Below are 288,358 nucleotides of genomic sequence, written 5' to 3'. Positions count from 1 at the left end.
TCCCCTGCAGTATAATTCTTAATTCAAAAGGTCAAACATGTCAGTTTTCAATAGTTTAAGGAAAGAAACAGAGTAAGCTGACTGAGATTTGTAAACAATAACTTTTGCTAGCCTGAGGATTATATGTCAGAAATAATTTTTGAGGATGTGTTTTCTCAAGTCATGATTGCCAATAAGACCCCCCTTCTCTCATACTGACTATTTGTAGTTAACTGCCATGTAGTAATTTTACTCCTGAGCTGGCCCCCCAAATATCTGCTGTAGAAGTCTGATATTAGAATGTAATGCACAACTTCCACGGGCATAACTGAATTTTGTTGGGACGATTTTAAATATAAGTGAACGTGTGCTGAAGACACATGTAACTGTTGAAACAAAGTATAAATTATACTCTAAGTAGAGATTCATATGGGTCATTACATATCATTTCATCAAGTGGTCCCCACCTGACCCCCTCAGATTTTTCAAAATTTTTACATACTTATAGAACATTATATATGATGAAAAATCCAAAATTGCAAGGCTTAATTGTAAAGAGTTCCAAAGTTATGACCATTTGAAGTAGGTAGGGGGTACCCTAAAATTGCGACCAAAATTAAGACTTGAAATTTTCGGCTATTTTCAGCCTTCTATAACTTCTGAACAAAAAGAGCTAGAGGTCTGAAATTTTCAGGATCATTTCATAGGAATCCATAGTCCTAAGAAATGTGAAAATATTTACTTAAAATTTATAATTGCATGTTACAGAGAATGACAAAGTTGAGATTTTATCCATCGCAAACTTCTAAAATGCTACTTTTGGCCGCCTGTTACACAAAACCTAATCATCCTATTCATTAGAAATTTTATGTGCTGTATCTTGGCTATCTAGGGAATGGATCTCTGTAAAATAAAGGTCTTATGTTATGTTATGTATGATATATGAACAGCTAAAAATCAAAAATATCTGTCCGACCTTCGGATTCAAAGGTCAATAACAGCATGTGGGATAGGTAGTGTCACAAAATAAAAGACACCATGTGAAAGTACAGGAATTGCCCTAAATTTTGACACCAAGCACAACTTGCTTCTATAAATCCTTCTATGTTAAATGTTCAAATTAAATATGCACGTTTTCACCCCATATTTTAGCCATATATAACAGAAAATTTTGTGATTTTCAAGTATTCAAATGTATGTATTGCAGAGTAAAGAAGATATTAAGTACTTACAAATTTATACATCAACTGTTGTTAGAGTGAATGACCTTGTGTCTGAAGAAACTGGCAGATTTGTTGCAGCATGATCTGCATCCTGGCCAGTATGTTGCAGCTGTTTATGATAATTACTGGTACTTGGGAAATGTTGTGGAAGTGTCAACTGAGCAGGCAGATGTGTTCCTAGACTTCATGAAACCAAAAGGCCCTGCCAGATCATTTTCTTGGCCCAAAAGGAAACAGACCATATCCTTACTCAAGTTGCGGACTTGACGACAGCAACGGGTCGTCAGTATAAACTTAGCCAGGATGCAGAAAGGAAGGTTTCTGAACTGTTTAAAAAATTTATGGAAAGACTTAACTGAACCAACTTTGCAAACTATTCTTCAAAATTTGTAAGTACTTAATAATATCTTCTTTACTCTGCAATACATACATTTGAACACTTGAAAATCACTAAATTTTCTGTTATATATGGCTAAAATATGGGGTGAAAATGTGCATATTTAATTTGAACATTTACATAGAAGGATTTATAGAAGCAAGTTGTGCTTGTTGTCAAAATTTATGGCAATTCCTGTACTTTCACATGGTGTCTTTTATTTTGTGATACTACCTACCCCACATGCTGATATTGACCTTTGAATCCGAAGGTCGGACAGATATTTTTGATTTTTAGTTGTTCATATATCATACATAACATAACATAAGACCTTTATTTTACAGAGATCCATTCCCTAGATAGCCAAGATACAGCACATAAAATTTCTAATGAATAGGATGATTAGTTTTTGTGTAACAGATGGCCAAAAGTAGCATTTTAAAAGTTTGCGATGGATAAAATCTCAACTTTGTCATTCTCTGTAACATGCAATTATAAATTTTAAGTAAATATTTTCACATTTCTTAGGACTATGGATTCCTATGAAATGATCCTGAAAATTTCAGACCTCTAGCTCTTTTTGTTCAGAAGTTATAGAAGGCTGAAAATAGCCGAAAATTTCAAGTCTTAATTTTGGTCGCAATTTTAGGGTACCCCCTACCTACTTCAAATGGTCATAACTTTGGAACTCTTTACAATTAAGCCTTGCAATTTTGGATTTTTCCATCATATATAATGTTCTATAAGTTTGTAAAAAATTCGAAAAATCTGAGAGGGTCAGTTGGGAAATTTTCTTAAAATGTGTTGATTTCATATGGAATGACCCATATATGTAGTGTTAATCTTTACAGTACTAGAAACTACAAAGTCAGAGAAAAATTACTATGCCACATTAGTGCATTCATTGTTGGATACAGAGGTAATTTTTTGCTTTGTTTGTGGTTTATTTATATATTTAGAAAAAAATAAACAAACAATCCCTATTCTTTCTGGCTGCTCCACTGATCTGTTTTATCTGTTACAAATTGATCAAGCAATATGCTGGTCAAAAAGAAGCGGGGCACTTTTTTGCATTTGCCTGGCAAGCTAATTGTCAGTGTTAAATTAAACTTGCCAAAGAGGAGTTTTTTAACATTGCTGGTATGACAGAAATGACTGTTTTATTGCGGGAGCGTTATGACTTTGAGTATGCTGTAGTCATGCCTATGCATACCATAGTTCTCTTTTGGATTATGATTGTTTCTTGCCAAGTTCAGCTGGGAAACAAATTTCTAAGGTTTATGTTTGAAAACTGTAAAGGTGAGCTTAATATTTGTCACAGCAGAAGGTTTATTATTGTTGGATGGCACGTCATGTGCTGGTAATTGGCAACAGTTGATCTACTGCTCTTTTTTCAGATGAATAGCTGATTAGCTATAAGAAGACCCATTGTTTAGTGCTTAGCACCATTGCCTCCCTGTCACCTTGAAGGTTCTGGGTTCACATCTCGGCCTGGCATCTTTCTGTGTGGAGTTTGCATCTTCTCCCTGTGCCTGCATGGATTCTCACTTGATGCTCTAGCTTCCTCCACATTCCAAAAACATGCAGAGGTTAATTGGTGGTTCTAAATTGTCCGTAGGTGTGAATGTGAGTGTGCTTGGTTGTCTATATGTAGCTCTGGGACAGACTGGCAACCTGTCCAGGGTGAACTCTACCTTTGCTCTAAGTCAGCTGAGATAGGCTCTAGCCCCCCGCGACCCTAATGAGGATAAAGTGGTGTACAGATAATGGATGTTTACTGCTGCTGGGCCATTGTGCCTTATTCTGTGTAAGCCATATGTGTAGTGGCTGTCCCCAGACTACTCATTTTGTATTTGGGATGAATCCTTCCTTCCTTCCTGAAATCAACAGTACAAGTGAGTGGGTAAGGTTAAGTTAGGTGTTGAACATGCATGCACAGAACAGGTTTTGGTCTCGTCCTTATTTCACAGACTCTACGCAGCAGTTTGTGATTGTACTTGGTCAAGTTCAGAATTCCTATATTTGTCATGTTATATTTGTTATAGATATCTGGCAGCATACTGTTCACCAGGTACAAGGTCTGGTTGTTAAATATAGGGACTGGTCCTTTTAGGTCTAATTTTTATTACATATTATTGAATTTGAGCAAATTAAAACTTTCAGGGGTTGTGTATTCTTGTCCATTAGTCAATATGTGGGTTTGCATGTGTGCTGTGGTTTGACTTTTTTTTTTTTTTAAGTTATTTAATAGCAACATCTGATCAGAATTTGTTGCAGTTTAGGACTTAATGAACAAAAAAATCTTAACAACAATGATGAATTGGCGAGTAATTTACAATAAATGTAACTGTTCAGCCATTATTTGCATAGTCAACCTATTAAGCTACACTAAATGGGGTTAGATCACAGACGTGTTAGGCCCAAGTAAAAAAGGTGGGTATTTTGTTTAAAAATGTAAAAATGAGCAACCGTGAGGAGAGAAACATCACTTGAAGATGAGGAAATTGTGGTGAAGCAAGGTCATACAGCATCCGTGGAAGTGAGCCAGATTTCTGTAGCTGGGTAAACGTCAGTGTACCTGTTACAAAGGTATGCAGGTGATCTGTGCCTACAAAGATGGGAAACACTACAAACCTTTCTAACCATTCTCAAAAGGTAGCATTGTGATCGCTGCAAGTACAAGAGAGCCAAAGTCCATGATTCATGGCTGCTAGCAATCGTACCCAGCTTCTTATGGTAACTTTTCTACAAACCCCAGCAGCAGTCACTTGCATTTTTGTTTTTGTTGGTGATATCTGCTGCCAAAGTCTTCTATGTGATCGAGATCAGACTGGTGGTTTGTCACTTTATAGATCGCGTTTAAAAAAAAAATGTCATGAATTGGAATCCATTGATATTATCTGGTTCTTCAAGGTAGGCAGTGTGCAGTAGCCAATATATGTAGCATTGATCTTTTCTGTAATGTTAATTTAAAACCATTGTTGAGGTTGCCTTGTTAAGGTGGGGACACTTTAACATGTTGAATATTGAGAGTGCCATGTTAATTTAGAAATAAATGATTAGAGCTATAACAATATTTAAAAAAAATTTCATTTATTTAGGATTCAATTCTACACTGAATATAAAGTTTAGATATTCTGTTTACTCAACAGATCACGTTGTGTTTGATTAGTGAGGTCTAATAAACACTTTTTCTGCCTCATTAATTGTATAAATTGTTATTGTGCTAATTTTTGATCAGTATGAAAAAATATTAGATCATATGCATGTCAGTGGAGGGCACTTGCAAAACTAATCAGTTAATTGCCAGTTGATAATACCCAGGCAGACAATAGTAAAATCACTTTAAATAAAGTCAGATTTGCATGAAAGTTTGTATGAAATTATGACTGCAGTGTGACCTGAACATTAAAGCATTAATGCATCTGTGTTTTTGTGAATTCTATAAAGGTATTTATCCAGTGTCGCATATCACCAGCTCAATAGTGAGATGTTGTGGAGGATGTTGTTCCTCGTTAACATATATGTATAGGCAGTGATGAACACAGCTTAAATATATTGATTGGTTGTGAAATTAATACTGTACAAGTATGGCATGTAGGTCGTACTGATGGCAGTTTCATTAATTTAGTAAAATTTTCCTTTTAAAACAGGCCTTGATTGCTTGTATAGTTGTTTTCTTCATTGCATAAGTATGTGTAGCCACTTTATGTCCCAAGAATTGCTATTTATTAAAAACTGTGGAAATTAATGCTGAATGATTTTCAGGAAAAATATCTAGTTGCTTTTTTCCTGACAGATATTGTGTTTGCAATTTGATGGAATAAAAATAATTCAACCTTCAGGTCAGTATTCACTATGCAATAAATATAAAAATAAGACTTGTTACAAAAAGTCAGAATCTGTGAATATGCAATTATTTGTCACTGGAACACCATCCAGTAAATGTGCAATTCGGGCTTAAGACACACTTGGTATAAATTGCCTGATGAACCAGGTTAACAATCTCTAGACTCTTAAATGCTGAGCACAAATAGGATACGTTTTTAACAAGCGCTTTTGGCTTTCTGCTTTAACACTGATTAGGGCCAGGTCATGCCAGGCTAATAAAGCCACTGAGATCGAGAGGTAGCGGTAGAAATAGATCAAAGACCCTAGAGCCTGCCATGTTACTGCACAAGAGTCGGATTGCAACACAGCTCTTGAGGCTCTACGAGGGTTGCTGTGGTAACTGGCCCTGTGGTTAGGAAAGTGCAAAGTCAGAAAGAACTTAACCATTTTAAGTTGCTGCACAATTCTTGCATATTTTTTTTAAATCTCTGCTTTCTTTTGTGCTTGATCTTATCAGAGGAGAAGCCTGTGGGATTCCGCTTAAAGCCCCCAACTCTCATACATGGACAGGCACCAAGTTCAGGTAAGTGTTCAATATACTGTAGTTTGCATTATTCATAATGTATTGTCCCACACTGAGTTTACCAAAATAGAAATAAGATTTTCAAAGTGAACCCAGACTTGCACACTTAGATGAAATTGTTGGAAATGCCAATGTTGTGTTTACACTAGAGCATATAGACCTAGAATATCATTGTGTTTTAAAAGTATGAAACAAATTGGCTCTGTTGCAGGCATCCCAAGTCAGAAACCTAAGGAACAGCAACGCAGTGTCCTCCGCCCTGCAGTTCTCCAGGCACCAGCCTCTAAGTCACATATAGACGCCAGTGAGTACAGCTTCATCCCCTGTAGTCATTAGTAAAATATTTTCATTAAACATGAATAAAATCTTCTGTGTTTCTAAGTGCATAGTGTATTTTTCTTAGGTCAGGCAGGTTACATTTCCATCAGGACAGGAAAAAAAACTGTGATTTTTTTTCTGTTTGTATATCTAGATTCCAGTTGTGGAACCAATGGTGTGAAAAAGTCATCAGATGGGGCATCGGTGACCCAGTCCCTCTTCCTGAACAACACGGAGCACTCGGCCACAGGGGCTAAGTCACTGGTGAGGAATGTTTAAATCTCACCCTGGTAAAACCAAGAGCTTGGAATTCAAAAAGAAATGTCTTTTTTCATCAGCAGTGCTGCTGCTCACATGTTAAGATGTGTGCAAGGTTATCAATGTTCGCCTTGTTGTCATGTTATCTCACTGGGAGCTTTGGAGGCCTAAATGGTTGCAGTAGTAAATTAAAAGGTACCGAAGAATGAAATACCTCGACCCACTCGGAAATTACTTGCAATATTTTTATTGAACTTAAATTGGGTAATATGAGCATGTTTAACAAAACATACACATGCTACATCTATTAAGATAACTGAATTGCTACACTATACCATGTACTTTGCTTTATTGGCCTCAACTCCTACATGGTCACAATCCTTTCTCTTTTGAATGAGCCAGTCTTTCAGACTCATCTTCAGTGGAAAATGTGACTAACAAGAGAAGTGCCGGGAGCAAAGTTGCCCCCCCCCCCTTTTTTATTTTTATTTTTTTTATTTATTTTTTTTTAACTTTTTTGAAGTTTGCACTTTGAGTGATCAGGAGGGTAGTTTAACCATTTGGAACGTTGTGTGACATTGTGCTGTCACTGTTTTTGAGAACTGAATTATGAACAAATAGCATTGTTAAACATTCTTCAGAACCCCATTGACATCCAGATGACTCGTAAAGGCTGACTCATTTGTTTGCACATAGCTTGCGAAAACAAAACAAACATTTTCACTTCATTAATTCTCAAGTTACGAACATTGCACATCAGAAAAGTTATGATAACCTATAAATACGTACAGATAGTATTTTTGCTTGGACAAATTTGCAGTACAATATACAAATGATTGAGAGTGCTGTGGAGTCGTTTTGGTGTCAGTGGTCTCTGATGTAAGAGGTAGATGATTATAATTGTTCTCAAGTAGTTCAAGCCCAGATATTGTGTCCAAATGTGCACAAACAAACAGTTGTATTTACTAGTGCTTCTCAAAAAACAATAGAGCATCTTGAAAAGTTTTATTTTCCATCAGTTATTCATGAAAGTGGAGATTTTAAATAAAAATATTCTATACTAATTCCATATATAAATGTAGTATTTCAATGCTTACTTTTGGTTTAATTTTTAGGATTATGATGTATAGCTCATAAAATAAGAAATTCTGTATCTCAACATCTATAGAACATTTCCTAAGACCAATAGAAGAAAATATTTACAATACATACATGTAGGGCTCAATCGAATATTCAGGTGATTTATCGAGTAATCGGATTCTGCACTTGAGTGAGAGAGCTGTGCAACAGAAACAGCTGTCCTGGCAGAACACAGGTGGACATCTGTGATGTATTGTACATATAGTATAGTACATGGGTATTCATTCTAAAACTAAAAGCTATGTGAACCTTATGTATTTAGTTGGTGATGCAGAAATTGCATGAATACATTTTTATGTTTGGTCTGTTAAAACTGCTGGTACTGCAGCTGATAGAACACAAAAAAGAAAACTGACTAATTTATTAGTATTTATTACAGAGAATATTCAATCAGTAACATTAGTTTCACTTTGATTTGGCCACAAATTAAAGTGATTTCCTTCATTATGAGAGTGTGTCAGACCTACATGCACTTCAATACAATATCATGTTTGAATATATGACGTTTGATAGCTTTATTGTACAGCTGTCAGTTCCAAGTATTCGGATCTCAAAATTAATATTTGGACACCACCACAGTGACCGAATATTGGGATATTCGGGTCTAGCCCTAGTATATTCCTCATTGTTTTTCATTAAATCAACCTGTTCACTGAAGCAGCTGAGCACGTTCAGGGAGGAAGATAGGTAGGTCTACCTTGTCGCTGTATGCTGCCTCTTGAGTGAATTGACTGGCTGTTACACACACATACTTGAGAAAAGCCTGTGTTGAACTGCTGAGCGGTGATATCACTCTGTGTGTGTGTGTGTGTGTGTGTGTGTACATATTTGTAATTGTTGGTCAGTTTGCGATAGGGTCCTCTTCATTCGATTATAGCTCCAGTCAACTGCACACAGTGTAGGAAGTGTGACCTGCAGGGGTTACAGTTTGCTGTCAATATTATTACACTAGACTGCATGTAGTAAACACTGAGGCAAATCAATATATTACCAGTGAAATTTGTTCGTACAGCCTCTTTTTAATTGTAATAAAAGCACAGTGAACAGTATTATTTTAGAACGGGCAACAGATAGTAAAAGCCATGAAACTGAGTAAAAGTTGACCCTGGTGCTTTTTGTCTCCTATTTCAGAAACATGAAAATGAGGACGATGGTGCAAGTGGTAACAAAGATGGAGGCAGAAGAGAGAAAAAGGAGACAGATGTAGCAATATCTTTTGTGTTTGGTCAGAATATCAAAGACAGAGCAAAGGTGGGTTGTCTTCCTTTGACTTTAAACCTGACTATGACATGTAGTGAGGTACAAATTTGAATCAAGAACTTCTGACAAACCAGACCAGTTCTAAACAATTAAAAATTGCAGTCAGTGGAGGGGCTTCAACTCTTTGCCTTAAGAATTCACTGTGAATAGGGCGTTGCCTTATAACAGCCTACATTTCATTACACTTTGATACATTTCCCTGCCTGCATTAAAGCTCTCAGGTTGATTTATTGTTGAGAATTGTCTCTAGAGGTTAGTCACTTCCATTCCTGTTACGAGGTGACGTCTCCATGTTTTTTCCCATCTAGTTGGAGGAGAACAGTACAGAAGACAATTCAAAGGACAATGTGCCACTGGACTCTCAATCAGAGGGCACTAATTATTTCTTACAGTACATCTCTACCCCAAGGTAAGAAATTTGTGCCATGCTGTACACATTTTTAGCAGTTCAATTTAATCTGTTATGAACTTCCATCAGCTCGCTAATGTATGTTTTCCTTCTTCTCTCGTTAGTTCAAAAAATGCCACAAACAGTGCAGACAGCGGAGCAAAATTTGTTTTTGGACAGAATATGTCTGAACGAGTTCTGGTGAGTAAATACATCTTTGTACTACCCTATTTAACAATTCCTAATGTTTGAGCATTGAACAAGTTCCAACATTAGGCTTTGTTATGTTTTCAGAGTCCCCCAAAGGGTGAGTCCACAAGTGAGGAAAATAAAGAGGTTTCAGCTGCCCCTGCTTCAGAGCCCTCATCACAGGAAACCACCCCAGAGAAGGGTAAAAATGCAGTCTCACTGATAATTACTAAAAAATGGTTTCTGTTAGGCTTGACTAGTTCTAGATTTCAGCAAGATCTTGACTAGACGCCAGCTATAACCACAAACAATAACAAGACCTGTAACGGTTAAAGAAGCAACTCTGCAGCGGTGCTCCACTGAAATTCAAATCCTGACAGAAATAGTCACTAAAATGTTTGTCTATTGGACTAAAATTTGACAAATGTTTTAAATTGCTCGCAAGTTGGGCTCTGACTATATACAGGTTTTATATTGTTTTTGTATTTAACTAATCATGAATGCTTTATACTGAAGGTTAAAGTCTTCACACAATTGATAGGAGTCAGATGTTTTATAGGCTCACTAAGACCTTAGTGAGAGGGTACTGTACGAATGAATGTGGGGACTGACTGTTGGACATGTGTCAGTGACTACTTTGTCTAGTGACACTGAAGACAAATTCAGCATTTCACAGCTGCTGTATGTACAGGCATTTATTAACGTAGGCAGAGACCTCAAGTGACTGCTCTGCAAATTACTACATGGTCCTATTAAACTTCTGTGTTAAGTGATGGAGTGCAGCCCTCACTACTCCGAATTTTTGTAAAGAATGTTGATTTTGTGTCATTACAAGATCAGGTAACAGAGTGAGTAAACACTGAACTCTTTCTAACCACTATGTTTTATCTTAGCAGTGAACAGCGTGTCAGAGTCCTTGGAGGAGTCTGCAGCAGCGTACACCAAAGCCACAGCCAAGAAGTGCATCTTAGAGAAAGTCGATGTTAAGACTGGGGAGGAATCAGAAAGCAACGTTTTACAGGTAGGTAGCCAGGAACACACTCTGGATTCAACATGAACAGTGAATAAATTTGGCACAACATAGTAGAATTCACATTTGTTTTCCCTCCTTAATTTCAGATGCAGTGCAAGTTATATGTTTTTGAGAAGACTGCTCAGTCATGGATAGAGAGAGGTCGAGGTTTGCTGAGGCTCAATGACATGGCATCAACAGAGGATGGCACGCTACAGTCCCGGCTAGGTAATTACACCTGCACAACCTTGGGAGTTGAAAAGAAAAATATATTTGCTGTTAAGGGTGTGGATGACTTCGGCTTTTATAGTTCAGTGATCAACGCATGGTTTGTTCAGAAAAATGGAATGTTTGTGTTTGCAAGTTTAATCTTTGTGCCAGATAGATATACGATAAGAAATAATACATACCTCAGTAAAATGAAAAAAAAAAAAACATGCATACCTTTTGATTTGTTTCCATCACCATTATTGTTACAATGCCTGACGCTGAACACAAGGGGGAGCCGATTCCTATCATCTGGACATCACAGTACTGTACTTGTATGATAGTGGAGCAAGATGTAAGAACTGGTTTTCCTTAAACAAGGAAAATTGTGGTAGCATACCATGGACCAAAGAAACAGTGTAACAAGTGACTTCTTGGACCTGTAGTTCAATGATTTTGTCTGTTTGTTGTCTAACAACCTTCCAGTGATGAGGACCCAGGGCAGCCTCCGTTTGATCCTCAACACTAAGCTTTGGCCCCAGATGCAAGTGGACAAGGCCAGCGAGAAGAGTGTACGAATAACTGCCATGGACACGGAGGACCAGGGGGTCAAGGTCTTCCTAATATCGGTAGGTCCAGAGGCTGTGCAGATTGGAAGTACAGAGGAGATTTTAGTTTCTTTTTGAGCAAAAGGAATAAAGCAAATCCTTATATACAAATATGAATTACCCCATAGACCACGTTGCATGCAGCTTGAATGCTGCAACACTACACTTCCAGTATAATCTATATAGTTAAACTTGATTCTAGCCACAGCAGGCATGTAAGCAGCCTAGTAGTGTGTATCTGCTGAGAAGATGTATGTTGCAAATTTAAAAACTGCCCAGTCTTTTATTCATATTTTTACACAAAAGTGGGTCATCAGTAAGTTTTTAAACTACTATATAGGAAACGGGGCTTCCATTTGATCACCTTGTTGCCACCTATTTGCCAGTACCAACTGATGGTCACTTAGTTTTTTGTTTTTTTTTTGTACACAATCTAATGCAGTCGTGTCAACTTATCCATATTACATAAACTAGGCCAATGTCTTGTTTTGCCACAATGGTCACAGCATTAGTTAGTTATAGAATGCTCCTTCCAGATGTTTCAGTTAGACATCTACTTTATTATCACAGTTTCAGAACAAACTGGAGATTTGGAAAGGTTTCACACTAATTCGTTTGCTCAATCTGTTAGTACTCGTTGACAAGACATTGTTATCAGTCTGATAGCTGCACACAGACAGCTAGTTAGCAGTTGCTGTCCAACTACAGGAATAGTGAGTGCTCAAAAAATGGAATTCAGAGAGACAGGCCTTTATTCCTAATTTTGCCTGTTTCATTTAATTCATTGTATTTTAGTGAGAGAGATACCTTTTTTCTTGTCTGTTCCCATTTTACTTTGTTGATTCTGTTTTGGTACAGAATCCACTGGAATCGATGAATTCCAGATGAAGATCTTTCCACAACACCAGTTTCATCAGAACTCCAATGTAGTCTTATAATATTAAACCCTTTGGCACCCATAGTGTGTCTTTGTAAAATATGCGCTGCTTTTCTTCACACATGAATTTCAGGTGGTGCCAAGCTACTGTTAATAAAATTATGAACTTCATGCACAGATGTCTCACATTAAAAAAGGGCAGGATTGCTACCTTTTCAGTCAAGCCTTTAGTGGTAAACATCTGCAGAGAACAGTATAATGTGTGTGTTATGACAGTGTGGCTGAGCTGTATATATTTGATCTTTTGCTTCTTTAGGGTAGCTCTAAAGACATAGGTCAGCTGGCTGCAGCATTACATCACCGTATCTTAGCTTTGAAGAGTCGGGCGGAACAGGAGCCAGAGACCCCAGCAACAACCATCCCTGAAGCCGAGGTACCGCAGTCCAACGAGGATGACAGCGATGAGGAAGACAATGCCTCTGCCTCTGCTTCAGCCTCCACTCCTGCTACAAGTGAGTGATGTTTATTACTTAGCTTGAGTATGAGTTTGCATATTCTGGGGTTGATCTTCTTACAGAGTTAGTGGTTTTATTGCTGCAGTGGCTGCTTTTTGCTTCTTTATGCACCAGCAGATCTGCTGTGTATGGTGAATATATTTAGGGCAGTCACGTACAATGCCTTTGTCAACCTGCTGCCACTCTGTTCCTGCAGGTAATTCAGAGGGAGGAGAGAGTCAAGCAGCAGGGAGCACATAGCGTCACTCTTGGACAGCCTGCTTAGATGCCACTGTTAAGGCATTTTAATGCAGGCATCTCCATGGACACCCCTTGACCAACATGGGTCCTCCAGACCAGTACTTTTGGATATTAGAAGTCTAGCTCCAGGAAATAACCCCCTGTGCCGGAGTGTCTCACCCAACTCGTGCAGTTCATCTTCTCTGCATTCAGCGTAATATCTGGAGTTGTTTCTTCCCTCCCTCTCCTGTTTTGTGTTTTATTTTTGTTTTCGAGTATTTTTTTTTCTCCCCGATAGCAAAAATAAAGACTTCAAAGCTTTGGTTTGGGACTTTTCTGCTCATCATATTGATGAGTGTAAGGGTGTTTTCCTCTACATTTTAAAGTATGGCACATGTTAAGACTGCAGTTTCTACTTTGGGACCTTTATACTCACTCTACAGCCGTACCTCTGGACGCCACACATCCAGAGGAGCTTCATTCACAGTGTATTTGACTAGTCATCCAGTCGGTTGTTCCTACATCATGTCCGACCTTCTTCCTACCCCCATCTCGACCAGTCTGTGCGTTAGGTTTTGGCAAATATAATTTATTTTTGGCCGTCATTTTCATGAGGCATCTCGACACATATGTGCTGTTTGTAATGGCTAGCCAAGACCACTCAAGTTGTCATTAATAGCAGTTTCTTATATTTCCTATTGACCTATATTATAGTGAATAAAAGACAAACAGAGCAGTTTCTGCTAATGTGAGTTAATTATATGAGGACAAAAGGGCAGAAGGATTCACCTCGAAATTTTCTCTAAATAAGATGTGGTCTTTTTCACCTTGTTTTTTTGTTTTTTTTTTCCAAATCAAGAAAATTAACTCATCAGTCTACGTTCTGCATGTAACTGTTACTTTTTTTCTTTTCAGCATCCCAAGGATTTATTGTGTTGATACATATTTTTATGTTGAAAATATACAAACTTTTTATCCATATACATTTGGAAAAAACATTTTGGAATGAAGACTTAACTTCATGTGTGGAAAAATTGAGTGATAACTGTAATACCCTTTGAATGTCATGTACATTTGAATATATCATCATTTAGTAGCGCACACCATGTTTTCTCATCTCCAGCTGCCCCCTTTACAAAATAAACCATTTTGGACTGACTGTGATTTTCCTTCAGAAAATTGATTTTATGTGTAAATTTAGAGTGAAATTCTCAATATGCAATCAGTAATAGTCTTTAGTAGTGGTTTGCAGTAGGTGTACATAACACTGCAGCACTAAGTACAAATGTAGAGAACATTTTAACCTTGGACATAACTGAGTGCAAGGAATGAGAGTTGTTCATCTGTTTTGTATTCATGCGTTGGATCTGGCCTACGGATTGATGTATGCTGTGCCGTAGCTGCACTGAGAAGGAATCGGACTAAATCTTGCTTTTATACAGTATTCATCAGACACAAAGTCATGAATATTTGATGCATATAGCTATCATAACAACCCCGTGCAATCATATATATCCAAACTGGAAACATAACTGCCGCTGCTCACAGCTCTGTGCCTTATCTGCTGTTTTGTGGTGACTCAGCAGGAAAGCATTTTTCTGCCACGTCTGATGTAAAAGATTGTGACTGTAGTGAAAGTCAAAACTAAACACATTCTGACCTTAGATGTTGAGACCTCACAACATGCAAATCTGCATAACTTGCTGTAGTTTTGCCTGAGGCCATTCAAGTCTCCTTCATTCTCCTTCAACTGGGATTTATCTTCTTGTCTTTCTCTGAAATTGGAAGAAATGTCGATAAAAATTAGCCAAGTGCATCTTCATGATAATGGTGTTGTCACCCCGGTCCAATAAAGTGCAACTTTACATTTGCCAACATCATCGTTTGGAAGCAGCTGTCGCTGTTGGCACAAAGTTTGCTTTATCGTACATACAAACACTTCTTGTTCATGTAAAGTTAGATTTTTAATGAAAGAAGTGGGCAAGCAACATGCCTTATAAAAAGGAAAAAGGGAAAGGAAACTGAAGTGTATGACCTGTAGAACACCAGATATAATCAGAGATCTATAGACAACAAAGCAGTTTTGAGATCCTTGTCAACAAAAGTTCCTGCACTTGTCAGAAAGCATGATTACCAGTCGTTTATGTCTTGTGTGTTCCAGAGAAGATGAAATGGTTGCAAAATATGAGTTCCATCTAGTTTTTGTTAACAGTGTCACTGTTCTGGTTTTGAGACAAATGATGAAACCTGTAACACTGTCAGGCTGTTACGCAAAGAAAGCATGGATGACTGTCAAAATTGTAACTGATCCCCTCTGGTGAAAATCAAGTTTTGTACTTTGCTAAGATGTCTATATTGTGTTTTTTATATGCTAGAAGGCACATCATGAGCAAAAAAAAAGCAGACAAACCCCAGGGCTGAGTATTTCCACCTTAAAAGTGCAGGGCAACAATGAAAACACATGAATTCAGATTTCAGAGGTTTCATATGTAACAAACCTAAAACACCAATCCTGGGGCTTTCTGCATCATTATTCTTGGTCAGTTTCCGACTGGAAGTTGTGCGGCTGAATTTCTCCAATATTACAGCTGGCCATTGTGTAGCTTAGAGTTCAATTCATCCATCCATCACTTCATCCTCATTAAGGTCGCAGGGAGCTATCCCAGCTGACTTTGCATAAAGGCAGGGGACACCCTAGACAGCCTTTGGATTTCCTGTACGTGAGCAATCAGTGACAGTGGGACGAAACCAAAAATAAAATAAAAACCTTTACCTGGCAGGAAAAAAAAAAACTCACACTGAACCAGGCTCAGGCAAGGCGGCCTCGACCGATTGGGGTGAGAGTGGGGATGAGGCGGGGTGGCGATTGCAGATGGAGAACAGACAAACAATACAAAACAGACCAATGAACATTTTGGAGGTCGGCGAGGCCAGAGGCTACAGATCAGAGTCATGTAGCTCCAGATCCAGACACCCGTGGAGAGAACAAGCACAGGACCTCAGGGAGACACGAAGTTAGTGACATAGAGTAGTTTTACAGTTGTGACAACTTTGTAAACATAAAGAATCTAGAACCTGCACAGATACAGGGAGTGACATGTCAAGCAACAAAAGGTTGCATTTTTTTTCTCCAGTCAACACTTTGAACGTAAGTACCTGAAAAAAAAATAGGGTCTGATTTCCTGCCGTGAAATATTTCTTGAAAAGCGTTTTGTTTTGTTGCAGAAAACTTGCTGATCTTCCAGTTACCAACCAGATTTATGACCAGACTCCATCAGCTTCGTCTTATTTGCTACTCTGTTAATATTTGCAAGTCAAGTGGATAGTGTAAACTTGTGGCACCTTGATTAGAAGCTCTTAGTTGTCAAAGTCTTATCACAGGGCTCATGTCTATGACTTGTCATCAGTTTAATTAATGTGAAGTTTTTCTCTGAATGATTTTTAGAAGACTGAAAACAACAACCCCCTAGTCCACCTCCCCCAAAAAACTAAACAAAAGTACAAAACACATACACACAAGACAAAAGCAAAGATCATAGAAAGGGCACAACTTTGTGTGGCTGCATTTTTCTTTTATCTATTCTCATGCTAGTTGTTATGTTGAAATAACTTGTGAGACTTTGTAAGGGTATTGTTTTGTCTGACGAACAGACCAAAACCTCAAGGTATTCAATTTACAATACAGAACACATGAAAAAAATACCCACACATATTTAAAAAGCTGGTACCAAAGTTTTGGCATTTGTCATTGAAGCTATAAATTAAATTAAAGGTCAAGCCCACAAATGTTTAACCACAGCCTCCAATAATGGTTCTGTCTCTGGAACTTGTCATCAGCTTAAAATGTTAACTTTCAGTTTTAGAGTCACAAAATATTGCATTGTGTTCTTTTACCAGAAACAAGCTTTAGGTTTGTCATCTCTTTATGCCTCACCCATGTTTTAATTCCATGTTCCTCATTTAGCTCCAGGCCTAACTCTTTGAAATGCTGCAAATTCTTTCTATTGCAATTTGTATTTAAGTATTATTTAAATGGTTCCCATACAAGCACTGTCCTGTTCTACATGTCATCAGTAAAATTTGAAGAGAAATCTAAGCTGTTCTTTTCCCAGATTTAGGTTTACATGTAGTACATATGGCTTTTTGTCTGCTCTACTGGGTACAAATTAAGATATGCCTCTTTTATAGGATCAAAATGAAGCACTCCTCTTCACTTGCAGTTGATTCATGAAGCTTGAGAACATTCTCTCTGCAAAAGTTAGTACAAAATAAACATTCAATGATCAAGTGGAAAATGTACTGAAGTGGTACCTGTTTAGCAAAACATGTTGCAACATGGCTTTTTTTCTGAATCAAGTCTTTTCTTTTTATTGCATGCTTTAGGCATCAGGGTCATAAAGGGATAATAACAACATGATAGTGATTGCATAATTGCAGTGTTGCCTAGAAGTACTAGGGAACATTTTATGGCCTTGATGTGGACGTGTAAGTCATACTAGAAGGGGCCCTCCAGGGATGCTAATATTGATTTGTTGACTGGTCAGTCAGTCAGGTCACCATTTGGGTTCACACTGAATATCTCAATTACTTTTGGTATGACGGAAACTGATTGGTTCCTCTAGATCAGGGGTGTCAAACTCATTTTAGTTCAGGGGCCACATTCAGTCCAATTTGATCTCAAGGGGGCCGGACCAGTAAAATAATAACATAATAACCTATAAATAACCACAACTGTTTTAGTGCAAAAATGTTCACATTTGAGGAATTACCTTTTTACAAAATATTGTGAAAAACCTGAAATTTCTTTAAAAAAAAAAAAAAATAAAAAATTAAATTTCAACAATATCATGCCTCAGTTTATCATTTATACATTAAAACTTCCAGATCACAGAGTACCTACAAAGGAACAAAAGATTTAGTCACAGGTATCTGGAACTGAATGATAAAGTATTTTACTTCAAAATGACAAAAGTGAAACAAAAAAAGACAAAAAACAAAAACAAGACAAAATATTACAAAAATGAGACACAAAATGGAAAAAATGACACGAACGACACAATACAAAAAAAAGACAAAAAACTTGACAAAAAAGTTGCAAAGCAACAAAAAAGGACACAAATGAGACAAAAAAATGACCAAAAAACACAAAAAAACCCCACAAGGGAAACAAAAAGGAAACACAAAACGATAAAAACAATACACAAAACAACGAACAAAGCAATACACAAAATGACAAAAATAAGACAAAAAAACACAAGCGAAACAAAAAAAGAAACACAAAGCGATAAAAACATGAAACAAATCACAAAAGTAGAACAAAAACAACAAAAACAAGACAAAATATTACAGAAATGAGACACAAAATGAAAAAAATGAGACAAATGACACAAAACAAAACAAAAATTTGACAAAAAACTTACAAAGCGACAAAAATGGACACAAATGAGGAAAAAAAATGACCAAATAAAAAACAAAAACCACAAGGGAAACAAAAAGGAAACACAAAGTGACAAAAACAGCACACAAAACAACCAATAAAGCAATATACAAAATGACACAAAAAAGACAAAAAACGCAAGCGAAACAAAAAAGGTAACACAAAGCAATTATAAACATGAAACAAACGGCAAAAGTCAGACAAAAAAGACAAAAAATAACCAAAACAAGACAAAATATTACAAAAATGAGACACAAAACAACAAAAGAACAATGAGCAATCTAGTAATTTGCTTTATGATCAAAACAACTTGTCATGGCCTAGAAATTATTCTAAATTTATAGATTGATAAATTTGTAATCTGCAATTAATGTCTTCTCTGGAATTTTTACACTTTATGAAGTCATGCCGCGGGCCGGATTGGACCCTCTCACGGGCCAAAACCGGCCTGCCGGCCATATGTTTGACACCCCTGCTCTAGATGATAAATCATGAAGTTAGTGATTCTCTAATTTGTTCTCAGAGTGACATTGAGTTTCACTTTAGTGGTTGTGAGTGGAATATTTCAATAACTGTTGGATAGATTGCCATGAATTTGGTTCAGATATTAAAGCTAGATTATGCATGACCATAGGAACAACAAGGCTAAGCTAGATTTTGAAAACATACAAGATCAAGGCATAATCCTCGAGAGAGAGCAGTAGAAAAGAGAGGAATGCGAATCATTTAAACTACCTCATGTCTAAAAACATACAAATAGGTTACATCACCACATTTGCAACATCGCTTGCCCACAAAGCATCAATGCAGACAGCAAACCTATTGTACATACCATTCAAAATTTTGTGGTCAACCAGGCAATTTCATGTTTTCCATGAGAACTCACACTTTTATTCATGTGCTAACATAATTACACAAGGGTTTTATAATCATCAAGTAGCCTTTCAACACCGTTAGCTAACACAATGTAGCATTAGAACACAGGAGTGATGGTTGCTGGAAATGTTCCTCTGTACCCCTATGGAGATATTCCATTAAAAATCAGCCGTTTCCAGGTAGAATAGTCATTTACCACATTAGCAATGTCTAGGCTGGATTTCTGATTCATTTAATGTTATCTTCATTGAAAAATACCTGCTTTTCATTCAAAAATAGGGACCCTAAACTTTTAAACTTTTATACATTCTGAACAGAATGCAGACTGACGAATGCAGATGACGCATTGACTGGACTGGTGTTTTTTTTTTACAGGCCCGTGACTGCTACAAATAATAGAAACTTTCCTTTGCATTTCCTGAGCACATGACATTTGGTTGCTGTCAGGATGTTAAAACACTTTCAATAATTTAAATAAAACAACAACTCTGGGATACATTGCATACTCAAGCTTGAATGTGCTCAAAATTTATTTTGATAGTTTTGGTGATGTGCAGACTTTGTTGCCACTGTGAGTTCTGAGATTTAAGGCCAAATATCTGCAAAACAATCAGCATTCTCATCAGCCTCAGCTGTATTTTGCATAGAGCTGAGCCTCACAAAGATTTTTCATTTGTAAGATTTTTAGATTTTTTTTAAAGAAACATTTTCACTTTAAAAAAAAAATCTAAAATTAAGCATAATTTTATGGAACATAAGTATCTTTTCTTTTTTCACATTTTGCCTCTACTTTTCAAAATAATCTTGGGTTCCCGTTAGTAGTCTTCACTCCTAGAGACAAACAATCACACTCACATTCACACCTATGGACAATTTAGAGTTAACAATTAACCTCAGCATGTTTTTGGACTGTGAGAGGAAGCCGGAGTACCTGGATGAAACCCACACATGCACAGGGTGAACATGCAAACTCCATGCAGAAAGATCCCAGGTCCAGACTGGGACGCAAACGGGGATCTTCGAGCTGCGAGGTCAGGGTGCCAACCACTGAGCCACTGCGCAGCTCAAGAAGAACCTTATTTTGAATTTTATTTTGATATACATATACTTTAGAACAACAGCAAGAATGTAGCACGACAAGGAGGTGAGAGCAGTGTTGTGATTATTCAAATGTAAAAGTGGAATCAAAATATTTAGTGCCTAAAATCAATGAGATTATCAAGTAGCCCGAACCATATATTAGGTTGTTGGTGCTAAAAGTCACCTCTCCTTGATGTAGCTGCTGAAGTAAAATGTTCTACTCTGTTTCTGCACAGAATCAATTTGCATTATTTTTGGATCAAATGAATATGCAGACTATGTTTTTCTGACCACTAAATGCAAATGAAGCACAGCACACGTACATTACTACAGACCAGGTGGAAGCTGTCGTAAAGTGATACCACTCAGTTACAGCAGCTCCTGAATTTCAGCAGACTTGGACAACTTTCAAGCCTATACATGTCATGATGTCAGAATGAAAAGCACCTAATATGCATTGTTAAACGAGCAAACGTCCAGGAATTAACTTCTTATGTCATTACTCAAAGAGCGTCTTTTAAGAATTCCTCACAGACAACAAATTACATCTGCTAACACTGCACTCATGGCTCTTCCTCTGTTCTGCTGTGATAACTTACTGGACGTCAAAGGAACGCCACATTTTTAAGACCTGTTATCACCTGTGAGCTGAAGCATGTTTACAAAAGGAAGATCCGCAAGTGAGTCATGTACTTCTGGTTGATTTGGAAAGTTTTGGCAGTGCGTTAAGGACAATTGTGTCAGAGAGAAAGTTCACTGATGAGAAGCTAATAAAATACTGTGATTAATATACTTAAAAATTAAAAATTCAAGGAATGTTCTGGTGAAGAAGGGGGAGTAGTGTTTTTATATCAGTAAACAAAGGTAAATATCATTCAAAGTCATATTATATTCTTCCTTCTGAGTAGTTTAGGTTAACAGCAGGTGCCACATAAAAACAGTCATCAAAACCAGAGTAGCTTTCATATGAGCTCCCATAAAGAGACCCTGATTGTTCTTTATTTGTGTCATGTATTTCCTTACAAGGAATCAAGGCATTCCTAGAGGGGCTGGGAAGATTAAAATCACTTCAACATGGCTATTTGTACCATGAGGCATTTACAAGAAGAATCCTCCTCTAGGATGGAAGTCTTGCATAAAGTAAGATTACTAACCAGAATGCAAAAATGATGTGGATTTTCTTTGAATGTACAAACTTCACAGAGTGTATAATTCATTCAATTTATTAAATAACTCAATAGTCAGACAGGGAGATAATGTTCAAAGACAGAAACCAGAAGCAAGTTTTTTCTTTGTATCCACTCTGATACCCTGGGATGTTTGACAAAAAGTCAAATGCACCGAGAACTATCTTGACAGATAGCATTATAGTTGTGCATGTTAAAGATGTGAATAATTTTTTTTTAGCGTTTATCTTCTTAAAGTTCTCATATTGTGTCTCATTTCAGCAAATGAATGAAGGTCTCACATGTTCAGTGTGTCTTTCATTTTTTCAGCTCAAATGCTGCAAAAGATTAATTAGAACCATGACTGTATAAAACCTGGTTTTATATGAGTTCTAAACAAGTTGTTTCAGCGACTGTAGACTTACATAAAGCTAAGTTGTTTATGTTCCCGCATCGTTTCAGGAAAAAGACTCCCTCTGAGCTTGTGATTGACAGTGCAATGCAAAAGCACAGCAGCTGACATAGACATAAATGTGTTAAACCAGGATTTTCTGCTGGTTCTATTTTTCTCTCTGAATGATCATTTTACATTGAAATATTGCCAAATTAATTAAAATATACAGCGCAACTACTGTTTTTAGCTGTTCATTGTTCTCAAACCCTCCTCTGCTTGTTTTGTTTGTCTTGTTCCTTTCTTTCTTGCTTAACTTGAATTGTGTGTCTGCTCATTACTCTCCTATCCAGAATCTTCAGGTTGATTTTCAGTTGCTGGAAGCTCAGAGTCTTCATTTTGCTCATTTGTCTCTCCACTTTATTTCTGTTCAGCGGGTTTGTGGTTTTCTTTGATAAGAACTTTATCTATTTTTATCATCTGTGCATCAGGCTAGCTGGCATGATGTGCAGCTTTAGCCAAACTATCGTGCTGCCATGGATGTGTGCTTTGTTGCTAGATTGCTGACAGTTTCCATCCCTTTAGTAATGTACATCCAGTAAAAACCGAGTTACTATGTGAAAAGGCTACATGCTTGTAATGTTGTATACTGTGTATATATTGCATATGTTTCAGTCGCCCAAAGTGATCCAACAACCCACTATTTATTTATCCATCCAACAACAACGTCACCGTAGTGGTGCTACAGAGGACTGCCAAAACTGGTAACGCTGCAGTTTCTGTAGATCTGAGCAGGTTGTGACTTCGACACTTAGTTTTGTTTGTAGCCTATACTTCCATCTGGTATGTTAATAGTGTAACAGTTAGTATTTTTACAAATAATGCCCTGTATTATGTTTCTGCAGCAGAAGAGGTTGCAGCATCAGGATCGCATTTCTAGGATCTTAGTTTTTTAATGACAGCACCCCCCACCAAAGTGGATGATTGTTTAAATTGTGTGATTTATGACTTAAAGACTTCAAAAGTGCATCAGGACCCTACCACCAGTAACCTTATTCAACCTTGCACTCCTAAATATAAGGTCTATTTCTAATAAGACCTTTATTCTCAATGATTTTTATCCCTCCACACACCTGACTTTTGTTTTTTTGACTGAAACCTGGTTGGAATCTGGCTAATATAGCCAGATTTTAGAGCTTTGTCCCCCAAATCATGTTTTTGTTTTTTTCCTCACGTGGGCTTAGTTATCGTACTGGAGGTGCTGCTTTCATTTTAAAAAAATGCCACCACTGCACTGCCATTGTTTCCAATGTTTACACCGCTTTTAAAGTTTTTATGTTTAGGACAGGTGGTGCTGACCCAGACCTACAACTCTACAATGTCATTTAACAGACGCACGTACACCTGAGAGTAGATACAACACAAGCAGGCAGTGCAGACAGAGTAGGATTTTTAATGTCTTTTTGCAGTCTGTCAAGTGCAAAGGTGTTCAATGAAGAGCTGGGTCTAGCTAGGTACTGGTCCTGTTGTGGTGGTTGTATCAGGAGCCTTTTGTTGGCCGAGCGTAGTGAGCAGGAGGGAATGTAGACCTGAATGAAAGAGTTCAGGTAGGAGGGAGCTGTTTTCATTGTAGTTTTGAATGCAAGCATCAGTTTTGAATTTTATGCGGGCAGCAACTGGAAGCCAGTGAAGCGATCTGGACAGCAGGGTGACGTGCTGTATTTGGCTGGTTGAAAACCAGATGTGCTGCTGCATTCTGAATCATTTGCAGAGGTTTGACCGTGCATGTAGGGAGACCTGCCAGTAAGGAGTTGCAGTAGTCGATGCGTGACATTATGAGAGCCTGTACTAGGAGTTGCACTGCATGTTCAGACAGGATGGGTCTATCATTATGATGTTCTGCAGGACAAATCAACACAAACGGGCAGCAGAGACCACATGAGCCTTGAAGGCTAGTTGGTCATCGCTCATCACACTTAGAGCAGACACGCCCTGTGTGTCACTGAGTTCCCACAAAAAATGAATTCCACCATTTGAACAAAGGTTTTTTTTTTTTTTTTTTATCATTGATTCTTTTAAATTTTAACAAGATTTTAGTGTCAAGATATTTTACCTTTCATGTGGACAGTGAATTCAATGCCGTCGCTGCTGAATTTCTCAGCACTGTAGACTCTTAACTTCAAGCAGGACATCACCAGCCCTACTCACAACCACAACCATAGGTTGGATTGGGTTTTAAGTTTAGGGCTGACAGTGGTTGACTTGGAAGTTTACGACCTGGGGCTCTAAGACCACTCCTGTATCAGGATTATCAGCCCATTTCACACCGCCCACTTCACAGTTCTTGGTTCACCTTTCCCTCTATGAACAGGCTTCAACTGCACACATCCTCTCAGACACCTTCAGACATTCATCACTCTACAGTTGCACCAAAGCTCAACAACTGTGACTTTAACTCAACCTGAAGACAAATCCTAGACACTGTTGCAACAGTGAGAGTGAGAAAGCCAAGAGCTAAAACTCAGCCTTGATGGAACAACTACATCTGTGCTCTTAGGTAGTCGTTCAGTAAATCTTAATGCACATGGAAAAAAGACAGGCTGCATGTCTTTTATCACATTCTAAAAATCAATCTAGCATACTACTAGTGTTCAGTCAAAGCACCAAGACCAAATTATTTTTCCACTATCATTTCCTACAACTCTGATCATCTTAAAGTTCTTTTTTCAGACAATTAACTCTGACCTTAATTCAGAGGTTCTTGTTCCAACAAGTTTCAATCATGCAATAGCCTAACGTCTTCTCAAAAAGTCAAACCTATACATGGAGCTCGACAAAGCATGGAATCAGCATTACTTCGAGTTACTAACGACTTTCTGTAGCCTTAGACTCTACTATACTCTTGATCACCACATACTTCTACACCATCTAAGGCACCAGGTTGGCATCCAGGACACAGCACTAAATTGGTTTGCCCTCTACGTGGCGGACGGGTAATTGTCTATTGTTACATTCATTGGTGTGTGTTTGTGTGTAGGTGGTGTAGGTTGTGTTTTTTCTCTGTTTGTTCCCTTTTCTCAGGTTACGCCTGGCGGGAGTGGCCAGGTGCACCTGTGGCTTCTTACAACCAGCAGGGATTGTAAAAAGTTCAGTCAACCTGATCATCGAGCCAGTAGGCCAGATCAGCTGCTAGTGTACTGAGTGTTGTAGCATTCTGCTAGAAGCCAAGTTTGTGGTGCTTTGATTTAGAATCGGCTTTGTGTTTAAGAAGGTCACTTTGTGTTGAAATTTGATTGTTATTTTTTGTAAATAAATATTTTTTTGTTACACGATCAATTTTCCTGCCTCTTTACCTGTTTTTTGTTTATATTTGTTACTCCACTCATCCCCTATTTCTCGGGGCCGTAACATCTGTCAGAATTGGTAGTTTTCCCTCTCTTTACATGTGGAGTACCTCAAGGATCAATCTCAGGGCCCATTTTATTATAAAATGTGTCATTCCTTTGTTATGCAGATTGACAATAACTGCCACTAAATCCTGCTGATTCCTCCCCCATCACCCTGATTTTAGTCTGCCTCACAGAGGTGAAGTGCTAGATGGCTAAGAACTACCTTCAATTCAATGAAAATAAGATGGAGCTGATTGTGTTTGGTCTCCCGTACACAACGACAGCCATCATCAGCTTCCTAGAACCACTGTCAGCTGATCTACTCAAGCTGGGAATCTAGGTGTCATCAGTGCCTCAGGTATGAAGTTTGGCAAACAGATTCATTCTCTTTTGAAGGGGTTAGGGCCATTTTCAACTCAGGATTGTTGCGAAATTGAATTAATTGAATACATGAGTTGTCAGCTTGGCATATTATTGAACTTCTCATTTTGAACTCTACATCAAAGCCTCTAAGATCCCCAAAACAGCTGCTGTGACTTGTTTTACAGTTGAGACTGGTGGATATGGAAGACTGAGCCTTGGCTATGGCATTTTCAAAGCTTTGGAATAACTTTCATCAATCCATAAATAATTCCTCCCCCATTGACATTTTTAGCAAAAAAAAAAGAGGAATGTATATCTTTTTGTTGGCTTTTTGTAATTCTTAATGGTCCTAATTTTTTAGTATTTTATTTATTTTATCTTAAATTGTGATCCTTTACCTTGTTGTGCTGTTTTGCTTTGTTTTAATATCTTATACAATTTTATTCTCTTTCAGAAATGTATTGCTTATTGCTGTGTGACGGTTTACATATACACCACTTTGGTCAATGTGTGCTGTAAAAATCCCTTAATTTGACTTGATCTGATACTCTGATTATCTGCCCTGCCATTTCCAGCTATCACATTCATGTGGGAGGAAGGGCCTTGCAAAGGAATTATGTGTCAATCAGGATGCATAAACCCTATTGCATATTATATGCATTAGGTTTAGTCTTCTCCCTTAGGACCTGTCTGAATTGAGTATAAATGTACAAATTTGCATTTTTTGGGAACGTTTTTAGGATTTCTTGTCCAAATTTCCTTTAAAAATGACACTGAAAATTAATTCTTTACCTTGGGAAAAGTAGTTGACAAAAATATGTCAGGAAGGTCCAGTCAGCAGCTGTTCAATAAAATGTTAAATATTTTGATACACTATGAAATTGACATACATTCTTCTACTCTAACTAATAATATACTTGTTTTGTTGTTGTTTATATGTAAGCTTGTAACATAAAGGTGTGAAGCAGCACCTTCATCCTTCATCAACTCTCTCTCCTTCAGGTAGACAGTCCTTTCTCACGCTTCAGGATCTGAGATGTAACATAGGCATTACATTTTGTTGAATTCTTTATTCAGTTTCTAATTAAATATACTGCAGACTGCTACAAAACATGTCCACATGCATTGTGTTATACTTGACAGTGACCTACAGTAACCCCAGTAAGTTTTGTGCCATTCTTTTGTTATTCCACCAGGCGGAGCTGTGAGGAGAACAGTTTAACTTAAATTCCTGTACACTGAATTTTCTACTACTGAAGGATGCTTTCATTCATTTTTGATAACTTGAAGCTTGTTTGTGCTCTGTCCCCCATCATGTGGAATAAAGATGGTCTGTAAATCCTCAGTAGACTTAATGTTGTTTTGTGAGAAGATGCCTCTACTCATGACACAATGCCAAAAGCTATTAATATAGAAAAAGTAAGATTCTGCTAACTTGTCCAATGTAAGTAATTAATCATAAAGCAAAACTATTGATCATTGATGCTCTCAGTGAAATAGGATGATTTACACTTTAGTTCAGCTGTGCAAACTACCAAAAACATATTCTGATGAAAAGTTTCACCCTGCCAAACTTGCAGATGCCCTCTAAAATGCCTCACTGACACTTCTTCTTCTTCTGATGTTTTATTTTGGATCTTGTCATCAAACCAAAGTGACACATGAGTATTATATGGAAGCAAATCAGACTCATCAGATTCTGAATTTTAAAAGCTGCTGAATTTCTTACTTTAAATTTTTTTTGCATCAAAATTACGTATGTGAATTTTTTTACGCCTGAATTTAGCTCATCAAAATTCTAAAAACCAGTTAAAAATTCAATGTCTTCAAAATTCGCCATCAAAAAAATTCAATGTCTTCAAAATTCGCCATCAAAAAAATTCGATGTGTTCAAAATTCACCATCAAAAAATTCAATGTTCAAAATTCGCCATCAAAAAATTCGCTGTCAAAAATTCGCTGCTCACATCCGGGGGACTCAGGCGTAAACAATCGATCCTAGCCAAAATCGAACCAACGCCCAGCCAATCACGTGGCGCTCCTCCGGTCATGTGACGCAGACGGTTCACCTCACAAGACAGGGATCAACCACGGCTACCAGCATGAACGACGGCGCTTCAGTGAGTGTATTGATCCTTTTTGTCCTGTATGTGGTTTGTTTTTGTGAGAGTCAGTAAGCTGTAATGCATGCCGTTAGCTGCGCTAGCACAGCGTTAGCCGTGCTAATACAGCGCTAGCCACGCTAGCCGCGCTAATACAGCGCTAGCCACGCTAATACAGCGCTAGCCGCGCTAGCACAGTAATGAGGTCATACAGACAGCACGTTCTGCAGCTGGGTAGTTGAGTAACAATTTTACAAACGCACAAATGGGTGGAAGTGTAATTTATGCGCCCGAAAATGCAGTTAAGTCACAGAGCAGTGTAAAGAAACTGGTCACCTAGCAAACTGAATTAGTCTAGGGAACACTTTGTTTATTATGTGTGTTTTCTGCTCAAGTTAATGTCCTGGTTTGATTAATTTTAAATTACTCCTGATCTTGAAAGGTTTTAAACTGTGCAGTCAAAGTAGTTACAACTGTGAGCGAATAGCTTCAAATGAACTGCCCTAGACTGCTCTGTTCATAGCCGACCACAGCATGCTATATCAAGAGTTATTGTGCAATGATAGTGATAAATGCGGCCCATTTTTTCAACAGTTTCCTGTTTAGTATGCGTACCCTAGATTGTTTTTGATAATTTGTTGTAGCCATTTATTTAATCAATTTTAATCCACTCCATAGCAACACCGTCTGAACTGACCAGTCTGGTGAAATTCTGGACTGGATGGGAGACTCTACCAAGAACTCTCTTCGCTGAAGTAGTGAATGGCAGATACCTGACAGCCTCCACCTGCTGTGAGACCACACATCATTTAAGACTGACATCCTGGCCTGTATATATATATATATATATATATATATATGTGTGTGTGTGTGTGTGTGTGTGTGTGTGTGTGTGTGTGTGTGTGTGTGTGTATATATACACACACATATATATATTGTATGCCAAATACTGTCAGAGCAAAAAATATTTTTAAATTGGCTGTCACTGTCAACCTACTTCAACAGGCATTTTTTTGCACATTGAAATTTGAGGTTGTTTGAATGACACTATCTCAGAACAATGATGAAGAATCTATAATACTGAACAAGTAGATCAATAATCTCAGATTATGGGTGAGTTGAAATATGAAAAAAATGAAGTGGTCTATGAAAAGTCCAGTCTTCGAAACCTGACATGTTGTTTTGTGTAATTTCTTTGTAAATTAGCCCTGCTTCCAGTCATTACCATGACATTGGCATAATGGAACCATGACCACATATATCCTTCTGAATATAGTGGCATTTTTGCAATGATAAATTTTCATGCTTTGACAGATACAGTGGTGGAAAAAAGTTTTCAGGCACCTTTAAAATTTTCCACAACCTCAAATATTATCGTGAAATATTTGTTGGAAAGTCTTTTGTGTTTCAAAATGTGTGACTGCATTAGACAGACACAAATGATGCTTTTTGTTTATTGTTTACATGAACAAACAAAACTAAATTCTACCAAATTACCCAATACTCAAAATTTCTTATTTTTAAGGAACCAATCAATTTCAAGTTTTTATTGACTTTTTTAGGATTTGTTTCGTATTATGGCTGTGACTGAACTAATAGAAATTGCATTTGAAGACCTCAGAGGGATTCTTAATTCAATATTTCACAAATGTATGAGGTGTCCGAAAATTTTTTTCCACCGCTGTATTTAATAGCAATCAGATATGCTTATGTTAGCAAGACAAATAAATGAAAATTTCAGGCTTTTATCTTGAATTATTCTTGAGATATTATATATATATATATATTATATATAGCCTCAAATTTCAATGTGAGAAAAAAAAAATACTGAAACTAGGTCTACGGTCCACTTAAAAAAAATCTAAAAGTATTTGACATACTCAGCTAATATTTCACAGATACCATTATCTATACATGAGACAGACATATTAAGTTCCAGTAAGTTGTACAGGTGCTCTGGGAATGTGACCATTCTTTGTCGCCCAGCTGCTCCTCTCTCTGAGTGCACAGTTGCAATGTACTGATTCCTGTTTTCTTTTTCTGAGCTGATAAGATGGTGTAGCTGTGTCAGTGCATTTAAAATAGCTGGGCAAACTTCTACTTGGTTAGATAAATCATTTAAAAACACAAGTTCTTGTGTGCAAGTGAACTCTAAGAAGTCCAGATCCAGAGGCATGCGTCCGAGAATATGCTCCAAACGAGAACAAAGTCTCACACAAAGATGATTTACCAATAGTTCCTAGGACAGAGAAAAACAAAGTTATATAATGCAAACCACCAATGGGAAAAATGACTTAACCTGACTGAAAGACTAGACTGCCTCATTAGACATTTCTTTTAGAACAAATTAAGAGGAGGGTACACATACTAAACAAGAAACAGTTGAAAAATGGGCTGCATTTATCTATCATTGCACAATAACTCTTGATATAGCATGCTGTGAAAGAATGGTCGGCTATGATTAGAGCAGTCTAGGGCAGTTCATTTCAAGCTATTCGCTCACAGTTGTAACTACTTTGACTGCACAGTTTAAAACCTTTCAAGATCAGGAGTAATTTAAAATGAATCAAACCAGGACATTAACTTGAGCAGAAAACACACATAATAAACAAAGTGTTACCTAGACTAATTCAGTTTGCTAGGTGACCAGTTTCTTTACACTGCTCTGTAGGGTTGCCACCCGTCCCTTAAAATACGGAAACGTCCTTTATTTGACAATTAATTGTTGACAAGTTGTTCCGTATTTTCATAAATGCCCCGTACACGTCTGTCACACACTCATCAAAATTGCATAATGAATAAAATAAAACACAAGAAATATTAAGGGCAGCCAATTTCATCTTCGTAGGACCCATGTAGCGAGGACCCGATGCCAGGTCCAGTGGACAGACTTCAGACGTCTCTGTGTGTCCGGTCCTGTCTCTGGTTGTCAGGTTACAGACGCTGCTGCACCCGCACGTTTAAAAATGTCTACACCTGAAACTCCACCACGTCTAAAGAAACAAAAACGTTTGCAAATGTACAGACTGGGTTGGAAGAGTGGAACCCCTGGCAATGGGTACAAGGCAAACTGTGTTTTCTGTTGCTCATGGACTGTCTGAAGTAAGGCAGCATCAGGAGACAAACATGGAGGAAATATGAGAACAGAGAGAACCCAACCAGCAGGTCACAGTTTATCATCATCTAATCATCTCCTGAAGTCGATATGGTAAGTGGACATCATGATGAGATCAGCTATATTTCCTACAGTATATAGCTGTGAATTTACCAGAGGATGCTTATAATAATGCTGATGTTGCCGTACACTCTACACTATTTTAGTGACTCAGTAAATGCCTAAGTTGGTTATTATTTTTTTAATGCTTTTTAGTTTTTAATAAACATTTATTTAATAGCCTATATGTAATCAAACATGGCCTTTGCCTAAAAAGAATAATATTTCATTGCACAAGTAAAAGAATAGTAATTTTTAAAACTGTTCACATTATTATATGTTGCTAAAAAACAAAAAAACACAAACAAAAAACACATCATAGTAATATGTCAAATAAAAAAGCCTATAGTATAGCATGTCGCCCAACAAACGTCATAGTATGGCCTTTGGTCCAGAAAATGTCCATAGTATAGCATGTCATCCAACAAACGTCCATAGTATAGCATGTCATCCAACAAACGTCATAGTATAGCATGTCGCCCAACAAACATCATAGTATAGCATGTCGCTCTAAAATTGTCATAGTTTAGCATGTTGCTCTTAAAATGTCATAGTATAGCATGTCGTCCAACAAATGTCATGGTATAGCATGTTGCTCTTAAAACGTCATACAATAGCATGTTGTCCAAAAAATGTCATAGTATAGCCTTTGGTCCAACAAATGTCATAGTATAACATGTCGCCCAAAAAACGTCATATTATAGCCTTTGGTCTAAAAACATCATAGTATAGCATGTCGCTCAGAAAACGTCATAGAAAAGCCTTTAGTCCACAAAACGTTATGTCCCGGCTGTCTGAAGTAGGTGACGAGCAACACAAAACCAGTACAAACGCTGGTTTCCAGAGGGTTTGACGAGTATTTATTTGAAAGACTAAGTTTACAACAACACAACATGTGAGGGGGTTAAAAGCAAATGGGTGTTAGTAAAATAAAAATAAATAAACAGAACTAAAAGTGAACTTCACGTTGACATTGATGGGCATTCCAACCAGGAACAAAGTAAAAGATAATCAATACGAAAAAAAACTCTTCCTGTTCACCTCTTAAAACCCAAAAACACACCGCAGTAGCACCCTAAACTAAAACTACCAATGGGTTCCCTGTTTTCCTTTCTGAACAATTCAAAGGTCCCTCTCTATCTCCCCACACATCCACCAACCACTGGAACACATCTCCAAAGTTCTGCTGGGCCAGCTCAGCTTCCCCTCAGAAGAAGTGCAACCACCTGCCAGATGAAGGAGCCTTTTGAGAGGCAGCTGGCATCGTGATTGGACTGTACTTTGGTCTGTTCCAATCCAGCTTCAGCTCCAGAGACGGCAGGCAGGGACGAGTCATCGGAGGCCGGGTGGACGAAGGCACGAAGCTGAGTACAATCCAGAAAACAACAGAGGAGTGCAGCGGTCCAGGGCCAGAACAAACAGAGTAGCATTGTATGTCTCTTAGAAAACATCATAGTATAGCCTTTGGTAAGAAAAAACACCATCATATACATCGTATATTGTACAAATAACAAGTCAAAGGAAAGAGACATACATTGTAGAATTGTAGTAATTGTGGGCTGACTGATTTGCTTCAGATGTGTGGCTGTGTTTTATGGTCCTTGTGTCCCACCCCCCCACCTCTCTATCTCTACCCCTCTATCTGTATCCCTCTATCTCTGCCTCTACCCCTCTATCTCTACCTCTCTACCTCTTCTGTCCCTCTCAACCCGCCCGGCCAGCAGGCAGATGGGTCCCCCCACATTAGAGCCGGGTTCTGCTCGAGGTTTTTTTTCCCTGTTAAAAGGGTGTTTTCCTTGCCACTGTCGCCTTTTGGCTTGCTCTGGGGGTCAGGCATATGGGTTCTGTAAAGCGTCTCGAGACAATTTGACTGTAATTGGCGCTATATAAATAAAATTGAATTGAAAAAATTGAATTGAATTATCAGTATTTTTTATTTTTTTTTTAAACTGATTTATGGTAATAAATACATTTAAAAATGGCGCTACTTTTGCTCTGAACCTTTATCTACCTGTGGTCGCTCTGTCTTCTGGAGTGATTTGATTGGTTATACGTCACGAATAAAACTCCTTCAACTTAACATCTGTAAACAAAACAAAAACGTATCAACAAAGTTTTCTGTTAGAGTTTGTGTTCTTCTAAGTTTAACGCCAAGATTTTAAATATTTTCATTTACTGCAAATGAATATCTACTCCAAATGTTTCACTAATAATCATTATCAGCCTTAAAAACCCACAAAACACCCCTCTATACTCAACCACACTTAGTACAGTCCGGTTCCCCCTCCTATAAATCTGCTTGGAATCCTCCACTTCCTGTTTGTCAAAGTGGCCTTCTACCTGGACAGGTTTTGTTGGAGCTCATGCAACAAACATTTTGGGTAACTGCACTTTAATATGGATGGATGACACTGAATTAGAGTCTGTTTTAATGAGACTGAGTTAAGATGTGTAGCTCTGTCATTAAATAGTAAATTATTTCTCAGAATTCACAGAGAAAAGTCTGAAATGTTTGCTAGGTTAGCGTCCCACATGTTCTTTGGCTCAGCTAAAGCTAACTCTCTCCAATTTCTGGATCTCTTGAGTTGCTTGTTGTTAAAATATCTTGCTGTAGGTGCTGAAGCTCAGAAAGTCTGAGATGTTTGTTCAAAATAAGCTCATTGTCAAGTCTTATCTGAACTGTCCTCTTTTGTTTGAACTTTCCCTAAACTTAGGAGTTAATGACAGAGCAGTACATCCAGACTCAGTCTCATTTATGTAGAGATTAAACTTCAGTGTCATTTATTGATGTTAAAGTGCAGTTTTTCAAATGTTTGTTGCACATGCTCCCGACCAAACCAGTCCAGGTGGAACATGATGTGACGAGAAAGCTCCAGAGGATGAATATCACACATTTACGTTGGAAATAAATGTCCTGTCATTAGATATTGTCATGCAAAAGTTGGATTTCCCTTTAATGATGTTCAAATCTTTGTTGAGTGTTTCGTGGATGTTGGTTTCTAAATGTTTTTTGACACTCGGCCCCAAAGATTAAAACCTTTTACGGCTCACAAGCTGCAACAATTCACACATTATCAACTATCTTTCTGACTAAACTAAGATAAAAAGTGAAAAGCTGCCTGATTCCTGCATCATGAATGTAAATCTTTTTGGTTTTTATGACAGTAAACTGAATATATTTGGGTTTGACATTTTGTAAACCAAAACAAGAAATGAATTACTGGAGGAAACAATCAACAGATTAATGGACAAAGAAAATGTGTTTTCCAACATGTATGGCTGAATTACTCCAACATTACAAGATACATACAATTTTAATTCAATTTTATTTATATAATGCCAATTACAGGTCAAATTGTCTCAAGACACTTTATTTTTCCATTTTCTGTCATATTTAAAATATGACAAAGTAAGAAATTTAAACCTCTTGACTAATCCAATTTATTACTTGGTTTTTAAGAGACTAATCGACAACTAAAATAACTTTCTCCACTAAAACTAATAAACATGAGGTCAAATAGAAGGAACAGTTTTAAATACTGCAGTCCCACGATGACAAGAATAAAGTTTCTCAACAAAAACTAAATCTGCTGGTGGATTCCATTAAAGTCCTAATAAATGATAAAGTGTGATACTAAAGGTTTGTGGTGCTAAAAATGTCAACGTAAAGATATGAAGTTGAACATCTGGATGGAGGTTGATAAAAGTTGACCTTCCTTCATTTCTCTGGAGCCGACTCCATGGATTTTATGGATGCTGGTTAAAGACCTGCTCTTCTAGTCGTCTTCCTTCTAGTCGCTGTAAAAAGTCGGTCCTTCCTGGCCGACATCAACACCTCTTCATGACAACTTGTTCTGCCTCCGACCTCGTGGAAACTCCAGAAACTCGGGAAAACCCATGGAGACTCGAACAACTCGTGGAGACTCGAAGAACTCGTCGGGCGGGGGAAGGTGTCGTGGGTGGTGGGGGGGAGGTGGGGAAGTAGAGGGGGGAGGCCGCCACCCACCTCCCCGCCTACTCTCCGCCCAGACTCCACCCAGACTCCGCCTCAGCTCCACCCATGTGGTCACTTCGGAAACTACGATGCCAAAGGGATGACGAAATTACTTCTTTTCATCTGATCTGTAGCTCAGTGAGTTAAAGATTTGCCTGTGGAGCTGCAGGTCGCTGGTTCAAGACCAGACCCTTCTTAAATTTTTTCAAAATCCTGACAAAGACAAACAAAGAAAAATGCCACTGGTGGGTCTTGAACCGGTGACCTTCTGCTTGGTAGTCTGTCTTCTTACTCCCTGAGCTACTCGCTCAGATACTAATTCTTCTTTTTTTTGCGCATTTATCATCTATTTTTTGTCGTGTTCGAGTTTTTTTTTAACTCGTGTCTCGACTCGACCGTTTTTCTCAGGAGGTTGGACTTCAACCTTTGTGCTGGAGGGTGGAACCCTCAGTTCCAAGACTTTCCAAGCCTCCAGACCTCCCGAGTCCTCAGGACCTGAGCTTTCACACAGTCTGAGGGCTGAAATTTTCTAAGTCCCACAGTAGTTCTCTGTTAGATTTGACTTTCAGACAGTCCAAGGACTGATATCTTCTAAGTTCCTGAGTAGTTCTCTGTTAGTTTGAACCTTTAGACAGTCTGAGGACTGAAATTTTAAAAGTTTCTCAGTACTTCTCTGTTAGTTTGAAGTTTATGGTTAACAGAAGCCTTAAAACTTGTGACCATGAGTCTTGATTTCACATTTGGCTCATCCATCTGAGTTCTTCTCAGACCTTCCCCTGTGGGTTTTTTAGAAATACTCAACAAACTTCGATTCTCTTCAGTGAACAGTAAAGTTTGTGGAGATCAGAAGGTAACATTAGTTTGATCAATGCCTTTCAACTACTAGTAGACTTTATCTGGAGGCAGTTTTCTGAAATGAGCTCTTAGTAAATCTTTCCACAATCAAACCAAGAACATAGAAAGAGGAAACAGTTGAAAAAACAACTTTATGTTTTCATTTCAGCCTAGAAAACACTTTAAGACTTTTATCTGTTTTTGCTCTTTTGATCATTTTATTGCTTCTTCTGTTTAATTTGATCTTCTAAAGTTTAACTGGTGTCTTTTCAAATGTTTTGTCTTTAGTTTGATTCTTCTTAAATGTTTAGTTTTGCTCTTTTCTCACCTTTTATTCTTTTCTAATGTCTGATTTGATTTCCTAATGTTTTGTCTTTTTAATGTTTGTTTTTTCAAATGTTTTATCGGCTTGTTTGAAAAATTTCCTTTTCTTTCCCTGTGTTTAATTTTTCGATTAAATCTTTAAGGTTTTTCTTTTTAAATGTTTTACCACCTTTCAATGTTTAATTTTCTTTTTAAATGCTTCATTGTATTTTCTGTTTAATTCCTATTTAAAGTTTTATTGTCTTTAAGATTTAATTTTCCAATTAAACATTTAATTTTTAATTCAATGTTTTGTATTTTTAAAGGTTTAATAATCTAATGTTTTGTATTTTTAAAAAATGTTTAATATTCTTATTTAATTTTATTTTTTAAATGTTTAATTATCTAAAATATTTAATCTTTAATGTTTCATATTTTTGTTTAATAAATTTTGTTTAATTTCATAATTACGTTATGTATCTTCTGTTGAATTATTTAATTAAATATTTTGTCTGTTTAATATAATTTAATTGTATTTAATGTTTAATTTTCTTTTTGAAAGTTTTGTTGTATTAAATGCTTTTTTCCTTTGATTTAATTGCTTTTTTAAAATGTAGTTTATTTCTTTAATCTTTTTTCCTATCAACATTTTAACCTCAACCTTAGAAATGAAACAAACCCTTAAATCACAATGAAAATACTTCTGTTGTCACAATCATGAGTTAGTCAATTATGCAGTTTATCAATTCAGCTTTATTTGTTTAGCACCTTTCACACAGATGACAAAACTAAACAAGCAAAGAGAAAAAACTATGCTAAAACTATGATTAAAACAAAAAACATTTAAAAAAAAAAAGATTTAACATCGTAAAAAAATCTGTTGTGTCCAGGGGATGGAGGGAGTTTATTGAAGTCTTCTTGGGCTCACATGGCAAATCATTTAAAATATAAACTTTATATTCAGTCTAAGGAAACTGGAAACTGTAGAGTGACCGAAGAACCAACAATATCTCCTGTTTTCTCCTTTAATGAGTCGATTCTTGTGCTTTCAGACTAAAGAACTACAGACTCTTCACAACTTGCTCAAAGTCTTGGTACAGGACCTCACCACACGGGTCAAGAAGGTTTCCATCTCATTTCTACTCTGAAGCTCACCTTCTCCTGCTCAAACTGCTGACAAATGTTTCTGCTGCTCTGAAGTCTGGTCTCCAGAACTTCCTAAAAACTCTCAAAGTCTCTTCTGCTGCAGGTTGCTTTGTAGAACTGTTACAGAAAACCTCACTAAACCACATGGAGGGGCCTCAAGACAGTCGTCCAAATGAAACCGTACAAAAACCAAACTAGCACAACCCAAGCGCTAAAGTCTCCTGCAGCCTACCAGAGAACCTCTGAGAACAGAGAATCAGGACAGGAACTCTTACCTTCTGGACAACCACCTTTGGTTCACAAACAAGAATCCAGAATGTGTCTGACCAAAAACCTCTAAAGACTCACTACAGCCAAGATAAAGACACAACTCAGCTGCACCAAATCCACTAATCACTGACACATTAGCACCATGTGCTAACTGTGGCTAAAGAACCACATTTACCAAGATAACTATCCAGTACAAAGCCCTAAAACACACCAAGAAACACATTAAAGACGATTTTACTGCTGGAAGCTGCAAGCCAACACCTAAAGAACAAACTAAAGTAACGGAACCAAACCCGGTTCAGTGGTGAAAGCAGAGGAAATGTTTGTCTGCAGCCACATAAAGCAGGAAGACACTGAGCTGCTCAGGTGTTCCTGATAATACCAAGCAGCCACCTGGACAGCCAATAGGAACACAGCTTACTGGAAGTCCAGAGGGTTGGGTTAGTGAAGGAAATTTAGTTTAAAGTTGAGGCAGAAAGTTAACAAAGAAAGTTGAAAACCACCTTCTGATACCTGAAAGCTCTGAGTTTTCACACAAAGAACGCCTGAACATGTCAAACTGGTTCCATAGTAGAACCGTCATTGTAAAAACGTCATAGTATGGTGTGTTGCTCAAAAGACATTACGACCCGGCTGTCTAGGGTCGCCGAGGAGCAACACAAAAACAGGTGGTATATTCCACCCAACATCCTTTAACATAAACTTAAAAAGTTCTTTCAAAGGAATATTCCACCCAATATCCTTCAATGTAGACCAAAAAATCTTGGTGTAAAGGAGTATTCCACCTTAAATGTAGAGCTAAAGGATGGTTTGGAGTAATATTCTACTCTAAAATCTTACAATGTAGACCTAAAAGGTTTATCTGATGGTATATTCTACCCAACATCTTGGAACATTTACCTAAAAGGTTGGTTTAATGGTATATTCCCAGAAGAACCCTTGAACATTGGGCCTAATGGTATATTCCACCCAAAATACTTGTACATATACCAAGAAGTCAGTGTAAAGGAAATGTAGACCTAAAAGGATTGTTTAAAGGAATATTTAAACGATTACTTTCATTATTTAATAATCTGTTATCAGTCAGAACCCTGGCAAACTTATTTTCATCAGTTTTTTTTAGTGGAAGTCACAAATAAAGGAGCTCTTGGTTTTTCCCGGCGTTAGTGAGTCAAAAGCTGCTGTTTCAACACAGACACGTTCACATTCATCCACAAACCTCTCAGCACTCAAACACCCACAGACAGGCGGCCGGCTGGGCCGAGGCTCGGCGGCGTCCTCAGACCCACGAGTCGGGGAGTCGCTGAACTTGTTGGTCCGGTTTGAAGGCCTCCGTGTGGTCCAGTAGAAGTCCACGTAGTTGGTGTTGGCTTTGAACCGCAGCGACTGGCCGCCATCAGGTGGACTGGCTCGTCCTCGTAGGGCTCCTCCTGTAGCCTTGAGGGAACCACAGGAACATTCAGTAGCTGTTGGAGTTCTTCCTGTCAGGCTTGTGGTAGAACGGCTCTGAAGAATCTTGTACTTGTCTTATCTGGAACAATCTAACAGCCTAAACTGTTAACAGCGGTGTAAAGAAGCAAACACACAGGCATTGATTAGAACACAAACTAGATTTATTTTAGAAAACAAATCAGCTTAGAGGCATTTGTTCACACATGTGGCTGAATAGGAGGCCATCCAATCAGATTTGAGGTCTTCACTCTGTAGGTTGTTTGTTTGGTGAGACTCTTGGGCCTCCATCAGCTGACATGGATGTTTGATGGTCTTGCTCTCTAGTGCCAGACGATTCATCCATGAATTCAGCAGCTACAGACCGAAATGAAGCTCATGCTGCCGTTATTGAATTCCTGTTCCAGATCAAATGTTCAGAGCTCACCTTGAATGCAGCCGTCTGCTGTCTGGATAGTTTTTCTCATTGTAGTCTTCAATAAAGTCTTTTTCCTCATGTCAGGATGTGGTGAGACTCTCTCAGTCGCTGCAGACGTCCCTCATTGTGCATCTCCAGAGAAGAAACAGAAAAACTGGTCACTGCTTCAGCATCACAAACGCTCTCCAGCATTGAGAGTGTTTTAGGAATTCATTCATTGTGTTGTGAACTTTGAAGGAGCAGAAACTTTACAGCTGCCAAAGATATGAGCTCCAATTCTGGATGTTTTAGGAAATGAAGTTCATCAAATGAACACTTGATTATTGCTGATAACTCTCATTAAATTACTGAAGAAATCTCACATAAAAACCTGTAAACTCTCAGGCAGCTTTTGTTGAAGTTTGTCTATAATTCTATCATCATGTTCTGGAACCAGGACTCTGCAGAAGTTCCTTCAATCAGATACTTGTGTGTTTCTATTTAAGGCCTCAGGTTTGAACGTACAGCAGAGGATTAGAAAGGAGTGATTTTAATGTTTAAATCAGTCCAGTAAATGTTTGGAGTAAAAATGATTAAAATTTTGATTTAGATAGATTTGTGTCAAAGAATATTGTAGAATCTCACTTAACTATATCCAAATGAGTTCAGTGTATTTACATTTTATAGAATATTTGATTTCTTAATCTTAATACTGCCCCTCCCTGGGCTGCGACCTTATCGTGGTGGAGGGGTTTGCGTGCCCCAATGATCCCAGGAGCTATGTTGTCCGGGGCTTTATGCCCCTGGTAGGGTCTCCCAAGACAAACAGGTCCTGGGTGAGGGACCAGACAAACAGCAGCCCAGAAGACCCCAATGATGAGCGACAACTTTGGAACCACGAGTCCCTTGCCCGGACGCAGGTCACCAGGGTCCCCCCCTTGAGCCAGGCCCGGGGGTGGGGCTCGGTGGCGAGCGTCTGGTGGCCGGGCTTTTTCCCACGGGGCCCGGCCCGGCCCGGCTAATGCTGTATTAGCGCGGCTAGCGCTGTGTTAGCGCGGCTAACGCTGTATTAGCGCGGCTAGCGCTGTTTTAGCGCGGCTAACGCTGTGCTAGCGCTGCATTAGCGCGGCTAACGCTGTGCTAGCGTTGTATTAGCGCGGCTAGCGCTGTATTAGCGCGGCTAACGCTGTGCTAGCGCTGTATTAGCGCGGCTAACGCTGTGCTAGCGCAGCTAACGGCATGCATTACAGCTTACTGACTCTCACAAAAACAAACCACATACAGGACAAAAAACGATTAATACACTCACTGAAGCGCCGTCGTTCATGCTGTTAGCCGTGGTTGACCCCGGTCTTGTGAGGTGAACCGTCTGCGTCACGTGATTGGCTGGGCGTTGGTTCGATTTTGGCCAGGATCGACTGTTTACGCCTGAGTCCCCCGGATGTGAACAGCGAATTTTTTGACAGCGAATTTTTTAACATTGAATTTTTTGATGGCGAATTTTGAACATTGAATTTTTTGATGGTGAATTTTGAACACCGAATTTTTTTGATGGCGAATTTTGAAGAGATTGAATTTTTTTGATGGCGAATTTTGAAGACATTGAATTTTTAACTGGTTTTTAGAATTTTGATGAGCTAAATTCAGGCATAAAAAATTCACATACGTAATTTTGATACAAAAAAAATTCAAAGTAAGAAATTTAGCAGCTTTTAAAATTCAGAATCTGATGAGTCTGATTTGCTTCCATAGTATTATATCTTTTTTTTTTTTTTAAATTAAAAGATATTTCAGGAATAAAAATCCAAGTAGATGGTGCTGAAAAATAGGGATTATCCAAAGTGAGTAATTTAATTGTGACATGTCAGAAAAGTCTAGAATCCAATTGGAAAATGTATATTGGAGCGACTCAGGTGATCTTCAGGATCATTACTTCCTCCGGCCTTCCATCTCTACACCTTGCCCCACTTCTTCCTTCCCTCCCTTTAATCCCCCTATTCCATCAAATCCTGCCACTCCCAATGATCAGCCAACCCCAAAGCCCGTACAAAACACTCATGCACACTACAAACACTCACACACCCAACAGCACTGAAAAATAAACATCCTAGCACGCACAGCCCTCTTTTTTAAATAACTGACTCAAATCGAAAGCATTTTAACTTAAAACCTCTCCTCCCTGCCTGTTGATTATTTGAACAGTGGGGCTGTGATATAATGAGATCCAATGAGAAGCTCGTAGTTAAAAGGTTTTGAGGTATGGAGAGTTTTCCAATCATACAGCTGGAACCAGTGACCTCACAGCAAAACATAACAAACAACAGCACCACAGAAGGTAGCACAGAATATATGAAATTCATATCCTGAGGAAGAGACCTACAATTTAAACAATTTCGATAAACTTTATTTAACAGATGCTTTTATCCAAAGCGATGTACATCTGAGAATAGGCATAACACAAGCAAGGATCTAGTCAGGAGAAAACAGCCTGGATAAGAGCCATAAAACGAGTTCAAGTGTGATAATAGGACCGTGGTATCTACAGGCAATGCAAACTACATTTTTTTTGCAGTCTGTCAAGTGCAAAGGTGTTCATTGAAGACCTGGGTTTTTAGTCTTTTCTTAAAGAACAGAATTTGGTAACTCGTTCCACCACAGATGAGAACCACAGAAGAGAAGAGTCTAGCTCTGGACTGGTCCTGTTGTGGCGGTTGGATCAGGCACACAGAGATAACTGTGCCAGCTTTGTAATAGCCTGACATACTGTATCTCTGCATACTATCAATAACAATATAACAATAATGTTGATTGTTAAACAGTGTATCCATTGGAAAAGTGTCCAAACAGCTCTCTGTGGAGATATTTCTTAATGGCATCTCTACAACCACATTCACCTCAAGAAGGTCCAAGTGACGACTGTTTGCTGAATCAGAAGACACTGACTCCGACTGGAGGACACCCTAACCAGGAGACAGAAGATCCTCTGTTCAACCAGACACACGCCAGTCTGCTCAGAGAATAGACAATCTTATTTTCAAAAGCAGAGCTGGTACAGATCTATTTAGAGACAGCACAGCTAAATTAAGCCCCTCCAGTGCCACAGCCACAGCTCAGACAAGCCAAACAGAGAGCTGGGCCTCTGCAGACACTGTCAGAGAAGTGTTACCATACTCTCCTGCACAATATGAATTTGCGCTGTATATAAGTCATATATGCAACATAAGTTAAATACACTGAATAGATCTTTTCTGAAAATGCACACTTGCATTGTCATTTTTTTTCAGCTATCAGTCATGTGAATTTAGTAAATTATTGATGAAATTTTAAAGGTTTTAAATATTTATAGATATGGTATGCAAGGACATGAATTAGGAATGAATGTAGGGAGTCAACTACATTGTGACTTTCACACATCTATCTCTATTATAAAATGATTTATCCATAATTTAACATCCTCCTCTTATAAAAACCCTGTATAAATCCTAGAATGTAATTAAAAGTGTAGTCATTTTAAAATAAAAGAAACACAGTCAAAATGGATGGCGTTAATTTATATGTGGACAGTTCAGAGTTGCTCTGGAAGAGGAGAAACACCTGCTCCCTGCAGTTGCTCAGTCCGTTTAGGTTCTCCAGAGTCACCGCTGCATCCTCCTTAGCTCTGTCTTCCTCTAAAGATGTCTGAATTCACCAACATGCTGCAGCTGGACATGGGAGGGGGTTGTAAAACTTTGGCATGTTTATTGTAGATCTTGTCAGGGCTGTTACCAACAACAGATGTCTTGTACACACTAACACTATTATCCTCCAACACGCTGATGTTGACATCAATTTTGAGGGGTTTTCCTTTAAATCTGCAAATACAAATAATCATCAATTTCAGCTTTAGCTGTTATTCTCAAACACTAACATGTAGACAGCTGACAAATGAGTTTGTACGCAGGATAGCAGATTGACCAAGGAACTTGAAGGAAAAACCATATTAATATCGGTTAAATTATTTTATTTAGTCCTACTGAGAATCTCCTAGGTTCAGTTTAAGTTACTTGTTGGCAATTACTTTCACTTCTTTCAATTTGGACTTCATTAACTCTCATTGGCCCAACACTGAACCTGCCATTATCACCTCGTGAAAAGTACGTCAGGAAAAGCAAACAGCTGTAATGATTATTTCCTTGAAAAACAACAGCCCAAAAGTCCTGCAAATTCCCGTAGATGAATCATACTTTGTGTTTAGATGGATGCCATGTGCTATAACACAGTTTGATTTTCTCACCAGTGTTGCTATGATTAAACAGCTATCAACTTTTCTTTCCTGCAGGTCTTCCAGTTCTCTGCGTGCTCAGACGTTTTGGTTGAAGGCCATTTATTGCAGTGGCAAGTAGCGGAAATATATGTTTATGTGAGCGCTAAAGTGGTTTCCTTTTCATTGGAGTCCTTAACATTTAAAGCATATTTTGAGTGCTCAGTGTATGAAAAACCTTTAGGAAATTACATAAAGAAAACAGTGTAAATACAACATGCTGAAGGAATTCCAACCAAGTTATTCTCAGCAGAGGAAACATCGTCTTTTTTGGGGGAAGTTCTCGATATTTACGGTGTAATTGCATCCAAATGTTTGAGGGTGATGCGCCTTTGACTTCACTCCTCTATTGTTCCTGTTATTCTTGTCATTAGCTGGCTTTAAAATATGAAATTGTTCAAAATACAAACTGCTGAAATCATTTCACCCTCACAGCTGTAGTAAATACAGTAAGTCACAGTCAAACTGAAACATGTGCTCCATTTGGCCAAAAAAAAAAAAAGCCCCAAAGGGAGACAGATTTTTTTTAAACTCACAGATTTACACAAGTCTCCCCTGACCATACATCAGCCACATCGCTCTCTGTGACATGTTTCGGATTGACTCTAAACTCGGATAACTCAAGCTGACTTCTGTGCTACCTTCAAATGCCTGCAGTCATGGTTTACATATAAATTCCAAGCGGTGGTGTTGCCTCATTGAAATTGAACAGGAAGTTGTATAAGCTTTGTTGACTGGAACTTTCTGGGATTTGTGTCTCCTGGGGATAACAAGTACTAAGTCTTCATGCATGTACAACTCAGGAAAAGCTTTACCTGCTTCATTTTACAGATTTTCAGGAGGTGAGATATGGTATTAACACATCTAATTTGATCTTAAGTGCAATCAAGAGAACAGATCTTTAGCAAAGCAAACTGAATCTGTCACATATAGTGCCTCAGTTCCTGCCTACTAGACCTTCAGTATACAGTTTGTCCTACTGAGTCAGAGCTGGCATCTGCTGGCGGCGCATATACCTCAAACAAACACAGCTCTTGAGTTTCCTCCACATAAAAAGTCCATTTCCAATACAGTATATACTGTATAGCTGCTGCCATATAAAACAACTTCTGATTTTAATTTAAACCAAATTCCAACACACTGCAGAAGGGAGTCACGAACTGTCGTTATTAGCTTTTCTGATTAAACCACATTCCCTAAAACTACCTCTTCTGCTATCCCTCTACAGTTAATGCTATCTCAGACCTTTTTCCAAACAACATCTGGGCTTTTCATTGCAGGAGAATCTCAGTTGCAGTTAATAAAATTAATGGAGGCCTTGTAAGTCAGTAAGCTGCAAGAAAGGGAAGTAGCTACTGTTAATGACATCAATCACACCTGCGCTTTACCTGTTATGACATGTCAAAATGTCTGCTAATCCTAATCCTGCAAAGAGGTTTTATCAAGTTAGTCAGAGATGTATTGTGGTGTGTTAGCTTCTTGTCTGCTAATTTTACCTTTAATGCTGTATTTTATGTATTAAACAAGACATGCATATCTGTATATATTTTAATGTTAATGCTAAATGGTACATCTAAAGACACTGTTAACTGCCAGGTGCTCAAAATCAGTATATTGCTGTCACTGATCAGATTTAGCCAGGCCTAGCTTTCTGCTAAACTGAGTCTGTCACCTGTAATAGCCTACAAAATGAATGCATTGCTGAAGCAAAGACAGATTCCGTGATGAATGTCACTGTTTAATAAGTGCAGTTTTCTTCCTGATGTATGTGCTGAGGTGCATTTGGGCTGTGATGCGATGGCTCAGCTTAGACCCTGGTTGACCACAAATCTTTAAAATTAAATGAATGAAATGAATCAGAGAAATGACTCATAATATCCACCTCTAATCCCAGTACAGATCCAGGCCTCCAAGTTGAAACCTACGTGATTTTTTTTTGAGTTGTAGGTGGGACTAAGAATGAGGGCATTTCTTTATTGTGGAAAAGGCGACAAAAGGTGACAAAGACTATACGCCAAAAACCTGAAACAAGTGAAGATGAGTTCAACACAGCTGTACTGGCAGCTGCAAGACAGTTTATAGAAACCAACTCCTAAATCTGGATTTGCTACATTAACTGATTGGTTGTAGAAAACTGACAGCACATACCCAGCTGAAAATGGCTAACATGGACAAAGAGGACGTTTTCAGCTGAGGTTCTAATGGATATTCCACTTCTCACTGCTCACTGGAACCTCTATCTAAAAAAAGTCCCCATGAAAACAGTTGAGTGAGTTCTATGGCTTATTCAGAGTATTTGGGCAACTGTTTCTGGAAACATAATTTGATGTGAAATGTTTATAGCGTAATTGTTATACTGCTTTGATGAGCAATAACCAAATGTCTCTCCATCTCCACTGTATTTGGGCGACAGCAGATGGATGAATTTTAACTGGGATTTTCTGCATTGCTTCACCTTTAGAAGGTAGCTGCAAAATATGTTTTATTTTTCATATTGTAGTATAATTCAAGGCCTGAAGGCCATAGATGACAAAACTGGGTGGCAAACAGACAAATGAGTCTGTCAGTAGTATCTAAGGTGTGTATTTCTAGCCTAATTTCTCTATGAACCATGCTTTTAAGGATAGTTCTATGAAAAAACCTTGAAAGAAAGAAGATCCCCTCATCAATTGCAATTTTAAACAGATATCATTACATTCTCTAAAATAAAAATTCAGGACAACAATAATTATTCTGAAGTTATTCAAATATGTTTACTCTTAGAAACATTTACAAACACATTTTAGTTCATTCACAATTCATTAAAATTAAATCTGACATTTTATTAAAACGAAAAAAGAGCTACAATGTTCCGTTACTCATTCTTACACAGTCCACAGCTATATCACCATCGGGTCAATATGAGACAGTTCTGTGTTCTTAAAGTAGTGGGAGAAGAGAGAGGTCATTATTTCTTAACAGAAGGGTACTGAGAAAGAAGAAGATGTTATTTTGCTGGCAGCTGAGAGATTTTAGAGAGGGCAGTGTCCATCATTAGAGACCAAGACAGTGTCACTAAATTCAAGAAAAAAGATCCACATGCAGTATTCTTCAGGTAAAGAGTAATTCCAATTAAACATCACAGAAGCTCCTGGTGTTTGCCAGCAACAGTCATTCTAGAGACGATGCAGCTCAGGGTTTCTTCCACTCAAAGAATCACAATGACTTAATGAAAATAAGAATTGAAACAGATTTTAAACTTGCTTTGTTTGTAGTTTAGATTTGGCTTGAACATTTGTTTCTAAGTCCTGACATGAATGTGTCTGTCCCTCAGTTCATGCTTCACACATTCACAAGTCCACAAGGGTAGATGCAACTGAAATTTTGGATCACTTTATGGATGTCCTGCATGTCGGCCTAAATTTATGAACACACAGACTGTCTACAGTGCAAATGCGCATGAGCCAGGAGAACAAACAGTGCTTAGAACAAATGCTGGTTTTGAGGAAAGTCCAAATATTCGTAATTGAAGAAGTCACTACTGAACTTTGGAGGTTCTTGCATTTGCATTTCCATCTGTACCCAGAAACAGTTGATCTGGGGATCCTGTGCCATGTCTGTCTACTGTGCTCAACACTCCTCAGGAACATTCACTGACACAGTGCCACAGTCCAGTCTAAGTATCTGCTGTATCCTGTAAGAAAATGCAAAGTCGCAATGAGATCATCTGTATAGCAGATCGTTGCGTAACTGTTGCAGTATGATTAGAACAGTGTGCTTCTCTGATGTCCACTGTCCACTTTCAAAGCCCACTTTCCAAGTTTGCATCAGTCATGGATGACCCTTCTGTTTAAGAGTTTTTCCTGTAAGAATGCAATGGTCCTTTATGGGTTGAGAAATTCAACAAATCATTTCACCATGTTGAAGGCCTCATAAAACCTTTCTGCCTATTGTTGTTGTTTATGTTCAACTTTGGAAATTTCAACTTCTTGAGATGCAGTGTTCTTGTGTAAAAGAGATACATTTATGCATCTGGCAACGAGTATTTATTGAAGACTACCTCCCAACATGTCCAAAAGACAGAAGGTTCAAAAAGAATTATGGAGTTTCAGGGAAAAGAGAACATTGGTGTTATTTGATATTTAGTCTGTGATACTCTGCCTCAACCCCACTCCCAGCCACTTCCTACTGAAGTTTCTTAAAACAGCCAGACACTCCAGTTCTTTAGCAAAGGTTTTTCAAAATTAAATAAATTGTACAGTTGCTGTAAACTACTTTATGTCTTGGATGACTGCATGTTTGAGCTCCAGTGACTACTGCTGGTAGCAGGACAATGTATGTGGAATTGGCTCAAAACAAGCACAGCTTGTGGTGTTCAGCATAGTGGCGGCTAAGCTGCCACTTAACAGCTGACATTAGATAGTGAATCTCACACAATAATATATTAGCATGACAATGGTGTATTTATAGTAATCTGAAGATCAGCTTATCCTCCTTTTGACTTTCACCACAGGGATCATCATCTTATTGTAATTTACATCATTATTGACAACATCTTGCAATATTAGAGTTTATTGTTTTATTTATTTTGAATACAATCTGAATACAGAATATCTGAAACCCCCACATGGCTTGGGATAAATGATGAACACCCATACCTCTGAAATTATGTTTATTCAGCAGTCAATATAAGATGTTAGATAAAACATTTTTTGGCACAGTTGCTTAATGATAATAAGCCGTCCTGTTTCTGTGTAGTAATCTAAATAAATATGCAAAAAACATAATTTATTTCCCAAATAAATACAATATAATCTACAATAAAGATGCACCGCATCTGCATCCCACATTCACCACCTCAGGAAAAAAAACAACAACAAAAACGTAATTTGTTGTACTTCAGGCAGCTGCAAATGGATTCAGACCAAATAAAGATCGTTGAAGGTGAAGAAGATGCTTTGTGATTCATTTCTACAGCTTATTTTCTTCTAAAAGTCTACTAGGCAATACAACAAGGAGGCATTTGTAGGGCTAGTAAAAGGCTGTACTGTGGGTGTTAGATTAGAAAATGTTACATGGTTTTATGGATAGGTGCAACACAACTTCAAATCCCAACATCTGCTTCAGTTTTATGTCACTGGGAAAAAAATAGACACAAAAACACTTGCCACTACTTTTCATTTAAATCATTCTTCTCTTTTACAATTGAGTCTCAGATTAGCTAAAAACCTGTGTAAGTGTAAACTTCAACAAATTACATCCAGAGACAAGAATTAAACAGGTTATATCACCTAGAACTCGAGATGTGAGATGTTTATGAATGTGACTTTGTGAATTCATCTTGTGTATTGGTTTGACTTGGTGTGTTTTGGCAATTATTGAGGATAAATAATTCCAGAGGATTATGGGTAATTACACGTTATACACAGGGTTATTTGGGGAAAGTAGAAAAAAAGAGAGCTATTCTATGCAGAGCAGATGGGGGACATTTTGGTAGTTTTCTATTGCTAAAGTGAGAGTGTAGTTTTAGGTTTTGAAGTTGGTCTTCATCATTAATTTACACAACATATACACTGCAAAACACACTTATTAAAGATGGGTATCAAACCTGGAGCTCTAGAAAATTATTTTCTTTCATTGTCAAAACCATATCAATAACACTTGTTCTTTCACCTGTGTAATAACACTGCAATCAGTAACAGTAATGCATACAAGCAGGGAAATAGGTCACAAAGTCATGGTCTGTGATAACAACAGTTCAACACACCTTTAAGTCAATATACTTTCTGCAGACAGCTGATCACGAGACATTATAGTCAGGTCAATAGGTCAAACTGTCCTATGCAGAACTTAAAGTGAACATCGGTACATTGCGTTTATGTTATTTGTGTTATATTACCGTCTTCAAAATGTATTTTTCAGCACATTTCTCCCTGAAAAGTGGCTTTGGTCATTACAACCCTTTAAACTACAAGATTTGAAGTTACTGAAGTTAACACCCATGGGACACGCAGTAACAGCAAAGATCTAGTCCACCATGACTCATCATCATGAGTCTATAGCATGTATTACTACTCATATATAATATGCAAACATAATGTTTCTACGTTGTTGTTACACCACAGTTTACAGTGTTACTACACAGATAGAAAAGATAAAAATTTTTTGGTATCAACAGTCATTTTCTGTCTTTTTACCCAACATCTCAACACAACACTTGCTATCCATGTGATTTGGTCCCAACTTGAGGTGACACATGCCGAAGTATCAATCTGTCAAAAAAGGCTGCTGTGGAGCAGCCATGAAGAGCCTCTCCTCCCTTTGAGATGATATTCCATAGTTTGTCTTTCAACAGCATCCACGTTTGACTCTTCCAACAGGGGCTGAGAGCAGCATAAACAAGTGATAAGTCCATTTCTCTGGGTCATACGCACCCACAATTCTTTGCTGACACATTCTGTATTGTGTGATAGCGGCTGTTGTTGTCCAGAAAGGAAAAGTCCTTTTCGAAAGCAGTCGGTCGGCAGCAGGGCCCATTGATAACTTTGTCCTTGCGGCCCTTCTTCTTGAAGCCCGTCCGCATCATGTGCTCCATTGTGATGTCATAGTTATGCCGGTGGGCTGTGCATTTACCACTGCAGTAACGCAACAGTACTGTCTCATCGCTCTCATAACCGAGACCCAGTTCACTCACTGTCAGCTCCAGCTCCCTCAGAGTGCAGGGTTTTTGTCTGCGGGCTCTTTTAGTCCTTCGGGCCTGGTTCTCAGCCAGGCGTCGGCTCTTCCCTTTCTTCCTGTCTAGCAAGGTTCCGATCACATGCTGAAGCTCGCCTTCTGTGAAGCTCTGGAACATCATAGAAACTGACAGCGAGGAGGTAAAACATTATTGACAGGTGACAGAGGAAGGGATTATCTGCTTTCTGTGTAATTTTGTGGCAAACATTTTCAACAATCAGAAATGTCAACAGAACAGATGGTTCACAGTGATAGCATACTGTAGCTGGCAGGATAATAAAAGTCAGGAGCAAAGACAGAACTGTGTTATCTGATGTCACGACAGCTACAAACTGCTCTTATCATTACAAGCATAAAAAAAGTGTTATAATTCCATGGAACCAATTTTGTTGATGAATGGCCGTCAATGAGGCCGAGTAAAAAGAAAAGAAAATGTGATTTATCATTTTCCCCTGGAACTTCTTGTGGTTCTATGGAGAGCCAATGAACTATGAAGTGCTAATTGACTCCAGGTTATCCTAAGACACTAAAACCTGTTCTATAAACAACAGAGTCAGGTACTAAGTGTTCTGTCTGAACCCTGGCAACCCTTTCACACAACACCTTATCTCAAAGCAGACGTGTAACAAAGAAAATAACATTTTTTCTTACACTCTGAGAGGACGGAGTTCATTTCGTCTGCTGAGCGGATTCTCCGATGAAGACCACCCATCTGCTGGGGTGACACTCTGGGTTCTGCTGAGGATGATGATGATGATGATGATGATGACGATGAGGTTCTGGACGTTGATTCTAATGATGAAGATGGTCTTGATGAGGATGAAGGTGTGTGTGGATATTTTGTCTTAAGTTTGAACTGTCCGACAGTGGCCATGTTTCTAACAAGGATGGTGGACAGGGCTGCACCACAGAGCATGAAGGCAAAAGTAGCACCTTTCCATAACTTCATCTTAGAATGTGGAGGAGCATTGAAACTCTATCGAGAGAGAAGCAGAGTGTACAACATCAGACATGTTTAAACAGTCTCTCCTTCAATTGTGTAAACCATCTTTTCAAGTTGTCACATTAAAGCATAGACAGAACAATGCCATAATTCTTATCTTTTATACCATCACATTTCTGTGACCTTTCCACAAATCCATTTCTCTCAACTGGCGTTTTTCTAACAGGGCTTTTATTTTACCATCCGTTTACTTTTTCTGATTTTGCTGTCAGCTCATTTTCACTCTAAGTGGGTTCATGGTCCAGGAGCACAACTAGCTCTTCACTTGCTGACACCTGAGAATGCAGTGTGTGTATAAAGTATCGCTGCAGCCTGAGGACGAAAACACGACTGCAATTTCTTATTTGAAACAAAGGCAAGCTAGAAGAGCTTTACAACTCCTCACTGCTTGAAACCTGTTAAAAAACTTTGTCTATTTTACAAAAAGCACATGTGAATGAGAATATACGCTCCTTGTCATGATTTCTGATGAGAAACTTATATTCTGGAAATATCCTTTTCAAAAGAGGAAATGCATTCCTTCCTCCACATGAATCTTATAAACCACACCTATTGCAATGCAATGTAGTTGAGATCTCACTGAGCATATGTACTTGTGCGTCCCTTTATCTTAGACAGCTCCTCCTTTTTAACAGCTATGGCACTACAGCAGCCACAAAACTCAGTTTGGAAGACATATCTCTTATGTTTTCTTCCTCCTTATTGTGAAGCTACTGGTATTTAAGACGTTTTACAAGCTCACTTCTTTGCATTTTTCATATCATGTCACCAATGAGCAAAACATCTCCCCAGAGCCGGAAACGGTATACTGGCAGTGACTAACAGCAAATCCAGACCAGCAGTACAAAGTGTTTTGCCAGATTGGATTCTGTAGTATACATATACAGGCTGCTGGATTGTTTACAATGAGACAAAATGACGCATATTTCTGTCTGGTTTATTGAATATTTTCTGTTAGTGTTCACTATGAGTGGGTAGCTCCTGTAGATTGCATTAAACAAGAGAGTTTGTAAAAAAAAAAAAAAAAAATTGTAACAAACTGGTAAAAATAAGTTTTCTTGTGCGGTTCAACTTTTTTGCCGTTGAGTAAGTAGAACAAAAAAAGAAGAACTACAGACAGATTCAGAAAGTACTCCTCTGCATCTGAGTGTTATGGACACCGCAGAGAGAAAATACAAAGAGGTTGCACACATGAGCTGCAGTGGTGTAAACAGCATATAAACAGGTATAACCAGTCCTATCAGTCAAGGCTTGACTCATCACTCATAATTCCATATGGGTTTGACGTGGTAGGCAGCCTCCACACAATGAAGGGGTAGAATGGTATTCATTTGAAAGTCAAACATTTCAGCTAACAACCTCATTCCACAATCAAACGTGGAACTGCTCCTGCAGAACGTTATATGCTGCCTGGCTATATGTCTCAAGTTTATTTCTCACTGTTATATTCAATCACCAGACATGATATATAGTAGCCGCAATGGAAACTTTCATTTTGTTTCTGTTGGTTCGTCACCAACTCCTGACACCAGAAATCTTTTCTGGTCCTGCTCTAAATATGATAAATTCTCCATTTCAAAAGGGCTAGTTTGTTATGATAAACAGTTAAGAATGAGATCATTGTTTTCTTATGCTATTAATAGGTCAGTTTGGGACAATTACTCATCCTTGGAATTAGCTATTCCACAGCAGAGATACATCAGTGTCCTCAACCTGTTTGCTGTATCTCATCTTGATAAAACAATTACCTCGTAAAGTAAAGATGAGTCTGCCAATGTATCACTGTCTGACACTGGACAAAGCTTGGTCATCAAACACTGATCTCATATCCCCGAAGACACCTTAATTGTCAAAATTGCTCCACTCAGAAACACATTAGTCACATCTGCAGTCAATTGGTGCCAATAAAAGTGCCAGTGAGCATTCTGCAGCTTGTTCAGATGGTCACGGCTGATTAATCAGCACAGAAATTTAATATCTACCAATGGCCTCCGCTGCTATAGACATAAATATACAGATATTGATAGGGAGAGGAGGCACTGGTGTTTTCTTAGGAGAGCAGCGGAGAGACATTAATAAAGAGTTCACTTTCTGAAAGGACAAATGCTGCTGTCTTCAAGAAAACAGAGAAAAGCAACAACGCAGAGGATATAGTGGAAACCCAGAGGACTCTGCAGCAGAAGGAAAACCCATCCTCAAACTGAGACATAAAAGCGCAGATGAGTCGCAAAGACAACAAAACCAGCTCTCACAGATCCACAACATGTCAGGCCCTCACAGAGCATCATGGGCGAATGTGTCTATGCATGCTCTTGTGTGTAGAGATGAAGGCCAGTCGAATATGTGAGGCCCAAAACAAATAGAGAAAATCATCTATCCACACAGAGAAAAGAGTTTGCAGGCATGGACGTCTTCATTACAACTTTGTGTTTTTAGAGAGTGGGAGTAAATATGAGGTATGTATGTTTGCTGTCAGCCATATGTCACCTGAAGAGAGAAAACAGTCCCAGAAGCTCATTAACATGTTTGAGGCAAACCATGAAAGTGAACTGTTTAGCCAAGAATTCCTAAGTCTGTCGAAGCCATTTCTGAGGCATTATGTATTCTCCAACGCATGCATCAGTTGTACAGTTGGAGCCTGAGCCTCAACCATCAACCAAGATCTTGTAGTGAGTCAAAGATGGCATTATTTCAAATGAGACAATAAAATAGATGTTTTCAAGGAATAATTGGGTCAGTGGCTGTGGTGCTGCTAAGCTGGCGGTAATGTAATTACAGCAGCATGGCACTCGTGCACTCCCCTCCCTCCCGTGCCAGCAGGGAACACTCAACAGAATGCCACAGCCTATGGAAGATGAACTAGAGATCTGTCAAAATGGGGATAAGGGGCGTCTGTGGTCAACACTTTTGAATGAAGCCAGCAGACAGGGGGGCTTTCTTGTCAGCTTGCCTGGATCTTGACCAATGTGACAAGAGGAGATCACAGAAAGGCGTGAATGAAGAGCTTCTTTGTGCTGGAAAAAAGCAGATACCAACTTTTATGTGTCGCTATTCCATAGAATTTGTTACTATATATTTCCTAAATACAGCCTGTTGTGTTTCACTTAGTCTTCCACTGTGACTCATACATACCACAAACACACACGTACAGCACTTGTACAGTGTCATTTTTCCCAAATCATATGACGCAGGTTTGTCTAGAAATTGAGACAATGTTCGAACTTCTGTCGTTGGTTGGACGCCCACTCCACTTCCATGATGTACACGTTCCCAGCAGCACCATCTCATAACACTAGATAATCCAGTTTACATAATCCCGCTGCTTCTTGATATCTAGAAATGCCCACAGGTCTAAGTATTGTGTATTTGCCACTGAACAACCCGAGGCCTCTGCGTACAGAACATTATTACCACGCTGTGTGTTTCAGCTCTGCTCCACCCATGTGACTGGCTGTCTTTGCGTTACTTTGAACACACCCCATAAATACCTGAACGGAAAAGATAACAGTAGCATAACAAACAGTGGGAAAGGCACCTACTGTGTTGTTGCAAGGAAACAACGTGCTTTATGGAGTCCTAGAGAGGCCTTGTCTTGTCTTTTCCCTCTTAAGTGAGCATCAGGAGGCCTGGGGACAGCTAGAGAGTGCTTGGAGAGGTAATAGGGACATATTCCAAAGATCAGGGCGGGATTAGCACTAATGCCTGCCGGCTTTATCTGCAGTCACGTGGGTTAACACCTGGTTGCAGCGTTGGTGGCGGGGCACAGGCCTTGCCGTGTGTGTCTATGTGTCTGTGCTAATCCATCAGACACCTCTAACTCAGGGGGAAAGGCCAGCATGCAGGGTCCACCGTGAAAGACTGCCAACAGACGTTTCTTCCTCTAAAACCTGGCCTGCCTTCAAAATGAAAGAATACTGGAGAGGACAAGTGACAAGCTTGGTGAGTTAGATATGTTGTGTTGGCACCAGGGTGGGCCAAAAGACTGTAAAATAAAGTGGATGTCCTGAGCCAGGATTGGCTGTTCTAAATCCAGCCTTGGTTCTAATGCAACTGAAAAAGGCTTAGGTTAGACTGCGCTGTAATTTTGCTGGGCAGCCACATTGGCTGGCTCAAGCTCTGTCACTCAGTAACCATAGGATAATTAAAACAAGCCTGTTCCTTGTTAGTGAGAAAGCTGCTGTTCATTATTGAGAAAAAAAGGGGAAAACAACTGCGGCTAATGCCAGCAACATAGCGATCATATTTACACACATTCTACAAATTCTAAACATGATTCTTGTATGCTTTTAATCTACTGGGTGTTGGTAAGTAGCTTAAAAAAGCTTTCATTTTATTTTGGAAGGCCTACTATCATGCCCAATGGATTACATACAGATTAATCCAGTGACCCTACAGCTTAGCACGGAATGCCACAACTCAAACCTTTTGCAGTTTGGGTGGCATTAATGAGGTGTGAGGGGTAAATACATTTAAATATGCACATTTGACACCTGTCCAGATATGCCTGTTCATTTGTATTATTGGAAGAGTTGAGTCAAAGTATAGTTCTGACATTGCTTTTAAATAGCCCTATAACCTGACAGAGAAAGGCTACATGAGGCTTGGCAGAGAAATATCCTTGTCTCCTCATTTTTTTGTGTGAGCAAGACTGATGTTGTCTCAGCTACTTTCTAAAGATGGGTCTATGAGCTGCTATTCTGGCTAATCTCTCTGTGCCAGATCCTCTTTTAGCACAATAGCATCGCCTCTAAACCCATGTTAAACATGTTGATGTTTCTGTTACAAAAGTTTGACGGCCATCTGGCACACGCTGAATACCACTTTCAAATATGACCCACAAGAGCAAGCACAAGCAGGTACAAACATCTGAAATATGATGAGATTTTACACCACAATTATCCTACACTTTCTTCAGACTACTATGACACGCAATGTAGATCTTTTCATGTATATGACAAAAAAAGCTGATGGGACAATGGAGAGAGGTGCATCAGTTCACTCTCCCCTTCAGCTTCCTGCAGTTATGACCAGCTTTGGCAGGTTATGAAAGTTGAATGGCTCAATTGACTTTAGGCTTAACCTTTATGCAGCCTCTCGAGGTGCAGCTATAATCTCTACGTATGATATGGGCTTAGTGGAATGGGGATCATCACTTCAGTAAAATGCTTACAGTGAGTATCATCACGGTTTGCTCCTCTCATATTCCCTCAGTTACATTGTGATCCTGAGCTTATTAATTATTTAAATTGCAGCTCTGTAAAATAAAATAAAAAATGCAATCCTTGAAATGAGGGATGCAGTAGACAATAATTAGCTTTCTATTTCATAAGATGTCTAAGTCTTGGACGAATATTTTGTAGTGGAAAACCAGTGAATATTTGGAGAGCAATTATGCATGAGAATGAGACAAACCACCATGTTGGACATACGACAAGAAAGAAAATGTTTCTCACTGACAAAATAAACTTGTCTATGTGGTGAGAGGTTGTTCAAATTGTGCAAGAAATTATAATTATAATGTCTTTTTCTTGTTATTCTTCCAACATAATGGCATGTTCTTCAGTAATCAGTGGTAACCGCTCTGCAAACATTTCGTGACAGGCAGCAGTGAACTATTGCCATGTGGTTCCAGTAAGGGCCACTTGTTGATACAGATAATCCAACGTGTGTTTTCTGCCACTCAAGCACTTGGTGAGGCATCTCTGTCAGCAGCACCTAACACCTTCTTCATAAGCTGCCGGCTTAAACTAACAAAAGAAGATGCGGTGTTCTTACCGTTCGGCCGGCTAATCCAGACTTAGCTGCGTGGTATCGTCTTCAGCTGACCTCCACAGGCAAGTGCTGGCTGGGTAAGTCCATCATCATCACAGGCGAGGAGTGAGGGCAGGACTCATGCTTGTTCCCCTGAAAATCATCACAGCTCTCTGTGTCTGCAAGTAGGGGAGGTGTCCTGACTTGATTCAGGTCCAGAGGGTTTTATTCTTGTATCATATTTGCACTTCCATAGAACTTCTTTAGGTTGCAAAGATCAAAATCAACATTCTTTTGAATGCCAGCATGTGCTTCATGGCACTCAGCGTAATCCATTCAAAAAGAGGAGAGTGAGATGTTTAGAGAAGTCCTTGACTTGGCATTGGATTCACTTCAGAAAACTTCTTCCAGCATGGTTCTCCATACAGAACTCGAAGTCCACTTGTGCAGAAACCTGAACCTAAAACAAAAGAGCAGAGCAGAACTGAGGTACACAGGCATGTAATAAACAGATCTTACAGATATCCTAACTTTTATCGCATCTGTTATGGAACCATATTCTGTGGAACAGCACTGATGGCAGGATAATGCACATCTCCTTACCCTCTTTCTAGCAGCAGGCCTTCACTTCAGGTCCAGACACAGGAACTCTACGGGTGGAGAAGATGGGTTAGGGTGAGGAGGGAGAGCGTGGTTACTGTAAGTGGAGCACAGAGCTTCTTCTGATTCCTCTGCATGCCTCCCCCCCTCAACTGTTGCTCCTCCTCCTCCATAGTTTTGCTTGTGGGGCGAGTCGGATTACTTCTGACATGATAATCTCCCTGGCTCTAACTCCAGGAGCACTAAAGGATGCTTTGGCCTGAGCAAGGGCTTACATTTACCTTCTGCTGCAAAAAAGTCTGCCATCTTAAGCAGGCAATTGGTAAAAGCCTCAATTGGGCAGATCAGTGCAGTTCGAGGGGTCTGCTAAAGCGAGGGTCTTCCAATCGTTTAGGGGGGAATTAAGAAAGTTCACAATTGGTTTAAGTGGTGCTAAGACAACATTAACCCCAGTTAAATAGAATTATCACAGCAGAGGTATTTCATGATGATTCAACAGTTGGCCGGAGATAAAACCAAGGCTGTTGTTGTTGTGGATCTCACGTTCACGTCTCCTCCAATGCAAACTAGTATTTTAGCCCTTGAGCCTTGAGCGGTAAATGAGAAGCAGATGGTTGTGCTTTTGAAAGGTATCAGGCCCTCCAGACTGCAATCTAAATAAATACCCCATTCACAGAGGAAATGCGTCAGGTGTGTGGGGTCAGTAATGTATAAACAAAGGGCAACCAGTTTAGAGGAGTGAGCTGATGCACAAGGGATGGGGAGATGAGGGGAAACCTTACAGGTGCAGTCTGAGAGCATAAACCAGTCAAATCTACAAGGAACACGGTTAGTCCAAACAGAACTCATGGTTCAGAATTGAGTCTGGAACCAAAGATGGTGAAATGAAGCAGCAGTCTCCATACTGAAGTCAGCATCACAACAGGAAACATTACTTGCTAACAAATATCTCATTCTAGAAACATGACTCATTCTGATATCCTCGGGCCAAATTATACACAAATCATGCTTTGCAAAGTTGCACTAGAGAGGAAGACATGTGGCCAAGAGCGAACTTTCCTGGACTTAAAATTCCTTCAGTGTTGACTGAGAGAAAAAGGGTAAAACCAAAGGAATCTTACCAAAGCTTTGTGTCATACCAGCAATGTTTATTGACGGATATTCTAAGGTTGTTATCACAGTGATGTAAAGGATAGATTTTTCTTATAATCTAAACCGATACCAACACATATAGTATTTCCTTTTTCACAGCCGTTAACAACCAGAAGAATAAAGCTGCCACAAATGAAGAAAAGAATTCCAATCACTTTCTCACTAAGAATATTCTGGTGACTGGCAGCAGGTGCAAAATCATCTAAATCCAACCTGAAAAAATACTCAGAAAACACGAGAATTATTACAGCTAGCGTCACTGACATACACCTCCATTATTAGACACAAGAGCAGATGTGAATAAATAATGATTTCCAGTGACCATGGGATATAGTGCTTTTCTAGACTTAAAGAGAGACCATCAAGGCAGAAACATTTCCTGACAGCAGGCAGAAACATTTCTCCTTGATACATATTGTTCACAGATGTGTGAAGTTTTCTTAGACCAGCTTGCGCTGCAATAAAAGACAGCTGGTAATTGGTAAATCAAGTAAGAAACTGCACAAGTGAGACATTTTATGTGTATACAATGAAAAATCTCACTCAGCAACTAAGATTACTCTAGTCATGGTGAGAGTCTGACATTTGAGTATACGCAAGAGAAAAAAAAACAAGCAAGTATGTTTCAAATTTCAATACAATAGAATCCCATACACACTGGATTAAATCCTTTCCACTGGGCGTGGATAAGTGAAGAAACACATTTTGTTTAGGTTTCGGCAAGAATTTAAGGAAGCCCTCAATCAGTAACACTATAAACAGACCATTCCAGTTGAGGTGTCATTAGAAAGGCTGGAAATAAGGCGCAAATGTTGCTACTATGCTCGTCTTGCACAAGATGTGGTTTGATGATTGGACAAGTAGCCTTAAGCCAAATGTCATCTCAGTGAGTGGAAAACTACTTCTTAGAGAACCAAAATCTAAACAGGCAGTTGTGAAAAAGATGCATTTGGACAATGAGGGCTTTTTTTCTGAATGTTTCATGTTGAAAGATGACCTTTCTTTCTCTGAGAAAGTGGTAACAAGGTAAATCCATCCTGGCCAAAGGAAAAATATACATTGCAATTCGCAATTGTGACCAGACGGGCTGAGGCCCCAGGGCTGCAGAGGCAACTCATGTTTCAGAAGAGGCACATACAGACTCTTTTACGTCAGCTCTTAAACGCCTCAGTTTAGGTTAAAAATGTGTACGTCCAGCTAGTATGCACTGTTATCTGTTTACTTCCTACAAAACTGGACTTGTGCAGAAAAATGTGAATGTTCAGGATAACATGCATGTGAACACAGCTAAATGCTGCCCCCAATTGTCAGTGGTTGATAACTACATGCCATCCTGAATAAACACCCACTCATTGACAGTGATGACAGAACGTCAAAAGCTTTTGTCGTTCAATGCAGAAGCTATTTTATTTTCTTTCACAGTTTTTAATTTTTTGTTGAAAAATACTGCTTCACAAATTTGCTAATCTCCTTCTGCTGCCATAGACTCCTTCTGCCCTGAAAACCCTTAGTGCCATCAGGGCCGAAGGGCTGCCGCAGCACTGTCTGCATCAGCCAGGGTGCGTTCAGGTGTCTCATCACCTTTGGGTTTAAAGCATCTGCTGCTAATTTGCGCCTGAGCACCCATGGGCTCTGGGAACTCTCTTTATCACAGTCTCCAGAGCACCAGCTCATCTTACTGTACCTCTGATTCAAACCAGAGAGACACTTGCCATCACAGCTGGAGAACATCTGGTCAAAGGTTCTCTGAATGGTATGATCTGAGGATGTTTGAGGCGGGTGTGTGCGTCCAGTTTTGTCAGAAACCTTAACTGGTGAAGAAGGTTCCTTGAAGTCCTTGGAGATTTTTGGTGGATGTTCTTGAAAAGGTGAATTCTCCTTAAAGTGGTCTTCACTGTTTTCTTCTGATAATTTGTCTTCATTAAAGCGATGTGTTCCCTTGAATCCCAAAGGCACCACACGTATGCCCTTCCCTTTGGATTTCTCCTCTTCTGCTTTCAGGGCATTGAAGGCCTCACGAACTGCCTCCAAGTTATCAAGCTTGACCACCGCACATAAATGCTGGCCAAGCTCTTTGTGGCATTTGGCATAACATTGCAGCTCCCTGGGAAGCTCTTCACCAGGATGCAGGATCCAAACTGAAGTAACAGAGCCATAAATACTGAACCTTTGCAGGACCCTTTCTGAGAGTGAAGGATGCTCCGGGACGCTGGCTGCTCCGTCTTCTCTGTTTTGGTCCTCAAAAATATTCCAGGTGAGTAAGAACTTGCTGGTGGGGGAGCACAGCAGCCATTGTGGAAGCGGCTTTATGCGCCTCACTTTGGTGCGTTCATCATTCACTTCCAGAAGGTCTGAATACGTTGCTGCTACTAGAGTCATGTCCCAGTTTGTGGTCAGGGCCTTTATCTGTGACAAACATTGGCAACTTCATTTTCAATTGTTTTTATTCAAACAGCTGGAATGTCAGCACAAAAGAAAGCACATAAAACCACAGAACTATTATTTACCTTTTTCAAACAAGTAAGAAGCTTGAGACTGACGTAACCCTGCTTGGTCTTCTGCACATGCTTCAGCAGGAATCCGTCCTTTGCCAGGTGACTTTCAGAGAATAAATCCTCCAGTATGTCTTTAATCTTCAAGCAGAGCAGCCCAACTTCACGGTCTTCTTCATCTTGGGCAGTTTGTGTATCATCTCTGCAAAACATGACTCAGCATCATGATATACTCCACAATCAACCATGTAGTTTAGTCAAACATATCTTTTCAGCTTTTCCTACCTCTTTGGATTACTCATGATGTATAGAGGATACTAAACTTGTTGTTTGATATAGTTTCTTAGTAAAATAAATACAGATCCTAAGAAAAACCAACAGTAAAAAAAAAAAATCACCTGGGCACCTTTCATACAACAGCATTTATGTCAGTTGATCTTATGGAATTCAAAACAACATTTTGTAAAGTGCCACAACCAAAATTCTACATTACACAATGTGCCTCAAAATAACAGAATTTGCATTCAAAACAATTCAGAAAAATTCTAAAGCTACTGGCTGTACAAAACAACCGACTGAAAGTCCACTCTGCACAACAGAAACAATGTATATGCACCAACACAAAGAAGCCTAACTTTATAGGTAGGAATTTCTGCAATGCAATTTCATGCACTATTATACCAAAAGAAAATCATGATACTGTTTCACCCTAAATACTGGATCCATAGCACCACTTAGGTAAAAAAAAAACAAAAACAAAAAAAAAAAACAGCGACAAAATGACCCTTTAAATCCAGCTTTACATCCTGTTTGTGTTCTTTCATCTTGATATAACCCATCCTACTCATGCTGACAGCAACAACACATCCATCACTTACATGAGAATACGCACTGTCTGCCTCCATGTTTTAATCTTTTCCATTTGTTACAGTCATTACATGTATGATGTATATAGAAAACCACTGGAGGCTTTTTCACTGCGACAGTCATCCCCATCTTTAGTTTTCCTGTTCCGTACAGGCAGTAATTTAACAGGCTGCGTGGGTCGATGGTGAGAACCAAACAGTGGAAGCTACTGAGGGGACTGGATGTAGCTAACCTGAAGACTGAAACATTAGCAAATGAAAGGCTTAAATTATCTTTATGTATTTGAGAGCTCAACACTCAAAAACTCAACATTAATGCTAGCGCTGGTGGATTTGATCAGATTTGTGTGACAGTGGTGTCTCCATGGCAACATAATCAAACAACCCAGCATCTCTTATTGGATTTGGTGTAAGAAATCTCCCTCTGAGTGACTCATCCCCTACATTTCTCCAAGGTCAGCTCTCAGACAGTTATGAATCAACATTATTTTACATCCTCACACAGATACTAAGATGAATTACACTGTGGCGAGCGAGGTTATGCCATGCAGCCTACTTTTTTTTCCATTGTGGAAACTTTTGAGAATGCAGATGCTCAAAAAAGGTAGACAAAGTAAATATAGTGCGCTAAATATGGATAGTGGTATCTGAGTGGAAACACAAGCAAACAACTAGCTCTATATTCTTTCACTGTTTGATTCTAAATGGTCCACGGAAGCATGAGACATCATCTTTTTCACCAGCACTCTGCCCCCTCCAAACCAACCACAGGACCGCAGACGAACAACACACAGGCTGTCTGACATTTCACCCGTTCTCTACTCCTTATATAATGGATGCTCAATATTTCACTCATTTGTGATCTATTAGTCTTCTATAGCCAGCCTGAATATTTAGACAACTGAACAGACTCCATCTGCTGCTGAAGACTGACATGTAGCTGAAAGGAAGCAGTCTAAAAGAAGCTACTACTGCGTCCTTGACTTAAAATGATTTAGTCAGAAACAGTTCTATATTTGGCAGATAATAGTGCGCTCATGCAAGACATTCTTTGAAAATATCTGTGGATGTGGTTTCCATAGCAACATAAGCAAGCAACCCCAAAACTATCATCAGGTTGTGATTTTTAATCTGTCAAGCTCTGATTGGTTCATGGCAGTACAATCAGGTCAATAAATATTTGGACATGGACACAATTTTCAGCATTTAAACTCTGTACACCATCACAATGGATTTGAAATGAAACAATCAAGATGTACTTTAAATGCAGATTTTCAGCTTTAATTTGAGGGTATTTACATCCAAATCAGGTTAACAGTGGAGGAATTAAAACACATTTTAGATGTGCCTGCCGCCTTTTTAAGGAACCCCAAGCAATTGGACAAACTAACATAATGATAAATCAAATCATCCCTTTTAATATTTGGTTGCAATTCCTTTGCAGTCAATGACATCCTGAAAGTCTGGAACCCATAGACATCACCAGATGCTGGGTTTGGTCCCTGGTGATGATCTGCCAGGCCTCTACCGCTGCTGTCTTCACTTCCTGCTTGTTCTTGGGGCATTTTCCCTTCAGTTTGTCTTCAGCAAGTGAAATGCAGCTTGATTGGATTCAGGTCAGGTGACTGATCTGGTTTGCAGAACTTTTCACTTCTTTGCCTTAAAAAACTCTTTGGTTGCGTTTGCAGTATGTTTCAGGTCATTGTCCATCTGCACCATGAAGCATCAGCCAATGAGTTCTGAAGCATTTGGCTGAATATGAGCAGATAATACTGCCTGAAACACTTAAGAATTCATGCTGCTGCTTTTGTCAGCAGTCACATCTTTGTAAATAGAAGAGAATCAGGTCCATTGGCAGCCATACACGTGCAAGCCATTATACTACCACCACCACGCTTCACTGATGAGGTGGTCTGCTTTGGATCTTGAACAGTTCCTTTCCTTCTCCACACTCTTGTCTTACCATCATTCTGGTACAAGTTGATCTTTGTCTCATCTGTCTATAGGATATTGTTCCAGAACTGCACAGGCTCTTTTACATGTTTTTTTTTTTTTTTTGGCAAGCTGTAATCTGGCCTTCCTGTTTTTGAGGCTCACCAACAACCTTGTGGTAAATCCTCTGTATTTACTCTGGTGAAGTCTTCTTTTCATTGTTGACTTTTACCTTTTACCAGATAAAGGATTCTTCTGCCATCCACCACACTTGTTTTCTGTGGTCTTCTGGTCTTTTGGTGTTGCTGAGCTCACAAGGGCATTTTTCTTTAAGAATGTACCAAACAGTTGATCTGACCACACCTAATGTTTTTACTATCTTCTGATGGTTTTGTTTTGATTTTTCAGCCTAATGATGACTTGCTTTACTGACAGCTCTTTGAACTTCATATTGAGAGTTGACCTCACCAGATTCCAAATGCAAATACACTTGAACTCTAGACCTTTTATCTGCTCCTTGTAAATGAAATAATCAGGGAATAACACATACCTGACCATGGAACAGCTGAGCAGCCAATTGTCCAATTATTCAAAGGTGGAGGGCACATGTAAAATGTGTTGTAATTTCTACATCATTAACCTTACTTGGATGAAAATACTCTCATTAAAGCTGACAGTATGCACTTGAAGCACATCTTGTTTCTTTTTAAATCCATTGTTGTGGTGTACAGAGCCGAAATGCTGAAAATTGTGTCAATGTCCAAACATTTATGGGCCTGTGTTGAAGACTGTGAGAGTGGTTGCAAGTCCTGGAAAAAAAACGGCAAAAGGACCTAGAATTATGATCATTTTGTCTATATTTGGCAAGAAATAGTGTAATCCCATATGACTGCACATGCTGATTAAAGAAGAAGCTGATTAAAAACTCTGGGGACAACTTTCTAAAAAAATAGGAATGTTTCAGACTTATACTCCTGCAAAAAACACTTACAAAAACACACACTTTCAAGTGCCTCAACAAGAAGCTCTAAGAAAAGCCTCGAAACAAAGGAAACCTGATAATGAACCAAAACTATAGCGATCCTTCATCAGGAATTAGTTTTGGGCAAAACAAGCGGCAGCATTCTCAGCAGGAGATAAAGCAAACAGTCCCAGGTGCTCCTCTGGGTGAAAAGCAAAAGAGCAAACTTGAAGGGTGTAAGAATTTATGAGTCACATTTAGTAAACTGCATGATCAAGAAACAAAAAAATCATAGGCCAGTCTTTGTACAAAAACCCAATTATTTAACTTTATTAACATCAATGTTTTTTTCTTTTTCATCAACAGTTTCTTTTTAAATTCCAGTTCTTTATCAACAAATAGAAAACAGACTGTGTGTACAACAGATCGAACCCCTACAGCACTAAGCATTCACAAGGTAAAAATGAACATTTTTGTTTTTTGCCAGCATTTTCAAGTCCCCCCTCCCTCTCACCGCCACTACAATGCTTAGGCCTCTTGGATCAGACGCTCCCCTCTCCCTCGCTTTGTGTGGGACAAGATGTGTGCTTTAGTGGTGCGATGGCCCGTGCTGAGTGAGGAGTCGTCCATTTGGATGGGTGGGGTGGGGGGGTTGTGCTGTCGCTCCTCAGTCAGTCGGACAACCAGCTGTCAAAGTTACTATGGTAATGCAGTAGATACAATGGTGTTTCCATTAATACACACGCTAGGACAGCAGGCTCTCTGCAGTGTCTCCAGGTAGGTCAGCAGAATAACTCCTTTTTAACAATATACTTCTGAAACTGTGTATATATCTATGTGTAATTGTACATATATATAATCAATCATAATTATATATATATGTATATATATATATTTATAATTCTATTTCTGTATAAAATAATATCAGGTTTCAGTCCAATGGGCTGAGTCTCTTTCCCTCTGCTAGGAATGGTTGATTCTGTACAGGTACCAACAGTGATGGCTCTGCTCCAGCCTATACCAACCACTTCTGCTCCTTTCGGTCTGTGGTTCCACTCCAGTAAACAGACCAGGCTAATGGCAAGCGAGGAGATGGGAGGGACTTCAAGAGCGTCTATATTCCGAGATTGGGAGTTTGTTTTCTGTTATCTACCCTTTGGGTATAAAAGTCTGTTTTCCTCAGGTAAGTTCTCCGCTGTGGAGCAATGAAGGCCTCAATGCCATAGGCTTCTGATGAAAAACAAAACAAAACAAAACAAAACGAGAACAAAGAAACATAGAAATAATGTGCTTTCCATTTCTGTACATTTGTGATTTAGTCTCTTGTTAGGTAATTCACTTGTGTTTTGTTAGCTACCACGTTTACAGAAGGACAACTACAGCCAGTCTGTGCTCTGAAATCAATTTTCTCAATGTTGATTTTTTCTGTTTTTAATCACAAACGGCAAGTGAAAAGGCAATTTGAGTTACTGAACTGAGTAAGACCAAAAACAATGTTTATGACACATAAAATGAATAAAACAATAATGTCAAGTGACAAAAGAAATCTGACAGCAGCTCAGAGAACAGTGGTCCTCTTGTATTAGTATCTAGAAACATGTTAAAAATACATGCCCCTTGTGCTAAAGTACCCTAGAAATGATTATGAAAATAATGCATGCCCGAGACTGGGCAGTTTAAGACAGAAGAAATGTCTGATATTAAAATGATTATTAAAAACAACAAAAAGGTATACTAAACAAAAATATTTGCCATAATAAATCATAATATAGACAATAAAATTAATAAAAAAGAAAACAAAGAGAATGCTCTCTTAGTGCTACCAGTAGCCTTTGACAATCAGGGAGGTTTGGCTTCGACAGAGCAGAGAGGCGAGCTGCCAGTCTGCGCTGTCGGATCTGTACAAGAGTTGTCATGTTTGTCATAGTCACTGTATTGTTTCACTTATCAATTTTAAAGCAAAATCTCACGAGGTTGGTTAACTCTGCGTATATCTCTGTGATTGAACGGGTCTGCAAGCTCGTCCCTTTCGCCACCCCTCCGGTAGCTGCGAGGGGTCGGGTTTTAGGGGGTGAGTGGATGGCAGCGGAGATGGGACTCTTGGCACACTCCTGAGAGGTTTGACCGGGGAAGCTGTTCGGTGGGAGTGGTTACGTTGCATAGTGGTCAAAGCTCCCCAGGTACTCCAATGCTGCCCTGTAGCACAACTGGTACTGGTCCTGAAGACAAGAAAAAGGCAATGAGAAAAACAGCATTCCTTCTCTTTCCGTCTTCTTCTCATGTAACTATTATAAAGTCCAGTTCGTAATATATTTACAAGCAAGGAATTTACCATCATTGTTTTGGTGTAAACAAAAGCATGAGGCTACCAGACTGCATCCATGTGAAATAAGTAAAACAGTGACTTTTTTTGGAAAGTCAAAGTCAAGTCAAAGTTACTCATTATAGTTTATCACATTTAAAACAGCAGATGCTAAGCTAAAGTGATTTCCAGTTGCTAAATGAGACTGGAGTTAAGAATATACCCAACAAGTTTAACTACTGAGGTTAAGGCCCTACAGTCTGACTTCTGACATGGATTTACCTGAGTGATTAAAAAAATGATGGTTAAAAACCAACAAAACTGTGCAAAACACAAATCTGTCAACCAATCAACCAATTATTCATGACTGATAGCTAGCTTTTGTACTTTGGAGCAGTTGCACTCTACTGACAATTAGGACAGTTTCTGTCTCTACGTTGGTGAAAATCAAACACTTTCCTTTGTTCTTAAATCTTAAAATGTTTATGAACTAATCTGTACTGATGCCATGACTTTTATAAATATGCTTTGCCTGTTACATTTTGTACTTATCATTCTTTAAGTGTGATAGCACCGGTGAATCTGCTGTGGGTTTTCTGGTGCACCTCTATTAAACAAGGATTTGTCACTAAGTCTTTGTTTTTGTGGAGCCTTCAAAAATGACACTTCAGATAACATCAACTTTATATCACAAAAATATACAGTATTCACTTTCAAATATCATCCTGTCACTGTGGGATTTAAAGTCTGAACAATATGCTCATCAGCATGTCCCCCTTACCTCGGTCTGCACCATGGCAGGCCGCTGGGTGCGAAGTGTCTTCACTGTCTGGAAGAGGTCGACCACACCTTCGTACCTCATCCTCTCCAGTACGATGCTGAGAGTGATGAAGACTCCGGTCCTGCCTACCCCGGCACTGGAAAGCACACAGACACACACACATATTCATTATTACATCTGCTGTCTGGGTGTTCAGACTGACTCTTTAAAAAAACCTAAGGCCCAAAATTAAATTTCACTGGTGACTAGGAAGCACCTGGAATGTACACTTTATTTATTTAGTTTTTTGTTCTACATATGTACATTATTATTTTTTGGCTTACTGAATTAGTAAAAGCGCAATCTTTAAAGAACACGATCTTCCAATTTATGCCTAACCCTTGCCATGTGTTGCTCCTTACCTGCAGTGTACAGTGATTGGTCCATCCTGTCCAAACTGTTCCTTGGTTTTGTGCACTTGTCCAATGAAATCAATGAAACCTTCTCCGGTTTTTGGCACTCCTTGCTCGGGCCAGTCAGTGAACTGGAACTGGCGGATTGTTCTGGACTGTCCATCCTGAAGGGGTAGCACATTACCAGGTTAAGTACATTTAGGAGGCCCAATGACTTCATAAGACTTTGCAGTTTGCGCTTCACAGATCTCTCTGTGCTTTGAATCTGTATGTGAACTCAACAGGAAACACCCCAGCAGAGGGTCTCAGATTGAGGTTTACAAGTACCAATAATCCTGCTGCTTGTAACTGCAATCATTTAATCATGTAGTTTCTACCTGGGATGGAATATGCATAAAGCTAACGACCTGGCTAGATAAAAACCAGCAGGGATGTGGCTCTCAATAACTAGGATAGATAGATAGACAGCACTGTGGTGTCAGCATGTGTTTGCTTGCATACCTGAAGTATTTCAAAACACATCACTCAGTGCACATTCATTCAATCATTTATTCATATAGGATTATCTAAAGGAAGCAGGTCCAGTCCATTTTGCATAGACACCCTGTGTACACAGGACTATAAAGCAAATTCACAAAGCAAAATATACATTTTGCCAAATACTCAGGCCCACGAGCTCTACTGAAGATGGCACACACGCACACACGCACACACACGCACACACACACACACACACACACACACACACACACACACACACACACACACACACACACACACACACACACACACACACACACACACACACATTAAAGAAAGAGTGAACGTGGGATTAGAGTGCTGCTGTGCTGTGAGCCTTCAGAAGACAGTAAAGTGTATTTATAGCTCATTGAAACTCCTGCATCACAGTGAGTTCCAGCACTGGCCCTCGGGGATTGAGGGCTATGCTTTACGTGTATTTTCCACAGTGATCTTGAAACACACATGCACACGCACACATCCACAAACGCACACAATCCATAGAGGAAGCATACTGTTGCTAAATGCGGGTAAACATGTTTGATGGCGCATTCACTTGATGTCAACCTGTCAGATAAAATAACACGGGATGCGTTCTGATCATCTCTACCTTGAAATCATAGTCGGTATAATTCTTAACACTAGGCACAACTGTCAGCATTTGTATGAAAACCTAAAATTAAAGGTTGCATTTGGGTTGGATGATTGTATTTGTGTAAAATGTCCATCAATCCTCACTCCAAATCCATCCCTCACACCAGCATACACATAGGCACACTCGCAGGGCCAAGCCCACAGATTTTCACACTCAGAGTGAACCCAACATACCCTGGCATCTGTGACTTTGAACTCTCTGAGGATGTACTGAGGCATGTTGTACTCAGCCATTGGATCCACCACAAAGTACTGGTACCTGGCGGAACGCTCTGCTGGCCAGTACTGATGGCACTTCTCCTGCAAGAGAATAAAGAGGCCGAAATTTTCAGCACTTAAAGTTGAAGAATCTTTTTCTAAACACATTCAGGGGAAAAATGACTATACATAACGACTGCCTGGCGTACATCAGAATGATAATTTTAGCATGGGTTACTGTACGTTATTAGTCATTTTGAGTCATATGAATATTTCTGCTTATACAAGAAAATCTCAGTAGACTAATCTGTGGTTTTGAAATATTGTCTGATTCATCATAGGTGACAAAATATTTACATCATTTGTTTTTGGTCTTCACTATAGTGATGAAGTGCATGAGAGCTTTTCTTTTAATCAGCTGTGATTATATCTCAGGGCGATAAAAGCTGTAAAACGCAGCTGAGTGCTGTCAGAATTACCTGCATAATGTAAAAAACTGTTTAGGTGATGATATTATAGGTGTAATCAAATTAACAATAGGAACAGTAAAATGGAGTAGACTGAAGTTTTGGGAAATGCATTTTTTTGCTAGCGTATTAAAAGCTGGGTGCGACCATAAACATCACTCTCACATCTGTCCCCTAAATCTGAAGTTGGAGCCAACAGTTGGTTATTGTAGCTACACAAAACATAAAAAAATATGCCTTCTTCAACCTTTTTGTCGAAGGGGTATGATATGCAAGAAAGGTCCCTAGCTTTAATTAAAGGCAAACTGAGGGAGAATCCAGGAAGTTACATCTGACTTCTGGCTGGCTGTTTCTCTTTGATTGTAGTGTTTCAGCTATAGGCTACATCACCTGTCTCCAGATTGTAATTCAGCATTTTCTAGACTGATAACTCGATCAGCAAGAAAGAAAATATGATTCCCCCTTTAAAATCTACATTTTGTGTCCTTGTCAAGAGGTGTAATACATTTCGACCGTGAGCAAATTCTCAGTATGTTTGGAATGCCACCAATCACTGACAAATATGACACAGTAGCATGCTTGGTTCAGCTGGCATGAATTCCAGTTATGGTGATAAGGAAGTTATTTTTCAACTGTGGCTATTGTTCAGGTTTGGAATGAATTAATATTTGAGCAGTGTGACACAGCAGCTTAGCTGAACTGACTGAGTCTACAAAGGAAGTTTTCATCCCCTGAAATGGTCCAGTGACCTTACAGGCACTGCTTCTACTTATGTTCAGTATGTGTTAATGTATTACCCGGCCCATCTCTCGTAGCTTGGTCAGCATGACAACAATAGTGGAGTTGTGCTCCCACAGCATCCTCCAGAAGTCCTCAGTGGTCTCAGCCAGGGGGCCCTGTGTGGCCAGGTAGGCTTTCTGCTGTCTGAAAAACAAATTCACACAGAGGGGGCAAAGGTTAAATATTACATGTAACAATTATTAACCACATGATGCTTTTACAGCTGGCATTTTAAAGCGTATCACAAAGCAATAACATATAAAAGAGTAAATGATAAAGTAGTTGTGTTGTCGTGGAGTGGTTAGAAAAGGCTGTAATACACACCCTCAATCTGGTGACTAAAGAACTCAAACATATTCAGACCGAAATTTGTTTAAATGAAAATGAACCTGTTGCTGAAGAGTTTCCTATGAATCCACTTTTGTTCTAAAATAGCAACATATTTGGTGGAAATGTACATATAAAGAAATATGTAGTAACATGATGTGAAATGAAAGTGATCAAAAACCAACGCAAACATCCTGTTCAACAGCATTCCATTTTTTGAAGGTTTAATGCCCTATACTGAAACATAGACGTAGAAGTTGGGGGTCACGTAGAAATTTCCTTATTTTTGAAAGAAAAGCAGTTTTTTCAATGAAGATTACATTAAATTAATAAGAAATACAGTCTAGAAATTGTTAATGTGGTACATGATTATTCTAGCTGTAAACAGCTGATTTTTAATGGAATATCTACATAGAGGTACAGAGGAACATTTCCAGCAACCATCACTCCTGTGTTCTAATGCTACATTGTGTTAGCTAATGGTGTTGAAAGGCTAATTAATGATTAAAAAACCCTTGTGTAATTATGTTAGCACATGAATAAAAGTGTGAGTTTTCATGGAAAATGTGAAATTGTCTGGGTGACCCCAAACTTTTGACTGGTAGTGTATATACTGAAAATTGAACAAAGCAAATTCCTGCCCATCTAATGTACATGATGAATAATTCATGGTTGCTATGATCGTCCTAGAGCAATTCCAGCCTATATAGAGGCTTTCTTTGTCCTTCCTGTAACAAAACACAGAATTAGAGAGAGCGCTCGATATGTTCACAAAACTAGAGATGAGCTCATCCACTGAGGTGCCAGAGCTGTACTGGTGTCCAATGTGACTTTGGTCCAGCTCAGTAGCGCTTTTGTCAAACAGCAGGTGGCAGCAGCACGCTGATCATCAGACAGAGAGGGCTGAATAATCCAACAGACACATATGCATAATTGTACACACGCACACACACACACACACACACACACACACACACACACACACACACACACACACACACACACACACACACACACACACACACACACACACACACACACACACACACACACACACACACACACACGGCGGCACATTCAGGTGCAGGCATTTGTGCATGCAATAGCTTTAATATGTATATTCAGACCCGCTGCAGCTCACACACACACATGCAGTCACACACTGTGCCATGGCTGAACAACTAATGAAGGTGCTGCAGGCAAAGCACTAATGTGGAACCAGGAGATTAGAATATGCTCAGGGCCTCACTCACTCAAACACAGAAACAACAGATTGGTAGTGAGGAGAGGAGATGACATACGAGGAGGGGGAGGCAACAGAGTGAGGAATCAAATTAAAAAGACGAAAACGGAATGAGAAAGGCGAACTGTGGAGCAGAGATGTACAAAGTACAGTGAGGATGTGGAGAGGAGATGAAAAGAGCGAGAAAGAGTTCTCTTCAGCTGGTCATCAGAGTGCAATAAATGATTCACTGCTGAGGATGACAGGAGAGTAGAGGGAAAAGACGAGACAAGACAAGAGGAGAGGAAAAGCAAAAGGGACTTTGTGGAGCAGAAAAGAAAGAAAAATGCAAAGCTAGGCAGGGGATGAATGCAAAATTTCAAATTGATAGGGTAGACCCTTCTAACTTCCCTATAAAAGGGCCCCCAGCCAAACAGAGACAATTCTAACCGCATCACACAATACGGACTTCTCTGCACAGTGTCCCGATGAGCGTGTTGCCAAAGAGCACAAAGCACTCTCTGCATCATCCCACACGAATGCAGAGCTTGAGGGCATAGTGTTTCATTTCAACCTCATTACGATGCTAAAACTCCAGCCTGCATCGGAGCATATCCAGGGCTCGTGCCCCTGATAGCATAGCTGGAATCAATGGTTCGCCTCTCATTAGCTTAGCATATTATTGGCTTTTCTTAAAGGCACTGGGGTGAAGGGCACTGGAGGCCCCTGTTTAGTTTTTATTTATGCCCGCGTTTTAAAAGCGGCTTAATTACACAGTGCCGCTGGTGCACACAACAGGTCCCCACCCGGATGTCTGTCTGCCATGATGTTTGGATGGAAAATTAAGATGGTGAGTGAGAGAAGAGGGAAGGAGGAGAGAAAGAGAGAGGGAAAGAATGCAAAGGAGACAGATTAAGGAGTAGCACAGAGAGAGACAGAGATAGAAAGGGGTAAAAATAAAGGAGGAACAAGATGATAAAGAGAGAAAGAGAGTGAATATGACGGAGGGAAGAAAAAAAGCAAGGCGGGTTTTGGAAAACACTTCATTACAATACTCTCATGCTGCAATTATGCTATTTACACTGCAACAATGGAGGGTCGGCCTCTGCGGAGCACCTTCTCATTAACAACAGGACGGGGGGGGGGGGGGGGGGGGGGGGGGGGGGGGGGGGGGGGGAGTCAGGAGGTGTTGTCTCCGTCACGGCCCAGTACGAAGCACAACCCCATATGGGCTAAATGGCATTTCACACTTGCTAAATCCATCCCTTCATATAAACCACAGAAGAGTCAGCTCTGTCTGTCACTGCCCATACTTATATAGATATAAAACAGAGAGCTGCCTTTTCATCTTCCTCCCTCTAGGAAGCAATTTGAACTCACAGAGCACACGAGGACACAGAGTAGCTTTGATATAAAAGTGGTTGTGGCTCAGCAAACAAAAGCCACACTGACAGATCCAGGAGTCATTGTTGCAACTGGATACTGCCCACTGCAGCCTCATCCTCAGTCCACTCCCATACAACCTGCTTCCAACATATTTATTTAGTTCACTGTGAATACCTATTGTATTTTTCACACCAGGAACAATCTTCGATGGCAGAAAATAACTGTAGACTTGTGCAGTCGGGACACTATCAGGATAGCGATACAGTTTCAGTTGTGCTGTGTCTCCAGGTTGCCGGGTTTGAAATAAATCGATGACTGAAGTTAAAGTGTGGAATTTCAGTTCCAATTTAAGAATGTTTACATCAGATAAGCCATAACCAACTATATTCGATAAAGCCTTCCAGTTTGGGAGACAGATCAAAGCTGAAAAGGTTGATGTGTTGATAATTAGGGTCACTGTATTTAATATTTTGTTCCAAATCCTGCTCAATCAGTGTCTGCCTTAAGTTTGTAACTCATTAATATCAGACACTCATTCCTTCCTGGTGATGCTCTGCTAGGCCTGAATGGCATTCATCTTCATTTGTTTTCCTTTAGTCTGGTCCTATGTCTAAAAAGGGCTGAGATGCCTTTACTATTAGTACTTGTAGTGACCTTAAACAATGATAAAGGATTAAGCTGGTGTTATTCTGTATGCCAGCAATGAATTAATCACTGAGAAGTATTGCTTCTGTAGCCATAGCCTGGCACCAGTTATTTTTCTGGGCTGTAGCTCTTTATTGTTGTCCAAAAACTGTTGAAAATACATCAACACACTGTTGCTCTGGATGACATTCCTTCATTACTGTGAACATCAAACTGCAGTATTTTGAGCCAATCCCACATACAGGTTCTATCAGAAACCCAGACTTGTAGTACGAGCAAGCAGGTACATGCCTACCCTGGCTTGAATGCTACCACCAACAACTGGTGTTTTGCAGCAGGCAGTGGTAAATTGTAGAACATGCTCTGATCTGATTAGTTCTTCAAAGTGGGATTCAGAAAAATGCGCAGGATATGTGCTGGTATTTTTCCAACTTGTGTGCTACCAGGCAGAATGTGTGTGCACTTAAACATGGGATATACACACTATCTTACAATAGTCCCCAGCAAAGAAATTATTGCCTTGAAACTCTATATAAGACAGCATTGTTGTGACCTACTTTTTAATACTCATGTTTTTTTACAATTAACATTTACAGTAGGGACAAATAGGCTTTGGGCTGTGCCAAAAGTAGCACAGCATTTGCAGTGAAACTAATGCATTATTGGCTTTTGGTCTTCTCATGGAATTTGTTGATGAGAAAATAACACTTGTCACAAAGTGAGCTCCTTCACTGCAGTCATTAAACTCAGCTCATCCTGAAGATGCATTTGTTTGCTGACCTGTAGCCATCAATGCAGCTGGCGTTGATGTAGTCAGAGCCCTCGACACCACGGATGGGCTGCAGGCAGACACGTGTGGACTCAAAAGGCATGATGTTGACCAGGCGGTTCTTGAACTTGTTGCAGGGCAAGTTGGCGCTGATGAAGCGTGATGTGTGGGCTTTGGAGTTGGCCAGTCTCTGATTAACAAAAGGTGGGAAGAAACCAGACAGGGTGAGGGGAGAAATGAGTAACCTGAAGTAAACATACAAGGTACCCTGACAAGCGTTTGTTCAACTAAAGGTTTCATGTCACAATAAATAATAAATTCCTACAAGAGAAGGGAGGCTATTTTAGATATCTGCTGATAGGTATAAGTAAGTACAAAGGAATCGTATCTTAGGAGTCCCAGAGCTTGCTTAGAGGGTTGTGGGTGTGACAAGCTCAGTGTTGGCAGAGGACAGAGCACAGATGGACAACACAGAAGTGTGTGTAGACAGTCGTGGTGCTCCTGCAGAATTTTGTGTGTGTGTTGTGGCCAGACTGTGTGGGCATGGAGGCTGTGGCCCCCACGTACGCCGCAATCATTCTCTTACTCTTTCATTCTCCATTGTTGGCAGGAGTGTAGATGCTATTATCACTTCAAACAGAATGGATCATGGTCATAAGAGGGCTAATGGCAGAGCCGCGCTGGGAGGAAAGTGTGTAATAACATCACAGTCAATGGCTATTGACAGAAGGTGTGTGTGTGTGTGTGTGTGTGTAACTGCGACCTTGAACACCAGCTGTGTGTATGTGCCAGTGTCAGTCATTTTGTAACTCTCCACGTGTAGGTGTGTTGATGTGTTTTGTTGTTTATTCGTGTTTGTTCTGGTCCGTATGTCCGTGAAACATGTGTGTGTATGTACTGATGCTGCTGTGCGAGCTGCAGGAATGACTCAGCACCAATGTCATTGACATAAATTGCTGTGCATTGGCTGATTTTGTGAAAGAATTACTTGTGACACTGACATGTGACATTCTGGACACTGTGCAACTGCAGCCTGTTTTATTTTTGACAAAGGTAAACAATAAAAGCATCAGTGCAGGGATTTTTTCAAATCAGTGATTTGTGAAACAGACAGAAAAATAACATTATCTTTGCATTTTTGTTGCTGACTTGTTATCACACCATGAATTCCGCAGTATTTGTCTGATATGTGTACTTCACTCACCTTGAACTCCAGCTCCATAGCAGTGACTGTCTCACCAGGCGGAGCCTGGGTGAGTTTCTGGATGTGGGCGTAGAGGTTGCGTGCTGGAACCTCAGTGTTGCCGCAGGTGGCTGCCTCCAGTAGGGCCTCATGGATGAAGATGTACTGGTCCTCGGTCTGGACCATATAGTTCCTCTGGGCACGCATGCATGTCACATGGCCGTAGATGTCTACTGACTTCTCGTGCTTCATGCGCTCCAGCATGGCATCGATTACAATGAAGCAGCCAGTCCTGCCCACACCCGCACTGATGGAGAGCAACAGAGAAAAGTAAATAACCAGGGTTCACTATTTCTTCAGATATTCACCATAATATGTCAAAAGATGCATCGATCAAAAACGGATATGCATCTTGATACGCTGAGAACAGCATTGTGAGTTAAATATCTGTCCTTCCATGTTTTCTCTCTGCACTTGAACAGCTGACAACTGGACATTCTGCCCTCAATCCAAGCTAACTTACACCTGAAAGCACAAGAGCTGCAAAATACAAAGAATATTGCCACAGACTAGGATTGTGGCGGCATCCTGAGAGACATTTTAGCTGACTGTAAAATATGCAACACAACACATTATTGAGACAAATCAACTGTGAAAGAAAACAGGTGGTGACACCAACAACAAGATTCCAACATCTCTCTTCTTATTGATGGTACAGCATACTTGCTCTGCCCCTTGATATGAAACATTCATATATACTATTCTGAAAATGTTACTTATTAATTACATGTTCATGTAATTTCAGTATAAATTTATTATGGTTGATTAATACATTTTGCTCATGTAACGTTTCATGACACTGGCAGGGACAGTGACAAATAAAATGATAAAACATACAGTATAAGGATATTACTGCTACACAGTTTCTCTCGTGTACCCACCTGCAGTGGACCACCATGGGCCCTGCATCTGGAGGGTTGCAGGCTTTTACCCGTCGAAGGAAGGTCAAGATGGGGGTGGGATACTCAGGCACCCCATGGTCTGGCCAGGCCATGAATTGGAACTGTCTTACTTCTCTCTTCTCACTGGAGCCATTCTGTAGGAGAATCAGTAGTCAGTCAATAAGAAAGGTGTTTTAGTGGGATGCTCTGACAGTAAATTGTAAGTGACTGCTTTTCAAAGAAAGACTTCTCATTCTGACAAAGTATTTTCTGAAATTTTACAGTTAAAATTTGAAAAGCACAAGTAATTTCACTGACAAAAATGAAACTATCATGTGGTAATGTCTTCATATTCAATGTCATAACTTTTATAACAGCACATGATGCATTCTACTTTTAGTGCTGTGATGCAAGTGTAGGTACAGATAACATGTAGCATTTTTAAAGTGTGTGGTTTCTCTGAAATGGTTTCTTGTCATTGTCGCTATTCCTGATTGAAACCAAGTAATCGCTAGAGATTTACATTTAATTAGGATTTATAATAATGTTTGAAATTGTAACTGAGTAATGGAAAAGGAAATGGAAGAGGACAAATAAAGGACAAACCATCAGTTACATTATCATTGCAGTGAAGTATATGAATTAACATGAAAAAAATGTAATCTTTCACTGCATGTCAGAGAATGGGAGATAAATCAGTGAAAAAATGATTTCAGTGGTAATAGCCTTTAACTGTCTTCAGAAAATGAGAAATTACATTTTAAATACGACCCCAGCACTGATAACTTCAATTACCTTTTGGGGACATGTCATTCAAGACTATCACTTGCTATATGTTAAACTACAAATGAAAAGCGCAGTACTTTACCTTGTAGAGGGCGAAGGTGCGGACGCTGTAAGTGGCCAACTCCACAGTGTCCAACATGGTGACCTGGATCATGCCGTAGGTCTCTGTTCCTCGTGACGGCCAGTACTGGTCACACTTCACCTGGCAGAGCAAGAGAGAGAGGGCACACTGTCAGGAGAGAACTGCTGCTAACATCCGCCACGAGGCCCGTGAGAGGCTTGTAGGATCACACTGATTAACAAGGAGGGAACATTAAAGAGGTCAGATCAAAGGCTTTGTCCACTGTCCAATTAAAAACTGAAGACTCAGAGTTGGCTCCTGTATCTACTAAAAATTACCACCAGTGAATCAGACTTTTGCATGCACATTACTGTGCATCTGCATTTGAAGCACGCTTCAAATGAGCATTAAAAAGCCCACTTTGTGTTTTACTAGTCTGTGATCATTTTCAATTAGCTAATTGTCGGGTGGTTCACAACCCTTTGTCATGTATGCTTTTGGCGCATTTGTGATGATTGGGTGATGCATTGTGGAAAGAGATGTGTCTAAAAGTCTCATCTGGCCTGTCATAAATGGACAGCAGGTTCAGCCACCTGGCCTCATATGTGCACAGAACACACTTCAGTGTGTATGAGACAAAAAAATCCAACAAAAACAAAACAAAAAAACTGTGGTTGTGCATCACTCTGTGTATCTCTGAAAATGACAGACGGGTTTTCATGTAATAATTTTTTTACTTTATTCTTTATCATTTGGCAAGGTGCAATTGGCATTGCATTGCAACAAGAAAGAATTGTTGACTGTTGCCTTCTTCAACCAGAAATCTATATGAATTCTCCCTCACCAGGTAGACTATTACTGGCTGTCATTGGAGTTTGACTCTGTATTGCAAACAGTAGTAATAGGCTGCCTGCTCTGGAAATATTGGTATATGTCCTACATTGATGGAAAAAAGTAGTCAAAAATAGGCCACTTTATAATATTTAATTGTTCACGTGGTCTCTGACTTTGTAGAGGCAATGAGTCACACCATTATCTAAACACTCTGCACAGCCAGCTGATTGGTCTTGCTTCTAGCTTCTGGGATCTCAGCGGATGTTTTCAAAACTAAATTCTCATTTGGAAACAGTTCAGGTTCAGTCTGCCCACCACGTGTCTTTCAGAAGAAGCAGAACCAATTTCCAGTCAGTTAGAGGTACTCTGACTAGTAGCATGACTGAAAAAGCTAAAGTAAAATCAATCATTTCAGAGAGGCACCAAAACTCTGAGCTAGAATTTTACATATAGAGACTGAACAAATGCAGAAACTAGACTAGAACTCACTACTATTGATTTAGAAAACCTGAGAGGAAAGAGGTGGCATGGGTAAGCTAATTATATTGATACTCCAGTGCGGAGCTGACATTTGGAAGCACTTTGGCTGTCTCAGTGAGTTGGTACAAATTGACAAACAAAATGCGCTAAAATTCCCCCCCTCACATTTCACCTCCCCTGGCGACAGCTCCCATTCAGAGACAGAGGCAGACCTTGCAGGAGAAACTCAATTGAGTGATGGGGAACTGCTTGCAGTACAAACATATGGATTAGCAGTCACCACTGTAATGAATCTCTGTGCTGTCTGAGGTTGGGTGGCATATTCTCCCTTCCAAAGACACACAAACTGATACAGCAAGACACACACACACACACACACACACACACACACACACACACACACACACACACACACACACACACACACACACACACACACACACACACACACACACACACACACACACAGGCCGCAGGTTTCACTATCTTCTGCTTCTGCTTTGAACCTTGCTCCTGACGTCGTCATCTGGCCTTTTGCAGTGGGCCTTCTTATCTAATCACACAACCACACACACACACACACACACACACACACACACACACACACACACACATACACACACACACACACACACACACACAAGTGAGTAATACCTCTGGTCTTATTTCAAGCCCTGACCTTTTAGGGTTTTACTAACTGGTAGTGCAAGAGGAAGCTGAAATTTGCCTGCTGCTGGATCTCATCATATTTGTCAAGCTTCTGCTCTGTTTGGCATCAGACATCAATCTAGCTGGGTGGTGGGAGGTTGACTCATTCACCATATGTGTCTGAGTGCGCTTTTGAGAGAGAATCAGACAAATAAAGAATGTGCATTTATGTGGGAGGAGTCTACAAAATAACAGAAATCCCTAGCAATGCCATGTATCTAATTTAAAATACAAGCAGCATTTTGTAATGTTTGGCATTTATATTAATACATTTCTATTCATTCTCAAACTGGAAACACTATTTGTTTGATGTAGTTTTTCTGTTTTTTTCAGGATGGGCGCATTTATTGGACACAGATGATTTAGGAGACAGTTTAATCAATTTAATTCAGTGGTACCAGTCCTCTACTGCATACACATAATAGTAGTGATAATTATCATTTCACTAAACATTTGTTCATCAATATAGTGTAATTGTAATTTATATGTAACATAAAAAGCTTTATGTAGCTGTTAACATACATCACATGGTGAATTCCATGAACAGTATAAATGTCAGCAATGCAGATAAAACTCTTTTGGGGAGTTTGAGACTGGAGTTCATCACCCTGTCCTGGTTTGAAAGTGAAACTTCTACTGCAAAGCTTATCCCACCCCCTTTGTGATGTCATCCAACAGATTTCGATGTAGTCTAAAATGAGTGGGAAAGAAATGTTCCCATCCTGAGTTGGTGGAGAGCAGGTTTGGTTCTTTGTGGCTCATTCCACAGTGTTGGCAAGCCAGTCGATTTTTGTGTAGGTGGTGGGGATAGGCTTGGAGGCTGTTTCATTTCTCGTTAAGTTCCTTATGTCGTGGCATTTAATTTTTTTTTATCCTTACTTGTGCATGTGTAGCTGCAACTGTGGAATCAAAGCAGTATAGCTTGTTCATCTGTCGCAGGGTTCTGACTGCCACTCAGACAGACTAAATCCTGTATATAGTAAGGCACTTGTGAGAATGTGTGTCTGTGCTCGCCATCAAGTAAATGTGTAATAAAAATCATCTTATAAGCATATTTGTGCTGAAGATACTCTCCAAGGTACAGATAAAGGACCTCTGTTCCAAGAATGCATATTGCGCTCACAGTTTGCTTTAATGATTGATTGCACTGATGGCTCAAAATTAAAACAGATATGTTTTGAAGGATGGCAAGTAATTAAGTCTTCACTTTGACGAAACAATTGGATTTTTACAGAGTCAGCACAGATGAAGTGAGCTTCAGGTAATGATCCTCTCCCCTAAAACCTCAATGCCTCGGATCCTGGAAAGGAATCATTCTATTTACATTCTCTGTTACTTCCAGTTCTTAGTCTGGGGACTTTCTTTCATGAGGGCACCGTATGCACACACTAATAAAGCACCACATATTGGCAAGGCTCCATGATGAATATTTTCCTCCAAGGAATTCATGAGCATGATTTTCAGATGGTAATTAAATAAACCCATTCCAATTCTAAATCTCAAGTTACTCATGTGCTTGCATTATGCCTTTATTAGTTTGTATGTATTTTAGAAGCACAGAAATGTTGTTGGGTGACAATCCTCTTGTAAGACCAACTTCAAAAATGTCATTATAACGCTGTGGGTTTTGCAAGACAAATTGAAAACAAACACAAATGAGACTCGATGCCTATGAAACCTTGGTATTGTGTTGAGAAAAGAAATATGTGGCAATAAATTATAGAACTCTCCAAGCCTTTCCAAAGACATGAAAATCAGCATGCATCATTTTAAAAAATCTAAATACACATGCGCATAATGTGGCTGAAAATTGTTCTTACTTTCAATATGCAAAGTTGCCATGGTAACTTCATAAATGTCCAACAAACAACAGGAGTAAAAATTGGGAATGGTAAAAAGCTATTGTGAAATGTTACTTCACAAACAAATTTGGAAAGAATTCATGCAGATGTTTTCAGAGATCTCAGAGATTCAGGGAGAGAAGCAGCATGAGGTGATAGTATCCACAGAAAACCTAAATATTCTTTGAAGTCCTTGTGACTTTGATCAGACTGACAAATCCTGCTTTTACAGTAGAACCGAGTGTCTATATGCCTTCAGGCATTGTTGAGAGTAAAGTTCCTCAGTGTCAGGATACATAAATATATACATACTGTAAAAATTTCAGGTAACTCCATTTTTGGCCACATTTCTACTTCTAAACACCAGTTGTGGTATCTGTTGGAGAACTGTCGACTTCAATGGCCTTAAGTTCTACAAAGCAGTCATTTATTTTTCTCCTAGTATTCCACCTCATAGCAGATACTGGCTGGTTGGTTTGCTCATTCAGCACTGGTGAAGGGCATCATATGAAAAAATGACAGATTCATAGTGCATATTTCAACTGTACAATAATGATGACGTTTCATCACAAGAAAACATTTCTGCTTTGTTTATTTACAGCTTTATCACGAGGATATTAAGTAACAGTTATTTCTTTTTTGTGACTTATTATTCACGATTAATAATCTACTGTAATTGAACTCTGATGTTTATTATGAAAAAATTACATAATCTATGTAAATAACCCTTTCAGTGGGCACACGTCAGTAAATCAGTGCATAATTGATACATTGTACAGGAATTAACTGTTCATGAATGAAGTCAGTGGTGGGTGGCCTTATTTGTCAGTGTTTTATAGTAAATGACAGTGTTTCTCCTTACCCGAGACTTCTCCTCCAGTCTGGTCATCATGATGATGGTGCTGGATCTTTGCTCCCACACCATCCTCCAGAAGTCACTAAGTGTCTCTGGCAGGGGCCCCTGAGTAGCGATGTAGGCATTCTGTTTCCTGTAGCCGTCGATGTAGTTGGCATTAATGTAGTCACTGCCTGGGACAGCTGTAACAAAGAAAAACAATGGTGATATAACTCATATTACAGTCATGTCACACACATTTAATCAGAATCATTTTAATCAAGACAAATGACACATCTTTTTTCTTTTCTTTTCTTTTCTTCCACACTGTGCAAAAAATAATCTACCTCAGTCAATCACCTATGATGCATGGTACTTCCAGTTTACATGTCATAATCAACACTATTTACTGAAACACATAGGGCACATGGCTTTGTGGTTAACACTGTCAGTTTTTAAAGCAGCAGTTGCAGGCATACAAAATGTCCTTGGTACATGTGAAAGAGGACTCAATCGATGGTAGTCTCAGTCAATGGCTATGTGAGAGGTTAAGTGGTTACATGAGCTCTTACCATCAACAGAGGTGAGCACCACTCTGGAGTGGTCATAGGCAATGACGTTTGCATAGCGGTTCTTTGGCTTGTTGACTTCCATGTTGGAGTTTTCCCAGGTAAACTGCTGGCCGGGATCAATAGACTGCGAGAGAGGGCAGCGGAGAAAAAAGAGAGTGCCAACAACAGACAGAGAAAATGATTACAATAAAATGGACAGAGACACAGTGCAAAAAGAAAGGAAAGTAAACAGAAGCACAAAGGGCTCTTGAGTATTAGATTGGTACAGGGATAGGGCAAAATTACCTTGCTGTAACTCATTCAGCAGCAGTATGCTATGGACAACAAAGCCCTTAAATGGAACACAGACTCACATCATGTCTCTGAGGGTTTATATTGTGTTTGACATTGTGTAAACCGAAACTAAAAACCATCATACTACAAGCTGCACTGCAGCTGCTATTGGTGGATTAACAGGTTAGGTATTTGTTTAACATTTGAGGTCTTGAATACTAATGAAGTAGAATACACTTGCTTTGGTGATTTAAATCAGCTAAAAAAAAAGGCTACCATCCATCGATTTAGCCAAGGGAACGAACACATGACTTCATTTCTAAACCCAACATGAGAATGTTTTTAAGCTAGGAAATGAATAAGGTTTGACTGAAGCCATAAACACCCTCTCTTCTTTTGTGATGAGAATTAAATTATTCTCAGAAGTCACAGCATGATTTCTTGTGGTTGTCATCTTTTGTCTTTCTTTTTTCATCTTCTATTTCTGTTGCCTTTCTCATTCTGTTTCTAACTCTCTCTTACGTCATTTGTCTCTTGGGCTGACATGACAGCAGACTGCATACATATTGATCTGGGGAGATATGTGATGGCCTCCTCTCCCTTGCTAGATAATGTCACAGAGTCTCTTGTTATTCCATATCGATCCTCCTCAGCTCACACCGGAACCATGTCCAGTAATTCCTTACGCTTTTCGCCTCGCAAATCCAGAAGGGGTTAGACTGACACCTTCAAAATTTTGCGCTCACTCTATGTGGCTATACCACTAGATGAATTATTAAAGGTGATCTTATGTCACAACCTTAAAGCTTAAATGTAATAGTAATAATTATTGGGTAATAGATAAAATAAAGGGGTCATGGTGAGGCCAGGGGGTGATAGGAATAAAGATCGCCAGCCAAAAAATGATGAGAAAAGAGGATTTTAAAAATTATGTCATTCTGACGTGCACAAGACAAGTGTAGTTCTTCTTAGTAGAACAGTCAGCTAATTTGTAAATCAAAATTCCTGAAATTTGAAATCCAAATTGTAATTACCTACAAAGAATTTTCTACCCCTCACTATATTATCCTATGCAGTAAAGTGGCATAAACATAGGCAAAAACAAGGCATTAAAATCACACCAGTCAGCCACAATATTAAAACCACTGACAGGTTAATTATATAACATTCATCATCACGTTAAAGCACATAGCAACAACATTCCCCCAACAGCACAATGCATGCTGCCACACTGCAAAACTGCTCAGGAACGACCCAAGGAACCTGACAAAAACCTCAAGATGTTGACCCAGTTTCCAGACTCCCCTGATCCCAATCTCTGTGAGCGTCCATGGATCCATAGAGGAACCAACAGGTAGCACTCAAGACTCAAAGGATCTGTGCTAATGTCCCAGTGCCACGCACTGCAAGACATCCTCAGAGGTCCTGTGTCCATGTCCTCATGCACCAGAGGTGTTTTGGGGATCCTGTACAATATTTGGTGCAATGTTGTGACTGATCAGTGTCTATTCAAGCTTGTTTGGACTTTTGCTTCTACAAAAATCCATGGACATGTTGTTGTTTCTGAACAAGATATGAAAAATGTAGAGTGCTCAAACGCCAGAAATCTTTCACTACAGCTCCAAATTGCTCTGCAGTGAGAATCACGGGGGCATAGGCCTATTGCTGCTGATGAGCTCAGCACTGCCAATTTCTCTGACCATGTTGAAGAGAAAGATTTCATTTGCAGTCAAAACATGTCATACCCATTTGAGAGCTCAGTGAACACAGAAGGCATACTAGGCGGATGACAACTAGCAAACAAGTTAGGTAGTAATAGTAGAATGAAGTGAGAAGCAAATGCACAAGGTGTTCTCAGAGACACAGTGGAAAAACTTCCAAATGTACATAATGATAGTGCTATGATGACTGCAGTGTGATCTGCTTCCTGCGACAAAAACACTGTCAGGGGAGCTGCAGCATGCTTGATTGACAAATTCTGCTCATTACCCAGTGTGCTCATTGCTCAGTGTGATGCGGACTGGCGTTGGTAGTAGAGGAAGTGTCAGGCTGCCTCAAACATCAGGAAGAGGAAGTGGTGATGTCTCTGCAAATTCTGTGCCTTGGGGTAAAGAGCAACGGGAGCAGCTGATAAACGTGACTGTGACAAAGCGCCATGAGCTCTGCAACAGAGCCTCGACTGGCACAAAGATGAATGGCCATCTGCCGGACGATGGAGGGGGTCTTCCTTGGCTTGGAATGACTGGAGCAGGGAGGGAACAGGGCCGGGCTGGCTGCCTACAGTCATACAAGCCACTTTTCTGGCTTGGTTCGTTTACACTAACTCAACAGACTGGGAGAGTGATGTGCTGGAGAGGCACTGAGCAACCAAAAAATAACTTAATTGGGTGCAGATTTTTACTAAGGCCTAATTATGTCCCCAGTTGGCTGCTAATTTCACAGTCATCCACAAAAAAATCCATTAGAACCAATACTACTTACCATGTGTAGATGTAAAACTTTGCAAACACACATACATTTTATCATACATTAAAGCTGCTCCTTCTTGCAGATTTCATTAAAACTATAGTTTTTTACGTTTTAGTCTACCATCATTGATATTAATGGGATGGGTAAAAAAAAAAACAAACAAAAAACAGAAGCAACTTCTTGCAATATAATTCAGCTGAACCACAAGCCACAGCCTCCATAATGAACAAAAAATCATGAACATTGTAAATAATATTAAAGGACCAGTATGTAAGGTGTATGAGCATCTTGTGCTGAGGTTGTTGATTGTAACCAATTCATCACTCTCCTTTTCCAAGCAAGTATGAGAGCCTACGGTGTATCAGCGTAAAAAAGTAATAAAGGCTCCTTTTGAGTCTTTTCTGTTCTGGGCTACTGCAGAAACATGGCGTTCCAACATGTAGGTCTCTATGGAGGAGTATCTGCTCCCTACATAGTCAAAGAGACCCTCTAGCACCTCCCCTCTTCATCATCTGCTTAGACTATGCACTGAGGAATGCATGGACTGACCCTAAAGCATTGTCAAAGTAGAAGACACCCTGACAAATTCTTCCCAGAACTTGCATTTGCAGATGACATTTCCCTCCTATAAAACATTCTCAGTGAAGCAGAAGACCTTCTGCATCGGAAAAGGTGATGATTTTCTACATCTTGGAGGCCACACCAACAAAGAACATGATATAGAAACAAAAATTGGTAAAGCTTGGGGAGCATTGCACTCTCTGACAAAAATATGGGTATCTCCATTTAAAAGGGCAACCACAATGAGAGTATTCAAGGTGTCAGTGGAATCCATCTTCCTTTATGGATCTGACTCTTGGTCACTAACGAAGACACAATCAAAAAGAACTGATGGGACTTATACCAGAATGTTATGGATGGTACAAAACATCTCCTGAAAATCACACCTCAAGTCGCTATATGGCTCACATCCATGCTAGTCAACCATCATCAGGCAACGCAGACTAGCCCCTGCTGGACATGTGGTGAAACACAACAAAGCAGCTGGTCGAGTAAGACCTGATACACTATTTCGTCTTTTTGCATTTTGAATCTCTATTTAGAACCTTCTCAAGATCCAATAGTGCAAAATGCAATTTCTTGCAATTTTTCAATTGGTCTTAAGATTTTGATCAGGAGTGTACTATCAGAAGGGCTGGCAGGCCGATCACAACATTGAGGAAGATGCCAGAAGAAGACACTGGTCTGGAAGGCAAAGAACTTTTGACTGCAATGTTGGACAGAGGGAGCTGGAAGGAAGAACTTTATTCATGTCCTCGATTCCGTCGGATACAGTTAAAAAATAAAATGAAATAAAATGTATACATGAAAGGCTAAGAAAAAAAAACATCGATCGGTAATTACTGGTGATTAAACACAGGTAAAACTGTAAGTATCAATACTACATTCCATTTCTGCTAATAAATCTGCCTACATCCTGCACACCGGTCCTCTAACAATGCAATTTTTTATACAAAGAATTTAATTCTTGGTTGTTGTATTAGGCAACATTATTTTTATTTTATTAATTTTATTCTAGGTATACTACAGGTGATTAAAAAATACGTTTGAAATCTGAAGGGATAAGGGCTTACTCTCACCGATAAGACAAAATACACAACTTTAAGATGAGCATTTACATAATTCTGTTTTTTTTCTTCTTGATGCAGACAATACAATCCGTAGATGTTAACACTTGTATAAAGCTATCAAATAGATTAGATTTTCAGTGTAAACACTGGATAAGGCAGATAATAGTTAAAACGTTGCCTTAGGTTTGGCCTTATGGCATTGCTACACAAGTTACACAGCCACCATAAATATATATTTTTTGCATTTCTCTCAGAAAAAAAATCTTGAGGAGGCACCACATGCTGGTCACAGATAAAGTGACGGAGGCAACAGCATAACCCTCTAGATCTATGTAAATGCACAGATCCACAATCAATCCAATAGCCTTGTTGGGGCCACCAGTGGACAAGAGCTGATTAGACGGAACAGATCAAACAATCACAGCAAATAAATAAAAGTCAGACCTTGTGTATCTGCATTCAAGGACATCTCTCTTCATCTGGCCTTGCTTAGTCCCCAAAACAACTATGTGCCACTTTAAATGCAAATTTGCTGCCTTTCTTTTTTGAGTAAGAACGCTGACAAGAGATAATCCCCCACCAAGTTGCATTGGAAAGACTGCCTGCAAAATGACATTCTTCTGGGAAACACTGAGACACACGGATTGCTTAAGCAACTCGCCACCTGCTAGTTTTATGAAAAAGTGTCTCACAGCATTTAATGTAAATGTTGGTTTCCTAAAGGGATTGGTAACAGAGTTGTGAAAATGTCTGCGAAAGAAGTCCTGTATAATACATTAGAATACATGCATATGGGATCAAAGACAAAAACGTCTTCCCAAACATGATAATAAAGAAACACATTTATACGCTTGTAAGAGCAGGAATCACTGATACAGCATCAATGCATCACCCTTACCTCATACTCCTGTGAAAAGCGGAGGCCATCATTGGCCTTAAGTCGCTCTATGTGGTCAGCCAGGTCAACGACAGGAATGGGCGGGTGCTCCCTCATTCCTGGGAAAGATGAAGAAGAGGGGGAAAGTGTGAGACGTGGCTGTTCCTACATCAAAAATTCCTGTCGACTTACACAAACACTGTTTGGACCACAGGGTGAGTGAGGCTGCCGGTGGGACCATGAGGTGGCTGTGTATCGTGAGGAGAGAGCACTTTGTTCAACAATGTATGAGGAGAGGGAGAGCAGAGAGATAGGGAAAGAGCGCATAAGTTGAAACAGGCTGGTGACATTTGGTGATATCGTCATGCTAAGTGAGGAGGACAGAGGTGGGGCTGGCAGGAAGATGCACATGAGTGACTGGGTGAACATGCTCCTTGAAGGAAGCAGGAGGCAGACATCTCTCTGACTCCACAAAGCTCAGTTGGTGGCAGAGGTGGGACCAGAGCGAGAACCCACAAGTCTCTACAAATCAGTCACACTGTCACTTCCTACTGAGAGAAAAAAGTGACTGGTCACCAGCCAAAACTCATTTCTTTGAAAATCCCTTTCCCTACAATAGACTATCTTTTGGCCCAGCCTGGAGCGCTTAGGCTGGATTAATTTCAAGCAACCCCCCTGCCACTTTCTAGATTTCTCATCGCCTGGTTATTGGATGATTTATAGCTAATCTACCGACACAAATTCCCCCTGTGCCTCTGAACTTGGCAAGGCTATGTACTTAAACGAATTGCTGAGAACTTGCCTTATGTGTTAAAAGTAAACTCTGTGCAATGCATGAAGACAGTTTAAAGTTATGCAAGGAGCCCTATTAACCTTATGTAAAGGATTGAAGTCACACAGATCAGACAATTTAAAAAAGGTATATACAACATAATAACATTAGCTATTAGCGCCTTTGGTTGAGCGCATGTGTAAGGTCATGGGTTATGCTGCAAGCTTATTATTGCTGTAATGCTAATGGCTGATGGCTGGTAACTATGGCCACTGCACAAGATGAGACCTGACCAATTATACAAATTTAATACTATCACACAGGGACCTATGAACGCATTACCATCAGTGTGTATGTGTTTGTGCATGTTCAGCCAGGTCTTTTACAACCATGTTGTTGGTTAAATGGAGAGTGAAACCATAGATAACAAGGCTAATGTACAGCAAGTGTAACTGTCCGCAGTGCTCAACTATCCATGAAATCATCTAGTCCTCTGCTTTCGCATCATAAAGGTGTTGTGGGATGTTCACAGCCAAAAGAGGACATTACTGCATCCTTGGAGTGCCAGAGGCTACAAGCTTGTAGGCTTGTGATGTCTGTCAGGATTGCAACGGGGATATGGATTCAGGAGGGAGTGACAGAGGAAGAAAGACTGCGTGTGTGGGAAATACACACTAGGTGAGAAAACGGACTAACTTGGAGTGTTGGGGCAACGATGAGAGCTGGGACCTGTGGAGAGAGGAGAGTGAAGGAGGGAAGAAAAAGAACACTCAATCAATGGAGGTGGTTCAGGATCAGACTGGAGCCAAACTGTATCTGCAAACAAGATAAAGCATGCAGTGTCATTTACAGACAATTTTGAAGCCCGTTGAAGTGAGCAGCAAGTGGTGTTTGCCCTCTCACGACAATTCAAGTAGTGCACTTTAGACTGTTAAACAAAAGTGCACACAAAGCTTGACTATAAAAATACTCTTTTGTGAAATATGTGTACGCTCAGCATACTGCACTGCTGAGTAGAGGACTCTACATGTTTTGCCTTGTTAAAGGAAATGCTCATTTTATTACAATTTGGGTGTTGCTTTTAAAATAACGACATTACACCACAAAGAAAATATTGGAATCTGGGAATGTGAAATGCAAGTGGTCACACAACTGGACAGGTTGTACACAACAACATGTCCAGATTTGTGTCAGATGATCTAAATTATTTTATTAATTGGTAAAATGAGACTGATCAGACCTGAAATGTTGACGATATCCACATAATGCACAAGAACTGTTTGCACACATTAATGTATAACAGTTAAGTATGTTTGATTTTCACTCTGTTTTTGTGATTTCAAATGAGTTTGCTCAACCTGAGGGCTGATTTATTGATTGAATGAATTATTGATGAATGACTATCTCTGTCCTTTGCTCAATTAAACTTAGCAATATCACCACAGTCTTTTATATCAGATATTGATTTTGTCAGTGCACTGTTATTATTGCTGATATCTTCAAAACTACTAACCAGGTTATATAAATTCAGAATTTCCCAATAAAATACTAATCTGTGACTGCTGCAAATTATCTGCAAATGGCATCACATTCTTTATCTGAAGTGTTCAGCACAAGTGATCCAAATTAAGTATTGCAAATACTATCTGAACCAGGTCTGTCAAGAATAAACCAGGTCAGTTACTCATAGAACCAACCGCCTGCTGTTGGAGTGCCAAAATGCACAGCAGAGGTCTCGGAATAGGCCAACATGCTTGAGACACGAGCTACTATCAGCTGTACCACTCAACAACAATCAGAATCAGAGCAGGAATGTTCACCTGCTGGGGGCGAATCAAAGAGAGAAAAAGCAGGAGCACTGAAGAATGGGCTGTTCAATATTCACTCGGCTCAGGCTTGAGTCTCATGTGATTTCACAAGCTAGACACAACCTTGGTGATTTTTGATAATCACCACTCTTGAAGCAAAACAGCGAGGTGAAAAAGGAGAAAAAGAAGGAGATAAATGTTGACGTACCGAGAGAGAGAAAGAAAAGGGGGAGAAAAAGAAAGCGACTACCCTGCAGGGGAAAATGGAAGACAAAAGAAGAAAGAGATGGAGTGGGAGGATGGAAGAACAGCGCTCTTTCAGGGCAGCAGCACTGCTTAATTCCTCTGCAGGGGTTCAAAGGGGCTGAGTGCGTGTGTATATATGGCAAATGGGATCTTTAATAACCCGTGAGAAGGGCTTCACACATACTCACACACACAAGAAAAACACACGGATACATGCACGTGTGCACCAGAGTTGACATTTTCTCTCAGCCCCATTGTTCCCTCTGCCTGGCTCACCTTGACATCAGAGGCAGCAGGACTCATTAATAGCTGGGGGGAATGAAAGAAGCTCATAGAGGGAGGAGGAGCGAGGACCAGGGGAGGAGGAAGAAGACAGGAGGAAAAAGGAAGAAGGCTGATGCTAAGGGGGACACCCTTACACCCTCCCTCCCCCTTCTCTACTGTGTGTGGATGGAATCGGAATTCACTCTGCCTGACTCCGCTCATGCTGTCAGTAGGGTTTGGTGGTGAACATAATTTGGTTATTTTCTCTTAGTGATCACTTTTTCTTCTTTGAGAATAGTCAGATTTTCAGCCTGAGGATAAATAACAAAATACCAAGAGCATGTGAATTCCACAGTAACACCTGTTACAAAACACTAATAAACAAGAGATCCATCAAAAGAACGAGGCAGGTAGGCATCAGTTGCAGAAGTAGATTGCTTCTGGGAAGGCTGCTTAGGGTTTGGTTGAAAAAAAAATCATTCTAAAATGCAATATCTACCATTTGAGGCATAACCCTTAAAAGTAAAATATATAAAGGTACACTATTCAAGTTATGAGTCACTTCTAGATTACTGACTGATGAATTTCAGGAGAATTTTCAATTTGGGATGAAGCCTGTATGAGTAAGAGTCTGGTTTCAGATCCTTACTCACAAAGGCAAAGTATGTTTTTTGATATGAAAGAAACATGGACTAAACCAGCACTCTTTCAGAGCTATGGTCAGATTAAAATCTACACACTTAGTACATAAATTCACACATGCGTTTCCTACAGTTTACTGTAAAAGGGGTCCAGGAGAGGCTGGAAGTGGAGACTGTTCATCTCATATCAGAGTTATCATGTTTTAGATTTGTAAATGGAGTTCATTACAACAAAGTAAGCTGTGAATACTCTCTCATACAACATTTTAGTCCTCACACCAACTTTGTAAATTTATAACTGTCTTAGTGACAGCATCTTCTCGACCATCCATCAAAGGATAATTTCTCAATTTTCACAGTTGTGAAAAGAAAACAGAGCAAACATCAAACTTGCAAACTTGTTGGACTATCGTTTGGTACCTGGGGTCTGGTAGTTGAGTCTCCTCATCTCCACGGGGTCGGAGGAGTTGGCCAGCAGGGAGTCTTTCACACCACCTGAGTGCTCATCTTTAGGTAAGGGTGACGCCCGCTTCCTGAAGTGGCAAAAAAAGACAATAAGGGATTATCCACATCATGCGGAGACCACCTACAAGCTTAATACAAAAACTCTTAACTTAGCTATCAATTCTTTAAGCTCACTGAAAGAAGAAATGAAGATGATTTAAAATGACACCAATGTTTTCTCTGTATGATTAAAAAACGGGGGCTTTAGAGAAATGCATAGCTAACTGTGTTGCACACTTCGCGAGGTTAATGACATAGATAAAGGTTCTCAAAACTAGTTCTGAGGACTAGAAAAAAGAGACAGTAGGTACCAGGGCATTGCCCCCATTAGTTTGAAAAACTGGAGTTTAATGCATTTGAAGAAACATCATAATTTTCCTGGAGAGGGCTAGGTTGGGTTTGTTTGCTGCTGGATAGGTGACAGCTGCTGTGTGGGAATGTGCACATGAGAGTGTGTTTGTGTACAGCAAAGATTTAAATGTGTGATTTTCACTGCTGTGTGTGTGTTCTAACAACACATTGTGTTTACTGGCTTTCCAGATTGAGAGGAAAACAGGCGGATGCTGTAATTAGCTCATCAGCTGTGTGGCACAACACTGGGTAATTAGACCAGTTCTGCAGCACCTGTGCTGCCAGGCCTGGCCTAGCTGAGTACAGCATAGCACAGAACAGCACAGCTCGGACCGGCTCAGCTCACTCAACCGTAGACTTCAGATGGAGAAAGGAAAAGAAAGCGCTGCCTGCCTGCATTCAGACAGCCAGCATCTGTTGACATACTCACACAAACAGACACACAGATGTACACTCTCCCATCTCTCTCACTTTTACAAATACACACTCATGCAGATACAGCTGCGGACTCACAAGCCTTCTGACTGCAAATGGAAATGGGCGGAAGGAAGCATCAGGGTGCCCTGTGGAAATTTCACATCTCATTGCACTCCATTTGCAAGTGGCGAGCGTGGGTTTTAGAAAGGAGCTGGGCCTTCTGTTGAAGCCTGGTGTGGTGAGAATAAACAGAGCTGGTTGTGCAGGCACAGCCTTAACCCGGTCCACCTCAGCCACTAGGGTTTGGGCCTCACTGCCACCTGTTACCTTCTGCTACAGGGGCTTAAGCTAATGCTAGCTGCATGACGGTCAGTCTATGACATGCATCTATTCCTTTCCAACTGAGAGCTGAGCCAGTTTTCCCAGACATCAGGCCTGGGGCTGGGTTGGTCTGAGGGAGGGGGTAGGAATGTTGGACATCTGTGATGTGTTCTCCACACACCTCATCTATCCCTCTGACCCAATCAGATGCCAATCTACATGACACTTTAGTGCTGAGCTAAAGTAAACATGGCAGCAATCTCTATGGGGTTATTCATTTCAAGCTCAAAGTGAGGGCTAAGACTTGTGAGAATGTAAGTACTCACACACTTGCACAGTATGTGTGAGCGTGTGTGCAGTACAGGGTGTGCTTAATGAGGGTAGAACAGGGTCCTTTGTTGAGACTCCTGCCACGAGGAAGCAGGGAAAGAAGGAAAAAAGGCTAAAAGTGGAGGAATGGGTCTCTGTGGAAAATGTCAGCTTAAAAGATGGGAACATTTCTTTTTCAGCAGTTTCCCTGTCTGGCATTTACTTCACAATGGCCCATTCAGCAGCAGGTGATGCCTTGGCATATTCAGATGGGGCCAATCTTGAAGGGGTGCGCTGACACTGGCTGGATAATGAAACACAGCACGGAGACAAACCATGGCAGACAGCACGATCTGAGAAGGAATACTGGCACTACATGTGGAACATTCAGTGGGACAAGGACGTGACCCCGGAGTTCCTTTGACCTCTGTCATCAAGAGCTGCAGAGTCAGCTGCCTCTCAAGTCTTGTAATCTTGCACAATTGACCAAATCAAAGTAGACACGGCAGTTTAAAGATGCTTTCTTTTAACCCGTGCTGAGCTGACATTTTATCCCAATTGAAGCTGAGAGGCAGTTACCTCTGCAACACTACAGAGCTGATGGATATCGCCAATTTCACAACACAAATGAAAAGGACTTGGGTAATGGGAGGTGAAGTTGTGATTGATGTAACAGTAACAGTACCCACCTTTCCTGTTTGCTGCATTCACAAGGGCAAAGAAGAATAAAAGGGGTTAATGTGTAATTGTTATTCATCTGAATTTCTACCTTGTTTACTCAGATTTTGTTTCACTGTTGCACTATTTTCAGAAAGCCAAAAACTGAAGCCAAATTTTGAAAGCACAAGATATAAAGTTATCTTAACAATTGCTAGGGACTTCTGAGAATAACCTCATCATTGTTCGCTGCTGGTGTTGGTCTTGGCAACACTGCAGTTAGGAATAACAACCAGAGTACAATGTGATTATTCCTTTACACATTTACTGCCAGTCTGCAGTGAAAAGGGCACACGGCACCTCCCCACAGCTCCACCTGCCAATCTACGTCTACATAGAGAAAGGGCTTCCAGACAGAGGCTGAGCTACTCAGCGGTGAGTTGTCTCAAGGCCTATTATTAGCCAGTCTGATCTAAGTCTGCTGGAGATGGTCGCTGCACAGCAGTCGACAAGGCTGTGGATGTCAGCTTAGAGAACAGGTATGATGTGAAATGGAAAATTTGTAATGGAGACGTCAGGGCAAGATAGGAGGCGGGACTTAATCGGGAAGATGTCAGGTGGTGTAAATAAAGGCTCATTGCTAATTGTTTCCCATCTAGATGGAGTCCAGACAATATCCAAACCACATTATCATTTTCAGTAGTGTCTACTCCACTAACATACAAACAACTGTGTACCTAGAAAAGACTAGTTGTATGTATTTTCTAATGATCACTTTGTGGAGTGATCAATTTGATCAGCAGGAAATTACTCTGCTACAAGTTTTAGAAGAAGAGAAAAATCCTTAATTGCAGGCAAACTGTTTTGTAACCGGAGAGCAATGAATTTCTCACTTATTTCTCTCTAGTGTCTATTATTTGTATAATTAATCACATGGTATATGAAATAAAGAGAAACATCCATAACTGTTGCCTGAGAACCTGAGGTAACATAAATTTATGTCTGATCAACAGTCCAAAGCTCAAAGATGTTCAGTTTGTACAGACATAAAGCAAAGAAAAACTGAAACTTCTCATATGTTAGAAGTAGGAACTAACAAATGTTTTGCAGTTTTTAGTAAGTTACCTAAAATCATCACATTTGTTGTTTGTTGTTGATGAGCTAATTGTTTTGCCATGGGTTTGATCATTCCACATTTGTCTGTTCCTCCCAAACACCTTGGTCTGTAATCAGTGCTGCACAGTGGCTACTGAAGTGCTTTAAAGAAATATTGACTGAGCTTTTAGTTAAGCCCTCTGTTGCAGCCCTCTGTTTCTTACTTGAAATGACCGATGGTGTCGGCCAAAACACATTTCTCACTCCTAACTAAGAGCTTTTGACAGCTAAGCTGTGTTTTTTATTAGTGAGGCAATGTCAGCTGCCATTTCAACTGACACTACTTATAGTACTGTTTTAAACTGGGGCCAACTGGGCCAAAATCTTTTGTCTGAAACATAAATCAATTTTCAATTTGCTTTGGGTACCTCTCCCATTACACTGTATATTATGGTAAGAAAATCGGATATTACAGTTTAGTGTGTGAGCAGGCTGGTGCAAGTGGCAGAAGGGAGCATGTCTCATTATCATTCCTGATGCAACTAAAAGAAACCTAGAATCACAAATGTCACTGCAGTTCAGCCTCAAGCACACAGAGCAGACATACTAACAAACAGAAGCTTCTTAAAGAGTACTTCTTAAAGACTTACTTCTTAAAGAGTAGGATGGCGATGACAATGATGACGATGAGGACCACAGCCAGCACTGGGCCCATGACCCACAACATTTCAGGTTGCTCCATCCCCTGAGCCAAACTTGTTGTGACCTGGATTGGGTCTGAGTAGGGACTGGCTGAAAATGTCATCTGTAGGAAAAAGAAGAGGGAAAGTACGGGTGCATGAGAGTTATGTCATCTTATACCTCTACCTGTAACCCTCTATCTCTACCTTTCTACCTCTTCTGTCCCTCTCAACCCGCCTGGCCAGCAGGTAGATGGGTCCCCCCACATTAGAGCCGGGTTCTGCTCGAGGTTTTTTCCCTGTTAAAAGGGTGTTTTCCTTGCCACTGTCACCTTAAGGCTTGCTCTGGGGGTCAGGCATATGGGTTCTGTAAAGCGTCTCAAGACAATTTGACTGCAATTGGCGCTATATAAATAAAATTGAATTGAATTATACTACTAATATGTGTGCAATATTTTTCCATCTAATCTCAATATAATCTGGATTCCCAAGGATGCTAATATGCTGCCTAATATTAAGAAAGAATCTCCAACATACTAGGAAGAAAGTGCTGAAATGGGAGATAACAAGAATGGTAGCATGTTTCTAACATTTTTTTTTTACAATTCTGCACAGAGTTGAAATCTAGATCAGACTCTTAAATCAAGAGGAAATAAAGAAAAAAATCAAAGACATTTACTTTCACTCACTAAAGTAGCAATATTTGAAACAATAAAATACATAAAATATAATATCAGTTAAGTTTACTTTGATCAGGGTAGAGAAAGTATCTGACTGCAGATTTCTTGTTTCTGGCCCTCCGATAACCAAGTTGTATTATGGTAGTAATACGCCACCATTCAAAGCTTCAGTAGAACAAGCTATAAAGCTACCTACTCCACTCAAATGACACTCAACAACAATAACCATCTGGGCCAATGATGTTATTATATTTCTATTAGAGCAGTGCATTCCGTTAGAGGAATCAGAAGCAGCTGATGACTGAGCAAGTGAGAGACAAGAGAGTGAGAGAGGTAGAGACAGAGAGGCAGGGATAAGTGTGCACGTCCCTTCGTTGCTGAGATAAATGGGGGCACAGGAGAGGACTCATCTCTTCTTCATTAGTGTTCACACCGTGACGGAAGAGGAGGAGGAGGTGACGGTGAAGGTGCGTTTCCACCTTGGTTGTAAATGAGACGTCTTTCTACTCCACGTCTTCAAATGACTGGGGGGGGGTTGTAGGTGTGTATATATCTGAAGAGTGGGCAGATGACACAATGCAGTATGGTATTCTTAGAAAAGTGGAGAAGAGGGAGTCCAACTGCAGGAGAGCAAGCTGACAGATGAGAAAGAGAAAGGGAGGTGCGAGGCATCTGTCATTAGAGCTCAGCGTGCCTCCTATTGAATGACGACAGGAGTTGCAGGTCCTGGAAGGGAGTGGGGGTGTGTGGAGGGGTATAGGTAACAGATCGCAGACCTTGAAGAGAATTGGGCTCCCAGCATGCAGCGGGAGTGGTGGGACAGCAGGCAGCAGTAATCCGGATCATTAGCTGCACAGCAGCCTGCTCTTTGGCACACAGGCAGATATTAATTGGAAAGATAAGCTGCGATGAGCTCAAAGAGTTCTGTGCTCTGTCATATAGTTCTGTTATCTCTCATACTCTTGGGCAACTGCTGGAAAAATTTACACTATGTGTGAGCACTACAGCATGTCTAAATCATGTTCGTCTAAACCAGCATGCTCAGATATTATACACAGACATAAGATAACTCAAGCTAGAAAGTGAAAAAGTAATATTTTCATATGACTGCAGTAGTTTATTGCAGCAATGTTTTTCATTTGCCTTTGTGTCTCACACAGATACACACACCAGGCATATGAGACCAGCTCTCTCCCAATCAGTGTTCCTTTGGGACAAACCTATTATCTAAGAACAAAGAGAAATGGCACGGCGAAGGGACGCTGCTGGTGTGATGACACCACAAGGCTTCCTGTTCTTCTGGGAGGGACCAAAAAATGCTGTAGGATATGGCCCTGCAGGAAATCCTGGGAAAAAGTTTTTTTTTTTTTTTTTTTTTTTTTAACTGGTGTAACAAATGACTGCAGCTGTGCTTTCAGTGAAGGATAAGGGAGGAAGAGCAAAAGCAGAAGAGAGGGCTGAACAAAAAGAGAGGGCTTTTTGTCTGTTGGTCACGGCGAAGCAGTGAGATCATCCATTTGAACAGCCCTAATATCAGATAAAAGCTCAGTCACGCAGCCACTAATGCCTCTGCCTTCACAGAGCGGTATCACAATGGAGCAATGGTGCAGTGAAGGAATGTGTGAGCCTGGAAGTGAGTCAAAGACAGTGAGAGACATAAATGTATCTCCTACCACTCTGAATCAGTGTGTTTCTGTGTACAGTGTGGACATGGGTTAAGTTTGCCATGGGAGAGGTATAAATCTGTTATTTAGAATCCTTACTCTATCATTAAGTACTTATGACAAACGTATATAAGATTCAGGCAGCAATCTTTGCATTTAGAACCTCTGTTGATTATTACTTTTGTCATCTGAAATGTCTCAACTGTAGTTAAATACTATTAAAGGACAACAGCAGAAGATATTTCTGCTAAGACCAAAATCAAGATTTCCGTTCTTTGTCTGTTTGAGCCTATATTTCATCTGGCTGAAGACTGGTAGAGAATATTAACAATAAACTGTGTGTCACTGCGACTCAACATCCTTCTGTCTCTTAGCCTCGCATCATATTGTTGTCATGATCAGCTTTTCCAGAATTTGGAACAAGCTCCTGTATTTGGAGCTTAGTTTCCAAGTTAGTAGTAGTAGACTTTCCAATTTGTCAAATACATATTTAATCAATATTTCATGTTGCATGCTCCTCATACATAGGAACTTATTTTCAGTCAGCTGAAGCATCTCTTCCATCCACAAAAAAGTGATTACAGAAGTAGGAGAGCTGAACCTAAATTGATCTCATAAGGCAATCAAATTCAGAAAGCGAACTAAGTATTTGATACAGATATGATAAAATTCTATTTAACTCCATGCCTGGAGATAAAAAATAAACACACACACACACACACACACACACACACACACACACACACACACACACACACACACACACACACACATACATAATTATATACATATTTTTCTGAGTCTTTTCTCAAACTCCTCTGAGCTTCCACAAGTGAATGTGTTTGTCTGGGTCACAGCCGCTGAGTGTGTGTGCATTACTGTAAGTGTTTGTCTGAGACATAGTAAGTGAACAAGAGAGAGAGTGGGTGATGAGAGATGGCAGAGAATGAGAAGACAGAGTGAGACAGACTGAGGCTAAGGTGTTATGGTAGTAGCATTATATCGAGCTTGCTATCTGGCCCGTGGGCTACACAGCTTCCACAGTCAGCCGCTGCTCTGCCATCCCCTGAGCACAGAATCTGCTACGTGCAGTACAGGCACATTTGTTTCAACTCGCCGTTGACCCCGCTAGCTTTCTGACTCTCCAAAAGTGGCTTAAATAAGCCGTAGGGTGCGCGCCAGACAAACAAACAAACATGCAAAGACGCCTATTATGCATCTGCCGCACTCTCTGTCTCCCCAGGGAGGATGAGGAGCCCACACGCTTCACATTGCTGCATGACATGGGCAAAGATAGAGAGAGGGAGGGGGAAGAGACAGAGACAAAACATGAAGGTACAAAAAGTGTATGAGAAAGATGACAGTATGTGTGAGTATGCCTTTATCTATGAGAAACAGAAATGTGGCTGCAGGGTCTAGTCTAACCTGCATGATGACCCCTCTCTTTGGTCCTATACTTCTCCCTCTACACTTTTTTCATTCACTTGCATACTCCTCTTCCTGTTCAGCATCAGAAACTGCACTTATTCCTCTAGCTGTCTGAATACCAACCATCAGATATCTGGAGGCATCGCTAGAGGGAGATGCCTCTAGGAGCGGAAGTGACGTAGCACAGTTGAACAGAGAATCCCATCGATGTTGTCAATAATCCAACCACCCTTTTTGTAAAGTTCAAGTTAAAAATCCTTATATTATCTACGAGAAAAAAGCAACATTGTTTTTTGTCATTCTCCCTTTATATTGTTTGTCAAAGCATTTTAAATATCAAAGAAGCTGGTCTTCCAAGTTAAGGGTGTTTTGAGCTCAGCGCACCAACAGAATTAGTCTTACAAAACCAATTCTTCTTTGGAGTGAGTAGAATATAAATGCCTGGATAGCTTTGCAAATGGCAACCTGTGGTTCACACATCTGAACACTCTCTGTTTTGGTTTCTCTCTGTGCCAGAAGCTTACCTTTCCCTTATCAAAAGAAAAGCACACATTAGTACAATCTCTTCCTCTAGCACCAGTTAACTTTTCTCTCATCCAAGCTTCACAGGCTGGACAGGGCTCAAGACAAAAGTTTTCGTATCCGCTTTGCCTCTCTCCAACACCACCTCTCCTCTCGTCTCACATCACACAATATTTCATGCTACCTCCCTCCCTCGCTCTCTTCTCGCATTAAATGATACTGTTTATACACACCCAGCATCTATCATCCCATTTCACACTTCCCCCGGCTTGTTTATCTGCCTTGGGTGCTGGGGAGACATGAAGGCACACTCTCTTCTCCTTTGTCTCTCTCATCCCCCTTTGCTTTCCTTCCTTCTCTTCCTCCCTCCAACCACTACTGGCTGCTTGTGGCCATTGATATACGAGGGCTTATTAAACCCTGGCAGTCTTGTTTGATCTACGCTGGGGAAGTTTGGGTGGTGGTGAAGAAGTGTAGTAAAGACACAAGTCATTTATTCCAGTACTTGCTGTCTTATTCTCTTGGGTCTGCTGAAGATCCTGCTTGAGGCATTTTCTGCCAACAGCTCGATCTTGATGCACACTTTACCTACTGTACCCGTGTGTTTGGTAATAAACATTTACAAGTGCCGCGTTGGGGGTGACAAAAACAAACAGTGCTGTGAAATCTAAGTTTCCCAAAGAGTGCAGTTAGGGGACTTGTGCAGCAATCAATGACAGCCTGCCTGCAGTGGCCATCTCACAATTCAGTGTGTTGAAAAGTGCACAAAAAATCAGGCTAGGAAGAATGAGAAAATCAAGGTGTTTACTTACAGTGTAATAATCTTGTTACTGTAAATCTATGTTGTGCTTATTATATAAAGCAAGTCAGTTATTGGAGTTTTTATCCCTTACTGTATTTTTGAATCAAGGGTGGCATATTTTAGGTGAATTTTTGGGACAGCATGATGTTGCAGCCCGAAGAGGTTTTTCTTTTTCAGAGCGTTTTGATAGTTCAGTGAGAGGACACATTCTGTAGCAAAAAAACGGAGTCTTTCCTCACTGTGTGCATAGCTCTCTGATTTCATTTCATCAGTAGCAGTTAGCTTATTTACTGGTAGCTTTTAGCCTTCCGTTTTACTGACCAAATAACAACCTTTACTTTGATCCTTGTCACAGTGACACATTCTCTGTCTAAGGTCTTTGTCATGTGCCAGTTTAAAAACCTTTGGTGAGTTGTAAAACACCAATTGTAAGAGCAGCGTGAGTAAGATGTTTGATTGTGGGACATGCCTCTCTGTTAATAGATGATCAAAAATGCAATGCAGCCTTAATAACCAAGTTAGTGTTAATTTCTTACCCCAATTTACCATCTCATATTGCTTGCTTGGAGTTTAAAAAAATAGGGCAGAAAGCTTTCAATAGTCAGGCTACAGAAGTGAAGGTAAGAGCACCGAATAACTCATCCTATGTATGAGGTCCGATTGATCCAAGCAATTAAGTTTAAAGGTAGGTGGGTGTAACACATTTTAAGGCGGGGGAGTACACAGAAAGAAGACAAATCTTGAGCAATACTGATCCAACATGGTGTGTCTTGCAGGTACAGAAAGTGTTGTGCAGTGATGGGATTTGAGCATCGCCTTTGAAGTAAAGTATATCATTGCTGCCCACTATAGCCTCTTTTGCATGTCCTTCTCCTTCTCTGAGTGAAGGAGTAGGGGGATTACGGAGGGAGGGGGGGCTTTAGGGACATGTAAAGCAGCATTTCAAGGGAATCAGACCTACTTTATAGATTCTCAAGGCCCTGTGACCAGGCCCTCGTCTCCCTCTTAACTCCAGCTGCACTAATCAATCTCCTCTGCTGTCTTCATGGTAGAAAAAGATGTGGAGAGGGAGAGAGACGTAGAGAAGCAGGGAGAGCAAAGGAAAAGAGCTGAGAGGAAAGAGTGAAGAGAAATAGGTGAAAAGTCTGGGATTTGGTTTTGGACATGGAGCACTCGCGCCCTGCTTCTCTGCGGTCGCCCAGAGCCCAGCTACTGAATATGCATGTCCCGGGTAGTGGAAGAACCCTGAGCAATCGCAGACTCTTATTCTTCCTGCAGTGAAGTTTACTCCAGACCAGTCCATAGAGAGTTGGGCCTCAGTGTTAGTGCTGTCTGACGAGTGCATGGGGCCTCCACTTAGAAAGCCAAGAGTCTTGTATTAGCATTGTAAAGAGATCTGCACATGGCCTGCTGGCTGCCGAAACAGCAAAGCTGGATCTCTGATGGCATTGTCAACTGATAAGGGAGTTCTTAGGACAAGCTGTGATGACTTTTAAGGGCAGCTATATAAAAGGGTAATTGGTAGTAAAAAAAAAACAAAAAAAAAAACCTTTTTGGTTGGACACTGCCATTTTGGAAAAGTCTTCAGGCAGGATGGTTGATACACTTAAAAAATTTTCCGAACAAAGAACATGTGACATACAGAAATACAGAACAAGATCAGGTAAATTCATTTATTTAATATAAAGCTTTTCTCAGAAATTGATAATAGTAATTTTTGTCAAGAATGATGATCACAACTCAATAAGTAAATGAGAGTTTTACTCAGTGTGTGTGTGTCTTACGTAATTAGCAGTGTTGTCTGTCCCTTCATATCGAAGTGCAGCTAGGACAAAGCAGAGGTACTCCTGCTGGCTGGTCAGGGGTTTGTTGTAGAAGCCGTTGTACCTCTTCTCATCGCCCAGTGTAAAGCTGGCTGGCAATGAAGCCAACTTGGCAGCAATATAAGGCTTAGAGGAATCCAGGTGACGTCGGCGTCTTAGGACAGGACCTTCACTTGACTTGAGCAGCTGCAGAAGAGGAAGAGTGCAAAGATTATAGTCAAAATTGACAATACAGGGGCCCTGACCTCTGTCATCCTAGCAGGAGGAGCAAGGAAAAAGACATTTCTCAATAATAAAGAGATTAAATTTACTCCATCACACAGTAACAGGAAGGCAAAGGGTTCACTCTTCATTACAATCACTGGGACTTTGGAGAAAATGTCTTCATGGGTTGTGGTTGAAAATGTATTAATATGCAACACAGCAACTGAAGTTTCATTAACTCCGGGAATCTCATAAAAAACTATGAGTTTTCATTGACACTATATGTGTAGGTCTGGTTTGTAGCATGCTTTGAAATACGAGATAATAATTTCACTCAGCTAAAATGCCCATTGCACAGTGATATAACGGCAACAAATGCAGCCAAGCTACGAAGTGAGCAGTTAACGCTTGCTCTTGCACACAATCCCAGCATGACTGCCAGCCTGGTTAATAAATGAGCAACAGCATACAGCACCGAGGCATTGTGTTTTCAGCAGCATTTTGTTTTCTGTCAGTGATGTCTCATGTGCTCCACCAGATGTAGCTTTATTAAATCATTACGTCGGAGGGAGGAGACAATGGCCTGCTCAGTGTTTAATGACTCGGTGTGTCCCATCTCTCTCTCTCTGTCTCTCTCTCTCTCAGTCATTTCTGGTATTTCTACAGGGAGCTTGAACAATAGCGATCCAAACCAAACGAGCCTCACAGTTTACTTAAAAATTATGCTATTAACATTTAGGCATGCCATTTAGCGTAAATTCCCTCATGGACAAGGAACACCTTTATTCAAAAAATAACAAAGCAGTCATAAATCTTTATCCTCATTTGAATACCTCATGTAAAACGCTGTCCTCGCTTGACAAACCCAAATAATGGGAACAATAAAGAAAAATATGAAGGTAAGACAATAATTTGCAACTACTGCTTTGGAAGGTACTCTACAAATAAAGTTTAATGGCTTAAAAGCGACACAAACAGTAATATAAGATTAAGATTATTCTCTGTGCATGCAAGCTGTTAGAATCAACAGATGGGCACTGTCTGCAGACCTGGCAGCCAGTCAGGACACTCTCCACCTCCCAGAGTGAGTCATTGTTTAAAATCTCCCTGTCCCGCCACCTCTTCCTTCCTAAGCCCAGGAGGGTAGAGCAAATTAGCAACAACCAGTGACTACTCTGTTGGAACAGAAGACGCTGCTTGTGACCCCTGACCTGGCACATTCACCAATCAGCCGCCGATTGGCACTCACCTCATCCAGGTCCATCTCATCTGGATTGTTCAACTGTCGTGTTGCTTGGGACACCGGCATCACCACGATGTAGTACCACCTGCCAAGAAAAATAAAGCCTGTGTGAAGACAGACTGACTGAAGCACATACACGCTGAGATCAAAGTCGGCCAAGCAAATTAATAACACAGTCAAAACATTTAGAAGACATACTTTCACTGTGAGGTTTGTTGGGCTAAATTCAAAATTTGAGTGCTACACAAGTGGGTCCAGGCAAGGTCGAACACCAGCAGATTGGCACTGCATTCTCCAATTAATGGCTAATCACTAAGAACATCTGCCATGTAGACTGGAACAAACACTATCCCGCTGAGGGAGGCCTGCAGCTAATAGAGCTCCCCATAGGATACCTTAGGTTAATAGGACCAGCCAGTGTATATTTTATTATATTGCTGGCATCATAAAGGCCAAAATAGAAACTTTAGAGAGACATTAGAAAGACACTTACGAGTTTAGAGTCAACGTAAGGAGGTAGGTAATGAAGGTGCATGCTTGGGAAAACACAATGCACAAACATCTGTGTGTGTGTTTATGTGTTAGCTGTTGCTGTCTCTCTGGTGTACTGCCCCAATCTATCTTCTCTTAGCTTAAAGTTCTTGCCCCATTACAGCTACTTGTAAAATCAGTCGTTGCTGACAGTCAAAGCAGCTGAAACTCAAAGTTTGTTTCCAGGTCTGGACTGAGATTCAACAGTCATTCAGATCTGGTAGTGGAAGAGGACACATAACAAGATACCTCACCCCCTGTACTGTCCCCTGTACTGTCACCCACACATACACTCCCCTCAACTCTCCCATTCCCAATTACCTGCACTCTTTGCCTGTCAATCTGTCCTGGACCATGGCCAGGCCTGACAGCCCTGTAATCTTTTTACCAATCAACTGTGCGTGCACTCACGCTAGACAGATGTGCCTTTGTATGTGTGTGTGTGTGTCCGCAGGAAAGTCTTTACTAGCAAGGGTCAGGCACAATTTTGCTCTTACAATTCAGTCACAAGATAACACAGCTCGGCCAGTTGCTGTGTCACAAAAATGACAGAGAGTCTAAGTTGGAATTCAAAGTTTCAGAATAGTTTTAGTGAGGGCTGCACAGATTGTTTTTTTATTTTTGCTCCCCATCGGAGTCATTTCATATTTAGTATCTGCTAATACCCAATATTATTTTCTTATATGATACACACTTCAAGTTTTGTAGATTAGCTGTATTACCTGGCTGTTCCACCAGATGGAGTCTCTTATACTTTAATACTGTAGCAAGCAGAGGAGCGAGGCCCTTCTCTGTTGGCAAGCAGGTAGCATTGTGGGAGTTTAGCTAGTAAGGAAGTACTATTATTTCTCTGAGGCTTAAAGATCTTCAGCTGGCACACGTCTTAAATCAAGCTGGAATGAATTAGGATAGTGCTCTTAATCCATTTATGTATGAAACAGTCATTTTAGCAGGTTGTTTCGTGTGCTTGCATGATAATGAACATAAACAAAATTTGGGATTAGCTTCTGTCCAATACCGATCACTTATCACTGTGCTCAGCTCTGATCCAGATCTTAGAGTCAGGCTCAGGACATCTCTAATTTCAGTACTGACAGCATACAAGTATTCTATTTGTGCTACTTTTGCTGTTAAAAAGGCCTTTATTATTAATGTACCTGAAAATACAACAAAATTCTGTTGGCAATCTCTTATAGTACCAGCATGAGTTGTAGTGGTCACTGGAAGTCACAAAGATATATATATAGAGAGATAAAATCTAACAAATATGTATGTACACAAGTAACAGCAATGATGTAGTGAACAGTAGGATGCATTCATAAAGTGTCCATTAAACAATTATTACACATGTTTTTAAGTGTGTTATGAGTTCAGACTCTCCACAGTTCTGGGGAAGAAGCTGTTCCTCAGTTTGTTTGACCGAGTGCAGATGGTTCTGAGTCTGCCTGAGGGGTGGGAAGTGAATAGGGGCTGACCGGGGTGAGAGGGGTCTATTCTGATGTTGATGGCTTGTTGGCTTGAGTAGATATCACTCGATTTTTGGAGTTGGGAGCCGACAATCGACGGAGCCGTCTTGACGACGAGCTGCGGGTCCTTCTTTTCTGCCGCCATACAGCTTGAGTACCAAACTGTACACCCCTAAGTTGTAGGTTAATTAGCTCCCAAATAATGATGCTTTTTGACAGCAACTAGTTGTGAGGCCCATGGGCACAAACAAACCCCGAAAACAGCTATTAACAGTGTTGTTTGTAGTGATCATAAATTAGAATTTTTTATATCTATATCCTTTGAAAAATAAAAATAACTCTGCCGGTTAATAACAATTACACTGTATTGGTGGATTAAGGCACAGAATCAAAGCAAGCCTGTGTTCAGTCCTGTTTACTGACCTGACACGTGTGGTGGTCTGGACCTTGGGCAGGTTGATTGTCATCTTGCCACCTTGAGCCTGATGTGTGCTGGGCTTGGTCTTGATCAGGTCTGGGGCAGTGCGAATGGACACCTGCTGCTGTAGACCTCCAGCAATGTTGCCTCTGCTTGTCAGTACAAAAGAGTAGTCGGTGTCTGGTTGCAGCTGTGTGATTAGCTTTCTCTTCAGGTTTCCCTGCACTTCCACGCTTTGTTGGTTATACAAGATCTGTAAGCACACACAGGGAAAAACTTGGGAGTTATGGTATAAGGTAGCACACACACAGTATGTATATTGTTCATACAAATGCACTACTCTCTCTTCCAACTCTCCAAAGCGCATACATAAAAAAGCAAAAAGCAAACGCTGCATCCTCAGGGAGGTGCCCATCTCATCTGACACTTCATCTCCTGTTCTCTAGTGTCACACTTGCCTGTTGATGCATATCCAATAGTTTTTTACACTTCAAATTGTCTTTGCTCCTCTACCATGGTGTGTGAATTGATATATTACTATTTTGACAGATTATTACACATTTTAAATGAGCATGACCAAGGATTCTCTTTTTTTTTTGTTCAAATAGGGAAAGCTCTATCACACCCTGTTGAAAGTGTTAACAGTTAATAGTGTACTGCAATACAGTTATATTACAAATGTATGTACAGTACATGACAAAATCCAGTTATCGTTATATTTCTATATTATTGACTCTATAGTATTAGCTTAAGTATCAAAAGTATAATGTTAACTATATTACAAAGTAGTATATATCTACTGAAATAAAATAAATTAGTCTTTGTCAATGCATTGACCAGGTAACTTTCTACCTGGCTGGTACTCACCTTAAATGGTGCTTGGGGTTTGTAGTTTGGTGGCAAATCCCAGGTGAGAAGGACGGATGTTTTCATGACAGCTTTGACACCAAAGTTCAAGGTGGGAAAATCTAGGATGGGAAAATTCTTTGATTAATATCACAAGTAATACATCTTTTATACTACAAAATGTAATCTCTGTGTGTAATTTAATTTCACACTACTTTAAAGCAAATAATCCCCCCAGTAAACAATGTGACACATATTCTGCGGTGATACCTTATGGCCAAACTTGGTATTGGGCCACTGGGATGTTCAAAGAACATCAACAATCATGTTCACGGCTGATTACAGATCACACAAAAATAGCCTTCATCTATCTAAGCCTGCTCCATTTTTTACACCACATTCACAACATGACACATGCAACACAGTGGGAGTGGCAACATGTGTCTTAAAATAGGCATCATGCACGGTTATAAATAAGAAATCTTACAATTATAAGATTATAAAATGCATGAGAAGGTACACACGCTTCAGATATGTATGTAATGGGAGGCAGGATGAAGTGGCATGGTAATGTAGCTGCAGCGTGTAATGAGATTAGTACTCTGTAAATCAATAAACACAGTGATGTACTACACTAAGTGGCAGATGAGAAAAACGTGGCACTGATAAAGATAGAGGCAGTAATCAAGAATTTAAAACATCAGTAAGTCATATATTGTCCATGCATATGCTTCTGTATAATGTAGGGAAGGCTATGTGTGTAGAGGTACATGAGCGATTATATAACACAGTCCGCCTACCAGTTCCCGTGTTTACATAATCATGGAATAAAACGGAATCTTATGTATTCAAATCAAACATGTTATGAGTGTTTATGTGTAAATATTAGTCAGGTGTCCTACCACTTATCCTACCATTCGACATGGTCCTGCTCTGGATGCTGGGGCTGAGGGGTCCACCGCCCTTGCTGGTAAACGCCTGCACCCGGATGTCATAAGTGGTGTCAGGATTAAGGCCATTGATAGTCATGTTTGTGTAAGCTGTGCGGTTGGTGCTGTTTTGCTGACTATTGATGTCCCTGTACACCACCACATAGTATATGATCTTGCCATTCCTTTCTGCCAGCAGTGGGGCTTCCCAGGTCAGTTGTGTGCTGGACTGTGTCAATCCTGTAACTTTGAGGTTAAAGGGGAAGCCTGAGGGAACGTCTTCAGGGGTGCTGATCTCCTTTACGTAGGCCTCACCAATGCCTGCACGGTTACGGGCGCTCAGGCGGAAGACGTAGGTGGCGCCTTTATGCAGACCAGTGACAGTGTAGTGGTCATCAGTCTTTCTCAGCTCGCGTGAGGTGTACGTTTCCTCATCAGTACGCTTGTACTGCAGCTGGTAGCCCATCAGCTCCCCCACCATTTCTTTAGGCGGTTGCCACTGCATCAGTGCTGTGTTGCCCATGGTGGTGCTGATCATCATAGTAGGCTTGCCTGGTACTGCAAAAGAGATTGAAATAGAGACAAAATTAATAACTTTCATTCTAATCCTTGTAAATAAGCAATATGTACAAATAAGCAACCATTTTTTCCAATACTGGTAACAACTGTGGGCACTTGTAAATATTGATTCCTTTTTTTTCAATTTCTGCAAGATAAATAATCAAGATGTTCAACTAGTTCTTTTTTTTGTTATTTCCTTTTCTTTTTACTGCATTGTAACTGTAACATTACTGTCCGTGTAGTTTCTCATTCATCCAGGTCATGGTTATCCAAAGTTGTTTAAATCAATCCAACTGGACTTTAAGAAGGTTCCTTTTCAAGGAACCTTCTTAAAGCCCAGTTGGATTGATTTAAACAACTTTGGATGTAACATTACTGGTTTCTCTCTCTTTATAGCCATGGTTGTGCTGTTTCTATAGAGATAAAGGACTTTATATTGAAGTGAAAAATGCAGAGAATCCAGAGTAAGCAAAACTGTGACAGGAGCAAAAAATAAAAAAATAAAATAAAAAATACATGAGGTTCAGAGGATTAAACATAGTTTAAATCTAAGGACTGTGCAATAGCATACAGCCTAAATAGAGAATGTGAAGGTTACATGTTTTGGTCATATCATTTCAGCTATGGTAACTAACTGCAATTTTATTCTTATAGAGATGCAGTATCAATTTCAGCTGGCTAAAGGTTCAAAGCCTTGTTCAAAGAACTTCAACTGTTGCTTACAAATGGGAAGGTTTATTCATCTTTCACATTGAAACTAACATACATCCCACTAGAACTACACTACCAACCAAAATTGAATGAGAAAGTGTGTCCAAATGTTTGACTGATAGTGACATGATAGATACATGACATTTCAGTCATTTGACAGCCTTCTAGTCCTATTACACTTTTGAATGAGGAAGACAAAGCTTATTGGGTTTAAGCCTTAAAGATAATACCACAGTATTCAGTGTAAACAGATATTCTTTATCTTGTATATTCTGTTTTACACGAAAACTCAGATATAACCAATTCTTACCTGCTCCAGTTGTGGTGATGACTTTCGCTTTGCTACGAGCTCCATCTCCCTTTGTGGTGTACGCTGCTACAGTGACAGAGTAGGTGGTTTCAGACTGCAGTCCACCAATGACAGCCTCCTGTAAAATGGAAAAATCACAAGGTCAAACATTAAAAGGAATCAGTGACCCTGAGCGAAACCTCCTCAGTGGGGAAAAGAAACAAACCCCCCTCACACAAGCTCCTTTCCCCTGAAAAAAACACACAGCACCAAAAGAAACAATAAAAAGATTAAAACCCCTTCTCCATTCGCTTGTAGTTTCTTGATCACTTTGCCTATAAACAAAACATTTAACAGAGGAAGGTTTTGAAGGCACACAAATAGGACCAGGAACTTTCCTTAGACAAGAAAAACTCCTGCACCCATTTTATAAGGCACACGCTGAACCCATTAACCAACAAACCAACCAAATGAACCAGAACATCACCAGTGTGTCAGTGTTCATGCCTGCTGCATGGATAAGCAAGAGATTATACCCAGAGGAGCTTAGGATCATCACTACATTGCAGTCTGTTGAAGCCCACAAAATAGCACTCTTATGACTGCTAGACTGTTGTTAAAATTCTGAAATATATCCTGAAGATAAATAAATATCCAACTGATATTACACACTTCATTAAAAAAAATGAAATTAGTTTCTTGGTATTTATCGTCCTCTGGGTGTACGTCCAAACAGTCTTTACACAAAAACACAGACACACTAAGGTGGTTGAACAAATCAGTAACTCAGCAGTCAGGAGCAAACAGACAGAAAAAATAACTGAGGTAACACACTGTTATTGGTAACCTACTGCAGTGCTGGCACTCACTTCACCAGACTGCATCAGTCTGAATAAAAACACACCCACACACTAGAATTAAACACTCTCTGAGCTTGAACGAAGCCCAGATGTAAAGAGACAGGCACACTCATATAATAGTGCACATACTCACCAATGTATATATATATATATATATATATTTAATATAAAAACACACAAAATTATGCATGCATGTACAGACACATATACATAAATGTGCACACTCGCACGCATACAATGACACACACAGACATGAGCACACACTCAAGAACAAATTAATGCCTGCGGCTTGAGCACACATGCTGGAGTTGTCTGTTTCTGACTGGGGCCACTGAGAGGACGAATACACAGATGCCTACAAGCCTTCCTGCCCGAACTCCTCGCAAACTTTTTAGACTCTTGGAATAATATATGGCTTTGCCCTAATGCTGTTTCTCTAACTAATGAAGTTTTAATTTCATCACTATAGCAGAACATTTAACAGTCTATATAAGTCAGCTCTGTTTGACAATGCTTCTTACTGCCTTTCTCTTTAAGGGACATTTGGTGCTCCCATACTAGCCTTTAAGAGAGACAGGGGAAAAATGCTAAATTACTGTATCATAAAGCCATTTTAACTTTATAGAGGAAGTCTCATTACTTTAATCATACTAAATGTCTTTAACATTCTCAGCAGTGGCAGCTGCAGAGATCGTTCTTCCCTCTATTATGGCAAGGTCGATTCAGGTCTAGTAACACTTTTGAAACTCAGCAGAAAATAGAAAAAGCAAGACTTCAAAGTTTCCTTCAGAGCAAATGCTTAGAGCAGCACCAAAGGGCATTACAGAGATTATCAAGTCGACTAGTTATAGAAATGGATTCTTCTCTACCAGCCTTCCTACACCACTACCCTCACTAGAGTGGAAAATGCCCGGAGAAAGATGGACAGCATTGTTGAAACAATTATATTTGCTTCAGATACTTTTTTCAAAAGCACATTTGACACTCTCTATAGGTACTGTTTGCATTATAAGGGCCATAAAAACTGAAAAATTTATTTCAAAATCCTACTCCATGAGAACTAGACATAAGTCAGCAAGACATGCTTTTGTTTTTGCTGTTGACATCTGTCTGTGGCTTGTCACACTCTATTAGTCACCTCACACACACACTACTGTTGCCTAAACATGGCTGCTAAAGAAATAATAAAGACATGTGAACAGATGTCATCCTCTGACAGCATCTAGATCTGTGTGTGTCAGGTGTTAATCAACATATTAAGAGAAGAGGGAGAGGAGGCAAGTCTGACTCATGCCATGTGGGTGTAGCTGGAGGAATCTATGTGCAGTGCAACCAGGTTTCTGTTAAACTTAGTGCTATCAAATAAATACAACACCTCCCGCTGGCTCACTAATAAAAAAAGGAAAAAGAACCAAACCTCATGCCCTGATAATATAAACATATGGAAAAATGCATCTATAAACCTCTGCATGTGGTCACTAGATTGTGTAACCGTTGTCTTTTTTTTTCTTTCTTTTTTCTGAAATGTCACACAACCAGCCCTGAAAAGTGTTCAAATTAATTATTTTCATAACGGTTCTTAAAAGCTGTAAACCTTCTTTCTAAAAAAGACTTACTTGCCCTTGTCTGATTACTGAAAACAGTATTTGTTAGTCTGGCAGACTTCTACTGAATCTCTGACTAGAACCAGTAAGTGGCTCTGTATTCACACTAGTGCAATATGACGTCTGCGAGGTAATAAGCCATAACAAAGGGCTGCATGACAGCCATGGAGCAGTGAGCTGCCATCCAGGCAAATGAAAAGAACATGAAAGGCTGGTGGCAATCTTGGAGATGTGTGGAGCTGATAAAACACACAGCTCCTCCCCTCAGATAGACATGTCATCTGGAACAGTAGGGGAGACAGCAGGTTAGGCGAGCCTGATTAATGTCAGCATCACACTGGGATGGTGACACAGTCGTAGACTGCACTGTATGCTCAGAACAGAGAGAAAGCATTCCATGCAAACTGTACTTGCACTTGCGAATGCCCAGCTGTTACTACGAGGTTGTCTATATTGTTGAAATATCAGACCGGTGCGCAGTCAGTGGAAATACTACTCATGCTCTGGGATTGTAGTAGCTCTTAGACCAGTACACACACACGTGTATACACACACACACACACACGCGCACACGCACACACGCACACGCACACACACACGCACACACACACACACACACACACACACACACACACACACGCACACTCACACACGCACACACGCACACACACACACACACACACACACACACGCACACACACACACACACACACTCAAGAAATCATTTGGGCACAAGCCTCTTGCTGTGGTTATGATGGGGTTATGATCTTTCATGAGGATTCACACCAAGTGGATTACAGGCATGGCTTATACGGAAATAAAATCTACACACACACAACACATAATCCAAACACAAGCACACACAGCACCCCCAAATTGCAGAGGGGAGATTAGCCTGCCCTGCAAGACAACCCAGCAGCACACATGAGGGTTACTCACATGCTCGGTAGATTCCTCAATATTCCACTGATGGGAGAGAAGACACAGGACACAGGGCGGGGAGAGAAATGAGTCAGAAACAACACAACAGGCAAGGAAAAAAAGCACTTGTCTTTTTTTCGCAGACAGATGAATGTAGGTGTCAACAGAGTCATGTGGCAGAAAAAAACTGTGTGGTTTAGTGTGAGGGAGGAGAAGGATTAAAAAACAAAGAATTAAGACAAGTTGAGTGGCATAAACCAAATTGTGTAACCAAGTTGAGCAATGGTTGTAAAATTCATTATTGTTTCTGATGCACTGCCTTGTTTGCCTGTAAATTCAACAAAAGCCTCTCTTTCTTAATCAGAACACCTCTGTTTGGCATGATAACTACCTCACTGTTGACATAACACAAACTACACAGAATCTGTGAAGCATTTCCTCCTTCCTTACAGAAATAGAAGGAGGGCCTTTTATTCATTATATTTCAATATGTTTTCAAAATATTCTCCTTGCTCACTGTGCTTGGCCAAGTGATTCCTGGGGGAAGTGAAAGCCCATTTTGTGCTGCGGGGCTCCGTCAGTGCTGAGCATGAAATCCTATTACCAGTGCCGCTATGCTAGCCCTGTGACATCAAACCCCATCGATGCAGAACGCAACTGCTAGCGTTTACCAGCAGCGCGCAGTTCAGTTACTGCAGAGGAGTTCACTGATGAGTAGCCTGCCTGACAAGGGGCAGGAGAGATGACAGCGGTGACACTGATGAGGGGCAAACTGGGGAAGAGAAAAGGGGTGGGTTGTGGATGAGGACTGAGGAGGAATGAAGGGTGAGGATGGTGTTGGCAAACAATTATATCTGATCATTAGGGTGTGCAACTATTGTAACAGCTGCTGGTGAACTGTATCACCGGGGAGAAGAGATGGAGGAGAGCAACAAGTGAAGGGTCTGGCACATGAGGGGATAGCAGGAAGAGGTAAAAGGACTGGCAAAACAGCATTTCACCGTCAACAATTGTTGTTGAAGGTCCAGTGCATCCAAAATAGATTACCTGAAATTTCACAATTTTAAATTACAAATAAAAATGAGATATTTTCATCAAAGCGTTCAGCCCAAGGCAGATGAACTTCTTTAAACTTGAGAAAATGAAAGCCAAATTTTAATATTTTTCTAGATACCATCAGTGATAAACAAGAAAGTATATATCTTTGTAACATGGGTGAAGTGGTCACAAATTTTATACAGCAGACACAAACCTTCCAGAACAAATCTGTCAGTGGTGCCTGCCTTTCTGATCACCCATCTTTCCCCTGTTGTTTTTTGTGCTAGACTTTCACAAAGTGAGCGAGTGTCACACACTGCTGATTCATTGTGCAGTGGAGAGAAGATGTCCATCATCACCTACTGACTGTTGATATATGAAAAGACAAAAGAACTAACTTCTCGTCCCTGTGGATGGTCTTTATTACCTACCAATTAAGTGCAGCTTGAACTAGGTTCCTACAAGGTCCCAGTTACAGCTGGACCAGACACATGGCACATCAAAAACTGCTGCCTCATGCTCTCCTGACATAGCAGGGCACTAAAGAGTACCATTTAATAAAAGCTGCTACTTAACTCCATGAATAGCAGTTTGCGATGTTCCTAATTGCTTAATTTATTTACCGTCAACTCCACTCACTATGTCAACAGAGCAGTGAACACATTAAGGTTTGCAAGAGTTCCTATCTCATCTTGGGTTTAATCCCTTCCTATCGCAACTGCTTTTGCATTCTGCTTAAATCCATGGGAGAATTATAAATTATCCTCCATTTATATTTCGAATGCCAATGCAAGCTGAAAACACATCATTGCTGATAAGCGTCGCTTGTGGAAACGGAGCGGTATAATTTGCAGGCGGGTGAATGCAAATGTGATGACATGGGCTGAGATGTGTGGCTATAAAAATGGGAACGAGGGGGGGAACTAGTGATGTGGAAGAGAAGGAGCTGTCATGATTGATGGAGTGAAACGGTTTGCTTCTTTTCTCTTTTTTTTCCGTTTCCCATTCAACTCCAATCTGAGGCACTGAAGGCCGTAGAGGCAGTGAAGCATTGCCTCGCTCACACAAACTACAAAAACGCATGAGTGGTCAAACAAAATGAACCTGGAAAGCAGTGCTGAATTAAGGCAAACCTGTGCAGAAAATGTATGGAAGCACAGACAGTGGCTAATGACTTCAAAATTCAATCACATCATATGATGCAAATTTTTATGGATGTGTGTGTGAAAAACATGAGCCTAAAGGTTGCTGTGAGTTCAGAGTGATGATGCAGGATGTGCGGCGTGGAGTTGCCAACTCAGGTTCAGGCCACTTTTCCAACAGAAGTATGGTTGCAAAGGGGTCGATAACATCACACTGTTAACATGGCCTCTGGTTTAAATTTAGCAGGGAAATGAGGGCGCTGCGTGGGCCCCTGCTTGAAAAGAAAAGAGGCGCTTAAACCGCCCACGCACAGGCAAGCTCTCCTAGCTCTCCTCCCAGCATTTCAGCTAACCCTGAGAGAGGGCGAAAAGGAGAGAAGCAGCTAGAAACACAGAGACAAAGAGAAAGGGAAAGGTGATAGCGATTTGACAGGATCTGCAATTCAATCAGTGGGCTTAGAATTGTGATTGAAGTCTAAGGTGAGGTTGTGGTATGTTGTAAGTGGCTTGGAAAATTAGGATATTTCTTATCCTCCTGGCAGGCTTACTGTGCATCCAATTCAGGTGAAAGAAGGGCTATGGAACTGATTTCACAACACATTAACGGAATTCTTAAGAGAAACACTGTGGGATGTGCCAAGATAGAAGAAAATTGTTTCTTTCCTTTTATTCATCATCAATTACAGGTGTGCGTTTGTGGGATATGCATGACTCCAGGATGAGTCATGAACTCACGAACCAACTGGAACGCCTACTACAAGGTTGATCTAAGCAGCAAGCATGTATGCTCATGTTATCTTCGTTGTTTTTCCACTTGTTGTTGGGGCATGTGAATGGAAAGATGTGTGAAAAAGGAGGAACTGTAAAACCAGTTGGGCAGACATGGATAAGTGACTGCTGGCTGACTGTGTGGTCTTTAATGACGTCTGGACAGGTCCTTGCAGGTTGATTTTGCAGTGATGTCTCACCGAAAACAATTTGTTGAGATGACTCAATCAAGGGTAACCAACCTTCACACAAGCCTCTGGTAATTGCTCAACCAGTTTTTTTCAGCGAGAAGAGTGCAAAAGGAGGTTATGTCAGGAAAAGAAGAAAAGTGAAGAGAAATATGAGACGAAAAACATAGAATGCGTGAGAAGAAACTCAGGTGTCTGCCAGGGAGGGGACAGTGTGTTTGAGAAGTGTCCTGTACACTGGAACATGAGAGCAATTCTGAGCGCCAAATTACAGTGTGCCTTTGTGTTTATTGTGTGAACATGGCACAAATGAGACATGGCGGGGAGTATTGTTTGCATAACAAGTAGGGTCATGTTCAGTTCAGTTTTCACAACGCAAAGCAGAATCATGCCGAACATGTCGACATGACAAAAAAAAACACTTCCAGGAAGACAAGCAGTCACCATGTTTTTCTGCTCTTCTAGACCAAATGATGCTGTCCTGGCTGTCAAGCACTCTAGTACACAGTCAGATAACAAAGAACTGTCTGCAGCAGCTGCCAGAAACTACTGCTGTACAACAAAGGTTGGACTGTGTCTAGGAGCTGTAGGCACAGTCATTTACCAGGCCTAGAAAAACGGGAAGGATTTCCTGTATCAGTCAGAGCATGTCATATACACTACTATTCAAAAGTATGGGGTCACTTAGAAATGTTCTTATTTTTGAAGGAAAAGCATTTTTTTCAATGAACATAACATTAAATGAATTATAAATCTAGTCTAGACATTGTCAATGTGGTAAATGACTATTCTAGCTGGAAACGGCTGATTTTTATCATATCCAGCAACCATCACTCCTGTGTTCTATTGGTACATTGTGTTAGCTAATCATGCTGAAAGGCTAATTGATGATTAGAAAACCTTTGTGCAATTATGTTAGTACATGAATAAAAGTGTGAGTTTTCATGGAAAACATGACATTGTGAGTGACCCCAAGCTTTTGAACGGTAGTGTATATTCATTCTGAACTTTCTTTGGCCAAAATTAACCTGATGCTAATTTTAATTTTATGCTAAGAATTTGCTCACGCATCAGTTGGGGGGTTTGACAATAATGAAAATTACTTCATGTGTATGTACTACAGAATGTGCTTATACACAACTGAGATCCACCAGCTCCTACTTATCATTACTTGAGATGCACCACATTGGATGCATCATATCAAGGTGTCTTTAACAATGCTTCCTCTTTTGTAGTAAGTTAAGACCAGCACGGTGTTTGCCAAAGCAAAGGAGGGTTAATACCTCCACTCTAGGGAACTGAGCCAGCAACCTACTGGTCTCCCTAAAAGCTGCAGCTGACATTTATTAGCAGACACAGCTCAGCGACACATACAAAGCTGTTAATTTTTTTTGTGGTGCTCCTGTGGCCAGGGAACATTTACTTGTTCAAATTCAACGCTTTTGTTGAAGGCCATTGAGGGTGGGAATGAATGTGTGTTCATGTAAATGTTACTCCCGGCAAACAATCAGAGGGAGGTTCTTAAGCTGGTCTCGCCTTTCTTAAACAGAGAAAAAAGAGAGAGAGAGTAGGGTTTTTGGTTTTAGGATATTCATGAATTTTTGAATCCCTCTTAAGGATTACAATCTTTCATCCATCTCATATTGTTGCACAGCTTTAGGTAATTCAGGACACGCAGCATTAATGTGTAAAGGGTAGTGTCAGAAAAATAACTCTTAATTTATAAACATGGTAACAAGGCAGTGCATATGCATTACTGCTAAAACTGCAGAGAGAGGTGCATTTATTCCACTGAGCCACATCTTGATGCAACATAAAATAATGAACTGCTATTACTGTAGAATTAAAGTGGATCTTGTTATGACAGCTAATCAAAAGCTGTGGGAGCAGGGTACCAATTTAGAGTCAAATGTCACATGTGGAGAAAGATTAAAAAAGGTGAAGGGTTGATAGTGCAGTCGACAGATAGAAAATTCCATGTGTGTCGCTCGGTATGTGGGGAATGAAGCATGAACTCAGACAATGGAGGGGCAGTGGAGAATGAAAATAATGGGAAGTGAACATCGGGCAGCTATAGACAGTGAAAAAGAGACAGAGAAAGAACGGACAAGAGAAAGACATCATCCAGTACCTGTGCCTCTGGCAAAGCAACATCCATGATGTTAGGCTGGCCTCGTGGCTCGCCATTTTCAAGACGGGAAAAGATGACTTGGTAGCCCCGGATTTGGCCGTGCTGCTTTCCCTGCATGGGTGGCTTCCAGGTGACTCGGATGGCTGTGGAATTTATTGCCTCAACCTCCAGCTTCCTGGGGGGTGCTCCTGGCACTGGAAATCAGACAAGAAAGGAGGCAAAAAAAAAAAAGGCAGAAAGAGACGGAGAGAGTAAGGAGTCAAAATATGCTGAGCTAGTGATTTTCCCCACTTCACGGTGTTTTGTGATGAGGAGCCAAAAACAAAACCAAAATAAAGATTTCCGAGTTGTTCATACACTCGGTTGCTGTGTAGAAGGAAGCAACACTAAAACTGGCCATGAATCAAATCATCTCCACTCACTTCAGGCCTTCTAAGACTACTGTGTCCCCAAAACACCCAATGCAGGACAGCATGTGGGCTTGTGATATCTGTAATGGCCTTAATTTCAGTATGAAATTAGCTGTGTTGCAGCAAACTTCAAACACATTAATTATAGACGACTCCCTCTTAGGAGAAGCCGCCCTCTATCACATTGCAAACAAAACGAGGAACGAAAAAGAAAAAGAGACATGAGCGATAGAACGGAGAGGGGGAGCTGTGCTACATTTTCATTCCTCTGAACAGAAAAAGAAAACCAAAAGGCATTTACATAGTGAATGCAGAGGAAAAGTGGTGCAGAACTGTGGCCGGCAGTGATGAGCATTAACCCACCACAGATGGAAAGCGTTAAAGCTACAGAGAACGAGCTGGAAAGCGAAGACAAGAAAAGGTGACCTCTCTCTGCTACCACTGTCGCCTCATTAACTCATAGTAGATCAAAAGGACAAAGAAAATTGTGTAATACAAGCTGAAGAGGGTGAAGGAAAATAGTGACAGACTGCTTCAAGAAACAGAGGTTGGAACAGTTTGAGAGCACTCTGCTTCAAGGGAGGTGTCAACCTACCATCCTCTTTGGTTCTCATCTTCACTGGGGCACTCTCAGGGCCTGGCCCAACATCAGTGTGTGCCCTCACCCACACCTGATACTCAGTCCACTTGTCCAGGCCGTCCAGCACATAGCTGGTGGCCTCTGCGCTGATGCCCGTCACCTCAAGCCGCTCCATATCCTCTCCAGCCAGGGCCTGGTAGCTGATTGAGTAGCGCACAATGGCGCCATGGCGGCTAGCGGCAGGAGGTGCCACCCAACTCACCTTGAGACTGGTGGAGCTCAGGCTGACCAGATGTACCTCCTGAGGAGGGGCAGACGGGGCTGCAGGGGGAGGGGAGCAAAACCACACGGAGCAAGGACATGGATCAAGCAAAACGAAAAATAAACTAAAACACAAACAAAACTGAGGCAAAACTTTGGAAGCTTTTTGTACAGTCAACAATACAAAAATCTAAATGTAATATTCAAAATGGCAAGTTTCCCACCTACAGTGACTTATAAATTTAGGTTACATATGAAAACAGATCATCTGCCTTACTTTCCTGGAAAATAGTATTTCCAATTGCAATTCATATGTAATATTTTAAATTTTAAGGCCAAGCAGAACCAGACCTTACAAAATAATGCTGTAATATAAGAACTGAAGAAATGAAACTGAAAAAGGCTATTACTGTACATACTTATGTACTGCCTCTACAAATAAAACAAGCTCATTTTAAGACAGCAGAGCGCATCATGGGAGTACTGGATAAAGACTAACAGCAGTAAAGTGGCTTTTTGAGACATTTTGTGACTTGGTGAGATTCACAACCTATTTGCACTGCAACTGTAGGTGCTACATTTATTATTGTAGCACTGCAAGTTTGAATATGAAATTTCAGTTTTTTTATACTGAGTACAAAAAGCTTCCACATTAAACAGGATGCTGCCTCCAGACTGAGAGATTGGATGCAAAAACACATTCGGCTACTAAGCCGCTGTTAAAGCTATGTTTGGCACCACATTTATGCAAGAGGCCATGAAACTACAGATGAGGTGAACGGAATATAAAATATGCCAAACTTTTACAAGGCAATGTTTTCATAAAGATGTAATTTATCCCCACCTGCCCTCTGTGTTGCCTGTTGCAGTAAGCAGAGGGAGCAGTAAACTGATGTGTGAGTGTGTGAACAAGTGCTTGACAGTGTCGACTGGTGTTCACACATTGATGCAGAAGCTCTGGGCGTCATTACAACAGTTAGCTGCAGCAGCAACACACTACGCAAATACACATAATACTACAATTAAGGAATGCTCCAGCCATTGTCCAAATCTGCCAGGATAACATTTTTGTTTTTATCAAACAGGACAAATTCCTAAATGTTAAGGTTTTACTACACAACCTACGACTTTGGTATTAACCTTTTGATTTGAATGTCTAGAATTGAACCAGCAATGTTGCAGCTATAGAATTTTAAAACTACTGGGTCAACAGATCAAAAACATTATTTTTGAATTTAATGTGTAGGCTTAATATTGACAAACTCAGTCCACCTCAAGATGTTGTGTTTTATAATCGCAAACTTTCATATCCCAATATGTAAAGAAACACAAAAAACATCTACTGTATAAAGTCTATAGAATTGGACATTGGAAAAATAAGATTACAAATGGGATTAAATTATTTACAGTAGCTGTAGCATAAAATGTATGGAAACTCTCAAGTCCAGAGGTAAAAACGGAAAACCAATAAACGATTTTAAATTGCAGCACAAAACTGAAAATAAACACAATTGCATTCATACATTCCATGCACAAACTGAATTATGAACCTATTCAACTCTACAATAAAGGCCTATTCAAAAGAAAAAATAAAACCAAGGAAAAGAAAATTCAAAGCAGTGTGTTCTTACAAGGCATGCCTGTGAAATTTATTTTTTAATAAGCAGAGCAATGAACAGTGAGCTCAAACAGGAATCCAATAAAGTAATGCCAGAACATGAAACTCCACCTTTAAAAGAACATTAGAACTTAATAAAAGAGAAGTGAGGCTCATCAGGTGGCCCCCGAACCACAAGAAGTGGACAAAAAAACTACCAAGACTTGACAACACCACATGATTTAAACTACAATTACTGCCTGACAGGCTGAATGAAAACAATGCTGATGATTTGCAGGATAGATTGTGGTATTGAGCTCCTGATGAAAACTCTACTAGATCAAAGTGAAAGTGGACAAGGGGAGGACAAAACCAAAGGAAATGTCTCAGAGGTAAAAATCAGGGAGACAAAGAGTGGGCTCAAACTGGAGATAAAATCACAGCCCAATGCATGGTTATAAAGCAGAATTAACTGCCTATATGCATTTAAGGTATACACCCACACAGCAATAGACGTAAAACTGACCTTTTTTCTGTTTCTCAACCAATCACAATTAAAATATAGATTTTTTTACTATCTTCAAAATGAATGGCTCAAACAAAACAATGAAAGCTAAAAGTTTAGCTTTCATGCGTCAAATTATACTATTAAAAGATGTAGCATCCATCCTCTCTTCCAATTTTCTGCATCTTTTAACATTGCTACTTATATAATTTCCCATTGCATTTTAGGAAAGTATCCTGCAGCTTTTACAGACTGTAAAATCCTTAGCTGCATGGCTATAAAGGCAGCAGAAAATATGGACAGTGCTCAGTTCTGTTCATTGCTCTGATGCTTAAAAATGATTCTAAACATTTAAATGCAGCACTAGAAAATGTCACACTTTCCCACGGTCTGTTTTCCTCTGAACCTTCCCAAGGCTGTTGCTTATTTAATGCACACCATCCTACCACTGCATGAAATTCAAATTCTTTTCAGCAAATTTGTACCTCCTGTCAGAATGAGGAACAAGGACAGAGGCTCATCATTACTCATGGCCTCAACGAACAGTGATCTGCAGTGGTAAGAGGTGGTACTTTGGTTTTCATTTTATCTGTCCCAATGGGGAGAGAGAGACACATATTCCCTTTTTAACCTGGAATGCCACAGTGATCCTGTTACAACTGATTTTTTACTTTTTTTGTAGAGCATTACTGTCAGTCTGATGCTATGTTGGAATTTCATTGACACATTTAAGAAGGTGTTAATTAAAAATTATTAAATATAATTGAGGTAAGCCTTGGGGGTAGTAAAACACAATGTGTACCATCACTAATAAGCCCATCAGAGATGTGTTCCACTGATCACTGTTGACTTAACGGTAGTTCCAGGAACGACTTTAATCATTCATCGCATTCTGATCACATCCAAAATTCAACTTGTCTGTTGTCGAGTTTGTGTTCCCTTTGAAAGCTGGTAATTACACTCAGCCAAAGATCTCTTGTGCGGGAACAGCTCCAAAATGGAACACCTCTATACAACCACAAATGAACTGCGTGTTTCTGTTGTTCCACCACCAACAGAGCCATACATCTTTTCTTTAGTCGACAATGTCACATCACTTTTAGGAGTTCCATTCTCTGAGTTAACTGTTTATTATATGCCACATTTTTGCTACAATTAAGGTACAAATTTAAAATTGACATTTATTTTGTTGTTCATAACTTGTATATAAAAGGCCCACATGTACTGCACATAAGCTCCCTGGGTGAGGTGGGACAAGCAATGTGCAACCCCAGCAAAAAAAAAAAAAACAAAACACAAAAAAACACTGTCAGCTGGTGGAGAGTGACATTTTGAGTGCTGGCACTGTAAAAGCACATGATAATATGAGGCAAAACAACACAGCACAGCTCACAAATGTGGGAACAAGACACATTAAACGTACCTTTGACACAGGGCCTGGCCTCAGATAGATGGACAGGAGGGTTAGTGTTGGTGACAGAGGGGGGGGTGGTGGAAGCGTTTAGCTGACCAGGATGGCTGCACTGTCAGCATTTTATGTTGTGGTGAAATTGATTTGACATTTAAGTTGCCCAAGCTCTCTTATTTAAGCTCTATAACACTCAACTTTTGACTCACTCACTGAAAGGAACGAACTAAACCTGCTTCAGCCAGCTGTAAGTAACCCTCTGAAATCACTGGTTAGTGGATAACAAGTAGATAAGACAGATGACAGAAACAACGCAAGAAATTAAATAGTGTTCTTACTGGACTGGGCAGTGCGCGCTTCGATGGGCTGTGTGTAGACCCCTAAACCCATTTCGGAACGGGCTGCCAGAGAGAAACGGTACAAGGTGTCAGGCTTTAAACCCTCCACAGCATAGGAGCCTGCTGGGTTGAAGGTCCTGTGTATCTGGTTTAGAATTGGACAGAAAATTTTAAGAAAAATTAATCACAATCAAAGACAGACAGACAAGTCTATTTATTTGTTGAGCTACATTATTTTAACTTCTCTCTCTCCTTTGTATATTCATAAAAAGTAGAGGTTACAGCCACGTTTGAGAACAACTTGTTCCAAAAACTATTTGCCCTCTAATTTACAGCTGGTGCAGTGGTCCAACAAAGTTGAATGAAGGCCCACAATATCAAGAGACAGAAATTAACAACTGTGCCATGTGCTACTACAGTAAATCTTTGTCATCGACTGGGGAGCTGACTATGTTACTACAATAACACTCCCATTGAGAGAAACTGCATCATAGAAAGCAAGATCCATCTGTGTGCAGTCTCACAGCAGAATATGAGAAACGAATGGATGGATGGACGGATGGATGGATGGATGGATGGATGGATGGATGGATGGATGGATAGATAGACAGACAGATAAATAGAATATAGGGAATAGAGAATATTATTATTATTCTAACCTTGTTTTCTGAGCCAGCCTCCCAGAACTGCAGCTCATACTTAGTGATGGGGTCCTGTACCGGCCACAACCATGTTAGTACGATGCGTGTGTCCAGTTCAGCTTCGGCCTCAAAGCTGGATGGCTGGGCAGGGACTGGCACAAAGCAGGAGAAAGGACAAATGTTGGAGAACAGAAGGAACAAAATTAAAACATTACTAAAGATAAATGTTCTCCTACCAAACTGACTACACAGTAAAGACAAGCTATTGCAATAATAGCTTCATGAGCCATTTCACAAATAATGTACATATGCACAATACACACCACAATGGTGAGATAAAACAAAGGACCTGCAGCTAACTATACATATCTGATCATAGCTTGTAACTTGTATTATGCAAGCACATGAACAAACATGAACAAACACTCAGAACAACACACTGCTTAGCTTCTCACCTCCCTGCTGGGTTTTGACCTGCAGGATGTCAGAAGGTGGCCCGTCACCTACAGAGGTGAAACCTAGCACCCTGAGGCTGTAGGTGATATCAGGAGTCAGGCCTGAGATGGTAGTCAGGCTGCTATCATCTGTGTTGTGTTTTTGCCAGGCGCTGAGTGGAGCAGTCAGGTCAGAGCTGTAGTAGACCCGGTAGCCCCTGATTTGCCCATTGGGTTCCTCAGGTGGTCCCCACTGCACCAGCATTGTGCTGGCGCTCAGCATGCGTGCTTGGACGTGCAGAGGTGGTGAGGAGGGGGCCTGTTCACCGGTGCGTGTCTCCACAGGGTCGCTGGGAGGCCCGCGGCCAATGTTGTTAACAGCCATGACACGAAACTCATACTCAGAATATGGGCTAAGTCCACCAATGCTGTAACGGGTGGTAGCCACACCTTCCACTTCTTGGAAGCCATTGTCTGAAGACTTGGCTCTGTACTGGATCATGTAGTAGGAAACAGGTTCTGGGTTTCCAGAGTCCCATGTGAGCGTTACACTGGTGGCTGTGGTCTCAGTCACAATGAGTGAGGTGGGAGGCTTTGGTAAGGCTGAGGAGAGAGAAGCATGATGTTAGCTTTGACTACTAGGATTATTATATCACTAGGAATGAACTTTTAGTACATGTAGGAAATTTGGACATCTTGTCATATCTAATACAGTAATTCGGAATTCTACAAATGTAGACCCAATACACATAAACAGCAGCTTTGTGGAGGACAGATATAACTGGTCATGTAATTCTCCATTCTGTTACTCATAGCATTTAAGAGATTGCTTCATAAGCTATTCTTTATAGTCGTCTCAAAAGCTAATAACCCAAAATGAATAGAAATGCTGACTGAGGTCCCAATTTTGTGCTTAATAACTGGCCCAGCCATTACTGACAATATGCGAAAATTGCAGAGAGGTTCCTGTTGTGAACAATGCAAACAAAATAGAAGGCCTGCTTTATAGTTTCCTTGAAGAAGGTGGTCTGCATTGCTGTGGTCTCTTTAATGACCGTGACATTTTGTGCATCGATCAGCTGACTGGAAAGTCAAATCAATACAGGCAAAAACTGATAAGAAAGGCTGCACTAGGTAGACACAAAGTCACATACACAGAGTTGGCTAGAGCCAAATTCACACAAACACTTGGAAAAAGAAAAGAATGGATGCAAACATGCAGAAAGAAACACATATAAGTAGTGGCATCAACATTAACAAAGAAACTACAAAGAATCATTTCTTTAATTTTATTATTACAGTACTAATAGAAACCCAGTCTACTGTATAGGGAAAGACATGAATATGTAGTGGTCTATTCTGCTTTAAAACACTTCATTATTTCAGTTCTTTATTAGACTGTGGGTGACTCAAATCAACAGCAGAGTTTACAGATAGATAGAACAACAAGTCTAAGTCAGTCTGAACAACAGCTCTCACCTTTGACAGTAACCTGAGCTGTGGCTTCGATCATACCCAGAGAAGAGATGGCCACGCAGGTGTAGTTAGCTGATTCACGAATGTTGGTGACCTCCAACACGTTGCGTCCCATTGGCATCTCTTCCTCCTTGGTCAGCTCTGTCTGGCCCATGGTCCACTTGACATAAGGCATCGGTGAGCCCACTGCCACGCATGTCAAGTTGACGCTACCGCCTGGCATCACCTCTTGGTTGGTGGGAGGAATGGAGAATCGAGGTGGGACTCTTCGCACTAAGGAGATTAAGAGAAGAAGGATGAGAAAGGAGTCAATAGGTAGGATATGTAAGGTAGAATATGAGCCTTTTTGTGGTTTCATGAATAGTTTTGCACCCTACAACACCACAAGACTGAAAGCCAACTCAAAAAAGCTAATAAATGGAGGGCTGATCGCTTTTGTCCAAATGTGCGAGCAAGCACAATGGGAATAACAGGACTGTCACAAAAAGGCTCTGGAAATTCTCAAGAAATCTTTGAGGGGATGTTTTATCCTCTTGCCTACAAAAGAGAATATAATCAAAAATAGCCCAGTTTTGTTGGAGACTATGTCTGGCCCTCTTTTGTCAGAGTGTCAAATGGTGAGTGTTGCATCATTGAGAGACCCTGTGGAGATGCCATTGTTTGATTTCTCCTCCCGCTCCCTCACTCTAGCTCCTTCTGCTCAGCCTGTCTTTCTCTCTCTCCCTCTCTTTGTGCAGTTCTGATATGCAGATAGGCTGACATTAAAAAGGGGTTCCCATGGAGACAAGAAGGGCCCGTTGATGTCGCCAGGGACAAGGCAAACACCAATGCAGAGGCTCCATGCAATACTGAAAAGCTAGCCTAGAAAAAACAGGCAGCCAACATTTACATACGACTTTCAATTTAAATAAAGGTAGAGAAGAAACGTCTTCCATATTTACACATTTTAGATCTTTTTCTGGTAACAACAATAAACTTGTGGCTTTGACATGGTGAGGACAAGTTGACAATGCATTGTGAACATCCATCAGTGTCACACTTGTTCAATTTATGGCATGCTGAATATTACCATAGTATGCGCTAAATGGAAGAAGGTGGAGCTCTGATTTCTTTAACCTTGATTATGGAGAAAATGATGCAAAGCTAAACATTTAGCTCCCCACTGAGGCCCCATTATTGCCATCCCACCACTACTGATCATATGTTTTCAAGACACTACAGCACAAAACTCTCCCTGCAGAATTCATATTATTTGTTTCCCCTAATGCACTACAACTCTCTTGGAAAAAAAAAAAAGGCCCTTGACTGTAATTGCTCTTTTACACCGGTCTACATGAAAATGGATTTTCAAATATGAGTCTCCCTCCACCTTCCCTTTCCCCCACCCCTCATCCCCCCCTCCCCGATCTAATTTGAACCGGAACGTCGTTACAGCCATGCTTGTTATTCCCCTCATTATGTGGTGGAATGGAAAAACACAAAAGCACCTTTTGAGATTCCAGTCAGGGAAAAGCTGGTTCTCTGGACTCCACTATAATAAGAGGGACCAGGTTCACATTCATGGGAATTTTCCCATAATAATTGAGGTGCGTTTCATAAACCCTCTGGTGCTTTAATCAACAGAATCATGTGGGCCTTAACTACTTGGCTCAATATCATAAAAAATAGTAATATTCCAAGTCTTATCCACACAACACACATTTTGGAATTTGGCCCCTTAAATTTGTCTTGAACTGCTTCCCAGATAACACCAGGCACAGTTTCAACACAGTAATGACAACTGTCTAACATTAATAACGTCAAGATTTCCAAAAACCTCAATGAACAAGATGATAAAACTGCAAGAAGGGTATCGTGCTGGAAACATGTGACACATATTAAACACTGAGAACAATTTATATTAACCATAACATCTGATCTCTGAGTTTCATGGGAATATGGCTGATTTTTACATGCAATGACTGGACAGGCTGAGTAGTGTTACCAGCCTGGGAACATGACGGGGATGATATTCTCAAGCAAAGCATGCATGGGAGCAGAGGAAAGATAGGATGGGATGGCAAGCCTGGACACACTGGGGAAGAAGATTAAGATCCAATTTTCTCATATAAATGACTGAACATCTGATTTCCACTATGACTAATGTACAACACACTTTCCTTTGAGTGCTTCCAGGAAGAAGCGTCACTATTTCATTCATATTGGTGGTCACCTGTGTCTTCTCACCTAACTGTAACATTCTCCAAGTGTAGCTGTTTTTCACAACACATGCTTATGAAAAACAGAAACCTGAGCGAAACAGGCCTAATGCAAAACCATTAAACTCCAAGTATCTGTTATTCTTTCATGATTCCATAGACCAAACAGCGTTAAGAGCAGTCAGTCAATGGGGCCTGTGTATATTGAACACTGAATGTTGTGAATAATTCATGGCGTGCGGTTAAGTTTGGAGAGGTGCTGTGAACCAAAATGACTAGAGGGCAGGTAATTGTTATCGATTCCCTCGAAGCCTCTCTCCTGTTGAGAGCGGCTTGGAGAGATGGGCTCCGGGACTCTATCAAAACCACAAAATAAGCCCTGTCTCCACTCTGCCTGCCTGCTTGCTGGATACCTATAAATTTAACTGCCTTGACAAAGTGCCCAAGGATAGCAGAACTTGTTCAGTCAATCAATATCTGGCACAAACTGGCACAGAGTCAGCAGGCTCCCAGGCTTCCTGGCAGCAGTACTGGACTACCATGATAGCTGATCATCGCCCCTGTCAGCTTGTTCTTAAATATTCTGCAGGTCAGCTCTTTGCACCTCAGTGTTGTGCAAATGGTACACAAGGAGAGATCATTTCCAAAAAGACTACCTCTGTCATTGACAATGTCTTTAAAACAGAGCTTAGTATGTCAATATGTTGATGTGGGTCCACAAGTCACAAATCATTTTCATAAATTTAATATGAAGATTATTTGTCATAATGTAACCTAAATATGTGTGATTTGTCTTTTCAACAGCGTGTATATTTGCTGAAAAGTATTCCAACACATCATAATCTTTTCTGTTTTTTGCAGAGCCTGCTGCAGCGTCACACCTCAACTGCCTCCACAGTAGACTAACAGGTGCCTATCACATCCTTCAGTCTCAGGCTGTAGGATGCCCATGGAGGTAAAACAGACATAATCCCTTGAGAATGGCTTTGTCAGTTCTGATACCCATGTCCCTCAGTGGGAGAGCAGGAGTGTTGCTGCCTAAATACCTGACAAATCCAGTTGCCACCTGAATACCAGGGTAATCCATCACATACCTCTGATGGGCTTCCACATACGGAAGGAAAGTGTGAAGGTGAAAGCAGCTATAGTTTTTGCTGGAAGCAGTTGACAGGGACAATATGGGTGTGGTTGGGTAGAATGCACAGCAACATAACACCACAGAGTTCTTATAATGACCTAAACTAACTGACTGGTGACAAAACTAATCGAGACAGAGTTTGGGGAAGTGGCATGGGAAGGCATGCTAGAACTATTCAGGGATTCATGCAAGTAAGTAAACATCACACATTTACAATACAGAGGACAAGGGAGAGCTATTAATTATATTTTGGTCTAGTAGTGTCTTCATCAGAGGGGGTGGGTAGGATGGTTGATCTCACCTAAAATCTGCAACAAATTGAAGGGAAGTGAAAATGACCAACCTTCACGCTGATCTGTTTGCAGATGAAGTGATTTGATGGAGGTGAGCGATGGAATGAAAAGATACAAAGTGAAGAGGAAGACAACACAGTGAAACAGACCAGTGTTTCCATAGACATAGTGGAGGTTAGTGGCATGGCACACAGATACAAAGTAATGCATAGATGTAGTAGGGAAAGAAACTCATCATCCTTCAGTCTTGTAATGTGATTGTTTAGCATTCTGTTGCAATAAAAGATGTTTGTCTAAATGTAAATATTATACATACACTCAAAGAAAGTACAGGTGAAAATGTTGATCATATCAGCCTTCTGTTCAATGTTACAGTTACTGTAAAATTACTGTACAGATAAATTTACCAGATTATTATTCATTATAAATCTTACAGCATGGTAAAATTTTCCATCCATTAAGGTGCACTTGTCACTCCCTTTTTCTTCTATTTAAAAAAAAAATTCAATAGCAGTTGATACTGTTGGGGACACTGAATACACTCCTGTATCTTCATAAAAACTCTTTATAAAACTGACCTGACCAAGTTTCCATCCCTGACATATAAATATACACACATAGAACAGCATGAAGACACGTTGGTAAAAGAAAAGCCCAGCTACAGCATTTTATCCTTTATGACATATTGGCATGTCACATGGATATATGAAGGAGTGCCAGCAGACAGAAGCTGACATCCCTCCTCCGTTGTGGGGTAAGCACTTGACAAATGAGCGTTCATGCACAATCACAGCATGCTTGTGATTCTGCCCACGTTGATGGAGTCCTCCTTTAGAGGAGGGTCACCGAAAGCGACCCATAGCAAACAGAGCGCACACGCACTTGCACACCTACAAACACGCACACTCTCTTAATGGATGAGAAGTGGAAGGACATAAATAGATATGCAGACAGGAAGGGAAAAACAATCCATAAGCAGACCCCCTCATCCACAAAACCACCTCCTCCTTTAGTCTCACCCTCCCCACCCACACAGAAATATTAGGACATCAGTCTCTGGTGGTTCTAAAATGTCAAGACAAGTGGTACTGGCAGCATTTTTGTGTACCTGTAGACATAAAGTGGATCAGGTGGTGACAGGGAGTGGAAAAAAAAACTGAGCACATTCGTAGACACAAAACACCAACCCATGACAAGCACATTTAATGCAAGTCTGACAGGAGTGTGTTTGTGCATGTGGGCGAGTGTTAGAAGGGTGTTGATAGAGAATAATAGCATAATTCTATCACATGCTAATCCTTTCATATGTCACTTTCAAAAGTGCCAACTTTATTGGAATTACAAAGCTAAAAATTATTGTTCTACCCAGGGAGGGTATAATAGTTAGAAGGTGCTGAATTTAATCAAGTCATAATCAAGCAAATTCCTATAATTTACTTAAAAGTGGAAAAAAGAAATATTGGAACACAGTTAATCTCAGCCCTGAATTGCTATTTTTTTGTACATCACACTGTACTGCAAGTGACTGTAATTATTGGTTGAAGTATTAAGGGTCTTTTTTAATAATGTAATGGAGGTTTGGAATCAATTACTTTTTTAACAGTCTGTAAAATGTAACAGTAGTCTAATAATTTATTTGCTTTCAGAGCTTGTTATGCTTAAGTTTGATTACAAGCATTGGAAGCATCAAAATCTCCCCTCTTCTGTCTCAGAATAAATTAAAAAAAAAAAAAAAAAAAAAAACTTGTAATGACAGGAAGGAAAAAGAGGAATGTCAAAGGCCACTTGTCTTCAGTCCCTCATGTTTTAAACCCAATCTAGCAGTCCAGTGATAGCACAGCCCCAGGTCTCATCTCCTCATTCTTGCAGCACTAACAAAGATGGACTGAAAACATGGCTACAGAGACAAGTACACTTTTAAAAGGTTACGGTTGGTTTGATTTCCATTTCTTCACTGGTGTGGTGAGGCTGGTGGAAAAGTTGGTGTTAAGGCCAATGGGTTGACAGCTACCTGGGTGGTTTTAAAGACTGGCTGGGCCTGGGGGCCCTGTTGGCGCCACACCACACAACTACTGTAATTACCTCTGAGGAGAAAAAGGCAGAGCCTGTACCTGTGACAGACATGACCTGATTAATAGACAAGACTTACTTCCCTTCCTCGCCTTTGCAGTTTGGCTGACTACCTCAAACTGTCAAGATTTAAGATCTAAACCTTCTGGAGCCCACAGTGTTTAATCTGTAAATTTGATTCCACTGTGGTCTTTGAGGATGATTTTACCTCTGATAGCTCTGATCCAGGATGAGGTTCTGTTTGTTGAAAAAACATTTATCTTGGATACCCTCCTACAATAAAAAAATCTGGTTAAATATTACTGTAGCATATATGAGTAAGAAGGACTTTGTTTAAAAAGTATGCACAATCAAATTTGTTGTAGTTTGTTGGTTGGTCTGGGGTAGATGGGAAACAGTAGACAGCAAATTAAATAGCCTATGTAATATACACTCTTAACAAAACCCTAAAATGATAGCCAAGTTTGTGTTTTTCTTACCATGACACTTTCACTCCCTCCCTCCCTCTTTTCTCCACCCACACTAACAACTGGAGCAGCTATTCTGTTTCATGTACATCAGACATGGTGGTGTTATCCGCAGGGGCTGACCTAGACTACTCTCTCCGATACCAGCTTTTTTCTAGGATGGGTACAATGGTGCCCTTGCCTTGCATTAGTCTACTCACTGAGACACCACAACAAAAACAAACCCTGAAACTCCAGACCCTTCCATGCCTTTAGGAGCTCTGGGTTGTGCGGGGGGGAATAATGGAGCCTTTCGATACAGTCAAAATAAAAAAAGAAAGGAGGCCTGGCATCAATGCCAGCAGAGGAAACGATTTCAATGCAGCTGTTTTCACAGGGGCCGCACCTGGTCGAGTTTGTAGCCAAACAGGAGGTTGAGGTTAGTTCAGCTCATTGGTATGGGAGGAAGGCATGGTCAGGATAATGGAGAAAGAATTGGTTGAGAGAGACACAAAAACACATGTATATAGGGGTATAAATATGTTTTTTGGGAATTAAACAACTAAAGGCACTGTAAATTTTAATCGTGTTTATACTTCTCTCAACTGATTAGAGCTCTTCTCATGTTGAATGTGAGCAGGGCTTTGTTGGAAATCACTCCACTTATCAATAAGAATTAAAATAATAATAAGGTGTAATCGTTCCACTTTGTCAGGTGAACCAAAGCTAATAGGAGAGTGAGGAAGATGTCAATCAAACACAGTCTGCACATTCCCACATACGCCTGAGAAGAGCTTGAATCATACCATATAATAGGCATACAGGACGTGTACTTGCAGATTTTTTAAAAGGTTGCACAGTTGCTTGTGATTTTAAAATGGTTGAGACAACAGAAATGATTACTGATTGATGAAGTTCACAACTGAAAGAGACATTTGACTTTACCTCGTACGTAGAGATTGGCAGGAGCAGAGTAACGGGTCCCAGCACTGTTCATGGCAACGCATTCATATTTCCCCTGGTCCGACTCCTCACTGTTCTCAATTTGCAGAGCTCCTGCATGGAGGATTAACAAATTTAGATACCTTAACAGTTGTTGAATATGAGATGCAGCATGGCATGAAACCACAGCAGATATCTGTACTGAGACTCGCTAGAGAGCCTGTAGTCAACTAGTCTAACCCAGTTTCAGCTCAGACATGGACACAGTTTTGTCAAGAAAATACTTAAGACAACACAATCATTTAGCAGGTCTCACAAGTTTAAGAAAATTGAACATTAAATACTTGCCTAATTATGTTAAGGAGGAAAAAACAACCAGGGCTAATTAATCAGTTGAATAACATGTCAAAACCAGATCCCTTCTTCTTAGGAAAATTACTGGCAAGTGCTTGTGGCATCAAGTGTTATTTTTCTCAGCAAGATAAGATGTGCGGCAGCATAGCAGCATTATACACAGAAAAATGGTTGTAGCAAATAAGGAAGTGATCAAGCTGCTGTTTAACATCATGTATGTATGTTCCGTTTAACACTGTCTTACCAAAATACGTAATTTAAAACCTGTAGAAGAATGCTACTTTCAGCTTTCAGTTGAGAGTTAACATTGTCGTCACAAATCCAAATGAAATACAATTAACATTCTGAAACTATTGGATTAAGTAAAAGGTCAATGCAACTAATAACCTAACTGTTCTTCTCAAGTCAACAACTGCCAGTGCAGGCATGTTTTCTTCAGTCATCGGTGGGTATGGATTTAGCAGTGAGGTCATTATTGACCATGTCTCACAGGGGCAGGATGCTCCTCCACCAGATGGGTAAAATTAGTATTCACATTCTCAAGTAGCTGTAGTCATCAGAGGACAGGCTAATGTGTTGTTTCTAATAAAGCATAAATTCCCAGAAGACCTGTCTTGGTCATTCTGACACTCCCTGTCCATAGCCATCAAGTAACTATTGCTACTGCAAACGACTGAGAAAGGAAACAAGTTATGATTTGACAGACTGAAAAGACCAAAGCAAACTTACCTGCACCGAAAGATTTAAAATACACATTTAAAAACAAAACTACTTCTCTCAGCAACACATATGTAGTGAGTGATAACAGTTATCACGTCTCCAAAGCAGCATGGTACTAGCACGAAAGGCAGCCAGCCACCATGCAGTTTGAAAATGACAAAAATACTCAGCAAAATATGATGTCAGGATACATTTTTCACATCATGCAGTATGAGATGAATGTAACAAACAGGTTCACCACCAACCATAGGGGGTTCGAATCAAGACGAGATCAAAAAACAGAAGTAAAACAGGGCGGGGCAACGACGTGATAATACCACCTCAGATCTCATGACAACACATCCCTTCGAGGTGTTTGCTGGGCTTGCTGAGCTCATCGCTGTCTGATTCAGCACTGACATGCACCTGCATACTAATGTTGGTGTCACCAATCTGTCAATCTGCCAGCTCTCCCATGGGAGAAAACAGTGCAAATACTACAGAACTGTAGAAGGTTACTGCTACGGCAGTTGTCAGACTGCAACACTGAACCCCTTCCAACTACTTAAACACTTGTGGGTCTTCTACAAGGTCATTTCACAGTTTCACAGAGCAGCAATTATCCGAGGGGCACAGAGGTTATCATAAGGTTACCTTAACTCCTAAGGAGTTAAACATCTTATTCAATATGGGCTTCATTAGTACGCAGAGACAATTTGAAATTTATTCAACTTTCCCCAGACGTCCACTATTTACCTCACTGTTGTTGAAGGGAAATCATGCTTTCAGTCTGGGGAAAAGTAGATGATTTCCATAAAAAGGGGTTGAAGCTTCCACCTTAACAATCTCAACCAAGCATCCTGTTTCCATGCTGAGGGGCAACGCTGCATAAGCTGTATGCAAATACAGCTATTTCAATTTACATTGAGGTTGCACAGAGGAGGCAGGTAGATCCTCTTGTGGTGATGGTGGCTTATAGTTTGAAATGTAACTCCTCGTCCCTCTTAGCTGAAAAGCCAAAGGTAAGGCTGAGGCTTCAATATGTTTGTTTCTATGGGAATGTGTGTTGTCTCATGAATGTGGTTCATTCATACCTGTATAGGAAGAGCCTTGAAAAAACTTTCTTACAAGGTATCACGCTGGACGGGGTTGGTGATCATTTGTTTGTTAAGGAGGAGACAGTGAACAGAACACATTTGGAGGCAACAGAGGGGAAGGTGAAAGACGGTGGGTTGGCGCTAACAGTGTGGATGAACCTGGTGATGTGGCACCGGGGAGAATGAAGAGGTCTGACGTGGGTGTGAGGTAATGGTGGGGGTGTGATATTTTTCAATACACTTTATTCATCGTTCTTACCTCTAATTGGTGTACCACCTAGGTGGGAGTAATTTCAATGCAAACAGGGTTGAAAGATTAGTTAGTAATCCACAACAGTGGAAGAAAAAAACATGGCTTCTGAGAGGCCACAGATAAAAAGAAAAATGATATGAGAGTAGAAGCCACTTAAATGTGAAATGACTAAGTTTGAAGCACTTAATCCATGCTGTGAAGCAAGTATACATTTTGGACAATACATGTAGTCTGTAAAAATTGAAAAACAATACACCCTCAAGAAGAATCCCTTCAGACAAGCAAACATTTTAAAACACATCGCTCTAACTTCCGTATTTGATGACAATAGGTTTAACCACTTCTACACTTGCTTCACAGTAGCATTAAAATATGCATTCAAGAGCTATTTTAATTAAACTGTCTAATTTAAGTTGGCCCCCACTCTTTGTGCAGACAGTAGTTAGTAAAATGGACAAGAATAAATAATGAAAGTCATATACAGTAAATAGAATGACAGACAGCAAGAAGTATTCATGTTAGAGGTGTTTTGCAAGAATTGTAAAGACGTTAGTACCTCTACAGAGTGAATGGTTTGAATGGTGTGAAAAGATATATGTGTGTGCACTCAATAAAAATCGAGCAACTGTGATGCAATATGAAAAACTGGGCCCGCTTTTCCTGTTAAACTGTGGCAGCAAATTAGTGTGCTTTTTTTCCGCCATTGCAAAAACTGGCCTCATTTCAGGTGATATGAAGTAATGTAAATCCTAATACAGCAGCAGATGTCAAGAAAAGGGTGGTAGATAAGAAGAACTGTTAGTCTGAGGGCATTATGTACCAGCACATTCCCAGTCACTTACAATGTATGTGAGAAAGAGAACTAATTAAAATTTGTTATTGCTTGTAAAAAACTACATGGTATCCACTTAAAACATTATCAAAAAAATAAGGATATGTATCTTGTTTGGATTCTGTTTGTCATCGAGCCACTTTTTATTATTAAGATAACGGATCATGTTCATGTTCAAGTGACCCAGTGTCCACGGGGCAGTTCTAGTGTCAGACCTTTTCTAGAGTAATTCTCATTTTTGAGACCTACAGCCTGGATTGGCCTACAGGCTGCTTTTCAATGACGTGACTATATAGTAATACTTCTCTTATGGATCTGGGACGATGTTTCTGGGTTTATATGGTGGACATAATAAAAGCAATAATAGAGTTTAACTGGTCAAAGACAAGCACAGTTCATAGTATAATTGTGTATGCGTATATTGAGCCTATATTGAAAACCCTTGAACTGCCTCTTAGTGAGAAAATGTGTTGACTTGGGAAATTAAGTGATGAACAGTTTTAATGTGATATCGAAGTGAAATCTGCTTCACTTAGAGAGGTTCATTACAGAGTCCACATTAAGTTAGGTAGATTTAGGACTCAGTCAAAGACAGAACCAGGTCAAAAGTCATCTTTCCACTTTGTACCTTTTCCAAGTGATCCAGGCGGGACAAGCATTGCTTGTTTATAGATAATATAACATATATAAACTCCTGCAAGTCTGCAGGTATACATGTTTAAGAGAAAAGGGGAATAGGGATTATGCAATATGTTGAAAAAATATATATTTTTTGCTTTAAAAGGTTTAAAGCTCATGCATCACTGTCAAAGACTGTCTGAACATAGGACCAATGTTATTTCAACTTCTGTTACTTTGAAAGTGACTGCTGAGCCATAATCAGGAAAAAAAAATCTGTAAGAACTCGACAAAGTATTTAAGCTGACAATGAGAAATTGAAGAAAATTTTCATGTCCTTTGTGATCAAAATACATGAAATCATACAAAAACAACAGAGTCATTTTGTTTTTTCACAATATTGTCATGTGTAACATGACTCATGTCTGATGGTATGCACATGACATCTTACACCTGGTCACTTGCCTCTGCTGTGTTTCCAGAATTTCATATACAGTAAAACGCACAGTCGTACATTTGATTGGCACAACTTCCTACACCACCAAAACTGTTAACTGAAGTTGCTGTATGCATATTTTTGACTCAGCAGGTTTTGTCATTGTTTGGCTTACAGGGCTTACTGAATGGAGGAAATACCATATCGGACTGAAACGTGTGGGACGATGACACGCATCATTACACCGCTAATAAATCCTTAAAGAAACTAAATCAGACCAAATCAACTGTACCTGAGCGAAGCTGTTTGATGCGTCCGTTGCTGCTGCTGATGTCCACAGGAAGCATGTCCTTGAACCATGATATCTCTGGATCTGGGTTTCCGCTGGCAGCACACAACATTGTGGCAGTTCTGGTCTTTTCAACCACCTTCAGCTGAGGGCCCATATCGATGGTGGGGAAGCCATGGGGGATCTGATTCTCTGAAAATTTGCAAAGGCAGATTATTACGTTATTACAGCCACAGACACAAAGAGCAAGAAATAAAATAATAAAGTAAACAAGAAGTGGAAAATGTGTTTTGAAAAAGACTGACAGAATGCTGCAATTGCTGTGAGAGGAGCTGAGTGCATCAGAGCTACTGAACTGGCAAGGACAGAGAAGATGATGAAAGAGAGCAATTACATTTCAGGTTCTACAGACCAAACAGTAATCAGAAAATACACACACACACAAAAATTAGTGTAAGAGCTAAAGATACTATTGATGATAGTAGATCTGATGATGATTTGGATTTGGCTGAAAAAAAGAATCCTGCTCATGACTGATTGCAATAACAGGCCTATTAGCCGGCACATGGAGTCTCAGGTTTAGACAGACGAAAGATAGTCGCATTCTGTTCCTGCCTACCCATGCATAGATGAGCCGCCTTAGGCTTAGTAAACGAAACAAACCTATTTGAATAATCCAACATATAATGAATGTAACGGAATCCCTGACATCACATGAGGTATAATCCTTAAAGCAGAACTTGGATACCAAAGTAAAAAGTTGTCTCAAATTTAGATAGATAGATAGATAGATAGACAGACAGACAGACAGACAGACAGACAGACAGATAGATAGATAGATAGATAGACAGATAGATAGATACTTGGTTAATCACAAGGGAAAATTAAGAAATTTACACTGACATCCTATAAAAAGATCATCTAATTATAGCAAATATATAGTCTTATACTAGCCCAAAGCCAGGTTTGCCATAGGGGATTTCAGTGTCATCAGGAAGACGCCTACCCCAACACACAGTATTAAATATTTTCTAGTACTGAACAATTTTGTTGAAAATCAATTATTGGCAGTTATTCTATTCTATTCTATTTCCATCAATATTTACTGCTGACGTGTTTCTATTGTAAAGAACTTTCAGTCTTGTCATCATCATTAACAGCTGCTTTGATATTTTCTAAGAAACTGAAAATGAATTTCTACTCAGCACCCCTTTCTGTACTGTTTCATTCTGTCATGACATGTGTTGATATTTACATCAAACAATGTAATGTCTTAGTAAGTTAAACTTTGAAAATGTGTTGATTTCAAAATAATTCTGTACAATTAATGAGTTTCTATTTATTGAAATTATAAGGCTACCTAAGTCACTAACTGTGCTGGAAAACTCAGATCAGAGCCCCCAACCCCATGCTCATAATAAATCCTAATTTAACCTTTGGACAGCAATAATAAAGAGGAGACATGATAGCCCTTGAGAGGTCTTATTATCAGCTTGCTCTTGAACCGGTAATTTATTTTATCTGTCTCCTCATATGTGGATGTGTCGTTGGGGCCAAAGTCTTAAGATGAAATAAGTGGCAATGATTGTCACACCTGCCTTTGGTTCAGCATGAAATGATACCTAACTGCAGGTTATCCAACAAAAAGCAAAGGATACCTGCTCTAGAGCAATTAATAAAAAAAAAACATTTAAAAAGTTTAGGAAAATAGCATCCAAAATGGATTTACAATGTCAATTCAACTTCTCCTCCATCCATCAATGATCTAAATTCACATATTTAACTGTATTTTTTCTTTCTCTGCACATTTATATGTCACTAACTTTGTCTCTTCTCTCTCCTGTAGTTTCTGTTTTGTCCCTAAATAAATCAATCCTGAAACAATTCCACAGAAAAATGTAAAACATCTGGGAAAGTGATGTAACAATAGACTAAAGAACATGATTTTTTTTTTTCAAATAATTAATTGAACAATATTTTAGTGCACATTCTATTCCCACATTTGAACTCTTTTGCAAGAATTCAAGTTGCTTAAAGCGCTTAGTGGTTGACTCTAAATCCAGGGGGGCCTCTTTAACTAATCAGTCTGTTCCTGTATGGCTTTTTGTGCTCTGACCAAATTACACGACAAACACTATTAGACTAATAAACATTTGTTAAAACAATGTAGATTTTGATTGAGCATGTTCTAATTTCTCTTAATTTTTAAATGTGATTAAGTAACTAAAGAGAAAACAAGAAAAGCAGAGAGCGCAATACTCCGCCAAGGCTGCTCAGTTTTATGATTTCCGACAAATGAAATCTTTAAAAAGTGTGTGGTCTGCAGTGGTCGATTTGTAGTAGGATTGCAATCACATGATAATCAGCAGGCAGCTGACGTAGTGTCACTTGTAGTCATAGTTACAGTGACGCCGTGGTGCTATTTGCAGTGATACAGAAATCTTTAACAAATCCGTGGATCCAGACTATAAGCTGCATCACTGCCAAAATCTAATCACTTGGTCCTTTTGTCATTTCTGACCCTCGCTGAAAATTTCATCCAAATCTGTTGTCTGTTTTTGAGTAATGTTGCTAACAGACAGACAGACAGACAGACAGACCAATGCCAATCAATCACATAACTCCACCACGTTCCTTGGCAGAGTAACTAGCAAAGCACTCAGAGAGCGCAGTATTCCACCAAGGCTGCTCAGTTGGTGTTTCATTTCCGACGGCTGAAATCTTTAACAAGTCTGTGGATCCAGACTATCAACTGCATCACTGCCAAAATCTAATCAATTGGTTCTTGTGCCATTTCTGACATTTACTCTGCCGAGGCTCCACCTCCTTGGTGGAGTAACTAGAAAGTACTCACAGACTGTGGAACTCTGCAGAGAACGTATATTGACTTGACTTTTGTATTCAGTCTACTTTAATGCACTGCTGTAGTGTGCAGGTTGATAATCCTGATTTGAGCTGAATCACATAAAGTCCCAGACTTAGTCATTCATATCTATTAATTTCACGCTTAAGAAAATTATAAAATATTTTCTTGTTTACTTACTGTAAAGAACTAGATCAATGTCATAATGTTGTTAAAGCTAATGCAGTAATCAAATATCCCCTATAAATAATTTATAGATTTTATGGTTACGTTATATTTACAACCAGATATCACTAATTAAACGGTGTTTAATAGACTCAAGACACCTTTCTGGCATGTCTGCGCTCTGCTGAGTGCATTTTGTAGCAACTGAAACAATTGCCAAAAATGTTTATGCATGATAGTCCTCTTTTTAATGGTAAGGTATCGCGGTACTTTTCTAGTATTGGTATATGGTGCAACACTATGAAGGATACACGTAAAGAAAAGAGGTGAGAACAGTTTGAAAGAAATTTCCAGGGTTCCAGGGTTTATCAGTGACAAGTGATAAAACTGGCAGCATTCTCTGCAAACTTCCAATTAATTAACTGTCACAGAAAAACACCTACAGTCAGGATTGTCCATTAAGAGCACTGCCACAAGTAATACACAATCATCTCACATCAGTCATTAGGACCTGGTCAAAGTGTATGCAACTGTTCGAAAGAAATGACATTCAAAATCCACTAAATACCATTTCAACAAAATCTACTACTGACTCATTCATAACTAATTATATTTGCTCCACTTTAAGTATTACTGGTGGATTTTGCCCCTTTGAAAGCAGACACTTATCATGTAGACCTGTATTTTCATTTCCTTCCCACCCCAACCCCCACTTGGCTCATCTGACTCAAAAATCCACATGTAAACCTATATGGCTTGAGCATGAATAAGGGCATGGATGTAGTTTTTTGTTCTGATCCTCAGCAGAGCAGTTGTTCCTCCTTTCACCCCTGTTTGGCCTGTAGCCCAGATCGTCTCATATTCAGATGTAGTTGACAGATCTCTGCATGGCTTCTTATCTTTGTGGCGAGCCTTACTTCCTGTCTAACGATATAGAATTAGCTCTCAGACATCCTCTACAAAAGAGGATACCTCTACGAAACAGATAAATACAACACAATAAAATAACACTGCACAGTTTGTCATTGTATGAATAACGGCAACAGTATTGCAGCATCCTGTGTGTCTCTGTGACTTGGTTTCTCTAACCTTCAAAGAGGAAGAGAAGGTCAGAGGTAGAGAGTGATGGAAACAAAGGCAAGAACAGCGTGAGAAATGCAACTTAAATTGTGAAGCTGCATTTCCTTTCTTAACAAGAGTTTATTCAGAAGAAAAATCTTTAAAATGGACAGTTTGTTGGTAAAAGATGATATTTTAATACATTCCATTGCTTCTTCCTTTAAGATGACATGTGAGGAGGAAGTCCTTTAGTGGCTGGAGTCATGTATCTAATTTTCTCATGCACGCACACATTGAGTTGACCAGTGGGTGTGAGTTCTGGTGCTTATGTTTAAGTAGGTTGTGTTTGGGGACTATGCAGCTATGCTGTTTTATGTGCAATCAGTTACTATATATGATGTCTAGTGTTATTGCTAAGAAGTGATATACAAATTAGAATGTTCAGTCAAGTAGAGACATGACAAAAAAAAAAACGTACATTAAAGTCAATCCACTATCCACTGTTCATGTACCGTATGATGAATGCTGTTTGTGCTTGTAGCATTCAGCAACTGGACCCCCTAAATGACTCAGTCTCAGTTAGAAAATTGTATAGCCTCTCTCTACACAGTGGAAATCAATCGATTTAATGAGACATGACACTGTAGTGTCAATTACACCTTGCCAGTTACCCTAGGGGTTCCACAAGAGAACTGAGAAATCTGCCATACCTTAGTTTTTAGAGTGGAGATTCATCTATTTCCTCCAAAATATACTGACAGCAACGTTAACAGTTATAACATACAGTTGACTGTAGAAGATGTAAAAGTGAACAACTTTATCGGGAGGAAAATCTATCCTACCTGTCTTATATTCCTGCACATAAAAATATTTAGAATTAATATTATTGGCAAATGTCCCTGGGTCTGAAAATGCTAACCATTTAAAACAGTGTGAAAGACCCCAAAGGAGTTATTACACGAGTCAGCAGCTCAGTCATATCAGAAAGCACAAATTGGGAATAATTTAAAAGCTGTGCATTCTGGTGTGTCTCTTCCTGAAAAACTGGACGGGCTGCATGTACACGACATGTTATACATATGTAGAAGGTAGAGCATTGTTCAGCTTCAGTGTTGCTTCTAAAGTGTGCACTGTTACAGGGGTGGGGAATATAAAAAGTTAGTTTTTTCTTGGGGTCGTATGACCAAGATGAAAACAGAAAAGCAGCTCTATTTTTTTGAGCATCCACTTTAATTTGTTTTCCATTTAAAATGCTCTTGTAGAAACAACACAGACAACCGAACATGATGTTAAAGCAAAGGTAATAAATCCCTGTAAGCTCCTGGCATCATCAGAAAACGCCACGTCAGAAAGATTGTTCTAAAGATTGTTCTTTCATTATTTTTCAACACAGTCTTCAATGCACTTGGTCCAACGATGTTCAAGCTTTTATCCCTTCGTAAAAGAAGGTCACACCTTGATCCTCCTCAACAGCATGGACGACTTCATCATCATTCTTTTATGCACACACATGGTAACATTGTATGAATTTAAAAATGTGAAGATTTTTTAAGACATAGTTAATTTGTGAATGTTTGAAAATGTCTTGCAAGAGACGTGATATTTCATTTTAATATGGTTAAACACAATGTCTTCGATGAAAATAGGAAATTTCTCTTTTGGCTACAAAACCATTCAGTGCACATCTAACATAGAAAGCTGCATATGTCCTTGGCTTATGAGAAAAAGAGAAAGAATACTTGAAATTTCTTTCTATATACTTATCAAAGATAAAGTCAACCTATTGGGTAAGATTTTGAGTCCTCTCTGTCTATTTCTGCTATTGCAAATCCTGAGGCTGGCCTAGTCTGCCAACTTGTCATCCTAGGGAGACAAAGATATGCCTTTGTTCAGGCCCCTTTAATTTGAAGGGAAAACAAAAAGGATGGGAAAATTCGGAGAGAATCCAATGAAGCAGTGCCGACAATGCAGGTTGATGTTTGTCAAGATAGAGGGAATTTTTAATAAAAAGCTTCCTTGTGCTGGAGCGTAAAAAAAAAGCTTTAAAAAAAAAAAAAAACCAGCTTCACTCCCTGATCTAATCTGAGCAAGAAAATACGAGTCAGGCAAAAATCCTGCAATAATGTCACACAGGCCTTTCATTACTAAGATGAACAGCGGTACAGCAAAAAAAGGGGGAAAAAATGAACAAAAGCAGTAATGTCATGAATTACACTAGTAAAGATATTTGAGTGTTCTACTCGTCAGTCTTACCATCATACTGGCAATTTATTCTATTCGTATGCCGACTAAACAATCTGAAATCATTCATGCTGCATGTCAACCTTTATTGTGTCACTGATCTAATACAGTCTAGTGGTTAATGCGACTGACTTCACATGTAAAGTGCTTTTACGATACAAATGTTAGAACAAGAAAAAAAGAAGAAACGCCCTGGATTTACAAATGAGTAAGGCCAGGGGCAGTGCCAGAAAAGCGTAAGACAAAAAACTAGGTACGCACAAACTAGTTTCTCCAAAATAAATAGGACCATTGTTCTCTCAACAGCTGTTTATCACGCACAGATTCATACTGCAATATGAGCAGCTTAGCAGATGAACTTACAGTTTACACTGGTTATAGCAGTGCAGTAGGAAAAAAAGGGTATGAGAGGGAAGTGCTATGTGGGTATGTGGTTGTACTACTAAATTAGGATAGCAGTGGGAGCCTAGATTATATACAAAAGGCACTGGTAAACAGAGAAGACATACTGGTCATACGGTAGTTAAACACGATACATGAATCGCAAACTATTTTGGCAAGGTGACATGTCACTCCAACAACCATAAGCAGGTGAAGTAAGATTTACATGAGAGAAGAGAGTGAAAAAGTAAAATGGAAAGGGAATAGGAGGAGAGGAGGAGGGGGCAGGGGAGGGGTGCATGCCAACCTCCTGCCAGCTCCAATTACCAGTGTGAGTGGAGCGTGGCAGCTAGGGCGATGGGTCTAATCAGAGCCCTGCTGAAAGAGACCCAGCCCTGTCCTCCTGCCCCACTGGGAGGCAGCTGGAGCTCAATCCTACACTAGCGTCATTCAGCGTTTTTCCCACAACCCAAACACACTCATCTCAATGGGGGAAAACACTCCAGACGCCCCACTTCCTTCGTAACAGGGGAGCCCTGACATAGTGGCACAAGATGCAAGACTTGAGCATGAAAATGCCTACCTCATTTCCATTTCTGTATGCCCTGGTATCTCCATGCGCCTTATGGTCTTAAATGCAAGACAGTGTGAATGTCACGGGCTGCTGTGAAGTGAGCATATTCAGAAGAACGTGGTGCCATTAAACACACAGATGAAGCATATGGCCAGGAATATTCATGAGAAAGTACTGCCACAACATGAACAGGGCTTGTGTGGATACCTATCAATATTTAATTTAGTTCAGATCAGTGTTTGCCTTCAAAAATTAAGGTGACAGAGCAAGTCTCTCCTAAGTTCTTTAGTTTAAACAGTGACCTGATCTAATTTCAAACAAGAAATAAAGGCCCTTATGATTTCCACATGTACCTGTTGCCAAGTGATGGATGACAACAATTAAAGGTGATGTCTCCTTTGATAGTGTGAACCAAAGGACCACAGTGGCAGTCGCGCAGTCACTTGCCTCATGAAATATTACTGCTCTAAATTCTAACCTTTTTAAGTATATATTACTGTGATGTCCTTCCACTGAGCACTGTTGATGTGCTTCTAGAAAATGTGAGAGCATTTTAGTATTTAATTAGTCTGTTTGAAAATGTGCAGCATTTGGCTCTTAACAAAGGGCTAAATGATTAAAAAGGAATTATTTTATTAAATTTGTTAGGCATGAGTGAAGTGTTAAGTGTTTCGAATGTGTCTAACTGATAAATTTTTAATCGTTCACCTTTCTGCCTGTACAACCTGCAAGAGGGAAATAAATATAGTGCTATGAGCGATGTCTTTGTCTAAGCTAGTTTTGAGTCAGTATGAGCAGTCTGCAGAAACAAGGCACATGGCCTGCAGCTGTCTGCAGCCAAGAACATTGTCGAGACAGACATTTGCATCTGCCTGAGACACAAGTGTGTGAGAGGTATCAGTGGCAGCAGGATGTGCACACTGACAGCCAAAGCTAACATGAGTTCAAGAGAAAGAGTCCTCCCAATAGTTGGATTTCTGATAGTGTGTAAAACATTCAGCAAGTTCACTTGGGAAAAAAATGGTTATTGTGGCAGTATGCTCTGTTGAACAGGGTTAACGGATAAAAATCTGGGGTCTACTGCATTCCTAGCTACAGTAACATTACATTCTTATAGTTGTTGATTATGAACTAATTAACTTATCTCCTCTGATTTAGTCAACTTTCCCCCTGGTGTTTGATAGGTGTGGTAGAACTTAGAGTTTCTTTTTTCTGAAATCTGGTGACAAGCAAGTACTGACTAATAGGGCTCTCAGAAAGACAGACCGACCTGACACATATACATGTAACTGCCTTTGTGCTTTTGACTTGCAAAACATCAGAGGCCAAAGAGTTTTGTCACATGCTTTGCCGTGAAGGGCATGTGAGCTAGCTGGCAGAGCTCCCTCTGCAGAGGTCTGCTCTGCAGGGATGACATGGCACACCCCAACATCAAAGACCCAGCAAGGAGGCCATTGATGTAATGCTGTTGTAATGACGTGAAAATTGTGAAAATCTCAATGGAAAAGCCAAGGACAAAAAAGAAAGATGACAAAATGCAAATCCTAAGTGAAAAAAAAACATTTTTTACAGGTGGACCTGAGTCGATATGAATATGGCTTCGTAGATGATTGCATCTAGACAGACAGATAAGCCTGTTCACTACTGTTAGGATCAGAATGCAAATGTACAATGTGCATTGAAATGTGTATTAAAACACACGTGAACACCTTGTCGAGCCTGTTGTTTCTAGCATGCTATCTCTTAGGCCAGGTGTTTTGGCAGTTGCTATGGAGATAGTAGTGAATCAAACAAACAGTCCCACTGCACGCACAGACACACCTGCATGCAACGGACCATCACAAAAACACAGACATAACAAAAACACTGCTAATGCAGTTGTTAACACACACTAATACTCTACATGCTAGTAGTAGGACCACTGCGCAGTTAGTCGCTCTTTATCCAAGGGTATTTGGAGTTAAAAGACTGTAATGCATGCCATGACCTTCGAAATAATACACTTTTTTGTCTGGCTGAGCAGAACATTTGGCCTCACTTCCTCGTCTACAGGCAGATAATCAATAACAGTCATCTAATTCCCCCAAACTCCTTCCTCTCATTCCATTCCTCTCTCTCTCTTCATCATCTCTCTCCATTTTTCTATTTATCTCTACTTCTCCCCTTTTCTCCTATCTGATATCATACTTCCACCGTCGTCGGGATGATCGACGGTCCTGCCAGATGCCCTGTGCCTGTTATTTATACCATGCCACAGCAGTTAGTACATCACCCTGGCTCTGACCCATTACTGCAACCCAAGGGTGGTCTTCTTAATTCACATGCTTATGCTGACCGAGTCACATTGTGGGATAAGCACTGCTGCACAGAATCACATCCTCCATTTACTACACTATATGAGTAGCACCGCTTTAGGCTTTCATTTTGAGATTACAGCTCTCCCTCTTGCCTTGTGGTCCTACTAACAGGAGTTTGATTGAAGACCCTTGAGATTATGGTATTACAGAGTGCACGGTTTGTGGTTTACTACTAATTTCAATGTAACTGCCTATAAGATGAAAAAACCTCAGGGCTCATGGTAAATTTCTGTGGTAATGCGATGTGGCTAATAAGACAGGCTATACCTCCAGGTGTCTCGGGGAAAAGAACAAGGACAGGACCAAAAATCAGTAAGCGTGACGGTTAATGAAATCGGTCTACAAAAAGAAGCAGCGGTTGGCAAATAAATGAATTAATTGATCCTCTCCACAACTCAAATTAATCATCGGCAGAGCTTTATTGTGACATGTTTAGTGTAATTACAGCAGATAGGGATGGCTTTTATGAGTTCCGAGAAAGGCAGTGGGTATAGTGGAATGTGGCAGGTTCTGTTAATTAAATCCTCACTGACTGGGCTCCTGTGACAGCCTTTACTTATTCTCTCAGTCAGAGATAATGAATAATACACAGAGTCTGTGAGTCAATGTTGACAGCCTCAGCTTTGATTATGTAGAGGATAAAGAAGTGATGGGTGTTCAAAAAAAGTCAGACTACGGCATAATCTGTAAGCTGCTCACCTCAAAAGAGTCAAATTCAAGAATTTCAACAATAGCCTGGTCAACAATAGCCAAAATGCAAGACAAACATGACATTTTGCTGCAAATTGTTTGATAATTGCTAACTATTTTGGGGATATAGTGAATTTGAATACAGCAATTAGTGTTTTAGGACTGGTTAGATTCATTGTTATATATGTAAAAACAAAAGTTATTCTATGACTCATAACTAAGCCCAACAAATTCCATTTTCTGTAGTTGCTTTCATCACCATTTGGGTTCAAAGCTCACTACAGCTTCACCAGGAAGGGGCATAGACTAAGTCAATCACTGGATGAACACAGAATTCAATCTCAGAAATAACAAAAGAACAAGTACGTTCTCTTGACTGCTTGCCCTGACAGTATGAGTATGGAGCTAAATCTGAGATCGCTCAGTCAACTGTCCACTGCAAAAAAGGTTAAAAATATAGATGAATACGTAATGCATGCAAAATCAGCAGTGCCGTTGACAGTTTAAAGCAGATCGATCACCTACAACCTTGAAAATCATAGGTTAGCAGCTTAGAGAAAATGGGACTGTGCCTCTTAAATATCAGAAAAATGTGAAGCTTAAAGCCAAGCCGTAAGGCTGATAGTGAGTCAAGCTATTCTTGCCTGCCTTGGGTGGCCCAGCGGATAAGCCAACAGCACTTGGTGTATAAATGTGTGAGGAAAAGGGGTCAGGGTGAAAGGACTCCCATTAGCCAGCTCATTGAGTGTAGGTATTAGAGCCCCCCTGACATGCTGCAGGCCCATCCATCCATAGCCAGTCAGGGCCGGGGAGCTGTTGGCTCATTGGCCTACACAGCTATGAGGTGGACCTTGCTCCTTACCTGTCCTGTTCAGGGCTCAGGGTGTCACTATTAAGAAATTAAAGGAAGAAAGCAAGTTAGGTGTTTTATTTTTATGTATTTTTTGGATGCACTGTATTGCTGCTTCTATTTTTATGTTTGAACTGTCGGTATGTCCATCCATCCATCCATTATCTAAACACCGCTTGATCTTCATTAGGGTCGCAGGGGGGCTGGAGCTTATCCCAGCTGACTTGGGGCGAAGGCAGGGGACACCCTGGACAGGTCACCAGTCCGTCGCAGGGCCACATATACAGACAAACAATCTGTCAATATGTTCACTACATAATTATTATAGCCAAATGAATTCATGATAAAAATAACAGCACAATATCAATGGAAAAATATATTAATCGGTTAAATTGATCCTTTTTTATTGTGTTTTGTCTCTTTTTTGTTACAAATAAATTACATTCAAAATAGGAGTGCAGGAAGGTGGACAGTACACTGTACGATATGTTGCTCCTATGTTGGAGCGTCAATCAAATAAATATTGATACTGGATTATTTACCACATTATCTTGTGTTATCTTGTAATACATGTGTATTGCATTTTTAAAAATAAAATCTCAGTTATTGTCACTACCGGTGTATCCGGATACCCCATTCTCTGTGCAGAAATCGCCACAATGTGATGCAGAAAAAAATGCCACAAAATACAAAATAAAAAGTTTTAATGTCACCCTTTTGTTGAAATCATACCAGTGATTTCTGAGGTGGTGTGATACTAATGAAGTGGAGTTGGTTTAAAAACAAATGCATTTCACTACAACACTTTCAACAACTGTGGACTAAAACAGAGAAGTGAATCCATTTGAAGGGCTTTTATATTAGTTTGTTAATTGTTTGTCATTGTACAGGGATTTCTTTTTCTTGGTGCCTGAGTGTTGTCTGATCAGGGGTTTTTGCATGACTCACAGAAAGAAATAGACAGACACTGGCATTTACTGTTTCCAACATCAAAGCATGTGAATTTAATCATCTATACTAAACCAAACAATGAAACATGCAATTATAAACTAGGGATAATAATATGAAACATTTGTTTGAAATCTAGGAAAGCAGAACTGTTTTACTCAACACAGTGACAATAAACTACATGTAGGCCCCTCTGTCTATATCGAGTTTACAATTCATACTATTACAGTTTTTCGGTGCCAGTGAGAGGATGTTACATATAACAAAATCTTTATTAGTAACTGATGAATTAGAAAAGTCAGTCTCAGTGTGTGACTGAGAGACTGAACCTTTGCTGTGCTAAAAACACTTACGTAGAGCAAGACGAACAGCATGAAGCAATGAACAAATTGATTTGATGGAAAATTACACTGTCGCTGTGTTCAGGGCTCAGAACGCTTAGGAGTAAGTATGCACTGACTCGCATTTGACCCTTCAAATATCAACTTGGTTCAGGAACACATTTGTGAGTGACAGTTTCCATCATCCTCTGTGTTTATATTCAGTGTGACTGCTTATAGTTCTAGAAAAAAATGCTATTGGATCTTCACATTTTGAAGCCTGACTTTCTACCTGCTGGATGTCTCTCTGATTTAGAGGGAAATATGACACCCCAATAAAAACGAAATGCATTCTGGGCTCAGATAATCAGGAGTCAAACCGTGCAAATGCAGAGAAAACAAAAAACTTCCCAGGGAAAAAAAAATGCCAGAAAAAGGCAACCTGACAATTAGTTTACTATGAAATGAAGGAAGCATTGTTTTAGACTGAATGCATGAGGAAAAATGATCAACAATTATACTGGTCTCACAAATAAGTCTTCAGTAAAAATCTGTACCTGAATAGGAAAAGCCTGTTGCAGCTGATGGTGGCAGATATGTAATAGTAGATGTCAATTTATGGATAGCCCTGTCTGTTTCTGACAATGTACAGATATTAATGGATGTGCATGTCTTGTCACAAATCCAGTATCTCCTGAAATCCAGAGACAATGTCTAGATAAGGAATTCAATATGTCCTGACAGGAAAACTCCAAGTCTTAAACCGTGATAGGCTGTAGCTCCAGTCTCAGTGAGTGTATGGCAGCAGACAGAAGAAACACATTTCACTGTACACACTATGCAGTATAGAGTGTGGACACAAAAATAGGGACACCTGTGCCATATTATAAAATCCAGTACAATAGCTGTGGAATTAATAATTTCACAGGGATGCTAAAAATGCCCGAGAAGAAGCACAATTTAAATCTGTGATCATTTTATGGCTATTGTTTCTGATGCTATAATATTATGGGATGTTCCGTTTTTCTCTCCCACTCATCTCTAAGCAATGTCACTATTTATTGCAGGCAGTATTATAAATCATGTGTTTAACCCATTTATTACACCACAGACAACAAATATTATTCTTGCTGGTTAGAATCTGTTTTAGTCTATCAAGAGGAAAGGTTGTGAGAAAGAGTTCAGTGAAGTAGATGACAGTAACAAGAGGAACCTCATTTACATTCATTTAGCCATTTTATTTTTCATACTTCTTGGGCTAAAAAGCTTAGCAAATGTGCTCTTTAGAAAAAATTGGAAAGCTCAAGTTAAAACACTCTTTGAACTGGCCCACTTAAAATAAGATAAATACATCCCAGCATTTGTCGTTTTGGGATGTGGAATTTTTAGCAAATTGGTTGAAGTTAAGGGATAAATTAGAGAAATGTAAACCCATTCTTGAGTAATTAAGAAAGCCCACTGATGTTTGTAGGATTAAATATCAAATTGCAGGCTTTTGACAATTTAGAAAGTGGTGGGAAACAGCCATAAGCTGAAATGAACAAGCAACTTCCAAAGAATTGGTCTAATTCACCACCTGCACAACAAAAAGAAATAAATAAAAGGACTTCATTTTTGCACTATTAATTGAATGTCTGGCTCTATCAACCACTTTTCTTCTGTTATCCCCTGCCCTTCTCTCCCTCTCCCTCTTCTCCCCTGAGGCCACAGACATGGTCAGCACTAACGGCACACATACCAGACATTGCAGATACCGCTTTCCAGAAGAATGGAGTAACTGATGGACAAGTAGAGATGATAAAATGCTGCCTCAAAGCAAAAATGACTCCCTCCAGATGCCTTAAATATGCCATGAAAAAAATTAATCTGCAGTCAAATATATTTCATGGGACAGATCAATTAACCGGGGTCAATTTTAATGGTAACTCAAAGTAATTTGTTGATCACACCACATGTATTCTGAATCATGAAAAATGTAACACAAAACACAATAACGAGGATATTATTTTTTTACTGGTTGATAGGGATTTTGATGATAATATATCATCACACAAATACTTAAAGTCTGAAACACAAGTTGTTTGTGACTAATGAAAGAAAGAACAGCGATGGGATGTAAAATATTTGTGCAAGGATGCAGAGTTTGTAACTGGTACACCACTATAATCTATATTACCTCTTGATGAGCAATAAACACGATTGCCTGGTTGAGCTGGTGAAAAGGGGAGAATGTGCTCATTGTGTAATGGGTTGGTATACAAAGAATGAACCTGTATTTTTTTAAAAATTATTTTATAGCTCATAAATATTATGTTCTTCAGGGTCATTTTCCAGAACAACTGGTTTTTGTTTTTGCTACTTTTTAATTTCCTGTGCATTCTGTTAAAAAGCAAGTGCATTGAACATGCTGAAACTCGAAAAAATCTACCTGTCCTAGTTATCACGTCCAAGTCCTTGGAAGCAAGGATGTAAGAATGCAGATTGGGTGGCCAGGAGAGTAAGTCCACTCTGCCATATTGTGTGAGTCCTTGGGAGAAGCATGCATAGACAGATGCAGTTTGTATCTGTCAGGCTGGATATGATCTACGATGCTGGGCCTCCAGCCAGCAGATGGTGGGAGAAATTAAATCTGTGACACAGACTGTCACAATGGAACTCAAAAATACAGTGTGTGTGTGTGTGTGTGTGTGTGTGTGTGTGTGTGTGTGTGTGTGTGTGTGTGTGTGTGTGTGTGTGTGTGTGTGTGTGTGTGTGTGTGTGCGTGTGCGTGTGTGCGCGTGTGAGCGCGCGCATGCGTATGCGTCCCTGAATGTTTTGTGTGTGCGCAGGTTTGTGCCACTGTATCCCTTTAGCATGCTTTGATAAATAACAGCCTTGTGTAAAATGAACACCAAACGGACTGTACGAAAACTAAGGCCAAACTTTCATGTCCTGTATCACTTCACCACATCAACAGCCTTTAGCATGCAATGTTAAATAAGAAGTGACCATCACCAGCTTGAACAACACATCGACACAACTACAAAATGTTAAAAGAGACCCAGCAGCATCCAAAAACAGAACCCCACGGTGTGATCAAGTAATGTGGGAAATAGCAGTTACACAACAGACCTTATTTTGGTCATTGTGGATTATCTGAATAGCGTGGAGGAAAGGAGAGGATTAAGTTGTCGGAGGAGCAGGGTTCGGTATTAAATCATTCCGATATAGCTTCTGTATGTATTTTTCCAGCCAGGGAAGAGGCGCAATGAGATTTCTATGCTGTTCATCCAGTCAGGTTTGTTGTCCACACTTGCCTGGCTCCTGAGATATTTATTACCGGCATTGTGTCGCAGTCATTTTCTGCCTCTGCACCAGGGACTATAATGCATAGCAAGCAAATAAAGGCCCTTTCTAACTGGTGAGGCTGTAATTTGTTTACTGACACCAAACATGAGATCACTAAATACAGTCAGTGCAGTAAAGCTGGGACCCTGCACTGAATTCTGTTTTGAAACGTGTTCAAACTATGTGCAAAAACTGATGAGTTTTCAACACAACACAACACAACACAATTGTGACCTCCTATTCCATTTTGAAATTAAAGAGGCATAAAAATGACTCATAGGGCCGAACTCCATTAATATTATAAGGAGCTTTTTCAAAGTTCAATGTTTGGCATGTTTTCACCAAGCGAGGGACTACTTTTTTATCCAGTGCAGAAGCTTCGTGTCCTTACATATTTCTTGCTTGACCTTTCCAAAAATTACCTTTTTTCTTCATATTACATGTTCAGAAGGTTTTTTGAAGAGAACTTCAAAAAACTTCTGGTCTGAAGGAGACCCTGTCTAATTCATGCTCTGACAGTGGAGGATTCTGGTAATGATGGGACTTTGATCTGGTTCCATTAGATAACATTCCTCCTTTCTAGACACAGGTCCACTGTCTCCCAAAGGACAAGACAATGTTCTCCAGCACAGAAAAAAAGAAACCCAGAAAAGTCCCAGAATATACCTGCTCAGTAGCTGCTTATATTTAAGGAATCTTCTTGAATCACAGTTCGCATCTGCTCAACAGTTTGCTTAGTTGTAAAATATTATGCTGGATGTTGCTGAAACTATTGCCAGAGAAATTTACAGTGGGTGAGCTGAAGCAGATAGGCAGCCAAATTTTACTTTCCTGGGATTTGATAGATTTGATTGATACTAATGGCAGCAACCAGCTGTAGGTAAGGTTTCCAGCTTTTAACACACTTTGGTTTAGAAATATAGAACTACTGTAGAGCAAACAGTAATGTCAGCCACTTCATTCTCACACCATAAAGGGAATAAAAGCAGTGTTAATGTTTGTAAAGTGTTTTTTTCTTTCATATATGAACTCTAATTCGATATTTGTTTTGAATGTTTTTACTAAAAATTTCACCAATATGACTCATTTCCAACTAAATCTCTATCGCTGTAGGCCTTTCCCCGAACTTGTCAATTTTGCAATTGCCTGGCTGCTTATAGAAGCCTCCTAAAATTGTGCAATTTTAAGATTTTTGCTTGAGGCACTTTCATCAAATTTGGGTCTGGTTTTGGGGAGAGTTCCGGTTGCAAAAAGAGTCACGTCAGTTTTATCATCACCATTAGTGTTATGACATGGTTTTGACACCACCTTAGTCATTTCTTGATGTGAGTCATTGCATTTTACATTTTACATCCTCATCAAATGTTAACAGCAATGAAAATATGAAATACTGCCTTGACATGAAGAGGTGGCAGCAGACAGCATTTAAGACTGATGTTGTGAGCTGAGATGTCTTTTCTGGTCAGCAGTAGTTTATTTCATACATCACAGAGACAAGCACCATTTACCTGGACATTTACTGAGGCATGCAATTCAAGGGGGGCGCTCAAGGTCAGAACATTGACATCGTTACCCACATAATGAGTCATCGTTCCTTTCGGTCATCTCTTTATATTACTCTACTACAACACCACCACCACACCGTAGTCCACTACGGTCAACACAGAGTCAGATAGAGAAGTGGAAGTGAGATATTTGGAGTTACAAAGAGACAAAAGACGTAGAGATCATAGGGCAGAAACACAAAAGAAGAGAGAGGGTGAGAAAGATGAGGACGAAAGACTGCAATAATATTTTTCAATCACACTACCTCTTCTGGTCTTACCAATGTCAGCGTCATTATTTATCCATAAAGCTCAGACATACAATATACACTCTCTCTCTCTCTCTTTCTCTGTCACCCACACACACACACACACACACACACACACACACACACACACACACACACACACACACACACACACACACACACACACACACACACACACACACACACACACACAATGAGGAATGGCTAAGCTGACTTTGGGCCTGTATGTAAGTCTCCGTGGTGCGACCTCTTAGGCAGGGGCGTGAGAACTGCGACGAACAAAAAGCAGGGCTGTTACAGCGTGACAGAATTACAGAGTGACTTGAGACTCATGACTGCAAAAGTGCTAATGCCAGACTTGGCTAGTGTGAACACATGCCTTTACAACTCCTCACAGGTGAGCAACCCATAACATAACATCAGCAGAGAGATCTCCAAGAGCAAGTCCATGACACGTGTTTTTATTTCTGCACGACCTGAATTTTCTATACAACATACATTAAAATGCGTCTTGAGCAATATTTAACAGTTTTTGAGGCAGCCACACTGAAAGACTGCCAGTGAGGTCAACCTGCAATAAAGTCGCAATTTTAATGACACTTGAATTTATGTCTTGAAGCCCCTGGTGTTACATAAGATGATGGCACTACTGACACAAAATACATGTGGAGTCACTGAATTTTGCTAAAAACTGCAAGCAAATGAAGTGATCTGGACACTACAATGCACTCCTGAATGCTAATACTTTCTCGACATAGTACAGTCCTGCTTTGAGAATACTGAAAGCACGTGTAAAGCTGCACTGGTATGGCTGTCATAATCCATATTTTGCAGGATTGGCATAACAAAATAAAGAGCCAGTATATGAAATAATCATAATTAATGCTCGACCTTCTTATGCTCTGCTAAAACCTATAATCCAGATCGACTTATTGCTATAATGACTTTACCATTCTCACTGCCTCTCTGGATGAGGACACTCAAATGTATGATGACAACTTCATGCGCACGTACTTTAATTCTTGTGGGCAGCACGAGAGCTTTTCTTTTGGAATGCAAAAACAGGACATTTTTGCTTATGAAGTCACTCTTTCAACCTTTACTTATTCAGTAAAGGTTGACTGAGATGTGGCATGACTTTCAGTGATGCTCAGCTTAATTTTTCTTTACACAGCCACATTGGGAGTGTTGCATTCACTCAGCAGCTTTACTGGTTCTGTGCCTTGCTCAAGGACACCACAGTGAAAGAAGTTTGCAAATGCAAAGCAGGTTTCACTTAGTCCAAATTTTATTATTTGATCCAAGATGTGAAAAAGCTACATTTTGATGTGAGACCAACTTCTCAAACCTTCAGGCTACCAGTGGCCCATTAAGGCAGAGGATCATTAGTCTCCATCTGTTTGGTGCTGCCCCAGTGTTTTCTTGTGTAGTGCTGCTGATATGAACTTGATGTATTACTAGGCTACAAACAATAGTCTAAATATAGAGCAGAGCTGACGTCATTGCTCTGTAAGGGTATGTGCGTTTGTACTGAGTGCGTTTGTGTTAGTCAATATGTATAAATGTGTGTGGTAGTGTGTAGACTTGTGTGCAAGTCAAGCCCATCCTAAGGGTTCTGGACAACCAGATTCAAGGAGTTATTTAGATTAAACATGATGTGTGGCTTTGTTCTTCTACAGCGTCTGCCACTGCATTAAGTAAAAAGAAAAATTAGATTTTTTTTCATTTCCTAACTTTTGCAATTTGATGTATGCTGATAAATACTAAGCTATACACTATCATTGTTAACTAGGTTGCAACAAATAAATCCAAGTCTAACATTTACAACTCAATTTATACAAAGATATTTTATCCAACAATAATGGGTAAAAAGACTCAAGCTTTACACTGTTAAGCCCTCACATGTTATTGCTCATTTTGAACTCATACAGAAACAACTTGGAAACGTCCTGTTGGAGTAAACATTCAGAAATAAATATCTGTCTGCCAAAAGTTTGACAAAGACTTCAACTTCAGCAGCAGCTCGCTTACTTTGGCTGGCTGCCATTTCACTCTGGGCAGGTAATGTAGTAGAGGCTTGTTTGAGTATGTAGGCTGAGAGCAGCTGTCCAGAGTTGTTCATGAACTTACATTGTGTTGGTTTGTGTGACCAAAACAATGAGCTGAACGTGGCTCACCTGTGTGGACTCAGGTGTTGATATTTGCTGGAACCATCAATACTAGCATCTCGGTCACTCAGTTTAATATTATCAAAGAATATTGCTTCATTATACCATTAGGTTGGTGTGTATTATGAAAATTAAACACCAAGCAATGTGAAATGTAACTTTTCATTTTAGAATAACCAAAAACACTGTCATTGTTTAAGGTCTAATAACTTCCCCATGCTAAAAAAATGAACGTAGTAGATAAGACTAGTGAAGCCCACAGGATAAAAGCATGATATGGTACATGTCTGATGGATTTAGCAGCTATGACACTGAGTACAGGATCACAGAGAGACGACAACTTAAGGCACCGCACATCTGCCAGTGAGAACAGTTGCTCACTGTTGAGTAAGACTGTTGTCCATTTATATTTCACTAACAGAGGGAATTTGAACTTGGTGTCCTGTTTGGCTACCCCAGCACCAACACCGTAATTAATCTCATTTCAATCATGTGAGCATCACATCATGTTAGTTCTGTTTGTTTGTGCAGGCAACAGCATTCTTCAAATATAGCGCGAAAGAGGGGCAAAAAGAGAACCGTTCTTTGCACTGAAGAAAAATCCCTTCGGGAAGATTATGCAAGCCCAGTCGATGATATCATCAAATCAGTGTGGACAGAGAAAAAAGAAAGGGTGGGTGTAAGAAAAATGGGATTCAAACGGGGGATGGAAAGGCTGTATTTGAATGAGAGGGGATCTGCTTTAATGCCACTGTAATGGCTATAGACGGCTTTAATCCTCCCTCTGGCTAGCTCTGGAGCTTTTTTCTTTTTCTAATGAAATCAACTGCTGTGGTGACTTGCACCCACATGACAAAATTATAATCAATTAAAGAAGAAATTCATGCACACAGCTCACTGATATGGAAGGCTGCACAGAGAGAGGTGCAGAACCTCTGTCCACATAAATCAGATACATTAACTCTATGAACGAGAAGGGAGAAGAGGTCCATGGAGGTCAACCTGGCTTGCAGGCATTGGAGGGTATTCCTACATGTGTAAAACACTCAGACATCCAAAAACTGTTTATATGACCACGTGAAGCCTTTTCTTGGAGTTCTATGGCCAGGCAGGTAATTGTGAATTTATAAATGTTAATGTAATTCATATACAGTTGGTATTTACAGTTGCTTATCTTTTTTAGTTGATTATGACACTGACTTGTTCTGGTGGAGGATGGAGACTGGCTAAGTGACTTGTTGAGAGAATGAGGCAAAGTAAATGTTGCAGTACAGCCAATAAAAGAGAATATTTATTAAAATAAATAGATTGCAGGTCAAACATTTTCTTAATTGTATGCTATCTTATCTAAAAATGTAATCCTTACATTTTTTCCACTTTGTGGAGTTAACATTAAGATATACTGTAGTCTTTTTGCTCCTCCATGACACTACCAAAACCAGGAATCCACAGAGTTTGCAAATGTTTATGTATGAATTATTAAAGTACGTTTGCTTTTGGATATATTGGAGTAAAACGTTCAGTGCACTAGCAGCAGGAAAAGAACAATTTACAAAAAAACAGTGAGAGTAAAAGCAAGATGGTGAGAAAAACCAAGCGAGAAGAAAGACTTATCTTACCTTCAAGCACTGTGAGCTTAGCACTGGTGTTGATCTCGCCAGCACTGTTAGTGGCTGTACACTCGTAAATGGCTTCGTCTCTGTGTGTGCGTAGTGGCTGGATCCGCAGTACGGAGCCCGAACCGTCATCAAATTCAATCACCTGGGAGAGCCACAGCAAAGCAAAAGGGCAAGAATGTTTTATAGAGGCTTTTTATTGTCATGGATATCACCTTATTGAAAGATATAAATAAAAGCAATGGCTACTTCAGATTACAGTTTTCATGATTATTGTGTTTCTGATGTGTAAGAGGAAAAAACTAACATTTTCCAGTTTTGCTGCTTTTATCAGATTTTCTAAGTCGGTACTTTCAATTCTTGCTTCAAAATAGATGTTTTGTTCTCACTACAAAGGATGAACGCCAAAAAAAATGCCCAAATGTCTTCTTAAACATAAGTGACAATCAATCATGTTGTTTAGAGTGAGTGATAATATAAAGTCATATCCAAAAAAAGTGACGTACAGCACAAACTTAATGATCTCATTCAGTAATACCAGCTGGGAGCATAAACCAATAACCCTTTCAGCTAGTACACTTATGTTGTAAAGTAAACCTGGTCAGACAGAACAAGAGTTTCCAACTAAGGCATTTACCTCTGTTCACGTGGGTTCAAAAAGGGAGGGGAAATACATCAAGTAATACATCAATGGGGTGTACGGCCAGAGATGGTATAGCAGAGTGAAAGGATGGATGTGAAAAGATGGGACAAGATGAAGCGGACTATGCAAATCAAGATGGAGGGAGATTAAAGAGAAGGGAGCATGTCTGGTCTTGGAGAAGAGAAGAGCTTGTATGAGGCTCAATGACAGGGCTCCTCATTGTGTGTGCTATGCAAGTGTGCAATTTGTGTCAATGCTGCAAGTGTGCATGCATGTGTGGATGCGTTGGTCTCAGTGAGAGTGGGTTACAAAAGCAGTCTAATCCCCAAGCCCGTAGTGTTTTGTCACGTATCTTGTGTTTGTGCCTGCCTGTGTGGTGTGTGTGTGTGTGTGTGTGTGTGTGTGTGTGTGTGTGTGTGCGCGCACATAGCTGAGTGTGTGATTGTTAAGAGAACTGAAAGTCATGCATGAGTGCTCACCTCAAAGCGCTGGGAGCTGACTTTCTTGCCTTTCTTCATCCAGGTAATTCTCGGTTTGGGCTCCCCGGTAGCCTGGCACACAAATGATGCAACTCCACCCGAAATACCTGTCTGGTCCTCAGGGGATTTGACAAAACTTGGCAAGCCTGAGGAAGAAGAAGTGAAGGGGGCAGAGGGAGGGATAGAAGTTAAAGACAGGAAAAGAGGTAGAGAGTCAAGGTAGAAGGAGAGCAGAAGGGAGAGTGAAGGTGTTGTTAATGCCTAAGCTACATTAGCATGTAAAACTTGATTATCTATGGGTATCACCTTCACCACACAAAGGCAACCATTAGAAAACCCATAAAGGTGTTGTTATGGCCCACCTGCAGCTTAGTTATGGGAGACACCGAGCCCTGTGTGTTCACCTGTCAAGGTATCCTGTTTCTCACTTTTGTTTTGACATAGAATTTGAAAACATCCACCCAGTAAAATGACACTTTGGCGGTTAATTAGGTTGTTTAGCATTCAAACAGCCAATTGTGTTTGTCAGGCATTTAAACTGTTTGGTATCTCCCAAAATCCAAACAAGGCAGCCGCTATGCTTTCATTCTCTATATGTTTAGGACTTCCTGGATGATGTGTGTTTACAACAACATTGTGGACAACCTTTTAGAACACTTCTAACAGTGGTTTGCCCTGTTTGCCTTTAAGGTTTTACAGAGCACCACACCCAGGATCATTGTGAATAGTTCAATGGAGTGTGTGTTTTATTGACAGCCTGTCAAAGCTGACATGATGCTACAGTGAGCACACCTTAGCTCCATGCTATAGCCACCACATGCTTTGTGCTGTATTTACAATCACAGACGTGCATAATCCCAGCTTCAGCAATATGACACAACGTTCTTATTACTGGCTCTGTCAGCTCGTGTTTCATCTCCAGAGTCATTAAAAGGAGTGGGGAACACCTAAACCGCAGACGAGCAAACTGCCCCATGGAGACATGCACAAAGGGGTAAATCATTATGCTGTGTACACAGAGGAGACGCCAGCCTCCCTCACTGAGCACACGCTGGGGAAAATCCAGCAATAGCTGCCACCATTCTTCTCTATTTTATGTGTTCTAATACAACATTGGTGAAAAGAGGTGGGGTGGGGGGGGGTCAATTTCTAGTTAGCATAACATTATACCTCTTTTGAAAGTGGACGGGGTCCTAGTCCACTTGTTACATCATCACACTAAGTTGTACCTTGGCTAGAGAAAGAGAGGTGGTGCTGGCTGCCCTTGCTTTAGAACAAAACAGCAGCATAATGTTCTTCGAGCAATATACAATAAAAGGCTTAATGTGGGCCTGCAAGAAGGGAAGTGTGCATACATACATCACAGTGTGATGTGATATCTTTACACACATCCGAATGGAACTGGCTGGAAGAAGACACATACCTTTGCATAATGGAGTCAACTTTTCCTGTGAACTTAAATGGAATTTTTTATTTTTTTTGTACATTATTTCAACTCAATAGTTTTTTAAAATGACTAGAATTTTTGAAGGAGTTTTACTGATGTTCCTGACATGAACTAATAACTTTAAATCAGATAAAAACAGACTAAGAATTACACAATAGAGCATTCATTTAAATAAATAATAGATTTTAGCTTCACAAAAACTGCCTAAGCAATTAAATAAATTACCAAATCTAAATAAGGCGAAGTAAGACAATGGTTGAAACAACAGGCAATATGTATTCAAGGTAACATTTGGTGATGTTAGAAACAAATTGTATAGTAGTTCTTTGAGTGTTGACAAAAAAAATCTAGAGCAGCCTTTTACTTACATTTAATACTCAAACAGCAAACTGTATTTTATAGTGCAAAAATACAAGATCTGTAATGTGGCTCTAATAATAAACACTAATCAGTCACAACACTAAAACCATCTGTCTAATATCCTTGTCGTGCCACCAGAACAGCTCTGACCTGTCAGGGCAGGGAAACAGGGCCTCTGAGGGTGTCTGGCACTGGGACACTGGCAGAGGATCCTTTGCATCCTGTGGGCTGAGGGATGGACCCTCAGTAGATTGGGTTTATTCTAGGACAACGCATGGATGGCTGATCAGATTAAGATATGACGAGCTGGGAAACCAGTTTAACACTTTGTGTTCTTTATCGTGTTCCTCAAACTCTCATTGATCAGTTTTAGTGGAGTGGTGGGGTCCAGTGTCCTGCTGAGGGAGGCCACTGTTGTTTGTGTGTGTAGCGCTGTTTCCCTTGGAGGGGGGTTTACTTGGTGTCAAACAATGTTTTGGTGAGTCTTGCATGTCAAAATAACATCCACCTGAATGCCTAAGTCCAAGGTTTCCCTGGAGAAAAATGCATTGTAACACGATGATCAATATCTGTCGGTGGTTTTAATGTTCTGGGTGATTGGTGTATGTTTTCTTTTTGTTATAATCCCTTTTTTTTTTTAAATGACTTACAAATTGAAGTATATGACAAGTATCTGTGTGCCACAAGTGAATTAAGATAACCATGCAGATAACAATGTCACAGTTGCACTTATTAACATTAATATACAGCATCAGTCAAACTGAAGTTAATACCCTAAAACTGTCCCTAACACTCAGCACAGAAATACACTGAGATACCATCATTCACAGAAATGATATGTTTTGGCCAGTCTGATAGAGTACATAACTGTCATGTCACATATGGATAGTGGCACTGTACTGCATGTTTACTGACTAAAAAGTGTAACAGATAAAAGCTAATTAAGCTAACAATGCCAAAGAAAATGTACTGCAGTAGAGTGCAGTGCAGTGTGTCAGTAGGTAGTTATGTGTGCTTGGCACTGCAAAGCAAGTACCACACATATACCAGTCCAGCTGTGACCTGTGACCCTGACACAGTCCCTCAACCCACCTGACATTTGAATGACATTTTGGTCCTGGTTCTTCCAGAGGCAAGATTTGGGCTGCAAATGCACAGTAATAACTCCTTTTCTAAAGCATCAGAATGGGACTGTGACACATTTGCAGGTGGCACTGGGAGAACTGCGTTAACGATTCTAACCTGATCAGCATTAAGAGCGTATGCCTGAACATGCATCAGTGCGTGCATGGGTGGTGAGCTGGAATCTTTAAGACCTGATTATACAGATCTGACTTCCAAGAGTTTCTGTGAACATCTGTCCATAGCAGTTCCATTTAAACTGATGTGAAGGCTTTTCACTTTGCTGCTCAGATGGAGGATCAGATAGCATTAAAACAGTTCTCTGCACATGCTTCAAATTAAAGGATGCAAGCTTACGTATTGCCAGAAACTTTTAAGACAAAAACCACTAGATCTTAGGCTTTGCCCGTACTAATCCTTCTAAACAAGCGTCCCCTGAATTTTGAAAGTTGACTGGAACTCAAAGGTTAAACTAGGGCAAACTTGGTGGCACCCATCATTAATTCATATCTCACCAAACATCCAATCACAAAGTCTCAAAAAGATCTGTGATGACCCTAAACTCCTGACTGATAGATGGGTTTAATGGTGGTCCCAACACACTCCAAAATAGGACACTAGTTCATGTTTTTCTGTCATAGTGCTACCATTGGCAGGTGAGGATATCAAACTGTTGGGTTTGTCAGTTCTTTTCTTAGAGAGACAAAATCCAGACCCAACCTTTTTTTCCTAGCCTGTGTCCCATTTTCCTGGCTGGCAGGCAGTTGTCACATGAAAACAATGGCAGGGAAGAGGTGGAAAACACATAAGCCTACCTATGCAAATCCTTCTCTCAGCCACTGACTGCAAGCTTTGAGTTACACTCTTTCTATGCTTTGATACATTACATTTAAAACTCCTATCTTGACAAGGCTTTAATGCATGCTCTTTTCTCTCTGGCAATGGTTAGAAAGTGCTGCCATAAGTGTCAAGCAGAGTTTTGGCTGCACGCTGCCAGACTTTAGGGGTTGCTGTTATCGGCTTATGAATACCTCATAGTTGCCACATATTTGCCAAAATACAACAATGTGCTAATTACTATCATGAAAAACCCAAACTGATTTATCTTAGGCAAAAATCTGGATTATCACTCAGTCATTTATACTACATGTTTTAATTACCAAATGAATGCAACAGAAAGATCAAAAAGTGATCTACATGCAAAGCAGTGTTGCTGTACAGAAGCAGCAGCATGGCTGGTGGTGGAGAAATTAAAAACAAGTTTTTGTTACTGGAGCAAAAAGCCTTTCATGTTGTTACTAATGAATGGAATAAATGAATTAATCAAAGCAAAACACAAAACACACAAATGAAAAACCCTCAATGTTCCTGCTCTTATTTTGTGGGACTAATAAGAGTTTCTTGTATGCTGCCACATATCCAGATAGACATTGACCTCATTACCAAATAAATTGTAAGATTATTCGGGAAATTAATGCAAATCCTTTAAATGCTTTATGCAAAAATGCCATGCAGAGTGCTGGTCTAATCTATTAGTAGTTAGAAGTAATTCATAGTAATAACCATGTATGCCATAGTGTACTACATGGTCATTTAAGTCTGACACTGATAGGAAATGAGAAAGATGCACATTTGTGCTTTGGTAGATTTGACCCTGAATGTAGGCTATTGACAATTCTGCATAGATATTAGTTTTGAAAACCACAGAGGAGCGTGAAGTTTGCTGATTGATCTGTGTATGAGGATAACTTCTGTCAGTTAACCTAACACCTGTAGTGATATTTGTGGTGTTTGAGGTTGTAACAGAGATTAAAGGTATGGGGGTTCCTGAACTCAGGTAGTGCAACAGATGTGGTATTTTTCACTAGACTGATCTCCAAATGTTGGAATGGGTGATCAGAACACCTGTCAATACCTGTACATGTACAGTAACTAACTTTGTCTAAGACCAGAGCAGAGGTACCATTATGTAGAATAAAATAAAAAATGACTGTCTAAAATGTGCAGTTACACATAGGTGTTTGATGTTCTGATGTCCACAAAGCAGCATTACTGCATAATGTTTTCAAAAGCAGCTAGATATTTTTCTCTTTTATCCCTTGTCGGGTGCCTCAGAAATGGGTTTGTAATAAATGCAGAGACAGCAGGGAGAGTCGTGTAAATGGCACTTGTGTGGCTAACAATTAGTGTATTCCCAAACCTGCCAGAGTGCTCAATGAGAGCTACTCTGTAGTGTAGAGTATCAGGGATCGATAAACACAAGGCAGAAAGAAAACCATTTATTCTTATTAATAATGGATTAGCAAGTTATCATTTTCATGAGGCAACACTTAATGGAAATTTGTCTGATGGTATCAGCACTGGTTGTTTTAATGGAACACTTCCATTAAGGCCTTTTCAGGCCATTAGCAGGCAACTTGTTTGCAATTAATTCCATATAAAGCTGCCTCCCCTGCAAGTTATTTACCCCAATAAAGTCAACAGCACTTCAGGCTGTTTGTTTAAACCAATAAACATCACGTTTGCTATCTGCACTTCTGTTTTACAGTCGAACACCAAGGAACATTGTGCTAATTGTTTCCCATTATCTCTCCACTTGGTCATTGTATTACGGGTTAAAATGCTTTATTTTAATTCTAGAGTTTAAAATTTTAAAATTCAAATCTGACAAATTGAGTTCACATTAATAGATAGAAGGACAAGTGTCACTGTGCAATCAACAGTGCAGTAGTGCAACATCTCCACCTCTTCTTCTTGCACTATTAATTAGCGTCGCAACTAGTGATTTTTTTAAAATTATCAATAATCAGGAGATTATTCTATCACTTATTCATTTTATTTAGCTGACCAAATATCTGCAAAACCCAAATGGGTTCATTTTACTGTGATGGAAGAAAAAGAAAAATCCTCAAATCTGATGACCTGAAGCCAGCAAATGTTCAAGCATTGTGGCTTAAAAACGATACTGAAATGAGTTGCCAATTAATTTTCTGCTGATTGACGAATCAATTAATCCATCTAGTGTCAATTATATCATATCATTTCTGTCACTGTGAAATACTAAATGTGTACAAAGTAAGATGAAAGACATAATGTGTCTTTTTTGTAGCTCTGGTAATTTGGCATCAATATCTTTAGCTAAAACTTTGTGAGAGACAAAGGCTCAGTATTTATCATTGTCACCTCACATCTAGAGGACCCTGAAGTCAAATAAACAAATCTCTTTCCATATTTTATAGTATTTAGCTGGATGGTTCAGTTTCCATGCAATGTCCCCCCTGACTCATTCATATTCAGTTTACACTGCAATTACGATAACAGAGATCAAAGAGTAGTTTTTTAGAATGATAGTATGGTGGGCAGAGATTGATGGAGCTGTAGAAGCATTATCAGAACTTAAGGTAAAGCAATGTGATTCATCATTACTGAGACACTGTACTTAGGACAAAAAGTCTAAACCAACAAGAGAGGAAAGAAAAACATCAAACTTTCAATACCCCCGCAGACCACAAAGACAAGCTTTCTATCAGGCCTTCCAGCCTTCTCTGAATTATTCAAGACAGTGGACAAGGAAACGAACTCTAAGTGCAATTACCCATCACTCTTCTTTTCCCAGTGTGAGCAACATTAATGTAATGGCTTTCATCTTCTCAAGCCGATTATGAACAGGGAGGCATCTCTCAAGTCTTGTTCTCTCTCTCTCTTCTGGACTGTCAGTCAGCATATGACATTTGAAAAAAAGAGCAGAATGTGCTTTGGTAACTGATTATAGGAGTGGGCATTTAAAGCAACTGTTTAAAAATATGCACAGATAAAGGCTTCATTGTCTACTTTTTGATGGTAACAATGTGGGTGTTCCTGTTATCACACGACTGGGAGTCTGAGGTGTTATATTACCTGTGGTATTTAAACTGGCGCCCAGCCTAGACATAGTCAAAGATGATTCACTATCTGTGACTTCTTTCAACCTACTGTTTCCTTAAGTAAAGTTTTAACATACATTAGATAAAGGCAGACATTCCATGATAATTTCTTTGTTATAGTTTCTGAAGATAAAATTATTTATGCTGGGGATGTTGTTTTAAATTTGTTATTTAAATTTGGGCATTTTTTGTGGTTTGGAGTCTTTAGTGCAACCATGATCCTTGCTGGTTGGAGATTCACCATGTCGTCACCTGAAAATAGCTGATGTTTGCTTCCCCAAATCTGTGGACAATGCAAATGTGAAATTCCCTATCACGCCCTGTCTCTAGTGAACAAGTGCTTTATTCATGTGGCTCTGATATAAAAGAAAAGTCTGCTAATGTGTCAGCTGAACTGCACAGCTCATCTGCATAACCCTGGGGCAACATCACCTCCGATGTTCATTTAGTTCACTTGATGAAATGTTCTCATTTCCACTCTTATGAAACTGCGTGGTTTTCCCATTTTGAAACTGTGAAAAACGATTGATTGTTGCATTTGAAGGCATGTGTGGGTGTCAATTGGGGGACACTTGCATGCAAAACAAAATACAAAGGGAGAAAAGTATATTTTGTATGCGGCTAGAATATGTAATAACGTTTAGAGCGTGCCATCTTTGTAAGGAAGATCCAAACTCCTCTCTGAAGTTGCTGCTGGAGCACGGAAGGAGTTTAAGTCAACTGGTAGGGGGCTTTGTTAATGTTGCTAGGCAAAGTCCAATCCTGGCTCACACCATGACATTTAAAACACCAATGTGGGGAAAATGTTAAGTGTGTTAAGTGATCCCAAGGGATGCTGGGTAGAGGGCTCAGCTGCTGAGATGGCTCCTAGCTTCTTCAGAGATACCATTTTGGGGTTACCTCATCATCCGTCACCACACACCCCCTTGCACCCTGACTAACCTCATTAATTTGCCTCCCCTAGATTAGCCTTCCCTCTGAGACCCTAAAAGGATCCAATTGTTCCCATCTTCTCACCCACACAGTCTGGAAGTCTTAAGTAAACTGTCCACTAGCCAAAATTCAGGGGGAATTGAATCATGCTAAGCTATAGATTCTGGCTTAAAAAGTGCCAACATGCTCTTTGTTGCATTACTTATAATTTAGTGTCTTGGAAAAGCTAAGGTGACCATTTACCTATGAAATAGATACCACTTGAGATCCAGTCTCCAGTCCATCTCTTTTATTCTGCTGCATGTCCACATGCTTTTTGTGTTGTTCTAAATGCCTGTAATTCATCTTCTAGGGAGTTCCAAAAGTAAGCAATACACAGGTGTGTGGCAGTGGGCCTGTGAGTTACTTAAATCTCTCCAACCTAGTGCCAGTAATCTTGAGTTTCTACCATCTCACCATCTGATCATGCAGCACATAAATGAATTAACAAAGTGTATGGGCATCATTTAATGCTTCGAATACCGATCACATTACACATCTCAACACAAATTAAGTCCATATTTACTCTTCAATCTTTGGTAATAGTGGAATATCATTATATAGTAACTGAAGGGTTTTTTTTTCAGTAAAGACATGACTATTGCACAGAATTGACAATTCGTTCCTCCATTTGTCCTTTTCTGGAAGGACACTAGCAGTTCCTGTGGCACTGCCAAAACTGGGATGCAGCAGAGGGTCTGGGTGACTGCCTCTGGCCCTGCTATGGAGCTGCCTAATTAAACTATTAATCTCACATCATTAACCTCTGATGACCCTTTCCCCCTCCATCCTGACATTGCTGCACGGGCTTATGAAAACAACTTCCCACCAAATCTCTCCAACCTCTAAAATGCCACATCCAACATTTTATCTTGCAGATGCTGATCTCACATACGTTGCTTTCTCTATTGTTCAGCTCTCCCTCCACCTTAGTCTGTTTGCCAGAGTGCCTGTCTGTATGATGTGTGTGGACCACAGCTGTGTGCTAACTGCATTACTCTCCAAGTGGCTCTCCAAGGTGGATATGGTTACTTTTAATTAAACAAGAATCAATTTCTGTCCCTGTCAGTTTTTTGAACTGGGTGACCATATGGACACTTAAAAATACAATCCAATTTCCAGCCCTCCAGCCCCCCATCTGGCCACCGATCTCCAAATCACTCTGGCACTTCCATTACATCATTCCATTGTAGGAGCTTTAGTTATTGCCATATCAGTCTACAAACATTATCTTATAGGTTCATGAAATACATGGCAGATTACATGGATTTAAAGGCTTTTCAACCATTCTTGAATTTCTGATAAACCTCTTCATATTATAAGCTATTGTGAGATACTTCTGTTTAAATCCAAGAGTATATATTCAGTATATATTTAGCATTGGGGCTCCACGGGAAAGTCTTGTTTATGGTTTAACCATGGATAATAAAGACACACAATGGCAAAGAAATTGTCTCAATAGCTAATAAACAACCATTAACCTATTAGTGATACATGAGGGAGGACAAAACATGACACTAAAGAGCTGCAGCATTGAGGGAGTGACTTGATATAAAAAGTTATTTTAATCTTATTAAGTTAATTATGGTGCCATTGTAATCTTCCTGCCACTGGGAGTGAAAAGAGCAGACCTGGGTACAAAGGAGGCCTTGGTGATCTTGCCTTACCTCACATGAAAAGACTCCCAAGATTATAAGAAGAGAGGAGCGAGAGGAGACACATACATCAAAAGCTTATTAAAGCCAATGAAATAACTCACAATGACAGCACTACAAAAAGATAACCATTACATTTAAGTGCTGGCTATATATGACTTTGAGGCTGACCTTGTGGGACATTGTCCTATTGTGTACAAGGAGGCTGTTTAGAGAGCTAGTTGATTAGGCCGAGCTCCCTGGGGATCGATGGCACGTCTGTGATCAGCACTCACAATAATCACACTGTATTGTGTCCCTACTCAATGACGATATAAGATGAATGATGTCACAGGGCTATAACACTGATAGTGCTGCTGGAGGGTTTATTGTACTTATTTGTGCCTCTAAATCATGATGAATTGTACCATTTAAGTTTAAGCCAATGAAAATGTATAACAACTACCTTGAAATGTAGTCATTTTAAATCAGGAAACAATACGCTGTAAAGACAATAACCTACGCTCTTTATATAAGAGTATGGCCTAATACTATATGTTTTATATGTGAGCCACCAGTGGTTTCTTTGCCTTTCTTAACTTTTTTTCAAGGGGAAGACAAGGACACCAGTCCGAACCAGTGTAATCAGAAACTTGCCAGGCACCCCACCTATAATATCTGTCTGGTGTCTGCTCTGTAATACAGGAAATCCAAACCAGAACTATCAAGCTCATATAACTAAGCTGCATACAAATTAAAGGCACAGAATGCGGACAACCCTGCCATTAGTGGTAGGTGTTATTTTTGCCCCCCAACTGTCTTATTTTAATTCTATGTCTGTTTGCTTTGCAGTCTGAGTAATAGCAGTTCTGGGCCTTTTCCCATATGTGCTTAAATTATACTACAACCATAGGATAACCCTAGACCAGAGCCAGGCTCTTCTCTAAGGCATCTGACTTTTTCAGCATGTTTTCTCCTATTCATTTATCAGTTTTTGGGTCTATCTTCAGTCAAAGAAGGCTCGTCCCAGCTTGTTAAATCAGACTATCTTTGTCTATTAATTAAAATGCTTGGCTCTGATTTTAATCTGTAAATTATATGATCAGTGAAATTAGAGATCTGGGCAATCTTGCACTCATTGAGACTGAGAGGCAGAGAACAAAAACACTAGTTTAACAAGTGACTCCATTTTACACAATAACTCATTCTTCATAGGATGATCACAGTAAAACGCACACAAGTCCATTTTGTGTCCATAAATACCTTTGTGTTGTTTGGAAAAATGGTAAAATGGCAAACAAAGTCAGAAGACAAACACAACTATCACAGAATATTTAAATCATCTTAAATGTCTTTTGGAATCTAGTATATTTGCGTATTATTCACCTCTTCTTGCACCAATATGCCAGCACAGAGTGTAGACAGCAGAGCATCAGCACAGTTTAACAATCAAGCCCCATCCAAACTCAGGGCTCCATCATGCATCTGATAGTCTCAGCACATTAATAGAATATCTTCACACATACATTAATGATCTTCAAAAGCACATGCAATTGAATTAGGTTTGTTCATTTTCTGGGTGGCTATAAAAATGCAAGTATAAAAGATCATGATATAATATGACAACAAACAAGCTTCACAACTAGTAAACCGATTACTGATATCACCGATTCCACTTGCTGTCTTGAAAAGAGTGCTAAGCTAGTTATTTATAGAACAAACACAAATTGTCTTGGAGTTACATAAATTCTTTCAGATAATTAATCATCAACTATTAATGCTTTATCCAAGTTGCTAAGTGATTTTTTTATATTCAGAGTTATTATAAAGCAAGATGCAATACTTTTGTTGCACAGGAAAAACAAGCAGACTTGAATTAAATACATGTCTGGAGTTGGATCCAGTGCAGAAGGGCACATGGTTAATTTCTTTCTTAAGCACTACTGCTCCAGTCAAGGTTTGAATTGGTCTGATCAAATTACAACTAAGCCCAGACAGTCTTGCCAGACCACAAGAAAAGAGACAGGACTGCAAAACTTTTCTGCAAGGTCAGGTTCACAGCGATACTGTGCAAAAGTAGACACACATTGAGAGACAAAGATGACAACACAGGGCGGAGTGAGAAAAGGCAAAGGGTACAGCAAAACAAATCCTATTCGAGACATCTTTGAAAGGACAGAGACGTTACTGTTGTCGGGTAGAGGAACAGAGGGGGATGGGGTATAATTGAATTACAGTGACCCTATGGCAGCACTATAGGTGAGGTCATGTGTTGAATTAATTCTGTCCCTGACCCCATCTTTGGCAGGGCAGTGCGTCTTGGCTGCCCCCTACACAAAACAGTGCAGCAATAGTGACACATCTTTTGGAGTGGCTTCTTCTAGCCAAAACTGTCATTAAGACTGACAACCAGCCACAGAGGCTGATGGAGCCTCACACAAGCAGCTATTTTTGTTTGCTGGAACCCACCAAAGACATGAAATGTAATCTATGTTCTTTTTATGTGAAGCTATACACTGCGCAGCATGAAAGCATGTCTCCTGTTAACATACATAATATATTCACTTAATGTGCAACAATGTATTGCGTTAAATCAGACTTGAAAATAAATGTAGTCCTTTTAAATAAAGAGAATAATTCTAAACATGATTGAACTGATCATTGGAAATGGGAATACACCTGAAAATATTCTGAACAAATTTGTTATTTAACTTCTCACTGCGTGCAATGTTTACTGTATGCGCAGAAAATGAAAGGCTGAAAGGCTGTTACTGTCAAAACACACATGAAGCCGTCTTTTTAGGGGATGGAGCTAAGGCAAAACTTCACAGGTGAATGAAGTTACTTACTGTCTGCCAGAGAGGAGAACACCACGCAGCTGAGTAGAAGCAGGAACCGCAACGCCCATCTGGGCAGGAGGGGCACTGCCAGGTGAATATTATGCACCATGTTCCAAGTTGGCACTGCTCCCTCCTCAGTCCCCTGCTAGACACGTCCCACTCTGACAGGATCAAAGACTAACACCTGGGAGAGCAAACACATGCAGAACAAGGGTACAGAAACATTAGTATTCCAACTCACTATATATTTGCATATATTTGACTGAGCATAATAACACAGTAAAACAGAAATATCAAAAGCAAGTCGCAGAGCAGAACCAAAAGACAGAATTTTTGTATACTTGTAAGAAAACAACAACACGTAACAGTGGAAATCTTTGGTCACGATCAACAAGGCACCTAATACCCACAACAAATCCTGCTCGGGGCAGAGAGAAAAAAAAGTCAAGTGAATATAGCACGCAAACTACATCAGCAGAAATGTTGGAAAACAAATGCAGTACAGTTGTACAAAGAGAAATTACGGAAAAAAATAACAAGAACAAAGATGTGAGGCAGCAGGCTTAAGCTTCTCAGTCACCATCTCACAATGGGGATCAGCTAAGAACCCAGAGGACCTCCTAAACAGAACTCCCCAAGGACCACTGCCCACTTAATGTTTCCCATTAGGAAATTGTGACTGTGTCTTCCAGATGGTTTCAAATCACACAAAGTGCCATGATCTCATAAAATGACAACATGTATGCATACGTAGAACATTTAACATACTACACATCCCAAGGGAGGCATGGTTGGTCAACAAAACAGCAGCAGGTGTACCACAAATGAACCATGATTACTGCAGCTTTAAAACAGAAAGCATCACGCCATTGATTTCAGCAGAAGGTGGACACACACAAAGGCTGCTCTTGTGAAACTACACAAAATTAATTTTGTGAATTACATTTAGTGTAGGGAACAACTGATTAAGCCAACTGATTAAGACTCTGATATATGACCCTAAGTTTGTTATGGCCTCCAGTCTCAATGTCAAATACTATTACAAATAAAGTAACTGTGTATCCTCATAAATTGAGCTAAGTAAATTTCTCATCCCTACTCTCTTGCCCATAGCCATCTGTGATGAGTAATCATAATGCCGTAAAGCAGACCACAATATGGTAAGGATAGATATCTCTCTTTTGATGGAATTAAAGCAGTATCTCTCGAGGACGTCAGGAAAAAAGAGCTAAAATGAGAAAAGCTTTTAAAGTTTTAGAGTGAGCCCGCTTTTGTCAAGAACGTGCTGACAATGATTCTGTATAAAGCTTTTAAAAGAGGCCTGTTGGAACTGAATGGAAAACCTTCTCAGCTGATCTGTTCAATCTTACTGCCTACTGTACAGTGCTGACTGAACAATACTGATTGCTGATATTTGTGAGAGGAAAGAGTGTTCCTCACAGTGTGGAATACCTAGAGGCTTGCTGGGTGGCCGGTCAGCTTTAGTCTATTCACTTCAGCTAAATAAGTTAGAGTGTCAGGAACACAATGCCTCCAGTATCTTGTGGAAAAAAAGAACATTCTTAAGCCTGTGGAGGTGTTGAGCAGCCCATTACTCATGTGGCTATTTCAATGCGGGTGGAAACAGAGAAAAACGCATATACTGGGCACCTCTTCGACCAACCTCTTTGTTGAACAAGACCAAGGAAAACATTCTGTTAGGCAGAGGGCTTAACAAAGCAAAATTTCAATAGTTTCCTTTTCTTCAGCTGAGCTCTGCTTTAACCTCTTTTGACAAGTCATTTGGCAATGGAAAAACAGGCATGGATGAGTGAAACGTGGTAATGGAACACTGTGTGTGAGTCAGGTGGTGCCTCACCTGGGCACAGACACAGACAGGTAGCACTGACAGCTAGTTTTCATCACTGTTCATCAGTTACAGGAATGTGCCCCAAGGCTTTCATGTCTGCTAAGCCAGTTTCCAATTCTGAACACACCTTGTATCGAAGGAATTTCCAGACAGTGTGTACAGTCAACATCATCTATCATCTGTGCAAGATCAAGCTGTGATCATATCAAACTCTGTCATATTCTACCCTGCATGTAGAGTTTGGAGAAACACCCACATGGGCAGCTAAAATAATGAAAATTCCTGTTAACAACTCTCTGTGTCTTCACCTCCAGTGGTAATGAGAAAGCAGGTTATTGTTGGTGTGTTAAGCTGCAGCTGTCAGGAGAAGAAAAAGATGCACAAATACACTGCTCTGGGTGCCAAAGAACTTTATCACACCCCCACTCTGCAACCAGAATTAAAGACATTTAGGCTCCATTTTTATCTCAAGTTAATACCCCAAGTTAGCTTTGCAAACTGAGTTTAAGTCACATCAAGTTTGTTGGCTGACAAATTCGTTTTGACACTCATTTCTGTGTACGCCAGTGCTGCGCTGGTTCATGTCGGTGGGTAGAGGGAGTGAGTGAGGCTGATAGAGTTGGCTGCTCACCGTGCTCCAAACCCTTGGCGGTGGAGGGATATCTTTCACAGCAGATGCCAGAGAGAGGCAGATGCTTTTCATCTTCAGTGAGACAAATTCCTAGAGCGAGGCTTATTCTTTATTTATTTAGCTACTTATTTATCCCAGTGCAGCTTGGTCCCTCCCTTGCAGCACACAAATACACTGGGACAACACTTGCCACTATGTGCATTTGTGTTGTGGCGGCGGTGCAAATGAGAAAAGGATAGGGCACCAACGTGGAAAGGATGCAGTGTGATCCAAAATCTGAGCAAGTGGCTCAGCACACAGGAAGACATTGTTTGCAAGTATGTGGGAGAGCGAGAGAAAAACAGTGGGAACATGTAGGGGTGGATGTCTGCCCATATGAGATTATATGTGAATCTTTCTGTCCTGGAAATGATTTAATTCTCAAGCCTTGTAAAGCGTGTGTGTGTGTGTGTGTGTGTGTGTGTGTGTGTGTGTGTGTGTGTGTGTGTGTGTGTGTGTGTGTGTGTGTGTGTGTGTGTGTGTGTGTGTGTGAGAGAGAGAGAGAGAGAGAGAGAGAGAGAGAGAGAGAGAGAGAGAGAGAGTGAACAGTGCGTAATCATTGGCAAAATGATGATTCAGATTGTTTCAGCAGAAACTGAGATTTTAATTAATGTTCACAATAATTAGTCAAAATGAATTCTGGAGCTAAATTGCTTTACAGCTCCATTGCCAGGTTTAAATTAATACAATCTGAAACTGAAGTGCTAATGTTTCATAAACTATAATGTCACAACATATATCAACGTTCTGCATTAAGGATGCGAATTTTGAACAATTTCTTCCACAATAATTAGCAGTATTATCAATCAACATTCAATTATTCAAAAAAGGGGTGCAGTGGTAAGGATTGTCGCCTCACAGCAAAAACATCTGGGGTTTGAACCTGACTGCCTTTTAATTTAAGAGAAAAAATCAATGCGTCGTAAGTTTTTAGAGAGCAGAATTGTTTTTGCAAATAGATTGTGTAAATGAAAACACAGAATGTGCTAATTACCCACGACAAGGCATCTTAAAGTAGGAAAATTATCACCTATAACATGGGGAAAAAAGGAGAGGATGTTATTCACAACAACCCCAGACTTTTCCTGGATTAGCTCAAAAAATCTGAGGTGTAGGTGGTGACTCTAATGTCTTGAGCCAACCTGAACACAATTTATGGTGCATCACTAGGTCCTCAATTTGTCAATATGTCCTGTATCCTATATAGAGAGGTGATTGCAACACCTTGCTTCAACACGAAGAAACCATTGCAGAGATGACAAGGTTATTGAAATTATAAATAAGTAGAATTAATTCTAAACCTAATATCCTTCACTCACTCAGCTTTGGAATTGTAAGTGTTTGAGGAGTTCTCCGTAACAGTGATATATAGAATATATTGTATATACACTATGCAATAGGTAGAAGAGCAAGAGATTTAGTGAAGTAATTAACAAGGGAACAATGGGATTGGATCCTCAAAAACGGTAAACTGTGGAGGACAAAAGAGCTTGTGAGGGAAATATACACACCTTTCCTGTTTGCTTGTTTGCCACCCACATCAGGTGCCTGTCATTCAAGTTATTACCCCCTACCTATGTGTGTGGCAAGGGAGTGGCCACCCATACAGAAGAGGCAGTCTACAGACAGACAATGCAAGACACAGCTGCGCAGAGAGAGCGCTGAGGCTGTGTAAACAGTACTATTACACTAACTACAGGTAGCATTTCTGCTCTCCATCGTTTCCATTCCTCCTACTCATGTTCTTTCTCTCTCTGTCTCTATTTAATGGGTCATCCTGAGCACGGGGAGGTGGGACAGCTGAGATATATGGCTCGCAGTGTGGGGAGCTAATCATGGCCGTCTCTGGGGGTGATAAACCCAGACCAGAGAGGTTTGTGTTGGCGCAGCCTGCAACGGCTCCATAAACACAGTTACAAGCAGAATTTCAACAGCACTGTTTTGGCCCTTGATTAGTTTTCCATGCCCTAGAAGGCTCACCCTCACAAGTCTGTGCTCCTTTTTTACCTCAGCAGTGAACACATACCACAAGACCCCGAGAGAATTACTGCAAGCTGGTGAGCCCCATATTGTAAAATGAAAGTGTAAAGTAACCAAATTAGGTTTTCCTTTCAACTCCAAAAGCCCTGCCGTATCCAGAGACTTGATGGTGCATGTCTTTTTTACAGGGCTGCAACAAGGCGACTGCACTGAAACTCACCTAACAAAGAGTAATGTTCTGTGACCTATCGGGTTTGAAAGCACTTCTGTTTACAAGCTGATTCCACAAAGTTAATTGTTAACGCTTTACTGTCGAGCACAAGATTGAGAAACTGAAAGACACCTTTAACAGATGAGCGCACTTCCTTGAGTTGAGCAATAGAAAGTAGGGAGCAGCTGATTATGCTGACCTACAATGAAAGCACTCATGTAATAAATCACAAGAGTAAAGTGTCTGTCCATGGGGATCGCTCAAAGGAACCCTTCATGTAGTTAATTTAACAAAGTTTGATCATTAAGTAATATTACGGCCATGTAAAATGTATTCAGACATTTACGCCATAATACATTGTAACTTCACACGTATTCATGACGCATGGTATAATTTGTGACGTATGAGGGTTGGACGTGCACCAAGCTCCGGCTAATGTCGGATACAGGCACTAACTTGCTCTCAACTGAATACAAAGACCATTTCATATCAGTTTTACCCATATGATACAATGTCGATTGGCATTTAGTCTGGTTGAGTGAACATTTAACAAAACTCAAGTACCACCATAAATTTCCACTGAAGTGGGGATTTACAATTACCTCTGGGGGGCTACCAATCTTTTCAGCTGTAAATCAATCTGGGAACCAAAGGTGATATGTATTACACCGATATGTATTACACAGAGTAGAAGAGACATACCAGAGTGCCGCTTCCATTTGAATTTATTGAAGAGTGATTATTGAGGTTGTCGAGCTGCAGAGCAGGGAGAAAATGGCTTGTACTACAAAGTGCTGGGCAAAAGGACTGCAATAAATCAAAAAGCAGGCTCAATGTAAAACAGACATTCATCAAACAAAAGAAATGCTGTGTATACCTGGACCAGTTGAGTGTATAAAACAGGTTTCTGTAAAGTAGTATCAAACTTTAGGAGCCATATAAGTTCTGTTTGAAAATTACAATGAAATATTCAGAGAACCATGAAGTTAAATTAAAAATATGTTAAACTTACATGGACGTCTCACAAATACTAAGCAATAAACACTATTATTTGTAAGGATTTTTGTGTGGAAAACTGATGGTAAATACTGACATTTTATGTTAATTCCATCCACTTTGTTGATATCCCAACATCTTGGATTAATCTGACATCTCTATCATGGGTATTAGCATGATTAGGATTATTATTTGGCTTATAAATCCTATGTTTTTGTTTACATTCTAGAGAGCTCTTCAAATGAATAACTGAATAATTAACAGCAAATCTGTGCCATGGCCGCACACGAAATTTGCAATATAAACTGAGACACTGAGACTCAACAGCAGATGTGCATATATATCAAAAGGAAATTCACACTGTCAAGCAAGAAAGATAAGCTAAGACGTCATCACTTGACGGTTTGCTTGTGGACAGATGGTGCCATAAAATGACTAGGCTGGCAGCACAGAAGCCCCCCCCCCCCCCCCCCCCCCCCCCCCCCCCCTCACACCAAGCAGAGGACTTCAATCCTCCTCCCACCACCACCACCCCCTGGGCGGAAAACCTTGTCTCAGCCAGTAAAAGACAAACAGAGTGAAGGCGTGTGAGCAGAAAGACTGGCAAATACAGGGTTGCATAGATCAATAGTGCTGCCAACACAGGCAGTTGCTCGGGCTTAGCTCAATCCATGGATATAAGGTGAATTGATTTCAGCAACCAGTCAGAAAGGAAATATTATGAAAATTAGGCTTTGTAAAACTACTGGGTAGCGCAGAATATGATAAAAACTGAAAACGCTGTACAAACATAATGCTTTCTGTTTCCCTTTGCCTTTAGGTTGAAGTATATTTCTGTGGTACTGAGGTGAGAATATGGGACCAAACTTTGTATATGAGAGGGGCTTTTGAGAGCTTCATACTATTCAGCAGATGTCTCCACTGTTCTAAATCAATTACCTCTAGTCAGTCAATGCTTAGGGTAGGGGGTATTGTAAATCAGCTTGGTGTCATGCCAGATTAGTAACTGTAAAAAGCTGGGAGTAAAGTTCTTTGGCCAGCGTGGACCCTCCAGAGGCCGACATGACAAAGAAGCTGCAGCCTCTGTGCTCAGTGACGGAGCAGCAACTCTGGTAATTGTTTGCCACAATACTTGGTACGATTGGGATATAAGAGGATGGAGTCTGGCAGAGCATTTCTTGTTCTTTCCCTCCTGTTTTTATGTCTTATTTCAGAAAATAATGCAGGTTTTTAGAATTTTTCATTGTGATTTCTCAGGTGTTTTAGTCAGTATTACTCAGAAGTATATCTATACTGCACAACCAGACACACATCTTTACATTTCTACAGAGACCATTCTAGTAAAGCCAAAAATTAGCTGTTGATGGATCAGTCAGATGGCTGCCACTGGCCATTAATCCAGTAAGTGGTCACTCCTTCACTGACAGACACTGGGTGGATGGCCTGTACTTCTCCAATTGCAATCTTGAAAGCAGATCTTATCTCACTACATTAGTTTATACAAATCTACTACTGAGGAACTGTTACGCTAGCCAAAATGTTTCCTGGCAAAATGAATAAATAAATAAATTAAATGCTAACAGAGGTGAGGGCATGCTGCTGTAGACTGCATTCACCTCATGACACACAATGTTCAAGGTTTGTTGTACTATACTGGATGAGCTTGTGCTCAGAGTTGAAACACACAGAAGAAACTGTATTAGTTCACCCTACAACAGAGCATGTAAAAGTCACAGGGGAAACAATTCTCTGTGGTCTGAGGTACAGAAGAATAAACCCAATGTTGACACAGGGAAGAGTTAGACTAAGTCAGAGAAGGCTGAGAAAAGCACCTCCTATATAATCAGGCATTTGTGGTGGGAAACACAAACATTGAACCTTGTGGTGTCTGCGGCATGGCATAAGGTTGTATTTATAAAGAATCACCCCCTAATGAGAAATGTGTTTGGATAAATCTAAAAGGCACACAAATATATGCTTTTAAATATATGCTTTTCTGAGATCTACCATGAAACGAAAGTTCCATGTGTTCCACAAAGAAAAGCTTCCTGACTACTGATTCTTGAAACAGTTAAGACCTAACAGATTTAACATGGGTTAGTTGCTAGACAAATGTGGAAATAAAGAAGATCCCCAAGGTCCAACTCATGCCCTGCCTTCTATTCCAGACGGCTATCCTTTTAGCCCCTGTCTAACTAGTGAAAAGAAGCAGATTCTAATAAGCCATTCTGTCTTTCTGTCAGTCTGTTTCTGTCCATCCCCAGGCTTCCTCCTCTCTCTCTCTCCCTGACCATGCCTCCATCTCTGTCTCTTTCTATCTGTCTGAGCCATGAGCAAGCCTGTTGGAGCAGATGGAACCTTATATCCCCATCACTCTCTGGAGGCCTGAGGATTTAAAATGTAAAAGAGATGAGTGTGGAATAGGCACAGGCCAGTCGTTAAAAGGCAAGAGAAGCAGGGACTCTCAGCATAGACCATGTTCGTCAAACAAGAGCAGCACTACTAAAAACTATGACTGTGCTATAGAGCAGTAAGTTGCAAAGATGTAGACTCTAAACCAACCAGGCATGGTTGTCCTTAGTCAGTGTCTAATCCAATATTTTGTCCCACGCAATATGAGCCACATGATTCACCCAAATTTGTTCATGCTTGAAAAGTAATCAAGAGAAATCTGATCTTTTTAGTATTTCTGTTCTGTATAAATTTACTAGAACTGAACTACAATTTATCTACTAAAATGGACAGATTATTTTTGAACACACAAATTTGACGATTGGCTAGTAATTAAACTATAATGATCGATGGCTTAAAATGCCTTTTCAAATGATATTGAAAAATGTTGCCATATTTTCACCGTTATCTGACATTTTATTTGTAATAAAAAGACATGATCATCATTAATAAGCACAGATAATTAGCTGCAACCCTAAGCGAACAAAATAATGACTGTTACAAAATAATAAATAATAAATAATAATTATATTAATAAATAATAACTTGGACTGGTGGTTACAAGCCATAGGCAAAAATTAACAGCAATTCATGAGGATGTTACAGGGCTTTCTCTTCAGGCTATATTAGCTGGAAATGTGGAGTCAGACCTGGCTTCCTTCACACCTCACCCCAGGCCACCTCTCAGGTAATGAGAAAGTATCTGTACACTGTATCTGTCGTCTGGGAGAAGATTCTGCTTCGTCCTCCATCTCTGGGTGGCAGGTTGACAGACAGGAAGAGTGAAGAACAACAGGCGGACGAGGTCGTGAGCAGTACAATCGATTGCCAGCTGACTAGCAAGGTCCATTATACTGACAGGCCAGAGCCACAACACGATGACCTGCACTTCACCAACGTCCTCATTACTATCTATGAATCTCTCTCTGGGACCAATCTCTCTGGCCCTCTCCCCGTTCCTGTTCTATCTCGCTTTCCCTCTACATTACATCTCCACGGGCAAAGCATGGAACCGAATTTTACTCTATCAGTCTGATGAAAGCATTTCACGATAGGGAAAAGCCACACCTAAACCACTGCACTTGATTTCATGTTTCACTGAAGAACATCCAGTGTAAATGTACATTTAAGCCTGCGGTGTATTGAAGAAATTTTAACTGTGAGGGAAAATATGAAACATTTCTCCTACCATCACCCTTTCCCTCTAGTTATAGTGAAATCCTCAGTCCTTGGAAGACTTATTTATACTCTCTCTCCTGCCCCACCCTCTTACACAGAGATAGGATTTACCTGCAGCTGATACAGCCTCCAGACTATCAATTACCACCAGTGTAGAGTCACTGCTCTGTAGCTTCACTAACAAGACATACACACAGTGCTCTCACACACAGATCTTGTAGACACATCCAGAATCATACGATTTTAATGATTAATATAATACTTCAGTGAAAATCCACTTCGTTTTATATATATATATATATATATATATATATATATATATATATATATATATATATATATATATATATATATATATATATATATATATATATATATATATATATATTCAGTTAAAGCATTCATATAGCCAATCAAGCAAACAGGTATTCAGATCTTACATAAGTTCTATCAGAGTAGAATTACTGGCGAAGATGCCAGATACATTATCTTTGGAAAATGAAGTACTGCCATTCATAGAAAAAACTGTAAATCATAAAAAAGGGCACTTCAGACATTAAATATCCATGTAAACAGCAGAGCTAGTACTAGGTTTTGACACAGGAATATTTCACTTTTGACTCGGTATTATATTTGCTGCTCAAAAGAGGTGTGGAAGAGCAGCCTTCACTGTCGTCCATTTATTTAGTTGTGATGTTTGACTGGTTTGCAATGTGCTGAAAACAGAGATCTCACCAAATTCTTCCTGACATGTCATCTCACTCTCTGACAACGATTAGACTGAACACCAGGCCATTCAACATACAGGAAGACATGCAGGGACAGGACCTGTCACTCAACCCAGCAGATCTACCCTGATGCCTAAAGTGCCTCTGTCAGGTCAACAAATGAAAAGCCATCACAGCCAATGTTGCAGTCATCAAGCTGCAGTCATTCCATAGACTGGTTAAATGCTATCTTGCCAGGTCCTGTTAAATATCGTTGAACACGTTTGGGCTGATGGCGTCAGTTTTGATTCTCAGGCTTTGCGTTTTGTTGATGCACCATCACAGGAGGTGAGCAGCCAGTCAGGAAACAGAAATCATGTGGAAGACCAGACTAACACCTGATAAAACCCTTATTAGGACTATAACCTGCATTCGAGTAATGTCTGGTCACATAGACCGCCCATACAGCCTAGTGTGAGCCTATGAAGATCTGAGGAATTAAATTTCTTTTAAGTGAGCTATCGTGTCTCATCATGACAGTAGCACAGTAATCATTAGAATAACATATTCAGGTCAAAAGGCTAATGAATGTGCATTAACAATGGAGTGGACGGAATATCGCTATAAAGCACTAAACTTTGAAACACTGACAGCTCACAATCAAACCATTAAAACCACAAGAACCTCAAGAGATACTGAGCCAGGGGGATTTTTTCATGCTTTGACAACAAGTGCAAACATGTACTATGAATTATTGAACTCATACATATAATTAGATTAGCTTACCAGCAAGTTTAAAGCCATTTCCTCGGTTAAAATGTCCGAATTGAATTGAATCCCTCAGCATGAGATACAAAGGGGCTTTTCAATGACGTATAAAAATAGCAACTGGTTACCCATTTACTTCCCCTTTTCTCAACCAGTCCTCTTGTCTGTCAGCAACGGCAGTCAAGTCTCCCATGTTTACTAATGTAGAAGCAACCCCTTTATCAGGGAGGAGATTTGTAGGCAAGAGGCAGGGGATTAGCCATCAAATTATCAGGCAGACGGCATCCGTGCTTCAAGGTTGTGAAGCAGTAATCTCTAAGGCTGAAGGGGGAGATCCAGATAAAGGTTTGGGATTGGTGCTGTGGAACTCCAAACGCTGCATAAGTTAAATATACAAGTGGTTTCCAGGGGTGCTTTTTTTTTTACAGCAGCTTCACTTTTTTATGGTGACTACTTTTATGGGACCAGACTATATTATGTAATTTTAATTCATGTTGTTATGTTATGTGGCATCACTACATAGCCAAACACCCCACTGTGCAAGACTTTCAATAGGGGGAAGCTTTGAAACAGGAATGCTGTAACTAGGCAGGGCTGGTGGAATTAGATTTCAGTGGCCTTGCCCGTGGCTCTTGTATTGTCACCCCCCTGCCCTCCCTTAAACAAGCAGTGCTCTCCTCAGAGAATACCCCCTGGACACAGGAATGTTTCATCAACGCCTCAGCCCCCAGCATCCTTACCGGTCCACAGTGGGCCAAGAGGCGCTGCACAGGCAGACTATAAATAAGTCAGGCGTTATAATGAAACTGGATGAATCTCCATCCATCTTCCCAAATCAAGCTACAGTCCTCAGAGCTGTGCAAGAGGAGGAGTCATTGCCTGTGTTTGAGGACAATCCACAAGATGAACAAAACCTAAATGCTATGATGTTAAATACATTCCACCAAAAACATACATTGTGTATTCTTAGATACAAGCATGTGTTCATCCCAGTCTGTGTATAAGTAGAGAAAAATTGTGAATTGAAAGATTGTGAAGGCTCATTATTCCATTAGAAGTGACAGGAGGGCCGACAAAGTCACAAAGTAAAATGTTGGGCTTAAGCAAGGCTTTTGAAGAAACTAGGAGGCTGAGCAAACAAGGGTGCTGGTGGAGAAAGACAAATAAATCAGTCACATGGCAATACTTTTAGAACCAAGCTGCAAATAAATCAAGCCCATATTTGGAGCTGGGAAATGTGTCATAATAAAATGCTTTTTTTTTAGTCGATGGCAATGATTATTGATCAGTTTAAATGATTTTTTAATGAAGATTTTGAGAAAAAGATTGAAATTAACCATTTTATTTTTAATTTATTCATTTTATTTATTCAAGGGACAGGTCAGTCTCACCGTAATACACGTTAGAAAAAGCTAGTAGAATCAACTTTGAGGCAGACTGTCCGAACATTATTAATATGCAAAAAATAAACAAATGTTACAGAAACTCTTGGGCTTGTTTGGTAAATGTTATGTAACCATAGGCACATGGAGGGTGACCAAGGCAAAGCTGCACCACCACACTAAGGTTAAGCTTCTGAGTGGGTGGCGATCACTGGATGTCACAAGACAGGGACCCCGCATTAGCCTCCTAATGGAACCCATCATATCCGAGGTGGAGATAGTGGGGGACACAGGGTGCAAAAAGATGCAATTCCCAAACAAGACAGTGATTTTAACCACAACGTCCGGTCTCGACAGGGAAACTGGCAGTCTTCTCTGGTCACAGCAGATGGGTGAAACCACATGGAGAGTGGTGGAGGAACAGTGCACAGACCTGGAGGAATCAACCAAGCCCTCTGCCACATGTCACCAAGAGTGAACCTTGCAATACTAATTTTCATAATACACGCTGTCTCTATTGTGGTGCAAGCAAACAACACACCTGCAGTCAAATCACTGACTGTGTGTAACTTGCAAGTTCCAAAATCAAGGGATATTATAGGCCATTGAGTCAGAGAGGGAGCAAGCTTCATTCCTGCAACAGGACTCTGCATTTTCAGAATGTGTTTATATGTTTGCATCTAATGTATTTAAGGGTCACTATTAAACAACTTTCTTATTGCCATTAATGAAGTGTCTATTGCTGCTTATCTTTTTATCACCCAGATCTACCTACATTCAGGTTTATTATCTACACTTGACCTTTCCTTTCTTTAATACTAAACTATCTCAGGCATATTACAAATATTAATGATAGTTCAAGCAGATGAATTGCATCATGCCTCAGAGAAACAACAACAGTGATCCCTGGCTTTCTCCAGTTGTCCGAAAACAGCTAAATGCATGGCAGAATTTCCATTTGACTAGGTCACCATGTCTCCCGCCTTCACTGCTGCACAGTTGGCATGTATAAGGATAAGCCTCGGTCTTGTCATACATTGCAGAGTACAAAAAAACAGCTGCCCCTAGAAATGGAGGCTGTTTCAATCAATGTGGAGGCGTAATGGGATGATGCGGAATTGAAATGAGTTTTGTGCAAGGAGGGAAATGTCCTCTCTGACAAAGCAGATTTGTGTTCCCATTGAGAAACCCAAGCCTGTAATGCACAAAGCTACGGTTAAAATGAAAGGTGCAAGGCTATGAACACAAAACAGACCTCTGATGGCTAGCTACAACTGGCCATAAAAGATACATTTAAAATGCAGAACAGAATAAATAATGTAAAAAGGGTTGCAGAAAAGGACTTAAAGAAAGAAAAGAGCTGAATGTAACTGAAGCTCTGAACACTCCGATCCGCTTCAATTCTCTCTAAAGGACCAGTGTTAGTGGCTTTTAGTGATGAGGTTGCAACCAACTAAAACGCCCTCCCTTTCCAAGCAAGCAGGAGAACCTAAGGTGGCTGCCACTTAAATGATTAAAAAAAAAGCAGTGTTTGGTTTATCTATTCTGGGCCACTGTATAAACAACAGGTTACCAATATGGTGGACCCTATAGAAGAGAATCTGCTTCCTTTGCAGATATGAAGATATAGGGGGATTATTTGGAACCAACAAAATTACAACAATCTGTGACAGGTGATTATAAGAGCCCGACTGATATATCAGTGTTCCAAAATTATCAGTGGGCCGATACTGACACATCATAAAGAGATCATAAGTGGAGTATATATTGTCTAATAATACAGTTGGAAACATAGGTTAACATGGATTTATTATAAGTCTTCTGGATTGACCAATCATCAGCCCAACCAACTACTGAGGTCGATATCTGGCATTTATTCGATTATTATTATCAATATTTTTATTGATCAATTTTCACAAAATAAATTAAATTGGCTACTTTGGCTCTGACCCAACTTGCTCTCTTTCCAAAGTCACTCTGTCAGACAGTCAGCTGTATCAGATTGGTTGCATCTCATGAGCAACTGGTAATCACTGAAAGCTATTGTTTACACAGAGAGACAGACAGGCAGGTTCCCTATTACATGCTGTTAATACATAATATTAAATGATACATGTATTTATTAAGTAATATTAATCATTATATATAAAATAGTCTCATTATTGATGACATGTTCCATGCTATCACATGCTGTTTATAAATAATGCTTAATGTATGTAAAATATTTATTGTATACATATATACAATCTCTATTAATGAAGACACATTAAGAATAATAGGTTGCCTTCTATCATATACTGTTAATATATAGCATTTAATGTTATTATGTTTCCTGCTGTTAAAAAAAAGAACATTTAAAATACAGTACCATTCAAAAGTTTGGGGTCACCCAGACAATTTCATGTTTTCCATGAAAATTCACACTTTTATTCATAAGCTAAAATAATTGTACAAGGGTTCTCTAATCATCAATTAGCCTTTCAACACGATTAGCTAACACAATGTACCATTACAACACAGGAGTGATGGTTGCTGTAAATGTTCCTCTGTATATCTATGGAGATATTCCATTAAAATCAGCCATTTCCATCTAGAATAGTCATTTACCACATTAACAATGTCTGGATTTCTGATTCATTTAATGCTATCTTCATTGACAAAAAATTTTTTTCTTTTAAAAAAATAAGGACTTTTCTACACACACACACACACACACACACACACACACACACACACACACACACACACACACACACACACACACACACACACACAGATATAGCTCTAGTTTAAGTCAGGACTTTTGGGAAGGGTGGTCTAAAACCCTAAAAGTTTAATTGTAGCCTCATTTAACTATTTCTTTACCACTTATTTGTTTTCACATCTGTGTTTGGGGTGATTGTTTTGTTAGAACACCCAACGAGACCCAACATTTTAGATGATGATCTTAGGTTTTCCTGAAGAATGTGGAGGTAATCCTCATTTTTCATTATTTCATTTACTTTGAGTCTAGTACAAGATCCCCTGGCAGCAAAACAAATCCAGAGCATAATACTACCACCACCATGCTTGACAGTGGATTTCTTTTTTTTAGGACCCTTTGATGCCTGAATTTTATTACAATTATATAAAAAAATATTATTTGTCTTTTTGCTTTCAAGCTGATGCTAATTTAAGTGGAGATTGTTAATTTGTCTATATCACATAGAATAGACATAATAATAATATGTATATATGTATCATATATATAATAGTGTAGGTCCCGGTCCAACCAGTCCTATGAGAAACCAGAGCTTGCAAAAGGTTCCTAGGGACGTATTGAATATGCACAAAAAGCATAGGGGGAATGCATACGCTATCTCGGCTGCAGTCTGAATGCAAGGGGTTAAAGGCCTCACATTCTCTCCTCCAAACATATTGTTGGTCACTGTGGCCAAATAGCTTAAGAACTCCCAATCCAAGAGGCCTTCTATTCAAGAAGAGTGGTCAAAGATACAACCAGAAGCTTGTGGATAGTTATCAAAATCACCTAGTAGAGGTGAAAAAGGCCAAGGGACATAGCATCACTGTATGTACATTTTTTACCCTGCAGATTTTATCATATTTCCAGAAGACATATCATAAATCTTTGAGAAAGCAAAAAGCGTAATTGTTTTGGGGTTTTTTTTGGTACAAAGGTACATATTTCAATCATTCCATCATAAACAACAAAAGCGCAGTACTCTGCCAAGGCTGCTCAGTCGGTGTATGATGTCTGACGGATGAAATCTTTAAACAATTCATGGTCCACAGTGGTCGATTTGTAGTAGGATTGCAATCATGTGATCATCAGCAGGCTGTTGACGTAGTGTCCACTTGTAGTTATAGTTACAGTGACGCTGTGCTGCTATCTCGCAATGATACGGAAATCCTTAACAAATTTGTAGATCGAGTCTATAAGCCGCATCACTGCCAAAATCTAATCAATTTCATTTCTGACCTTCCCTGAAAATTTCATTGAAATTTGTTATTCCATTTTTTTTGTAATGTTGCGAACAGACAGACAGACAGAGATGCTGATCATCACATAACTCTGCTGCATTCCTGGGCGGAATAAAACTTAAGAGAGCAGTCTATGTAAACATTCGTTCTCACCTACATATACCACCAATTTCAACTTCCAGGGCCTTTAAAGAGATGAGCTAAAGCTCACTTACCACAGATGCAGTGGGTTTTTACAGGACAATTTCCATTAATCACTAGCTAACAACAAAAATAACATCACCTACCCTAAAATAAACCTGTCTTTTTGTTGACTGTGATCTCATGTCAAAACCTTATTGTGTGTTTAGCAAGTTTGTGTAGAAGTCAAAGGATAGGCGCAGACCTAGTTATATCAAATAAGCTCTCTGCTTGGGGCAGCTGTGAAAAGCACTCTTGTCAAAACACTGGAGATTTTACTGCTAAAGACGCCCTTTTCTAAACCTTCTCCCCAGCACCTGTCACAATGAATGAACAACTGTCTGCAAGAAAGAAGTGTCACAACTGAAACCAGAAAGTGACTATCAGCACCACTAAAGCATCACACAGGCAGTGGCCTCTGATTGACAACACACATTATGGTGGACGTATCTGGCACACTAATAAACACGTAGCTGTTCAAGCATGCTATTTAGTACAGAACAGAGGATTGACAATTAGGTCTTGTGTATATATATATATATATATATATATATATATATATATATATATATATATATATATATATATATATATATATATATATATATATATATGTATAATATATAAACAGCTACCTCTGACCTTGACAGACAACAGCAGGCAACAATTTCTGACATACAATGAATGTACAATCCCTTCTCTGCTGTCATTTTAAAGTCTGAGATCAAATCAGAAATATATCCACAGTTCAGCTTCTGCACCAAAGTTTGGAAATTTATTAGGCCAACAAATACATGTTTTCTGTCTCCTTACAGTATGCATCATGAACAAATGTCTGGCTCCACTGACACAATCGCCTTCACAGGCATTGATCTGTGATTGTAAGCAACCTCTTTCATGTCCCAACTGGGACAAGAGTGATTAAGCAAATCCATCATGCGTTAACAGACCATTACACATCACCTAATTCACCAATGATGAGAAATCAAGTTCTATGGAAAAATCCATACGCTCAGCCCATAATTACTTTTGAGAAATCCGATGGTGAGGGAGATCGAGTGACTGTTCCTCACAGGGTAATTTATTCAGAAGAACAGACTTCAGCCAAGACAGCCGTTTAAGCAAAGGTATCATGCATGTTTGGTCAGGGAGTCTAATGAAGGGCAATGGTGAACAAATGGCCATAGTGATTTCCTCAGGTCACATCCTAGACTTAATGTTTCTCCGGAACATTATGGTGATGAAGTCACTGAGGTATAGTCATAAAAGTAGAATGAAGGGTCAGTGGCCTGAATGGTAGAGGTGAAGGAGGACAACCTACAGGTCAGCCATTGAGGACAGAAACTGACCTTGTTTGACTGTGGCTGACAAGGTTTTGTCTTTTTTGCTTCTGCTACCAAGCAGCTGAATGGACATTTTAGCAGTAGTGTCCTTCTTGAGATTCACCTCAAAGTCATTCTTTACTTAGGTCCGGTTTATAACTCCAAGTCAGGCCTAACAGTGGTGACCTGTACAGGGAGGGTTACACTCTAGAATCATTAACTTAAAACTGAAAAAACACACAATAAATAAACAAACCCATTTTTTGAACAAGTAAGAACAAACAAAAAAACGCACACAAAATTTCTATTGATGTAAGACAAACTGTGGGGGAGTCTAGTCATTTCAAAAGTCCAGCAAAATGAGACAATCATGTTAAGGGCAAAAAATATTTTTCTGACTGACATCAACTCCTTGCATTGAGCAGCAAACTTAGTAACAATTGCCACATTTATTATGACCATGATTAACACCTTAGTCTAAAAATGTATTTTAACAAGTGTTGTTTTATGTTGTAACACGCTATTTAAGATATAAGATAAACTATAGCCGAAGTGGGAAGTTAGAGCTGGCTACTTTTTACTGAAAAGAGCACACATTGACGTGTCTTCATTCAAGTTGAGTTTGGAAAAAAAAAAACAATGATACAGCTAATAATCACAGTAAAGAAAAAAAAACTAAAAACCCTTTAAATTACAAAAAAAACACACAGTACAACCAAGGCCCAAACAATCTCAAAAATGTATCGTTAGTGACTTTGAAAAGTTCCTCTCTGTAATTATCTGGGATTTCAAAGCCTTTCAATGTCTCCTTCTAACTGGAATTCTTGTCGCTGAAACTTTACCCCCGAGATTGCCCAAGGAGAAAAAGACAACTGGAAAAACAGGTTGTTTGGCCTCAGCGTAGGCCTAATGCAGTAGAACGGCAGGGTGCCTCACCTTAGCAGCGGTAGCTAAGGGACATTCTATGGCCTCTCTATTCAATGTCCTCTGAATACGTAGGGGAGGGCTTGCACCAGACAGGGCAATTTGCCAGAAAGCCAGCCAATAGAGCTAAGCCAAGACGAGGTTAAACTATTGTTTTGGCTTAACAAGCAAGAGTGAGCAAGGACAAAAGTAAAGGGGACAAAAGAGTAGTAAGAAAATACCTGACCACTGAAGTGAAACATATCAACTTATTTTGTTACTTTTATTATAAGGTATCTTGAGATTTTGAAAAAAACACACATAAAAGGTGAGGGATATTTAAACAAATAGGGTTCAGACAGTCACTATTAAAAAAGGCACCTGTGTCCCATGTGTTTCCCTGCTGAGAAGTAATAACTTCTGTTTGCTTCAGTTACAACACCTATTTGGTGAGAAATTCACACTTACCAATGCATGTCAAGTAGGTCCACTTATAAAGAAATCCTTTTTATTCCTTTTTATTGTGAGGCACTTATTCCAGAAAGTGAGAGTATCCAAATCCTACAAAAGAAAATCCAGCAGTATCCACAAAAGATTATCCCTGAACGATGCCTTATGAAAAACTGCGTGAGAGAAAGTAGTCTCCAGTTCCTGCTCAGTTATTCCATTTGCAGCGTTTCATTAAAACAGAGGAACTGTCTTCTGGCTCTCCAGCAATAGGTTTCCAGCTGTGGCTATAGAGCAGTGTGGCTTGAGGAGAGATCCTTCACAGGCAAAGCTTGTTCACACACTGAGCAGTTCAGGGACTGCCCGAGAGAAGCCAAGCCCACCATGTGATGTCACTGGTGTCAAATTTCAGTGTGAAAGGGGAGGAGGCTGCAGGCCCTTACCTTTCTGAACCTTGACCAATGGGAGACAATTTAGTGTTTCACCTGCATGAAGAAAGAAAGCTGGAGGTAAGAGTACACGTGATGTTATGTAGTCCTGCAGCTTTAAGGGTCCATTATGTGTTTTCTGCTGAAAACGTTCCAAGGAGAGACTGTAACTTAATTTAAGCTCACGCAGCCTGATCACAAACCTGAAAAAATGACCCCAAACTTGCTTTTAGATTAAAAGAAAAAATCCAGCATGTATTTCAAAGCCTATTTGCCATGCTATTTTTCTCGAACTTAAGGAGTAGGAAATGTGACCTTGAAACATTTCCAGGTAGATGTCCAGTAACGTGTTTTGTAAATGATTAAACTGTTTCAAAAATAACTGGCCTTCTCTCTATCAGAAGAAATATGAAAAAGGGGGAAATAAATATGCAAAATCCTCATTCTTAAATCTGCAAGGCTTTGAGTGCACACATACACAAACACACAAGTTCTCACTCCCTCTGGTCAAACTCTGCTAGCCACGGAGCTAATCGTCCACAACAGATGTTCAGAAATGTTCGGTCGGATTTATGACGGAGCTCAGAGGAACAGCCAAGTCAGCCTCTGGTGCTGTTTTTCTCTTCCATCCTACAAGGACAAGGGATTGCACCGAGAGACGTTGTCAGCACAACCATTCTCTTCCCCCAAAATTCCCTCGCTCACTCAGATTCACCATCCTAGACGACAGTGCCTTAATAGATCACAGAGCCTTGGGACCTCGGGGAGAGGTTTGCTCATTTATCCCAATAATATCGTGTGGACTGTAACTTGATTCATCCAACAGTGCTTCAGCAATGTTTTGCCCTCCACATAATGATGCTATATATATATATATATATATATATATATATATATATATATATATATATATATATATATATATATATATATATATATATATATATATATATATATATATATATATCAGTGACACTGTTGACGTTGCATATCCAAGACAGACACACATTTTTAGATGAGTCCATACATATCACCATGTTCCATTAATAATGATACTTCCATCATTGTGTTAGTATTCTCTAATTTTGAAAAAGTAAGAAAACAAATGCATTTGTGTGAGCTATTAACCTGAACAGCACAGTACCAGCAGAGTAACGTCTAGAAAATTGTAAAAAAAAAAAAAAAAAAAAACATTCAAAATGAGATTCTATACAGCACTTATGAAGGTTTCCACTAAGAGCATCAATGTTGAATCTTTTTCCTGGCTTAAACTCTATTGAAGGAAATGGCAAAATGCAATGTGTTCTGCATTCTTTCTGTTGTTAACAACAGGAGACAGTCTGATTTTACTGGAGGCTGCGGATCTGTGAACAAAACAGACTCTCCAGCATGAAAAAAAATGTTTTATCTTTAACTTTCTTTCTAGTTTGGAACAAATGGGATGTAGGTCATCTGATTAAGAAATAACTCAATTTGAATTGCTCAATATATAAATATATTACAGCTGCATGAGCTAGAATAATCTTACTGAAAGAAAATGGGATATCAGGCCTGCACATGAGCAAAAACCTCCTACAAGCTACTCCACAACAATCTCAAAAAAAAATAACAACCAATCTGGACATCTTGGAAACCTTTAATTTCCTTACCAGCTCATGAGAGTTTGAAGGAACCTTCTGGAGAATAATTATTACACCCACACACCCCTGAGGAGAGGAAGAAAAGTATATTTGTGGGTGTAAACAGTTTGTGCCAAATCAAATGACACATGAATCTGAGATGAAATGGCTGAAGAAATCGCACTGTAGTAAAATGCAGAAGTAAAGATTATTGGCTGGTAGCCCTAACAGCAGAGAGGCTGAGGAAATTAATTGTAAGCTACAGTAATATAGCACAATGTGTCATCTGCACAACATGAGCCATTTCATTTGAAGTGTAATCTCGTTTTAGTGCAATGTAAAACTCCGAACACAGATGGAATTTGAGCAGTAACCCCCTATGCAAGATTAAAACTGTTGCCTCGAGTGAGGTTTTGTTGCTCAGGCGCTTTTAGGACTTATCTTCTGCCCCACCCCCCCAGGAGCTTGAATGGAGCTGGAAACACCCCCTACCAAGTCTGGGAATTTATAACATTGTGACAACCACCCATCCCCCACTCATTTCATTAGACTGAGAAAAGGTTGACAACCTCTTCAATCTGAAGGAGCCGGCCTCTTCTTGATTTAAGCTGGTTTGCTAACAATACACAGTGAATAGATTCTACTGAAATTGATTTTGTGAAATGACCGATTCTCAGGCTTTGTTTTGTGAGCCTGTATAAAGTCTGTGTTTGTGGCTCTAGGGTTATTCACAGGTAAAGAACACATGATTTCTTCTCCTTAGTGTTAGCTACAGTCAACTTCAGATGGGATAATCTGCTGGCTGCTGTAGGATGGGATGAATCACCCCGGCCCTGGGCTTTATCAATATAACAGTCTGCACCATCGAATAAGTCTGCCAAAACATTTTAACAAAGTTCAGCTTCAAGGAAAGAAAATACATTTACTGGTATAGGTTCAGCAGAGCTCTATACAAATGACTGATCATCACCTTACAAAAATGTGTGCCATTTACTGCATTTCGAAAGACTGCAGTCTACAAAACTATGTCCAACTTATTGTGTATTATCCAAAATCTAAAAAAAGGAAAATTTAAGGAATCCAAATAGATGGGCTTTACTTGCCCATTCACAGGGGTCACTGGCAAACACAATTCTGGCTGCATGCCAGTGAAAAAATGCTGACCTGTGTCGTAAACACTGAGCTGTGAAAGTCAGTGTGCTGCTGCTGATGGGCTCTTAAGACTAGCACTATGTCATCATGTCCAAAAGCACAGCTGGACAACACCTGTTAGTTAACAATTTCTAGCTCAATTCGCAGTTTACTGAAGCCTGGTTACTGCCATTGGTTTGGTAGCTCATTTATTTCCAGATTGCAATCAGTGGTGTTGATATCACATTCATGGAGCATATTACAACTCACAAACATGGTTTAAGCCTATTATGAAATTATCAACGCACTCTGACATGTAGGAACAGATGAGATACATTGATAGCTTAGTTCCATGCAGGAAGCATGTGGACGTACACATCTAATTATATCTAACCATGTGTAATTTTCTTGATGCAAGCCACCATGTTACCAGTTAAGGGATAAAAAGGTGCAACACTTGCACAGAGTATCTAGTTGACCTTCTTTAAAGCACAAGTGAATGCATCCTTTGAAGCACAAGAATGAATGAAAATGGATGCCTAAACATCATATTTTTGCTCAATACTCCCAACACCAAGGACACACTTTAGGCCCTGATTTTTTTTTGTGCTCATGACTGTCTGGAGATAACACTGGCTCCAGCACTGAGAGGGAAGGTGATGGTGCCCACGACAGGAGGTGTGAAAAATACAAGGACAGTAGAAAACAGAGCACATAAAAACACAGATAAGATTGGCTTCATGGTGTTGACCTTCAGTGAGTGCTGGCATGTGTACGTGCCTGTACACATATGTGTCCATATGTGTAGAGCATGTGAATTTGTGCATGTGCCCCTGTGCCTCTGTGTCTCTGTGTCTCTATATATGTCCATAGAGGTGTGTGCCAACAGACAGAATGAGAGTACAAAAATGGCTAAGACAAGAGGGGTAGAACCAATAGAAAGCGTTTTTTTTTTTCTCCTGCTACTCGTTGAAAATCAAAAACAGCAAACGTTCTCCATTACACTCTGTTGCTGACAACTGGCGGGGCACACTCTCTAAGGGGAACAGCAGAGCATGCCACCAGATGAGACAAATCATTTTTATCTGGGACCCCGGCGGGTATTGACAAACCGGGGATGCATTTAGATTGCCCAATTAAAATGAGGAAATGAAGCGACATTGAGGCACTTTACAGCACGGTGCCCCCTCTCTCCCCTCTGGCCTCCTGTGCTCTCTGTACCTCTCCAGAGACTGACTTCCTTGCATGCTGCATTCAGTATGGGGGTACGGGGGTGGCAGTGCAAGCAAAGAAGTGGGTGGCTTGGGTAAGTCGCTTTGAGGTGAAATATGCAATACAGCAGGTAATAATGTTGGTGAGAGGCAATAGTGATCCCAAGTGACATAGCATCATTTATATTGTTTCCTCTTGCATGCCTAATTTTTGCACAGTGCTCCTAGGGAGTGCAGAGAACCCAAATGGGTGACATGGCATATAGCAGGATCAAGAACAGCGTGCAAGACAAAGAATTCAATGCATCTTTGTAACTTCAAAGGGTATGTTGGAAATCAATTATATGGATACTGGCTCCATTTATCCAAAAGTGTCTTAGTGGGTGACCTTCAATGTCATCCACTTCCTATACCCAAGCCTACATGGCTTACTTCCCTTCTCTCTTCACCTGAATATGACTCCCTCTGGTCTAATTTTCAGACCTCTATTTGTCTTTTTGATCAATGATCATTCCACTGAGATTACAGTCAGGTGCATTTTTGGAAAAAATAGCCATTTCAGCATTGGGACACAAAAAAACCCATTCATCAGATTGCTTCAAGTATATTAAAAGGCTGCAAGACCCGGATATTGTAAGATGTCACAGCTTCTGTGGAGGTGGTGAGAGTGATAGCAAAAGCAGCCTACTTTGTTCACCAATGAAGAAAAAGTCAGCATGAAGAAAGAGCAATGCTGTGGTGCGCTATGACCAGCTGTTGGCAGTGTTACATTTCACAGGCTATAGTCAACACCTCCACAAAGATGCAAGCTGTTTCTACAATGCATCCCATTTTGTGAGGCTATGGGACAAAGTGATATCTCCGTATTCCTATATTTTTACAGTTCATGTTTTAAATTGTTTGCTGCAAACCACAATCTGTTTTTGCACTGTATCTTTTACAGTGAAGCCTATCGTTTGGCATATGAATTTAAAGAAAATTACATGCAAACAAGAAAATATATCCAGGGATTAACTTTAAATTCCAAATTCTTTTTTCAGGTCTTTTTTTCTGACAAGTTTTAGGATGCAGTTCTATTTTAATGAAGATATTCCTATTAAGATAAAACAAAATAGATATGGCAGATCAACCATCATCAGCACAAGTATAAAACCTGCAAACAAGTATGTAACGTATGGAAAAATTGTCTGCAGTAGCTCAGATGCAGCAGTGCAAGCCATCCACTGAGGAGACTTTGATAAATCTGAAAAGCTTTCATGGAGAGGCTCCTAATAAAAGTCCCACAGAGCAGTCTCTCCCAGCCAGAGAAGGCTACACTTTGTCTCTGACAGCACAGCCTTCCAGATGCTTTTCTTCAATAAATTTCTGTCTCAAACAAAGGATAAGGTGTTAGTACTCAAGAAAATGAGTACCCTGACTGGCTACAGTCAAAAGTGTCAACAGCATTTCAAATCGTGGATGTTTAATGTCATTAAGTATTGGCCCTCAACCACCCAAAAACAAAACATATGATTCTGGGCAGCACTTCATATATTTCTAAGGAATTTTTCACAGAACAAATCGGTGGTGTTGTAAAAAAAAAATTTTTGTTTTTCTAATAATTTGCCATTGGCATGCAGGAAAAACAAGTTGGACACAAAAGGATGCATTCAAATCAGCTTCAACATTGTTAATAGCTCTCATTAGGATATCTCCCCAAGCTTGTTTTGCACCAGAATGCATCCCTTTGCTGGAGTAAAAAGGAAAGGACATGAAATTATCCCCTGTGTTGGAGAAGGCTGTTTCCATTGCTAAAAGGAAATAAGTCACAAATTATGAGCTAGCTTCTTGCATGAATAATTGATAATGGGCTCTGCTTATCGCTTTTCCTATGTAAATAAATAGCCTAATAGCTGTTTAAACTGACATGTAAGAGATCAAAAATATCACACTGAGGCCTCAGATGTAGGCAAATACTAATGGGTGTTACATATTTTATCTTTACATTTATATTTATAATATCTTTATGTTGTGACAAATAGTAATGCCACCAACAGACGTTGAGATTTTTAGCATTTTCACAGAAAAAAACTGAAAATACACTGCACATTAATGAAAATTCTCCATTTCTTCCAAAACAGTTAAGCCCCCCTCCTCCCCCTCCAAACACACACACACACGCACACACACACGCACACACGCACACACGCACACACGCACACACGCACACACGCACACACGCACACACACACACACACACACACACACACAGTTTCAACAGATGAAAAGCCTGTCAAGTGAAAGAGTAATCCATCACGTGCCATTTTGCATTTGCAAGGTTGCTCTCTTCAACAATGGCTTGACTGACAGGGAGAGATAAGGGCCTTCTGTTGACCAAACGCATAAAATGGAAAAACAATGGCGACATCATCACTCTACAGCTTTAAGAAACACAGATTATATGATGTTTTGAATGAAATTAATATTTAGCATCCACAATTAGAACAACTACTAGTGGGCAGTGAAAAGAGCAAAACAAAGGATGGTGTTTTTCAAAGTGCTTTCTTACAACAATAGTTAATGCCCATACAACCATTGTATTATAAATTAAATACTTGATCTATTTAACTATACTTGCCTAGACTTAATAGTACTTAAAGGTGAGACTGAATCCTTTATATTTCAGATAATAAATCATATATTTGGAAATAATTGTCATGCAAATGAATACCTAGTGCATTAAAATGCATAGTAAATTAAATAACTGACCAAAGCTAAACAGTAGTCTAAGCCTACCACAGCACACAGAAAACCTCACTGCTTTTGTCCTCATTAACCATTCATAGCAGTCAGTAACAAATGGACTTCAACTGACTAGAAACTATCCCAAAATAATTAAGGAAATTAAATATTCAACACAAAACTTCTTATTATAGCATCAGTACCTCATAAATTTATAGAGAAAAAAATGAGTGGATTAATTTGAGTGCTAATGGAGAAGAAAGCCAGTCATTTCCCTTTCTTCCAATTCAACTTCATTTAGCCTTTTAAGCGTTACACCTTCTATTACTTATCTCTGGGATTTCTGGGACATGGCACATCAGGCAAACTGTGTTCCGGGCATTAGTCTCCATCATTGTAAAAAAGGAGCGTGTGGCTAAAGGAGTAAGCTTATAATGACAAAGATCTGAGTTTAAGTGCTCCAGGGGGAGACTGTCTTTTTTTTCAAAATGTCCAAAGCTCTTTGTGCCATTTTTTCCTTTGATGGTGGAGGTTTACTAAATGTAGGAATGCTAAAGTGCAGTGCTGAGGCAGAAACAGAAAAAAACTGAAAATGCCTGTGAACTAAAAACCTGTGCATCATATCCTAAGTTCACACTGCATAAAAATGTAAGCCATACAGTCATACCTCATAAAGACATACCACAGGCATATCCTTCTACTAATATTTGATATGTTTTGCATATTTTAATTGGGAAATTTGTAAAAGTATTATAAAGTTTAAAAAAAGATATGTTTCCCCATAATTTTCTACGTATATCTGTGTCTAGGCTTACTAAAACCTCTTGGACTTCAGCTCAGACCAAGTGACTTTAATGACTTAAAGGATGTGAGTGGCAGTGCAAAAAGGGAATTTTCACACTTTTCTTGAGTTTAAAGTCAAAAGTAAGAGATTAACAAACAATCATTTCTTTAAACTATTTCTTATCTTACATTTTACTCTTTAATTTCTGTTTCAAAAACCCTTCACCTTTAATTTTAATAACACTAACATTAATATTAGACAAGCAGCAGATGCAATACCATTTGAAAGAATGGAATCCACTTCCAAACCATATCTCAGTTAATGCTCACCCTGAAGACTGAAATGCTGTCAAACTGCCAAATAAACGATAACAATTTGGATTTTTTTCTGAAGGATCTTCAGCACAAGTAAAGATATTACATCTAAATTTAAATGGACTGGTTCGTACAGGGTGTGGCAAAGGGATCAGCATTCCTAGAGTTACTAAATTCCAGTAGGGCTCCCTACTGTCTGTCACACCAGCATGACATTAACTGGGCCACCATGTTGGTTACACTGAAGCACCTTTATGCGAGCCCAGCTTCCTAGCCTGAAATCAAATATTTCAGGCAGAGGTCAATGCTGTACTACAGGTCATGCGGTAGGTATTGCTACCCAGTAAACACAGCATGCCATCATGATCACAGATCAGCCTTTAAGAGGTACAGCATAATTTAAAGTTAGACTGCTGAAAATGGTACAGAGCCTACTTGTTCCACAGTTTGATCTCTCTGCTCTGAGCCTTGCAGCTGATCCCATCGGACAGACCCAAACTGAAATGGTAGGTGAACCGTGATGCAATTTCCACAGCATCTCCTGATGCATTTTGCCTGGTGCTTGCCTTTAAAGTGTCTTCCCGCTAGGAAAATGTTCAGATCACTTCTGATCTCTTTAATGAGTTTTGCCACTCCAGTTATATCTCTGACAATATTAAAAACAGCACTGCAGTGGACAAATGCCACCTCTCTGTCACTGTGCGACAATGGGCCGGGTTGTACTTGTCTTTTAGATGTGACCTTTGTGTTAGAATGAGGCAAAGCTGAAAATACATCTGACCATACTAATGCTTTCACATTTGACTTTGAGATAAACTGTGTGTGTATCAATATAAAGATCTGTATGTTTTAAAGATAGTTTTCATACAGATTGTTGCAACATATAGACAAAATAATATCCTGCTGTTAATGAGATCTGACAGGAATGCAAGTCAGGCAACTTAAGAATGTCATTTGTACTCTCCCAAGGATTGTGGTGGAGTAATGTGATGATCATGTTGGTTTGTCTGTTTGTTAGCAACATTACTCAAAAACAGAACAACAGGTCTAGACAAAATTTTCAAGGAAAGTCAGGGAAATGACCCAAGTACCATCTGATTAGATTTTGGCAGTGATTATAATCTGGATTCACAGATTTGTTAAAGATTTCTGTATCATTGCAAGATAGCAGCAGCTATGACTGCAAGTGAGCACTACGTCAGCTGCCTGCTGACGATCACATGATTGCGATCCTACTACAAATTGACTGCTGCGGACCTATCAGGACTTATCTGGCGGAAATGATACAAGGAACAATTGATTAAATTGTGGGGGTGTTCCCGAGTCCAATGAATTCCCGTCACCCACTACATATTTAGGTCACGTGATTCGGTATCTGTACATAACGTACACATGCAAAACACACACCTGTGCTCAGAGAAAGGTCATTTTGTTTGTGGGTACATCTATATTAAATGGCTACATTGTATGTTGTTGTGATTTCTGATCATCAATAACAAATAAACTATTGCTGCATTTGTACAAAAAAATGCTGCATTTCTAACAGTGCCTAGTCAGAAATCTGTAGTATCAACCAGCAAATATTTATCCTTTCTTTTCCCAAACCCAATTTTAAGACCCATTTCTGAAGTTTTTAAAGCAAGAGTTGAAATAGTTAAGATCACAACTAGAAGTCTATAAAAAAAATACATAATCTTATCTAGTTTAGAGGCAGGGCTATAATTCAATTTATATGTACATGCAGCTAGATTTATCCTTGAGTGTTCAGTGGGCAAATCAGTGCTATGCTACAGGAAAGGCAGGACGGAGGCTTCTAAAGTATATAATGGTATTGCACAGTCAAATACTGCACTCCTGCTGTAAAGGCTACCGTTGTGCTACTTTGTCTTTCCATCTTTAACATACAGTAGAATAAAAAAGCAGCAATATCTTTCCGTATAGTTAAAACATCACCACCAATATGCAACCTTGAAATCCACTACACAAACAAAATATTACCTTCCCACAAGCCATGCTTAATCCATGTCTTCTATATCAAATTCAAATACAGATGTTTATATTATCGTGCCAAACTCTGTACATCATTGTGGCAATAAAAATTTATTCTTGGGACAAAAGTCCCCTTAAATCCTATGCTTAATTTTCCTTGGGAGAGACTTTGCAGTTGTGTTAACAGATGGCCAATACCTGTGGGCAAGCAAACCACCATAGCAGCAAAATATGTTCTCTACTGAATTGAACTAACCCTGTGTCCCTTAAGTGACTATGCAAATTAGTCTCCATGTCAAATACCCTAAACTACATTGGCAATTTAAATCAAGTCGCTAAACAGTAACTAAATAATACAAGTCAGGGAATGAAAAAAGTCTCTGGGGAAAAATATGACTTAAATTTTAAGCAGCAAGTTGGTCAGCTGCATCAAATCTTAACGATTAAAACTGTCAAGGGTACATATTAGGCAACTATTATCCAATTCAATGTGCTGTTTGAAAGTATATTCCCAACTGTTGAGCAGATTGGGTCAAGAGCGCTCATGGGTTACTCTTTTGTGTACATATTTATCTCATATAGCTTAGTGACTAAAACGCAAGTCTTGTAGCTTTTTGAAAGAAAGCAAAGATCTTGTCTCGGGGAAAATCCCTTGAACTCCTTAACTTGTCCATCCCACTGCAAACCTTTTATTCAAAATTTATCTCAAATGGAGACCACACCACAGTTTCCAAACATAAAGCCTAAATGACATCAGCTTTCCACGGGCACAGCACCCTAGTTAAGCTGAAAATAATCAGAGCAGACAAGAAATTACAAAAACATGCTGTGACCTTTCAAATCTGAAGGGGAAAGGCTGTGTATACATTTACAAAATGTGAGGGGACAGTAAAAAAATTCCCATCACAAAAATTGGAGTGTGACTAATAGGTAGTGAAAGACCTGGTCTGTAACCTGAACTCCAAAATAATCTTGCTCAAGTCTCCGTGGCCACTTTGGGGAAGCAGTGGGGGGTTTGACAAGAGGAATGGAAGACCACCTGCATACCCAGCTGAGCCAGCTCTGTACTGGCACCGCCATTTGTTACGCTCTAGATTCTCATTACTTCAGAGCTACGTTTGATGGAAAATCCATCTCCTAGTGTAGTGTTTATCAAACTTCTATGCAAAGTGCAAAGGTGGAAAGGGGGAGCGAAGGACCGTAGCCATGCAAGCAATCCATAAAGGATAGAGATGTCTTCAGTGAAGGTGCAAGAAATACAGTATATCAAAGTATGCAGGCTTATCTAACTCTGATCTTGTGTTGAAAATGTTCATTTGAAATATTAAATATCACAAGATATGGACAGCATGAAGCCTAAAATACAAGATACAAATAGGAATATTATACATATGCATGCCCACCTTAGCGAGCTTAGTGTCAGGCGAATGTTTGACACACAGTGAAAGCTGCTAACAGAGATAATATATGCTGTATATACTATACAAGTACATGGCCACCCTGCACCTGGTTCTGTCACAGGTGTCTTTCTGTTAAAAGGGAGTTCTTCCTCTCCACTGTCACTGTCAGGTGTTTGCTTATGGGGAACTGTTGGGTTTCTTAACATATAATATTGTATGGTATTGATTTTATTAGGTAAAGTGCTTTGAGATTGCTTTTGTGGTAATTTTGTTGTAAAATTGAACTGACATGTAATATATTAGAGATTCAGTAGTCAAACCTTGTTTAAATGACAGTTGGGGAGGTTTGTAGGAAGTACAGAAGACATCATCCTACAGTAGTTTCATTTGAAACAATAAATGGTCAAGAATGAAACACTACTATAACAGTCCTGGAGCTCCGAGCACAGATGGCAACCTTAGTAAGGCGAAGCAGTTAAGCAAGACGAATAACCATTAAATACAGATTTACAGTCAGCGTGGTTACATAAAAAAATATCTACAAGTAATTGTTTAACTTGTTCTGGAAAAATGCTTTACCATTCCCTGGTTCATGCTTCTTAGATATGGCATGTGACTCTTTTATTGCTCTGTACACAGAAAATCTTTGCATGAAGGATTGTTAGAGTTGCCATGACATTACATCAGATCTGGTGAATGTGCAATGGGCACCTTTAATTATTTATTGACAATATATAGAATAAACAATTAAAAATAAGTCAATTAATGGATACTGAACATAAGTGTCAAGAGTCAAATTTGACCAAGATTCAAACAATTTCTGGTGAATAATTGAGTTCATCTATAGTGAAAGAGTAAGTGGTTAAAACCTAATTTTCAACCATTCCCAAACCCAGATATTACACATACTTCAAACTGAAAGGAAAAAAGACAATAGGAATCTGCTTGGTACTGTGAAACTGGTTTTGAGGGGTCAAAGCTAAAATTAAGATGCCTACTCTGTAACTTGATACTAGAAGTTGATCGATTAGTTGGTTTAGCAGTTTAATCTGTGCTGATATGACGTTTTACAAACTAACTTTATATAGGGCAGCTTTATATTGTAAATTATGAGTATGAGGTTGTTTTTTAGTATAGCATCATGAATGCATTACACTGAAGAGAACTGCTCTGCTGAAAGCATGCTGTCTGTATTTTGCTAACAATCATTTGGGTTGGCATTAGCTGATTAATTGGTTATTGGGTTTTTTGTGTTTCAAACTACTGTTATTCCATGTCCTTTAAAGATCCACTATTGGAATGAGAAATTCCTAACAAAAAAAAAAGTATGTTCATGCCTCGTGAATCTTTACTGGGTTCGCAAAGGTTAGAAAATAGGACCAAAAGAGGTTTTCTACTAAGAGAGACAGACATCCTTGAGGCCTATTCTTTCCACATGGTTCTCCGCATCAATAATACAGACTGACATGCACAAGATACTCTCAAGGAGAGCCAGTCAGTTTGCGTCACCAGAGTGCTTGCCGTGAAGTAAACAAATGAGAACTGACAATCCTTGTGATAGTCCATACATCTCCATGAACAGAATACATCCTCGTCTACTCTGTCCAACCCGTATGGATTTTACACAGAATCCAGGTGGCTTTGTTTTCTGCAACAACAGACATTACTGCGACAAAAGGAGCACCTCCCCAAAGATAGAAAAATAGTTTCGAGTTAATTGAAGGTTCTTGCAAAATATGAAAAAAGAACATCAAGTGACAGCGAGAGTGCTCTGTAAATGGGTATGAAATACAGATCAGATGTACTGAGCATCTAGGAGCAGCAGCACTGAGAACATAAACTAGTAAAGTGTCTGTCAGGAGTTGAAACAGGCCTTGAAGAGCATAGAAATTGTATTAGTTGCAACAATGTATGGGTCCCGGTGGGATTTTATAACAGATATGTGGGAAAGAACAGGGATTTATTAAAAATGCATTTAACTGTAACAGTAATCAAATTTGTATTCAGATTTTTCCCAGCAAGTTTAACGAATGGTTTATTAGGAAATCTACATAACAGAACGATACTGCTGACATGATCACATCCAGTAGTAGGATGTAACGGTGAACACTTAGCAAGGTTTTAAAAGTATGAATTTGGCAAATACATGTAAGATACTGGTTGAATATGATTGTAAACAGCAACAATTTTGTTAAAGCGTGGTTGATGAGCATGTGCTTCCAATTAAATATATTTGCCATATTACATGACTTATGCCAAGGTTTAGGGCTATGGTGCATCTGGGATACAAAATTCCCAGGATTGAAAGCACCTGACAAGAATTCTTTAGTGTTTGTGTGAAAAATCCGCTAGGTCTGCCAAAAACAGCAATGAAAAGAAGAAACAACAGTCAGTCACACGATGCATACGAATTTGCCCTAAACTTCCTAATTAGTTGAGACAGTTTGCTTAGTGGCTTGGCATTTTAGCCACAGGGGGCCTGATACAGTAGATTATATTGGACATGCTACCAGAAGGACACAACCTAAAAGGCTGATTCAGGAGTCGAAATCTTTTGCTCCATCAAAATTGTGTAAAACACTGCCAAACACCCAGAGCACAGAACACAATATTTTCCATACTAAATGTGATGGGTGGAATTTGCCGTCATTCATGCAAAGTCATGGTATCTTAGAAAAGGTGTGGAAAATGTGCTTCAAACTTAACAAGACAAGGACACAGGCAATTTGCAGAAACAAGCAATTACCCTTTTAAAATTTCATGCAAGTCTATCCTACATAAACTTGCTATCACAGGAGTCATTCAACAGCGTCAAGGCCTAGATAGAGATGTTCATTAGCCTATTGCTGAGACAAACACATTTGATGGATTAAACAGTCAAATATAACAAGATGCTTCAACTGCTGTCCTGGTTGTTAAGCGAGATCAAAGTGGGGCCTGAGGGTCTGGTAAGTATGGGGAGCAGGATTGGTTCAGCAGCGCTCCAAAAGAACAAGTGCTGGACCAAGGAGATATGACATCAGACGTGTGCACTGCATTCCCCGAGGCCTGTTCTTTCAAAAACTGTCAGCCTGCTCTACACCAAATGAGCTGCAAAGAAGGAGGGTGCAAACATCCTTTCAGAAAGCACTTGTAATCTAACAATAAGCATAAGCCTCATTTAGTAATGTAACAGCTTAGTGAAGCTGGCTGAGTATCGAAAAAATCTATTCAGTGGTTTTAGGTGGCACCCTCTATAAACTGTCAACCTACTATGAAAAATGTGACACATTTCAGGGAAAATCAGACTCAAAGAGCCAGTTAGCAGTTATTGTGCTATGCATAATAATAGGTACGGTTGGGTTTTGTTTCCATAAGAGATTGTTTTTAATTGCAAATGCTTGCAGTATCAGCAAAATGCTTTGTAATACAAAAAGCACTCAAATTGCATGTTATGCGGCAAAGGAGACCCAAGGTTTTGAATTTCAAGCTAGAGAGACTAGACATCATATATGGATATTAAACATATGAAAGTGTGTGACACTCACTCCAGTGCAGTGCTTTTCTCAGTGACGCACACTGTATTTGCTGCTGACAGAATGCCTGTTTGCCTGTGCTAGTGCACATACAGTCAGGAGACAGAAATGCTGATAAAAAGCTTCGCTTCCGAGTACATCACAACATACAGGCCTAGGTTGGCAGATTTCATGACATTTGAGCAACACAGCTGAGTATTTTTTTTCTGATACAGGCTCAAACTTTCCAGAATCCATTTGGCCTGGCTGTGTTTATTTTTCCCTATTGTCTGCTGAAGGCCAGAAAATACTCAATGTAAAGCTTTGATCTGACAATCAGAAGGCTATAGTAAGGTCTCTTCTACGAGCAGAAGTTCATAGTTTTATGGCACTAAACAGCCTAAGAATAAATGCCACATTGAATTGGATTCTCTATGTGAACAACCAACTGCCCATCCAAACCACTTTACATTCAACACTGTCTACGTTGTGTTATCATAAAGTTAACATTAAAACTCAAATTAGCTGATATCTTATTAAAGATACCCAGCATTGTAGAGAAAGAGAAAGAGGGTTAACCCTACATGGCTCTGAGTATAACGCACAGTGATTGCATTCATTCGCAAAATACTGAAATGTACCATTACACAGGTGAAAATTAAATGAATCACAGTTTATACTGAATTGCTATGCACACCACCACCAACAAGCTTACTATTTGCACTATAAACACTGCCCTTCCATCATTTTGGACTGCTTCCCATCACAACCTTAAATTCAGTTACTTCTGAAGAAATATAAAGAACTTCCTCTTCTTAAAATGAGTCATCCTCCTAATAAACAGCAACACTGATATTATTTTTAATAATATTAAGAAGAAGCCATATAGCAAAGGAGTTTACCGAATGTGGTGAGAATATCAGCTAAGGAGCTGGTGGTGCTTCACAGACTTGACTCACCAAATAACTGTCTTAATGTGCCTAAATCCACACAGAAATGCATGAAGATATGTCTGAAAAAATGGCATCCAGTACAGCATAGTTGTCATACAAGGACGTATTACCACCATCCTTGTGTAAAGTGTGACCAATTGATTTAACTTCCTTTTGAAAAACAATACCCAGAGTGGGGAAAATCAGCAACTGCTGTGTCCCAGCCTCTGTTATATCTGCGCGCCTTTCAACGACATATGATATCATACATGCCCACTCACTTTCTGAGAGACGTACACAACGGAGAAAGAAAAGAGAGGAAACTGTGAGAAAGGGGAGGAGATGAAGGCTTTCGTCTCCACATTTCTCACGGTAGGTATCGGAAACAACCAGATGCTGTCAATCACAAGTGAAGGCCAGAGAATAGACTGCCCTATTTATCTAATGAAGAGGTCAAGGGGTGGGGGTAGGGGGTAAGTAGAGCATAGACAAGGACGCCACAATGTCATAGTCAAAGAACTCATTTTGCTTCAACTTATTCCTAAGCAGATCGCCCACTGCCTAGCATGGTATTATGAAGAATAAATGTATGTGTCCCAACAGTTTGTCAGAGGTTCATAAAGGATGGGAAAACTATGCAATGCCTAGCAAATAAGCTCTCTCCTTTTGATTAGGTATTAAGGCAGACAACTTGTACTCTGGGCTGCAAAGTTGATTCAAACTTATTTCTGTACGAAATACGATATTCAATCGAATTAAGCAGGTTAAATGAGAAACATATTCACATGCAGTGCAGTGACATGGTGTACATGCAGTAGATCAGTAACTTGATTTCCACCATAGCCAAGGCTTAGTCTGCATCACCAACTTTCAGTGTATAATGACAAAAGATGCCACTTCCTGACTTTTCCTCCTTTTGCTGTGTCTGCAACAGGCAGGTAGATGCTACATTACTATCTTCTAAGTCAGTGGTTCCCAACCTGTTTGGCTTGGAGCCCCCCGTATAAGCTGCACCCCAGCCCCAGTGCAAAGATGGGATGTGCACATGGGCTAAACTAACATTGTGGTCCTTTGCTAAAGTTGCTAAAATGTGGAGTTTTAACTTGAGTTTTACACACACTAAAAAGTTCAGCCCATGTAGTGTTTGCATTTGTTTGGTACACTTGTGTGTCAAATAGAAAGACATACAGAAATTTTTTGGCACAAATTTGTATACCACTACAACTCTAATGAGAGCACACAGTTACATGTAATGATCTTTTCTTTCATCTAGCCACTCTGTGCCATTTTTCTCCCTTGTTGCTTTCTTTTGTCATAGAAATGACTGATTAGAATGGCAGACATGACAGAGAAATCTGCATTCTCTGGAAGAAATTTACCTAGGGAAATCAAGTTTTTCTAATTCCCTACCCCAAATTACGGAAAGCAGGTTCCTTGTTGACATCACAATAAAGAAATCAGCTTAGTGGTCAAAGCTGGTTGTAACTTACTCAAAAACAGAGCCAAGCACTGGTAACCTCTGCTGGAGGGGTGTAACATTACACAAAATTTACAGTTTGCAACTTGGGTTAAGGACATTGATTATTTTTTAATGCAGCACAAGTAACAGAAACACAGAATGCACAATATTATTATTCATTTAGAAAAAGCATACATTCAGTGGTGTCTCATTTACCATAGAATTGGCCTACATGTGTCTTAGACAAGTCTCGTGCATTTATAGTCAAATCAAAGGCAGCAGTGCAATTTAAGCTATTCCCATCCAATTTCCAATATTCTTATATTGATGTCTGACTTTATTTTCATGTTTTACACAGTTGCCATAATTCAGACTCGCACTCATACTTTCTGCTTTGACACAATACCATCAATGCAAAATTAATGATTTCTATAAAGTCCAGTGTGTAGGATTTAGAGGGTAGAAATGAAATATAATATTCATAACTGTGTTTTCTTTAGTTTATCATCATCTGAAATAAGAAGTGTTGCTTTCAATACTTTAGAATGAGCCCTGTATATCTACAAAGGGTGCAGGTCGTCTTCATCATATTGCACCGCCATGTTTCTACAGGAGATCAAAATGGACCAAACCAAACACCGCCTTCATGTTTTTAGTGGCAGCCATAGTTTCTCCTGCATGCTTTTGGGGAAAGATTAGGTGAGGTGAGGGAGTCTTCAGTTGGTTGCAATCAGTAAATGAAAACTGCAAATATTGGGGGGGGGGGGGGGGGGGGGGGGGGGGTGTTGATCTGAGGTTTTAATGATGATGCAAGGCTGCTTTGGGCAATGAAAACTTTAGTCTATACAGGCTGAAGACTATCATTAGCTCAGCCTAAAGTTTACCTGCTTTACAGGTGGAAAAACTCTGCACAATGTTGAGGTACACATTCTGTAATCCACAGTCAAGTTCTAGTAATGACTGCTGGAGTACACTCTTACTAGCTATAACAATTAGTTGTTTCAACCATCAGTACTATTTTTTAAAGCTCTACAACAAATTCCTTGGGTATTGTGACTTTTTCGGGGGCTCAGTTGCTGATGGTGTTGATTTAAATTTGTGTGTGACATTAGCTTAAAACCATGTGTGGACGCCCACTACTTAAACTTGATTCCTCCCCTGAACAGTTGATCTCTAGACATGCCTTACCAGCCAAGGTTAATCTCACTTGTTGTAAAATAAGGAAAAGGGGAACAACTGGAACCATTTGTACCTTTTCGTTCTTTCAAAATAGGGCTTTTTCCACCAGTGACAGACATAGTCAACCACGTAAACACAGCCTCCCTCTTTCATTCTTTCTTCAAGTCTTTTGTTTAAAGACAGATGTGTTTCTCTTCCAACCAGAATGTTCCATATTTGTCCAAAGAATGCTTCTTAAACCAAAATAACAGGCATATCCCACATGTTGTAATCTGAAAGTGCTATAATTGGAATAAGGCCTATTTCAGAATATCTAAAATGAATATACACTTTACATAACCTGTGTCAAATTCAAAATATTATCACATTTGGAAAAAGAAAAGCACTCAGAGAGTGCAGTACTCCGCCAAGGCTGCTCAGTCCTTGTATAATTTCCGACAGATAAGTCTGCAGCAGTGGATCTGTAGTAGGATTACAACCCTGTGATCGTCAGCAGGCAACTGACGTAGTGTTCACTTGTTGTCGTAGTTACAATGACACCGTGCCGCCATGATACAGAAATCTTTCACAAATCTATGGATCCAGACTCTTAGCCGCATCACTGCCAAAATCTAATCATTTGGTCCTTGTGTCATTTCTGACCTTTACTGAAAATTTCATCCAAATCCGTTGGTCTGTTTTTGAGTAATGTTGCGCACAGACAGACGGACAGACAAATCAACGCCGATCGTCACGTAACTCTGCCGCGTTCCTTGGCGGAGTGATAATAGTGGAATATTGGTATACATGTAAATGCAGTCTCTGAATGTAACAAAAGTAGGCTGTGACAAACTTAATGAATAAACTGTGATAATCATATGTTGCCATACAGTCACATTTTTTTCATTACAAACTGTGTCTCTTTACTAAAATCTACTAATACCATCGCAATATTCATATGGTTGGTTTTAAAGTCACCTGTGTCACAGCGGAGCACAAAGGGGCAAAACAGCTGAGAACTGGAAAGCAAATGGAATATATCAGAGCAATATTTTAAAGCTTTGATAGTTGCATTACAGTAACATTTCAATGAGACTTTCTGTTTTCAACCCTGTAAATAGCATATTGACTGGCACTCTTACCCTCTCAAAGCTGTTGGCTACAAGTCTGAAAGAAAGCATCTTCAATAACCCCTTTTTGGGGGGGCAACCCTTAGGCTATTTTCATCTTTGCTATTAGAAGGTCAATACTACACAGTACTTGAACCATAGCTATCCACAGCAAAAGATCCAACTTATATGCAACACCAAGCCTGCCCAACTGATAAATACTTTTGCACTGCCATGTTCTATTTTATGTAGCCTCGAATACAAAATAGGCTACACAGGTTGAAATGGAAACACTGACATATAAAAACTTTCAAACAGCTAAAGAGGAGCAAAAAGAAGGAATCCAAGGTGTAAGCAGCTCTAACTGTAATAACTTGGCCCTTCTACACAAAAACAGATGATATAATTTTTGTTGATTTCATAAAATGAATCTCAAACATGGAGGAAAAAAAACTAATTTGAATTTTCAATAAAAACTATAAATAACACCCACAGAAAAGAAAACATTCCCAGAACTTCTATAGCCACTGTTTTTTTCTTCATAAAACATAAAAAGCCTGCCTTCCTGAGGTAGTGGAAGTTGTATGTTGTACTTGTACTCCCTCGGTAAATGCGACATATATTTGATTACAACATCTGCATAATGGCTAATGCTGTTACCATAGTAACACCTGTGAGTAATGGCTTTGTTAAGAGGAATAGTTACACCCCATTAAACTCGTGTAATAGTGCATGGCAGTCATCTCAATAACCAGGGACAAAGCAATTACCAAGTCATTAAAGAAGGAATAGACTAATACAACATGGTACACGGAAGTATGAGTAACATGCCTTGAGATCTGCCTGTGTTTTTTTGAGATAAAAGTTAGATTTGTGTATACAATCAATGTGCTTTGTAGAACTCTGGGGATTACACAATCAAGTACAGATTTGGTTTTGATTTATTGTCATTATCTGTACATTTGCATTGAAATCACTCTTTGTTTCATGAATATGAAACAAATTGCTTCCTCATCTTAGACTACACATGCTCTAATAGTGTCAACTCGAATACTGATTTCCACTGGGATTACATTCAGTCACATCTTGATAATATTTTCATGGCTAAGTCAAGAATACTTGTTCACAGGAATACCATCCTGCTCTGTACCCTCAAGCCAAAGACACAGCATGGCAGTACTGGCAATGATTGAGAGAACTCAAAATTCAAATGAGAGAGAGAGGAGATGGAGCGAAACAGATGTGCAGTTGTTCGGAGAGAGCAGCATGCACACAGGGTAAGAACATGCAGCCACACACCACCACACACACAGCTATATACACGTGCATAGACAGCAGCGCCACTCAATCATCCTGGTCGAGGGCCAATCCATCTATTGCTGGTTGACTGGGATCCAATCACCATTCCCAACAGGCCCACAATGAAAGAATGGCAGACAGCCTGTGAAGAAGCCCATTCTCTCATATTAGATTGATGGGACAAATCTTGGGGCAGTTCATGAGGCATTCCATATCAAGACGAACATACCAATAAAAACTCACACAGCCATATGGCACTGAGAAATAGGCCTTTGACCTTCGTCTCTGTATATTTTTGTTGCCAAAATGTCTGTTTTGCTAAGCTGTTGTTTTGGTAATTTACCCATAAGAGACCCATTAGGGTATGTCATCACTTTTAGTTTCAGTTATCCCCAGTGGCTAACATTCATGTTCTCGTGTTTAATGCTGCAAAACCTTACACACAAAAAAATTCTCTTATTGGCTACACAGAAGCAACTTCTCAGTCATCTCAGCTGGCAATCAAATCAGTTAAGAAAGATCATTGCAATACCTTACTGTTAGTCAATACAAGAAAGTCTAAGACAGGCATGTGTAACAGAAGGCTAAGGGCTGGGTTCCATGGTCTCTCAGAGCTAGTTCTTGAAATATGCTGTCCAACCGCATCAGAAATCAAATGTGTTTACAGCAGTTCCAAAAGGCCACACTGGAAGGCAGAGTGAAACTCTGGCCGTCACAGAGAGGGGGGAGGGTTTTTTTTTTTAAATTGGGGATGGTGACACACACTTTCAGACAAACTTTTCAGTTTGAATACTAACAGTGCTGCATTGGATTTTGCACATAAAAGTTGCACAAACAGCTAAGTAACAAATGAATAGAAAGAGAAGCAGACTGCCCAACCCCTCTGTCACCTTCAAACAGCTACTCAATCATGAGTGAAGTGGGTGTGAATGTTGGATCATCAGTTTTGGAAAGTTACTAGCTAAGCAAGAAAAGAACACAACTTTGACAACCAAAATTACTTAGTGATGGAAAATACTAATGTGGCCTTTTCAGGACAGGAAAAAGATTTTCATTTGAAGTTGAAGATTTTGGTTTTAGCTGGAAAACCAACAAACTGAATTAATCATGTTTTACTTATTCCTTTCATTAATAAATGTGCTGTTACAATAGCTGTATCACATGGCAAGTAAGATAATTCAAGAAAGTCCTTGGTAAAATCCCTTAGTGTAACTTTAACTGACCGTGAATGATTTAAAATATATTATTTTTAACAACTCCACAATATTAAGTGGTCCTTGCTGCAAATGCTGTATTCATGAGTAAACCTTCTTAAGTAACATTACCTAAGCCTTTCTGCAAATGTAATAAGCAGTAACATGGAAAATCACAGAGAATTGCTATTCATGCGTGAGACCTGATGTGGGGGTGTGAGGAAACTGCAATGCCAACATACAGACATGGTGCTGTTGGCTCTGCTGACAGTATGGCCCTTTTGTTTGTGTTTGCAGTCATTTAACTAAAAAAATCAGCCAGACACATCTACTACGCACATTAATCACCTACACATAGTAAAGTATGCAGCATTTTCAACCTTATTCTTGGTTAGACAGTAAAACAAACATGCAGTATTACTTTGTGTGTCAAAACTGCTTAATGGCATGACGTCATATCTGCTCCCTGTGCCAATCTGACTAACTCTGAGGTGGCACCCTGCAACAACAAGAACAAATTTCAATATGCAAATGTGATTCTAATATGAAACCCATTCCAAATTAAAACCATCTCACAAAATACATTAAAACTCTTGTTTTCTTCATGCACACATGACTCTTAATTTGAAATGGAGAGAGAGAGAATAAATTCAATTCCCATGTGCATAAGGCAAAAATTTGAAGAAAATCACGTCAAACCCTTGAAGAACATGAACAAGGCCAAGTGCATAGAGTCAGTTCCTTTTAAAACATGCTTTGTCTTGCTGGAATGCAATTAATTAGGGATTTTAAAGCCCAAAACAGCTTGCATGGGTTATTATACGAAATAAAAACAATTTCATGTCATGATAGTGAGTTATGTCTTGCTCTGTTATCATATATTTATAAAATGAGCCTGTAATCTTACACACCTTCAAGATAATGTAACATAACATTTTTAGCCACAGCATTAAAACTATTGGCCTATTGTATGTAGGTCCCCAAATATACAGCTCTGACCCACTGGGGTATAGACACAAGATATTTGAGAGTGTCACGTGGTGTCTCACAATGGGACGCTGACAGTGGATCATTCAGGTCCTGTGGGTTACACAGTGAGGCCTCCACAGATTGGACACTTCGGGCTTTCTGCCATGTTCATTGTGCCATTCCCATCAGAACAGTGATTGAGATGATCAATGTCACTTGCCAGTGGTTTTAAAGTTGTGACACACACACGCACGCACACACGCACACACATATATTTTGTTAAACGTTAAAAGTAGACTTGTGTGGGAAAGTGTTGATTGTATAAGCCACAACAGAACTATAATTGAAATGGTGGAAACATTGAAAGTGCATGACCAAAATGCATTTTTAGTATAACATACTGCTGACGGATCTGGATTCAGGTAACAGGGCAAATATTAAGGCCCTAAACTTTTTAAAGCAAACTGGCCCTAAGTGACAAGACAATTGTCAAACCTCACTGGTGGGTCTAATCCTTATTATGAAGATTAATGACACATACAGCAGCCAGGACACTGTATTATTTGTCATTTTCCTCAGGCAAAACTGTCATTTACTTGTCCTGACTTTTGTGATTGACAGAAGCAATACAATCCTCATCTTCCCTGGCTCTTTACTGATGTGCTGGAGGATTCAGTCATCTGCATACATACATCAGCATCAGACACAAACACCGCATTGGCTTGTTAAACAGCTCAGTTAAATGCTAGGTGCACTGTTGCTCTAACTAATGCAAAGAAGCACATGCTCACATTAGAGCAGTGTGCCAAAGGGAGAGAGGAGCCTAAGGATGGACACCTACTGAGGTCTAGTCCTGTGGATGCTGCAGCACTCCTTCGGATGCAGCATGACCCCTGAAGTGTCCGTCTCCCCAGTCGTTTAATGACAAAGATAACCTTGAGATGTATCGCACAGGCGAGGAACTGTTTCATTTCACAGCTACTCATTTTGTACAGTAATGTGGATATGAGTAATTTAGCTGATATTCAACAGGCTTTAGAAGTTTTGTATTCAGTTCATATTTGGGCATATCCAGTTCAATTGCAGCCTACACTAGATAAAATGCTTCTGAAGTATTATGATTACTGAATTACACTTTACCCCAAAAGAGCCATTGCACTGTATGCTCTCATTTGGTCAACAACTTGTCACTACTGGACTTTATGATTGTGTTAATGGTGTACTGCTAAAAAAATTTGAGACCATATCAAATTTGACTATTTTGACTGTGCACAAAAAAAAACACTATGAGTGGTAAGGTTCTTAAAAGTTAAACGTCAAACAAATCAACCGTTGCACATTATTTGGAATAAATCCACACTTCATGAGCAATGAGACACGAAAACATGGTAAAGTTGGATCATCTCACAGCCAGTATACGCTCAATTCAGACAACCTTGAAAATTGCAACTTCACCAGCTACAGTTAAGACATTTGATTTGTAGATAAAGGACTGTCCTCTCCATGTTGACCTTTTTACTTTAGGTCTGGTATTGGAGTTCCCCAAAGCTGTTTGAGAGTTGCTACATCCCAAAGCACATGTGCATAATAAAGTGGGATAAAATATCACAAACCACCAGTGTGGTCTTTAAACATAAAGTTAAAAGAAGCAACAATGAATTCATCATTCTGCAGTCGAGGGTGCTTGGCAGCAGCGGAGAGAAATGTACTCACACAAATATATTAAGTACCAAATTCACTTCTGCGTGTCACAATGAAAAAGTGCTTCTGCCATCACTGCATTTGCTCAAAATACGTTTAAAAGTCGCCATATGGCACTAAACAGTCCAATATCATCTGACTAGCCTTGACCAGTCTCTGTCACTAGACAGCCATGTCAGCCAGCTAACACACTCCCGCTCTCTCCATATAACATAGCAACATAGCTAAATTAAAATCCATGGTATCTAAGGGGGAATTGGAGATGATTTTACATGCTTTTATTTCATCTCATTTAGATTACTTTAATGCCTTTTTTACCCGTTTAAATCAGTCCTCTCTAAACCGTCTTCAGACAGTCCAAAATGCAGCTGCTCGTCTTTTAACAGGAACTAACCAGAGATCCCACATCACCTGAGTCCAATCCTCTCTTCACTGGCTCCCGATCCATTTTCATGTTCATTTTAAAATACTGGTGCTAATTTTTAAGGCTTTTGGTTGACCCGTAGCCACTTTATTTTATGTATTGTTTTTGATGCACTGTATTTTAGCTGTTGCTCCCCTGTTTTTACTGTTTATTACCTTTATCATTATTATTTTGTTTTTTATCCTTATTATTGTTGTAAAGCAATTTTTGATTTTGTATCTGTGAAAGGTGCTATATAAAGAAATTTGACTTACTGACTTACTTGCTGACATTGGCTGTATTATCTGCTGAAACTTCATACATAATCACATCCTCTAATTTATCAGTCAATACTTTACTGGTCAAAACATACGCATGTCCAGCCTATCACTAGCATATCAGGTCCTCTCTGCAGGTGCTGAATAGAAGAATTTGGCAAGATGGTATTTGTCAAGCAAGCCACGCATTTCACCTGGTTACAAAGCAAAGCAATAATGATGTGATCTCACTGCACAATCAATCATTAGGACATCGCACCATTCATGCCAATCAAACTTGTTGCTGATATTCAGGTTGTCACACATCCAAAGCAAGGCTCGTTGTATATTAATAAGGCCAGATGGACTGACGTGTTATTGACAAACATTTAGGTGAACTGAGCATCTGCGAACAAAAATCCTGCAGATGAAAGCCTGCGGGACAGACATAATTAGCAAGACACAAATCAGAAGTTGAAAGGCTTGCTTTTCCTTAAATCTCACAGTAAAATCAATCCATTGATCTGACAAACCCAATTAAGTTATTAATACATATTATGGAATGATTACAAAACAAACGCTAGGAATTTTGTTGTCCTAATTAAGACAAGGTCAGTCACAGTCATGGTTCTTTGAAGATTTCGAGCAGAGTCACTGGTCCTCTGCTATTAACACAGGTCAAGCTGTCTCTAATCAATAGGCTCATCTCTTTCCTCAAAGAGTAAACTCATTGCAATGCTCCAGAGGTTTACAGGAGGAAGTACACACAGTCCTTGACCGTGATATGCTGCTTAAAATGTAAATGGGCCTCTGAATAATGGGACAAGTCAGCAATGAATATGCAGACGACCACAAATTATTTTTATCTTATAAATCATTTTGTGTTTGTTGGCATTTTGGAGGACTGAACCTTAAAACCTTAACCCCAAGGGATAAGAAGTCTTTGCATTTACTACACACTCTTTTTTGCCATTTATGATTCAAGCTTTCTTTGGGCAAATGCATTTGCAAAACCATTATGTACAAACCAGTGTTCAGGTGAATGTTCTGAGTTAGGATCATTGTCAACCCAGCTCTTTTTTGATGGATCCATATCAGCAGAAACACTGTCCAGTTTCAATATTTTGTTCAGTTGTTCTCAATTAAAACCCTGCAACTATTACAGAATGCGCAATGAAAAAAAAACAAGAAGCCTGGCAATTACTGGCATGAATGAATGAATTTATTCCTTGTTTTGTGCACAAAGTTGCTTTGCTTGACATTGCTCTGTTATTTTTTGTTATATAAATTTAATATTTAGCATGTTTTGTTCAATTTAGCAATAAAGAAAAAATGTCCAAACCTGCCACAATTATTTGAACAACACTCCTCGATATTTGAACTTTATATAAAACCACACAGCACACACAATACACTATGAAGCCAAGAAAATAATTTAGCAGTAGCTACAGTTGCCAAATGTTGCTCTCAGCTATGCAGCTATCAATGATATCTAAAATGCTATATTTTAATCTGATTTCTAAGTTCAGATTTTTGATCTGATCTTTAATTAGACCCTCTTTAAACAATGTATACACTATGGAACTGTATGATAAAAAAAGAATATATATTCAGATATGTACATAAGATTGGATTGAACACAACATCAAGGACCAGTGTGCAAATCATAATCAAATCAAGTCATCTCTTATTAAAACCTAAACCCACTCATAGAGCATTTTTCTGCTGACTGCTCGACTGTTCCATTTTTGCTTGATGAAATTGGCAGCTTCAACATTTGGATTAATTCTGTTTTGCATATTGACACTGAACAAATTTAGTTTTAGTCTGGCTGTTTAGTGTCTTATCATATTTGCTACTTTTTTTTAATCAGATACAAGCCAAATGTTTACGTAAAAAAAGAGTCTATTAAGACTCCAATTAAATTTTCAATTAAAATAATCTTACTTATTTCTCATCTTGCAGGACTTACTTTGATGTTTGTTTGTTTGGTTGTGTTACTTTGACAGATAAAGTATAAACATTATTTTCTGATCAGATCAAAGGGCCTCAGTTTTGTGCGGGTACAAAAGCCCAGATGAGATGTGCAGAAAGCAAATGTGAGAAATACCTTTTTTTGGCCACAAAGCTTCACATTTGAGTATATCTTGTTACTAAGTGATTGTGTTTGCCTTAACCTTATTTTAAACATTTTTTAGAACAAAGGATGAATAAAAAACAAGGCATGGTGTCATGACAGTCGCTACACACTGTGAAAAGACCAGAAAAGATGCTGGAAAAGAGTTTTAAAAGCTGCTAAAATACTGCATTGAGTTTTCTTATATCAAAGATTGATGATCTACTCCAAACTCCAAGAACAAAAGATAACAAAAATTTAAACAGCTTTCTTCATTTTCCTGAGGTCAGACTCTCAGCAGGTCTCTTGCGTTTCACTTCAAATCCCATCTCATAAGCTTTGTATGGGTGGGCAAGTCTTGACTCTTTCCTCTGTCACTTCAGAGTTTCGTATATGAAAAGCAATCATGAATACCACTATCAATCTACTTTCACATTTACTTTGAAAATGTTCACTGAAAACATATCAAAATGTAGTGCAGGGGTTCATTTGGAACTAACCTTGACGTAATATTCCTGCTAACTTTTAATACTCAAATATCACTGAAGAAATGCACCCTTTTATGCTGAATTTTACCTGTGGATGGACTTATCTCCAAAGCACCAAACTAAAGGGCGAAATTGCCACCAGTGTTTTTCCAGTCAATACATTCCAGATTCATTCATACTCTAATCATGTGGTATGCATTGGTCCGCGACATAGACAGGCCACGCTTCCCCTCACACAGGGCTGCCATTGGTATATATGAAAGGCTGGTTTTGGCTTTTTAGCCATGTTTGATCTTTGCAGCAAAGTATAGCAGCTACAAGTTACAGATTGGGCTGTAGCACCATGTCAAATACTACTCCTGAGCTGCTCCAAGCTTGGACTTTGTTGCCTTCTCATCCCAAGCAAAGTGTGCAGGCAGAGCACGGGATTTCTTGGGAATATGGAACTTCTTGCTGTGACTGGGCACTGTCAAGCGAAAGCTCGTACAAATCAAAGTACCTACGACGTCTGACAACGACTACAACTACGACTCATAATGATGAATTATAAAGATGGGGATTGTTGCAAATCTGTTCACACACTCTCTCATCAAAATAAGCATCCATTTTGTGTTCCTGCAGCCACTGTGCTTGCAATCCAAGCAGACAGAAATTCTGAGCATGGACAAGGACATCTGTAGAAGGGTCCATGTGAGCCCTTGTGGATGTGAACAGGTGACAAAATTGCCATCACGTGGATCTGTACAGACCTTTGCTGAGACTGGGACAGCAAGAACTGAATTTGAGCTGATCAAAAGGGTAAAATGTGGAACTTAATTATTTACATGAAATGAAATATCTCAGGAGCATAGGTTATTCTACTTCTATCTGGTTTTCATTCAACAAGTCTGTGTTGTCTCAAATCAAGGTTCGCACTGGCATCAATGGGTCCTACAGACCCCTTTTCATGTGCAAGAGGTTGGACGACTATGTATATGCATATACATGCACACAAAAAATAGGCTCAAAATATGGTCGATCAAACTGCTCAGTTCATCATACTCTGTAATAAATGCCGGAAAAAAAAACATGAAGCAAGTCTTGACCATGTTCCATTCACTTCCACATAAGAAAGAAAAGAGGATTAACCATTCTCTGGGAGTTCTCTGACTTGGCCCAAATCACATGAGGTGAGTTAGTGCAGAAGACTACACAGCAAAGTGAAGGAAAAGGGAGAAAAACAAGCTAATCAACATGCAGAGACAGGAAGCTGAGTGAGTCCGAGTCAAGCTGCCAAGCCGCCAGATAAAGATCTGTCTGACACGGGGCCTTTTAAATAATCCACTTGTAAGTACACCATTTAGAAACATTAACAACCAGCTTGGAAAAGGTGTTTTTCTGATGGGGAGGTAGGGGTGCATGAGGTCTAGAAGATAGATAGTAGCTAGGACAGACACCATGTGGAGACCTCTAAAACAGAGTGACTTTAAATGTTGCTCATTAAAACCCAAAGCTACTGCTGCTGATCCTTTACAGAGTTCCAGGGGCTCTTGGACAGACGAGACGTGAGCTCCCTTCCTGCCTTCATGCGGATCTTACACAACAATGGTGAGACAGAACTAGGAATTTTCTAATAGGGCAGACTGCAACACTAGAAGCAGGTGATGTTGGGTAAAACATTCTCTGTCAGTTTGCATTTTGGACGCTTCACAAAGTAAGTCAAATCCAGTTTCTGCAACTCTTGTTTCTTTCCTGGCTCCTGATTTTACCAGGCACTGCAACTCTGATGAGAAAAGGCTAAACACAGTCACTGGAAAGGACGTGATGTGAAAACAAAATGGTTATCCCATCATCACTATTGCTTACAATCCACCTGTTTGTACCTCATCTATGTTGACTTGATAATAAGACTGATGCTTGTTTGCGTGTGACGCATGAGACCATCTCTGTGTAAAACAGAGGATCCAAGGTAAGAATCAAACAGGAGTCTGTCAGACTAAAAAAAAGGCTAGAAAATTCTTCTGACAGGCTCACTGAAGTTGTTTCCCACATTAATTGCTTTAAGACAATTGAAGGCTTTAAACAAATCTGCACTATTTCAAGTGAATCACGTTTTTTCAATTTACTCTGTCAGCTAATTATCTCAAAAATTGTATTTAACATTACCTGGCTGAAAGAAACTCAGAGGTGTTGGTAATGCCCCAAAGTTCAGACATGGAAAAAAAAGCTCATTAGTGTGGAAAGCATGCAAAGCAATCAGCAGGCTGTCTTTAAGACCTAACTGTCTAGAGGAACTTAACCACACTATTTCACACTATTTCAGAGAGAGGAATTCTTTTTTCAGGTTTAAGATTAAAAGGAACAATTTTCAGGAGGCAATTTCTTTTTCTCTGACAGTGGTTCCTACTTCAAGTCAAGGATAAGGTTCATATCTATATATAAGCTTTGACAAAGAAAGATAAAGGTGGAAAACTGCTTATCGTTGTGCTGACATATTAAGAACAATAGGCTACTTCTTTCACTCTACAACTGTGGTGTCACACATTTAGTACTCTCTTTCTTTTTCTCTTCTAAATGCATGGCCAGGGTTAAGTTAAACTGTACAGCTGCACAGATTGTAAGCAGTAAAGTGGGGAGGTGTGAGTATACTTCTGAGCTTGTGTGCGTGTTCGGGCATGTAGTGGTGGTCGGGGCTTATACCTATGCTGGGAAAGAGAGTCAAACCATTCAGTGCATCTTGAGCTATAAATCAGCTCTGGTCAACCTGGCCAAGAGCGTTTTCAAACCCATTTGCAGAAGATAATGCCAGCTATTCCTCCCTGCCCCAGGGACAGGAGAGCCAGCCTCATGAATCATTGCCCTTTTAGAGGAGCTGCAGCATGGATCTCACCTTGCTGTGTCCATAGGGTCCTCTTGATTCTTCCTGGTAGGCAGAAACTGAGGGTGGCATTGAAAGAAAGTGTTTGAACTATGACCAAGAGATCAAAAAATCAAGTTATGAAGTATAATGGCTCAGAAGACAAAGGTGGCAGTGCAAGCTCAACAGCAAACTACTGCTACCCTGGGGGACTGGAAAACAATGTTATATCCAGAGGATAGGTAAGTAAGTGGCAGTAATGTTAAGAAATGACCTTGCGTTTGTTCACTGAATGAAACATGTAAATCATTTATATTAGTGTATTAGTGCCAGTGAATTTTGCTATTTGATTTCAATGAGATATCCTCTGTTGAGTGCTGATGGAGTCATCTCACAGTGACCAGACATAGGTTTGAAACGTGAACCGGGGGTCTTGTAGCTCCAAGGCGACAGTGCTAACCACTGATCCACTGTGCAGACCATGAACAGAAATAGCATATATTTGTTATGTATAGATTTATACTTTGTTCCCACTACTAAGCTGTCAATCTTTCTAAAGAAATTATACAAGTGTTTAGACCATCATTTAGCTCTTGAAATGTCTACATGACCAGGACTTGCGTTTGACCAATTTTAGGTTAATCTAAGGTGACTTAAAATGTCCTCTCATAAAACCTGCCTCAGAGAGGCAGCTTTCTCTCTTCAGGGATTCAATATATCTATCTTTATCTGCATAACTTGCAATGGATCAGAACTGGGATCACTGTAAATCCAAGTTTCAGAATTTGACCAGGCATGCGGTCATGGATGATCAGATGTTATCGTTCAGGATTTTGCTATTTTATGGCACATTTAATTTCTATTTCATATTTATGTTTGTGTCTTGTATAAGGAATATAGACTTTTGTATGATATTATATACATGGTATTTAAGTAAATATCTGTCCAACAATAAACACCACAAAATAGTTCAGACTTTAAATGCTATGATATGTGGTAATTTTAGTAAATGCCCTTTGCTTGTATATTTGTCCCTATAAAGTGAAACATTAAAAAATGGATAAATAAATATTTATTTACATGGAGGATCTACCACGCCCATGAATGTGCAGCAATGGAAAATAACTTGTAGACCTTGGTGAAATGGAACAGCCTTTTATCCCTTGTCCATACACATTAAATACACAATAAATTCCATTTAGTACAGACAGAGCTAAATGAGTTCCCCTCCCTCCACCATCGAAACCACTCTGTAACCCCATGCTGTGATATTCCATTACTTTCTGACTACCGTTAGGAAAATTCGACATGATTTCAGCTCTGCTCTGCAGTGTGTAACCTTGAAATGTACGTACCTCTTGTGAGTCTGATGAATGTTGGTAATGTGCAACTATGCAGTGAGTCATTTATATTATCATAGTCCATATTTATATATAAATAGGATGCAGGAAACAACTTATCATGTTGGCCACTGCCAAGACATTCCATTAAAAGCAAGTTCAAAAGGCTCTGTGCTTCTCTGTTGCTACATTGCAGAGAAATTGGAACAGTAAAACATGCCTCTGATGGGAGGTATTATGCATTGCAGCTTTATCTGATGGAAATTTTCTAAATTTAAACAGCAAGTAATTAATTTAAATACTTCCACCAGTCAGTGGGCTGACTTATATAATAAGCCCTCGAGTATGGTTAACATATACTATTTTGGGAAAGGTACAAAAAAACTCAGCAGGCACATGTTTATATACCACTAATGGTGACTGGCTAAATGCACAAAATAATTTCTGATAATGATTGCAATATTAGTATGTAAAATGTCATGAAAGCATTTTTACAGGTATAACCCTCTACATAAAATATCATTGGTATTTTCTTTTTTCTTCAATAAAATCCTTAAATGCTAAAGAAAGTATTTTTCAGCAAATAAATATTGACATGTATATCTGTTGCAGAGTTGTCTATCTCACATTTTCATAATTCAATCAAATCAGATCTTTAACAGCACAGACCTTAAACATATATGATTCTCTACAGTCTGACCACGCAAAGCATTCTTCACACATTTCAAGATTTCACAAGCACAAGCTAGAGCCCTGGGAGTAAATTATTTACAGTAAGTAGCCTCACACTTCAGTATTTAAATTTTTGTGCAATCGAAGCCTAGCTGTGAGAACAATTTAACCACTGCTCAGTCCTTAATTCAGTCACTGACTTATTGCATTACATGGCTTTATTAGAGTCACTTATCTTCACTTGTGTCACAACACTAGCTGTGGAGGCTTCTAGACAGTCTGCTCTAAGCAGCGGCCAAAAGCCAAGACAGGATTTGGACAGCATACACTTTAGTCTTAATTGTATTTGGATTTTTTGTGTTTTTGTTTTTTTAACTTCATTGTTTTGTGTGTTTTGTGATTTATGTGAAGTGGCTTAGTGACGCAATCTATCTACTGCAAAAGAAGGATTTGTCTGCACGGCTTTAATAAGCTCTGATGAGCTCTCATTTAAAACTGGTTTAGACAAGAGGGGGAGAATCTTCAATCTGGCATTTGAAAATCCTGCTTATTTCCAAATGTGACATCTTTATTTACTGTTCTTACTTATTCATTGCTTCACCATGAGCCCCTGTGTGACACAATGACATGCTGTCAACGCTAATGGTCTCTGATGGCATCAAGGTTCTGTCAGGAGGATGCAGTAGGTGCTCAGAGGCAAGGCCCTTGGTAGCCCTCCACGGACGAAGAGCTGTCATCTCTGCTGCTCACTGCCAAAGAGCCCCACCCCCAGTCCCCAAAATCCTATCCATCTGCCATATCAGCGGGGCAGACTGAGTGCAAGGCATGCACTTTTCTACCATTTACTGTTGTGCTTTAGCATAGCCAGCTAGTGGCAATGAGGACTCCTGTGTCAGAATCTTTACTTGTCCCATTGAATACATGTTCAGTTTACTACATTTTGTTTCGTGTGCAAAAAATTGCTTTTAGTGTCCATATCGTGCTCATATCATCAGGCTTTAAAAAAAAAAAACTGCCAGTTTTCAACTATTTTACGGCTTCCATTAGCTAAAAGCAACTTGGTAACTATCCTGGAAAAATGTCTTGATACTGATTTCTAATCCTTTTTACATGATTTTTGCACCTTAATGTGCACACAAAATCTATGTGTGCTTGTTTAACCCTATACACAACAAAACTGGTAATGGCTTGGACAGATATTCCCTTGAGCAAAAGAGCTTCTAGAGAAAAAAACACAGCAAAAAGGAATCATTTGCAGACTTCCCTCTATTGAAAGAAAGCATGGAAGATGAAACTAGCAAAGTCAGGATTCTTAACATAAATGGAAAACTACATTTTGACCAACAAATGGTTCCCATCATCAGCTATGCAACTACAATACAGAATGTTCGCTGTCAATAGCAAATAATAAAGTAAAGAGCTTTATGTTTTTTATCTTCCACAGGATAGTTTTGCAATTGGAGATAATATAAACTGCTGCTTATGAAAACTAAATATCCAAATCATGCTCAGGGTGAAAAACAGGCGCATTGTTAATTGCAGAATGTTTAATCTATGTATGTGACATTTAAACCAGCTTGATAAGACAGCTGACTGTTTGACCTTCATGTAATGTTCATCAATTCAGCAACCAACCTGTGTGTTTGTGAGACTATGTGAGTCTGTGTGTGTTTTAATTAGATGAGAACCTGAAAAGAATAGGTAGACAATGACAAGCAAAATGAATGACACCAGCCTTTGAACCGCTGCCCCATTTATCCCCATCTAGCGTTTGTCTAAAATGAAAGAGTGCGTCATCTGTGCACTTGTGCTGACTGCGCAGATGAACAGACAAGGCACTGAGGTCTTACGCGTGTCGCATGTTCCTGTCAACGCCACGGTACATTTACCAATACACAGAATGTGATAAAACTGTCTACAGTGCCATAACTTAGGCTGAACATCCACAGAATCTATGTTAGCATCTCAAACGAAAGAGGTAATAACCCACAAGTGGCAACTGTAGAGGACATGAAGCTATTTGGTCTCTAATGATTCATAAAATTCACAGTTGGATTTGATCCATTACAGTGGCAACGCGGTTTCATATATTTTCAATACTGCAAGACTAAGGACTGCCTGAGAATGAGCCTTGTGTTCCCAATTTCAATTTACTATGACATTCAACTTTATGAAGGTATGAAACTACAATATTTGAGAGCACAAAATTAAACAGTGGAGTTTTTTTTTTCCATTTCAAGTGGAAGGATGCACAACAAAAGCAGCGCCGTACAAAACAACACAAAAACATATGTAGTGCCAAACCAGGAGACACCACTTCCGATCGACAACCATGTTGTATTGTTTAATGCATACTGAATAAACTGCATGGTCAGCTGTTTGATTCATCAAGTGTATAAGACCAAACACACAGCAGTGATGCAAACTTGCACATTGTGTTGGTATACCGCAAGAGCACAAGAGATTATCAATCTACACACTGACTATTAGTTCCATTTATCAATTCAGTTCAATTTTATTTGTACAGCGCCAATTACAATTCAGACTGTCTCAAGACGCTTTACAGAACCCATATGCCTGAACCAACAGACCAAGCCCTAAGGCGACAATGGCAAGAAAAAAATCCCTTTATCAGGAAGAAACCTAAATGTCACCATGTAACATATAGCCACAACTATTTAATGACACCCATATAAGAGGTTGAGACAAGCCTTTGATTAATTTCCATAAATTCTGTCAGCCAAAGGTGATGTTTTCAAATTAAATCTTTTGCCCAAACAACCCCAAAATATTCAATTTACTATGATTTATAACTCAGATAGGCCAAAAAGTCTAACAGTTAGGAAGATGGAACCAGCAAATATCTGATGTTTTTACTTAATGATTGATCCAATTCATAAACTTCTGTGCAAATTATTTAATTTCACAAACATCTAATTAGAAATTGTTAGTACAAGGACAATATTTTCATACAAAGGCATAGGTAACGTAAGCCCCAACAAACATGACAAAAACTAATCAGAGAAAAAGTTGCAACTAATTGTCAACATCAAGTATCAACAAAATGATCTTGTTGTGTCTCAACTATTCATAGCAGCCGTGGGCAGCAGTATATAATGCAATGCATAATTGCTATTAAATGTCAAAGAAGAGAGGTAGCCTGATAACTGCAGTCATGTAAGGTAAGCAAATAGATTGGTGGCTATCCAATATAGCAAACAAAGACAAATAACAATTACAACTGAAAACAAACCACTTTGTGCATTTGGTGGTTGAAGGTTTTTAATTTGATGGCCTGTGTGGTGAGAATGCAAAGCCATCTGGGACCATCTGAGATCACAGGGGCAGCAGATGAATAGCAACAGTTTCTACATCTCACTGTAGTCTTTGTTATGCATACCAATGAACGGCAAACTGCACATTGTGAGTGTGATATTCCACGGAGTTCCATTTCTTACATCAGAAAATCTCTCAACAGCAAAAAGAGCAGTGATATTTCTGGCTGTCAAGTAATAAACGAAGGGCTTGTAATCTTAAAATCCTGATCTCTAAATTCTGAAATTTGCATGAAAAATTCAATTTGATCAGACATTAAATGATTATGGAGCTATAATGACAACAATGGTCATATTGATGGTGAGATCTTCACTGAATCACTCATATAATGGCAATTAGTCAACAAAAAGTTGCGATATCCAAATGCAGATTAGTCCATCTTCAATCTTATTTGAAACCTAATAAAATTAAGGTATGGCAACCCAAGCCCCACGCAACTGTAACTTAACACGTCTTGCGGCTACTTCACAATAAAGCCACAGTCAATCATCTTTGCTAATGGACTGTGAAGCAGCTGTAGCTAATGTTGAGTTTTAGCCATTAGCAGAGGCATTAGCAGAACACTGACATCCTGAAGGTTCAGTCATCAAATTCCAACATCCTTCACTCATTAGTCTTTGCACTTTTTTGTAAAAGAAATCGCTTTCTCTTACTCTTCAGCAGCACTTTGACTCTGTAATGAGTCATGTGGCTTAGATGGTGAAAACTTAATTAAGGCTGCTTGGTCCATTTAAGTAACCGTTATCATCTAACATATGTCGACACAGAACAAGTGCACAAATGTCTCAATGTCTGGCCACAGAATTTGGACACAAAACTCTGCTTCACACTTAATGGCTCAAGAGAAAAAAACTTTACCACTTCCAGAAAAGGCTGCATAATGAAAACCACACAGACCCCTTAAATCTAGGAGGTCCTTCAGCCTAAATGAAAAGCAGACAGAACTGATTAACCTAACATTTGACCTTTCAATGCGATCCATATTCGGTACTTCACTCAGCAGCACTCACATACTTTGAAGTAAAGACAACAAATCACACAAGGAATGGATAAAGCGAGGGCTCTGGTGGTGCGCAGGCTGTGTCTGTTTCCACTTTCCCAAATGCAGGGGTGCTCTGTAAAACACTGGTGTAAATGGTTTATAATGTCACCAGTGGACTCTGAAATGGGAGACCTGGTTTCAATCAGCAGTCAAATTGCTCCTACATTACCCTCGCAGACAGAGTAGTAAATCACTCTTTGCCTCTATGCTGGTGACGTTAAGGAACAAGCATTGTTAAAAACCACCATGCGTGCGACTAAGAGCACCTTGTCTCTATGTGGGGATGGGATGCTGAACAGGACAATAGCAGCTACTTGCAGCATCTATAGATGCAAGAGCAAAATAACCTGAACCTTTAAGCAGAAAAATACGCAGACTACATTCCTGCATCTTAATCTGCAGCTTGACACCTACAGCGACTGACCTCATTTGCAGCCCTGAATGTAAACTTTAGCTTCCAGACTAGCTGCTGCAACCCCTATGCCAGAGCCCCCTCACAACCAGTTTGAACCAGTTTGCCTGGTTAAAAAAGAGTTCTTGGTTTCTCTGTGCCAACGCCCTGACATTGGGCCAGTGAGGCATCTCAGAGCAGTTATAATCCCCTATAAACCCAAGAAACGCTGATCCCTCCCACCACAGACCAAGGCAGTATAGGCAAAACCTCTCATTAGAACTCCAGGGCCCTAAAATTACCAAGATTTTACCCATATGGAAAGCATGAGAAAGCGTCAGCTGGGAGAGGGTTGTGCTGAGTGGTTTTTTAGCATGTGGCCACAGACGAGCTGGAGCTCTTTAACAGTGCCATGCAGCTCAGGCCCTGCCAAGGAGTACCGATATACGAGGAAGCCGAGGCAGATGCTCTGGCTACCAGCCCCAGACCAGGCCTGCTAGGAAATACCCTACACAAGAACATGTACAAATGCTCACACAGGCCGGGGATGTACCCACAACAAATATAGCATCAATGAATAAACGTGTGTGTGAATAAATTCTCTGGAAAGCCAAATTTGTCATTCAAATGGTAAAAAAACAACTAAAAAACAAGGCAGTCAAAAAAATAATTAAAAATCAACCCTTGCTACTGTATCACTCTCAGATTGTTGACAGAACAACAAATACACACCTCAACAATGAAACTGAGGTGGGAAAGATCCGCTCCACACATGTTTAAAGATGAATAAGAATACTATGCTTTAAGGTAAGGCTTTGTGTCTATTTTCTATTTTATTAAAGACAAAAACCTCCTTACAAATTCTTAAAAAGGCATTTATAGTGAACAGAATTTATGACAATACCAGTGTTTCTAATTTCAAACATTCTGTTAAATTAAGGGTGTCTCCTGCATTACTGCACTACATCAGTGAAAAATATTAATATTTTGAATTAATCAGCTGAGAGAAAAAACAAATGTTGATTTTCCTCTAAGTCAGACTCTTGGGTTTTACATACAAGCAAAATATAATTTCTATAGTAAAAAAAAAAAGAGAGAATTGAGCCTTAAATTTCACTTAATTTTCTGTCATTTTCAGCCACACAACATTACACTCAATACAGTTAAGGTGGCTACACTGTCAGCAAGTTGATATTTGCAAATTGCTTCGATGCAGTCTCGCTTTGGCAGTTTGTATGCTCAGCAGATGACATCACCAGCTAACGGCCTAGGTCATTTTCTTGCACAGGCACGCTTTCAAAAAAAGATTCAAAATCCAACTGAAACACCATTCTAGCAAGAATCAAAAGAACAAAGCGATGTAGCAATTCACTGTGGGCCACTCTAATCCCACGGAAGTCATGGTCAAATAAGTCACATGCCTCTTAAATCAGTTTTGGTTTGAGTATAAACTAACCCTAATACCGTGTGAGAGTATCAGCATTATTAAATAAACACCGCAGTAAAAGATAGCAACGTATTTAACGAAAAGCATCAAAAAGTTAAGATTGTGAGATTAAGATTGTGCAATAGCTTTCACAGCCCGCCTAGAGAGGGAATAAAAAGTAAAATGAGCCCAGATAAACATAGTAAAGAAAGCTTGCAGTTTCCCTACGATCCCCGTCTATTAAACATGATTATAAACATTGATCAGGCCTGGCAACAAATAGTAATGTCTATCCACCAGATAACAACAAATGATTCTGAATCCTACAACGTTATGGTACCAGAGAGTCACCTGCTCCAGATAAATATAAACATTGCATTTCTGTGAATCGGCATGTATGTTGGTGAAATAATCTACATGCAAGAAAGTCACATAGGGTTACTGTGTAGGCCAAAACCTGTGGTAGTTCAGTGTAAAATTACCCTAAATCAAGAACAGAAATACATTGTCAGTTTCTTTTGAGCTGCCAGGAGCTGAAGGTTAGAAACCCAAATATGAAGCAGGGCCTACAATTCAATTGCAGAAAGCCTCTGATGCAATTCCAAGAAACTAACCCACCCTGTATCATCCTATTACAGTTTGGCTCATGGTTAGGTCTCTTCATTGTGTCTGTTACAGCTTTAATCGGATTCATGAATTGATAAAGGATGGCCATGAGGCTACTTCAGGATGTCACTCACCCCACAAAATTGCTTCCAAACCTATCTTTAAATAAACCAACAGGACAGCAGGCTTGATGCAATGCTGAGTCTCTCTCTGAAAAACACTACTCCCAATTCAGATGTGTTCGGGACCTGAACAGGCCTCAAGGTTATCATCATATGAAGTGGTACACCTGTAAAGGCTGTCACCAAAATGGCTTTCCAATTGAATTCTCTTGTGGATGATTGCTGAAATTATTCTTTTGCCACAGCTGCACGGAGCAAATTCCTCACATCAAGCGTGTCTCTGCGGCCAGTGCTGCAGCCACTGTAAAAGCACAGCAACAACACATACATGAGCTGATGTGCACATAGGAAGACCTGTTTCTGATGTCTCTCATGGTGAGAAATAAAGGAAGATTTCAAATGCCGGGGGCGCTCGCTGACGTGGACGCGCACTTGCACACATGAAGTAAAAATAAATCCAGGTGTAGAGAGCAGCAAATCTGTTTTATTTTTTTAAAAAAAGAGTCAAACATAGGAGCAAATCATTACTTTGCAATTAGACGTAAAACAAAACAAAACAAAACAAAAAAACGGCCAGACCACCGGCTGGAGCCCCACACACCATCAATGCTCCTGTTTATGACTTAATTACAGATTGTCGGTAGATTTTGTGCCTGGTTCAAGCTGCTCCGGTCAGACTACAGCCACGTCGGTCTGCCGCCCGGTGCACGAGGAACACCGACAAATAAGTGACCGACAGGAAGATTCTGCCTCGTCCTTCCCAGACAGCTTCATTCCGGCCTACTTCACTAAAAGGACGACCCAATATTTCTGTGCCTAATTACCATTTGCTCTCACTCGGCATTGAGCTAAAAGTTGCTGTTAGCTGTACATGTTCAGCATTAGCGCGAATAAAACAGCAACAAACTGTGCGCGTGGCTGTCTGACGTTAGCCGATTTTTCCAGACGAAGCTCACTTCGAATATTAAGCGGTGCACCTTTAGAAACCTTTTCAAACTATTCCCAGCTCAGAAACACCAACAACGAAGGCTGCTATCAACATTTCAGCGAGTTCGATAACTTAACGCTAAATGCGTGTCAAGTTCAGTGGGGGACACAGAATAAGATAACGGTGCACTTACTGAAGCTCCCCTTTGTCACCGCCGTTGGCATGTCTCCTCTGAAGCACAGCGTTTAGTCCGGCTTTAGTTCGGAGCGAGCACAACAATCCACTTCATGTAATTAACAGCCACGGAATAGAGGAGTAGCCCAGAGAGTAAAAGAAGAGGGGGGAAAGATACGAGCCCACTGCCACGGGAACACGAGGTCCTATCCCGACCGGGGTCGTGGATACTGGATCTATTCGTGGCAGCTCCTGTCGCTGTACCGGGGTTAACGTCAGCTTCGCTCAAGGGTTCGGTGTCGCTGGCTTCATAGGAGATGGCGAGAAGCAGCGGTGTCTGTTTTCCTGCAAGTAAATTTCTTCTTTTGCAAGTTAATTGGTAGCAGCAAGTCTGTGCACAGTCCTCACGGACGGAGCTGTGGAGCAGGGAGCTGCTTCGTCTCCGCCTCAGTCACGCTTCCCTCTGCCTCTGTGGAGAAAACACATGCAGGTCGGTCAGCGGGATTTTCGGTTTCACTCGGCTACGTTCGCTTGTGTGTCCATTCATTTCTGCCACTCACGACCTGTAGCCTCTCAAAACATCAGACTCAAAGGATTTCTCAATCCAATCACTCTTAATTCATTTTTATACTAAGAACCTGCTGTAAAAAGGGACATTTTGCAAAGATCTTGCACAGGGAAACTTTGCCTCAGGTGAATCTGGAGGTGAATTGTGATTCAGGAGGAAGGAGAGGTAACTCAGGGTAAATGTAGAATACTCAATGCACTCTCCCTTCATAAGCTGTCCCTCATTTTCCCGAGAAGCCTGTCCGGCTGATCCAGTTGGCCCCTAGATCTCACTGTGGGAGCTCCTGCAATGAGCAAAATGAGGAATCATCACTGACAATATTTATAAATGCCCTATTACCCTCATTTTTAAAAACAAATATACAGCATCTCCAGCCCCACTCCTCATCCTTGCTCTCACCTTGTGAAGGCTCCGGACAAGAGAGTAGGCTAATTTATAATATATAAGTACAGGCTAACTTTCTGGCTCTTTCACCAGTACTTGACATAGTTTTTTAAGGCAGCCCTAGGAGAGGGTTGTGGTAAAATATTTCCACTGTTCAGTGACAGACAGACAGACTTGTCAACAAGCTGTCTTTGACAAGGAATTCTGTAATGATTTTGAAGTTGCTCACATTTAATTATTTAAAAAACATTGAGAGTGACCAATGCTGCACAGTCCTTGCAAGAGACAGAGTCTTATTTTTTTTGAGGATGACATAAGAACACCTAAAGTCCTAAATTTGGAGTTTCTCTTTTCCTGTATCCCACTGCAAATCAAGGACAGATTTTTGGAATTACAGAATTCACAAGTGAAGCACTGTAATGAGGACAGAGAAGAGGCTCTGCTTACAGTACAGCTCGGCTGTTAGTGCATGAGCACTCAAGCGACTCGGCTGAACGTGCGGGGCATGGATGCTGTGACCCCCAGTAATGAGGACCTGAATGTCTTCAGGATTCTGACAACCTATCTACCCCGCCTCCTAACCTTACCATGATCAATCGTTAGCTTGGCAGAACCTCTGCTGAGCCACAGCTCAGCTACCCACTACACCTTTCTAATAACTTGTGCAAATGACGTTTACACAAGCTTTTACTCTGCCATAAATGTCTCTTTCAATTGGGCAATCAAGTAGGTCCTCCATTCACCACACATGCAGACAGGTGCACGCACACACAAGCAGGCATCAATACATGCTCACCTCTACTTCACATGAGTTGCTATGCGACCTTAAAGTGAGTGAAAAGGAATTCAGTTCCTTTAGGCTTACAAATGATAACCTTGGTCACTATACAATGCTCCATGAATAGGATCATGTCAGACAAATAGGAGGCCTAGCCAGCGTTATTGCACTCAAAGGGAGGTCATTGTTTTCTTTTGAACCATCAATATGTAGGGACCAGACAGAGGAACTAGTGCATGTGCTTTACAATTGTGTTACATATATCTGGTGACCAACACTTGGCCTGTTTTTCAGCTTTAGACATCTCATATGGAGAGTGGTGGAGACCTATAAACAAACCTCACTCGTCAAGGTCAAAGAAGATGTCTAGTAGCGTTTTTGTTTGTTTGTTTTGTTTTTGTAGCACTGGCGCTAAAGACTCCTATGTGGGCAACTTTACTTTATCCTTGCCAGATTTTCTATACTAAGCACCAAACATTTGCTGAACAGCACATTTTTAATGCACAATTCTGTAAACTCTCCACCATTTGGGTTAGTCACCGCTTTTGATTCAGTAAGGTTCAGAAAGAAGTATATTTTTTGTAGAAAATCTCAAGCTTTTTGCATATTAATGTTATATTAATTAAGGCCTGACATACAGAATTTTAAAGCCATTTTTCAGTCAATTAAACAATATATCCATATTATATCCATCAGCGTATTGGAACAAAACTCCCACTCTAAACTACCTCCTGCTTATAATTATTGCTGTGATTTGGGATAAATGGTTGGCTAAATGAGTGCAAATCAAAAAGTGTCTGAGGTACCATATCAGCATCTTACTATAACACTGCTAGGATGAAGCCTCATACATGGATCGCTTTATCAGCTGTTCCTCCTTATTAATTTTTTATTAACTCATTGGGGAAATTTGTCAAGAGAAATTACTTGTAAAGAGATTCATTTCTATCTAGAAGCCCCTCAGTTGGTACTTGATGGTTTGAAGGCTGATTTAATACTGGTGCTGTAACTTTCCTGCCTATGCTCCATATTACAAGACACATTAAAAATAGAATATAGACTATGAGTGAGTTTGAACTGAATAGTGAAAAAGAAAGTTGGACAGAAATAATATCAGCATTTTGTCATTTTATATATTACACCAGAACTATTGATGTAATCGATTGGTTTTAAGTGAATATAAATAAGCACATCGCCTCCAGCTAACAGGTATCAATAAATTATCCTTTTTTTTTTTAAATTCTTGATACACTTTTTGTTTCATCAGTAAGATTTAATGGTAGTTGTGGTATGTGCAGAAGTTGGCCTGTAAAACAAATATTACAGCTTTTGGAGTAAGCTGTATTTTTACATGCATCATTTTGAAGTGACAGAAAGGAACAAAGAAAATAGACAACTTAGTATGAATGGAGAGTAGAATGAGTTCCAAAAACTATCAATAAATTTTGGATGAAATCAGACCTGTACTATAATGCAAAGCAGGCCTCAAAATCCACCATGAACTTCTTTGAAGAGACACCAAAGGTGTTGGAGTGGTCCTCACAGTCCCTTGATTTGAACATCAGTGAAAATCTGCAGTGAAATAAGCATGCTGAATGTGCAAGTCAGCCAAAAATATCTGAGAACTTGCAATGAGCAAGGTAGAGTGGGTGAAAATGACTAAACTGAGAAGTGAAAGATTCTTAGCTGACTGTGAAAAAGGTTTGCACGCTGTGATGTCTGCCAGAGGCAGCGGTAACTTAATATTGTCTTTGTACATTGCACATTCCACAACTGTATTCTACTTTTTTAGATTCATGAAATAAGAAGTAGCAGTGCATTAACATTTGAAGGATATTTGTGCTGACGGGGTTGTATTTACTGCATCATATGGGTCCCTAAACTCTTCCATATAACTGCGAAAATATCAAAATAAAACAAGATAAATACAACACCAGAACATGCGCCTTATTCATTGGCCTAAATTTTTAGCCTAGAATTGTTCACTCATTAGGCTGATTGGGGTCATCAGTGTGGTACAGTCCATCTACATATGTTCCAAAAACATGATTAAAACATCAAACAGTGGCAAATCTTTAATGTTAAATGTCAGGTGCAGCTTTTCACTTTCAGCAGAAGACTCTGAAACAGTCTTCCAGTACCAAACTTTACATAGATAGATAGATAGATAGATAGATAGATAGATAGATAGATAGATAGATAGATAGATAGATAGATAGATAGATAGATAGATAGATAGATAGATAGATAGAGAGATAGATAGATAGATAGATAGATAGATAGATAGAGAGATAGATAGATAGATAGATAGATTAATCCTTTATTGAGGAAGTTGCCAGTGTTACAGCAGCAAAGACAGAAAAAACTACAAAAAAAGAAAGACACACAGATATAAATAGATGCTTTCTCCTTTAAGAGAAGACTTATAAATGTTTACAGTAATAGATATAGAAAAATAAAAATCAACATGCATATGCATGATTCTGTGCTGTGAAGCTCAAATATCAAAGAGAAGTGGAAAATTTTAGAATGCTTTAACATATTATATATACATTATAACCAACTGATTAGATTTTTGCAGTGATGTGGCTTATAGTCTGGATCCATGGATTTGATAAAGATTTCTCTATCATTGCCAGATAGCGGCACAGCATCACTGTAACTATGACAACAAGTAAACACTATGTCAGCTGCCTGCTGATGATCACATGATTACAATTCTACTACAAATCGACCACTGCAGACTTATGGGAACTTATCCATCGGAAATGATTAAAGAACAATTGATTGAATTGTGGGGGTGTTTCCGAGTCCCATCAATTCCCGCCGCCAGCTACATATTTAGGTCATGCAATTCAGTATCTGTACATAACGTACACATGCATAACACACTCCTGTGCTTAGCGCAAGGTCATTTTCTTTGTGGGTACATCTATATTAAATGGCCACATTCTATGTTGGCATGATTTCTGCCACAACTTTTGTCAAGATTTCAGCAGTCAGAAATGATACGACTGAGCAGCTTTGGCGGAGTACTGCGCTCTCTGAGCGCTTTTGTTGTTGAGTATATTTCACAGATTACAGAGAACAGTGTTTTGTCAAAAAGTCAGCCACATAATGACAAAATGAACTTGATATATAATGATTGGGAGACATTAAGCAAAATCCATAGCAGGATGCTTTCATTTTTTTAACAGTTGCACAGTTAACGCAATGAGGCAGGAAAACAGTTAATGGAAGTTAATGATGAGAACACACAGAGCTCTTGTATCATTAACCAACATGCAGTCAAACATGTTAATGATTGCAGTAACTATCTCTGCAGTGGGACAGAATGGAGACCTGGTTTTAGGTACTTTCTGATGTACTACTACATCTAATGCTAATTCTTCAAAGGAAATGTTTCAAAGAAAAACATCACACTGTCAGGTCCAGCAAGCTGCATTGGGCAGTCTGATAGGAGGGCAGGAGAATGTGGTTCCAGTATCAATTTCAAGTGGAAAATACACACATGAGAAGCAGCAGTGATGCCACATAACTAAGCAGAAAGAACTCCCACTGTTCTTAGTAAGAGAAACATTAGGACATAAAAGTGAGCATTCCTCTTAAAGTGAAGATTCTGTGACATTCTATAAGAGATATGTCCGTAATAATGGTTTATCAGAGAAAGTTCTGAGAAAATGTAAATTCTCTTTCAGGGTCGTATTGTAGATAATATTATGTGATCAACTAAACAGCATTTTACTCCATCACAACCGTACCTCTTAAGTCACAAGAGAGCAACACGAATGATCTGAAATACTCCCCACCTTCAAAGACTGGAACCACAAGAAACACACAACAACATTTTCATAGAAGCTATATTTAAAAGGCAGGATAAGAGAAACGAAAAGGAAGACGCAACATCGGCAAGAGACAGAGAGGAAGAGAGAGCGGTGGGTTGGAATTGGATGAAGGACACATAAGCTCTTATTGAGTTGGCAACAGTGAAAAGAGCTCTTGGTTATTGAAAAAAAGAAGAAATCAAAGGCAGAAAATTCCTGCAGAGGGATGGGGGCAGAGAAACAAGCCTGTCCTCCTCTTCTTTGTTTTTTTTCTTTTTTTTTCCTCCACTGTGGTTAGAGTAGTTAGCCATGCAGCAATAGAGGAGAGACGCATGGCAGCCAGCAGGTTGGTGAGGCCCTTGAGCATAAGGATCTAAGAAGGAATAGGAGGCGACACAGCACAAATTGTTTTCTATTCTGCAATGTGGAGGATTGTGCTGAGTGTTGAACACTGTTTTTGCAAGAAAGAAAACAGTGACACTATATACAGTAATGTCCTTTTGCTGTGCAGCACTTTCAATATCAACAAACATGACATCTTGAGTGATGGCACACTAATTATTTATGAAATGGGATATATCTTAGAGTACATACAATATTTTGCATGGGGTGTGTCATGTAGGGCTGCACTCTACTTGAGAGTGTAGTGCAGATATTGCACACGTAAGGACACTAACTGCAAGGTCATGATGTAGTATTGCACACAATACAGCACAGAGTAATGAGCACTAGATGACAGCTCAGGAATAGACTCTAGTTTTATGGAAGAGGTCATCTCGTGGTAGCCAGCTGTTACAGATGGGAGTCAGTAGTGATGGATGTGACGGACAGACATTATCCCTCTGTTTCTTCCTGCCATCTCAGTCAGCGTTTTCCCACCAGCAGATTGGGTTCCACGAGCCATCCCTCACAGACCATCGCTGGGGGAATCTGCTGTTTCAACCGTGCAGAGCATCCCATCAGACAAATGGATATTAGCTAGTTAATTTTTAATTCCTGAGATGCAAGGGAGCCATGGTCTTTCATGGCTGGAAGGAGAGCTAATGGGCCTGGATTAGGTATCACGGGCGGATATCTGGGAACAGCCCCTTGGGAAAGCTGTGTGGGTCTCTCCATTGAACACCATTAAGAGTCTTGAAGTAAGGCAGAAAGCCTCTCAAAGACACACTGTCCAGCTATTGACCTTTTGGCAGCACAATGGAGGTCTTCACTGAAGAGATATTGAGTGGATGTTGAGAGTGGTTCATTAAGCCATGGTGGGAGTAAAAACATAGCTGTTGATAAGGTCTGTACCCAATCCTACACAGTCTGACATAGATTTCTGTTTCCCACCAAACAAGTGCCCTGGCCCACCAAGAGGGATCAAAATGCAGGATCTGCATGGTCAAACAACAGCCGGTTCATTGTGAGGCTGCAGTTGCTTTTCAGTGAAGAAAATCCTGCTGCGATCATCAGTGTATTCACACAAGACAAATACAGAAGATCGAGACTGTAAATAGGCTGTCTGGCTAAGTGCACATCAAGCTGCTCCCTGGACAGATAGATTCAAACACCTCAGCCATGTTTTCCTTGATGACTTAAAATAATTTCCTTGCTTTCAGTAGAACTGGCGGTGATGATTGTTTTTATTGACTCAGATGTTCCATTAGGCGAGGAGCTGCTTGGGGTAAATGGCTCCTGACAGCAGCACAGAGCTGGCCGATGATGCCCTATCACTAGACCTCACACTAGGGTTATTAACTGGCCGCCACTGCAGCACAGCACCAGCACTCTCCTGACAGTGATGCATACATGGACAAAATATAATACTGTCCTCTGTTTTCTCTGACAGGATTGTGATGATGGTGTTTTAGATTCTAGAGGGTTTAAAGGAGGAAATTAACTAAAAAATGACAGTGGATCATGAATTACTTTAATAAATTTTGCATTTTTTATGCCTAATTTGTTGTTATCCGTGTATTGTTTAAAAGAATTCAAATTGCTACAGGACTTTATTTAGTCGTGGAAAAGGCTAATTAGATGCATGTTTTATCTGAGAAAATAATGTCAAAAGAAAATCTTAAACCATTCTTTATTTCCCTGTTGACTTGTTGTTTTTTTTAACAAATCAATTATTTTCCTGCCTTTTAAATGTAAGATATATGTGAATAATGTCTGTCCCAGAGCCTAAGGTGGTATTGCTTGTTTTGTCCAAAACTAAAAGATATTGAATTTCTTGTTACAAAATGGAGAAAGCAGTTCACATTTGAGAAGCTGGAACCAATGGATGCTCTTCCTTGTTTCTGCATAAATAACAAGATAACATGTTGGGGAGATTGTTTCTGTATTTTTAGGATATTTCCCATTTAGTTCAGTCTCATTCAGAAAATTGAAAAACTAGAAACCTCAATGACAACTTTGTGGAAGCCCGTGGATATGTCCGCTACCATTTGAGTACAGGGCGTCAGTTATAAATTGAAATGCTGAATAGAGTTTACCGGGATGTCAACTCATCCTGTCAGCTGCACTCCACTTGAGAAAACAGACACAGGTGCAGTGCAGTGACTGACAAGGTGCATAGTTGTTCAAATTGGGAAACATGCATACACACACACATACAGGCCTTGTCAGGATTTCTTAATTCACACACACACACACCCAGCTCAGAAGTGCTGTCTCTCTATGAACACCGGCGTGTGGCAGTGTTACCGCCTGTAGTACCAGATAGAGTCATGCTGTCACGCAGGAGTGATTAGAGCCTCACTTTATAATCTCCCTCCTCTGTCCTTTCTCCACACATCATTACGGTAATACACCAGGCTCTATTACCCCTCAGCATCCTGTCAATGCCGCACAGCTACCACCTCCCTCCAAGCTATGAGCGGGCCTCAGAGGGGTGATGATGATGGTGGGTTAAGGCAGGGCTCAGGGTCCCTGCAGCATGGCAGCTTTAATTTCACGCTTTGTTAATGTCCCTATTGCAAGTGCTTGTCCTGCCTGATGCCCTCCGCAGCCCCGACCAGGGCCACATCCGTCCTGGCTGCCCTCTGGTTGGCTCAAGGACTGTGCCCAGGAGGAATGACGGGAGCTCCTTCCCTTTTAGTTTTTTCTTTACAAGTGTCGCCCATTTGTTGGAAATCTCTCCCTCGCAACCTCTGCCCCCTGCTTACCTTTATCTTCTTCTATACCCGCAGTGCACTCTGTCACTGTCTGTTTCACTGTTGACTGCCCCCTCTCTCATTCCCTCTCACCCACGTTGATTATCTACCTCTCTTCTATTGCAGTCTCTTTCTCATTTGCTGCCTTCCTCTCTCTGGTAAACAGCTCTTTTTCTCAGCTCATCCCACTCTTTGCGCGTTCACTGTGTCTTCCTTATGTTTTCTCACTCTACCTCAGTTGCCTCCCTTCATCTATTTCCCTCTTTCTGTACCATTATTTTCCCCTTTAGTTCAGACACATTTAATTTCATTCGGGCCTGTCTGAATTTGAATGAACACGTCTCATTGCATCTTTCCCCCTGCCTTTTCCTCCATCTTCATCCTTAAGCCTGCATTTACACTGTACCATCTGTATTTGCTAAGCGCTGAGAGGCTGACAATTGTCATTCTGTCAACCTGCTCCTTCTGCCTGAGTCGGCAGCCACTTTCAGATGTCCCTAAAAATGCCACAGTCAGCATAAGTTTGTTGAACCATAGTTTTTAGAGTCAGCCTAAGTACTTCACTGAAGAGATGAAACAAAGGCCTTCTACAGTATATCATATTGTACTGTAGTTGCAGCTTTAACACTAGGAATACATAGAACTTGGGACTACACTTTCTCAATATGCCCAAAGGATGCTTCTTAGGCTTCTTCATTTCAGTTCACATGAAGCCTCTTGGATGAGAAGTGAAACATTTTCAAGAACCAAAGAAGTCCAGCTTCTTTTTACTGAAGCTCTTACTATTACCATGATCTGTATGACTGAGAATCTACACATTGAAACCTAAAAATTCATCTCTGTGTGTAAAACTTCCATATTTAGACTTTTTTCTATGAAAATAATCCTCTCCTGCCTTGAAATAGCTAAGATTGAACTACATCATTGCTTCCTCTGAAATGTGCAGATCTATGAAGTCCCTTCTCCAACCACCCCTCCCCACTAACCACAGACTGAGCACACCAGCTCACCTTCAACTTTGCTCACTGTATAAACTACTCTGCACTACACAATATCTCATAATGATACAAAAAATCTTTAGCAAATTCATGGATCCAGACTATAAGCTGCATCACTGCCAAAATCTAATCAATTGGTCCTTATGTCATTTTTGACCTTCCCTGAAAATGTCATCCAAATAAATTTGTCTGTTTTTGAATAATGTTGTGAACAGACAGACAAACGAATGGACAGATAAACACACACTAGTTGTCACATAACTCTACCGCGGCCCCTTGGTGGAGTAATGAGTCTCTCTGTACCCGCTACCAGACCAGAATAAGATTTTTAAAGCTTCCTAACCCCACCCCTAAAAATGCGTCAATAGACATAACACAGTATGCAACACAACAATGCTGCAGCCATTTTAGCCATAGTATACTAGACAACATCTTCAGTAAATGAGCCACACCTGGCAGCTGATTTTACAACAGATATGGTATGGTACCGCAACTGAAAATTTCCTTAATGGAAAGGAAACTCTGGTCTGTTTTTTGTAGTTTGATAACTATTTCCCATCATATCAGCCTTAACATCATTGTACTGACCAAGTTAATTCCAGATGGGACTACAGACACGAACAATCGATGGGTTGTAAACATGCCCCTTGGTTAGTCAGACTTATTCGAAGGAGAAAAGAAAAGCCAACAGTAAAATTTGTACCCTAATCCTCAAAATGAATACAATTACAGTTTATAGGCCAATTTCAGGGACAATTTGGCCATTCATAGATTGTTATCTCTGTATTTTTATTATGGAGTGCATGCATTTATGGAGGGCGCTCTGTTCAGATAAGAAGGTAACACAAAAGAGTGGATGAAGAAATGGAGGCTCAGGTGGGAAATAGCTGAAAAAAGCCCTTTTTAAAAAAAAAAAGAGGGTCTTGTTTCCTAGACAAGGGGGAGAAGGTAACAGAATCTCTTTGTGAGTGAAGTCATGGGGTCTCCTGTGGGAGGCCATCGATTGGAGGTGAAACACTGAGAAAAAAGGGAGCACCTATCAGATTCTACCCGCACACAAAAACACACACATAGAAACACACACTCACATGCACACACAAACCCAAGTTTACTCATAAAAACTGTTTGCTCACACACTTTGTCAGCATGCAAGTCAAGGCACAAACTTTCTCTCCTAATCAACACCACACTCACAAACACATGTACAAACCACAAGAGTTAGACACCGATATTCATCAGTGTTAAACTAATCAGACAAAACATCAATTCATTACATCTGTACTGTCAGAATAACATCTTTTGCCACACGCCACAATTTAACGAATACACGTAATGCTACAAATCAGAAACAAATTGTAATGATTTTCGATTTATTGTCAATCTCCAAATGATTCTGCGAAACAATAGCTCACATTCTTAGTTTGTGCTAATGGTTCGGCACAAGCAGTCAGGCCATTAACACCACTATCAGTGTTTGTCTCTGAATGTGCCTCCCTAAGCTTAATCATGAAAAATGCTACGACACTTGCCCGCAGAATTAGAGCCATTGCTAGTGTTTGAGCTCTCTCTAAGCTGCTTGTTGCTAGGTAACCAGCATTTATCAACCACCTCTACTACTTTTTATTGTACTGTTTTACTTTTATTGCATGTCTTAAGTTGCTGCATCCTACAATTGCTACAAGGCCTGCTCTACATCTGGAATATTGCCTTTTGTAGTTACTGTAACACACGCCAGATACAGTTTAATACCTCAGGCTATGGTGCTGTGACACATCAATGCTTAATCTTACATTTTACTTGTCTTAGATGATACTCTGCATGACTGTTTTCGTGTCTGTTTGTATGCCTGGCTCCATGCGTATCTGTGTGTCCATATCTGTGTGTGTGTCATGTAGACAGAGTCCAATACCTCATATGAAACAGAGAGCAGCCAGGTTTTATCTCTAAAGCACTGTAGAAAACGTTAGCATTTTTGCAGAACGCTGGAAGGATTCACTCTGAGTTTATCAGTTTTCTACTATTTATATTGACACACTCAGAGATGCTCCTGCAGGTAAGATATATGGTGGCATGAAGTATGGCCTTGTCCACAGTGAGAAGGTACTGAATGCTATTTTGTGATGAGATGGGGACCAGGCCAAGGTGACCCTTCAGTAATATATGGGCTGCTGCTGCCAAGGCCTCCCAGGAAGGTATTTGTCACCAGAGTCCCCCAAGTGTTAGGTTACCAGCAAATCAGGTTATCAGTCTGCTGTTTTTGTCAGGAATCGCACAAAAACACAGATTATCTTCTCAACACACTTCAGAAACAGACACAGATGCACATACAAAAACTAACACACAAGCACATACACACACACACACACAGCCACCCTGTGTAAGGATAGTGTATTGCCATCTATTGTATTCAATCCTGAACCCCTGACACTCAAAATTAGATGCCCATCCTTAACCCTCAGTTTACCACCTATGATAGTTTGACTTACTAACTTCACACTCTAGAGTATGTAAGTCCAGCAGTGGACATGACCTGATTTAAATACATTACATATAACAATGTTGTATCTTTAATATTACTGGTTTAATATGCTATCAGTTGTAATAAGCTTTCACTTTTCAGTTTAAAACTGGTCAGATTGATAGCAGTGGAAACAAGAAAAGCACTCAGAGAGCGCAGCACTCCGTTGAGGCTCCTCAGTGGTTGTAACATTTCTGACGGCTGAAATCTTGAAAAAATTTGTGGCAGAAATCACGGCACCATAGAATGTGGCCATTTAATATAGATGTACCCACAAACAAAATGACCTTGCACTAGGTACAGGTGTGTGTTATGCATGTGTACTTTATGTATGGATACTGAATCGCGTGACCTAAATATGTAGCGGGTGGCGGGAATTGATGGGACTCGGAAACAACCCCACAATTTAATCAGTTGTTCCTTGTATGATTTCTGATTGATAAGTCCCGATAAGTCCAGAATGGTCAATTTGTAGTAGGATCGCAATCATGTGATCGTCAGCAGGTAGCTGACGTAGCGTTCACTTGTTGTCATAGTTAAAGTGACAACATTCCACTGTCTCGCAATGACACAGAAATCTTTCACAAATCTGTGGATCTAGACTATAAGCTGCATCACTGCCAAAATCTAAACAGTTGGTCCTTGTGTCATTTGTGATCTTCCCTGTTTGTTTTTGAGTAATGTTGCTAACGGACACACAAAAGGACAAACAGACAAACGTGTTCTGATAATCACATAACACAGCAGAGACTCCGCCTCCTTGGCAGCGGAATAAACTGTTTGAACTTCAGTCTAACACTGATTTAATGGGGTCCAAAACTTTTGGACTTTCAAAAAATTGAAAGGATTTTAAAGCTCCTTCTATCAAATCCTACTTAATACATCATTATTGCCCTTCCTGAGAGCTGTTTTTCATTGGCATGCTGAGTTTATCTCTCCCTATAGCCTGGGGCACACAGCCACAAAGGATAATCACACCAAGACAGAACTGTGCTTTCATAACTGTGAATATGTAAAATGTTTATTGAATAATGAATACGTCCACCAGTGAGCATGTCCGCCCAACATCACCTTGTTGCTATAATGGTGAGACTGCCACTCCAAAGAGCATGAACTCTCCTGCACATCAGCAGCAGAGGTGTAGGCGGGAGCAGGGTTGGGTGGGTGGCTACGTAGGGTGGGTGGGGTGACAAATGCAGCATTATATGAGAAGAGGCAGGAAGCTGCAACATGTCAGGATACAGATGCTTGCATCTCCTTCACATTACCTCTACTGATGTGTTTCCACCCACAGCTTTAATTGTGTTTGCCTTGAAATACCAATCTCCATGGCTGCTGCAGTAGCGGCAGAACAAGGGTTAATGGAGGTGGGGGTTGGGGGGTGGGGGTCAGGCACCTTAACTGTAAGTGCTATATGGAGTTGCTCAGGATTGTAAAAATATTATGTTACATCTGGGCTGTACATTAATATCCCATATGTTGATTACTGTATATGCTACATCTACTATCATTATATACCAGAGTAGCGCAGAGTGTATTCCCCATATTGTCAGTGTTCCTTGCAATCTGTATAAAAGTTCTCTTTTTGATATTAGAATGCCATTACAATTACACCATGCTTTGTAATGTTCACTATGGCCTTGTGAAGAGCTTTGGAAATATGCCCAGTATCTTTTTAAATCTAAATTTAACCACAGCAATACCTTCAACCAAATGCAGCAGACAGTCTGGTGAGTGAAGACAGAAAGCCCATGTTGGCCTTTTTCTCTCTAGGGATGTAAGCTGTGGCAACCTACGTAGAGAAATAAGCCCTTTTGCAAACAAGAGTTGACCCACAGCCAGCTAGGTGACAGAACTAAATAAAGACAAAAGCTGTCAAGAGGCTTTGTGATGAGCAGCTGACCATACAATCGACAGACGGTTCAGTGTGCCAGGCTGTCTGAGCAGGTCATGAGCTGGTCAGGCATGTGTGTCTTTATGCATGCTTTTATGTCCCCCAAAGTCCTGACCTAGGCATATGACATGTGTTTTTTCTTGTTGTTTATGTGCGGCAGGAAGGTACAGTGTCTCATGCTGCTTGTATTTTTACATTGATGGATAAAAAGCAGGTCAGCAAGCACAAGAATTTGCCTTCAAAATTAAATATATTTAAAATATGAAGCACTTACTGAAGAAGTCCCAGTTACACAAGTATATGAAAAGATTGTTGCTTTATTGCTGTAGACACCTGACCTCTTTGTTTGCAATATGTGCCATTACAGTCAAGGCATTCTCAAAGATTTATTCTATTTGCTCTCCAAAGGTAATAGAAATTGCTATTATAGCAAATAAAAGGCAGCCGATATGACAGTTTACCACAGCTAATTCAACACATGGCAACAAACTAGAAGGCTCAAGATATGAGGAGTAATATCATCCAGAAAGTGGGACACAGCTCTGGAGTCATGGAATACATCTAAGAGGCTTTGGGAGATCCTATTAAACACGGCTTCATGACACCTGCTCCTCTCGGCTTTGACCAGGAAACGACTGGCTGTGCTGACCTGTATCTTCATCACACAAGCTTGAAGCGTTTCTTTTAGCATAGTCGTCCCACAGATGAAGAGCAGCTCGAGGAACATACTGGAGGAGCACAGAAGCCAGTATTTCATAAGGAGCACTAGTCTGCATGTTTGTGATCCTACATCTGAGCCTTTCTGTATCTGCCTCTGTATGATGAAATTGAAAAACGTAATGGGGTAATGTAAAGCCCTTTTGAAATGGTGCTTTATAGAACTGGGCTGAAATGGCACTACACTGAAAAAGAAAAGGGGGGGGGCTTTGAAATACATGAAACTGTCAAAAAGAAAGAAAAAAACTTTAAGAGAAGTCTTTAGTCTGTTATTGTGATTTGTCTTCTTCTTTGGGTCTCTATGATTCTATTGAGACCAGCTTTCCTGACTAAAAAACCTTGAAGGACCCCCTTTGTTCTGTATGTACATTTGAAATTACTCACATGAAAAAGAGTTAACTCTAAACTAAACTCTGAACTTGCATTACATCAAGGTGCTTGAGCTGCGTTTGTTGAACTGAAAAACTATTAACTGTTCTGATTTTTCAGTATAGTTAATATTGGCTCAAACCTCACCTACTCAGCTGTAACAGTATTGTCTTGCTATTTGCTTATTTACTGCCTGCACAGTAATCATTTTTCTACTTGATATTTTGATATTCCTTTTGCCATACTTTGCTAATCTCTGTTAGCAAACCAGTCTCCCATGGGGCATGTGCATGAGCTTTGCACACATAATCATAACAAGCTCTGTTTATTCCACAAACACTATTATGAAAATTGTCTTGCAAGAAGCATGGTTGGAAATGCAGAAGTCCATATATTGAATAGCCTACGATGGGGTTAAGGGTGTGATGATGTGACTGGGAACAAATAGGATGGTGGGCTCAATGTCATCAATGTCTGACGTAATTGAACCAATGACATATTGATCTTTGGGTTAATGAAGACAAAGCACACAAGAGATAGGGTGCTTAAATCCACCGTGGTTAATTCTTAGAAATCCTAGCATGAATCTCAATACATTTACTGTGCAGAGGATGAGTGAGAATGAGAAAAATATAGACATCTGTGTGTGTGTGTGTGTGTGTGTGTGTGTGTGTGTGTGTGTGTGTGTGTGTGTGTGTGTGTGTGTGTGTGTGTGTGTCTAATCTAACCCATGAACAGAAACGGGGAGTTCCATATACATGTGTTTCCATGGGACGTTCAGTTGGTGACACTGAAAATGCATGAATATGTTCTTATGCTTCTGCCTAATTTGCTGCCAGGTCTGTTTTACACTGTTGGCACTGCCGCTAATAGAACAAAGATTAGAAAGCTGATTAGTCTACTTGTATTGATCACAGAATTAGGGCCCAACCGATTTTTTAAATTGGTCGATTGCAGCCCTTTTCAAAATAATCGTGATCGGCCAGAGTTTTGTCGATTAAATGCTGATATATTCTTAATTTCTCATAAAATAGTAAATGCTGTTAAGTGTCAGAGTAGCACAGAATGGTGTCTTCATGCTGTTTGTCCATGTATCCAATGTATCCAATACATGGAGCTCTGACTCCATTCAATCGTCAGTAAAGTACAGGAGTAAGCTACAGCCAGACAACATTACAGGAGTGGGCTGAGCAGAGCTTGCCAACAGGTAAGTTTATAACGACATTGTGAAATTAACAATGACACAACATGTCTCCCGTTTCAGTTTAACTCTCTTTGCCATGTGTCATGACAAGTGACACGTTTCGTTGCGTCGGTCATGCTTTTCATTTACGTTGCATTCCCAAACCTAGCTTAAGTTACTCCCTGTCTGTTTATGTTAGCAATAACATCACTGTAGTTATGCCAACCTAACATAGCGTTAGCTAACAGCTTAAAAACCAGTAAGTAACTGCAGAAATAACCTAAGTGTACAAAATATTTGAAAGTACAGAAAGACCGTTCATCACTGTCAGCTGTGTGTTGAGGTGCATTTAAGGAGGAGCGATGTGAATGCAGAGGGGAGGAGGTTAATTTAATGCAAGCCCGAAAAGTTAAAATGATTAACTTTGTCAGATAATCTTATAATGTGCCACAGGCTGTTATGGTGGCCAGGCAAACAAAACTGTATGTTGTTATGGAGTGACATTAGTGTCGGACTATTTGTAACCATTATATATTTAAAATGCAACTCTGTCAAAGATTACATGTTTTGACATCTGAGAAGAGCATTTCTGGTTTTTATTTTGATTCATTCGAGTCATGACTTCATGGCAAAAAAAATAATGGAGTAGAGAAAATGTGATTGAACAGCATAAATTATGTTTTGCCAGTAACTTCACTCATTATGTTACCTACACTATATTGCCAAAAGTATTCGCTCACCCATCCAAATAATCAGAATCAGGTGTTCCAATCACTTCCATGGCCACAGGTGTATAAAAGCAAGCACCTAGGCATGCAGACTGCTTTTACAAACATTTGTGAAAGAATGGGTCACTCTCAGGAGCTCAGTGAATTCCAGTGTGGAACTGTGATAGGATGCCACCTGTGCAACAAATCCAGTCGTGACATTTCCTTGCTCCTAAATATTCCACAGTCAACTGTCATCTGTATTATAAGAAAGTGGAAGTGTGTGGGAACGACAGCAACTCAGCCACGAAGTGGTAGGCCACGTAAACTGACGGAGCGGGGTCAGCGGATGCTGAGGAGCATAGTGCCAAGAGGTCGCCAACTTTCTGCAGAGTCAATCGCTACAGACCTTAAAACTTCATGTGGCCTTCAGATTAGCTCAAGAACAGTGCTTCAGCAGAGAGCTTCATGGAATGGGTTTGCATGGCCGAGCAGCTACATCCAAGCCATACATCACCAAGTGCAATGCAAAGCGTTGGATGCAGTGGTGTAAAGCACGCTGCCACTGGACTCTAGAGCAGTGGAGACGCCTTCTCTGGAGTGACCAATCACGCTTCTCCATCTGGCAATCTGATGGACCAGTCTGGGTTTGGCGTTTGCCAGGAGAACAATACTTGCCGGACTGCATTGTGCCAAGTGTAAAGTTTGGTGGAGGGGGGATTATGGTGTGGGGTTGTTTTTCAGGAGCTGGGCTTGGCCCCTTAGTTCCAGTGAAAGGAACTCTGAATGCTTCAGCATACCAAGACATTTTGGACAATTCCATGCTCCCAACTTTGTGGGAACAGTTTGGAGCTGACCCCTTCCTCTTCCAGCATGACTGTGCACCAGTGAACAAAGCAAGGTCTATAAAGACATGGATGACAGAGTCTGGTGTGGATGAACTTGACTGGCCTGCACAGAGTCCTGACCTCAACCCGATAGAACACCTTTGGGATGAGTTAGAGAGGAGACTGAGAGCCAGGCCTTCTGGTCCAACATCAGTGTGTGACCTCACAAATACGCTTCTGGAAGAACGGTCAAAAATTCCCATAAACACACTCCTAAACCTTGTGGACAGCCTTCCCAGAAGAGTTGAAGCTGTTATAGCTGCAAAGGGTGGACCGACATCATATTGAACCCTATAGATAAGGAATGGGATGTCAGGTGAGTGAATACTTTTGGCAATATAGTGTATATACAACATACACCTATGACCTAAAGATAAAGATAAATTCATCAGTACAACTAGTAGCTCTATTCATGCATGCTCCATAGAAAGAAAAATATACAGTGAAAATTTTAAATAAAATAACCCACATGACATGACATGATATTTGTTTGGAAAACATTTATTTATTTATTTATTTTTACTGATGATGATCTAAAAATAAAGGAGGGTTGTGAAAAGACTGCTACCTTAATGGTGTTTTTTGCTTTCCACTCACAATTACTAGTTTACAACTTAAAAAAAAATTCTACCTGTACTATAAACTACCTCTAATTTGCAGCAGCAAGAAGTATAAGACAAGATGTATTTCATAACACATTTACAGATTGACTCTTTTTTTAAGGTTATATAATTTCCGAGAGGTTTAATGCTTTGTTGCATGTTTTTGTACTTGAAAAATCCTCTCTTTTGTAAAGTTAAACAAATACTAAAGGACAAAGTATTGTAAAACAGTAAAATATTTTGCCAGTAATTCATATCTTTGTTGTTGTGGTTATCATGTGACCGTCAGCAGGTAGCTGACGAAGTGTCCACTTGTAGTCATAGTTACAGCAACACTGCACCACTATCTCGCAATGATATGGAAATCTTTAACAAATCTGTGGATCCAGACTATAAGCTGCATTACTGTCAACATCTCATCACTTGGTTCTTGTGTCATTTCTGACCTTCCCTGAAAATTTCATCCAAATCCGTTAATCCATTTTTGAGTAATGCTGCGAACAGACAGACAGACAGACAGACAGACGGATAGACAAACCAATACCGATCATCACAGAACGAGTCGCGTTCCTTGGTGGAGTAATAGGCGACTTCATTACAAGTACACTATGTACAATTTTATACAAGTATTCCCACTTGCATCATTTCCAGTAACACTGTGGCTTTTTACTATGCTATACCTCATAGCTCTCCATTAGAATAATCCAGTTCCTCTTGACTGAAGTAGGCAGCACAGTATCATTCATCATCTCATCTCATCATCCATTTTGTGTAGAAGTAGTCACATGATGCATCAAACACCTTTTTTTAATTGGAGCATGCACAGAGCATGATGAAGAAAATCTGGTTAACAAAGACAACTGACAAGTGCCATCCTGAAACCCATTATCTCTGACTGAGGTTTTGTGTTTTGTCAAGTTGGCTAACTCAAGGAAAGCCTGGCCATGTCAGATGTGCTTTGTAGTATACCTCTCTAAAGTGAGTGAAATGTTACCAGTAGTTCATCATTGCATAGGTACAACGTGAGGACACAATTATACTAAGTACAGTTGTGGACCACTGCTGATATGCATGGAGATGTTGCAGCACAGTCATCTGGCCATAATGATTTGGACCTTATCAAAGAATCCCATGTGTTAATGTGTTATCTGTCCATTTCTCTTGGTACTAACATATTAGTGGTGAAAATATTCTAGACCTTGAGCTGTAACATTACAAGGAGACACTGAATTTTTTGTTTGCCATGTGCAGGAATGGTTGCTGTGAATGTTTGGACTATATTATGTTTTGCTGATTGGGAATAACATTTTTTTTTCAAAGATACAGACAGACAAACTTAGCAAAATTTGAACCAGTAGAATACAGATTGTAGTTCATTGTGGAGTAAATTGAACACTGGAGACTGCAAGCAAGATGCCTCTAAGAAGAACTGGCGCAGTCACAGATGAAGAAGTTAAGGAGATCAAGAAGTCTAACTTCATGTCGGAGGAACTAGCGATGGTTGTTAAACAGCAGAAAGTTATAATGGAGCTGCTGGAAGAGGTTCGGGAGTTAAAACAACAAAATAAGATGACAGGCGAAATGATCTTCCTGTTGGAGAAACAGGTGGTGGACCTGGAACAAAACCTCTGAATGAACGACCTATTTATCAGCGGACTGGAGACCAAACATCGGACCTGCCTATCATGAGAACGTTTAGGATGATGTGAATCCACCTGAGACTGAACTACAGCCCTGTAGCAGCAGGTCACTGCATTCCTGCACAGCAAAGACATGCTCTCTACACTCTGCCTCGAAAAAAACAGAAATCACACACTGGTAGTTGTAGGAAGATTTGCGAATAGGAAAACAGAACAATGCTGTACTGAAGCAGGAAAAACTTAAAGGATTGACTTTGTGTATTAACGAGCACCTCACAAAGTACAACGCTGACAGCAAAACAAGCCTGAAATCTGAGAGTGCAATATAATTCAAAGAAGATAGACAATGAACTGCAGAATGTTAAAGTTAAATGGAGCACCAGAAGAGGTGAGAGTGGTAGCAGTCAGAGAGATGATAGAACTGGACAGGTACAGGTGAGAAGAACAGAGTGTTGAGGACAGAGAGCACCAGAGGACTTTATGATTAGGTTTGGATGAACTACTGCTCTGCTGGTTAACTGATGGAATATCATCATGTTCTGTTTAAGTTCTGCTATGTTATGGAGAGTTTATAAGGTGGAATCGTCATCAGACCTCCAGGGACCTTAAAAATGAGTGGGCACTGTCGAGAAATATGACTTGTTCAGCAGGGACAGTTGAAAATCGATTTGTGGATCAGTGACAATCTGGGGTTGCTTCAGTATGGGTGGAACACTGCTACTCTTGAAAACAGTGTTCTTCCATCAGCTGGAAAACTCTTTCCTGCCTCGAATGACTGGATTTTCCAACAAGACAATGCCCCTTGCCATACGGCAATGTCAGTTAAAGCCTGGATGGAGAACCAGAACATTGGAACCATGCCTTGGTCTGCTCAATCACCAGATCTAAATCCCATTGAAAACCTGTAGAAAATCATCACACTCATAATGGAGAACCACAAGCCCAAAAACGAAGCAAATTTGTTTGAATTTGTGCAACAGGAATGGGCTGCTGTGACAGCAGAACAATGTCAGAAGCTGGTGGAGAGCATGCCAAGATGCATGGCTGCATTCATCAGCAACATGACTTATGCCATCAAGTACTATCTCCTGTGTGTATCATGTGACTAAAATAGACAGAAAAGAAAACATGGAATGCCTAAAAGCACTGTTTTTGGCAGTACAGTGCCATAGTTATTGATGTAAGAACTTAAGTGATTTTGGTTATTATCAAGAAAACCATGGAAAATGGTTAGATATCGGCTCTTAAATTAAACTCTCATGAGCTATTTTTGTTGTTATCATCATATTTGTCCAAAGAAATGTACCTTTAGTTGTACCAGGCATTAAAATTAACAAGAAATTGAAGAAAACAGGGGTGGGCTAATAATTTTTTCATGACTGTAGCTCTGTTTCAATCCAAAAAAGCACAGAATGACTGAATGATTGTAGTATGAGTTTATATCATTGATCCTCAGGCCAAGTAGAGTAAACACTGTGCTATTTAAATTGACAATATATTGATTAATCATATATATTAATCAAAATTACATGGTTAGTGGATTACTGATGAATGATATTAGTGACCACTTCCCATTATTTACAGTTTGCAGTTATAACTGTAAAGAAAGTAAATGGACAAAGGAAATCAACTACAAGCATATGGGAAATGATGATAGAAGCATTAAAAGGTAATTACTTCTAGAACACTGGAATATGGTATAGAAGGATTATGATGTTAACAAAGCATAAGAGATCTTTTTGAACAGATTCGTAACATTATACAACAAATACTGTCCCATCAAGATAGTCAATCAAAAACAAAACTATAGTCAAAAACCCTGGATTACAAAGGGGCTTCAAAATGCCTGTAACAAGAAAAATTTCTGATATAGAGGATTTATAAAGAAGAGATGAAAACAGATATAAGATATATAAGAATAGATAAATGAATTTTATGAGAGTTTGTAAGAAAGAATATTATCTGTTGATGTTTATCAATATGTGGAATAAACTTATGGACTGGATGATGATCTCAAGATGAGTACATCTATAAACCAATTTAAAAAAACAATACAAAAAAAGATTGCTTGAAAAATAGAATAATTTAGTTATAAAGTAAATGTGTTTTGGAGTTTCCAAAGAGATATAAAAGTAGAAGGCTTGACGCAAACAGGAAACAGTAAAATATGAGATGTACAGATATGTAGCAGTTAGGAGCTAATAAGTTAAACTTCATCCTACTTTTTTCCAGACATTATTTTAGGTTTTGCATTTGGTTCAGTTGGTTTTTTTTCCGTTTTTTTTTGTATTGTGTATTTATTTTCTCTTTTGCCTTTATGATACGATTGCATGTCTGAAATAAATCAAATGAAATGATCAGAATTATTTACTTCATCTGTGAGTGGTCATAATGTTTCCTTTCTGTACATGTCTCTCCAACTTCCTTACTCTGTCTGTAGCACTCATAATTAAGCTCCACAGATCTCTGCATTAAGTTGAGGTGCCACAGCACCTATGAAAAGACAAATCGTTAAAAATATCTCAAACGTACATAACTCCATTCATTTTTTAGAAAGCCTCAGTAGTTTCACTCAGCTAGTGAGAAATATGTATGGAGTGAGTGTATGTGCATGTCATATCAAATATCACCAGTTCACCCAATAAGTACAATTGAGTATAATGTTACTGCTATCAGTAGGAATCAAGGCCAAAATGGCAAATATAATACCTAAGTTTGTATTTATTTTCAATACACAGGAATAGTGAAACTGTGTTTTTATGGTGACTCTTTACAAGAAAACACTTCTTAGAACTGAAGACTGAGTGCCTCCATCTCCACAATACTGTTCCTGTGCACATTTTAACACACAGCTCCTGTCACTAGCTAAGAGCTGGCCAGTGAAGAAAGTGCCACAGAGAGCGACCGTCCATGGAATCCCCCAGCAGCAGGAGCGATGAGACAGAGATGAATCACGGCAATGTCCAGTCCTGCAGCTTTCAGCAGGGATCAGCCCACGACTAATCCCCCTCCTTGTGTGACTTCAGCAGGAGCACGACCTTCAAAGATCACAAATCTTGCAAGTGTCACCAGTCATTAACCAAAGCAATATGTCCCGAGTCCTCTTGCCGTGGTTAAGTCCACAGCAGTTCACAGACACAGCCCTGATAGCCAATGTCGAGCTCCCTCATTGTACATCTATCTTTTTCAAGTCATATAGTGGCTGTAAAATAGTGTGTAATCTATGACCTCTAGACAGCCATCACCATGAAGCAATATAGAGCAGAAAAAGAATTCATTTATGTTGTATAACTTCCATCCATGCTTTGTAATTGGCTGATTTTCTCTGCATACCACAGTAAAATTTAAGCAGCATATTGAAATATGTCACGCAATTATTTATCAAACCGCTCCTTGAGCTTCATGACCCTTCAAATACGAACAATCCTCCAAATATGTTTCATTAATAATTCATTGTAGATATTCCTAATCAATTTATCACAGAACAGAGCAGACATCTTGCAGATGTAAGCTGGTGCATACAACACATGGATTAAAATAAAAAGTAGGAGTTCACCAATGTCAGTAACTCTTGGTTTAGCTGAAGAAATTGCTGCCTTTCTTTTTTGTACTTTTTTAATGAACTGTTTTGGGAGAAGAGTGAAAGTTAACAGCGAGAGTTATGTAATTCTATCATCAATACTAGTCGCTTTGAAAGATGCAAACACAGAAAGTAAAACTGGCCTATGCATTCTGAGGCTCTCACTGTATTTTGCAATTTCACAGCAAAGGGCACCTGATGCAAACACATACACACAACTCACTGGAGCCTTTATTTCTGGGATCCGGAGACATTTTTTGAGTATTGATTTGCCTCCTCCGCCTTGTGAAAGCAAAGACATGTATGTTGAGAGCCATGTCTAATCAGGGGAACATTTGCTGAGGGTTGGATTAAGATGAGAGTGGAGTGAGGTCGACATTTTGGATGCATTTCACTGAGCTGAGCTGTGGGCAGACTCAGTTAGCCACAGATAAACAGCCTACAGACACTGCACAGTAAGACTGATTAAACCAGCAGGACATACGTGCTCAGATCCAGATCCCTGATCCACACCCATGTCAAAAGTCAGATGCAGCAAATAACTCATGTTATGAATATCCATCCATCCATTATCTATACACCACTTAATCCTCATTAGGGTCATGGGGGGCTGGAGTCTATCCCAGCTGACTTAGGGTGAAGGCAGGGGACACTCTGGACAGGCCACCAGTCCATCACAGGGCTACATATAAACAAGCACACTCACATTCACACCTACAGACAATTTAGAATTACCAATTAACCTCAGCATGTTTTTGGACTGTGGGAGGAAAGCTGGAGCTGGAGTACCCGGAGAAAACCCACACATGCACAGGGAGAACATGCAAACTCCATGTAGAAAGATGCCAGGCCCAGGCCAGGATGCGAACCAAGGACCTTCTAGCTGCAAAGAAACAGTTCTAACAACAGTGCCAACTGCGAAGGTTAAGTGTTTTAGCATTAGCAGGCCTCTTTTACAGTCATGGAAAAAATTATTAGACCTTGTTTTCTTCAATTTCTTGTTAATTTTAATGCCTGGTACAACTAAAGGTGCATTTCTTTGGACAAATATAATGCTAACAACAAAAATAGCTCATAAGAGTATAATTTAAGAGCTGGTATTAAACAATAAATTCTTAGTGACATTGAATATATTGTATGGCTAGACAGCAGTTTTGATACGGCTTACTTTTGTTTACCTTATTCCTGTTTTGTTGACGTGGTTGTCGTGGCAATGTTAACAACTGGAGTATTGTGTGTTGCTGTTGGTGAGTTAAAGCATTAACATTACACCAGACAATTTACTCTGATTCCAACTCGCAGATGTAGAATGTGTCTTGTTTTCTCCAGTACAAAATTTCTACAACTAGTGTAAATGTAGCTGTAAGATTATGTCTGCATCAGACACAAATATGGGCTAACTGTCTGAGCCATGTCGGTTTTGTACTGGCCCAATTACAATAGACGCTTGTGCTGTAATCACGAGTTCAAGGATCACACTGATGCAACAGATTGCAGGCAAACAGTACTCCCACTAGGGTAGTGTATTTTGACTGCAAAATTAAGTCTGATCGTATAGAAGTGTATGAAAAGACTTACCTTGATTCTTCCTTATTTTGATACCTCAGTTAGCATTTTCCCTATAAGTTTGTGGACTACATTGCTAGTTGGATGACATTTTGAATACAGCATGGTTTCCATTTACGAAATTATGGCCCAATTTAGAGGAACATAGATGATAGGGTAGAGTATGCTCTAGGGTGGGGCTACCTTCGATTTCTACCATATCAGCATGTGTAATATCTCAGTCAGATCCACTCCTCGCTTGTTCAGTCTAGTTTCAAAACATCGAGATGGTAATGACCAAATGCCCAACTTGAGGCAATTTCAAACACGCAGTATACAAAACAGTGGGTGATGATGTGGCTGCTGCATCCATCTTTATATGCAGTCCATGTTTTAAACTTTAAGCTAAGACTCGTCATCTCTCGGCTCCAGCTCCAAATGTTCCATAGATGCATGAGGCTTTCATCAAACAAGATATCCCAATTTTGCATCTGTACCCATTCCCAGAAATATGTTCATGTGTGATAAAGGTCCACCTTATATAGGTATGAAAGTGGATTTCTTGAAGGACTTCTTATACAGCTACTACTTTCAGGTATTAAAGTGTTCAGAAAGCCATTTTTTTTAGTTTTAATGGAAACTAGGGCTGGACCCGAATATTCGGTCCCAACGGTGGTATCTGGATATTAATCTTGAGACGTCCTTGTCGGACATTACGAACCGAGCCAAAAATTCGGCTCCTTCCTCCATTAGCTCACCGCCTCTGACCTTACAAACCGAACCGACTATTCGCTTCATTCCTCCGTCCGTCCGTTAGTCTGTCACCCCCCACCCTCGTCGGACATTGCGGAGCGGACCGAATATTCGGATATTCGTCATTAATAGGGCCCGAATATTTACTATTTGTGGTTCTTTAATCTCTTAAATCTATGTGTCTTGTACTTGTTCACTTCTTTCTGATCTCTGGAAACCTTTTAAGTTTTCTTGAGTCACATGGGCAAAGTGATTTCCTGATCATTTTGATTAAATAGAATAGAAAAAACTTTTTTCCCTTAAGGCAGCTGCATTTCAAGTGGCCAGTGTTGTCAAACTGAGACGTACCGAGCCTTTGTAGAAGACAGGCCATAGGAGGGAAGGAAAAAGATGTGTGATGACAGACAGATAGAGACAGAGCAGGGAGAAAGGCTCAGACAATAAGACCAATAGGAACTGTTACAGGCTTGTATCTGACATTGTCAGTGAGCGCACATATGCAGTTTAATACCAACTTGATTGTCAAAAGTCACACTCTTGTACTGATGTGAGATCACTCAGGTCACCAGCTGCTTTTTTTTCTAGCAAAGCTGGATTTCATTTTACAGGCCAGCAGTGACAATGGCATGACAGGTTTGTTTCCATGGGAACACATTTGTCACTTCTGTGGAGCATGGCTAAAGTGTTGAAGGGGAATCACCAATGAGGATTGTAGGACTGGAGGGAAAATTAATCACACTAATGATGATTCAAAGCGTGAGATCCGGCAGAATGCAAAAACCTCTTCTGCTCATATAGTTTTTCAGCTTCCCCTGAAACAAAAATCTGGCAGGCTGCAACTGGGTTTCTTTGAGTGCTGCTCTGCAAACATAATGTTCCAAAATTGAAATATAGCAGACAGGAGAGGGAATGCCAATGCTGTTGAGAGATGTGAGAATACTTCCGTGGTAGGTTTTGGCTTTGAATTAGAGAGGGGAACCAGTAAGAAGAAAGATGTTAAATCCCCGGCATGAGCTGATGCATGTTTTCCAGCCGCAAGACAGCAAGAAGGACGTCTGTGCTGCAGCAAACCCTGCCTTCTGGTCATGGAACTTGATGCAGTGTGGTGTTGAGTGTTATGTGCCGCTAAGTCTCTGAAAAGGGCTCATTATTTTTTTTTTGGTGCCAACAGAATATTAACAGGTAAAACTGAGTAACTGAAACTGCTGAAATCTGATTTTATAGCATTCAATTGCACCAAGACCAATTTTTTAAACATACACTGCCTTCAAAAGATGTAGAACACCCCAATTTTTTGAGCTTTTTATTGGAAATTATGCATATTAATGTCCCATTCTACTCTGAAATGAAAGTGTTGAACAAGTAACCAAATGAAGCAAAAAAAAAAATAAAATAAACAAATCAATTTAGAAACCAAAATGTATTCTAAACTTTTGACTCATCAAAGTAGCTACCTTTGGTTCATCCCAAACCATCTCCATGGGGTTTAAGTCTGGAGACTATGCTGGCCATTCCATGTTTTCAAGCTTACCATCTTGTTCTTTTTTCCTCAGGTAGTTCTGGCATAGCTTGGACTTATGTTTTGGGTCATTATCTTGGTGTAGGATGAACCTCTGACCAACAAGGGACATACCAGAGGATACTTCGGTGCTGCAGAATGCTGTGGTAGATGTTTTGGTTCAGGATACCTCTCACTCTGTACAAGTCACTGACCCTGGATCCAGCAAAACAGCCCCAGACCATCACACTTCTTCCTCCATGTTTGACAGTTGATGTCACACTGAGGAACCATCCTTTCTCCTACTCGACAGCGTACAAAAATCCTGTGTAATTAACCAAATTTCAAATTTTGATTTATCAGTCCATAATACCTTCTTCCAGTCTTCAGTAGTCAATTGGTGGCATTTCATGGCCCAGGCATGCCTCTTTTTGTTATTCTGACATCTTAGCAATGGCTTGCCTGCTGCAACTTGACCTGCCAAATCTGTAACTCCAGGTCTTCTCTTCACAGTTGAAACTGAGACTTGCTTACTACGACCACTATTAAGCTGTGCTTGAAGCTGTTGTCCTGTGAGTCGCCTATCACCAAGCTGTTGACTCTCAGAAACTTGTCTTCTGATTCTGTCGTGGCTTTGGGTCTTCCAGACCTCTTCATGTCAGAGTTTCCCCCAGTTTCTGAGTTCCTTTTGATGGTGAAGAAAACTGTACTCAGTGACACCTTGACTTTCCTCACAATTTGTCTGTAGGAAAGACCTACATTTGGTGTAAATGTTATGATGATCTGTCTCTCTTCTATTATTAATTGCCTTTACAATACAGGCATTTGGGCACTTGGAGTCATAGGCATACTGAGCACAGGCATGCAGGCTGATGTGGTTAGGGTGCCAATGGCCCAGAGCCTCTTGTTGAAAAGACTCTGAATATTTCTTGTTGGAAAGTCCATCAAATGACTACAAATAGACACAAAATAACACCCAGAAATGTAAAACTACTTCAAAGTGACCATACAACTCCCAAAGATATCCAAAATTGTTTTATATTTCAAACAGATGCACAATACAAAACAAAAACTATGAAATATATACTAAATGATTACAAGTGGTATGGCTTATTGTCCGCCAGTCCAGATGGGTGAATGGGCCTTTATAATGCCTTTACAACCATTGTGTCACAATCCATTCGTCTGCACAAGTCAAGTTTTACTTACAAATACAGTATGCATACAATTTAAAATGATAACAGTAGCAGACTTCGCACTCAAAATTAAATTCTTTACTTTAGATAGAGCTGTTGCTAAGAAATTTCATTAGCTCTAGCTAGCTAATTCACAAAACTGTCAACTGTCAACTAATTGAAACCTTTGCCTCCAAATGCCTATTTATGTTTCCACTTGGTCTGAATGAAAATGAAATATCTGAGCCTAAATATGTATTTGATAAAGATAAGTGCCAAAAACTACAGTTCCTCATGTGGCCACTTGAGACTGGCTCCAAAAGTGAGTCAGTCCCCATAAACCCCATGTTAAAATGCTGACTTTACAGCAGAAGTAAATGTGTTTACAGCCTGGTACAAAAACGGTTTTGGTCTCTATAGAAAATTTCTCATTTTATGATTCATTTATAGGGGGTGATTTTTTTTATATAGCTTACTTGTTTACATTTGTTGACATCATAAAGTTATAGATAGTTAAGAATGTGGCTGCTTTGAGTGACATGCGGATCCCATCACAGGACAGTCAATGGCCTTGAGACGTTTGCTTGAGCCGCCTCATCTTTACAATGGCTAGAGAACCCACACAGAGCTTAGAAAACACTCTTGAGGATAGCAGTTTGTGATGTCTGAGGGGTTGCTGTCTTAAAATACAACCAATGCTGTTGTGCCATATCAGCTAATTATAGAAAACTAAACTAGCACCAGATCAATACTGCTGGTACAAATCTTATAGGGAGAAATGCTCTTGTTAGTCTCTCTTTCACTGAAACAAGGTTTAATCAAATCCTTGTGTTTTTGCAGTTTGTTTTGTTTTTGTTTGCACTGTTGACTGTTAAAATCTTACCAAGTACTTTTCTTCGTAGGGCGCTGTGCATACCACTTTAACGTGAGGAGAAAGCCGTAATCTGACAGTTTGTCTTGTTAAATTACAACAGGACTATTGCTATGAGGGCAATATTAAAAACATTTTTAAGTTGCTCGTGCACATAGTCTTATCCTTTTTTCCCTTCATTTTCAGTTGCTTCATAAATAAATTACGCTTATTCAGGGTAAGTTGGGGTAAAACAGTACCTGGGAGGATACAATTTGGGTAAATATCAGTTTGAATAAGGCTGATCCTTTTTGAAAAAAAAAGTGTTTTTACTGAAAACTGTTAAAACCCTAACCTATGACAAATACAGAAATTGTATGACTCCACTGTACAGAAGAGGGTGTCCCTGCAGAGTCTTATAATTTATCCTGACCATCTTTGTAATGTCAGTGTCCTTTCAGGCCTTTTTATCTTAATACATATCTGTCAGAGAAAGTGGTCCTTCTGATATAATTTTGATAGTACTTCATCCGGCCTAGTGCAATCAGCTTACAAAGGTCCACTGCCATTGTCCCGTTGTATCATAATGCTCTTCAGAAGTACTTCAGTGCTTGAAGAGACTATGTGCATTCATTATGTATTTGTGTCAAATTTATGCTAACTCTCTATTAATGCAATGCAATTGTCACAATTCAAGTGTTCATAGGAATACTCATTCTTCACGTTTGATCCATGAATACTAAGTAAAGACAAAGTTTTGTTGCTTCAGGCATCATAAAATGAAAGAAGTTGCTAAATAAATTATTGAAAGCCACTGAGCTGACCATCTGGATGGTGTCTATCCTCCACAGCAGTGCTCTCACTGAATCATTTCCGTTGTCTTACTATTTCTAACATCTCCCTCTTTATATTCCAAAGCTGGCTTCCCTCCATTTGGCTTGGCACTCTACATCTTGGCGCCCTTGGTTCTCCTGGTAAAAAAAAAATCCTGGCCTCACTTTTGCAATTCCACTGCCTCATTCCGAGTCCTTGCCTCTTTCAATTTTCCCAGACATGTTCCCAGAAGCCTGTTCTTTCATGGCACAGCTGAACTCTCCAGATTCCTCCATTTGGTCTTGGTGAGAACCGACTTGGAGTTGTGCTGAGAGGGTGGTGCTGTGGCCCTTTCCCAGTTGCCAGGCCTGCCAGGATCTACAAGTCTTTCCAGTTAACGCATCTGTGCCAGAGCGGATGGTGGTGGTGGTGGTGGTGGTGGGGAGGGGCAGGAAGAAAGGATGGAAAGCAGACAGTGGGATTCTGGGATCACTTTGCTATGACCCATATCCCGCCGTTCTGCTCTGAATGCCTCAATATAAAAAAACAACCCAATTACTGTTGACCCCTGCACCGCCTCCAAAACTCAGCAGCAGCGGCTAATTAAAACTGAAAGGGTTCCCATTCCTTCCTTTGTTTTTGCTCAGTGTGCGACTTGGAGTGTGTGTATACTTGTATTTACCTGAGAGTCTTACTTTGTGTGAGTGTCTGCATATTTGCAAGGAATAAGCAAGATTGCAGGCAAGTATTTGTGATGAGTAAAAATGTGATTGTCCATGTGTAGTTATAAAGCACTTGGTCTGAGCAGGACAGTTTAGAGACCAAAGCAAAGCACAGATTCATCTGTGTTTTCTTTTTTACCAGCCAGACCCTGGGGGCCTGGGGCGACGAGTCATCAACCTGCTGATATATCTGGCACTGACAGGAGCTTCCAATCCAATCTCCATTTCATTCAATTATCATCTCCTGCAACAGGCCTCTGAATTGTTTACCCTCAAGAGGAACTTGTGTCACATCCACAGTAGCTAGCGTGTTTTATCTGTGCTGCTCTCTTGTTGTACCTTGACTTTTTTTTCTGTTCAAACACACAGCCCTGATTCATGAACTGCTATAGAATCAAACTTTCACTTAACGATAATCCTTGAGGCTTATTCTTGGTGGCTAAGAACATGCAAGAAAAATATTTTTTAAAATGTATTTAAATTATTTGTATGATATTGTAATAGCTGGTGTTAAATCAATAACTGCCAAAGTGAATGAATATCTACTAAATCAAGAAACTGGGCAAGGAATCCTGTGATCTGTGACAAAACCTGGAGCTACTCCATTGACAGTTAATTAGTGCACAGACTTTGGTGGCTCACAGACCAGTTGTCTGAGTCTTTATACCCAAATTACTTTACTGCCATGCTAACAATGGTTAACAGACGGAAGTGCTCACAGAGCTACCAAGGCTGGGATCAGTTAAAGGTTGCCAAGTATATCATTCATCTAAGATCATAAAACAAACAAACAATAAAAAATCTCCTGGGATTATTAGTAATAAACAGATTAACAGATTGAACTCCCCTTTCCAGTGGAACTATAGTTCTAATATTAATGTTCAGTGTTCAATTCAGATCCAGCAAAAAATCTTTGCACATAGGACAATTTGTGGTGGTGGGTGGAGAAACTAGATGGCAACACAGGACATTATTCATCCAAACCACCACACAGACAGATTTTCAAATGCAATTCAACTGAGAACTATGAGCTTTATATTGAAGCAGCACTGGCTTTATTATTGCCCCATTTTAAAACCTAAAACTGTATCAGATTACTGTAATAAACAGTATTTTTTTACATACAAGAAAATAATGTTAAATGATGTATTGATGTGTTAAGACAGTAATACCCCAATACATCATTCATATTAATATAATTTTATATCCAATATTCTCTAATTTATTATTGAATTGTCTGAAATAGCAACTTGCATCTGTCTTTCCCTCACTTCAGCCACTTTGGTTTCTCTTTCTCCTTCACCCTCAGCAGCACCTCTGTCTCTCCTTTGGGATACTTCAGCCCTTCTCCCACCCAGCATATGGTCAAGGTTGAGCACTTTACTGGATTCAGCTGCACATCAAACTGTATCTTAGTCTCTTGCTGATTAGTATTATGTCTAGGAGTCACAATGAATAATTTAGGCTGTAATCTGTTTTGTATATTTATGTTCTCCTAAGTTCTGTATGTGTGATGCTGAGACTTCAATGTATTTTGAGACACATTAGGAGACATTAGCATAATTATCAAAAGCAAAAGCAACTGTTTGACTGCTAGATTCTACCAGCCTCTATACTTCTTTTTATTTTATGTCAGTGGGTCGCTGATGTTTATCTAACACAAACAAAGCTAAAGATTTCACAACAACAGATGGTGGAATGAGGGAGAACCAAACTGGAAAAAATGGAGAGAAAAACAAGAAAATGTCTGACATGCTTATCATGTTCCACGCTGACAAAGTGAGAGAATTTAGTCAAACAAGCAGCAACATTATTCAAGAAAAATGAAGTCTTAGTTTTGGAAGACATCACTGCTAGCAACACCACTGCAGCGAGGAAGAAGATACCGTGGTCTTGTTTAATGTTTAAAAATGTAGCAACTTTTAAACAGGAAATGAAATCGTTGCATGAGCCAAACCAGCTAACCTGTTGTTTGTTAAATGTCTCCTGTTTCTTGAGAGAGAGGGAGGGAGAGATTGGCTGTGGGTGTCAGATCTGGTCCAGGGCGCCAGGAGCAGAGAGCTTACAGAGCACAGTGAGGACAGCCACATCAGGGCAGCCCACAGACAGCTGGCTCCCTCAGATGATGCATTGGCCTTGGCATCCTAATTGGCCCCAGTGCCTCAGCCAGTGCTCCAGCCAGGGGAGGTGGTGTTTCTGTATGCGTGCACCCATGTGTGTTTCTGCATGTCTGTCTTTGTCTCCCTGTGGTGTTGCATATACAGCTCTGTATTCATATTTTCATTGTGTGTGTATCTGTTTGTGAGTTGTACACATCTGCTTTCAGGGACTGCTTTTTGCACGTGCGAATGCTTGTGTTGGGGTGTTTTTGGGGCTTAGACTTTTCTTGTCTTTTTGAATGTGCACCACACACAGTGATTTCAGCAGGGATGTACTTCTATTGACCTTTCATCTGCAAAATTCGCACTGAGCATACACACACTCAGGCACAAGAGGTTTTTCTAATTGTGTGGTACATTGTGTGGTGTGCTGTCATACTGTAGAGCACAAAATGCGATCAAAATGTCATGCCAAAGCTTCACTGAATTAAAGGGTGCATGCATGTGTGGGTCATTTCGCTGGCCATGGCTATGGTGTTAGTGTATGTGTGTGGCATCGCTGTCGTGACTAATACCTGTCAAGTTAAAGATTATCAACAGAAATGGCCTGAGACATTTACATTATCTTGGACTCTAATAAATGGAGTTAATTATTGTTGTCATCCTGTCTGTTACAGAACTGTGTGGTGACCTTAAGTGGCAGCATTGACCTGGTGGGGGGAGAAAACTACATGAAAAGGTCACAGGTCCAATCTCAACAACAATTTATGCGTGCATCACTGAAGAGGAAATCGTACTCGCCGCAGGGGGCAGGATACATCATACATACATCTCACAGGAAAATGCAAATAAATCCCTCATTACTCAGCTGCGCTCTTCTGTATGTGCTGTTTCACTGCCAGTAAAAGGTATTCATGTGCTGAAACAGAAACTGCATCCAGTTCTAAGTGCAGCAGTATCTCATAGATGATCACTGTTATCACTTCTGGTACAATATTTTGCCCCTCCCCTCTTCTTGTTCAATCTCAAGACCCCATAGTGAAGCTGCAGGCTGTAATAGCAATTTTAACATGGACCAGTGTCGACTGACTGGAAAAATAGGCTGCAACTTGATCGGAATTGGAAGTATATAGTGGACCAATTACCCCTGTGGTGATGGCAATATACTCGTGTAGCTATAGGCTGGAGCTGCTGTGGGTGTAATTGATGTTGCTCGGTGGCTGCCAGAGAGGTTGGAGGCATGTAGACCACGGAGACATTTCCTGTAATAGGCCTTGCCAGGGGTCATGGTACACGCTACAGACCAAAGCACTTATAACCTGACCGGCTCTCCGGTGTCTCCTCCAATACATGCAGTGTATCCCATGCCTGGACAGAGGCTGTTGCGCTCGGGGTGTAAACCCAAATCTAAATTCTCATGACCCACATTTTGTTCCTGAGCAAACTTTACACACCTCTTCAGGTTAACGACACAGTATTTGAAGGAATAATTAATACTGCTAATAATTTAACATTGAGGCAAATCTGTACGTTTTTACTTTCTTTCTTAGAGTACGATATTGTCTTGAAAAGCTTTAAAAACAATCGCGTTAGAAATTTGATAGGTCAAATAATTTAGTAAACAGTTGTAAGGTAGGGTAACTAGGTAGTTGCTGTGTGCTTGGCGCTGCAGGGCAGGTAGAGTAGATATCAGAGCATGACCAGTACTCTAAAACAGCATGTTAACCCCTTGACGCCTTCGCATTATACCACCACCTCATTCAGACTGCAGCTGAGATAGTGTATCTATTCTCCCAATGCCGGTTTGTGTATATTCAGTAGTTACCTTGGAACCTTTTGCAAGCACTGGTTTCTCGTAGGACCGGTCAGAGTGGGACCTAAATTATTATATAGCTGTTACTATTATAATATATATGTTCTATGTGTAAGAGGCAAATCTCCACTTATTTTAGCATCAGCTGGAAAGCAAAAACACACAAATTTTTTAAAATTTAATTTCAAATAAATTCAGGCGTCAAGGGGTTGAAATTTTTAACTCTTAAATCAAAACAGTGTAAAGAAAAACACCAAATGCTTTGTTTATACAAATATATAAAAACACATTTTGCCATACAAATGTGAAAGAAACTGCAGAAAATTGTGCAGAAATAGTTATAAAGATTAGACATGTAAATAAATGGAACAGGAATCATTCAACTGTGGATCATGATGATGATTACCGTACTTTCCGGACTATAAGCCGCTACTTTTTTCACACGCTTTGAACCCTGCGGCTCAGACAAGGATGCAGCTAATATATAGATATTTACAGGCGAGCTTCATGCTGCTAACATGTTTAACTTCGTCACATCAGACCAATGAAATTACCGAACAGGTCACAGTGGACCAATGAAACTGTTCAAATTAAATCAAACGCACTCACACTAAATTCTTCAGATCTGTCATTTTGCGCTTCATGCACACACCCTCAACATGGAAAACACACAAAGAAATGCATATGATGCAGCTTTTAAGTTAAAGGCAATCGATTTGCCTGTCGAAGAAGGAAATAAAGCTGTTGCATGTAAGCTTGGCGTCAATGAATCGATGGTGAGACGTTAGAGTCGGCAGCGTGAAGAACTGACTCTGTGTGTTACTGCTGTGTTACAGGCACTGTTAGGAAAAAAGCATTTATTTAATTAAAAGTTTAAAAAATCTTTCTGTGTAAACATCTCATGTTACAACTTGGATACCCACGGCTTATAGACAAGTGCAGCCTACATGTAGAACTTTTTTTTTTCTTTTTAAATTTAGTGGGTGTGGCTTATACTCAGGTGTGCTTTATAGTCCGGAAATTAAGGGATGTTTTACTTAAGAAAATGCAGTTGTTCTTCTAAAAAGGACATAAATACTAAGTGTATAACTATGAAATGATGCTGAGATGCCTTTTTCACAAATGCTTTAATTTTCTGACTCTGGTAGAGTAGAATTTATAGTACAAAGATGTAAAGTAGGATGGCTACAGACTCAGTTTTATCTAATTAAGGGTCATATTATCATTTGTGCTACAAAGTATAGAAAACTACTCTGTGAGGATAATGATGCCCTCCCCATTTTATGAGGACATGAATCATCTAAATATGAATCTATGATGGACTGTGCTTATGTGGGACCTAATGAGCCACAGATGATAGATATCACGTTCATTAAGATCAAGCACATTTGAATAACTCGTTTTGGGAAAATGATTGATTTTACTATGAAAATCTCCACCTCAAGGTTTTGCGATTAACATGTAACTTGGCGAACCTTTTCACTGTTGCCTGTCGAGAACACTGGCAAAATGATCCTCACTGAGCTTCAGCAGGTATGTATGGAGAGAGTACAGTACAGTGTCCTGGTGTTTAGAACTAAGATTCTGGGATTCTTTGTCCAACTTAACAGATTTCCAGAACCACATTCTGGGATTGAATTAGTGTTGCTGCTTTGGGTGTCTGTCTTAAAGCATCTAATCTATGTGTGCTATATTCATAGACCAGCTTTACAAAGTCTAATTACAGGTTACTAACTTAACCACCCGTGAGTCAAAATGTTTCAGATTCTTGGTGAGAAGAATTTCAGCATGCAAGTCTGCAGAGATACACAGCAACTGACTCATGATGGCTAAGAATATAAGCATCAGCTGCCATATTTGTCAGGAGTGACTTGTGTTGCTTTCCATGAGTTTGACTTTAAAACCACAAGTCAGGTTAATGAACAACCTCCAAAGGTACGATTGCCTCATCCTAATTAGCATAATTCTGAAGGAAGAACGAGTTCTGATTTAATTTGAGGCAACCATTTCAGCAAGCATGAATCAATGAGAGGAGATAATTTAAAGCATTTGGATTGAGAAAGAAAAATATAGAGCTGTCTTAGATGTCTTGTATTCATTTACTTATCAATTAAATTGCTCTGTGCATTTCACAAAAGAAAAATGTGTAAAGAACAAATTCAGCAGCTATAGTCAATTTGTTTTTACGGTCTGTCCCAGTGAAGAGTCCTAAAATCAGTCTAACCCTCAATTATTATACCAACTAAATGATGGCTCTCATGGCAATGCCTAGAAATGCCTGAGGTATTATGTTTTTCTCAGACCAGTAATCTTCTTTCTTGATGTAGTTCCAGATCTATATGCAAGTAATGGCAGTATTCCATTATGATGCCAAACTATAGATAAAGCAACACAAACACAGAAACTAATATAGCCCCACTGTAAATGCACGTCATTCCAGAATTGGAGGACATTTTACATCCCACCCATCAGATTTCAAATAATCCATGTACAAAATACTAAAACATGCAGTTGTTGTGTAAATTTACTTATCCTGAGACCACATTAAAAAAAAAACTAGGAGAAAAGAATGTTTGAAATTATTTTTTAAAATATCAAATAAGTCTGGAGTTCCCCCTAAAATGCCATTTTCTCTCTGTCCCACCCCCGATGACCAAATTGAATCAAAAATAAAACAGTTAAAATTAAATATAAGTCTCCTTTTTTTGGTATTTTTTTTCATTGATGTCTCTTGTAATTATGGGAACATTTTGTTAATCAACATAATATTTAAAATAATAATAATCATGCATGGAACATGTGTCCCACAACAACTCTGTTAGCATAACCTTTTTATCTGGAAAAGAAAAATTCTTTTTACTTTTTTCTTTACTTTTTTTCATCAGTAAATTTGTCCTCTTGGTCAGCAGTAACAGCTAGCTAAATATGTAGCTTCTACCCTGAGAAAAAGCTAACATTAGCATGGATTAGCAACCCTGTTATTGTGATTAGAGTAGGATTAGTAAACAACAAATAAAACATGGAATAAAAATGGTACCGTTGATGTGTAAGCTGAGCCAGTCAAGCCTTTGATACTTTATTAACTATTACTGATGAATATGGAGCAGAGAATTGTAAAAGAAAATGTATATTTTTCAAACATTTTGAAGATCAAATGTCATCCAGTTCTGTAAAGACCTATATAATGCGAGAAAAGAATCATGTGTTAGTTTGGAATTCATCAGGAATAAGTTGTGAAGAATACTGTTAATCCACAGGATTTCTAGGAGCTAGTTATCGGCTGCTGACTTATTAATATAGTATGTTCTATTCTTGAGCAACTTATTCTATACAGTTTAGCTCTTGATTAATGTTGTTTAGAAACAACGTTCTACTTCATTTTGTTTTTTCACTGATTTCACCTCTCAGGATTTTATGAACCTTAAAATGATGGTATTGATTCTCCAATCCCACACCTGTGATCGCACACAATGTCTTTCTATTCTGTGTTACAAAAAAGGCTGAAAATGTATATGTAGGCCTTCTGTCACTGTCAAACCACAGAATCACACACTTGCTCCTCCTTTCTAATTGTAGCTAGTCTCAACAGTCTCTATCATCTCTTCCCCTGACTATTTTTTTAGTTGGCCTGCTTACATGATAATTTTTTGTGGTCAGGAAAATCTGTCCTTTGTGTTTTATATTTTAATGATCCATGGTTATGTTGCTAGTGTGTTCATGTTAATTCGATGTGACAACTAGATTGAGGCAGCTGCACTCTTAACTGATATCCTCAGGTGGCAGTCATCTGTAGCGGCTCCTTAATCAAGATAGAGAAGTCAAACTTTACAATGAAACTAAATTTATTACACTCTGAGATACAGTATCTGCAGAGTGGAGGTGTGCAGCTAAGCTGTGTACCACCTCCACAAACTGCTGATGACCGCAGAAGCTCCAGAAAGGTCACACTGTTTCTACAATGTGTGCGTCAACTGTGGATCAAATGCCTTGCAATGACACTTCCTTACCTATACCACACTGTGAGCTAGATATGATGTGACATTTCAGTGAATTTGTCCTCCCGAATGCACAACCTTCACATGAAAAGTTACATCTTGTAGCCGTGGCCATGGCAATTTCACAGAAAACCAAATCAAATGATCAAATCTGAGTCTCATTTCCAGAAAGGTTTCCTACCTGGCTGCTCTTTTTCTGGCATTTCTGTCATACATACAAATGTTCTGGTTACACAAAAATACAAAAAAAAATTGGTTTACATCTTTTGTTGGAGTGTTGTGGGTTTGACCTTATGCCGAGACTTTACTGTATTAGCTAAAGTGTTACTAATCAGAGATTTAAGGTTTTTACAATACAGTCTGCAGCAGATCACTGCAGACAAGAGTGAAACTGCTAAAATATCTGTGGCTTTATTGACACATGGACAATATTATGGACATAGCTTATTAAGGAAAACAATTAAAAATTGTGACCACACTGATAGTTTGTTTTCAGTGGTTGTGGCAAGGAGAACATGCCTCAGTTACTGTGCTGTGCTGAATTCATCCTGCCTCTTTCAAGCCCTCCTGCATTCTCAACCAGTGTACTGTTCCTCATTAACATTTTACTGTGGTGGGTGACCCTGCCATTCATTTACAGACAATTGCTTCCTGACAATGTTTTTTTCCCCCTCTTCCTCTCAAAGGAGCGCAGCCCATTCTCTCCAGAATGTTAATGCTTTGTTAATCCAGAAGCGAGTCTTAGTTGAGAGGGAGCAAACTACCTCCTCTTCTTTTGGTGAGTGTTATTAAAAAATTCAATTAAGGTTCTGAACCAAAGACATTAAAAAAAAAAAAAAAAAAACGCAAAACAAGGAAAAACATTGCCTTCATTGTTGGTGTGTGTATTTTTTTTCTGTCCGAACACAAAGTCGTTTTCCCTCAGCTGAAAGGGAGACATTTGCCAGGTTTGTACTTGGCAGAAGATCTAGGCGACACAAAAAGAGGGATCAATACTCAGTCGTCTGCAGGGTGAATTCAGAATCAATGTCTGTTCTGGGGCAGCCACAACAATGGAAAAGGTGCACACATCAATAAAGATGTCTGCTTGTGAATTCCTGTGAATCCAGCCATCATCAAATATTTTAGGGCTTTTTAATGTGTGTGAAAAACCCCGATGCAGCCACTGTTGGGCCCTTGAGCGTCGCCTTTAACCCTTCCTGCTCCAGGGGGCGCTGTACTGCGGCTGACCCTGCACTCTGACCCCTCCAGTTGGGGGGATATGCAAAAATCAGAATTTCACTTCGTGGGATTAATAAGGGATAATAAAATAAAATAAATATAAAATAACTTAAAATCAGTCATTGTTGCGAATGCACAAAGACAGAACACCGTTTTCAATCTTCCTCACTCTGTTGCCACAAACATACAACCAAGCAACGGTGTACGATAACTCAAGTACTCTGTGCTTTAGTACATTTCTGAGGTGCCTGTAATTTACTGGAGTATTTCCATTTGATTTACCCCATGATATTTATCTGAAAGCTGTAGTAACTTTGCATACGATTCTTCACTCCCACTGCTATTGATTAAACTAAGCAACAGGATAAAGTAGGTAAAATAAGGTCAAACTGAGAGTCCAAACACAACTAGAAAATGCTCATGCATTACTGCCTTCGTGATAATATTCCAATATTGCATGAAAGCATTACCCCGACAAGAGCCATTTGGTTCCATAGTGAGTACAGTTGTGATTCAAGGGTCTGGTAAAGCAGCAGTTGGTTTGCATTAGTTGTAATGTAATAGGGTTCTGATATGGCATACGGGGAGTGAGTTGAAAGCAGTAAGGGTCTTATCAATGATATAAAATTAAAAATGTAACAGTAAGGCTGGATTACACATCACATCTTTTCATGTGAATCCCTTATGTATGTGAAGGTAATTTGAATCCTGCAGGGGAATAGCAGAACCCATATTTAGTAATAAAAGCTACTATACAGAGAGAAGTAATTACAGAAAGTAAATACTTTCTAGGACTGGCTGTTGCTGAATAAATGCTAACCATAAATATATCACAAATGGAGGATGATTTCCTTAAAAAGTTAATGAATTTAACTTTATTGCAAAAAAAACCCACCTGTAGTTATACTACAGAGAGACAGACTAGTATTTCAAGTGTGGTTTAAAGTAAATGATCTCCATCGTTTGTTTCCAATCCCTGTATGCTGCTTCCTCTCAGTCAAGGACGACGTGATAAAAGTCAGCCACTGCTGACTCACACAGCCATAACACCTCTGACTTCCCTGTTCTGCTCAGACGCACATGATGAGTACAGTCCCGACAAGTAGAACCGATCGATCCAATGTTGTACTATTCCCAAAGAACAGATCAATGTGCAGGGGTTTCATGTTGTTCACAGGTATGCTGAGGTATGCAGTAAGCGGGACACCCTCCAGATTAGAATCTGCATTTGCGTTCAGCTTTATTTAGTGGTGCTACACATAGCCCCTACGCTGGTAATGCATTTAAAGACAAAAAAAGTTTGACTTGTACAGCCTTAGAAGCTACAGCTTAAATTACAACATCAAATAAATAGTCATCACTCGGGGATGCAATTACATGAAAATAAGCAGCAGATTTTGATGCAACATGATGATTGAGACTCAACACTGGCTTAGGGAGGACAGCAAAGCAGGGCAATGGACTGATACAGTCAGTTAAGGTTCACCTCTCCTGGAAAGTCAGGAAGTGGTGGCTGGCACTGAGTACTGTGATAAATGTCATGGTGACAGGCAGGCCCTGACCAAGGGTGCAGGTCAGAGGTTTAAAATTAAAATTACCTTGGGAGCAGAAAGAGGAATTACAGTCATATTGGTTGAAAAAGTTTTTCATAACAGCATGAAATTCCTACACAAAGAATATTGAACTGTGGAATGTTTATGGCACTGCTGAAGGCCATGGACAGGCTCTTGCCAAGCTGCCTCTGCTATATATTTTCCCGTTAGGAACAGCGCACAGGTTTTTTCTCCAGTGCTTCTTATTTTGCTCGTGCAGCCGCTGACCGGGAGGCATCCTGCGGCACCACTATTAGATAAAGTCGAAACAAGGGCAGGTGCTGGTTGGCTCATACAGCCATACTTGATAAAAGATAGCATCTCTCTCCTTTTCTCTCAGTCTACTGCCATGGGCCAGCCTCCTCCTGTTTCCTCCGCTTCCTAAACCAAATCTCACTCCTGGGGGACACCGTCAGGCAGCCTGTTGCTGGGTAACCAAAGAGGATTGTGGGTCAGAGAAATTATCAGTTGAATACCAACAACAACTCTTCAGCCCTGGGTGCAGATAATGATATCAAACTTAAATCCTGATGAAACATGGTTTCACCTGATAGCTGTTTTAGATACAGAGGTCTGTTCTTTTCTCCTGCTCCTTTCTTAGGTTAGAGTGTGAGTTTTATAAACATGTTTTAATCATTACTTTACCATTAAGGAAACATGTATATGATTCCCATCTGTTAGTGATTGACATTAACTCACTGGTGGGTGAATAAATGGAGATAGTTTGTGAATAAACAGTTTGCCACAATATGTTACATATGACTAAGAAAACGAATCTATAGTCATGTCCAAGGTTTAAATATGTCCACATATTACGTGCTGTTACTAGGTTTGATAAACAGCAGCAAAGCAGCAGTGAACCAGTTTCCAATCAGCTATTTTCAGCTGAGATTTGAAGTAACTTTGGCAGTCATCCATCTGCAAGCTGTTTAACACATGTTGAACTATTTCCGAATGAGAGATAAAAAATTGATGACTTTGAATAAATTTGGGTTAAATATAATACTGTGCCAGTGAGTATATTAATACCAGTTATGTCTAAAGGCATCAAATATTGATGATGCACTCCTCGTACCTGGGTCAACAATTATGGGGTTGAACTGGAAATGAATGACAAAACATAGGCAAATGTATTCTCTTTTGTAAAATACATTTCACAGGTCTGAGCTTTGACAGAGTAGATTCCTGTAACTTCTCCCAGTTCATTGGACTATGAAATCGAATTTAGGTGGTCTACTTTTATTGAGGTGATGCCCTGTGAAACCTTTGTATGAATAAAAGCACATTTTACTCTTTTTCTAATGCTGATTTATATTATACACTAGCAGTAATACACTGTTCATTCCAATGCCAGTCAGGTACTTCCTTGAAAGGAGTCTGTGTCCTACAGTGCATCAATTTTTATATTCCATACACTGAACAGATATCAGAGACCATGCAAGTAGTCAGTGAAATCTGTTTTTGGTCGCTAGCATAAAACAATTTCCACAGGCATTTTCCCATATCCTTATTTCAAGTTGAAGTATATGCAGAAAAAAAAATGCTTGAAAAGTCAACAAAACTAAGTAAACTTGAACTATAATAGATATGTGCTTTTTCCTTAGTTAGGAGACAATTTTATAGTTTGTCTTTGTGTGAAATGATTAGGAAATTATGGAGCAGTAAAATGAAAGTCTTAATATTGTTTCAAAGCATTCTCCAAACTGCCAGTAATAAAATTTGTCTGGAAAAATTGTGGGTTAAAGGTTGCTAAAACTCCCAAAGTCCCATAATAAATATTTGGAGCATGATCAAAATGTCAAAACTACATTGCTTACTGGGGAGAAGAAAGTAAAATCAGGATTAGTGATGTTGTACAAACAACTAAGTCACTGTGTAGCGACATTATATTACATAGAAAAAAAGAACATCATCTACAGATATGTTGTTTCAGTTACAGAAAAATTATTTAAATATCAAGGGCTCATTATTGAACCTTTCATCACAATGATGAAGACACAGCATTCTTACATCTACACATACAGTAAAGCATTACAGTGAGTTCAATGTGTCGAATGGCCTGCAGGCCTCCCTTGCTTTAGAGCCAAGGGAAGGTGAATCATCTGTTGATCCACTTCAACATTCTAATCAGGGGCCTTATATTGGTCCAATCCAGGGTGCTGGGCTCAGCCAAGCGCAAACTGCCTCCAACACGTGACTACAGCCATTTGAATAGAAATGGTCCCAGCTCGGCAGCATGCCACTACACCCAACATTCATGTATAAGAAACGATTGTGCTATTTACACCACAAGATCCACTTTGCTTTCTTTCTAATGATGCTTTAGTTGGGCACATTTGGGTCAACTATTTAAATGCTTTCACCTCGCTTAATGAATGTATTAACAAAGCACCTCTGTTTCTTTTGGTATCCAAACCAAGGAAGAAGCTGATAAAACCTCTTCAGATGAAGGGCATTTATAAGTTGAGACAGTCATCATACAATGAAGACAATGTTGTTCAGGCCTGTACAGGACATTTGATAGTTTGTGCTTGAATGCTATTTTGTACAGCACTAGATGTGAGAAAAAAAATGATGCTGGTTTAAATTCCCCTGTGCACATACCAAGATTAATGAGGCTAACTGGAGTTTTTTTATTGCGACCAGACCACAAACCACCGGGACTCTGAACTCCTACCCACTAATTACTTTGTGAGTGTGTGTGTGGATGGTTTTCTGTGCACTGACTACATGGACAAGTGTGTGTAAGCAGGAGATGAGAGTGAGCAACAGAGAGAATATGATAATATTTGTCTGAGTCAATGACTTACTCACCAGAGTTACTAAAAGCCTCACAGCTAAAGCGTAGGAGGCTCCACTTGTGTATTTGGTATGTACAGTATGTACAGATGGGGATATGGATGTTGCCTGTGTAGTGTGTGTATTAGTGCGTGTGTTTGCATAGCCTAATTGTCGGGTGGGGGTGGGTGGTGGTGGGGTTGAGGGGCAGGGGGGTGGGTGAGTAAGGGGGCACTGCTCGGTGAAGCTGAAAGAGGAGAGATGACATGCTGTCAGTCTGAGTTGACGGTCACCGCTCAATGCTTTAGCGCCTCCCGACACTTTCTATTCATACCAGGGAGTCCGCAGAGCGCCTCCGGCATGCCGAGGGATCCCGCCTTTTAATTGAGCCTTTACCCAAGATTCATTTCACCCTGCACCTTCGGCCTCACTGGGAGCAGACAAAACCATGAGAGTGACAAAACTGGGCCTCACATTGTTTGGATTAAGAGGATGGTGAAACCTAGACCTACATAAAAAAGTTAACCTTTAGAGACATTATCCCAGTTTCACAGGCACTGAAAGCTCTCTAATCTAAACCTCATACACATGAAAGTCATTCCACAATCAGAAAACCACTTTTGATGTAGTAAGACCTCCGTTAGCCAATAAAGCTTCATGGATAGCCTTAGATCCCTTGAGTCAGAAGATGTTCTTGATAAAAGACAAATTAATGGATGTAATGACCTTGTGAGAGATACCTGGATACTGTAGTATGATATGAAGAGAGGACATGAAGGATCATTCTGTGTAAGGACTGAAACAATACAATGACTGACTAATGCAAAACTATTTTCATGACCAAACAATTATTTTGTCAACTTTTTATTTTACTCCTTTGCAATATCCAAGACGCTACAACGTTTCACAGAAACAACAATACCATTTGGTGATAAGTGAAGTGAAAACAAAGACAGTGTTCAGTCAGTACCCTCTACTGATTTCACTACAAAGAGTTTTCGTACCACATACACTACCATTCAAAAGTTTGGGGTGACTTTGAAATGTCCTTATTTTTGAAAGAAAAGTTTTTTTTCAATGAAGATAACATTAAATTGATCAGTCTAGACATTGTTAATGTGGTAAATGACTATAGCTGGAAATGACTGATTTTTAATAGAATATCTACATAGAGGTACAGAGGAACATTTCCAGCAACCATCACTCCTGTGTTCTAATGCTACATTGTGTTAGCTAATCGTGTTAAAAGGCTAATTGATGATTAAAAAATTCTTGTGCAATTATGTTAGTACATGAATAAACATGTGAGTTTTCATGGAAAACATGACGTTGTCTGGGTGACCCCAAACTTTTGAACAGCAGTATACCTTTAGTCAGAGAAGAACAGGACAACTGAATACATAAACACTATAACACAGATAAAATTGTAATGCAATTTTTTTGTAATACAATGCTAAGTTATGACTTGATATTAGAAACAATCATCAACTGGATTCCTATTCTGCATGTTAAACTGACAACATCACTAGTTCACAAATTATACCTGCTGAGATGCTGATATTGTATTTTTTGGAGAAGAAATATTCTCATTGTAATTATTTCCTTCATTGTACTCTGATTAACATTCCACAAAGCCAATGCCACATTAAGTTATGATCCATTTCTGAAGATTCCATGCAATCAAATGGAAATCCCCATTATGTGTGAGTGTGAGCAGCAGTAGGTTGATAACATGTGGTATAGCTCTCGTGTTCTTATGTAACTTCACTTCAAAATGAGAACCGGATCTCTATGTGACTTAATCTCTAATGCCCGAGACTTGAGATGAGAAACCACAGAGAAGACTAGCAGGCTTCATTAGCACTAGAGGGAAAGGAAGGGCCTCACCTGCTGTGACAGATCTCCTCAGACATCTCAGTGCAAACACTGTGCTTCATTATTGCCCTGCTACGGCAGCTCCGTGGTTCCAGTGTGATGACTGACTACGAGAAAACAGAGGATGTCCAATACTGAATGAAATTTGTCTAATGGAATCATTAAATGTAATGTAGAGAATCCACATAACTACTGCAAATAAGTAAAGAGATCAAACAATGTCAATTACAGACTAATTAACTTTTATGTATATCAACTTGCTTCAGTTGTTTTCAAGTCATGATACTATTTTAGCACTAGAGTAAACTAATCTCCCCTAAGATGCTTCAAAATTAACAATTGATTAGCACGTGAAAGGGCACTGGAGACACTAAGTTATTTTGTTGTAATGGCAAACTGAAATAAAAGAAAAGTTAAGTTTGAAGGGTCAACACAAAACAAACCAGGCAAAAATAAATATGTAATATTCAAAGCATATGCAATGTTGAAAATTAGTAGTTTTGTAGATGCTGTTATACATAAATAAAAATGCCTTGGTGTAATGAGTCATTCCCCACAAAATAAGTGAAAATGAGATCAGCTGCACTTGCACTAAGAAATCACTTGCTGAGATAGTTGCTTTTTTTCCATGTGCGTATGGACAGGAACATTTCCCTGGTGACAGACAGCTCAATGGTGATCCCTGTCTCCATGTCTCAGTATGTGTTCTGACTCCCTGCCTGTTAATAAGCAAACCTCCCCAAAGGCACAGCTGGCTTCTCTGTTTGCCTTGTTACCACGACCTGTCCTGTTAATACTAAATTTAATGGAGTGGCCAGAAAGCAAAATGCACAACATAATGCTACTGATGTATAGATGTATGTATATACAGTATGCTGTTCATATACTACACCACCGATACTTAAAAATATGCCAATGCATACAGTTTATAACCCTAAAAATGTCAACTCATGCTCAAAGACTAGATATCTACATAGCCAGCTTAGGCCCATAGGTACACTTTGTTGTAGAACAACTTTTAGTGATCATGTGAGACAACATCAGTTGTTTCAACAAATGCTTGAACAATATATTATAATGTTCAAGTGACAAAGCCACCATGGCTATAGTAACAATGACAGCTACAAAGGTCAAAATGAGGTTACACTGAATCTGTGTGAGGGGGAGACCAGGGTGGATGAATGGGTCAACAAAAACAAAACATTGGACTTAAGCACAGGAGGCTGGTCTTTGTGTCCTGTTTCAACTAATTACTCCATCAAGGAACACAGCGGAGTTAAGTGACAATCGGCCTTGGTTTGTCTGTCTATCTGTTTGTTAGCAACATTACTCAAAAACGGATTTCGATGACATTTTCAGGGAAGGTCAGAAATGACACAAGGACCCATTGATTAGATTTTGACAGTGATGCGGTTTAGTCTGAATACACAGATTTGTTAAAGATTTCTGTATCATTGTGAGATAGCGGCACAGCATTATTGTAACTATGGCAACAAGTGAACGCTACATCAGCTGCTGACGATCACAAGATTGCGATCCTACTACAAATCCACCGCTGCTGACTTATCGGGACTTATCTGTTGGAACTGACACAAGACACAACTGATTAAATTGTGGGGGTGTTTCAGAGTCCCATCAATTCCCACCACCTGCTACATATTTCGGTCACACAATTTGGTATTCATTCATAATGTACACATGCATAACACACACCTGTGCTCAGCGCAAGGTACTTTTGTTTGTGGGTACTGTATATTAAATGGCCACATTCTATAGTGCCATGATTTCTGCCACAAATTTTTTCAAGATTTCAGCGGTCAGAAATGATACAATGACTGAGCAGCCTTGGCGGAGTACTGCGCTCTCTGAGTGCTTTTCTTGTTTTTGTAACTGTGACAATGCACAACCTCTAACTTTAAATCTTTACCTCAAACTAAACAAGTTGTTGATATGCTTCAGCCAAACCAAACCTTAAACAAAACATTATAATAACATAATATCAAAAGTGACTTGAAACAGTTTGCCTGTGACATATCTGCTGCTGCCAGTATGATCCAGTGGGTTGTATGAGAGTTATATAGTCATTTAGACTGGAGGTTAGTGGCAATATACACTACTGTTCAAAAGTTTGGGGTCACTTAGAAATGTCCTTATTTTTGAAAGAAAAGCATTTTTTTTCAATGAAGATGACATTAAATGAATCAGAAATACAGTCTAGACATTGTTAATGTGGTAAAAGACTATTCTAGCTGGAAACAACTGATTTTTAATGGAATATCTCCATAGGGGTACAGAGGAACATTTCCAGCAACCATCACTCCTGCGTTCTAATGCTACACTGTGTTAGCTAATTGTGTTGAAAGGCTAATTGATGGTTAGAAAACCTTCGTGTAATTATGTTAGCACATGAATAACGTGTAAATTTTAATGGAAAACATGAAATTGTATCGGTGACCCCAAACTTTTGAACGGTAGTGTAAATTTTTGAAGAATTAACTAAGTCTAGCTTGTTTCTGCAGTGTATCTTTTGGTCTGCCAGTTAGTCAGCCTTAAAAATCTCCAGTAAGCCCAGTTAAACCTTGTAAAGATTTCCTCTGGGACCTGTTACAATCCCAGGGAAACATGTCCTATTATCTCTCCTGCAGAAGTGGGCAAAGAAATACAGTGTCACAGCATGTGATTTTGGAGCTTGGCAAGTCTGGAAATCACAAAACAGCAAACTTACAGAAATTCTCTTTGAGATGTTAGAACAGAAGTTTTAGAAGCAATATACTCAATTTTTAAAAAGTTCATGATTTAGAGTTCTTTAATTTTCTTTCTTTGTTTTATTTGACAGTTCATTTGTTGCAATCAGGGTATTCTTACTGGGGATTCAGACTGAAAACAGCCCTGCATTTGAACCATGCAGGGGCCTATGCTGGTGGTGAATGTTGTTTACTGGTGGGATATGAAACGCACCACAGGAACAGAATAATGTGTGAGGTATATCAAATGTCAAAACACTGCAGAATGGTTTTTGGTTTTGCTGAACAGACTTTACAGTGGTGAAAAGTTATTAACTATCTGACCTAAACAGAGGAAATAGAGCATTCATGTTCTGCTAAGACCGTGTACATGAAAGGTTCTGATTGGCCAGCGCAGCACATTACACTGCAAATACACAAATTGAGCCTGGTTCTCTGTCAAATGACCCCTTAGGGTTGAGGTAGAGCTGTAGAGTAGTGTAGGATGGCATTAGTTATGGCATGAATGATTTAAAGTTGTTCAGTAAAAAACAAGAAAAACATGCAACATCCATAGTAAAAATAGACTTTAACAAGTTTAAAATAATATTATATAAACAAAAGTGATGTTGTGTGAATACATATATTTTTTGCAGGACTGATGAATTGCATTATAGTGCACCAGGGTTACTTTTATCCTTTTGCTCTCATAAGGAAGCTCTATTTTACAACGTCTAACATCATTAATAGTTATGTAATTTACCAGCAGCCACAAACTGCAATGAAAATAAACAAAAACAAGAAAAGCACTCACAGAACACAGTACTCCACCAAGACTACTCAGTTGTTGTATCATTTCTGATGGATGAAATCTTTAATAAAAGAATGACCTTGTGCTGAGCACAGGTGTGTGTTATGCATGTGTACGTTATGTACAAATACAGAATGTGACCTAAATGTGTAGCGGGTGGCGGGAATTGATGGGACTCGAAAACATCCCCATAATTTAATCAATTGATCCTTGTGTCATTTCCGATGTATAAGTCCCAATAAATCAGCAGCGGTGGATTTGTAGTAGGATCGCAATCATGTGATCGTCATCAGGCAGCTGATGTAGTGTTCACTTGTCATAGTAACAGTGATACTGCCATCTCGCAATACAGAAATCTTTAACAAAGATCCAGACTACAAGCTGCATCACTGCCAGAATCAAATCACTTGATCCTTGTGTAATTCCTGGTCTTCTCTGAAAATGTCATCGAAATCTGTTTCTGAGTAACGTTGCGAGGCAGTTTGCACTTGGCTGAGCCTGGCACCCTGGACTGGATCACCAATATAAGACCCCTGTTAGAATGTTGTACATAACCCCGCCAAGGAATGTGGCAGAGTTATGTATGTAATGGAGGGTTTGATCCTAAATTATATTTTTAGACTTGCCTCAAGAATATGGTGGCAGATGATCCCATTCTTGCAAATGCTATCTACCACCCTAAGCTTTGGGGGTAATTAATTTATTAGAATCAATTTGAAGTTTTATTTTTATTTCAGTAATCGTTTTGTAAAAGAGAGCGCCACTCTTCCAAATGGTATTTCACTCTGTAGCGTAACTTTCCTCTTTTCAATACTACAGACTGTTTTGTATGAAGATTTTTCATTATGATGACTCATGAGGATGAGAAGCAAATGGTTGCTTCTGGCAGCCTAAGGTGCTGAGACAATTCATGAGGATATAGCAGTGCTTTTACTGCTAACAGAAACAATGGGTGCAGCAAAAGTCTTTTCCCTTCATTTTAGCAGATTTTTTTTTTGAAAAAAGTGCCCTCCCTCTCTGCTCATCGTTCTTACACAAACACAAAGTAAAGCCCCTACAGGAAGACTCAGGAACAAATGTATGGCTGTACATGCACAGTCCAAAAAATTATCAGAATAGAACAGAATAGAATAGAACAGAATAGAATAGTTTTTTGTTATTGTTTTGTTGCAAAAAACAATGACCATCAGGTTAGCACTCACTGTATTAGCAGCATAAAAGGTAAATTATAAAAAGCAACATTAAACAGATTAAAAATAGATACAACCGAAATATATACAAAAGAGCAAATATGAACCAGAGATATGAACATTATACATTCATAAATATTGCAATTAAGCATAAATAAATATCTCAAATTATCTCTATGCAGTTGCTGTTAGCATTCAGTGGCTGTATTACAACACTTATAGAGCTTAATTGGTTAGATTCACTCCTTGACCTCTTAACCACCTCTTAAACTCAACTTAATCCTTCTTCTGAAGCTAACCTTAAAACTAAATCCTGAGAATAAATTAATCCCTTAAAGAATCCCTGAGAGGACTCTTCAAGCACACAAGGAGAAGAAAAATAAAATGCAGCCCCACACACACACACACACACACACACACACACACACACACACACACACACACACACACAGGTGTTGATGTGTACAATATGGTGTGGAGGTGAGGCTGATCTTTGTTGAGTGTCTTTACCACCGCACTGATGGAGTGTCCTCAGCTGACAGCGGTGTGAAGCTGCCAGGTTGCCCGGCTATCCTTGAGACGCTGCCCATCTCTACGGCATTCATGCCAGTGGACATTAGCATCGGCCGCATCCCTCTGTTTGAGATTTATACCCATTAATAATTCATTCACTGCTGCGGACTTAGGAGGGCCTGCTTCTCCTTACTGCACCACACTGGCCCATTTACACGCTCCAACATAACACATGGTGGAGTAACGTGCAGAGCCGCTTTAGTGGCTCCAGTATTTAAGCTGAAATAAGGAAAGGACACAGAGAAAGAGAGGAGACGGAGAGTTTCATCTTGCTTTATGTTTCCATCTCCCTTTTCACACACACTCAGGGTTGCTAGGCTACACCACAACTGATCACCAGGAAAATTATCTTCATTCAAAACCATATCTCTAACTTGTGTTAGGACATACAGTATTTACCCCGCAGTTCAGGTGGAAAATATGAAAGAATAGCATTGTAAAACAAGCAGGACGGTAGTGTTTATGAATATACTCGTGTCCAGTGGTTAAGAATGATTTAGTTGACAATATTCCTAAATAAATCACCAATTCGGTGCTTATCAGTGTTCTCAAATTGAAGTTTAATATCCTCCGCTCCCAGCAATTCCCTACATCCTCAAGCCCTGTGTGCTGCCAACCACACACCCAGGACTTGGATGGAAATCTTTCCCATCACCGTTCACCACCTCTGAGGGAGAAGATTATGAAGATTAGATTTGCCTTAAATAGATTTTTTATGGCAGCCAGAAACAATGCTATCTCGGAGTCACTCTATATGCAATTCACTCTGCCGAATGCCTGACAAAAAGCACTCGCCTTTCGTTGTGCGTGAAGCATGGCATTGTGCGCTTGTGATTGAATCTTGCAGGGGAAGTAATGGCAAATGTTATGACCAGTGACGTAAGGGGATGGAGACTAATTCTGTTCCCTGCCTTCCTCAGCAAACCACAAGTCTACACAATCTGTCTGCAGGCCATAAAAGTGCTACACCTGCAGTGAACTAGTGGAGGGGCGGCGCCACATGACTCTACGCGGATTTGTGTGTGACAATGTGTCCTAGGATGTAAACATGACCTTGACAGGCACATCAACATTACATCAGATGTACTGCATGTTTATGTAGATATTTTTGGTGACTTCAGTGCACAAAACTCCAGCAATTCCTCTAATGGCAAGTGAGTATAAATTTGGTTTGAAAGCATATCATTTCATGATTACCTCTTCAACAGAGCACTTTGGATTGCAATTTGCACTGGAGCAATAATTTTATGTTTTTAAAAAAAAAAAAAAATCATATTTTAGTTAAATGTGATACAAAAAAAGCAACAAATTAGATGTGCAACAAAATGTACAGACAACAACAATACTACAAACAAGATAGTGACAGAACAGTAAAAATGAACAGAGGATACAAGCTGCAGCAAATTTTGATTTGGTTACATACAATTTACATTTAGTATATTTCTGTATACCCCGCGACCCTAGTGAGGATTAAGCGGTGTATAGATAATGGATGGATGGATGGATATTTCTGTATATGTATGAAAGTGTGTTCTGTAAGTGTTTCATATATTCATGTATGCATAGGTATTTTGGAGGCAGAAAATAAAAAAACAAATAGATTAAATAAATAATAAAATAACGCTAAACAAGAAAATACATATGTATGTGCACAAACAAACACATACATTTGTATATTTTGTGCTGCACTACTATACTTTGGTCATCATTGTCTTGAAGCATCCTAAGACCTTTAAGAGGGCTGAGGTCCATAGCAAAACATTTACAGCTTCTCACAATGTGCTGCCCCCAGACAGGGAGCCAGTACATTGTGTAATAATTAATATAATACTGTAATGTTTCTTGTTTTTGGGAGTTATTGTACTTCATTTGCATGATTTGCAGCTATTGTCGGATGTTTTAGGGGAACCAGTCTGTTAAACCATGTCTCCACATTCCAGGACACACACAAATAACAAATACAAGAATAATATTAATACTATACTGTATCAACTTAAATTGAAGTCATAATGACATCAGATTAGAGTCCTGCACTGGATTAGGCACTAAAAAAAATAAAATAAAAAATAAAATAAAATAAACTTATATCTACATATAAGTTGTATCTATATCTATATCTATATATCTCTATATATCTCTATATATATCTACACATACATATACAATTATACAATTCATATATATATATACACATATATATATATACATCCTTGTGGGTTTCTCCAAGTACACCGGCTTCCTCCCACAGTTCAAGAACATGCTGAGGTTAATTGGTAACTCTAAATTGTCTGTAGGTATGACTGTGAGTGTGATTGTTTGTCTCTATATGTACCCTTGTGATTTTTTAAAATGTTTTACTTTTTTAATTGAGAAATACTATAGCACATTCTTGAGAAAAAGTTTATGGTTAAAAAATGGCGTACCTAGCGCGTAC

The 288,358-nt window shown here is 39.6% G+C and overlaps 4 protein-coding genes and 1 long non-coding RNA gene across 30 annotated transcripts in view; 2 read left to right on the top strand and 3 right to left on the bottom strand.

Annotated features, from left to right (window-relative positions):
• ranbp3b (RAN binding protein 3b) overlaps window positions 1-14,142 on the top strand; it is a 16,947-nt gene extending 2,805 nt beyond the window's left edge. For 2 of the 5 annotated variants that reach the window (XM_023280649.3, XM_023280646.3), the window contains 12 exons: window positions 5,927-5,992; window positions 6,204-6,296; window positions 6,465-6,574; window positions 8,840-8,959; window positions 9,277-9,377; window positions 9,482-9,557; window positions 9,651-9,747; window positions 10,439-10,566; window positions 10,665-10,785; window positions 11,251-11,393; window positions 12,566-12,761; window positions 12,961-14,142. In XM_023280649.3, coding sequence (XP_023136417.1) covers window positions 5,927-5,992; window positions 6,204-6,296; window positions 6,465-6,574; window positions 8,840-8,959; window positions 9,277-9,377; window positions 9,482-9,557; window positions 9,651-9,747; window positions 10,439-10,566; window positions 10,665-10,785; window positions 11,251-11,393; window positions 12,566-12,761; window positions 12,961-13,004 — 1,295 coding nt within the window. In that variant the 3' untranslated portion in view covers window positions 13,005-14,142. The remainder of the gene's footprint in view (window positions 1-5,926; window positions 5,993-6,203; window positions 6,297-6,464; window positions 6,575-8,839; window positions 8,960-9,276; window positions 9,378-9,481; window positions 9,558-9,650; window positions 9,748-10,438; window positions 10,567-10,664; window positions 10,786-11,250; window positions 11,394-12,565; window positions 12,762-12,960) is intronic. The other 3 variants (XM_023280650.3, XM_023280644.3, XM_035952984.2) reach the window with 2 other exon arrangements.
• A 16,404-nt stretch (window positions 14,143-30,546) lies between these two features.
• LOC129349879 (uncharacterized) lies at window positions 30,547-32,915 on the top strand. The gene is made up of 2 exons (XR_008603060.1): window positions 30,547-30,994; window positions 32,129-32,915. It is a non-coding gene; the product is annotated as an uncharacterized LOC129349879 (long non-coding RNA).
• A 15,321-nt stretch (window positions 32,916-48,236) lies between these two features.
• LOC111575500 (neurturin) lies at window positions 48,237-57,907 on the bottom strand. Of its 2 annotated transcripts, XM_023280672.3 has the most exons (4): window positions 57,765-57,907; window positions 57,186-57,621; window positions 51,059-51,383; window positions 48,237-50,533 (listed from the first exon to the last, which is right to left on the bottom strand). In XM_023280672.3, exons 3-4 carry the CDS (start codon window positions 51,354-51,356, stop codon window positions 50,097-50,099), a joined length of 735 nt encoding a protein of 244 aa, XP_023136440.1. In that variant the 5' UTR covers window positions 51,357-51,383; window positions 57,186-57,621; window positions 57,765-57,907; the 3' UTR covers window positions 48,237-50,096. The 2 variants fall into 2 exon arrangements, with proteins under 2 accessions (XP_023136440.1, XP_035808874.1); XM_035952981.2 differs by lacking the exons at window positions 57,186-57,621; window positions 57,765-57,907 and adding an exon at window positions 54,950-57,167.
• A 2,296-nt stretch (window positions 57,908-60,203) lies between these two features.
• Window positions 60,204-62,084, bottom strand: LOC111575497 (la-related protein 6-like). Its single transcript, XM_023280668.3, has 3 exons — window positions 61,691-62,084; window positions 61,421-61,607; window positions 60,204-61,319 (listed from the first exon to the last, which is right to left on the bottom strand). Exons 1-3 carry the CDS (start codon window positions 61,705-61,707, stop codon window positions 60,339-60,341), a joined length of 1,185 nt encoding a protein of 394 aa, XP_023136436.1. The 5' UTR covers window positions 61,708-62,084; the 3' UTR covers window positions 60,204-60,338.
• A 3,380-nt stretch (window positions 62,085-65,464) lies between these two features.
• Window positions 65,465-234,583, bottom strand: LOC111573927 (receptor-type tyrosine-protein phosphatase F). Of its 21 annotated transcripts, none has more exons than XM_055014182.1 (35): window positions 234,132-234,583; window positions 174,048-174,222; window positions 161,741-161,886; window positions 160,622-160,763; window positions 139,250-139,438; window positions 137,078-137,095; window positions 134,672-134,782; window positions 127,585-127,854; window positions 126,127-126,708; window positions 125,690-125,823; window positions 125,031-125,175; window positions 120,937-121,242; window positions 119,932-120,125; window positions 114,683-114,709; window positions 111,301-111,418; window positions 109,692-110,276; window positions 108,811-108,911; window positions 107,949-108,196; window positions 105,535-105,613; window positions 104,043-104,267; window positions 97,133-97,287; window positions 93,249-93,361; window positions 90,566-90,598; window positions 89,119-89,216; window positions 83,848-83,971; window positions 83,303-83,478; window positions 78,599-78,718; window positions 77,731-77,885; window positions 76,811-77,096; window positions 75,618-75,796; window positions 71,275-71,401; window positions 69,987-70,112; window positions 68,649-68,803; window positions 68,248-68,383; window positions 65,465-67,383 (listed from the first exon to the last, which is right to left on the bottom strand). In XM_055014182.1, exons 2-35 carry the CDS (start codon window positions 174,145-174,147, stop codon window positions 67,315-67,317), a joined length of 5,772 nt encoding a protein of 1,923 aa, XP_054870157.1. In that variant the 5' UTR covers window positions 174,148-174,222; window positions 234,132-234,583; the 3' UTR covers window positions 65,465-67,314. The 21 variants fall into 21 exon arrangements, with proteins under 21 accessions (XP_054870157.1, XP_054870156.1, XP_054870158.1 ...); XM_055014181.1 differs by lacking the exon at window positions 234,132-234,583 and adding an exon at window positions 193,086-193,403; XM_055014183.1 differs by lacking the exon at window positions 234,132-234,583 and adding an exon at window positions 193,086-193,403 and having other exon boundaries at window positions 109,704-110,276.
• Between the last annotated feature and the right edge of the window lie 53,775 nt (window positions 234,584-288,358).

The sequence above is a fragment of the Amphiprion ocellaris genome, chromosome 10 (genome assembly GCF_022539595.1).
Source record: "Amphiprion ocellaris isolate individual 3 ecotype Okinawa chromosome 10, ASM2253959v1, whole genome shotgun sequence".
Classification (NCBI taxonomy): domain Eukaryota; kingdom Metazoa; phylum Chordata; class Actinopteri; family Pomacentridae; genus Amphiprion; species Amphiprion ocellaris.
Note: the sequence above shows the minus strand (reverse complement) of the source record. Positions and strands in the feature narration are given on the sequence as shown.

What these genes read in the sequence shown, in the direction of transcription:
- LOC111573927 (XM_055014182.1), bottom strand. Translation starts at nt 174,147, where the DNA reads ATGGTGCATAATATTCACCTGGCAGTGCCCCTCCTGCCCAGATGGGCG. An exon ending in TGCCAATCTCTACGTACGAG is followed by an intron (nt 127,855 to 134,671) that starts GTAAAGTCAAAT and finishes TAATCTCCTTAG; the next exon opens with TGCGAAGAGTCCCACCTCGA. An exon ending in GGTGCTCACCTCTGTTGATG is followed by an intron (nt 83,479 to 83,847) that starts GTAAGAGCTCAT and finishes TCTTTGTTACAG; the next exon opens with CTGTCCCAGGCAGTGACTAC.
- LOC111575497 (XM_023280668.3), bottom strand. An exon ending in TTCTTACTTGTTTGAAAAAG is followed by an intron (nt 61,320 to 61,420) that starts GTAAATAATAGT and finishes TGTTTGTCACAG; the next exon opens with ATAAAGGCCCTGACCACAAA.
- LOC111575500 (XM_023280672.3), bottom strand. Translation starts at nt 51,356, where the DNA reads ATGAAGTTATGGAAAGGTGCTACTTTTGCCTTCATGCTCTGTGGTGCA. An exon ending in GAACTCCGTCCTCTCAGAGT is followed by an intron (nt 50,534 to 51,058) that starts GTAAGAAAAAAT and finishes CCTCGCTGTCAG; the next exon opens with TTTCTATGATGTTCCAGAGC.